Here is a 288,358-nt window from a genome sequence, read left to right as displayed (position 1 = left end):
TTTATTTATTTGAGAGAGACACAGAGGGAGACAGCACAAGCAGGAGGAGGAGCAGAAGGGGAGGGACAGCAGACTCCTCACCAAGTGTGGAGCCTAATTCGGGGCTTAATCCCAGGACCCTGGGATCATGACCTGAGCAGAAGGCAGATGCTTAAATGACTGACCCACCCAGGTTCCATTTTCTGATGCTTCATTATTAGTGTATAAGAAGGCAACAACAGATTTCTGTACATTGATTTTGTATCCAGCAACTTTACTTAATTCATTTATCAGTTCTAGTAGTTTTTTGATGGAATCTTTAGGGTTTTCTATGGTATCATGTCATTGCAAATAGAGTTTGGCTTCTTCCTTGCCAGTTTGGATGCCTTTTATTTCTTTTTTGTTGTGTGATTGTTGCCACTAGGACTTCCAGTACTACGTTGAATAAAACTGGGGAGAGTATATGTCCTTGTTTTGTTCCTAACCATAGGGGAAAAGCTCTCCTTTTTTCACTGTTGGATACGATGTTGGGTTTTTCACATCAGGCCTTCATTATGTTGAGGCATGTTCCTTCTAGACCATTCCCTCTAGCCCTTCTCTGTTGAGGGTTTTTATCGTGAATGGATGTTGTACTTTGTCACTTGCTGTTTCTGCAGCTATTGAAGTGATCATACATATTTTATCCTTTCTCCTGTTGATATGATGTGTCATGTTGATTGTTTTGTGAATACTGAACCACCCTTACATCTCAGGGCTAAATCTGACCTGGTTGTGCTGTATGACTTTTTAATGTATTGTTGGATTCAGTTTGCTGATGTTTTGTTGAGGATTTTTGCATCTGTATGTATGAAAGGTATTGCCCTGTAGTTCCCTTTTTTTGTAGTGTCTCTATCTGGTTTTGGTATCAGGGTGCTACCAGCCTCATAGAATGAATTTGGAAGTTTTCCTTCTTCTTCTGTTTTTTGGAATAGTTTGAGAAGAATGGGTACTAACTTTTCTTTAAATGTTTGCTAGGCTTCATCTGTGAAGCCATCTGTCCTGGACTTTTATTCTGGGGGAGTTTTTTGATGACTGATTCAGTGTCACTGCTGGTAATTGGTCTGTTCAAATTCTCTATTTCTTTCTGCTTTAGTTTTGATAGGTTATATATTTCTAGGAATTTATCCGTTTCTTCTGAGTTATCCAATATCTTGGGATGTAGGTTTTCATAATGTTCTCTTATAAATGTTTGTATTTCTATAGTCCTGGTTGTTATTTCTCCTTTTTTCATTAGTGAATTCGTTTCTTTGGGTTCTCTCTCTCTCTCTCTTTTTTTTTTTTTTTTTTTTTTTTTTTTGAGTCTTGCTAGAGGTTGATCCATTTTGTTGATCCTTTCAAAGAATAAGCTTCCTGTTTTCATTGATCTGGTGTTTTTTTGTTTTTGTTTTCTGTTTTTGGTTTTTGTGTAATTTATTTCTGCCCTTTATTATGTACTTCCTTTTGCTGAGTCGGGGTTTTGTTTATTGTTGTTTTTCTAGCTCCTTTAGGTATAAGATGAGGTTGTTTACTTCAGATTTTTCTGGTTTCTCGACGTAGGTTTCTATTGCTATAAACTTCCCTCTGAGAACCACTTTTGTTCCATCCCAAAGATTTTTGGACTATTGTGTTCTCATATCTGTTTGTTTTCATGTAATTTTTAACTTCTGTTTTATATTCTCAGTTGACTCATTCATTGTTTAATAGCATGTTCTTTAACCTCCATGTATTTGTGGTCCCAGATTTTTTTCTTGCAGTTAATTTCTAGTTTCGTAGTGGTATGGTCAGAGAAGATGTATGGTGTGGCTTTTTTTTTTTTTTTTTTTTTTATTGTTGAAGCTTGCTTTGTGGCCTAAAATGTAATCTTTTCTGGAGAATATTCCATGTGTACTTGCAAAGAATGTGTATTCTCCTGTTTTAAGATGGAATGTTCTGAATATGGATGTTAAGTCCGTCTGGTCCAGTGTGTCATTCAAAGCGATTGTTTCCTTGATGATTTTCTGTTTGGATGATCTGTCCACCCATGTAAGTGGGGTATGTTGGTGTCCCCTGATATTACTATACTACTACTGAGTATTTATGTTACTGTTTTATATATTGGGGTGCTCCCATGTTGGTTGCATAAATATTTAATTGTTCTATCCTTTTACTGGGTTGTCCCTTCTATTATTATATAGAATACTTGTCTTCTGCTACAGTCTTTGTTTTAAAGTTATTTTGTCCGATATAAATATTGTTACTCTGGCTTTCTTGTGGCATCCATTTGCATGATGTTTCTCTATACCTTCACTTTCTTTTTTTAAAAAAGATTTTATTTAATTATTTGAGAATTTGAGACAGAGCGAGCGAGCATGAGTGGGGTGAGGGGTAGAGGGAGAAGCAGGGAGCCCACTGAGGGCTCGATCCCAGGACCCTGAGATCATGACCTGGGCTAAGCCAAAGGCAGATGCTTAACCAACTGAGCCACCCAGATGCCTCCTCACTTTATTTTTTTGAAATTTATTTTTATTTGAGAGAGAGAGAGAACATGAGTGGGGGGAAGGGTGGAGGAAGACGCACACTCCGCTGAGCAGAGAGCCTGACTTGGGGCTCAGTCCCGGGATCCTGGGATCGTGACCTGAGCCAAAAGGCAGAGGCTTAACTGACTGCACCACCCAGATGCCCCCCCATTTCCTCACTTTCAGTCTGCAGGTGTCTTTTGGTCTGAAATGAGTCTCTTGTAGGCAGCCTGTAGATGGGTCTTCTTTTTTTATCTACTCTGTCACCTTGTGTCTTCTTTTTTTTTAAGATTTATTTACCCATTTTAGAGAGCACATGCAGGCATGGGGAGGGGAGAAGGAGAGGGACAGAAGACTCCCCACTGATTGTGGAGTCCAACGAGGGACTCAGTCCTACGACCCTGAGATCATGACCCAAGTTGAAACCGAAACAGACACCTAACTGAGCCACCCAGGTGCACTACACCCTGTGTCTTTTGATGGAAATGTTTAGTCCATTTACATTCACAATAATCACTGGTAGATACGTATTTATTGCCATTTTGTTACTTGCTTTGTGGTGGTTTCTATAGATTTCCTCTAATTATTTTCTAGCTTTTATGGTTTTTTTGTTTTCTTTAGTGATATACTTCGATTCCTTTCTCTTTATTCTTTGCATATCTTTATTCTCTTTATTCTTTGCATACTGTTTTTTTAATGTGTGGTTTCTCTTAGGCTTGTATATAATGTCTTTTGCACAGAGCAGTCTGCGTTAAGTTGATGGTCATTAAGGTTTACACCCATTCTCTCCTCTCCTCCCCGTGTTTACCTCCTTTTACCTGACAAATCCCTTGACTAATTTTAACAGAAATATTTATTTTTACTGCTTTTGTGTTTTTTATTTTTCATACTCTGATGTAATGGTTTTTCTACTCAAAATTCCCCTTTAGTATTTCTTGTAGGGCTGGTTAAGTGATTGTGAACCCCTTAGTTTTTGTTGGGGAAACTCTTTATCTCTCCTTATAGTTTGAATGACAGTCCTGCTGGATAGAGTATTTTAGGTTGCAGATTTTTCCCTTTTCGGCACTTCGAATGTATCATTTCACTCTCTTCTGTCCTGCAAAGTTTCTGCTGAAAAGCGTCTGATAGTCTTAGGGGGTTTCCCCTTGCACATAACTGTGTTTTCTCTTGCTTTTAAAATTTTGTCTTTATCGCTACTTTTTGACATTTTAATTCCTATGTCTTGGTTTGGACCTCCTTTGATTAAATTTGGGGTGGGGGGAATCTCTGTGCCTCCTGGATCTGGGTATCTCTTTCCTTCCCCAGATTAGGAAAGTTTGGAGCTATTATTTCTTCCAAATAAATTTTCTTCCCCTTTCTCTCTCTCTCCTTGTGAGACCCCTGTAGTGTGGATCTTATTACACTTGATGGAGTCACTGAGTTGCTAAGACTATCCTCAGCTTGCCTAATTTTGCCTTTTTCTCAGCTTAGTTACTCTTCATTCCTGTGCTTTCCAGGTGATGAATTTGTTCCTCCACCTTACCTAGCCTGCTGTTTATCCTGTCGGGTGTATTCTAGTGTCATTGATTGTGTTCCTGTCTGATTGGTTCTTTTTTATCTCTGTGTTAAGGGTCTCACTGATGTTCTCCACTCTTTTCTCCAGACCAGTGAGTATCTTACGATCATTACTTTAATTCTCTTCTGGGCATGTTATTTATATCCTTTTCACTTGGTCTCTTGCTGGCGTTTGGTCCTTGTTCTTTCATTTGGGAGAGGTTTCTCTGTCTCATTTAGTCTGATTTTCTGTACCTGTTTTAGGTTAGGAAAGTCAGCTACTTCTTTTGCTCTTAACAATAATAACGTTGTGGGTCCAGTAGTGCCCTGCAGCGCAGCGACCCCTGGTCGCCAGTGCCTCGTGCTTCAGGGATGTGTCTCCTGTGTGTGTCACGTGTGCTCTGCTGTTGAGTCTTTGTCTCTTTTTCCCTTCGGTCCGGTTTCTGCAGAGGCTCTTCGCCTGTTGTAGGCAGCAAGGTGCGCAGTGGTCTGCCTGCAAACTGAGACCTACTCCCCGGCCAGAGGAACCGAGGTCCTGTAAAATGGGTGAGTCGGGGGAGGTGGTGCTGGCAGGGTTTGCCTAGAAGGGTTTCCCCTTCTTGGGGAGGGGCCCGTGGAGCCAGGACTCAGGCCAGTGTGACTGGGAAGGGTGGATCCACCGAAGCAAGGGCTTGGTGCCAGCCAGTTAGGTAAGGAGATCCAGCACCACATTACTTTTCATAGGTGGCCATGGTTTATGCTGGGGCTTGGAGGAGAAAAATGGTGCCACCAGCTCCTTCGTTCCTGGAGGGTTTCCCTGTGATGCCCGTCTGCGGGCTGCGCTGAGCTGAGGAGATCATTATCCTTCCATCTGCCCCTGCTGGGTTTCCAACGGCTCGTTCTAAGCTGTGCTCGTGGGCTGGCGGTTGTGCCTTCTCTTTACGGTGGAGACTCCACTTCAAATGCTGTCCAGGCTCAGCTGAACCCGCTCATTTTTTAAATTCTGGGCTTTAAGTCCTGCTGGTTTTAAGAACTCAAAGGATTCAGCGCCTCTCACTTTCAAAGGCCAGTATTATGGAGATTTGTCTTCCCCATTTGTGGACTGACTGCCTTTTGGGAAAGTCCGTTTTCTGCCCTTCTCTGCACCGCAGCCCCTCCCCGCCGTGGGCGCCGCCGGCTGACCGGCCCCTCGGCCACACACACCTTCGCCCTTCCTGCCGCCTGCCCCGGGGCTCTTCTCGCCTTCAGTTGCCAAGTGTGTCCTGCCAGCCTTCGGGCGGTTTTCCAGGCTAGTTACACTGACATGCGTGTTGTCTAGTTGTAGCCGTGGGACTGGGTGAGCTCAGGGTCCTCCTACCCCACCTGCCCAGCCAGCCAGTTTTCGTTCAGAGTCGCGGCCTCCGACATCTGCATCGCTGCCTTGGCTTTTTTTTTTTTTTTTTTCCTGGCCTCTTTTTGCATGGGGTATCTTTTTCCTTTCATTTCAGTCTGTATTATCTTTAGGTTTGAAGGGAGTATCTGGTAGGCAACACAGATGGGTCTTGTTTGTTTTTTAATCCGTTCAGTCACCTTTTGTCTTTTGATTGGAACATTTAGTCTCTTTACATTTAAAGTAATTGTTGATAAGCGTGTCCTTACGCCATTTTATTGTTTCCTGGTTACTGTAGTTTCCTGGTTTTGTTTTGTTGTTTTCTGGACTCCACTAGGGGTGGAGCCTGACGTGGGGCTCAATCTCACAACCCTGAGATCCTGACCTAAGCGGAAGTGAAGAGTCGTATGCTCAAGTGACTGAGCCACACATCCTTCTTTCCTTGTGATTTGATGACATTCTTTAGTGTTAGGCTTGAATTCTTATTTTTTATGTATCACTTACAGGTTTTCGGTTTGTGGTTCCCATGATGTTCATATATAATAACATCCTCTGTGTGTGTGTGTGTGTGTATAATATGTAGATGACATGTTAGTCTATGTAAGTAAGTAAGTAACATGATGGTCATTTAAGTTCAAACACCTTCTAAAACCACATTTTCTATGTGCCTTGTCCATGTTTTATGTATATGATGTCATATTTTACATGGTAGTGTATCCTTTAGTTATTGTAGATATAATTGATTTTACTACTTTTGTGTCTGAACATACATACTAGCTTTATAAGTAATCTCGTACTTTTACTATATTTTGCTTTCACCAGTGAAATTTTTCCTTCATGGTTTTATTCTAGTTATGGACTTTTCTGCTTAAAGAAGTCCCTTTAACATTTCTTATGAGGCTGGTTTAGCAGTGGAACTTTATAAAATTTTGCTGGGAAACTGTATCTCTCCTTCAATTCTGAATAACTTTGCTGGGTAGAATATTCTTGGTTTGAGGTTTTTCCTTTGAGCACTTTTAATATAGCATGCCACTCGCATCTGGCCTGCAGTTTCTGGTGAACCGTCAGCTCATAGTCTTAGGGGGTTTCCCCTTGTATGGAACTAGCTGCTTTTCTCTTGCTGCTTTTAAGATTTTTATCTTTTCTTTGATATTTTAATTAGTATGTGTCTTGGTGTAGACCTTCTTGGATTCATTTGTTTGTGGTGTCCTGGACCTGGCTGCCTGTTTCCTTCCCCAGAGTTTTCTGCCTCTTTCTCTCTTCTCTTGGGATCCCTCTAAAACAAATGTTAGTACAGTGGATGTTGCAGCGCCCCCTAGCCTTCTTTTTAAAATTCTTTTTTGCTCAGCTTCATGGTTTCCACTACCCCGTCTTCTGGTTTGGTGAGCTGTTCTTCTGCGCCACCCGACATGCTCTTGGTTCTCTAGCATAGTTCTCATTTCGGTTGTTTGTCCGCTCTCACGGGCTTTTTGTTCTGTTTGCTACTTGTCTGTCGGAGTTCTCAGTGTATCCACTCTGGTCGCAAGTCTGAGCATCTCTATGACCATGACTTGGAACTTTTATCAAGTGAATTGCTTGTCTGTTTCGCTTAGCTCCTTGCCTGAGGTTTGTCTTCTTTCCTTGTCTCATTTTGTCTGTTTCTATGTATTGGGTGGGTCGGTTACATCTCCTAGTCCTGAAAGCAGTGGCCTTATGTAGAAGTCATCCCGAGGGGCCCAGTAGCGTAGTCCCTTTGGTCCCCGAGACCCAGCACTCCAGGGGGTCACGTGTGGGCTGCACGCACCCTCCTGTTGTGACTGGGCCATGACTGCTAAGGAGGCACTGGGGGGTAGAGCCGGCCCCCGGCACGGGTGTGAGACTTCGCCGCCGCGGCTGCCCGCGCTCTGGTGGGCAGGGCTGGCTGCAGTGACGGGTCACCACTGCTGTGGGCACCCCGGTGTGCGGGCCTTGTTCGCTGCGCGGCCGGCTGCCAGGCTGCAGCTGCTCTGGGCGTGCTGACGGGGGTTGGGGGGGTGCCAGGGGGGGGGGCGGGGGCGGTTAGTTCCTGGTGCAGGTGCTGGGAGGCCTCGCCGCAACTGTTGTGTGTGTGCTGGGGGGCAGGGCGTGGGCCCTCTCCCCGCTCCCTGGGGCGGGGGTGCTAGGAAGGGGCTGCCTGCTGGGCCTACCGTGGTGGGAGCCGCTCTGGAGGGGAGCCTGCTGAGACAGGTCCGCAGGGGAGCCCCAGGGCTGGGGGAGGGGTGATGGCGAGGTAGACGGAGTGTCCGTGGCTTCCCGCCGGCTCTGGCCACTGAAGCTCGAGGGAGGTCAAGAACAACTGAGTACACCCACATGTCTTTCCGTGGAGCATCGACAGATCATACTCCTCCAGCACGTCCCTTATAATTAGTCAATAAATCTTCCCGTTGAAGCCAGACACCGAACTGCTGCCTCGGGGCTGGTTCTTGAACCAGGGTCGTGGCCCTTTAAGAGTGGAGTCTCCGTCTCCTGTTGCCCTCCAAGTCTCCCAGGGAGAAGTCCTGTTGATTTGCGAGCCACAGGTTATGGTGGCTCATCTCCTCAGTGACCTCCAGGGTCGGGAGTGCCCTATTTGGGATCTGACCCCCTCCTCCGGGAAGCCCTCCAGGCCTGTGTATCCCTCTTGCTCAGGGGTGACCACTGCACTAGCTGCACTAGCTGATTCTCAGCTGCATCTTTGCGGCTGCTGCCCTTCTGAGTGTGTTTGTCTGTAGCTGTGCAGAAGCTGGGCTGCTAGTGCTGAGGTCATTCTCCGAGTTGGCTGCATCTTCAGGGTCTGTGGCGGGAGAGAGCCCAGCACCCTCCCACGCCGCCATCTTCCCTGCGGTCTCGGTGCGCTGCTGTGCTGCTCCCCTCTCCTGGCGTTTGGAATCTTGAGTGGGCTGTCCATTAGAACTTCTAGAAATTGTGCTGGAGAGCACAACTTAGTCCTCAGGCCACAATGGGTCCTTGCCCTTCCTACTCAGCACACAAGAATCCGTCCTGTACTCGCTCTGACCGCACCTCTGCCAAGTCCCGTTCTCCGAAAGGCCACAGGAAGAGGACAGAGCCGCCCGCGCACACGCCGTCTGTGGGCTTGAAACTTACGAGGCCGGCTAGGCCGGTCTTTGTAAGGCAGACCTTGGGCCCTGCCTAGGAGTATTTATCCCGTGAAATATCAGCCCAAGAACATCGGAGCATGAAAAATGAAAGGCTTGAGAAGTGAGCACGGCACGCGTGATTAGCAGGCTGTGCACTCGCCTTTACGGCTCAATGAGTAAAACTGCTCGCTGGTTACATCAGCAAGTCGCCCTAATAGGAGCGTGTCTAGGACAGAAATTCCTCCTCGACTCCGCTACACGGAGGAGAAGAGTGAGACTGGCTGTTTTCTGGGCCAAGGAGAAAACACAAGGGAAGAGCTGAAGGGCAACGAACGGATCGGGAAGGTGTGACGGAGGAGGCACGCCAGGTGTGCACGCCCACAGCTCGGCAAGAGTGGCCGCGAACTCTCAGCAGCTCAGAATCAGAATCATTTTTAAAAATTACCAGTCTCCTGGTTTGCAACTGGACAGATCTGTTCAGTGGGCTCGGAAAGGATGAGCTCTGGGTATCTACCGCTCCTCACCGTCCCTGTCGGCACAGCGCCAAGAGTCACGGGCCTGTTTCTCAAAACACTTCTCGCTACAAGCCAATGCGAAGTTAGAGCGTCACAACCTGGTCAACAGGCCAGGTGGAAGTCTGTCGTCAGAACTGTTCAAAATTACCAGACTGTTAAAAAATCACTTTCACATGATGTCTAATTCAGATTTTCCAGTGTTTTCAAATACTAATGATAGGGAATTCTTTACCATAGATGACACCTGAAATGTTTTATCTGCCATAACCTAGTCAAAATATGTCAGCATTGATACATTTTCCTTAGGTGGGAAAAATCAGACTCAAGGAAAGACTGAAATTCTTGAATTGTGATGATGATTTAATACTTGTGAAGACATGGTTACTCTCCCATAGCCAAATAAAGCATCAGACAGAATTACATTAAAGTAATTACGATCAAGAATTTATTTCCGTTTTCATCTTTAGAAATAAAAAGGCCTAAAAAAAAAACAAAAAAAGTTGCAAAAATGATAAAATGTAATTTTGCTATATCCTAATCACTTAAATGTGTTCTGTAAATTTCAAGTAAAATAATATAAAAATATATTTTCAATTCTTTATAGAATGAAAAAAAAAACCACATTAAATACTCTTCGATTTTCTTTACTCCTCCCACAGATGAGTTCACAGATATATAAAACTGATGTACATTTACATTCTGAAGTACAAAGCTCCAACAGCCAAGTGGGTGTGTAGTTTATGTTATGTGCAAAGCAGGTGTTTTGTATCTACTTGCTATGGAAAGCAGAGTAAAGGCTCAATGGAAAATAATCATTAAACACTGATTAGTTTTAAGAACGATGCTGTTGTCAAAATGTACAACAGTACTTCTTTTAGTAATCACGTACTTCTCTTTTATAGTGGAGAACAGCTTTCAGGCGTAAATCTGCCAGAGGCTCTCTCTGAAGAGCTGTGAAGCGGTGTCATCTCAGATCTGATGAGAAGTAAATCGTCAGTAACCTCCTCACAAGTCAGGAGAGGACGGTTTTCCTTTTTTCCCCTCCGTGCGGTCACTCTCATTCCTAAGGACGGTCTGATGTAGCAGAGGAGTTTTTCACAAGCCGCTGGCGGAGCTCCGGCAGTGTCAGCTAAAGCCCCCACCTCTGATGTGGATGGTTTCGTTCAACCCGTGTTCTACCAACTTGATGTCTTCCAAGTCATCTTTTATGATGCTGATCAGGTGGCTGAGGCCTTCCTGTTGTTGTTTTAAATGCTAGAAGGAATTTAGAAATAAATTAATGTAGTAATCTATTAAGCTGCAAGTTGCCCACAGGAATAAGGACTTTTTCCCATTCTTGTACTGGCAATACAGCCCGCAAACGGCCGCTGTCCAGCGCACGCGCCCCGCACAGGCGCCCTCCGTCTTCTGCGACCACACTTCTATGACCCGGACTAACGCGCTGTGAAAAACAAGATCACATGACTATCCGCAACAGAAATTTTACAGAAGACGCAGATTTTATATTGAAACAGAATGCACGAAGGTACCCGAACACGGATGACTAGCACATTCCTCGCTCTGCAAACTGAGTTTTCCGGTTTTGAGTATCACATGAAGGCAGTGGTAGCCTCACGGTTACTAAATAAGTTACTTAACAGTCCTTTAGGCACCCTCTGGTGCTGCAAAACAGCTGAGATGCAGGTGAAAACCTGGTTAACTTCCTCAACGAGGTGATGAGATGTGATTTAATCCCAAAACAAACACTGCTTTTTGCGGTTTCCGGTAGGTGCTTATGTTACCCCAGATGACTGCATAACCGCTTTAGTACGGTTCTTGACCTCAACAGCCTGAAGTCATTCTCCGCTCATTTTACTGTAGATACTTATGATCGGATATAATCAAGTGTGTCTGTACCTAAGTTCCCAAGAATCCAGGGCCCAAACTGGCCTTTAGCTGTATAAAATGACAATATCCATTCCAAAGCACATAATAAAACGGGATTTGTGGATGACAATTTTAACCATCGAAAATCCTCGGGGCCCTGCCAACAGTCCCACTCAGTATGTTCTATAAAATTTACCCTTTTTCTATCTTTAGATGTAATTTGATTTAATGAAAAATAACCACGGACTGTATTTATACTGGAGAAAATAAAGCTAGAGCAGTACTTCCCCCAAATTTTCAAACCAGATGAGCCTAAAAACGGAGCGGTTGTGGCCACCCCAGCCTCCACCTAGGTCCCCTGAGGGCTGAGGGGATCCGTAACTGGACCTATTCACAATTTCTGTGGAGTACAAGCTGGGAATCCAGGACACAGAGCACTTCCTTCTCAGACTTCAATGTACATACAAATCACCGACCTTAAATCAAGTGTAGGTGAAGCAGGTACAGAGTAAGGACTGAGCTGATGCAGAAGCTAACGTCTTCTCAAGTGCTGCCGCCGCCGCCACCACCTACCACTGAAATACGAGGGTCTAGGGAACTTTCCGCCTCTACTAACTGAATTCATCTTTTATTATAAAATATAAAAAACATGGAAATATCCATTTTAACCATTCTTCAAAGTATACAGTTCAGCAGCATTAAGTTTATGCACATTATATAAAACTTTACCTTTAGAACTTTCCTCTTCCCAAATAAATCTGTACCTCATAAATCCGCGTTCCTCACTCCCCTCCCCTCCGGCCCCTGGCGACCGCCGTTCTACCGTGAGCTGCTCTAGGTATCCTGCAATGTGTCCTTTTAAACTGACTTATTTCACTTGCCCTAACATTTTCAGGATTCATCCACGTTGCAGGGGGTGTCAGAATTTCCTTTGCTCTTAAGGCCGAGTGACCTCCTACAAGGTACATACACCGTATCCGGCTTGTTCATCGGTCTGTGGACCCCGGTCCCTCCACACTGGCTGCTGGGAGGACCGCCAGGAACACAGGAGCGCAGCGTCGCAGTCCCGGCGCTCGGTTCCTCCGGGGGGACATCCAGACGCAGAACTGCCGGATCATATGGTCCGCAGAGGCTTAATTTTTTGAAAAACTTTGCCACAGCAGCCACACCATTTTACATCACCACCAGCGATGCGCGAGGGCTGTATTTTCGGCCCATCTCTGTCAACACTTCTGATTCTCTTTGGGACAGCAACAAGCCCAACGGATGTGAAGTGACTTCCCCTTTCTAAAAGGCGCGGGTGCACTTACCTGCTTGATTTCCCGTAGCAGATCTGCATCTATGTAGTATCGCTCCTCAGATTTGACTGCGCCAAAATGATTCTGCATCCTGATTTGGGACATCAGCTCATTTAGTCGGCCCTAAACACAAGACCAAGTCCAATTACAACTGCTAACCACAGGTTTTGTTGTTGGTTTTCAGATCTCTTTGAGAGTGTGTGTGTGCCCGTGTGTTGGGGGGGGCGTAGCAGGAGAGGGAGAGAGTGTCAGGGAGACTCCCCACCGAGCAGGGCGCCCGCCGCGGGGCTCAGCTGCATGACCCTGAGATCATGAGCTGAAAATCTAGAGCTGCACATTTGACTGAGTCACCCAGGCAGCCCAAGAGAATCTTCTCTTCTGGAAAGGATGGTACCACTCTAGTAAGTTGTCTCATTCTCCCTCTATCACTAACACGAGTACGTTAACACTAACACAGGCCAAAGCCAACATTAAGAATCTACTTTAGTAAGGAAGTTTTGACTAAAGATGACGAAATATTTTAGTAATTACCACATAAAAAATTTAAAAAAAAAAAAAGATTATTTATTTGAAAGATCACAAGTAGGCAGAGAGGCAGGCAGAGAGATAGAGAGGAGGAAGCAGGCTCCCTGTTCAGCAGAGAGCCCGATGCAGGGCTTGATCCCAGAACCCTGGGATCATGACCTAAGCCGAAGGCAGAGGCTTTAACCCACTGAGCCACCCAGGTGCCCCCAAATTCCTCTTTTTGAAGACTAAATTCTAGCTTTATGGGCTCACAAATGCCTACCTTAAACTGGGTGGGTGCGTTCAGTTCACACTGAATTGTGTCCAGCTGAACTCGCAACTGCTCCTCGTCCGCCTGGATGGCGTACCCACTCTTCCTCTGGATTTCCTGTTTGATCAGGACCTGTGTGAAGAAAAGCCACCAGCAATACCAACAGAATCATGGTTGTCTTTAGTCATGCAAGTAATTTTATTGCAGACAGTTGCTGAAAGAAACCAGCTCAACAACACACTCACAATATAGCAGGAATCTTCACAGTTCAAGATTTGAATCAGGTTTGCGCATTTTTACTTGGTGGTCTGCTTTAGTATACTGATACATGCCTCTAATTTGTTGTTAATGCCTGCATAATTTTTCATGCATTAATGACCAATAATTAATTTAGTTATTTCTCTTATTGAGACGTATATATGTTGTCTCTAGTTTTGATATTATAAATATTTTTACATCTATAGATTTGCTTATATAGACCCCTCCACCCCCACGAATGAAACTGCTGGGTTTAAAAGCATGTTTTTAGTCTAACAGAAGCTAAATTGTTTCACAAACAATTTAGATTCATAGGCCACATGAAAGTACCCCTTTCCCCACATTCCAATCAGCAGTAAGTTGTTTAAATTTTCCCCAAACAAGTATAAATGGAGCCCACATTTTTTCTATAACCTGCCCTTTCCTGAAAATTAAAGAAACATCTTTTAATAGTGAAGAACTACTTTGCATTTGCTCTTCTGTGAACTGCCTTTACACATTCTTTGCCCATATTTCAGTTGGGTTTTTTGGCCAAAACTGAAGTATCTCTTTGTATAGTATGAATAATTAGTGCCAACTGCAAATTCTGTTTTTTCTGGTATCTGTCACAAGACCACTGACAAATGGCTCTGGCACCTTTTGCTACAGAAAATTTTCTGTAAAATTATGTAGCTAATTTTGTTTTATAGTTCCTGGCTTTCTGGCGAAAAATCTCTCCAGTCCCTAAGGGCTGTACATGTAGCGTCATAAACTTCTTAGAGTTAAATCTCTTTCATCCACTCGTTTTTGTCTGTGGTAAAACACGCAGTCCATTTTTTCCCTTAAGGGTCATTCTCTAGCATTATTTATTACATAAACCTACGGAACTGAAATATCACCACTTGTCATACTAAATTTTACGTTATACTGGCATCTATTTCTGGATCTCTGTTCTGTTCCATTGATCTTTTTTGTCCAATCCTATGCCACCCCCACACTGATTTGTTACAAAACCCTTAAAATGGGTTCTAAAATCTTACAAGTCCCCTTCACTATTTTGTTTAGCCAAAAGCTATTGCCAAAACCTATTCTTTATGAACTGAAAGATTTTAATTAGGGCTTTAAAAGTTGTATTTTTTAATCTTATAAAATGAACAGTAAGTCGCACCTAAGAGGTTTATATGTCTATTTGTAAAGACTTTATTTCACATTTTTTACTTTCCTCATAAATTTATTCCTAAGTATAATTTTTTCATCATAGTAAATGGAATATTTTCCTATTTCCACTAGCAGTATAAAGGAATTACCTTGTATCTAGCCATCTTACCATATTGTCTTTTTCCCTGAGTTTTCCTGATACACAATCATGTCATTAGCAAAAAGAAAATCTTTTCCAATGTTTATGTTAGTTACTTACCTTTATATATTTATGAAAACCTCCAAGATAACACAATAATAATAGTTTCTGAAATGTGATTATAGTGCTTTCTTTGAATTGGTGCTAACAATCTTTTTCATATTTTCTTCTTTAATGTGTTGATCATGATAAATTATATGCTGATAATTATATGCTGATTTCCTGTTATAAAACCACATTCCTGAAATAAACCTCACTCAGTCACAGTATATTCTTATAGGATTTGATTAGTAGTTGGAATCATTTTGCTTATATTTCATTTAAAACTACTGCACTTCTGTTGTTTTAGGTTAGATTTACTGAGGTCTAATCCACACAGAACAAAATCCACCCACTTGAGGTGTACAGTTACTAGGAATCTTGATAAAGTCATGTTACCATCGCCACAATCAAGACACAGAACATTTCCCTTACCTCCTTGTAGTCACTCCCCTCCCCTGACTACCCGCCCCTAGCAACGATGGATCTGTTATCTGTCTCTAGTTTTGCTTTTTGCATAACACCATAAAAACAGAGTCATGTCATATGTAGCCTTTAAATCTGGCTGCTTTCACTGAGCAAAATTTATATCTCTATTTATTAGACATATCTGTTACTAGATTTTTATTCTGGGGTACCAAAAACAGATGTAAAATAGCCTGGCTGCTCTGGAAAACAGTTTTTAGCAGTTCTTCAAAATGTTAAACAGAGTTACCACATGATCAAGTAATTCCAATGGTAGGCTTATGGACCCACAAAAAATGAAAGCACACATTCACACAAACATTTGTACACAAATTTTAACAGCAACATTCATAATAACCAAACAGGGGAAACAACCAAAATGTTCATCAATTGATGAACAGATTAAAAATATGGTATATTTATAAAATGGAATATTATTCAGCAATAAAAAGTATGACATACTACAACACAGATGAACCTTGAAAACATCGTGCTGCATGAAAGCAGCCAGTCACAAAAGATCGTACATCTCCTGTTCCATTCATAGGACGTGTCCAGACAGGCAAATCCGCAGAGACAGGAAGCGGCTGCCCGGGGCCGGGAGGTCTGGAGGAAATGGGGAGCGACTGCGGGCAGGGATGGAGTCTCTTCTTAGGGCGATGAAAATTTCAAAAATCGATTGTAGCAATGTTGCACAGACTAAATATACTAAAACCCACCAAACTGTATACTTTAAAAGGGTGTATTGTATGGCTGGTGAATTTTATCTCAAAGTTATTTTAAGAAATGAGGAGATGGTCTATGTATTTTTCCTACAACTTCGGAATTAGCGCTTTAGTGATTAGAGGTCAGCAATCAAACTATCTGGCCCTGGTATTTTTCCATGGTTGATACTTAGTAAGTTTCTCAATTGTTTCTACAGTCTATTTAAGATGTTTGTGTCTCTGCTGATGAGTTTTTAGCAAAACTGAAATCAGCAAAATTTGGCGATTTTCTCTAGCTCCCAAATTTGTTGCCGTGAATTACAATGTAGTATCTTCTCATTCTGTTCTGTGTTATCTATAGCAATGTTTCTTTTCTCACTGCTAATTCTTCTTTTCCTTCTTCAGACTCATAAAATATTTAGCTATTTTAAAAGATCTTTTCAAAGATATAGCTTTCAATTTATTTTCTGTACTATGATTAATTTTCTGGTTTCACTCATTTCACATCTTTGTTTCTCTCTTACTGGCCTCTCTTGATGGTCTAACTTTGTGAGTACTAGGTTCCTTATTTTTGCGTTTGTATTTTTAAATAAAGGTTTAAAGACTATAAATTTTATTCTGCCTACAGTTCTTCCTGTATTCCACTGATTCTGGTAGGCAATGTTTCTGTCTTCATGATAGTTTACAATTTCAATTTTTGTTGATGCTCATGCTTTTATTCCCTTCTGCTAATTTTGAAGTTCTATTGTTGTTTTTCATCCTGTTTTTTCATTAATGGTTATACTCCCCTTTCTAGCACTGAAAATCGAGTGTTTTTTTTCCTACTACTTTTATGAAAACATTAGTGATCTGATACAGGCTTTGTTTGCACCAAGACGATTTATTTCTTCACTGGTTCTACCCTCTCAATAAAATGTGAATTTTATTTATTTATTTATTTTTAAGATTTTATTTATTTGACAGAGAGAGAGAGAGATCATAAGTAAGCAGAGAGGCAGGCAGAGAGAGAGGGGGGGAAGCAGGCTCTCTGCTTAGCAGAGAGCCTGATGCAGGGCTCGATCCCAGGATCCTGAGATCATGACCTGAGCTGAAGGCAGAGGTTTAACCCAATGAGCCACCCAGGTGCCCCAAAATGTGAATTTTAGAATATATTTACTTTCTTCACTCACTCCTGTGAGACCACTCCTCCATTGCCTAAGTTTTACTGAGAAAAGATTAGTACTTTCATTTTCAAATTACTATTACTTCCTTTCACTATGTTTTTCTCTATTCCAAAAAAATTCTCTATTAAGCACGGTCTCACATACAGTCTAAAAATGTTCAAAAAAAATTTGCAAAGTACTACCTGTAAGGTTCTGTGGGAAAGGTCCATGAGTTTCCTCTTATATTGTGCAATTTTGGCCATAGTTGTAGTTTGATTCTTCTGTAATTCACTGATATCTTCAGATATGATCTATTTTTTAAAAAAGTTTTGAAGGTAAGTAGAGATATCACAAGTATCAGGGTTATCTATATGCAAAATCTAATTCTAAAATGAGACAGTCATCTCTCAAAATATAAACTCCTTAAATCTGCTTTATATTTCTTCCCCTTTGTGCATCTGAAAATTAAAAAGTACCATTCAAAGGTTTCTTAAGAGCTCTAGGAAATTTAGTGAGGAGACAAAGCGTCCAGAAAAATAAAACATATACTTCCGAAATAAGGAATTTGTAGTAATATTAACAACCAGCCCATGAATGGAAAAAGTTAACAGCTATAAAGTGACATCCAGGAGTGGCCTTAATAGACCATTAAATTTCCACCAACTCTGGAAAGTATAGTCCAGTCTTAGCTGTTACAAAATACTTAAGAGGGAGTGATCAAGCGTAAGGGAAAAGGAAAGATCGTAATCACACAACCAAATACACTTTTATGCCTCTGTGTCTTGGATTTGCTCTTTGCCTGGCTTGAAATCATACCGTTCTGCCTTATGAAGTCTTAACCTTACAGATGGGAGCTAAATCTCATTTCATTAAAGCTACCCAAACTGAATTAATCCATAATTGTTTCTATCATGATCAATCATTCTATGGCATTGACTTATATTAAGAGGTTTTAAGAAAGAGGGTAAGAAGATTGTGCAAGACATATTTTAGTATGTACACCTGGACAGGTCACCTTTTAAGGGAACTTTCCAGTGACCGGTCATGCTAAAGGAATAAAAGTAGGTAGCCATGTTTTATACTATGTATTTCAGGCTCTTCCCCCACCCCAGTTTTGAAAAGTTGGCGGCTTCCAGACACAAAAGAATACAGTGGTTTTCTCAACCAGCAATAACTAAGAAAAAATAGAAATGTTACCATTCAGTATTTATTCACAAACACTAAAACAATCTAGGAATTACCCCCAGAAAGAATGTACAAGGTTTTTAAAGAAAGTACTTAAAACTGTTTCAATGGACGGTACTACAGACAATGGATGGTCTACAGACAACATGTTTAATGCAATTCCAACCAAAACGCTAGCATTTCGACAAACTGATTCCAAGACTATTATAGAACAGTAAAGATCCATAAAGATGCAACAACTCTGAAACCAAGAAAAAAATCAGAGGTTCACTCTACCACACACTGAAATACACTACTAAAGCCAGAGTTTAAAAAAAAAGTGAAACTAATTAAAGAACAGAATACATCACACACACACACACTTACATATTTACATATGGTGACCTGACTGGTTAAATGCTTTGATAAATCACTGGGGGAAAATAACACTGGATGTTCTTTACGGAGGACAATGGAACATCTGACCCATTTGAGAAAAATAAACTTGGGTTCATACTACTTATTGTGTGGAGGACAAAAGACCCAAATGTGGAAGGTTAAACTCTAAAATATTAGGAAAAAATATTAGGAAAAAAATGTAGGAGACTCTTAGCTTTTGGGGTAAAGAATGATTCCTTGAGCAGATTCCCAAGAAAACAGGGGAAGATACTAGTGAGTATTATTGCCCTAAAGTTTTCTGTTCAACTCAGGACACTGCAGAGTTGGAAGAGTTGAGAAAGTAGGAGCTATCTGAATAGAATCAGACTAGAGATTAAAATCCAGAGTAATGGTGAACTCCTGAAATTCAGTAAAGAAAAGTTAAATGCAACAGAAAAACTAGCAAAAGACAGGAATTAATTTTGATTTTGGACAAGATGGACTCAAGTATATGGCACTCTGTCTCTCCTATGGAGCACAGCTTTCAAACTTGAACAGAATGCACGAGCAACGATTTGAGGACTCTGAGAAAGAAAGAGTGGCAAGAGGCCTGGGGAAGAAGACAGGGATCTGAGGTACCACTGACCTGGTAGTGAGTTACCAGGGCCCCCACCTCTGGCATACCGCACTCTGGTTACAACACAGCCGGAAACTGAGACGCGAGCATCAAGCTGACAGCTCCGAGAAAAGCCTGTATTAGCACTGATGTGGGCGATACACTGTATTGTCTAGAGAGGGTTTCCTCAACTCCAGCACTGTGGTAGCCCTTCCTCGTCCCTGAGGGTTATGTTTTTACAACCCCCAACGGATGCCTGAAACCACGGAGAGTACCAAGCCCTATATATTTACTATGTTTTTTCCTACATGTACAGACATAACATATGATAGAGCCTCACTTATAAATTAGGCACATTAAGAAATTAATAAACTAGAACAATTATACTGTAGTACAAGTTACATGAATGTGATCTCTCAAAATACTTAATGTACTGTACTCACCACTGTTCTTATGATGATGGGAGGTGATAAAATGCCTACCCGGAAAGATGAAGTGACTGACGGAGACACTGTGACAGAGCATTAGGCTACTGTTGTCCTTCTGATGATTCATCAGAAGAATCATCTGATTCCAGAGCGTGGTTGACTGCGGGTAACTAAAACCACGGAGAGGGAAACCGTGCATCAGGGGGAACTACTGCATTAATCTGGGCCAGACAACCTCTGCAGAGGCCCAGCTCCCTACACACCAGGATGTGCATCAGCATCCTTGCCTCTACTCAACAGACACCTGTAGCACCCCCCCAGTTCTACCAACCAAACAAGTCCCTAGACGGTGCCAAATGTGCCCGGGGGACGAAACACCACCCCCACACCTGCTGAGAGATGCCCTCCGGCCATCGAAACAAAAGTGTTGAAAGGACAGTAAATTAAAACAGAATGCTAAAAAGTGTCCAAAAAACCCAAATGAAGGCAGAAAAGAGGAAACAACATATTGTCAGAATACATGAAGCAAAAACTGACAGAATTGAAAGAAGAAAAAGACAAATCCACAACTGTAGCTGGAGACTCCCAATTCTCTCAAAATAGAACGAAGTAAACAGAAAAATCAACAAAAATAAAGACCTTGAACAATCTACCAACCAGATCTCACTAATAGAAAACTCCAGCCAAGAACATCATTATCTACATTCTTTTCAAAGGGATGTGGATTAAAAACCTTAAAACAACTGAAATCATACAAATTTCTCTGAACATAAAAGAACTAGACAAAAGTAAAAGGAAAATCTCCAAACATGTGGAAATGAAACAATCTATTATTCAAAAAAACTAAGATAGCACTCTCTAGTGAAATTAGGAAATAATTTTAATGTATCAGAGATAAAAATATAACATCAGATTCTGTGGAATTTAAAGCAGTGCTGAGAAGGAAATTATTAGCATTAAATGTTATACTAGGAAAAAGGTCTCAAATTAATAACCTAAACTGCTACCTAAAGGAACCAGAAAAAGAGAAAAATAAACCCAAAGCAAGCAGATGAAAATAGTTAAAAAGAGAAATGAAATAATAAGCAGAATACTAGAGAAAAATTAATGAGACCAAAAACTTGGTTCTCTGATGAGATCAACAAAATTGACAAGCCTCTACCAAGACGAAAAACCAGAGGTAACAACTTCTTTGGGCTTTCTTTGAAGAACTGTGGTCATACCACGGCCATACCGTAGCAAATCATTTTAAAAATGATGATGATAAACCCAATGTGTCCAGCCCAAAGATAATGAAGGCTCTGGAAATCATGTCACATGGAAAGCCATGCTTAAATTTATAGCCAGAGAAGAGAATAATATAAAGGAAAAAATGATCACAACGTTCAAATATGTGTAGGGCTATCACAGGAAGCACAATGATTACCTACCAATCAGTGCCAGAGAGAACGGGTATAAATTATACCAAAGCAGACACTGGGTCAATGTAAGTGAGAGAACTTTTTTTTAAAAGATTTTATTTGACACAGAGAAAGAGAGATAACAAGTAGGCAGAGAAGCAGGCAGAGGAGGAGGGGAAGCAGGCTCCCTGCTGAGCTGAGAGCCTGACGCAGGGCTCGATCCCAGGACCCTGAGACCATGACCTGAGCCGAAGGCAGAGGCTGAACCCGCTGCGCCCCCACGAGAGACCCTCTATCAGAGCCCGCTGACTGAGAAACGCGCTGCTTCGTAAAGCGGCGCACTTTTCACTCCAGTCTGAATGAGTATGTTATCAGGAATTCCACATAAGACAGTTGGAGGTAACCGCTATGTACCTGTAAGTCTTTGATTATAAGATCTAGTAAGATATTAGCTAGGTTTCAGCACTCAATGATTCAAGTGCTTCATTAATCTCCAATTCTCTGCCAACCAAAAGAATCACAACTGGGAGGAGAGGCCAGATGGCAGAGGAGCAGGAGACCCTGTTTCAGCGGTTCCGCGAACGGAGCTAGGTACCTAGCGGCGCGCCCGGAACGCGGAGACATCAGCCGGCCGAGCCGATCTCACACTCCGGGTCTCTGCAGGCCAGAGGACGACGGGCGGAGCGCGACAGAGGAGCCCGAGTGCGCAGACCGCTACCGGAGGGTGCACAGGAGGGGGAGCCGCCGGAGAAGCGAGCCACTAGGAAGTAAGACCCCGTGCGGAAATGCCTGCGCTTGGGGACCAGCAATAACTTGGAGACTGGTGGCCGCAAGTGGGAAGGGCCTGATCACAGCGCTCAAACAGGACGTCAGGGGTTTCACGGACAACTGTTGAGACGGGGCAGCCGCACGCACAGACAGAAGCCCATGGTCACAGGACGGCCGCAGCCACATCTGCCTGCACCGGAGCGAGCTGCCCGGGCTCCAGTCGATGGTCCCTGGGGCTGGCGGCTGCCACGACCACCAGAGCCACCTCCCCTGCCTCCACCGTCGCCCGGGCGGAGCGCACCTGGCATGGGCTCAAGTCAGCGGTCCTGGGAACTGGCAGCCCCCAGGACCAGACTCACCCGGACCAGTACGGCTCGTGGTTTTGGTGGCATGGGAGTACAGTGACAAGGGGGTCCTCGGGTGACCGCTCAGACGGTGGCTGGTGGCGTGCGATGCCTGTGGGAGGCGGCAGCGTTGAATGGAGTTTGCAGAGAGGGGGCATCTGTGTTCCGGACCATTCAGAGAGGAGCAAACTGTGGCTTCTCTCTTAGGCAGAGGTCTGGGTGTGGACAGTTTTTACTTTGCTCTCACCCTCTGAAAAGGCAGAAAAACTGCCAGAGGACAACCCCCCCCACCCCAAGCAAAAGCCCGAAAAACCGGTTTCCACGGAGCCCGGCCCCTTGACAGGCAGGGCCACTCCGCCCAGGCAGGACTGACTGAAAAACAACACACCAGGCGTTGCTCCTGGCCTAGAGGCAGAGAAGACACCTCCAAGATCAACGAGGACAGAAAGACCTCCAGACACGTGATCGTGAAATTCGTGAATCTTAAATTTAGAGAAATTGTCTTAAGGGCAGCTGGGGGAAGAGATTCTTTATGTACAGAGGAAGGAGCATCAGAATAACATCAGACGTGTCCACAGAGACCTGGCAAGCCAGAAAGGGCAGGCAAGACATACTCAGGACACTACATAAGAACATGCAGCCTAGAATACTTTATCCGGCAAGGCTGATGTTCAGGATGGATGCAGAGACAAAGAGCTTCCAAGACCAGCAAAGACTAAAAGATTATGTGACCACCCAGCCGGCGCTACCAGAAATACTAAGGCGGGGGCGTCTATAAAAGAAGAAAGACCCCAAGAGTGACACAGAACAGAAATTTACAGAGACAATCTATAGAAACAAGATCCTCACAGGCAAGAGGATGACAATAAAACATACCTTTCAATTATCACTCCCAGTATGAATGGCCTAAATGGGCCCATAAAAAACGGCACCGGTTGTGGATAATGAAACAGGACCCGTCCATATGCTGTCTACAAGAGAAGCATTCTGAATCTAAGCATTCATCCAGACTAAAGTGAAGGGGTGGAGAAGCATCTTTCATGCCAACGGGCCTGAAAAGAAAGCTGGGGTAGCAATTCTCATATCAGACAAATTAGATTTTAAGCTAAAGACTGTAATCAGAGATACAGAAGGACACCACATCATTCTTAAAGGGTCTATCCACCAAGATCTAACAATTATAAATATTTATGCCCCAACATGGGAGTAGCCAATTACATAAGCCAACTGTTAAGTAAGAAGACATACTGATAAGGCGGCATTAAATGTAGGGGATCTTAACACACCACTCTCAGCAACAGAAAGACCATGGAAGCAGAAAAGCAACAAAGAAACAAGAGCTTTGAAGGACACATTGGATCAGATGGACCTCATATATATACAGAACATTCCACCCTAAAACAATAGAATACTCATTTTTCTCGAGCACACATGGAACTTTCTCCAGAATAGACCACATACTGGGTCACAAATCAGGTCTCAACTGACGCCAAAAGACTGAGATTATTCCCTGCATATTCTCAGACCACAATGCTTTGAAACTGGAACTCAATCTCAAGAAGAAGTCTGCAAGAAATTCAAAAACTTAGAAGCTAAAGACCATCCCGCTCAAGAATGTTTGGATTAACCAGGAAATCAAAGAAGAACTTAAACAATGCATGGCAACCAATGGGAATGAGGACACATTGGTCCAAAACCTATGGGATGTAGCAAAGATGGTCCTAAGGGGGGAAATACATAGCCATCCAAGACTCACTCAAAAAAAAATAGAAAAAAGAAAAATCCCGAATACACAAACTCTCTTTACCCCTTAAAGAACTAGAGAATCAACAACAAATTAAGCCTACCCCATGCACAAGAAGGAAAATAATTAAGATTAAAGCAGACATCAATGAATTAGAAACCAGAGATATAGTAGAACACATCAACAAAACTAGAAGCTAGTTTTTTGAAAGAATAAGATCGATAAACCACTGGCCAGACAAATCCAAAAGAAGAGAGAAAGGACCCAAACCAATAAAATTATGAATGAAAGGGGAGAGATCATGACTAACACCAAGGAAATAGAAACAATCATCAGCAATTATTATCTACAGTTATATGGTAATAAGTTAAGCAACCTAGAAGAAATGGATACATTCCTGGAAACCTATAAACTTCCAAAACTGAAACAGAAGAAACTGACAACCTAAATAGACCAACAACTAGTAATGAGATGGAAGCAGTGATCAAAAACCTCCCAAAAAACAAGAGCCCAGGACCTGATGGATTCCCTGGGGAATTCTACCGAACATTCAAAGAACAGAGAGCACCTATTCTCCTGAAGCGGTTTCAAAAAATAGAGACAGAAGGAAAACTTCCAGACTCTTTCTATGAAGCCAGCATTACCTGGTTCCCCAGACCAGGCAAAGACCCCATCGAAAAGGAGAATTTCAGACAATATCCCTGATGAATATGGATGCCAAGATTCTCAACAAGATGCTAGCTAATAGGATCCAACAGTACATTAAAAAGATTATCCACCATGACCAGGTGGGATTTATCCCTGGGATACAAGGTTAGTTCAACAGTCGCAAAACAATCAAGATGACAGAACAAATCACTAAGAGAAGAGAGAAGAACCACATGGTCCTCTCAATTGATGCAGAAAAGCACCTGACAAAGTACAGCATCTTTTCCTGATTAAAACTCTTCAGAGTATAGGGACAGAGGGAACATTCTTCAACTTCACCAAATCCATCTATGAAAAACCGACAGTGAATGTCATTATCAATGGAGAAAAGCTGACAGTCTTTCCACTGAGATCAGGAACACGACAAGAATGCCCACTCTCGCCACTCTTGTTCAACATAGTACTGGAAGTCCTAGCAACAGCAATCAGACAACAAAAAGAAATAAAAGGTATGTCAAACTCTCTCTCTCTGCAGATGACATGACATCTATATGGAAAACCCGTAAGTCTCCACCCCCAAATTACTAGGACTCACACAGCAATTCAGTAACGTGGCAGGATATAAAAATCAAGGCACAGAAATCAGCTGCTTATACACTAACAATAAAACTGTAGGAAGGGAAATTAGAGAATTGATTCTGGTTACAACAGCACCAAAAACCTAACTGAAGAGGTAAAGGATCTATACTCGAGGAACTGCAGAACATTCATGAAAGAAACTGAAGAAGACAAAAAGAGATGGGACAACAGTCCATGCTCATGGGAGAATAAACATCGTTAAATGTCTGCGCTGCCCAGAGCCACCTATACTTTCAACGTCATCCCAATCCGAATACCATCGGCATTTTTCAAAGTGCCGGAACAAACAATCCTAAGTTTATATGGAAGCAGGAAACACTCCGAATAGCCAAGGAAATGTTGGAAAAGAAAAACAAAGTTAGGACCATCACCTTGCCTGATTTCAACCTTTATTACAAAGCTATGATCACCAAGACAGCATGATACTGGCACAAAAACAGACACACAGACCAGTGGAACCGAGCAGAGTCCAGATATGGACCCGCAACTCTATGGTCAAATTATCTTTGACAAAGCAGGTAAAAATATCCAGTGGAAAAAAGTCTCTTCAATAACTGATGCTGGGAAAACTATGTGTAGAAGAATGAAACTCGACTATTCTCTTACACCACACACAAAGATAAACTCAAAATGGATGAAAGACCTCAATATGAGATAGGAATCCATCAAAATCCTACAGGGGAACATAGACAGTAACCTCTTTGACATCGGCCACAGCAACTTTTTGCAAAAACACCATCTCCAAAGACAAAGGAAACAAAAGCGAAAATGAACTTTTGGGACTTCATCAAGAAAAAAGCTTCTGCACAACAAAGGAAACAGTCAACAAAACAAAGAGGAGGGGTGCCTGGGTGGCTCAGTGGGTTAAGCCTCTGCCTTCAGCTCAGGTCATGATTCCAGGGTGCTGGGATCGAGCCCCACTTTGGGCTCTCCACTCCACGGAGAGCCTGCTTCCTCCTCTCTCTCTCTCTGCCTACTTGTGATTTCTGCCTGTCAAATAAATAAATAAAATCTTTAAAAAAACAAACAAACGAACAAAAAAACAAAGAGGAAACCCACGGAATGGGAGAAGATATTCACAAATGACATTACAAAGGGCTGATATCCAAGATCTATAAAGAACTTCTCAAGCTCAACACCCAAAAAACAGATAATCAAGTCAAAAAATGGGCAGAAGACATGAACAGACACTTCTCCAACGAAGACATACAAATGGCTTGCAAACACATGAAAAAATGTTCATCATTAGCCATCAGGGAAATACAATTAAAAACCATACTGAGATACCACCTTACACCAGTTAGAATGGCAAAAATTAACAAGGCAAGAAACAAATGTTGGAGAGGATGTAGAGAAAGGGGAACCCTCTTACACTGTTGGTGGGAATCAAGCTAGTGCAGCCACTCTGGAAAACAGTGTAGAGTGTCCAAAAAATTAAATATAGAGCTAATCTATGACCCGGAAATTGCACTACTGGGTATTTACCCCAAATATACAGATGTAGTGAAAAGAAGGGCTATAGGTACCCCAATGTTCATAGCAGCAATGTCCACAATCACCAAACTGTAGAAAGCCAAGATGCCCTTCAACAGACGAACAGATAAAGATATGGTTCATATATACAATGGAATATTACTCAGCAGTCGGGATGAATACTCAACTTTTGCATCAACACAGATGGGACTGGAGAAGATTATGCTGAATGAAGTAAGTCAAGCAGAGAGAGTCAATTATCATATGGTTTCACTTGTGGAACATAAGGAATAACATGGAAGACATTAGAAGGAAAGGAAGAGTGAAAGGGGGGAAATTGGAGGTGGAGACGAACCACAAGAGAGAGTGGACTCCGAGAAACAAACTGAGGGTTTTAGAGGGGAGGGGGGTGGGGGATGGGTGAGTCTGGTGGCGGATATTAAGGAGGGCATGTATTGCATCGAGCACTGGGTGTTATGCGTAAACAATGAATCTTGAACACTGTATCAAAAACTAATGATGTATGGTATTGTGACTAACACAATTAAAAAAAAAAAGGATCACAACTTTAGCTTTTGTTTTGGTAAGACCTTATAAATATTAATTAAGAAAATATGCAAGAGGCTCCTGGGAAGATGGCAGAGTAGGAGGACCCAGGGCTCACCTCTTGCCACATGGCTGCCTAGAGAACACCCAGAAAGCAACCTGGAAACTGGCAGGACAGACTCCACAGCCCAACCCAGACAAAAGGCCAGGCGAGGAGATCCACTGCACGGTGCCACAAGCCTGGCGGTGTGCACGCAGCCCAGACAAGGGCCGGCATCACTCCAGAGTGAGTCCTGCTCCAGGGAGAGGGGAAGATGACCACATGCCAGGGGAAGATGACCACATGCCAGTCCAGCTAGGAGTCCAGCAGTGGGCTAGGGCAGGCAGCTGGTCTGACTGCAGGCCCCAGCCACCACAAAAGCTTCTCAGGGGACAACACAGGGAAAGTACCTACAGTTTGGTGATATTTCATCTCTGGCAAACACCTGCTCTGACTCAACTCGAGCCCAAGGCAACCCTGGACTGGCCCACTAACAGGCAGGCACCAGGCTCTTCCCACAACAGGCAGAAAGTCAGTGCAGGCTGTACCGAAGGCAAACACAGCTCGCCACGTTAGGACACCCCCGTAACAAAACACTTAGGAGACACCCTTGATGCACCATTTTCTGGTGGGGACACTGCAGTGCAGGACCTCTTCATAAAGTCACTACCTTCAAGTGCAGGAGACACAGCTGAATTTCCTAACACAGAAATAGACACAATAATAGACAAAATGAGGAGACAGAGGAATATGTCCTAAATCAAAGAGTAGAACAAAATCAGAGCAAGAGACCTAAACGAAATGCAGGTAAGTAATCTGATAGCGAGTTTAAAGTAATGCTCCTAAAGACATGTGCTAAAATTGAGAAAAGAATGCACGACCTCCATGAGACCCTCCACCAAGAGAGGAGACATAAAAAAGAACCACTTACTGATAATGAACTCACTAGATGAAATTAAAAACAGACAAGCTGGAATAAACAGCAAACAAGAGGAAGCAGAAGAACACATCAGCCACCTGGGAGACAGAGTAATGAAAAGTAATCAAGATGAGCAGATGAGAGGGGGGAAAAAAATACCCAAAATGGGAACAGACCCAGGGAACTCAGCAACACTATCAAGCATGACAGTTGCATGATAGAGATCCCAGAAGGAGAAGAGCAAGAAAAGGGGACAGATTTGTCTGAAGGAGTAAAAGCTGAAAAAATCCTGAATCTAGGGAAGGAAAGAGAAATCCAGATCCAGGAGGCACAGAGAGCCCCCCACAAAACCAACACAAAGAGGTCTGCATCCAGACACAAGTAAATAAGATGGCCAAAAGTAGTGATAAAGAGAGAATTTTAAAAGCAGCACAAGAACGGAAAGCAGTTACATACAAGGGAAACCCCATATGGCTATCAGTGGGTTTTTCAACAAAAACTTTGCAGGCCGTAAGAGAGCAGCATGATAAATTCCAAGTGTTAAAAGGAAAAAAATCTAGAGCCAAGAACACTCTATCCAGCAAGGCTTTCATTCCGAATAGAAAGAGAGACAGTTTCCCAGAAAAAGTTAATGGCAAACCAGTCACGTCGCCATCACACACGGATGCCATTGGTCTGTGAGGCCCAAATCCATAGTCCAGCTGCCCTCCTGCCTAAGTCAGCATGCACAGCCTGCCACGTGCTCAATGCCAAGTTAACATGCCTTCACCTCAGACTGCCAGGGACTCAAACTGACACTGTTTTCTCAAATTCCAGCCCCTGTGCTCAAGTCTATGCACAAAAGTGGGCAAAATTATAACAGAATGAAGCAACCCAAACAGTGACACTAACTCTGTTGAATATATAAGGGAGAAAAGGAGTGTCATAGGCTAAGAACATCTTGAACAAGCACATCAAAGGACAATACATACAGCATGATTCTGGTTAGTGAAAGAAACAAACCCAGGAAAAATAAAGTAAGATGAAAACAGAAAGGGAGACAAACCACAAGAGACTCTTAACTACAGGGAACAAACTGTTTCTGGAGGGGTGGTGCATGGGGGGATGGGGTAACTGGGTGATGCGCATTAAGGAGGGCACGTGATATTACATGTAACCGATGAATCCCTGAACTCTACCTCTGAAATTAATATACTATATGTTAACTAATTGAATTTAAATTTTAAAAGTACCCCCACCCCAAAATAATAATAATATGCATTCCCTGGCTGCAAAAGGATGTAACAGCCTAATAGCAATGGTAAGCCAACAATTCTAAATTCTTTGTTAAAATATACCAAATCAGATTTACGTGATTTTGGAGGCTCTCTACTAAGCAGTTGCACAAAACTGTAATTGTTAATTTTATAGCATACTCTATATTATTTAACTCTAAAACATAATAGTAATCCACACAGTAAAAAGTATCTATAATCTTTTTTACTATTGCCAGAGGCAGAGAATGAAGCTAAATGCTTACATCTAATCTGGTCTGATGCTGCTTAGTCATCTGGTCTTGAACCTTCAGTCTTCGAAGAAGTTCTTTGAAACCCACCATGGGTACAGGAATTAACCTGAAGAAATCCAAGTGGTCAATTATCAGATCTTAAGCCTTTTACTATTATTACAAAGTACCAGAAATTAGGGTTTTTGTAATAACATTCATGTAATTTCACAATAAATTTCTAGGGTTCAAAGACAGATCAATGACTATGAAATCAACAATGTTAAATCACAGATTTTTTTCAACCTTCTTATTTTAGAAATAAAGAAATAAAGTTCCGTCAAAATACATACTTTTAAAGGCAAAATTAGGGGAATGATACTCAGATTTCAAGGTTTTCACCATACTGTACAGCCTTGTCAGTCAACAAGTAGGCTCCCAGCCCAACGTGGGACTTAAACTTACAATCCCAAGACCACGAGTTCCACGCTCTACCGACTGAACCAGCCAGGCATCAACATTCCCCAGCAAATATCAGTCCGTATATGGGAAGGCGACGTGGGCGTACTCACTTTTCTGAATCAGGGTTGTCCACCTTCGCTTGTTCCCAGATAATAGGATCGACACCTACAAAAAGGGGAAATAGTTTTTCTGAAAGAAACTATTCTCTGTTTTTATAGTATTTGTATGGGAAAGGCCTTCCTAAAATAAGATTTTAAAAAATCCAGAAGCTATAATGAAAAATGACTATTCAATATGACAATTACAAAAATGAAAATTGTTAGGATAAAGCTTTGAAAAAAATTGTAGACTGAAAGGAAGTATCTACAACCTATAGGATAATAGATTAACCTTCAGAAAAACAGAAAAAGCACCTATAAATCAGAAAGGAAAACAAAAATATCTAATAGAAAATGGGCAAAGGACATGAAATGTTAATTCACAAAAGATAGAACCACAGCTAATAAACATATTTAAAGATGCTCAAATGATTAGAAATCAGGAAAGTGATTTTTGCAATCAGAATGGCAAAATTATAAAAGTGATAATCTCATTGCTGGCAAAAATAGATCAAAATGAGAAAATATTTAAAAAGAAAAATACGAGAAAAAGAACACGTTCCTGTCACAGTGTGTATACGACTTTCTTTGGAGAGCAACCTGGCAGTATCTAACAATACATAAAATATACATAATCTCGACTCAAATTTCATTACCAGAGAGCTATTATGTTTACAATGCTGTTTAACTGTTGCATAGTTTATAATGATGAAAAAGTGGAAATGACATAGAAGTGAAGTGAAGTAAGGTACATCTGTGGTATTCCATGTACATTTTTAAAAAGAATATTTACCAGTGTGTACTGGTATGGGATGGGAAGGGCTACGATATACTACAACTGAAAAGGCAAGTCGCAGTAGATGTACAGTGCAGAATCCTTTTTTTTCTTTTAAAGGATTTACATGTACATATGCTATATTAAAATCACAGGTAAAGGACTAATAAATTATTAGTAAAAGCTATTTCTGTGAATAGGAGACTAACCGGATCTGTCATACAGTCAATCTAGTTAGGCCGTCCACAGCATCTTTTCTGGTGAGAACACTTATTTAGGTTTTACTTGAATTCTCAGCACAAGTTAGAAGAAAATAAAAATATTAAAAGTAAATTACCTTGGGGTAGATGGATTATGGATTATTTCTCTTTAGTTTGTCATTTCCCAACATTTCTAACGAGCATATTAACTATAAAATATAAAAGCTAAGTGAATTAATACAATGAAAACATTCAAAACTTTGTCCTGAATTAGATGACATGATAGACACTGGTTTTATTAATAACCAACTAATACCTCCCAAAATAGGGGAAACATTTTTATCTCTAAATCTTTCATTTCCTCAAATCTGTGACTACAAACGTACCAGCAGGAGGATTCTGTAAGAGCTGTTTGATTTGCGCAGGAGAAAGTTCAGTTCTAGTCATAGAAAGGGTTACTCCAAGTTGCTGCAACTGTGTTTTTATATTCGTTTGTTCAAAATGGGCATATAGTGTTGTAGCAGGAACTCTTCTTGAAGTACCATTTGGAGAACGCTCAACAACATAAATGACAACTTCTGTCCTGGGAGACAAATAACCAAGTTATAAAACAGCACAAAACTCATAGCTCCAACTCAGTATCAATGTAGCATGTGATTTTCGAAAGGTGCCAGCAGAATTCAGAAATCGTTTTAGAAGAGAAAATAGTATTTTCTTAAATCTTGGAAAATAAGGAACCCTTACTTAATGTTATGTTCACTTGTCTATCAACTTAAATGATAGTTAAAATGGGACATATGATACTTATAAAAGGTTTGCTTCACTGCAAAGTCCTACGTAAATGTTACTATCTTTTCCAGAATTGAGAAGTACTTTGGAGATTCTGTTGAAGTTATCTGATCTCAATTATTCTAGTTCACTAATTCTTCCAGGAGTGCCTGGGTGGCCCAGTGGGTTAAGCCTCTGCCTTAAGCTCAGGTCATGATCTCAGGGTCCTGGGATCCAGCCCTGCATCGAGCTCTCTGCTCAGGGGGGAGCCTGCTTCCTCTTCTCTCTCTCTCTCTGCCTGCCTCTCTGCCTACTTGTGATCTCTGTCAAATAAATAAATAAAATCTTTAAAAAAAATAATAATAATTCTTCTAACCCAACATATCCCAAAGTAAATGTTTTTACCACTAAGTATGAAAATTATACAGAAGACATAAGAAGTAAATGAGTCATATTTCTCCATGAATGAGTATGCACAGTTATCAGTTAAAACTTTCTAATAACATCTTTGTGGCCTTTGATTTGCACACACAGCCATGATTAACGTTTCTTCCTGTTTCTGAACGAAGAATCTAAGTAATCATTAGTATCGGGTAAGTTAAGAATTCCAAGATTAAGGGGCACCTGGGTGGCTCAGTTGGTTTAAATGTCCAGCTCTTGATTTCAGTTCAGGTCATGCTCTCAGGGTTGTGAGATCACTTGGCCTCTGTACTGGGTGTAGAGCCTACAAGATTCTCCCCATCCCCTCGCCCTGCTCCTCCCACCTCTGACAGACAGATAGATACATAAATATATATATTAAAAAAAAAAAAATCTTAAAAAAAAAAAAAAAAAAAGTAACTCCGGGGGCACCTGGGTGGCTCAGTTGGTGAAGCAGCTGCCTTCGGCTCAGGTCATGGTCCTTGGGATCGAGCCCAAGGCTCTGGGACCATGCGCAGCAGAGAGGCTGTTCAGCAGAGAGTCTGCTTCTCCCTCTTCCTCTGCCCGCTGCTCTGCCTACTTGTGGTCTCTCACTATCTCTCTAATAAGTAAATAAAATCTTAAAAAAAAAAAAAAAAAGTAACTCCCAAGATTAAGCAAAAAAGCTTTTAAACAAATGTTGTTATAAATACCGAATAATAACTAGCTGAGTAATAATATTCTGCTCAAAGATTTAATTTGTGCTTTATCAACAAAAACGGCTGTTGGCTCACTCTCTTTGGACCAAGGGGCACAGAAATAAGTAGTACATTTAATGTATACTTACTGATCATCTGGCAATGTTTTAATACCCTCTACATTTACAGTAAGGGTCTGGTTTCCTCCCAAAACTTTATGCAATGATTCTACCAACTGCTGTTGTTGGCTTCGAATATCTGTTTCTTTTTTGTTGAAAACTAAAACCACCAGCCCATCTTCATCTTTATTATTGGGCATACAACTATATCCTACTGCCTGTAGAATGACAAAACAAACAATATCAAAACTATGTACAGATTTTACATCACATGTTTGATATTAATACTTTAAGCATCTGCTAAAACAGGGAAAATGGTTTAATGGCTGCTAATGAAGGAAATAATTATTCTTGCCACCACTCTGTGCCCTAGGTCATCACACAAGGATAAAGAGAAACTATTTTACCCAAGAATAATATAAACTTAGAGTGAAATTGGAATTTCCTCTTCAACAGAGTAACCAAATAGCCTTCCCTTCTAAAAAAGTTTGATAGTCATTACTGTTGGGTGTTCCTGAACTCTGATGAAACAATTCTGCATGTCATTATAAAAATGACCACAAAAGTCATGGACCGAGGCCTAATTTATTTTACTATATTGACTTATGGAATCCTAAACTAAGTTTTAGATAGAGCGAAGATATGATTACTATTGTTTTTTCTAAACATAACTACTTTTAAAGTAGAATAACACCATCAAACGTATAACACTATAAAGAATATCTACATCGTTTTATGGGTTCATGTCATATAAAACTATATGAAGCATGTTACCTTTTAACATATAAAATATGATAAATTATACCTAAGGAATTACTCTTTTAGATAGAAGCCTTTTCTTGTGTCACCACTTATAACGCAACTTTTTTAAAAAAGATTTCTTTGTGGGGGAGGAGTAAGGACAGCGCCACAGACTCTCCAGCAGACTCCCTGCTGAGTGAAGAGCCCTCTGCAGGGCTGGATCCCATGACTCTAAGACCATGACCTGAGCCAAAATCAAGAGGCAGATACTTAAACTAACTGAGCTACCCAGGAGCCCCATAATCCAACTTCTAAAAAAAGAATTTAAATTCATTCTAGACTAGTTCTCATTTTACCATATGTACGTTACATATCAACTTAAAAAAAGTTATATCCAATCTATGTCCACTATATAGCTCTTAGTCATTACACAAAAGTATTAAAATTCCAATTATATACACTTAAAAATTCCTTTTGTTAGAGTGATAACAGATGTTTTAGTAAGAGAAGCTGGTCACTTTCTGTCGTTCAACCACGTTGAGAAGGGTCCGACCCTCAGGCTCGCAGCCCCACACACAGGCTTACATACGTACTGATTAGAGACAGACACAGGCAATAAAAAGTAATTGGTTTTGTTTTCTTTTTGTGCCACTGAAAAGTGGATGGAGTGCCTACGTGGCTCAGTTGAGTAAGGGCCTGACTCTTGGTTTTGGCTCAGGTCAGGATCTTAGGGTCTTGGGATCAAGCCCCAAATCAGGCTTCACAGTCCTTTGAATCTGCTTGGGATTCTCTCTCTCCATCTGCCCCTTACCCCGCACACGTGCACGTTCTCTACGAAAACCTGTCAACACGTCTTTCAAAAAAAGTGGCTGGAGTACAAACTGGATTGCAATATATTATTTATGAAAAATATGCCATCGAGTTGACCTAAATACTCTCACTGGCTAACCAAACAATCTCTGAGAAGTCGAATTCAAAGCAGAAGGTTGTCGGGTAGGCATGGAATCAGGAAGAAAAAGATTATACTGTTTTAATGGCTTTAGCATCCAGCTAGAATAGTGGCAACAGAATGACACCTGCCAAACAGAACATACAACCTGTCTAGCCCGTACTCTGCTGGCCAGAGTCCACCTTCCTGGAGAGTGTTAGATGATTCTCACTAAATTCTAGTTTTGGGTCTCTACTTCACAGTTGCCAAGTACACCACCCTGCTTCTAACACGTTTTCCTCAATTTTAAATTACATTCTGATCATCCCTTCCCCTTCATTCATACTCTGGTCACCTTCATCACATGTATGTAAGAAAGCACTTCACCTTAATAACTTCTGTATCCTTAAAACAAAAGTGTAATTGTACCATATTCAAAGAGTACTAAAGACAAAGCAACTGTTTTCTTCATATTATTTTAATCCAAATATCACATTCTCTCTTACACACACTCTTCAAGTGAGGATCAAAAGAAATACTAATACCTTAAATCGGCAAAAGGGATTTTCTTGTGTGAACTCCACTGGTGGAATGTTATTGTTGAAATATCCTTTTCCTGTTCCCCAAAAGGCCTGTAGTTGATTCCATTTTGCTAAAATAGCATCCCTCTCATCTCCTAATAGCGTTGGAGCAGAAAGAGCACTTGCAGTATTTATCAGTTGGTTGGACTGTGTAGGAGCTTGTGTGGGTTGACTGAAGAGACCACCTAATGCTAGAAATGTAGCCCATAATTAGTATTTCAAAAAAAAAAAAAAATCAATCAATTCAGACCCTAGGTATAGTAGGCAGAATAATGCCCCTTCCCCCCAATGTCCACATCCTAAACCCCGGAACCTGTAAATATGTTACTTTACACAGCAGAAGAAACTCTGTAGATATGATGAAATTAGGATATTGAGTTCAGACTACCCTGGATTAGCACTTAGTGGGCTCAACACGATCATAAAGGTCCTGAACAGGGAAGGGGGAGGTCAAAGTGAAACGTGACGATGAAGGAAGGGGCTACAAGCCAGGAAATGCAAAGAGAGACTAAAAGCTGGGTAAGGCCAGGGAACGGATTCTCCCTTAGAGCCTCAAGAAGCAACAGCCCTGCCAACATCTTGATGTCAACCCAGGGAAACCCATTTCTGAATTTCTAATCTCCAGAACTGTAAGATAATAAATCTGTACTATCTTAATACATATACTAAGTCTGTGATACTTGGTTATGGCAACATTAGGAAACTAATATACTAGGACAACCCTTAGAGTCACTATCTTCTCAACACAAGCACTTCCACTACCGGGATGTCAGCTGGGTTCATATCAGATCCACATCAAAAAAAGCACATACGGATATGATATGGAGAAGTAAAGTGTGTGCAGCTGCAGAATGGGTTTTTAAGCCTTTATTGCTATTATACGTGTATAATAAATACAAACTGGAGGGCCTGAAATAAGCAAAAAGAATCATTATACCAGTGTTTCATCAGTACCAACGTGATCACTTCTTACATGTAGTAAAAGAACAACAAATGAACTAATCATCAGGATTCTAAGCTAAAAGCTTTAGCAGGCCGCGAAGCTTTGGGCAAGTCATTTAACTTCTCTGTGCTACAATTTCTCCAATAGAAAGGGTGAACTTGCTAGATCAGATCAGATTCTCCAAAGCAGGAGGCAAGTAACCCCAGTACAAGAACTTACAGCTGTCCGGCAACAGCTGGGTCACTAAATGGACTAATGCACATGACCAACAGTTATTTTTTCATGATCTGATAATATACTTTACAAGTCTCAGTTTGGTGCTAGTCTGCCTTTAATGACTCGCACCTGCTTATTTCACATTTTACCAAGGGAAAGAATAAGGCTCAGAGCTTGAGGCAAAAGTATTAGCTAGAATCTGCTAACACTATGACATTTTCTGTGTACTTGATTTCAGTTTTCCTATCTTTATAGCAAATGATACTGGTTTTCCATTTATAGCAGGAGTACAAATCTTCCTTTTAAAATAAATATGTAAAGTTAAAAAGTAAAGTGACTTAAAGTTCTTAGTAATACAAATGGTACAGAGAGAACAGAAAAACCATGAATACCAAAATGCTCTGAGTTAAGGGCCGCTATATGAGCCGCTATTGAAGTATTCTTTCAGGTCGACAGGTTCTAAGTACCACAGGGTCACTGGAGCTGCCACAGTGCTAGAGAGGGTCTCTTGTTACCCTCCAGAGAGATGATATTAATTTCCAAATGGGCGCATGTAAAAATTGTAAAGAATTGGACTAGAAGCCAGAAGACTTGAATCCTGGTTATTATAAGCTCTATAAACCATTTCCTGTAGGGTCGCCTGGGTGGCTCAGTGGGTTAAGCCTCTGCCTTCAGCTCAGGTCACGATCTCAGGGTCCTCGAATCAAGGCCCACAGGAAGCCTGCTTCCCCCCCTCTCCTGCCTGCCTCTCTGCTTTCTTGTGATTTCTCTCTCTGTCAAATAAATAAATAAAATCTTTAAAAAAAAATACTTCAGCAATCAAAAAAAAGGGGGGCGAAGGGAGAAGGAGATGATTAAGTGCGGCAAATTCTGACTTTTGCTGAATCTTTTCAGTAGAATCGGGGACATTTCACTCTTATTTTTGTGTTAAATTTCTCATTTAAGTAAAGAACAGTAAGTATTCACTGGATCTGGGAGGACTAATGATCTTAACTACGTGAATACAGAAAACCGAATCCGGATCAGTGCGGGCTGAGAGGTAAGAGAAGACACAGACAGAGATCTTCCTTTTCCTATTTCGCCTTTACGAAGAGAAGAGCAACTGAAAGGTGACTGTGAGATTCAAGCTGTTTTGTTTTGTGGCCACTGTTTTAAGAAAAAAAGAAACTTCAGGTTGTTTAAATGTGGGTAAGAAGGAACCTTGGGGAAAGCAGCTGAAGACCGTGTTGGGGAGAGGAGTGTTGCTAAAAGAAGAATCCACAGTCCGAGGGTCCCTGGGAAGAATGAGATCCGCAGCACAAGGAAAGGTTAGAAGAGGAGTATGGAGGGAGGCAGATGAGCAGAGCTGGCAGTGGGAGACTAAGGAACTGTAGTGCAATAAGGGATTTTATCTTCTCTTTGAAGTGGAGGTCAAGGCCATCTGCTGAAAGAAGAACAGAGAGATCTGAGATCTGAGGAGAATAAAGGTCTGTTACAGAAGGTGGGAGAATAAATTAAATAAACTTCCAAGGATTACCAGACAATGCTGAGGCCCCGACTTACATCAATGATTAAGAATTTAGAGGTACTACTCAATCTTTTGTACTGTGTGATTTTCTCAAGCTGCACCTAGAGAGACAACTGGGCTTTCCTGTGCTTGGGATTTTTTTAAACCCTCAGGCACAGGATACAATGACAAGAAGTTTAGGGTATTGGCAACCAGTGACTAGTTAGCTAATTAGGGAGGACAGCGAAGATAAAAAGGAGCTGATGGAAGAACAGAAAATGGCCTGAATGGTCTAATGGTATAAATGAAAATGTCACCAGTTAAAGACCTAATGAGGTCTAGGAACAGCTATATTTGAAGTATTTAAAAAGGCAGGCTGAAAAAACAATAGATTATGGGACGCTCACATTAGTGATTTTGAAATTAGAACATTTTCAGATGTTGCCAAGGCCCAGGGTAAGAATTAAGAGAAACGGAAGACGTCTTTGGAATAACAGGTAGATGGCAGGGCTGTTTGAATATACAGCCATGTGATGTTTAAGTAACCCAGATAGAGAGAAGCTGGAAAGAAAAGGAGGACTAACAACCAGTTGCCAAAGTTTTCAATGGATAAGAGGTACCGTCCAGAAGTCAGCAGCTGAGATTAGACATCGCACAGAAGGTACAGCCAGAGAACGTGCATCTCATACAAGCAGGGGTTTTAAGAATAATGGAACAGCTCCATCATCTTTGCAGATTAAACTCCAAACTCCTTACAGCAGCAGCTCCCAAACTCATCATGCTGTGCCATGCAAGGATGCGTCTGTCAGTTCTTCCCCCGACTTGGAATCCCCTTTCTGACTCTATCCAACTAATTCTTTCAAGATTCAAATCTTCCGTATTCCACAGCACCTTCTAGAGACGCATTTTAGTGCTTTCACATTATATAAGTATTTTGTATAAGTGGATGTTTATTATTCTAATTAGATATTCGTTATTGTCTCCTTGTAGGCTATAAGCAGGAACTGTGGCTTTCAACCTAAGATACCTAATCCCTGACGTACAATATACAGGCAGAAGTGCCTGCTACATAATTGATTAAGTGGCTGCTACATATTCTGCAAACGAATAAAACCAAATTCAAAGTCCCATTTTTCCTAATGAAAGTGTAATTATAATAACTGAGAGTTGGGGAGACTTTCAAGAAACAAAGAAAAAAATTCACTTTCCCCGTCTCCTAAAGTACTCAGATTTCCAACAAATTTTGTATTTTTGCAGGATAACAGAAAAAAGAAATGAGTAAAATACTAGAAAAAAGAAATGAGACTACTATTCTATTTTCTTTGTCCTACTGGCTAGATAGTTCTTGAAATTCATGTTTAATAAACTAATAATCTTCAATAATTGAGTAGGATGAATTTCAGCCAATCAATCAAGTTACCTAAGAACAATGAAATGAAAGTGATTTAAGAGGTAGTAGACTGGACTAGTGAAAACAGCATCACACAGGAAGACAAAGAACTTGAATTTATGTTTCTATTCTGCATCTTGGGAGGTCTATGGAAGAGTCACAATCTCTGTTTTCTCTCTTCACCTATGAAAAGGAGATAACAAGAGTACTATTTCACAGGATTCTTGTGAGAATTACATGAATTAATCCATAAAGATAGCCCTGGAACATATGCCATACCAGCTGCGAAGGGAAGCTATCAAAGACTAATTCTAAGCTTGTACCAAAGGACTTGAGGCCAACCTGAAGAGGCTTGTATCTCAGGCCAAAGATGGAACAATTTAAGTATCAGTAACTGCAACAGATTAAAAAATACCAAAGAGTTGAAATACTTAAGTTCCTAATATTAAGTAAAAATTAACTGGTCTCCTTCGGAGAATCACAGGGAACCAACTCTTTATTTTTGAAAACTAATTATAAATATGGAAAGAATCAACCAAATAGTAAATTTAAAAATATTAAAAAGTATTGCAATACACGGAAAAGAAGTCACGAGGTCCGAGTACCACTTTGCAACCCCTGAGAGATTGATGGATCTAAGTAATCATCGCCAACGGCAGCTGCCAGCACAACCGAAAACAGACACAACCGACCTTCTATATCCCTCCTGATAAAGGATGCAGTACCACCTGCAGTCCTGCAACCCCACAAAAACTGAACTATCCACAAAGTAAGTGCCTAGATCCAGCCCAATTCACAAGAAACACAGAAGACAACAAAATATGTTAAACTACACCGCAGGAAGGCAATACAGTAAGTCCTGACTTGAAAAATCCTACAGGAGAAGTATTGCATTTCTTTAACAAACTGGAAAAACAAAAAAGGAGGGCGAACAGGGGAGCTTACAGAGCTTTAAGACACAGGAAACTAAACAATAACGCTTACAAACTTCATGACAAAACTATACAGTAAAGAACAGGTGACCACGGCACGAGAGACAGGACTACGGTTCCTCTGACAGCGAGGGGACTGCACGGGCAATGTGGGGGGGCTGCACAAGTGGCTGGCCAGAGGCCGCCTGCTGACACAGGCAGTGGTTCCAAGGGTGTTCACCTTATACACAACTCAGTAAGCTGCACTTCTGTGCAGTTCTCCTTTTTGGGTTACTTTTAGCCACAATGTAAACGGAATGTTCTGACACACAGAGGCTTTACAATCCTGACCAGCCTTGTCTTGGCAACTGCTATCATCACATATAGACATGAGAAGTTGCTTCTGGAGTCTCGTGGAACATAATACTGATAAATCTTCACAAAAAGATATCTGTTAAAGTGTTCTCAAGAGTGCACTCAATGCTGGCTATATGTTACAGTTTTGTATTTGAAGAAAGATGAAGGCCTCTCATACTTACTGGTCTGCTGTGGCTGCTGCTGTGTATTAAATCCTCCAAATCCCAGTCCAGTTCCCAAACCAGTACCTAAGCCAGTACTACTTCCAGTTGTTGTGCCAAAACCAGTACCAAAGCCAAAACCTTTGTTCTGAGTACCACCAAAGAGTCCTTTGAAGAAAAAATTTAAATTGCGTAAGTTTAAAAAAATAAAACCTGATCTCTAGCTCATTTACATCTACAAATGCCTTCAGATATCCTCTTACCAGTAGTGCCTGTGTTAGCTGGAGCCGAAAAGCTGAATGCAGAGCCTGCTGTTGTAGTTGTTGTCCCAAATCCTCCAAACCCACCTAATTTAAAAAGGATAAATGAAACAAAGAGGAAAAATCTTTTGCATACGTAGTAATTTTTTCCAAATCATTTTACATCATTGCCACGTAAAAAGAAAATATTCTGATCTAATTTTCCCTTTCTCTACTTTCAACTTCAATTTTTTAAAAACTATACTACTAATCAAGTCAATATGTTGCAAGAAATAAGTAAATATTTCAGATAAAAATACCGCAATGCAATACATACCCTTCAACAAAAGGGCTGATGAACAGAGTTGAGAAAACACGGGAGGCCTATCCCATGCTTCACAAACTCGAAAATGACTATGCAGTACTTTCAGGGCAGGTGTCGCAATTTCTAATGCCCACAAGACTTAGGCTGAGAATACTAGTGAGTGAAGAAGACGGGGTGTTTACTGACTGGTACAACTGTTCCATGTGAACAATTTTTTAAAGTGGCAGCAGTTTCCAAATTCCAGTAGATTACTGCTGTGGGAGAATGGTAGTTTAGTAGTCTTGTATATTCCTATTTTTCCCAAGAGAAACAAAAGATCTAGATTTTCTATGTGAAATTTATAAGAATTTTAAACCCTAATTTAGTTTTCTGGCAAGAAATTCAAATATTTTAAAAATCGTGTGTCAAACAGATCATACTGGCAGACTGTGGCGCCAGTTTGCAACTTTGGCTTCGGTGAATTAACTCACATGCTCTCTTAGCTTATGTTTCCATTTAGTCTTCATGAAAACTGAGGATTTCCCAAAGGAAACAAACTCACCTCCCTATAAGAACATGTTTCTTGAAGGAAGAGATAAGGGGGAAAAAAAACCGCAAGTGGAAGGCAGTGGGAAGGAAAGAGCAGAACTAGCACAGTTCTCTGCCCCAGACCAGCAACTGACAGATACACAAATTTCGTTTTTAGGTTAAGTTTAGAAATGAAACTCATCTTAGCCATATGTATCTTGACATATGAATGGGACGGAATACAAACAATCTAATAATGTTTTGTTTTTTTCTTATTGTCAGTTTTTACCTGATTACCAATATGGTGCCAAAAAATCTTAAGAAAAAAGCTTGATTGAAGCTTTAGTGTGGAGTTATGCCACAGTTTTTTGCAATTAGTGTGGAGTTATGCCACAGTTTTTTGCAATTCTAACTTTTAATCACATATATCTCAAGTAAAAGAGACAGATTCATGTTACATAAAACGTATAAAGAGGAAAAAAATCCCAACCCTCTGATATTCATCATATAATTTTGATTTGGAAAATTACTTAAAAATACAGTGTATATTGTAGCCATAACCTAATACTCTATTTTCTTGTAGGTTTTATTGCAGTATTGGAAATGGTAAACATTTTGATTTTAAAAATATCACCTAGAAGTACAGAACAGTGTTCTTAAGCGTTTTCATTATTCCTCCTTTCTACAGAAAAACTATACTATATTCTGAATTGGCTACACAATATTAGTATCTTATCATGCTTCCTAATACCAAAAATGTTTATTAGTAATAGTGGATCTGCAAAGACACAAAATAAACAAGAACTTCTATCATCCCTTTGTTGAAGGCTCAGTTAATGAACATCTATAAAAGTGGTTAAAATACAGTTACATTATCACAACTCAAAATTAACAGTGATAACTCGAAATGAACATGAAATCAAGCAAATACCGTAAGTTTATTTATTGTTGCTGAATTACAAACTGGGTGGCTTTGTTCGGAAACACAAATTTCAAAATAATGTTGTTTCACCCAGTGCCAATTTTAAGCAAACAGGGAAAAAATAAACATACCAATGACAGTGATACATGATCACTTTAAATATACCTTAACAATAATAAGGGACAGTTTTATCCTTGGAATCCAAGGTTTCAAGTATTCTTCAAAACGTTTCAAATCAGATGCCAAGGTGATGTTCGCACTGCAGTAACAAACACTGCACCAACACCCAAATAAATCTTAGGGAATACTGTTTACAGAATGCATATAATTGGCATGGGCATAAGTGGCGTGATGTAAGAGAATACGGACAATAAATTCATATACGAGCAGCAGAGGAACAAGACTTTTCCATAAGATACTGTATATAAAGTACAGAGATGTATTTTAAATTTATATACACATATATACCATTATAGTTTGTGTTCTGCAAATTTCCAATGAGCTTCAATCCATACCGATACTAAAATCTTCATTATTTTTTTCATGCAAAGATGTCTCGCTACCTACTAGAACTCAACGCTCTGTGATAATAAATTAAATTGCTCTGCTCATTTCTCAAAAAATCCAGTGAGAAACTGGGGGCTCTTTCTACAATTCGGTATCTTACAGAAATGGACCCTCATCTGCGGAGTGGATGGAGGAAATGCATTACGGTTGTCGCACACCTTCGAGCAACCGGACGGGAGCTGCTGTTCGTATAAGACTTGTTTCTCTCGGGAAACACAAGGACAAGCAAATGAAATTCCAATGAAAGATGCAAGAAAAATGGAAAAAAAGTGACTGCAGGAGTCCAAGAATCCCAGAGCAGCGGCCTGACTGCCGGGCTTCTGTTTGGGAGGAGATCCCAACAATTTGGAAAACGGCTTCTGCTCAGAACCACGCGTTCCGAACCCTCACCCCCTGGAAGGTACGTTCTGTTCCACGGATCGGAAGTTAACAAAGGAACATCATACCTCGAGACACTTCCCCAACCCGCATCTTCTAAGACAGGCAAAACTGGGTACCCATGCCGTGGCTCCGACCCCGGGGCGGGAACCTCCCCCGCTGCCAGGCCGGTCGCGCTCCGTCCCACAGCAGGAGCCGCGGAACATTCTTGGACTCCGGCGCCCGACGCTCGCCACGCGGACGACCCGCAGCATCTACCTGCGCTCGCCAGGCTGTTACCAAAACTGAACGGCGTCGCCGAGGTCGTCGGAACGCCGAAGTTCCCAATATTAAAGTTCACTGCGGGATTAGCGGTTAATCCGAAACCCCCAAAATTAAACCCACTGGCGGTGGAGTTGGCGGTCTCAAGCCCACCGAATCCTGACAGGCGCGGCGGCGGAGAAACGACAGAGACGCAGAGCGGGAGGGAGAAGCGGAGAGAGGAGAGAAGGGAGAGAAAGCGAGACCAGGGTTAGCGGCGTCGGCAGGCGCCCCGGGGCGAAGGCGAACCCGGCCCGGGCTCCAGGCGGGCGAGGAAGGCGCAGGCGGGGGCCGGACGGGAGCGGGAGCGCGACGCCCCGCCGCGGGGACCCCAGCGCCGCACCGAGGACCCGCGTCGCACGCACCGCGCGGCCCCCGGCCCGCAGCTCCCCGAGCCCGGCAGCGGGAGCCGAGCGGGGGCCGAGCGGGGGCCGAGCGGGAGCCGAGCGGGAGCCGAGCGGGGCGCCGCGGCTGAGGGGAGGAGGACAGGGCGGGTCTCCCGCGGCGGCAAAGAGGAGCCGCCCCCAGGTCTCCCAGGAGGGCTCCCGGCGGCCGGAAGCGAGCCCTGGGAGGACAGGGCCCTGCGGGGACCCGCGCGCAGCACCAGGGCCCCAGGCTGCGCCTCGAAGCCCCCCGCGGCCCCCTCAGGAGTCGCCCGGGCCCGCTCTGCCGCCGCCCGCCCTTCCCCGAAGCACGAAACCCCCCGAGCGGCCGAAGCCTCCCCCTCCCCCTCGATCCGCCACCCGGAGAATCTCGGACCGAGGGGGTGGGCCGGAGGTCTCCCTTCCTCCCCGGGAGAAGGTCCGAGGGGCTCACTCACCCGCGGGCGCCGCAGTGGCTGCAGCGGTGCCGGAGGTGCCCGCAGGAGCCCCAAAGTTGAAAGCCATGTCGCGGGAGCAGGGGACCGAGATTCTGCTCCCGCGACACCCGGTGCATTCCTCTTTTCAGTCCCGCGGGGAAACCGCCCTCGGACTAGGGAGTTCCGCTTCTTTTCGGGCCCAGCCTACGAGGCCGGAACGCCGGAAGGGCGCACGCGGCGGGGCGGGGCGGGAACGCGCCGCCGGCTTCCGGGGGCTTCGGGGCTCTGCGTGGACGGGGGCGTCTCAGCCGCGGGCAGGAGCTGGGAGTCGGCGGGGCGTGCGGTGCGAAAGCCCCTAAGTGCTGCCGTAGGCAGACCCCGTGGGAAGGATGTGCGGGAGGTTGAGTAGGAGTGTGATGAGGACCGGAGAGGAAGGCCTCATCTCCGTGGCGGAGAGTACATGGAGGATGCTAAGACTCACGGAGGTTCCCGGAGCAGCCTTTACCCAGTCAGGGGGTACATGGGAAAAAAGGGTTAATAGGGTTGCCTTTGAGGATGGTATCTTTAGGTTCCCCCCCTTTTTTTAATATAACTAACCTTATAGAATTATTTGATTCTTAAATCTATGTGCTCGTATACTTTAGTAAAAATAAAAATAACAACAACAACAAACCCACATTGTGTTTATCAAAATGACAAATCCTTGGACCCATCTGCTTTTAGGAATTCATCTTACAAATGGGAAAAAATTGGGACAAGTTTGTTGGTTAGAGCATTGCCTATAATAAGTGACTGGAAACACACGGGTTTGCTTAAACAGTTGCATTTATACAAAGGAGTATTATTCAGACATGGAATGGGAACAGTAAAGCTCTTTCTGTGCTTAAAAGAAAAAGATCTCAAAGATGTATTACAGCGACGCCTGGGTGGCTCAGTGGGTTAAAGCCTCTGCCTTCAGCTCAGGTCATGATCTGGCTCTGCTCAGCAGGGAGCCTGCTTCCCCTCACCCCCCTCTCTCTACCTGCCTCTCTGCCTACTTGTGATCTCTCTCTCTCTCTCTCTCTGTCAAATAAATAAATAAATAATCTTTTAAAAAATGTATTACATAAAAGACAATTAGAAAACCTTCTCTGGTATGCTACGATTTTGGTGATGGAAAAGGGGGTTAGAATATGCAAATACGCATTCTTGTATACAATATTCTTGGAAAGATAGATCTAAAAAAGTGAGTGACATTAGTTAACCTCTGGGAAGATGAACTGTGTGTCTGGGAGACGGTGGAAGACTTTTCACCATAAACCACTTTTATGCTTTTTGAAAATGTAAATGGTTTACCTACTCAAAAAATTAAATCACGCCAACAGTGGTAATCGCAGGAGTCCCAGTGAGAGTGCTGACAAGGGAAGAGAACAGCAGGGAGGAAGACAGGAGCAGATGGACTTGATTGGCAGATGTGGAGGGAAGGGGAAGGAGAAGTTTAGCAAGAGTCCCTGTTTTCTGGCCTGTACGACTGGGTGGATTGCAGTGCCATTCCTCAGTAATGGGAATTTGGAATGAAGACAAGAAAAAATGAATTCTTTTTTTTTTTTTTTTTTTTTGCTTTCTGGATTTGATGACGATCTGGCGGAGGCTATCCAGCAGGTGTTGGTATGTGCGGCTGAGGTTGAACAACACGTATGTCGGCTGTAACTGTTCAGGTTGTAATGGAAGTCAGGAGTCAATGGAGTGGTCAGGAAGAGTTATCAAGCCAGAAGAGGTTGCAGCTGATCGTAGGTATTGAGAAGAAAGAAACGGTCCCCAAGGGAGCCGGAGAGAGCATGGTTAGAGAGCTAGGAGCGCCCGCAGAGTGCAATCACAGAAATGATGGGGGGAAGGGGAGAAGGATCAGGGATGAAAAAGAACAGGGGAGTCTGTCTTCCATAGGAAGCCTTCCCTGACCACTCTTTCTCCACCAGGGCAGGAACTCTTTTTTTTTTTTTTTTTTTTTTTTTTTACTGGTTTTATCCCTACTGCAAGCAGAGGGCCTACCCCTGGAACAGACTTTATTCAATACTGTGGGATGATGAATGAGTCCTGTGACATGTCCTTCTCCCTTGCCTTTCCCATATTCATCTCCAAGCCCCACATATTTTATCTTTTAAACATTTCTAAAATACTTCATCTCCCCTGCCATCTCCCCGATTCCAATTACCATTGTCTTTCGCCTAGACCAGGGATTAGCAAATGATGGCCAAATGTGGACCGTTGTCTGTTCGGGTAAAGACAGTTTTACTGGCACAGAGACACGCCCATTTGTTTACATGGTGCCTAGGACTGCTTTTATGATCCAAGAGCAGAATTGAATAGTTGTGACAAGAGAGGTCTGCAAAGCCAAAACTTCTTCATCTGGCCCTTTACAGAAAAGGTTTGCCAACCCTGACCATGACACTGCAGGAGCCCTTGTAGTGCGGTGAGCAGGAGAGTCAGATGGTGACCTCATTCTGGGGTGCCCAGAGAACCAGCTAACTGTGACTAGGAGTTCCCCCCTCTGCTAGGAGAAGGGGCTGCAGCCAAGCTCAGGTCCCATGGAGCCACGGTCTTCTCTTCCCCAGTGATGGAGATTGTAACATTCCACTGGCAGCTGGCATTCCCGATTTCTATACAGCATTCACCCCAATCCAAACTGCCTGTTGCTCAATGGCTTGTACATTCCTTCGTGGACAAGACTGCTTCTTCACGCTTGTCTCTTCAAAAGGGGGACTAGAAGACAGATTTGTGCTCTTTAGTGAGACCAAACAGTACTCTGGCCCTTGGCTGGCCTCTCCGTGGGATGAGAGGAGGTTGGAGGGTCTGTGCCTTTTATCTTGCTCTTCCGGCCCTATACATTTTTATTTTCCCCAATAAAACCAATTACTTAACCCCTGCTGTGCAGCTCTGTGGAGTTCTCCCTGGAGTCCGGTGCATGACCCCCATCTCACATGCCAACGCAGACCCCAAAGGGACCCACCCAACATGGCGGCCTCCTTACTGACCTCCCCGTATCCACTAGACTCTTCCAGTTTACTCACCTCGCAGCCAGAGCAGGCCTCGCTAAACAAACCTGCCTATTCTGCCACTTGTAAACATGTTCCTTCCTGCTCCTGCCCCCTTTGGTTAAGGGCCAATGTGTCGGCCTACTGACCCCCAGTGCTGTTAAGGGGCTTCCAGGCCTCTAGAGAAAGCCCTGGGGCAGAGAAACTCGCTGTGGACCCGCTTCAAGCTTGACGGGTCAGGCTCTCTGGACCCGTCCACCACAGCTGAGCAGAACTCACAGGGGGCCCAACAGGTGAGACTCAGGCCTGCATCTGTCACAAGGACAGAGAACATCTTTCAAATGAAACCCCAGAGACAACAGTTATCTGATGACATCACATACGATTTCCAGTGCAATTTCATAGAAACAGTTTTATTAGTGAAATACTTCATTGCATTACGGGTAGAAATAAACAAGTCTAGAATCACATGGAATGAACCAATTATTTCAGCTACAGGAAGAGCATTCTGGTCAGTATTCTGTTTGATGGCCACGAGCAATTACTTCCAGAAATAATGCCCAGACGGCAAGCGTGAAGGTCACCCTTTGCAGAACTCGCGTCTCAAGCAATTTAAATAAAAAAACAAAAACCAACCTCCCTTCAGTAAAAACCCCAATAGGGGCTAGTCCTATAGTACTCGCTGCACTTGACCATTAGTGATCTTTCCAGAACATAAATTAAGTCCAGTAGGAAAAGCCTTGACCTACCAGTGGCAAAGCCCATTCCCTGTCCTGTGTTCAACTCTCAGATTTCCCTGAGAGAGGCAAAGTCACCTCCCTCTGTTCAGTTTCTCCCTAAACGGAGTGTCCTAGTACAGGACACACGTATTTTGTGATAACAACAATCATAGACTTTGGAGGCCTTTCCAGGATAAGGGCTCCGAGAGAATCAGTGTGAGGAAGTCCGTTATGCTCAACCTAAAGCCCGAGAGGCACGTTTGTTCTTTTTAACCAACCGATAACCCTGACGGCAGTGTATGGGCTTTCCACAGAGTTTTCAGAGACATGATATCACATGGGATGTTAAGCCAAATCACTATGAAGAATGGCAAGGCGGTGATGTGTTTTGGTCTCCCTGCCTGTGTGGGAGTCAGTTTGAAAGCGTACATGGGCTGTTATCATTCATAGTATTTAGAAATTTCCTCCTCACAGATACCCTGATAATAGGATGAACCAATAAACATCCGCTGGTTCATCAGTTTTATTCGTGTGGATCAGTGGATAAACAAAAGAATATAGTCAAATATCGATAAATTTAAAAATCTAGATATTTGGCATTATTGAAGACAAAATATTTTCAATTTAGTTTTTCCCCTTTTGGTGATTTGGGATATCTGTAAGTTCTATCTTCATTCACGGAGAAGTTGAGAGTTTAACAAATTAGCCCCTTCAAAAAGGGAACACGTCACATATTGTGTTGTTAGTGTAGAGAGAAAGAAACTGGGGCAAATAATGGGATTATCACCTCCACACAGGGATCAGAAGCTGTATTTGTGACATTCATGGCCTTCTCTCTTCATTTGGTACACTGAAATCCAGCTTCAGACAGAAAATCCCGTAAGATGATTCAGCTGTTATGAAATTCTCTGCGCACTTTGCTGGCTTAACTATACCGTTTTCTCGATCAAAAATGAATAGTGAACTTTGAGAACCAAGAAAATGCCCTTAACTATGCTTGAATTTGTGTCACATGGTGGTTCCTAATCCTCTGATTTAGGCTGCACTGAAAAGAGGTGGCCCTGCCCCTTGGGTCCCTAGGGACCTTTCTTTAAAGCCTTTTCTGTGCAATATTTTAAAACCCCATCATTCATTCTGTCAGTAAGATGATTGTCACAGGATGTGTAGGGCACATTTTTCTCTCTCCATGAGTGATAGTGAACCACAGAACACTGGAAGGGGTCAAATCTGGGGACAGAAAGCCAACTTACAAAAACAATTTCAAAGTTCCCATGAATGCTGCCCCGGAAGAAATATCCTGTGAGCACCGTCAGACTTCCTGAAGTGTGTGTGTAACTCGGGCTGTGAATGGATGGATTTCCCATATTCATAAATAATTTTACAAAGAATCACTCAATAATACTGTAATTAATAGAGTATCATATTTGGCGCGGGTGACTGGGGGAAAAATCATTTACTGGTGACACCTCTCCGAAGCACCTTTCCACACCAAGATTATTTTGACTAAAAACAAAACAAAAAAACCTCCCAAACTACCCACAAATGTCATAAGTAGCATTTACTTCTACAGCACATGAAACATCTGTACCTGTCCACACCAACATTATCTGCACATCTTCTCAATTCGCAAAAGTACGAGCAAAAATGCCTCAGGTGCTTAATCACAATCAACTCACAGGGTTCGCCCCACAGCACACCCCCCACACCCCTTCCCCACTGGGCTTGCAAGGAGTCAAAAGATCGAATTATTTTCCTGGAGGAATTATGAACTGAAGATTAGCATGAAATACAATATATCACTTTTTAAAAAGAGGACATTAGATGCCTTTTAAGGATGTATTTATGAGGCTACCATTTTACCCTGGGTTCCGAACTCTTCCTCCCTTCTGTTTTAGGGTGAAATACAACAGAAAATACAACAGAAAATCGTCTTTATATATTTCAAGCACAAAGTTGGTGACTGACACACACTGAAGAAGGTTAACGGAGGGACGTTAACAAGCCACGCGGACACATTTCAACCACGACAGTGGTCACACAGTTCTGGAGCTACCAGCACCCAATTAAAAAAAAAAAAAATTACTATACAAGAGTTTATTAAATACCTGCCAGACACATGGAAAACAAACAATTTTATAAAGCCTAACGGCCAACCGAGTCAGTCAGTCATTTAACCTCCTGCCGGCTCGCTCTCCTCACTCGCCAGCGCGGGGTCCCTCCTCCTCTCCGGGGCAGGCCACAGGCCCGTGTAGACGCGGCTGGTCCGGGTCAGGACAGCTCACACGGCTCCTCCGCCCAGCTCGGGCCGCGGTTAGGTTCGTATGAGGGGTGCCCTTTCGTCTGCGGTTCCCTGAGACTCAGAAGAGAGGGGACAGCGGCGTCAGGTGGTCCCTTCAGAAAGTTCTCCCAGGGGGGGAAACGCTGGGGGACAGGGCGGCGGGGGAAGATGGGAGGAGAGTCTGACAGGAGGGCGGCTGTCACTCAGCCGGCTGCTGCCTTGCCCCTGGGCCCTCAGCCTGGCTCCTGATTCCGCAGCAGCGCCCTCCCCTGCGCCCCGGGGCCCATAACCCTCATGGACACACTCCATGGACTTGCTCCTTCCTGGTTCAAAACCTACCAGGGAACTACGTCTCAGAGGCGGTGGGTGCCCAGCCGTCGCTGGCTTGTTGACTACACGCAGACGGTTAATGGCAGGAGCAGTGAGAGCATTTACCTGGGCTTTCACCTGCACTTATGAAAATCTCAGTGACTGTGCCACGTCCGACCGGAAGGGAGGCCCAGACACAGGAAGGGCGAGATAATCACCTCAGACACAGGAAGGGCGAGATAATCACCTCACACCTAAGTCACGCTGCCCTGATGGGCACAGCGGAAGAGAAATCGTGTTGGACACAGGGAAATCTGAGCTAATACTATTCCAGTGGTTTCAACCTATTTCATTTCCTCCCTCACATTGGCCTCAGACACTTAGTTGAAGCATTTAGAAGGGGGGAAAAGCCTTTGGTGCAGAGAGAGACACTGCTCCCACAGGAAAGGCTCCTTCATGGTGGAGCTGGGAGGGCCAGGTGGTCACTTAGGACAACTGAACTCTTTATCCCAACCGTTTGTTGGGGGGGGGACGTTACTGGTCCCCTGCGCCAGTCATTTCATACGCGGGGATGACTCAGTGGGAGGCATCTTCTGGCATCCTCTGATTCCTTCCAAGCAGGTCTCTGCTTGTCTTGACTTTATAATCTTTGAATTGCTTCATCCCACAACTCATGCTTATCGAGCGCCTATGAAATGCTAACACCGGGGCCAAGTGCTTTCTGTTCACGATACCCTCTAATCCTCACGAAAAACCTCTTCAAGCAGGTTCTCTCATGATCCCACTTTACAGATGAAGAACTGAGGCCCATTTTAGTGCCACGCCACCACTAAGAGGCGGAACTGGGATTTGAACCAGTCTGCCACCAAAGTCCAGACGTTTAGCTGTTAAATATTCTCCCTCTCCTTTCGGGTTATTTTCAGAAATATGAAGCTCAGTGCCAGGGATTCCAGGCCTACCGAGACAGCCCCCAATTCTAGAGAGCATCACTGCATTCCTCCTCCCTCTCTAACACACTCGCTTTGCTTCCTTTGGTTCAGTAGTAACGCGAGGGAGACGCTCCTCCAGCCACTGCTCACCTCGTCCATGGACCCCTGTCCTCTGCACGCAAGCCAGGTGAAGACCAATCCAAAGAACACGCCCAGCGCCATGACGATGTAGGGTATGTTGGTGACGATCAAAGTGGTGTTAATCACAGACTTCAGTCGACTTGCAGTCTCTTTATCAATGAGAACACTCTGGAAGGCAAGGAAATAGTGTTCCCCTGATTACTAAATATGCAGGGTGTAGAGTTTTCTGCTCTATCTTTCCTCCAACTCATTAACCATAATTTGGGTAAGTCTTCCCATTAGCAAACTGAAGAGACTAAAAATTCATTTATAAATTAGAGTAACCAGAAGGGGCATTTATTCATTAACATCTTTTTTTTCTTTTTCCTGAACACACGTCTTCCTTTCAAATTAGGTTGGAAGTAGGAGGGAAAGAGTAATAAAAAATAACAAAGTAATACCATCATTTGTATCAGACAACTCCAACTCATCCTTTAATATCTAATTCAGCGTAACTTCCAACCAGAAGTTTTCTCTGGCCAACTCAGGCCTGTTAAAAGTCCCTTTACTAAGCTTCTGTACCAGTCCCTAAAAACCCCCATCACTGCGCACTCTGTGCGGTAACTGTCTGTTGATCTGTAGGTCTCCTTGTGACTGTGAGGTTTCCAAAGGCAAGACTTATATCTTAATCACCTCAATGTCAGAAATAGCACTCAATACACAGTAGGTGCTGAATTAATGCCAGTTGACTGACTGAATGAAATATTCCAAAAATAATATGTGCAAAGTATAACTACTGTCTTGGTTAAATCCCTAGTAATGGAGACCAGGGGTCTTGGGACCCTGGCTGGCTCTGTCGGTAGAGTGTACAACTTTCGGTCTCTGGGTGGTGAGTTCAAGCCCCTTGTTAGGTGTAGAGATTACTTAAACATAAAATCTTTTTTAAAAAGTTCCTTAAAAATAAAAGTACCCTAAAAAGACCAGAGGTCTCAACAGGTTGTCTAAAGAAGTCTTGAGGTTCACTAGAATTCCAGAGGGTATTGATAACCAAGAAAATGTTCTAGAATAACACTTTCTGGATGCAGAACAAATATCTTATCTCCTTAAATTGTAATGGATGAGGTATCTGGAGAGCTTAATTTCATAAAAATTATGAGCAACAAATGGAACTCTGGGCTTAATTTAGGCTGAACCTGCACCAGACTGAGGCAGAGGATGGGTTTCTAGGACTGGAGCTTCCAGTAACTGGACAAGATCCAAAAAGGAGGTGGGAGAGCAGTATCCAAGGTCACATCAAGGTCTAATGTTTCCTTTTTGGAGAGTAGAGTCAAGTCCTTTCTAGGAGGTACCAAAAGCACAAGGTTTTACTCCTCAATTCCCTGGACTCAATATAGTCTTCAACAAAAAAGCAAAGCGATCGTTGAGTTGGAGGGGACTTCAAACGTGAACACAACTAGGAACACAAGCCGGCAGAGCAGGGTCCTTCCCCATTTTCAAAAAGCCCTGCTTCTGGGCCCTTCTCTGCAAATAGTAACAATGACAACGCAGGAGCAACTGCAAACAGATCCTAGAAATTGGTGAATATTGCCTACATTTTCCTAGGAAACAATGAAAGTCTTGCCTTAGAACTGCAATCATAAACCCTTCAAAAGTTTGTAAATGTGGCTACCAAAGTAATGCCAGATGAAAAAAGAAGGTTATAAAACTGTATTTATGGAATGATCTCAACTATCTAATATCACAAGCAGAATAATGCTAAGAGGCAACATGAGCAATGTCAGCTGCACTTGTTTCTGAAGGGCGGGTTATCAGTGATTTGCCTTTTAAATATTTTTAAGATTTTTTAATTGAGGTATAATTGACATATAAACAGATTAGTTTTGGGTATACAATATAATGATTCAATATTTGTTTGGTGATTCACTTCTAAAGTATAAATTTAATAGTTTTCCAAGAACTTTATAAACAGCTCATGTTAGTTTGACAAAGTGTAAGACATTAAATTATTTTTTACAAAGTTATTATTGGAAACACTTTAACAACACGCTGTTGAGTAAAATGAGAAAGTTAAGAATAATATCAATCTCACCGAGGTTTTGTGGAAGTTATTTTAGCTTTCCTTTTTCTTGCCAATCACTGTTACTGAATTTTCTATAGGAGCAAGGTTATTAATTAATTAATTAATTAATTAATTAATTTTTTAGGGAACAGAGAAAAATAACATAAACTTTAAAAAATGGTGCCATTAACAACAGAAGCAAGCCAATCAAGAATTTATTAGAGAGGAAAAACCCCTACATGTTCCCCCTCCAAACTGGGTGGGAGAAAGAGGGAAGTTGAGGGGATTTGTCCAGTAAATGCATGTGATTCAGAAAAGAATTTATCACAGGTGTCTGAGATAGCAGGCGTTTTCTGAGCTTTCTGAAAATGTTTTTATTTGCAAAACTTTAATTTATACCTAATATTTTGGAATAAAATTTCTATAGGTATAGTGTGAAAGAAAGAAGTATTTCATTAGGGAAATACTTTTTGTTTGAACTATGACAGGTCTGTGTCCTATAATTCATGATATATGTTTGTTTATCAAGAAGTTAAAAAAAAAACCTGTAGGCTATGATAAAAGATAAGGCAACCATGTATCACTAAAATGTCCACAGTGTTTGACATTGCTTCATTTAGCTCTGCATTTTGTTTCTGACATAACCAGCTGCCCAGAAAGAGAGTTTCCCCCAAACTATGTTCTTGAGAAAGGAAATTTTTTCAAATCTCAAACACAGTCAGCCTCATGTAAACATATGAACAGAATATTTTCTGAAGACAAACAAGTTTTTAAAAATCACTGTCCCCCTTTCTCACATCTTACATCGCGCAGTTACAATAGCAGACGTCATACGGGAAGTCTCCCACGCTTTCACAAGTGAAATACACCCGTGGCTCCCTCCCACGACTTACCTCATTGATGTACATCACTGGGAAAACCAGCGTTCTAATGTTTCCCGTTTCACTATAAAGAGAAAAGGTGACAAATCAAGACCACCATGAGATAGCACCTCATACCTGTTAGAGGGGCTAGTGTCAAAAGGCAAAAAGTAGTGTGTGTTGGTGAGGATGTGGATGAATGAAATCCTTGTACCCTGCTGGTGGGAGGGTAAATTGGTGCAGCCAGTCTGGGAAAGAGCATGCAGGTTCCTCGAAAAATTTAAAACAGAACTACCATATAATGGCATATGGTACCATATAATGGTATAGAAATACCATATAGCATCTCCACTTCTGGATATTTAGCCAAAGAAAACAAAAACACTAACTCAAAAAGATACATGCACCCCTAGGTTCATTGCAGTATTTTTTTCCAGTAACCAAGATATGGAAACAAACAAAGTGTCCATCAATGGATGAATCAATAAAGGAAACTTGATATACATTCACAGTAGAATACTATTGAGCCATAAAAAAGAACACAATCTTGCCATTTGTGACAACCTGAATGGGCCCTGGGGCGCTACAATAAGCGAATCAGCAGAGAAGGACAAATGCTATATATTTTCCCTTACACAAGGAATCTAAAACAAACAAAGCAAACAAACTGAGCCCGCAGATGACACAGAGAACAGATGGGTAGCTGCCAGAGTTGGGGCTTGGGGGTGGGCAAAATGGGTGGAGGGAGTCAAAGGGTAAAAATGTCCAGTTATAAAATAAGTCAGTCCTGGGGAGGTAACATACAACACGGCAACTAGAGTGAATAATGTTGTACCCACAGAGAGAGCTGCTAAGAGAGTAGATCTGAAAAGTGTCATCACAAGAAGAGAAATCTGTACCTAGTGTGGTGACAGGTAACTAGACTCACTGTGCTGATCCTTCTGTAATACATGTAAACGTCGACTCATTATATTGTCAACCTGAAGCTAAGATAATGGATGTCAATCGTGCCTCAATAAAAAAAAGACAATGTCTGAGATTATTTTATAGACATCCTCCTTATGATAGCACACTGGCTGGAGAGGTAAGTTGTGGGAGCAGGGCTCCCCACTGAGCGCAGAGCCCAGTGTATGGCTGCATTTCACAACCTGAAGATCAAGACTCTAGCCGAGATCAAAAGTCAGATGCTTAATCGACTGAGCCAGTAGGCGCCCCTCCTCAGAATGTTTTATGACCAGGCCCCAAAGTATTGTCTTCGCTCGAGCCCAGAGCATGTTACCAGGAACCAGCTCTATACCTGCTGTTTGGGGGACCCGACCTCATTTAATTCTCTCACTAGTCTCCTGCAGTAGGTACCACTGTCCCAGGGATTATGGGACAGTGGTACCTACTACCTGCCCAGGACCAATAGGACTGTAATATCATTTTGATTCTAAGGCTCTAGGTCTTAACTACTAATTTATACTGCCTCAGGACTGTACACATGGGTGGCAAAATGCATTCTTGCAAACCACATTTATTTTCCAGAAAGATCCATGACATGTGGGGTTAAATCTGCAAATCTGATGGGGAAGCCAAGTGCTGTAACAGATAGATGGGTAGACAGACAGAAACAAAGAACAGATACATACCATTATGTACAGTTTTGCAATTTGTTTTTTAAGTCATAAGCATCTTCTCATATCCCTAAAATTCCCATTGAAAACTCTCAGCAGGAGATTATACTTAGTGATCCTAGTTAAGCGGTGGCTTTTAGATGGAGTGTGGGGAGGAGAGGCTGGACTCAGGAGCGTATGTTAACTGCCCCTTAACTGGGAGCCTGTGGCCCTGGGTGGGAGCAGTGGGAAGACAGGAAGGGAGGCGACCAGAGTCATGGCAAGGGCAACGCCGCATGGCATGGAGAGGCGTGGACTCTGTAGCCTTAAGTCACCTCTCCGTGCCTTGGTTTCCTCATCTGTAAAATGGGGCTAACACAGCATAACCGTGAGGAATACATGAGTGCCTTGGAACAATGTGTGATTGTTGGAACAATACTTGGAACACTGTGTGATCCACAGAGAGCAGGCTCTACGTGTCTGGTTAAAAAAAGTACGTAAATTCCAAGACCAAGACAGCCTCTGCGGGTGCCGATGATGCCTCATCCCTGAAGGGCAGGAGGGAGCGGACTTAGAAAGGGATCCGCCTCCTGCCATCGACCCACCCGAGAGTCAGTGCAGCCAAACCACCCACTGCCTCCGACGAAAGAGGTAAAACTTACGCAAAGTCTTCTAACTTCTTGACGTAAACGTTGATCTGGAACCTCTTCGCGGCTCTTAGAATAATTCCAGTCAACTGCGGTCAGAGGAGTGGGAAGAAAGCATGAGGGCTTATTAAAACCATGAACAGCTTCTCTCTGCAGAGCACCAGCTCCATGGGATGCTCAGAACCAGCGTGGCCGCTGCCAGGTCGGCGAGGACAGGTGGGACAAGGGAACACGGACCCCAGGGCAGAGGCAGAGCTGCGGCTGCAGTCGGGTGCCTGGTGGACCGGTGCCTCCCAAACTTCACTACGCGTGCGAGCTCTGCGGCCTTGGGACCATGCAGACCGTGATGCCGCAGGGCTAGAGTGAAGCCTGACGTGGGGTGCGGCTGGCGAGCACCCAGGATGCTCCCCTCGGGATGGCGAAGCCCTGGGCAACCTTGCCAGGAGGGAGCTCTGAGCCAGAGAGCGGTCCCCGGGATGGTCGGGACACCCACGAAGCCGGGAAGGCGGTCTGCCTGTGGCCGCTTTGCCTCTGAACTGGGGTTAAGGGACTGCCCTGGCCCTCGGGGACAAGCACCTGCCCACCCTTCTGCTGAGGAAGAGGAACTGATTGAAGGTGAAGAGAAAACGTGGGGTAAGGGGGTAAGGGGGAAAAACACTGGATCTTTCTCACAAAAAGATAAAACCATTGATTTCTCAGACACAAGAGCAAAGTGCCTATAAATTGCTGAGCTAAAAGGCTGTTCTTGCTTTTTCTTTACTGTTCCCTGTGCTCAAAATCCCCAAAATGAAGATATCTGACCTCTAACTCAGTTCCAACAGTGAGAGGCTCTCACATCATAAAACGATATTCCTTTCCTTTTAACGTGGTTTTTAGTTTATCTCCTCTTTGAAAACAGGTCTAAAGTACATGTATATCTAATGCCTTTTAAATTAATATCATACAATAAACTCTCAACAGTGCCTGCAGAATGAGGCTTGCTAGAAGTAACTGAGGCTCGGGGCACCTGGGTGGCTCAGTTGTTGAGTGTCTGCCTTCCGCTCAGGTCCTGATCCCAGAGTCCTGGGACCGAGCCCTGCATTGGGCTCCCTGATCCGCGGGGAGCCTGTTTCTCCCTCTCCCACTCCCCCCGTTTGTGTTCCCTCTCTCGCTGAGTCTCTGTCAAGTAAATAAATAAAATATTTTTAAAAAAACCATATATTCAACCAAAACATTCCCAGCAGTGAGCAAAAAAAGAATGTGGCTTCGACCCTGCTGATCTGTCTGCCAGTGGGAGAATGTATCCACGTTCAAGTCCAAGGCTGGCAGCGGAACACTGGCCAGGTTTTACGGGTCCAAATCTCGGTCATTCCAGCGATGCAATGTTTACAGGTGCTTTTTCGTTAGGTTTGCCGCTATTTCTGCCCATCAGGGCCACACAGTTCAGCCTGTTAGGCCATGAGACTAGGTATCACATGCACAGAGCTGAGTCTTTTCCCCTTGAATATGTATATGTGAGGCAGACAGTAATGTTAACGGGCTCTGGACTAAGCCGATAAACACTGCGTTGGACAGAATAAAATGCAAGCTTTTACCAGGAAGACGTGTGCACTCACAGGGTTTATGTCCACAAATGTCTCATGATCGTCCTTATTGGGATGCATGCCGTCTATGGCAGAAACGAACTGCTGGTCCGCTTCGTAGAAGTGTGGGAAAGATATAATAATAGGTGCACCTGCGTTTTAAGGAAAACAGGAATGAATGATGTGGTTCTTGAATGTCCAAGATGAATGGGAAGTTCCTGCCCACAAACCTGGTTCCTACGGAGGGGGAAGTCTATCCATAAGTAACCTTGGGTGGGGGAGGGGGCAGGTTAAATTCCGTCCAACACCTCCTAGTTTGGGATTTATACTCATTTGCTGACATCTCATTGACCCTAACATTATTTTATTCTACCATATATACTGAAGTCATGGCTAAATTACATATTCTCCAGTATTTCTTGCACCTATGAAATATAAAGGTTTACACACATTATTTTAATTAACATTCCCAGGAGCCCTATTAAGTTAAACCTATTAACTTCATTTTGCATTTGAGGACAGTGAAGTTCAGAGGCGTTAGAACAAAACAGGTCCAAGGGCATCCAGCTGTCAGTGATGAAGGCAAAATTCTAACTGAATGAGAGACCTCTCCTCTGAAAGCACTTGTTTCAACAGCAAATCTCTACCAGTAAAAGGACTTCTTTTTTTCTTTTTTTTTGGCCTGCTTTTCTTTTTTTCTGCTTTTCCTGGTTTACCTAGGACAGGCTTTCTTCTCCTGAATATGTTGATACAGAATTTTTTAAGACTTTGCCTGGTCATACTCTCTGCCCAGCATTTGACTAGCTCAAGGTCTGCCCACATGATCTGTTGTTTTTTCTTTTATTTCCTTCCCTATTCATATTAAAACTCAAATAGAGACTGTCTATAATAGCCAGGACAATCCACATTGCAATCAATGCAACGCCTATCAAAATATCCGTAGCATTTTTCACAGCACTAGTACAAATAATCCTAAAATTTGTAAGAACCTACAAAGACCCCGGATAGGCCAAAGCAATCTTGAGAAATTAGAACAAAGCTGAAGGCATCACAGTTTCAGATTTCAAGATATGCTACAAAGCTTTATTAAACAAGTGTATGGTCAATTAATCTATGACAAAGGAGGCAAGAACATACAATAGGGGAAAGGCAATCTCTTCAATAAATCATGTTGGGGAAACTGGCCAGCTACATGTAAAAAAATGAAATGGGACCACTTTCTTACACCATATACAAAAATAAACTCCAAACAGATTAAAGACCCAGCTATGAGCCCTGAAACCATAAGACTCCTAGGGGAAAAAAAAAAAAAAAAACAAAAACGGCAATAATCTCTTGGACATTGGCCTTAACAACATATTTATAGATATGTCTCCTCTGGTAAGGGAAACAAAAGCAGAAGGAAACTATCAGGACCACACCAAAATAAAATCCTTTGGCACAGCAAAGAAAACCATCAACAAAAGAAAAAGGCAACCTACTGAATGGGAGAAGATAAGGGTTCATATCCAATATACATAAAGAACTTACACAACTCAACACTGAAAAAAATAATTTGTTACAAAGTGGGCAGAGGACCTGAATAGACATTTCTCCAAAGAAGACATCCAGTTAACTGACAGTATATATGAAAAAATACTCAACATCACACATCATCAGAGAAATGCAAGCCGAAATAACAAGGAGCTAGCACTTCACACCTGTTGTTCTGGCTAGTATCAAAAAGAGAAGATTAGAATAACAAGTGTTGATGAGAACGTGGAGAAAAAGTAACCCTCGTGTGCTGTCGGTGGGTAAACTAGTACCACCACAGTGGAAAATAGTGTAGAGTTTCTTCCAAAAATTAAAAAAATAGAAATACCGTATGATCTGATAATTCTATCACTGAGTATTTGCCCTAAGAGGATGAAAATACTAATTTGAAAAGAAACACGCAGCCCTATGTTCACTGAAGCATTACTTACAATAGTGTCATCGATAGAGGAATGGATAAAGAAGATGCAACATCTATGTACAACAGAATATTACTGAGGCATAGAAAAAGAGTGAGGTCTTGCCATTTGTGACAACATAGATGGACCTAGAGGGTATTATGCTGGGTGAAAGACCTCAAAGACAAATACCATATAATGCCACTTACTTGTAGTATCTAAAATCAAAACAAACAAACAAAACAGTAACAAACCTATAAATACCAAAAAGAAGGTAGGTGACTAGGGGAGTTGGTGAAATAAATGGAGGGGATTAAGAGGTACAAACTTCTAGTTATAAAATAAGAAAGTCACACAGACATGAATAGCGTAGCATAGCAAATACAGTCAATAATTGTAATAATGTTTTATGGTGGCAGATGTGACTGCAATTATTATGGTGAATGTTAATATACAGAATTGTCAAATCACTATGCTGCGAGGCTAACAGAACACTCTATTGTCAAATATACTTTAATAAGATTTTTTTAGGAAAGGAACAAATAGGGAAACAAGTTATTAAAAGAAACCTAGAACGTGCTATTGAAGAGGAGAGAGGGATCCAGCAATTGCTGGAGAAATTTGCTGATTGCCAAATAATTTACATTTGCTTACATTATCTACCAGCCATGCTCAAGACACATACCATCTGTCATGCCTGTGTGTTTTGTTTAGGAAGAAACTAAACAGTTTCACAAAGCCATAATTTCCTTGAGATCTACAATGATCTTTAAAATGTATTTTTAAAGATTTATGGGGTACTTAATAAGGGCCAGACATTATCTTGAGTGTTTTATATACATAATCTCTCACCTTCACACAATATTTCAAGGAAGTTATCATCAATTCCCATATTACAGATGAGAAAACTGAGGTCTACCTCCGTGTCTTTTCTTTCCGTTTTTTAAGATTTTATTTATTCAACACCAAGAAACACAGTGAGAGAGGGAACACAAGCAGTGGGACAGGGAGAGGGAGAAGCAGATTCCCCACTGAGCAGGGAGCCCGATGCAGGGCTCTATCCCAGGACCTTGGGATCATGACCTGAGCCGAAGGCAGACACTTAATGACTGGGCCACCCAGGCACCCCTGAGGTTTTTACCTCCTTCATCAACCTGGCTAATGTGCTAATAGACAGAATATGAATCAAATCCAGATCTGCCTGACTCTAGAACACTCTCTCATCCCACTATCCAAAATGTTCTCCAGAGAAATTTGAAACACCTGAGGGTAATTCCAGAGAGAACAACTTTTCAGTCCACATCTGGCAGTACATAAGAGGCAAGAGGAATAGGACCGTAGCAAGATGGTGACTTGCCAGAGAGAATCTTTGTTGATCTTGACACCAACTTTTTGAGGAAGCAGAATGTTAGCAAAACAATGAGAAATAATATGTCCACATTTGTGCCTTGAGCCAGAGGCACATGGACTGAATGGGAAAGGCACTATTTCAGGACCATCCACCTAGTAAGGAGGCAGGAGAGGTCAGAAGCAGGCACTTGTTCCCATTTACTTTGGTCTTATCTCCAGGGAAGGGTGCCATGTCCCCGGGCACAGTGGTTTCCAAATGGTACGCACCACCTTCATGAGAATCACCTGGAGCTGATGTTAAAAATACAGGTTCTGGGACCCTGGGACATCTATTTTTAACGACTCCTCAGATAATTCCCACGCAAGGTTAGGTTGAGGAGCCATTGCCATGGGAGAGAAGGAATAGGGAGGTATACTGCTGACTTGAGACTTACCCCAAAAGGAGATTTTTTTTTCAAGCAAATTAGATAAGAGGGCAAAAGTTAGCCCATTACTTTATTTAGGAAAGAGAGGTTACAAAATTTCTTAAAAGACACTTTAAAGAGGAATTGTGGCCTAAGAAGTATCACAGCATGGACAGGAGAAGAGAACATAGGAGAATCCCCTATGTTCTAGTGGGGATTGGCTCAGAAACAAAAATTTTATAAAAATCATTTTACTGGGCGCCTGGGTGGCTCAGTGGGTTAAGCCACTGCCTTCGGCTCAGGTCATGATCTCAGGGTCCTGCGATCGAGTCCTGCATCGGGCTCTCTGCTCAGCAGGGGGCCCTCTTCCCTCCCTCTCTGCCTGCCTCTCTGCCTACTTGTGATCTCTGTCTGCCAAATAAATAAATTTTTAAAAAATCTTTTAAAAAAATCATTTTACCTCTCTGAGCTCTGCTTTCCATGATTATAAAAAGAGGCCTCTGGATGCCAATCTAGTAAGAACACTGTGACTAATTATGCAACATATGATTGTTAAAGTTAGTTCTCAAGACGAAGAAAATGCTTTGTCAGTTGTACTAGTGATAATTCTGCCTCATTCATGGAAAGGAGCAGAATAGCTCAGACATTCAGAGACACTGGGAAATTTGTAGTCAGGTATGCTAAGCAAAATAAGTCAGAGAAAGACAATTACCATATGATCTCTCTGATATGAGGAATTTGAGAGGCAGGGCGGGGGGTTTTGTGGGGAAGGGAGGGAAAAATGAAACAGGATGGGACCAGGGAGGGACACAAATCGTAAGAGACTCTTAATCTCAGGAAACAAACTGAAGGTTGCTGGGGATTGGTGGGGAGGGTTAGGGTGGTTGGGTTATGGACATTGGGGAAGGTATGTGCTATGGTGAGTGCTGTGAAGTGTGTTAGACTCATGATTCACAGAACTGTACCCCTGAAACAAATAATGCATTATATGTTAATTTAAAAAACCTCTGTTTTGAAATCATCATAAAAATTTTTTTATTTATTATTTTAATTAACATATAATGTATTATTTGCTTCAGGGGTACAGGGCTGTGATTCGTCAGTCTTACACACTTCACTGCACTCACCATATCACATACCCTCCCCAATGCTGAAATCATCATAAATTTTTAACAAGATATGTACTTTCTCATTACCAAGTTCTACACTTTCTCGTTTAGCATTGTTATGAACATGAAATCAGTTAATTTCCACATATTAACTACATGTATATACATAAACCACTTAGAACAATGACTAGCTGAACAATGACTACTGTAAGTGCTTGGTAAACATGAACTATTATTACTATTAAGACTTCTCAACTACAACCCAGAAAGAACACAACAAGACATTCTAGGAATAAGAAGCATTACACAAGAGAAAGAAGAAAGGGAGCAGAGGAACTACAAAACTGCCAGAAAACAATGAACACAATGGCAATAAGTTTATAGTTATCAGTAATTACTTTATTTATTTTTTAATGACTTACGTATTCTAGATAAAGCGAGTGTGTATGTGCAGGGGTGAAGCAGAAGGAGAGCAAAACCTAAAGGAGACTCTGTACTGAGCCCAGAGTCTCACAAGGGGACCAATCCCACATTGTTGAGGTCACGACCCAAGCCGAAACCAAGAATCGGATGCTAAACTGACTGTACCACCCAGGTGCCCCTCAATAATGACTTCAAATGTAAATGGACTAAATTCTCCAATCAAATGCAGAGTGGTCAAATGGATAAATATATAAGACCCATCCATATGCTGCCTAAAGAGATTCACTTCAGATGTAAAGACACATACAGACTGAAAGTACATGGAAGGAAAAATGTTCCATGTAATTGGAAATCAAAAGAAGGCTGGGGTAGCTTTAGTTACATCAGACAAAATAGACTTTAAAACAAACACTGTAAAAAGAGACAAAGGAGAGCATTATATAATGATAAAAGAATCAGTCCAACAAGAGGATATAACATTTTTTTTAAAGATTTTGCTTATTTATTTGACAGAGATCACAAGTAGGCAGAGCAGCAGGCAGAGAGAGAGGGGGAAGCAGGCTCCCCGCAGAGCAGAGAGCCCGATGTGGGGCTCGATCCCAGGACCCTGAGATCATGACCCGAGCTGAAGGCAGATGCCTTACTGACTGAGCCATCCAGGTGTCCCAAGGACATAACATTTTTTAAAAAAGATTTTATTTATTTATTTGACAGAGAGAGACATAACAAGAGAGGGAACACAAACAGGGGGAGTAGGAGAAGGAGAAGCAGGCTTTCCGCTGATCAGGGAGCCCATGTGAGTCTCAATCCCAGGACCCTGGAATCACGACCTGAGCTGAAGGCAGATGCTTAATGACTGAGCCACCCAGGCATCCAGGATATAACATTTGTAAATATTTATGCACCCAACATAGGGGCACCTAAATATATAAATATTAACAGACCTAAAAGGAGAAATAGATAGCCAAACAATAATGGCAGGAGATTTTAATACTCCACTCACATCAACAGACAGGTCATCCAGACAGAAAATCAAAAAGGAAACACTGGCCTTAAATAACACATGAGACCAGATGAACTTAGATACATAAAGAACATTCTATATAAAAGCACCAGAATACACATTCTTCTCAAGTGCACGTGAAACATTTTCCAGGACAGATTATATGTTAGGACAAGTCTTAAAAATTTAAAAAGACTGACATCACATCAAGCATTTTTTTCTATCCACAATGGTATAAAACTAAAATCAATTATAGTAAGAAAACTGGAAAATTCACACATATGAGGAAACTATATAACATGCTCTTGAGCAACCAGTGAGTCAAAAAAGAAGTCAAAGGAGAAATCAAAGAATGCCTTGAGATGAATGAAAGTGAAAATACAACATATCAAAATTTATGGAATGTAGCAAAAGGAATTCTAAGGCAGAAATTCACGGTGGTAAGTACCCATCTTAAGAAACATGAAACTGTCAAATAAGCTAAGTTATTTGAAAAAGAAGAAAAAATGAAGCCCAAAGTTAGAAGAAGTAGGGAATAACAAAGATCAGAGTGGAAATAAATGAAATAGAGACTAAAAAGATAATAGGAAAGATCAATGAAGCAAGGAACTGGTTCTTTGAAAAGATAAAATTGACAAACTCTTGCTAAGGCTCCTCGAGAAAAAAGAGAGCTCAAATTAATACACCAGAAATGAAAGAAGTGATGGTACAACTAATACCACAGAAATACAAAGGATCATGGAAGACTACCATGAATAATTACATGCCAACAAACCACCTAAACGAAATGTATAAATTCCAGAAACATAACCTTCCAAGACTGAATCTTGAAGAAACAGAAAATCTGAATTGAACAATTATTAGTAAGGAGATTGAGTTAGTAATCAAAAACTTCTTACCAGACAAAAGTCCAGGATCAGATGGCTTCAGTGGTGAATTCTACCAAATACTCAAAGAAGAATTAATACCAGTCCTTCAAAGTATTCTAAAACATAGAAGGGCAGGGAACATTTCCAAGCTCACTTTTTACAAGGTCTGTGTTACCCTGATACCAAAACCAGACAAGGACACCACAAGAAAAAAAAAAATTATAGGCCAATATCCCTTAGGAACATAAATGCAACAATCCTCAACAAAATATTAGCAAACTGAATTCAACAACACTTTACAAGGACTGTACACCATAATGAAGTGAGATTTACTTCAGGGATGCAAGGATGATGCACATTTGCAAAGCAAACAACAGGGTATATACCACATTAACAAAGTAAAGGATAAAAATCAGTGATCATTTCAACAGATGCAGAAAAAAGAATATGTGAATATATCAATATCCATTATGATAAAAACTCATGATAAAGTAGATATAGAGGGGACATCTCTCAACCTAATAAACCTAATAAAGGTCATATACAACAAGCCCACAGCTAACATCATACTCAACAGTGAAAAGCTTAAAGCTATTCCTCTAGAATCAGGAACAAGGGACAATTACCTATCTTCGCCACTTTTATTCAACATAGTATTGGAAGTCCTAGCCAGAGTAATTACTCTGGCAAGATAAAGAAATAAAAGGCATCCAAATTGGTAAAGAAGAAGTAAAACTGCCACTATTAGCAGATGACATGATATCATATGTAAAAAACCCCAAAGACTCATGGCACATGGGTGGCTCAGTGGGTTAAAGCCTCTGCCTTCAGCTTGGGTCATGATCTCAGGGTCCTGGGATTGAGCCCCACATCAGGCTCTCTGCTCAGTGGGGAGCCTGCTTCCCCTTCTCTCTGCCTGCCTCTCTGCCTACTTGTGATCTCTCTGTCAATAAATAAATAAAATCTTAAAAAAAAAGAAAAAGAAAAAAACCCAGAAGACTCTATCAAAAAACTGCTGGAATTAAAAAACAAATTCAGTAAAGTTGCAAGATTAAAAAAAAAAAATCAATATATAAAAGTCAGTTGTGTTACTATAACACTAATAATGAATTCTCAGTAAAAGAAACTAAGAAAATAATCCCAGGGATGCCTGGGTGGCTCAGTCGGTTAAGTATCTGCCTTTGGCTCAAATCATGATCCCAGAGTCTTGGGATTGAGCCCCGCATTGGGCTCTCTGCTCAGCTGGGAGTCTGCTTCTCCCTCTACCCCTCCCCCTGCTTAGGTTCTCTCTCTCTCTCTCTCTCCCTCTCCTCTCTCTTTCCCCTCCTCTCTGACAAGTAAATAAAATACCAGAAAAAAATAAAGAAAGAGAAAACAATCCCAGTCACAATAACATCAAAAGGAATTAAATACCTTGGAATAAATCTAAGCAAGGAGGTAAAAGATCTGTACACTGAAAATTGTAACAGGAAAGAAATTTAAGAAGACACAAATAAATAGATAAGATATTCCATGTTCATGGATTGGAAAAACTAATATTGTTAAAATGCCCATACTATCCAAAGCAATTTACAAATTCAATGCCATCGTTATCAAAATTCCAAAGGCATTTTTCACAGAAATAGAATAAACAACCCTAAAAACAGTGTGGAAACACAAAAGACTCCCAAGTAGCCAAAGCAATCTTAACAAAGAAGAACAAAGCTGGAAATATCACACTCTCTGATTTCAAACTATATTACAAAGCTATAGTAATCAAAAGAGTACAGTATAGGCATAAAATAGAAACGTATGTCATTAGAACAGAATAGAGAACCCAAAAATACAACCCATGCACATGTGGCCAATTAATTTACCACAAAGAAGCCAAGAACATATGATGGGGAAAAAACAGAGTCTTCAATAAATGTCAGGAAAACTGGACAACCACAAGCAGAAGAATGACACTGGACCACTATCTTACACCACACACAAAAATTCACTCAAAACGGATTAAGGTCTTGAATGTGAGACCAAAACCATAAAACTCCTAGAAGGAAACATAGGCAGTAAGCTCCATGACATAAGACTTGGTGATGGCTTTTTGGATCTGACTCCAAAAGCAAAGGCAACAAAAGCAAAAATAAACAAATGGGACTACATCAAGCTAAAATACTTTTACACAGCAAAGGAAACCACCAATAAAATGAAAAGGCAACCTACTAAATGGGAGAAAATACTTGCAAATCATGTACCTGTAAAGGGTTAACATCCATCCAAAATATATAAAGAACTCACGCAATTCGAGAGCAAGAAAATCCAAACGATCCAATTTTAAAAATGGGCAGAAGATTCGAATAGATTTTCCCAAAGAAGATACACAAATGGCATGAAAAGATGCTCAACATCATTAATCATCAGGGAAATGCAAACCAAAACCACAATGAGGTATCACCTCTCACCTGTCAGAATGGCTAAAATCAACAACACAAGAAACCACCGGTGTTGGTGAGTATGCAGAGAAAAGGGGATCCTTGTGCATGGCTGGTGGCAATGTAAATTGGTGTGGCCACAATATATAGAAAATATATATAGAAAATGATATAAGGGTCCTCAAAAAATTAAAAATAGGGGCACCTGGGTGGCTTAGTTAAGAGTTAGATTAACTCTTAGTTAAGAGTCAGACTCTCGATTTCAGCTAAGGTCATGATCTCAGGTCATGAGATCAAGCCCTGCGTCAGGTACCACGCTCAGGGCAGAGTCTGCTTGAGATTCTCCCTCTCCTTCGTCCTCTGCCCTCCTCCTGCTTGCATGTACACTCTCCCTCTCTCTGTCTAATAAATAAATAAAAATAAAATCTTGAAAGAATTAAAAACACAACTACCATACAATCCAGGAATTCCATTTCTGGGTATTTACCCAAAGAAAATAAAAACAAATTTGAAGAGATATATGCACCCTATGTTCATTGCAGAATTATTTTCAATAGCCAAGACATGGAAATAACCTAACTGTCCATCAATGGGTGAATGAATAAATACGTTGTGGTGTGCACACACACACACACACACACACGCAGTGGAATACTATTCAGCCACGAAAGGAATGAAATCTTGCCATGTGGAACAACATGGATGGAACTTGGTGGCATGATGCTTAAGTGAAATGAATCAGACAAGGACAAGTATCTACGATCTCACTTCCATGTGGAATTTAAAAACAGCAGCAACAACAAACCAAGCTCATAGAAACAGAAAACAGATCAGAGTTGTCAGAGACAGTGGGGTTGGGGGAAAGGGGGTCAACAGATGCAAATTCCCAGTTACAAAGTAAAGGTCTCGGGGATGTAGTACACGACATAGTGACTACAGTTACTTGCACTGCATGTTTACAGCTTGCTTATAGGACAGATCTCACGAGTCTTTGTCACAAGAAAAACATTTGTCTTTGTAACTGTGTGTAGTGATGGATGTTAAGCATACTCAGTGCAGTGATCATTTTACAATACATACAAATCATGCATGGTTAGACTGTATACCAGAAACTAATGCAATGTTATATGTCAGTTATACCTTACATTTTTTTTTTAAACAAGCAATGCAGGAAAGCCAGTAGTTTACCATTCTACAGCCATATTATGAAATATTATTCTGGAAAAATTGGAATCACTCTTTCTTGTGGGCTGACAACATTCTTTGTTGAGGAACTCTAATCCTGCGTCCGAGGCGCACAGGATCACGTCCCTCCCCCGGGCCCTTACCATTCTTGCAGATGCTGATGTTCAGAACTCCCGAGCCCAGGCAGTTTCCTTTGGGCACACAGAAGCCGGCATTGTCCGAGCTGTTGGCTAGTATCTCTCCAGGCACCTTATAGCGGAAGGCGGGCAGTCCCCGCACACTCTCGAAGTCACTGAAAGTCATGTACACGGATCTGGTAGGAGGGAAGGAGGAAAGAGCCAGTGAGTTGACAACTGTTCTCGGGCACAAGGTGGCTCAAGTCCTTGAGGTGGCTCAAGGTGGCTACAGGTGGGCAGTAAAGATGCAAAAGAAAACCTGAAAGGAACCCAAGCCACTTGGTGTACAAGAGAAATGATCAGGAAGGAAGTTTAAGAGGCAGCAACTGTAGTAACAGCCACACCAGGCCAAGGGGGGGGGGGGGAAAGGAGCAGTAGAAAATGAAGAGGACATTCAGGATGGAGAGTCACACGGAAAGAAATCGAAGCGTCGTCCAGACCTGCATGGACACGAGTCAGTGTGGACGAAGCAGAAGCAAGGGGGAGGCAGGGACAAAGCGAAAGATGAAAAGGTAGCAAAGGGCCCTGGGACCATGGCCAGAGCCGAAGGCAGACGCTGAACCGACCAAGCCATGCAGGCGCCCCCGTGTAACATTCCTGGCTCCAGCGTGACATTCCCAACTCCAACGCCTCCCTGCGTCCTCCGAGGTAACTGCTGTCCTGAACTTGGGGTCTGTCCCCCCCTTTGCAGGTCTTAACCCTTTCACAAACGTGCACCTTCATAAACAACGCACGGTCTGCTCCACTGAAGTGTTACATAAACGGCACGCCGTATTCTCTTCCTGTAATTTGCTTCTTCGTTCAATATTATATTATTAAGACTTATATTTTAAATATGAGATATACTGTATTTTAAATCTTTCTGGTATCCCCTCATATGGCTACACCACAATTCATGTTCTCCTTTTTAGAGTGCCTTAGGTTGCTTCCGATTTTCCACTCCTGAAGCCACACTGCGATGAACTTCCCCGTGCATGTCTCCTTACAGGTCCGCACAGGCGCTGTCCCGGCCAGGGAGCGGACGCAGAGCAGGGGGCACCATGGCGTCTGCGCGTCCTCGGCTTTACTAACATTGTCAGATGGCCCATCAAAAGTGGTCGTGTCGGGCGCCTGGGTGGCTCAGTGGGTTAAGTCGTTGCCTTCAGCTCAGGTCACCATCTCGGGGTCCTGGGATGGAGTCCCGCATCGGGCTCTCCACTCAGCGGGGAGTCTGCGTCCCCCGCCCCCGCCTGCCTCTCTGCCGACTTGTGATCCTACTCTGTCAAATTAATAAATAAAATCTTTAAAAAAAAAAAGTGGTCGTGTCAGATAAGAACATGTTTCTGCTGCACCAAGTCTTTTAAAAAGCCTCGGATGGGGGCTCCTGGGTGGCTCAGCAGGTTAAGCCTCTGCCTTCAGCTCAGGTCATGATCTCAGGGTCCTGGGATCAGGCCCCGCATCGGGCTCTCTGCTCCACGGGGAGCCTGCTTCCCTTCCTCTCTCTGCCTGCCTCTCTGCCTGTCAAATAAATGAATAAAATCTAAAAAAAAAAAAAAAAAAAAAAAAAAGCCTGCTATGGCGCTTCTAGGTTGCCTCATTGCACTCACTGCGTTCCAGGGCATTTCTGACCCTTCTGTCCTTCCATCCACAGACACGTACAGTCAAGGGCAGACAGCCAGAGGGGGACTGTGGTGTCCTGTGGGGAGCTGGAAAGGCCGGGAACGAGGCACGGGCAGCAGGGACGGAGCGGCGGGAGCCGGTGCCAGAGCTCCTTCTGGGGAGACATCACAGTGGACGCAGGAGCGGAGAGACTCAGGATGCCCCTCTGCCCCGGCAGGGCTGGCCGGCCAGGCGCTGCATCGTGTGAGCCACGGAACCCCAGAACAGCCATTCTTCAGAGCACTGGACCGACAGTGTCGGATGAGACTAAACCCCTTGGGATTTTGAGGAGCTCCATGAAGGGGCTTGCAGGGTAAGTGGGGAGGATGCGGAGGTGGGGCGAGTCAGCCGCTCGTTCCGACAGTTTGGGGTGACGGGGGGAGAAAGGGCAGGGGCTGGGGGGGGGGGACAGGAATCTGGATGGAGAGCAGGATGCTTTCCTCCCTTCCTCCCAGAGAGGAGCCAGAATCATGAAGGAGCAGGGGGGAGAGAGAGAGCTTACAGGGCAGTGGGAGCAGGTACGATCTAAGGGAAGCGACAGCTCAGCAAATGCCTGCAAACTTGAACTAGACAACGGTTTGAGTGATCTCCTGCGTAGTTGACCACTGACCGGTATCACGCTGGACAGCACCTGTCGTAGTCACTAAGGGCCGCCTCTGGACATGGACACGTCCGGCGGCCCCAGGGCCAAGCGCTTCACTGACAGTGACGCATCTGCGCCGAGGACAACTCCCGAGGCAGGCAGCTGCTTCTATCTTTGTTTTACAAATGAGGAAAGAGAGGCACAGGGTGGCTGGACGACCTTCCCAAGGTGGCACAGCTGTAGGAGTTGGAGCTGGCGTTTAAATCCACCGACAAGGAGGGGGAGCAGCAGAGGGAGAGGGAGAAACAGGCTTCCTGCTGAGCTGGGAGCCCGACGCGGGGCTCGATCCCAGGACCCTGAGATCATGACCTGAGCCGAAAGCAGAGGCTTTAACCCTCTGAGCCACCTGGGTGCCCCAGCATTTGTCATTGATTAAGCAGAAATGCCCAGGCCTATGGAGGGTAGCTGCCTATATTCCTCACCCTTTTGGTGGTCCTACAGTCAAATAACTTATCTGGAAAGTTCTTACCTGCAAAATTCAGATGGGAAGACATAAAGAATTTCCTCTTTGTCTATCAAGGGGTGAAAAGAATCTCCATCTGTTCCATTGATCATATTACATGTGTCTGTTGTCCACCAGTCAAGGGACCTGTGATTGAGGAGCACAAGGAAGAGGAGACTATCACATTCGATTTTAGATCTTTACAGATGGTCGGGACTTTTCAAGCCTTAATTGGGAGCCAACTACCCACAGAAGCTTATTTATACGCAGGCACAAGGGGGACTCTGGTTAGGGATTGGATCAAGAGGGTAGGCACCTGATCCCCGAATCCATTCTGATAGAGGCAATGTCTAAAAATCCCTCTTTCCTTCCTGCAAAAAAGAATATCCTATGTAGCAGTTCAGAAATACTCATCTTCTTAAAATAGTGATTCAGTTTAGCACGCACGACAGCCTTGTTCAGAGCTAGTCCACTCACAGCAGAGTTTGGGATAGGTATGATCGGCTCTTGAGGACGCACTGAAGGTGGCAGAGTAAGGAGGGCCTTAGGCCTGCCCCATCTCTCAAACACAGTTAGCTAAACAGCAAATCACTCAGAACACCAGGAAACCAATATGGGGACTGAGAGAACAAACTGCACAACTAGAGGGAGAAAAGGGGCCACAGCATGGAAGGTAGGAGATGTGGGGTTGTGATTTGGGGAGAAAAGAATTGCCAGTGCTGAGGGGAGAGGGGCCCCTGATCACAGAGAGAGAAAGAGAGAGAGAGAGAGACAGAAAAGGGCACAGGCTGCAGGTTATCACACAAGAAAAACACTTCCCCAAAACCACTGACGAGGAAAACTTGTGATAATCACAAGTTTTTATGTCTAAAATTTTAGAATTCTGCACCATTGCTGGGGTGAAGCCTCGCAGGTGAGGCCCAGGAGCAGACAGTGTGGTCGGAGGATCCCCCAGGTGGCACGAGGAGAGACGGCTGCCCTTCTCGGAGTGCACTTGGGAGAAGTGGCATTGCCTCTCTCGAGACAAAGGAGCCAGCAGGTGCCAATGTGCTGTCCCGTTCATCAGCACAGGAGCAGAGACACCTGCTGCGGGCCACTAGCACAGCTGCGGACTTTTTACTGTGCTTTACTGTAAAGTCCAAGCCCCTGCGCATGCGTGTGACTGCCCTTCTGGGACAAACTGGCACCAGCTGCAGGATGGCAAGACCCTCCCCCAGAGGATCAGTGCCCATCTGTGCCATGCTGGGTCCCTAAAATTTGGAGTTTTGAAACCCAGCTGGCGGTCCTGAGACAAAAGCCACAGTGCCACGAGGTGGGCAGAGGCTCAGACGCTGACAAGGTGAAGGCAGGGACATGAGAGACGTCTGGGACAGACGAGGGAAGAGTGTTTGCTCCTCTTGGAGGCTTCCTGGACAATGATGGGCGCGCATGCCCCTCTTTGGGGATGAGAGAGCGGGCTGCCACCAGTTTTCTCCCCTGTCAGCACAGACAGATTAAAGGGGACTCTGTGAGTGGGTAAGAAAGCCCAAAAGCAACAAAGCCTAGAAAGGAACAGAGAAAATCTCCAGAAACACTGACTTTACAGCTAATCCAACAGCACTAAACTTGTACCACCAACAATCACTCCGAATGTAAATGGACCAAATGTGCCAATCGAAAGACACAGGGTATCAGAATGGATGAAAAAAAAAATAAGACCCATCAATATGCTGCCCGCAAGAGACTATTCTCTTTTCTTTTTTCTCTGCATGTGACATTTATTTATTTATTTATTTATTTATTTCCTCTGTAGTTCTTTATTTATGTTTATTTATTTATTTACTATTATTTTTAAAAATTAACAATAATGTGTTGTTGGTTTCAGAGGTAGAGGTCAGTGATTCATCTGTCTCGTGTAACACTCAGAGCTCCTCACATCACGTGCCCCCCCTTAAGGCCCGCCCCCAGTGACCCCAGCCCTCCACCCTCTTCCCCTCCTGCCCCCCCAGTGACCCCAGCCCTCCGCCCTCTTCCCCTCCCGCCCCCCCAGTGACCCCAGCCCTTCGCCCTCTTCCCCTCCCGCCCCCCCAGTGACCCCAGCCCTTCGCCCTCTTCCCCTCCCGCCCCCCCAGTGACCCCAGCCCTTCGCCCTCTTCCCCTCCCGCCCCCCCAGTGACCCCAGCCCTTCGCCCTCTTCCCCTCCCGCCCCCCCAGTGACCCCAGCCCTCCGCCCTCTTCCCCTCCCGCAACCCTCCGTTTGTTTCCCATGATTAAGAGTTAGAGACTCATTTTAGACCAAAAGACACCTGAAGATTGCAAGTGAGGGGATGGAGAACCATTTGTCATGCTAGTGGGCATCGAAAGAAAGCTGGAGTGGCCGTACTTATACGAGACAAACTAGATCTTAAACCAAAGAGTGTAACAAGAGATGAGTAAGGGCACTAAAGCATAATAAAGGGGTTTATCCAACAAGACCTAACAATTATAAATCTTTATGCCCCTATTGTGGGAGCACCCAATTAAACAAATCAATTAATAACCAACATAAACTCATTGATAACAATACAGTAATAGTAGGGGACTTTAACACCTCACTCACAGCAATGGACAGATCAGCTAAGCAGAAAATCAACAAGGAAACAATGGCTTTGAATGACACACTGGACCAGATGGACTTAATACATATAGAGAGAAAAGAATAGGGAATATACAGAGAATATATTATAATACTATAGTATATAATATATTATCCATTAGATATATATTAAATATAAGATATCTATTAGATACTATCTATCTATATATTTATAATTAGAAAAACATATATAAATGTTTTTATATATAATATGAATATATTTTTTTCACCCTAAAGCAGCAGAATATATATATTTTTTAGTGCAGTTAAGAAATGGACATGAGTTTTTCCGAAGAAGACATGCAGATGGCTAAGAGACAGATGGAAAGATGGTCAACATCACTCATCACTGGGGAAATACAAATCAAAACCATGATGAGCTACCACCTCACACCTGTCAGAGCGGCTAAAATTAACCACACAGGAAACAGCAGATATTGGTGAGGATGTAAAGAAAGGGAAACCTTCTTACACTGTTGGTGGGAATGCAAACTGGTACGACCACTTTGGAAAACGGTATGGAGGTTCCTCTCAAAGTTGAAAATAGAACTACTCTACCACCCAGAAACTGCACTCCCAGGTATTTACCCAAAGGATACAGAAATACAGATTCAAAGGGGGCACAGGCCCCCCCAGCATTTATAGCAGCATTACCAACAATAGCCAAGTTAAGGAAAGAGTCCAAATGTCCACCAACTGATGAATGCATAAAGAAGAGGTGGTACACGTATCTACAATGGAATATGACTCAGCCATAAAGGGGATGAAATCTTGCCATTTGCAATGATGTGGTTGGAGCTAGAGTGCATTATGCTAAGCAAAATAAGTCCGAGAAAGACATTCACCATACGATTTCACTCGTCTGTGGAATTTAAGAAAACAAAACAGTGAATGTAGATGAAGGGAAAAATAAAGCAGAGGGAGGCAGACCAGAGGAGACTCTTAACTTGGGAGAACAAACAGGGCTGCCAGAGGGCTGGGCTAGATGGGGATGGGGACTAAGGAGGGCACTTGTGATGAGCACTGCGTGTTGTATGTTTAAGTACTGAATCACTGTATTGTACACCTGAAACTAATGTTGCATAGTAGGTTAACTAACTAGAATTTCAGTAAAATTGCCCAGAAAATTAAAAAAGGAAATTTAGTAAAACAGACTTATTAATTATTTACTATAAACATAATAAACATTTTACTTATATTTGGCTTACAAGGAATGTGAAATAGCATGGAAGATGGGTGTAACATGTTACAAAATTGGTAGATAGTGTACTGTTTGGGAGGAGAAGAGACAAATAGACAGCTTTCAATTTTGTCTGAAAATATTGTTAAATATGAACCATAAAAATCTGAGGGTAGAACAGACATAAATCAGAAAAAAACTCCAATGTACCAAACACTATATCATTATATTATAACTGTATCAATAATTGTGATACACATTTAAAAGAATAATACTGTGCTATTAAAAGATTAGAAAGAAAATAACAGGTTGAGTCTAAAACAAAATCCACTTTTAGTAAATCTCCCTGGGGCCAGTGCCCTGGCCATCCACATATCCCCCTCCAGGGGCAACACTGTTACCAGCTTCTCACATATTCTTTAAGGGATCTGACCTATTTTGAAGTGTGTGTACACAAACCTATGTTTATGTACACAGATATGGGTGCTTTTTAAAATTTAAATAAACTTTTTATTTAAAAATAGTTTCAGATTTACAGAAAAATTGCAAAGATAGTACAGAGAGGTTCCCTTATATTCCACACCAGGTTTTTTTGCCCATATTTCTGGAAAGCTTAGATGTAAATTTTTAATGTTCAAGAAGAAATTTTTAATGTTCAAGTTCCTCTTACTTCAGTCCCTGAAGAATTACCCTCCTTTTCTCTCCAAGGTTTCTAATTCCTCTGATTTAAAGTATCTTGGCTTACATGTAGCTTTATTGCAAGCTGTCTCAGCAACTTTTTGGAAGTAGTTTAAGTTATAAATGTTAAAATATATTTCTGGAATACCATGATGGTGAACTCACATGTGTTTTTACCCTTAAAGAAAAACACGTGAACAATCCACAATCACTAAATTAAATTAAAAAAGAGAAACTCTTCCCTCTCCCCCCAAAACAAGTGGTTTTAAAGTATCTGTGCTATAGATACACATCATTCAATGACCACGTGGAAAGTGAAAGTTTTCACTGCTTGTAATGCATGCCTCGCCGTGAGCAGTCTACAAAACACTGATATTTAATTTATAAAGTGTGTTGCCCCAATCTTGATTTATACAATAGTAATTACAAAGATATTTTACATATTTATAGAGTTTTCATGCAAAAACATGACAGTGTTAATATTTTTTTAAATAATATATAAATGGACATTCAATTTAAACAGAAATTTAACAAATAATTACACTAGTAAATTGTTACACTTACGTTTTTCCATTCCATTCCACAATCTTTGAAAAGTTAAGGTAATTGTCTTCTCCGGTTAGAAAAACATAGTCTCCATCATTAGTCCCATTTTTCTGAAAATGAGTGAACAGGATCATTTTAAGAAGCCATGACTGTTAATTTTATGTGTCAACTTGGTAGAATATGGTGCTCAGTTGCCCGGTCAGACACTAGTCTAGATAGTGTTGTATTTTGTAGATATAATACTAAAATCAGTTGACTTCAAGTAAATAACCACTGATAATGTGGGTGGACTCATCCAATCAGTTGAAGGTTTTAAAAACAAAATCTGAGGTTTGCTGGACAAAAGGAATTCCCAGTTATGCAATTTAGAAAACCTGCCTGAGTTTCTAGCCTGCCGGCCCATCTTATGGATTTCAGACCAGCCACCTGCTGCCCCCACCATTGCATAAGACCTGGACGATACAGTAACTGAGAAACTTAAGCTTCACGAAACCATCCTATTTGGGTGTAATTATTACAGAAGACCGAACCAGGAATACGGTGACTATTTGACTAAATACCATATGAATTATATTACTACATATGGTTTTAAAAAGTAGGAGCCCAATTAAATAATGGACAAAGGATTTGAAGAGTCATTTCTCCAAAATATTTGAATGGCCAACAAGTTCACAGTCTTCAGGGAAATGCAAATCAGAGCCACAACACTATTTCACACCCACCAGGATGGCGATAAAAGAAAAAAAGGAAAATGGGGCGCCTGAGTGGTGCAGTCAGTAAAGCGTCCAACTCTTGGTTTCAGCTCAGGCCATGGTCTCGGGGTCATGAGACTGAGCCCCGTGTCAGGCTCTGCTCTCGTAGTGGAGTCTGCTTGAGATCCTCTCTCCCTCTCTTTCTGCCACTCCCATCCATGCTCTCTCTCTATAATAAATAAATCTTAAGGAAAATAACAAACATTGGTGAGGATCTGCAGAAATGGGAGCCTTCACACACTGCTGGTGGGAATGGAAAACAGTGCAGCTGCTGCGGAAAACAATTTGGTGGTTCCTCGAAAAGTCAAGCAGAATTACCATATGACCCCAAATTCTACTCCTCCCTGTATACCCAAGAGAATTCCATTCCAAGGTAGAGAGTCAACGTCCCTACAAAGCTTGTGCACGAATGTTCAGAGCAGCATTATTCTTAAGAGCCAAAATGTAGAAAGAACCCAAACACCCAACAACTGATGAGCAGATAAGCAAAGTATGGCCTATGTGTAAAACAGAATAGGACTCAGCCATAAAAGGAATTAAGGGCTGATACCTGCTACAACGTGGATGACCCTGGTAAACGTGATGCTAAATAAAAGAAGTCAGACACAAAGCTGGGATATTGTATGATTCCACTTACAGGAAGGTCCAACTTGCATATGAATGTCCAACTCCCAGAGATGCGTCCATCAGAGGCAGTGCCTCTTGGCCCCATATGGAGAGCGGGCATGTATGTTGAGTTTTTTTAATACTATTTTTTGCCCAAGAAAGCCAAGCCCCATTCCCAAACTCCCTTCCTCTCTGGCTCTGAAGAAGCTCCCACACAGAGCCCTGACTCTTCTCCTCTCTCAGCCGGGGCCAGCCTGGCCCCTCCTGTCCAGCGCCAGTGGTCCCCGCACCCCAAAGGGGCAGGAGAGAGGTTGTGCACATGTGTGGGGGGATTTCTTGTGTTCTGTCTCCAACAAAAAGCATGATCTTACTTTTCTTTGCAGAAGCAAAAAGAAAACCAGAAAAAAACACAAACCTTTTAACTATTAAAACGTCTATAGATTCACAGGCAAATCCACAGAGACAGAAAGTAGATCAGTGGAACAGGAGAAATGGAAGTGATCACTGATTATGTGCTTTTGGGGGGAGGATGACAAAAATATTCTAAAATTACTTAGTGGTGGTGGTTGCACAATCTTGTGACTATACTAAAAACTGCTAAATTGTCCACTCTAAAGTAGTGAATTTATGATAAGTGAATTATATCTTATATATAATTGTGGGCGCAAGTCCAAGGCCAGGGCCCTATTATACTTCAGTTCCAACAGAAGAAAGTGGCATTAATGTAGCCCCTTTTCCAAGTAAGCTTTCTTTACCTGCACATTCTCTCCAAATCACATTTTTTTAAAAAAGTTTTATTTATTTATTTGAGAGAGAGAGAGGGTACACAGCAGAGGGAGTGGCAGAGGGAAAGGGAGAAGCAGGCTCCCAGCTGACCAGGGATCCCCATACGGGCTCGATCCCAGGACCCTGAGATCATGACCTGAGCCAAAGGCAGAGGCTTAACCTACTGAGCCATCCAGGTGCCCTGCACCCCCCTTTTTTACATAACATATTTCCCCTGTTACCAGAAGTTCTTCAGAGGTATAATTTAATGACTCCACAACATTACGTAGAAATAATTATTCTATCATTGGATATTTAATTTTGTTTTTTTTTTGCTACCACAAATAAGATTGTATGAATATCTTTATGCTTAAAAGCACTGTCAGTACTTTTCTTTTCTACACAGACCCACAGAAATAAAATCACTAGAGACAAGAGCACCAACATGTTTAAGCCTTTTGATATAGTTTATCAAGTTGTTCAAGGTCAGGCCGCTAGAAGGTGGTGGAAATAGCAGAGTCAATCAGTTTACATTCCCCAAGTTGCTTTTGTTAAACTCCGCTAATTAGATGAACCCAAAAAGAACAAGGTTTCTTATCTCTTTTTGCTTTTCTCTATTCCCTGAGGTTGAACCCTTTTCTCACATCATTCAGCTCTGCCTTAAAAAAATTCAGACCCTTTGTGAATTCTCTTCTCATGTGTTTTGCCTACTTTGGTTCTTGTTTCCATCATTTAACATAATTGCACCAACTATGTCAATATATCAACTCGGTCCACCTCCATAATGGTCCCCTCGTGTTCCCCACATGAAGCTTCAAGTGACTTTAAGATATGAGGGAAAGGACATTTTAGGGAGAGCACTGGGAACGTTATACCAACTTAGAGAAAATTCAAATACTCTGTGTAAAAAAAGGCCAAACGACCAATTTTATAAAAAACTGGACGGATGCTGATTCCTAAAGTCCTTCACTTAACTCAGGGGCTAAGCAAAGTAGAAAAGCATTTAAATGTTTCACAGAAATTCAGAAAGGGCTCTCCCCAGCTGTTTTCTTCCTGAGAGTCAGACACTGCATGAGAATGCTTGTCTCTTGCTGGAACGTTTGTTCTTTGAGGACAAGCAGGAATAAAGAGGTTTTATGTTGTCCTGGCACAGATGGGTGCAAGGAACATATTACTGCGGGAGACGGAGGGGCCCCTGAGCTAGGACCACCACTGTCCTACCACGACTGTAACGGAAGCTTGACCCCCACCCCCACCCCCGAAGGACGGACTGGATGGGCCGACCGCTCAAAGGCACTTTCTGACAGCTAGAATTTTATACACCCCAGAACCCACCTCCACTGGGAGGTGTGTGTGCGCTCCAATGCCAAGAACACAGATGCCCTAAAATCAATGGGTAAAACCATGGTGATTGGCCCTGCAAAACGCAGTGTGAGCACCTGATATTTAACCTGGTCCTTCTTCTCGGAAGCTCTGTGCCGATGTCTGCATCACTCATCCTGCTCGTCCTCGTACCCCGGTCCCTCCCCAGTAATCGACTCTGGCTGTCTCGTCACTAGAGTCTTTGGAGGAATAGCACTCAGTGGCCTGGTACATCCAGGGGGGGGTGGCTCCCACAAGCCCACCAGGAGTCAGGGAAGATTTCCGCCAGGCTCAGGCAGGGGCAAAAGAGTGGGTGCCGAGGGCGGTGTGCCTCCCCCGACGCAGCCTGTCCCGGTCTTCGGAAGGATGGCAGCGCAGGTGTGAACTCCCGTGCTACTGGCTGAAGATCAATATTTGACCAGAGCAGATGACAAACCGACCAGAGACACTGCCTTTTCCCCAACACCACCGCAGGTAGTGTCTCTGGGGCCCAAGTGGAAAGATTCACCGGTCACTCAGACGAACTCAGGGTCCTCTCTGGAGCCAGTCGTGGGGGGAAAGGATCGCCACTCCTGAAATGTGTACCGTGATTTGTAGTTCTGGAAGCATTTTTATGGACTTCTCACTTAGCCTTGCAAAACAGCTTTGGAACCGTGGACACTTTTAGCCTTAAGTCACACATGATGAAACCAAGATTCAGAAGTAGCCCCACAGTGATGAAGTGAAAAAGTCAGAACGTCAATCCAGGCCCTCTGTTTGCAGGTCTTATGCTCTGTTCCTGGCTGTGGGAGACCCACGCCACATACGAATCTACCTGAGCAATGGGACAGGGCTTTTCTCTAGCGGGGCCCTGTGAGGGTACAGTGGTGTTTGCAAGGAGTGGCAAAGGGCAAGGACAGAGAAAGGAAGGAAGAAAGAAATACATAAAACAACACATCCTTGCCTCGGGAAAGCAAAAAATACCAATTTCTTTTTCTTTTCTTTTTTTTTTTTTTTTTAATTTGACAGACAGATCACAAGTAGGCAGAGAGGCAGGCAGAGAGAGGAGGAGGCAGGCTCCCTGCTGAGCAGAGATGCGGGGCTCGATCCCAGGACCCTGAGATCATGACCTGAGCCGAAGGCAGAGGCTTTAACCACTGAGCCACCCAGGCGCCCCCCAAAATGCCAATTTCTTTTCTTTTTTTTAAGATTTTATTTATTTGACAGAGAGAAATCACAAGTAGGCAGAGAGGCAGGCAGAGAGAGAGAGGGGAGAAAGCAGGTTCCCTGCGGAGCAGAGAGCCCGACGCGGGGCTCGATCCCAGAACCCTGGGATCATGACCTGAGCCGAAGGCAGAGGCTTTAACCCATTGAGCCACCCAGGCACCCCAAAATGCCAATTTCTTAACGAGTCCATAAACATCCATTTTAAAGAGATACAGAGGATCTTAGTTATAAGTCTAATGAAGTCAATGATATAAAAACATAAAAAGGAGGCTATACAATGGAAAGTTGCCTAAAAAATACTGAGGTCTTAGGGACAGGATCTACCTGGCAGGTGGATGGAAGTCACTGGGACCCAAAGGGTCTTAAGGAAAGCTTTGTTGGACCACGTGGGTGGCTCAGTCAGCTAAGCACCTACCTGTCTCTTGATTCGGGGTCAGGCGTGATATCAGGTTGTGCTGGTAGCAGGTTGGACTTGTGGGGGAAGCATTTTTCCCCCTAAAAATGAAATACTGGCTGATTTTTCACAACCGCTGCACGACCTCTAGGAGGCCAGGTCTTCTTCGGGACGGAGCCCAAGCGAAGACGCATCGGCGCGCGGTGCCCCTCCCCCCACACCACTGGAAAGAAACATCGACTTACCCCATAGTAGAGGCCAAAATAGGGCGAGATCTCGGGCTTGAAGACGTTGATGAGGGACAAGATCTCGTCCTTGTAGCCCCAGAGCAGCTCGTGCGCCGTGTGGGTCACGAAGAGCGTCTGCTGGTAGGCCTTGAGCAGGGCCTCGACCAGCTCCCGCAGGAAGCGGAGCTGCGCCCACTCCATGGCAGTCTGAGGGGCACAGGCAGGTTCAGCGGGCACAGCCCTCGCCCCTCCCCCCTGCCCCTGCCCCGCCCCTCCCCCATCCCCCCCCTCCGCGCTCCTACGGCCCCTCCCTCCGGCAAAGAGGGCTGGAAGCGTAACCGTCGATGCTGAGACCGAACAGCCGCAAAGTCAGGCGGAAAGAGCCTCCCCGGCTGCGTGTGCAAGAACAAGCCCCTTCGGGTCCTGTCCCTTCTGGGCACCGCGGCCTGTGAGTGTGAGCTCGGCCCGCCCGCCCGCAGGGGCTCGGTCCCCTCCGCGCCCGGGGACGGAGACGCTTGTAGCCGCGCCGCCATCGCCGGCCACGAGGTGGCGCCGCCGCCCCCGGAGCCGGACCCGCCGCCGAGGCAGCCCGACGAGGTCAAATCCGGGCTCTGGTCCAGTCTGGGTCCTGGGTCCGCCCTGAGTGTCGGGTCGCCGCCACCCAGGCCTCAGGGTCGAGCGTCAGAGGGGGCTGCTGGAGGGAACAGGGAAGTGGTCCCCTGGGTCTCCTCATCTTTCTCAGATGGGCTGGTCCTTGTAAGGGAGCCCGGGGAAACCCTGCTGGGCTGCACTCAGCCCCCAGTCTCTGCTGTTTATTAAGGGGGGAAAGTCAGTATATATTTTGGGAATTAAAAAAAATCTAAAATCAAAACATAAACTAAGAAGTGGCATGCCAATTCTGTGGCTGGACCTTCCGAACCAAAACAAGGGGCACGTACATCTTTAAAAAGTTATTCACTCTCTGCCCCCCCCCCCAATCCCTATTTAAAAAATCCATATTTATCTGCACAAGAGCTGATCCTAAACACACAGCAAGAAGCTGGGCCTGGGGAGTCCTAAAATGTGCACTATGTCACCCCTTGAAAAGATCTTGTCTTTGGAGCATTGAAAACATCTTTGAGATTATGTCACCATTTGAAAAAGTCTGGAAAAAGTCTCAGTTGAACTCTAAGGAAGGGAAGTGTAAAAATGTATTTATATTTTTACAGACATTTATTTTTGACATAACTTCGTAACTCTTAAATGTAAAAACGTAACAGCCTTAACTGGGCTTTTTCCTTGCTTCTCAAAGCCACAATAATGATACCGAAAATGCTTACTTACCACCGCGGGAATATTTAACGTTCTAATTAAGTCAACTTTAGGGTCGCCAACAGATTGATTTCGTTCAAAAACGTAGGCCTTGTTGCTAACGGCAGAAATTGTTGTTCCATTATCTCCAAATTGAATATCTGCTTTGTTTCTAAGTTCCCTAAAAGAAAGAAGAGGATTCTGTTTGAAATCGGTACCACCGTAAAAAGCAATTTTTGACCTTTCTTTTAATATCAAAGTTTTTTCCAACACAACATTCCCACTATCATCATTACGGAGAGAGCCTGCAGGTAAGGACCCCGTAAACGCTGGAGACTAAAGTAGAATGTGGGGAATGCAGGAAGGAAATGAGGCCTGGGACAGTCTTCTCAAAACACTCCTTTTCATTCTGTTCCCCTACAAGGCGGGAGGTGGGGGCGCGATGGTCCAGGGTCCCCTCGACCAGGAAATCAAGGCTGATGAACTCTCTCCTGTGTTATAGTTTGCGCCCGAAAAGTTTTCAAAATTTTCAATTCACAGATTCAGTCTGAATTTCAACTTATTTTCCAAAGTCTTTTTTATTTCTAACTTGAATTCAGTTGAAAATTCATTGAACAAAATAAATGCCCAAGGCTTACTTAAATTACAGGAGATGGCTCCTGCTTTTGGTACATAGCTCACTTTGGTTCAAGTTCATGCCCCAGATGAGTATTAGGAAGTTCACAGGAAGTGCCTGGAGCCAGCACCTCACTAGGGCTGTGTGTGTGTGTGTGTGTGTGGCACTTGCCTTGCATGCAAAATATAACAGGCACCAGAACACAGCACTACAATATGAAGGTAAATCATATTGTAATGCATTTTTTAAAAAATCCAAATTAATGCAAAAACATTCATGATATCAAAATTCCAAATAAAGACAGGATCCAATAAATTTGTTCATCTAGTGAATGAATGCTAGTCCTGGCCCTGCTTGGTCCATAGCTGGTGCTCACTGAATTCCAGTCTCTGCTGCTTCTCTCCCTCTGCTGCTTGCCTTGTCTTATTCTGGTTCCATCTAGGGATGAGCTGTCTGACCCCACAGCCACGGGTCTCCTAAGCCCTTGAACTGTGGCTGATTGCAACTGAGACGTGTTGTGAGGGTACGAGACACACCAGATTTCCAAAACAGCATCAAAAAAGGAGTGTAAAATCTCTCCTGAATTGTTTTATATTGATTACCTGCTTTGAAATGATACTCCTTTAAATACAGTGGGTAAAATAAAAATATATTATTCATATTAATTGCACCTGTTTCTTTTTGCTTTGTCTTCAGATGTAGCTACAGGAAAAATCTTAAATTAAGTATGTGGTTCACATTATATTTCTATTGGACACAGCTAATCAATAAGAGTTTATAATTCTGACAAAGGTACAAAGGCTACTCCCCACCTCCTCCCAGGCCTTTCCTGACCACAGTCACACCCCTGAACGCTGCAGAGCAGAAGGGACCATGTCTTTGGCACTAAACTGCTTAGCGACATCGTCTAGATTGTGGCAGGACTCATCTTGACGCCTCAGGTAGACTAACGAACCTTGTATATCTCAGTTCCTAGAATTTAAGATAAAAATAGACAAGAAGCAAATAACAAACGTAAATACAGAGATGCATTAAAATAGATGTCTTTGGTTTTTATCATAAAGCACCAAGCTATGCTCAATAATAAATAGCAGACCCTGCACGGCTCCTCCAGGGGTTTAACCACACGATTTCATCTGATTTTATTCAGCCCTTATGACAATGCTGTGTCCCAGATGAGCTAAGCGGCTTTGTCCCACTGTTACAGACGGGGACATAGGGCACAGACAGGCATTAGGGGAGTCCGACCTTGAACCCAAGTCTTCTAACTCACATGTGGGGCTCTTCCTGCCACATCATGTGGCCTCCCTTAACAGGTGCTTTTTAAGTGTCTGCGGGCTGAAACCCACGAATGCCTCTAACAAATGCTGAACAGGAGAAATTACACGCCCTTGCAGGTACGAGGAAAGAGTAGAGACCCTGACAGAAGCCGTATGTGGCAGTCAGCCTCGGTGGCCGGTCAGCAGCCGCAGACCAGCCGGCTGACGCCCATTCGTTTCCTTCTCTTCCGCTCAGAGCCCTGTTCTCCTTCCTCTCCTGCACTTGGCCGTGGTGAGGGACCCGAGCTCGACCAGTTCCATTCCCTCGGCCTCTGATTCTGAGGACAGAGCCCCGAGATGGAAACCCCAGTGGCCCAGAGCCTCCTTCAGGGAGGTGAGGGGGGACAGCCTTCTCCAGGGGACAGTTTTTGTACTTTTGGCCCGGACTCCATGGTGACCTCACTGACCGCTAAGGAAACAGGAAAAGTAACCCCAGGATGAACACCAGCTTGCACTCCGAGAAAGGGGGGCGGGGAGTCGACCCCCCCGGAGGCACAGAAGCCCAGGGACGAACTCTGCCAAGTTTTCAGTTGAATGATGAAAACTGATAATCTCACAAAAGCTTTTAATATACTTTTCACTGAACCCAGATGTCATGAAATTAGAGGCCAGAATAATTCCAAGCCTGGAGCCTGCTCCATGGATGTTTGTTTATATTCACTGACTCTGAAGATGGCTTTTTGAATGTTTTCTTTATTGTTTACTCTATAAAAACCTAATATTTTAATGATTTTATTTATTTATTTATTTGACAGAGATCACAAGTAGGCAGAGAGGCAGGCAGAGGGAGAGGGGGAAGCAGGCTCCCTGCTGAGCAGAGAGCCTGAAGCGGGGCTCGATCCCAGGACCTGGGATCATGACCTGAGCCAAAGGCAGAGGCCTTAACCCACTGTGCTACCCAGGCGCCCCAGAACCTAACATTTTAAAGGGAAATTGAGCATAGAGGTTCCAATCACTTTAGGCCCTCGGTAACTTTAACTGGGTTTCTCAATACATTTCAAAAGGTCAAAGCCAAGGGTTCCCAGACCACAGAGATACTTAATTCCCTTGGCAGGCACGGAGGGACCATGTCAGGTCACTCACAGCGAACTACATGACTTCCCCAGCCACCAGCCTCCCTGAGGCATGACTGACACATGGCCTGTGTTGTAACTGGAAGAGGACAGTGCCATTAGCGGTCAGAAGGGGACTCGCACTCTGCCCGGCCGGGGGAGGGATGGTGAGGGGCCTCGCTCTCTTAGAACAGCAACTGGTGGAGGAAATCCAAAATATTTCCCCTCCCAAGCCTCTCATCTGGCACCTTGGGAGGCCGCCGTGGAAGGAGGGGAATTTTAACAATATTAGCAACAAGTCTGGTTCCCCGTTCTCGCCCACGGCTCCTCCACAACAGTCCGCTGCCAGCAGGACGGTCTCCTGGGGAACAGCAGACCGAGAGCAAGAAGGGAGAGAGTACCGCTCTACAGATCCAAGAACACTAAAGAAACTTCCAGAAATAGAGATGAGAGTTAAAAAAAAAAAAAAGGCAAAGCAAATCTTATGCCTACACAATTAATTAAGGAACTGTACTTGAAGTGCCTCATACTTAGTAGATGCTAATAAATCTTACTGATGTTCAAGGCTCCTGGACATCACAGGCTCAGATTATGTCTTACTGTTTTGTTTTTTAAAGATTTTATTTATTTCTTTATTTGACAGAGAGAGAGAGAGAGCACAAGAAGGGAGGAACGGCAGAGGGAGAAAGAAGAAGGTTCCTCAGTGAGCAGGGAGCCTGATGTGGGGCGGGGCCCGGAGCCTGGGATCCTGACCTGAGTGGAAGGTAGACTATTAAGGGACTGAGCCACCCAGGCGCCTCTGGCTTATTGTTTTTTAGTCACAGTGATGGCCCTGGACATTAATAAAAGGTTGAGTTATACACCATGAACTACTTCAACAGGCAGGTAAATACGAAACTGATTTCAGAGATAATTTAAAATCATTTTTGGCTAAAACAGAATTCTTACTTTATGGGGTGCCTGGGTGGCTCAGCTGTTAAGAGTCTGCCTTCGGCTCGGGTAGTGACCCCAGGGTCCTGGGATCCAGCCCCACGTCAGCCTCCCTGCTCAGCAGGAAGCCTGCTTCTCCCTCTCCCATTCCCCCTGCTTCTGTTCCTTCTCTCATTGTATCTATCTCTGTCAAGTAAATAAATAAAATCTTAAAAAAGCAAACAAAACAAAACAGAGTTTCTAACTTTTAAAACAAAAAAGTTTTTAAACTCCTGAATGATTAAACAAAATCTCACCATCAGGGAAGGCGAACAATGGTCCGAGATAAGGAAACCAGAAGGAATAACTTGAAGTAGCTAGAAAATGAACATCAGGGCAATCTCTAATTCCTCCGAGATGCTGGATAAATCAGCTCCGGGCGGGACTATGTAACCTCATCTTTCGCCATTAGGCTCTCCACTCGTCCGCGTGCTCTGCTGACAATTAGTGGAAAGTCATGAGCCCGCTGGGCACAGTGTGGGTGGGGAGCTGCCTGCCGGGCCTGCCTTTGACCCTGGCTTCCTCAGTTACAAGCTCTGTGACTCAGAAATTACTTCTTTTTTTTTTTTTTTTTTTTTTTAAAGATTTTATTTATTTATTTGAGAGAGAGAGACAGTGAGAGAGAGCATGAGCGAGGAGAAGGTCAGAGAGCGAAGCAGACTCCCCATGGAGCTGGGAGCCCGATGTGGGACTCGATCCCGGGACTCCAGGATCACGCCCTGAGCCGAAGGCAGTCGTCCAACCAACTGAGCCACCCAGGCGTCCCTCAGAAATTACTTCTTGATTCTGTACCTCAGTTTCCTCATCTGTAAAATGGAGACAATAACATGCTTTCCTTGGACGGCTGCTGTGAGCATGAAATCCACGGAAGTTTGTGATCCAGTTCGAATGTGTCTGGCACATCCTAAGTGTTTAGGATGCGCTAGTTACCAGTATCACGTGCAAGCAGGCTTGAGCAGAGCTCTTGAGATGGAGAGACGCAAAGATCTTGCTCCTGTTTGCAAGAACCCCACAGCACAGCATGCGAGGCCAGCCATTCCAACACCATTTTGCCTGTGGAAAGTGCTCTGACGTTGACTCCAGGTGCTAGGCAGCTACCCCGAGGAGGGAGGATGGCCGCTGGCATGGGAGTCCTGAGGTCAGCATTTTGCCGGACCAGGTTCTGGAAGGGGGAGGCTTCTCCCAGGTGGGAGAGGAGAGGGGCTTCCAATTTGAGGCAGAGAGAGGGCGAGGGTGGGCAGCACAGCGTGAAGAAGGATGTGTTTCCTACACGGAGCTGGGAGAAAACTGTGGTCCTAAGGAGGAGGACGCTTTAAGAGAAGCTTTAAGAAGAGCCTGCAGCTCCGGGCCAGCTGGGCTGAACAGCTATGTCAGAGAAGAAGTCAAGTCACAGAGTGGACGGGATGCCAAGGAAAAGAGGGCAGAGCCACGGAAATGGCCCGAAGGCAAGGCGGGGTGCTGTAGGGGTTCAGAACGAACTGCCTCCAGATGTGCCACTTGGGCATATCGATTATTTGCACTGAAAACAATCAACGCCCAATCCACTCAGGAAGAAACTCTGACCTCCCGCTAACTGCCTAAACGAGTTTAGAGAGAGGACCTGCTCCAGAAGACAGCCATCACCACGATTCACACTAGAATATGAACTAGGCAGGGTAGACAGGGAGAAATCAAGGCCTGTTTGATCAAAGTCTTCTAAATCCCGTTGTTTCTGAGTGGCCATGTAAACCTTCCACCAAAAATTCACTTTTCTTCCTCTTGCTGCGAATTGCTTTCCTTCCTTTGGAAGGCCCAGACTCCCATCCTCTTCTTAGTTCAGGATGACACACGTACCTCACTTTGCCTCACTGTCTTTGGAATCTCAAGCTTACATGGATTTCTCATGGGCATATAATTAAATTTGATTTTCTCCTGTTAATCTTTGTCTCATGTCAATTTAATTCTTAGACCAGCTAAAAGAACCTTGAAGGGTAGAAGAATATTGTCCATCCCCAACAATGCGGAGTAGCACCTGTATTTAACTTTCTGTTATCACTGCCCGGTCAACCAAGGGAAAGACTGAAAAACCTAGAGCCCATAGCAGAATGCTGAGGAAAACCTGGGGAGGGGGGCAGTCAGCAGGGAAAACACCACCTGCATTTGTTGGGGGTGTGCAAGAAACAGCTTCACTCCTGAAGATGGAAGTGGTTCCCCATCCTTGAAGTATTCCCCAGACCCAACTGTCTCCTACGGGTTAAGTCAGCCAGGTCTGCCATGTGCCTTCAAAAAATTGACAAGTACCCGTCCACCACCTTTTGTACAAGATAAGAAAGAGGAGGGGTGCAGGAGGGAACACTTTCTATTTTGCTTACTTTCAAGCAGTTAAAAACTTAAAAAAAAAAACCCAAAACTAATTTATCTAAAGCCACTTCTGTTTCTATCTTGGGGGGGGGGGAAATATATCAGGGAAGAGTCTGAGTCAGGTTTAGAGAAAGAGATAAGTATTCTCTTATAATGAGCAATAACTATGTCATTTCTAAATTTTCTATCATCTCTTTGGCATTAAAAAAAAAAAAAAAAAAAGTGTATACAGCTGGCCTTAGAGATGAGTAAAGGACCAAAGGGCTAACAGGACAGAATTCAAAAGTTTAAACAAAGTTCCTACCTTTGCTAAATTGTAAGGAGATAATTAGATCCCTAAAAACTTAAATGTAAAACAACAGAACTACAAGAAAATGCACTTGAATCTCAAATCTTTGAAGGGAATAGGACTTTTAAAGCTCAGAAATGGGGAGAATGGTCATTTTGTGTCGTCACCAAATAATGAAATGACAGTTGATCTACACGACCAAGAGGGGAATGGTTAAGTAAAGTGCTATAATATATTCCCTCTAGCTCCAGAAGATCATCGATATGAAAATGTATCTGTATAAAGACTGAACCCAACATGTTGAGTTAACACATGCTTGACCGTTCTAACCTAAAGAAACGCCAGTCAACCAGACTGATTTAGGAGGTTGTTTTGCAGAAGCTGAATCTTTTTTTTTTTTTTAAAGATTTTATTTATTTATTTGAGAGAGAGAGACAGTGAGAGAGAGCATGAGCGAGGAGAAGGTCAGAGAGCGAAGCAGACTCCCCATGGAGCTGGGAGCCTGGTGGGACTCGATCCCGGGACTCCAGGATCACGCCCTGAGCCGAAGGCAGTCGTCCAACCAACTGAGCCACCCAGGCGTCCCTGCAGAAGCTGAATCTTACCAGTAAGAATAGCGAAGGCTGACTGGAACAAATGGGGAAGAATTCTTGGAGCTGGGCAGAAAGGACCGGGAGTGAACGAAAGTAAACTCTGGGATGACACACCCTGAGATCCCCGTCCCCGCCCCACTTATCATGCTCCTGCTGTCATTTAATGAACATGTAGCCCCAGAAGAGACACAATTCGGGAATGCACACACATGCTGAGAAAGGAGGACACCTCTCTTCTCCCCATATCCAATCAGCATATTCCACTCAGTGTATACACCTCACGACATTCTGATCCCTTATCCTTAAATACATGCAACCCAAGCCCTTTGGGGAAGCAGATTTGAGGCCTGGCCTCTCCTTGTCTCTTCGTCTGGATGCCTCTCCGATAAACGCCTTCCTTGCACATTCCTTGTCTGGGTGACCGGCTTTCCTGCACGCTGGGCATGTGAACTTGGGTTCAGTTACATGACAAAGACATAACACGGAGAAACACCTATGATGTAATACTAAGTGAACAGAATATACATATAATGTATATGTATATGTACGTGCATATCATATGTAGATACACAGTTTGCTAACCACATAAAAGTCGAACTCACCCACGGAAAAATGACTGAGAAGATACCCACTAAAATGTTAGCATTGGTTATCTCTGAGACAGTGGAACCATGGATAGTAGCAATTTGTCTTATCTTCCTTTATTCCATTTTCAAGTTTATCTTTACTGCTTATATACGTTATTTTTATAATAATGTGAAACCCAATGAAAGAACCCTCTTTAAAATAAAGCCAGGAGGCCAGAAGGGGGAGCTTTCACACCTTACCAACTTGTCCTCAGGTGCAGACCACAACCAAAACAGTTTCTCCTTGCCCTTGGACAAGCTCAGCTAGTAAGAAAGAGAACATTTTCTCCTTGCCCAGGAACAAGCTCAGCTTAGATGACTAGAGGACCACAGCTCAGCCAACAATAAACCCTGAATTCTCATTTTTCCCACAGCCCCTCCCAACTTCCTCCTTTTCTCTGTAAAGTAACGTTCTTCTCTTCTGATCTCCAAACTCGCCTATGGTTCCCTACGGCTCGCATGTCCTGAAACATAATTCCTCTGCTATTCCTGAGTAAAACCCTTTTGTGGTAAAATAACTGACTGTTCTACTTTTATGGTCAACATATAAAATACAGTTTATACCTTTTAAAGGTAATGCTACACATGATATTATATATGTTGGTTACTTCATAATCCAGTACTGCTTAATGGTCAATGAATAATAAAATGAATAATGAAATAATAAACGAATGAATAATAATGAAAAATAAAAATACACATATGAGATATTTGTCCCTCACATCTTTCCCTGTCCTATCAAAACAGTAACATGAGCCTAAAAAAGAAATTAATCCAAACCACAAAACTAGGAAACTCAAATGGGAGCTATTTTAACGGGGTATTGTAAATTTAGCAAATATGTCTTCAAAATATGACCGTCAGTTGAAAGAGTCCTTGGACAAGTGGATTTTTCTCTTTAATTCTTGATATGCCAAATAGTTGCCCAAAAAGAAAAAAAAAATCTGACAAAATGAAAAAAATCTCAAGAAGCTCGCAGAAGCCAATGAAAATACCATAAACTGGATATTCGTTTTAGGCAAATGTATCAGTTAAGCGACAGAACCATGAGGCCAGCTTAGTTTGGGCTAACAGGCCCGTCCAGGGCTGCTCAACCCACAGCTCCATACACATGTAAATAATGCCCTACATTCCTGAAACCCGACTGACTGGTTTTTAGGGTGGGCTGCTATCACCTTTTCCCAAAAACAGGAATATCCTGAACTTAACAGTATGTGAAAGTTTGAGGAAATGTGCCACGATAAATCGTTTGTCAAATTAATCAGGCCCCCTGCAGCTCAGCGTGGGGTGGCCTTTTCCCCTTCTCAGAGATTTCCCACCACCAAGACCAACCCACACCGACCAGCGGGAGGCCCGCAGGCCCTCCCCTTCCCTTGCCCCAGGCCCCTGCGGGCCCAATCAAGTCAGCTGACTCAGCTGGGAGGGAGCCCACGGAACCCCCAAGCACTGGGGCAGGGGGTACTGGAATGTTCTGTCTGTGGAAACAATAGCATCATTAAAGCACGAGTGATCCACTAGATCAGATGCACTAGATGACTGCAGAGGGCTCACTAGAAGGGCCGCAAGTGTCGCTAAAAAGGCACGTTTTTCTACAAACTCCAGCTCACGACCCACTTGCCCCTGCCAGGAACGCTGGGCGGTCCGTACGGTGCATGTGAGCGGCTGCTCGGAACAAAGGCATTCATTTTCAAGACCCTGTTCCTCTCCCGAACCCATGCTTGGCCCCGGGCTTCCCTAAGTCCTGTAGCTCCAGCCGCGCTCCCCGCGTTCTGTGGATTTCAACCACTCCGTCTCCTGTGTCCCTGAGCATTGAAGCCACCGCTGAGGATATTCATTCACTTGTTTCAAAATATTCACCAGCCATTGCATATTCCAGGATGAAAGACTTGACTTCTGCCCCTCCTGGAGCTTTCCACGGATGGGGAAGAAAGATTCATAACCGACTGTTAAAATGCCTCTAGTCCGTTTGTAACAGACACACACACCAGGGAGAGCTCGTGCAAAGTCAGGGAAAGGTTCTGGAAGAGGCACCATTTGAGAAAGGGAGTGGTGAGTTCATTCTTTTTGTCTTTTTTTAAAGATTTTATTTATTTATTTGTCAGCGCACAGGTGCACGCCAAAGATGGGGAGCAGCAGCAGAGGGGGAAGCAGGCTCCCCTCTGAGCAGGGAGCCGGATGCCAGCGGGACGCGATCCCAGAACCCTGGCATCAAGACCCGGCTGAAGGCAGACACAACCGCCCGAGCCTCCAGGCGTCCCGGTGAATTCATTCTTGCCTGAGGGACCAGCGCGTAAGGGCAGAGTCCTGCGTCTGAGGACCAACAGCCCAAGGGAACACAGCTGAACTGCGCGGTCCCACACGGCAGCCACCAACCCCACGTGGCTGCGTCACACACTTGAAACCTGGCTGGTCCAAAACGAGATGTGTTACGGATTTCAAAGACTCAGTATTTAAAAAATAAAAGGATGTAAAGTACTTCATTAATAATTCTGGATATTGATTACATGTCAAAAGGACATTCTTTGGGATGGTAGTGGGGTAGATAAAATATTAAAATTAATTTCACCTTTTTAAAATGGGACACCTAGAACATTTTCATCTACATATGTGGCTTATCGTAAATTTCTGTTGGATAGCTCTGGTCAGAGTATAAAAGCCTAGGTTGAGAGTACCAAAAAAATAAATTGAAATGAAAATAAAACAAAGCTAGACACAGGAAAGGAGCCAGATTGCTCAGGCTTGGAATATCACAGAGGAAGAGTCACTGGAGCCCAGAGCAGGGAAGGGAAGGAAACGTCAGATCTCCCTTTGGGAAATCATTTTGGCAGCGGAACAGAAGAGAAACCAAGGCAGGGAGAAAAACCAGAGGAAGGAAATACGAGGCGATCACTGAGTAACCAACCTGCTTTTCCAAAAAACTGAATCTGCTCTCAGGTCTTTAATCTGCGCCACTGGCCATTGGCCCCCGGGGCAGTCCCTTTTCTCAGATAAGGTTTTTACATACAGAGACTAAAATACTCAGGACTACAAAGAAAACTGATTACCAAAATACTGGTATCATTTAAAAAATCTGTGATATGGTAATTACATGCTTCCATACTGACACTTTAAATTAGATGTAGTCATAAGTCTAAATATTACTGTAATTTTGAAGTATTTCTGAGAATGCACAGTATCTTGAGCAACAGCTATCACGAGACACACAGTATCTGTTTCCACTGGTGATGAAGCCACGGGTTGGGCTCACATCGCTGTGGTTTGCTGCCTACATTTATACTCAAAGGACATTCCAAATTTTAGTGAGTGGTTATTGAAGACAAATCATAATTTTTTCCCCACCTAAGTCACAGACCACTTTCTTTTCTTTTCTTTTTTTTAAGATTTTATTTATTTATTTGACAGAGAGAAAGAGATCACAAGTAGGCAGAGGGGCAGGCAGAGAGAGGGGGAATCAGGCTCACAGCTGAGCAGAGAGCCTGATGCGGGGCTTGATCCCAGGACCCTGAGATCATGACCTGAGCCAAAGGCAGAGGCTTTAACCCACGCACCCCACAGACCACTTTCAGTTCTAACCAGGGACCCCTTAGGGACCTGTGGATCCCGGGGTTAACAAGCCCTAGCAAGATGTTCCTGGGCTTTTGTCAGGAGTAAGTCTTGGCCCGTCTAAAAGGGGAAATGGCGGGAGTTGGGTAACAGACACTGCTTTACTTCTAGGACTTATCTATCCCCGTGACCACATCTACAACAGCACATTAAATCAGCAGACCCAACGGCCTGGAAGACATTTTAATGGAATATTGGTATTTTTCTGGGTTAAGATTGGAGCACATCTCTTTTTCTCAGATGAAGATATGGACCATAGGAACAGGTCCAGGAGCCCCCAAAGACAAATGTTTTCCTTAGTTCTCAGGTGACTTCATTATTACATAGAGGCAGTCTCGCTCTGCCCAAAAAAATTTAGTGAAAAAACAAAAACATGGTAAACATTTTATGCTTGCATTTAAACTTGAAATGTATAAACAGAATAAGACAATCAGTTAAATCAGAAATGAGAAGCGTTAAAAATTTAATGGCCTTGTTTTGCTGTAGCAATAAAATGACCAAGTGCAATGACTTGATTTAATAAAATCATCTTTTAAAAGTTGCTGCTATGAATATTTTTAGCCATAAAATTCTACCCCTGTTTTCGCCTGACTTGCCTTCAGTAACTATTATGTAATGCAGTTGGTGTTGTGGTATTCTAACATTCCAAAAAGAGGAAAATTAATAATAATATATATGTGGGGAAACTCAAAATAGTATACTTCACTGACTTGTTTACAGGTGCTGTAAAAAAGCATGCTTCTCCCTCAAAAAAGAAAAACAATAAAGAATAGTATTGCCAAAAAAAAAAGAAAAAAGAAAAGAAAAAACAAAAACAGCAAAAAGACAAATATTGTATGGTTCCATTCATACACAGTACCTAAGGCAGTCCAAGGCACAGAAGCAGAGTAGCATGGTGGCTACTGGGATCTAGCGGGTGGGGGAGGGGAGTCGCTTAATGGTTACAGTTTCAGAGGCAGCAGGACGAATAAATTCTAGAGATTTCTTGAACAACAATGTAAAAACACACTTAACACTACTGACCTGTACACTTAAAAATGGTTACGCATTTTATATTGTTTTCTTTTAATCGCAATAGAAAATGGTTAAAATTGCAAAACGAGAAAACAGATAAACAGGACATTCAGATCCTAATTCTATTTCAACTTCTAATTATCCCTCAGCAGGGCAGCCACAAACACAGACCAGTTCTACCCAGTGCATAGTTTCTAGAGGCATTAAACCCATACAGAACTTTGCTTTTAGGAGTGAAGACCCAAGTATTCATTTAAAATTCCTTTATATGGCAGCAGGGTTCATCTTTACAGATCTGGATATTGGTTTATACAGACTAAAACGGTCCGCTAAGATGAGTAATAATACCCAACACTTAATTAGCACAAACTATGTGCTAGGCATTAATCTAAGCACTTCTTAAATACTGACTCGTTGGCTCTTTTAATCCCTATAACAATCCTGTCCTATTATTATCTCCAGGTAAGGAAACAGAGGCACAAAAAATAATTAGTGGTTGAAGTTAGATTCAAAACAGGTAATTCAACTCCAGACCTAGACCATGAACACCCGAAGCAGGGACGGGGATAATCTTTCTTTTTTTCTTTATGTATGTATTTATTCGCGAGAGAGTGTGGGCACACACGCATATATGGCAGGAAGAGGCAGAGGGGGAGGGAAAGGATCTCCCCACTGAGCACTGACCTTGACTCGGGGCTCAATCTCACCGTCCTGAGCTGAAACCAAGAGTTGGGCTGCTTAACTGAGTGAGCCACCCAGGTGCCCCATGGGACCGAGATTTTTATCTCTGGATTCTTGCTAGGGAACAATGCTAATTCACAATGTGCATTAGTCAGCAACCATTTGGTGAGCAACAGATTATGACAGAATTCTGAGGCATTTTTGCCATTTAGCAGCTCTGTACCAAAAAAAAAAAAAAAAAAAAAATTCTTGCTGTGTGCTTCTTCTACGGTTGTTGGGTTTATTTTATTTTTTTTTTTTTAAAGTAATCACTACACCCAACTTGGGGCTTGAACTTAACCCTGAGATCAGGAGTTGCACGTTCCTCCAATGGAGCCAGCCAGGCTCCCTGCCTCTAATTTTTCTTAAACTTGGTAAGGAGAAATTTTGTTGGAAAGGTTATGGGGGTGGGAGGGTTGGGGGCTGGGTACGGCAACCACTGGGAAAGTGCTCTGACCAGAAGATTCCCTGAGCACTTCCCTCTACTAATCTTCTAGAAAATGATTAAAGTGATTCTCCTACCTCCCCCGTGTTCAGAATTGGTCATCCCTGCCAGAGGCTCTAACCTACCCTGCCACCTGGTTATCTCTCATGCCCAAGAGGAGTGGGGAAAGGAGTGAGTAGGAGACAGAAAGGCCTGTCTGTAGACAAACAACAAATTCCAGGACCTGGTCTAAAATGGTATGTGGGGGACGGAAAGAGAGGAAGGCGTTAAAAGTCATCAAAGAGAATCAAGGGGTAACTTTAAAAGGGTTGCGGGCAGGGAAAAGCTCTTCATGGTTCAATAACCACTTTCTCCACGAACTCGGGAGGAGGCAGCTGCATTCCTAAACCTAACAGGTTGAGACTGGCCCTAGTTCACAAAGCCTTTCTCTGTCAAGGTGTCACAGGCGTGTGCCCAACACCAACAACATTTCAGACAGATGTCACCAAACCTGTGCTCCCCATGCAGCACACAAAGGACTCTCGTGGGAAGAGAAGTGGACTCCGCCCCCAGTGGGGTCACTCCGTATTTCCGGCTGGTGCGGCAGGGATGTGGTCAGGACTCACCTGTAGGTATACGGCCCCACTTCTTCTAACCGAGGGATCTCCCCTCTGAGGATCTCCTCTGGATTGGTGACGTTGAAGAAATAGAACTGGGCATACACAGGCAGAGGGGGCTTCTTCCAGGAGTCAAAAGTCTCGGAACCATTCCTTAACACAATATTCTAGGGTAGAAAACCAAAAGGAGATTGTGTGAGGCAGTTGGCTTTGAACAAAGAGGCAGAGAGAGGGACGCTCCCTGCTCTGACCTCCTGGCTCACTTACTGTTCCCACAGGCATTCAACTGTGGTCCTTTGGGAGGAGGGCTGTGCCTTGGGTCAATAGGAAGCCCACAGCCCTATTAAGCCATAAAAGGTCTTCAATAACTACTTGTAGTAAAGGAAAGATGGTAGCCATAGCTCATGGGTACAAATGGTGTTACCAAAACCAAGGTCATAAATTGAACACCCAAAAGGCCCTACTGACTTTGTCATGGAGATTCCACAGATGGTACAGCTGTGGAGGAAAGTAGAGAAGCACTGCACACTCCTAGCTTGCCCGCATGGTAGAACAACAAGGTGATGCGCCCAAGATGGCTGGATTCGGTCCTTCCGTGAGAGGTAGAACCACACCCATTCCTACCACCTCCACCAGCAGGGAGTTCACAGGAATTTTTTCATTCAGTCCCTAATAAAACCATAACATAGAAATGCCTATCCCTGTCTTAAAAGATGAGAAAGCTGAGCCTTACTGATGTTAAGTGCCTGGGGTCCTTTATCTACAATCCTTCCTTCATTTCCCATCTTTACTGCATGTTACGGGGGTCCTCTCCCAAACTCGTATCTTGAAATCCCAATGTCTAGTACTTCAGAATGTGACCGTATTTGGAGGCAGAGTCTTTAAAGAGAAACCCGAGGTTTAGTGGGGTCATTCAGGTGGGCTGTAATCCAGTATGATTGACGTCCTTACAAGAAGGAGAGCTTAGGGCTAAAAACACACAAAGGAAAGACCATGTGGAGACACGAGAAGAAGACACGGCACTGGCGAACCAAGGAGAGAGGCCTCAGAAGATATCCACCTGGATGAAACCCTCATCTCAAGACTTTCAGTATCCAAAACCATGAGACGATGAACTTCCTTCATTCATGTCTGTGGTATTTGTTACAGCAGCCCTAACAAACCCATACATCTTGGTCCCCCATGGAAGGAGTATTCTCCACCCTGCTGACTTCAGGCTTGGCCAAGTGACTTGATCTGACCAATGAAATGTGGGTGGGATGGCGATGCCCCCATCTGGGGCGCAGGCCTTAGAAGGCTGGCTGGTTTCCACCAATCGGCCTTCGCCAAGAGAAGAGCACACGTCAGGTGGCTGTGGATCTTTCAGCCAAGGCCCTAAAACGGTGATGTGTGGACCAGACATGAAGCTCATGGAGTCCAGCCCAGCTCAGCTGAGCCCAGCTCAATGTGCAGCCACCTGCACACCACGAGTGCGAAACAAATGTCACTGTCATAAGACACCAAGACCTGGAGATTGTGTGTTACGCAGCATTGCAACGGAGGCCTGATGAACACAGCACTCCAGGTTAAGAGACCAAAACTTACTATGTAGTCGTCCCAACCGTCCTCAACTTGCTAGTGGGGAAAAAATCTTCATTTTTTAGGGTATTGAAGTGCACAAGAAAGATAAAGAGACAGACTGAGAATAAACAACCCAAACGATGAACAGTCATGAACTCTGGAGTACTGGGAATCTGGATCATTGTTATTTCCTCCTTGGTGAACTTCAGTACGCTCCAAATTTTTTACAACCAATGAAGAAACAGACATTTAAAACATTTTCAGAAGAAAATCGAAAGAGGAACATGGGATTGCCCGGTACGGACGATGCAAGGCCAGCGGAGATACAGTGGGACTAGACGGTAAGAGAAGTGCGCACTGGGGTCCCCTGCAGTCGTGAGGCTCCGAGTGACGACAGACAACGGGGCCGGCCTCAAAGCATGTCCGATACCACATGCTACCATGTACTGTGACACAGAATGTCCCATTTTAACAGTCTAGGCCTCCGACTCATCAGAAGGAATGACACGGCTCTATTATTAAATAGAGAATGTTTGCAGGGAAGAACAAAGAACCCAGGCTCGCTGAAGTCAAGCTAGTGGTCTGGGGGGGCTGGACGTAACCTTACATCCCTGAGTCGGCCATGCCCTAGAACTGGGGATTATTTGTGGTTTGGCTTCTGCTCAAAATGTCCAATGGTCAGATTTCTCTTCAAACCACATATTATTGAAATAGTTTGGTGTTTACTATCAGTAGTGATTTTCTCAGATGAGATCAGATGGACAAGACAGAAAAATTTAAAGACAAACCATGAGACTCCTTTCCTCCAACTTGCCGCATTCAGCTCAGCCTCTCCTGCGTGAAGTCCTCCCCACCTGCCCAGCATGCCTGGGTCTTCCTCTGCCCAGCCCCTGAGCCGCTGAATCACTAACTTGGGGCAGGCTTTTTTAGAAGCTTGTGGTCTTTTATCTCCTCTCCTATCTTGGTTATCTGAAGAGGAGCTGGAGAGAGTCACGCTGAGAGAGCGAGAGAACGGCAGAACTGCAAAGGTCCTGAGGTTGGCAAGATGGAACTCCAGGGCTCCAGAAGGGTAAGGGGGTGTGGGTGAAGGTCGGCGCTGGGGCTAGAATCCTGTGCGGCTCTTCTCTACCCTCCGACCCTATTTCTGCATATAATAGTTTTTTAAAAATGTGTAAAAATATACTACCTTTTTTTTTTTTTACTTTTTAAAACTTTCAACATAACTATGCTTGCAGAAATGCACTCATACTGATAATATATGACTCATAATAGAATACAATTTAAGTTTAACTTCTCCTACATGATTTAGACCAAAAACTTGGTACATGGTTTAAATTATACTATACATCTTAGCGGTACAAGTTGTTTGGTAGAGCTTCTCCACCAAAGTATATACATGTTAGCCTCCAGAAATACCCTAGTAACATGAACTTAGCCTACCTAAAACTGATATGTTAACTATGAGAAATATAATACATAAATTATAATTCATCTTCTAGAGGACTTTGAAGGTCCAAAGATATTTTTTAAGTTGTCTGACTTCATTAAAATAAGGAGCTCTTTTTCTTGTCCATAAATTTCCAGAATGGGGCAAGGCAATGACATCCTCTCCCCCATGAATGCCTTGGGTATCCCCCTTCCACTGGATGCATCATGCCTTCTTATGAACCCAATAACACATTACATTGGGATTTCTTAGGGAAAAAGTGGTCAGGATCAAAAACATCTTCTAAAAATCAAAGTTAATGGGGATCAACATGAAGCAGCCCAAATCTGCGACCAAAAATGAGGACAGTGCATCTACTCAGTATGGAATTCAATTCAATTGAAAATTGGCTTTTTCAAAAAGAAGGCGCTAACCCAAAAGACCCAAAGAAAGGGTCTTTTTTTTTCTTTGATCTTCCCCATAATGTCTAGAACGATGCAGTTCTTGGACAAATATTTATTCAATCAACAAAACAGAGTACTGGAATACTTGGTCACAGGATGCCTGTGGGGCTCAATGGGTTAAGCGTCTGCCTTCGGCTCAGGTCATGATTGCTGGGTCCTGAGATGGAGCCCAGGGTCAGGCTGCCTGCTCAGCGGGGAGCCTGCTTCTCTGTCTTCCTTTGCCCCTCCTCCTGCTTGTGCCCTCTCTCGCTCTCTGACAAATAAATAAATAAAATATTTTTAAAAAGAGAGAGAGAGAGAACAATTAAACACTAGCTTCCACCGACTTTGCTTATAAGATGCTGGGCAAGAAGAACTTTTTTCTTTCTTTCTTTCTTTCTTTCTTTCTTTCTTTGGGAGACAGAGAGAGCATGAAAGTGCCAGGCTTTACACCCAGTGTGGAGCCCAACACAGGGGCCGATCCCACCACCCTGAGATCATGACCTGAGCTGAAATCAAGAGGTGGCCACTTCCACCACTGGGCCACTACAGCGCCATGAGGAGTAGTTGACAGGAGGCCATCAGAGAGGTGCCAAAGAAAGGCATGGAGGGTCACATGCGAAGTCACAGTGCCAGATCTTACAAGAGCAGATCCCAAGCCACAAAGCCAAGGGAGCTTTAAAGTGTACCCAGAGCAGGTGTCTGCTCCCTGGACATTTTAGTTATGTTCAGATACGGGAAAGTAATACCTTCATTATAATCACATAAACCTGGGAAATCTAGCACCTGTCGGTTTGTGCATCTTATCAGTAAACCAGAACCCTAAAGAGCTAAGAGCAGCAGTTCCTTCTGTGGGTGGGAAAAAAATCCATGTCCCTCCATGACCCCTCTTCCTAACAACTATCTGAAGCAGTGCTATACCCTTGGTTTTCCTGCAAAATACAGAACTATGAATGCAAATCATCAAAACACTGCATACTTGCTAGGCATGATCAGAGATAACCCATTCCAAAAGTACGCCCCCTACTTAGGGGAATACTGACCCACACAGGCAAGTAATTCCGCAATATAAGGTAGTACGTGATAGCTGGTCAATGAGGATGCCAGAAAATGCTCCCGACAGTGCTTAGAGAAGAGACTCTAAGAACTGAGACGGAGAGCGGCAGTCCTGACAGTGGGTCAGGGAGAATGCATAAAAACTTAGCAAACAGAGGAAGGTCACGTGGATGGACACCTTACAGACAGCCAGGGTTGGTTCCACTATCCTCTCTGTCCTGGCGGAATGGGCCCTTCCTGACTGCCTGTTCTGTGTCCGTCTCTCCCGGAACCCTCGGCTTAACTGGAAAGATAGTGGGTGTAGAGAAGGAGACAATAAAACATACAGAGATGGGACAGCAGTGGGTGTGACTGTGTATCACATCAAGTAGGAACATTCACTTAGAGAGAAAGGTTCAGGTCACAAGAGCCTAGATTTCATCTGACAGGACGTGGGGAGCCATGGGAGGTTTGGAGCTGCAGAGTTTTATCAAGAGCCGGGCACTATACTGCCCTTTATCTCTCGTAATTCCCTGAATGGCCTAAAAAGTGAAAATCATTTTCCCTGTTTTACACTTCAAGAGACCAAAGCTCCAAGGTTAGGAGAATGTCTAAGGTTTGCAAGGTGGAGTCAGCCTCCCACCCAGGACTCATTCCAAACCTGAGCTCCTGGCGATGCTGAATTTTACCAGAGCCCCACATTCCTGGAAAAAGGTAAACAGTTCAGGAACCCCCACCCCCTTCTGTATTCCAGGAAATGGCTTACTGCAAAAAAAAATTCCCCCTATAAACTGAGATAAGGTTCCCCCCATTGTTTATCCCTCCTTTACCTGACCAGGCCAGATGCAGAACCTCCACACTCCCATTTTTTTTTTTTTTTTGCCTCCTAACTAATTAGTTGAACCATATATTCCCACTGATCGACGGGAACAAGATGCCTGTTATGTACAACATGGTGACTATAGTTAATAACTCTTTCTGGTATACCTGAAATTTGCTGAGAGAATAGATCTTAGGTGTTCTCACCCCCCACCCCCAACACACACACACACACAGCAACATGATGTCAATAAAAACTTATCTTTCAATAATTACTCTCAACGTGAACAGCCTAAGTGTTCCCATAAAAAGGCACAGGGTTGCAGACTGGAAAAAACAACAGGACCCGTCCATATGTTGTCTACAAGAGATACATTTTGAACCTAAAGATACACCCAGAAAGTGAAGGGATAGAGAACCATCTTTCATGCCAATGGACCTCAAAAGAAAGCTGGGAGATAAATTAGATTTTAAACTAAAGACTGTAGTCAGAGATACAGAAGGACACTACACATCATTCTTAAAGGGTCTATCCAACAAGAGCTAACAATTGTAAATATTTATGCCCCCCCCACACGCACAGAGGCAACTATGGAGGAGATGGATATGTTAATTAGTATGATTATAATAATCATTCCACAGTGTAGATGTTATTCAAAACGTCAGGTTGTAGACCTTAAATGTATACAGTTTAAAAATGTGTTTTAATTTAAGTATAGTTGATAAACAACGTTACAATTACTTTCAGGTGTACAACATAGTGATTCAGTAAATTGTACATAATCCTGCGCTCGCCACAAGTGTGGCTACCATCTGCCACCCTCCAGTATTCGTACAATACCATTGACTAGATTCCCTGTCTTGTGCCTTTTGTTTCCTGATTTACTCATTCCATAACAGGAAGCCTGTATTTCCCACTCCCCTTCACTGACTTTGTTTTCCAGGACCATACATAAAAGTGAACTCAAAATAGATGAAAGACCTTAAATGTGAGACCTAACATCATAAAAATCCTACAAGAGAGACAGGCAGTAATTTCTCTGACATTAGCCAAAGCAACATTTTTCTTGGTAAGTCTCCTCAGGCAACAGGAACAGAAGCAAAAATAAACTACTGGGACGACACCAAAATAAAAAGCTTCTGCACAGCGAAGGAAACCACCAATACAACAAAAAAGGCAATCTCCTGAAGAGGAGAAAATATTTGCAGATGATATATCTGATAGGGGGTTACTATCCAAAATACACAAAGAACTTATACAGCTCAACACCAAATATATATAATTTGTATTTGTCAATCATACCTCAACAAGGTGGGAAAAAAAATGCTCATTAGCCAAACTCTGGTTAAGTTTCTCTCCTTCTCAGTCTTGTTTACTCTCCCTCGTTGCCAGCAAAATTGGCTCCAGGAGGTCACTCTGTCAGGGTTCTCCCTACTGTACGTTCCCTGCTTCCTACTGCACTAGACCTTTCAAATGGTCTCTCCTCACCTAGGCTGGATTTTTTACTTGAAGCTCCTAACTTTTGTGCCACATTGCCTATTTTGAGTCAACCCAGGCCGGCGAGAGGTGTTTTAAAAGTTTAAATGGGTCCAAGTGGGAAGGAGGTCTTGGCTAGGAGGAGAGTAAGGATGAAAAGAGGTTTCCGCAAAGTGCTTATCTCGGGCCACGCCCAAAACGCTCAATGAATGGGAACTGTGATCTTGATTACTGCCACCTTCAGGGTGGGGGTCAAAGTTCTCGGTTTAAAGGAAACAAGGAACCATGTCCCTTGCACTGTCCACAGTCCAGCAAATGTTAAACCATAAAAGACAAAAGAAACCACACAGGAAGTCTTTAGTCATGATCCTGTCTTATAGCTCCATCTGTAATTCAGTTTAGGTTGAGACGAGGAATTAGCATAAAATCAGAAATAACCAAAATGTCAAACGGAAAAGAATGACTTAGTAAATATGATAACTCACAGGCTGGAGGAGAAAGCAACCATTAAAACGATAAAGACTACACAGAAATAAGGAACGTGTTCATGATCTTTGTCAAATGGAGAAAGACCGTGTAGAATATATATGCATGTGCACAAGACTGGCAGATAAAATGCAAACATGAAAATATGGAGGGGGGGGTAAAATCCAGATAATTTAAAAATGTCAATGTTTTAGGTGCCATCAACACCTCTAAGCCTCTACCCTAACCATCTAATCACACATCTCTCTGGGACAGGACCAGGAAGGGTCTTCCGTTCTCCCTCTAAGTTTTCCACATCGTTAGGATTTTTTTTTTCTTACAGCAGAAATAAATTCCTTCTGGAAGCTGAAAAAATAATCATGCCCTTATTTTCTTTTTTAAGTGAAAATCAAAGACAGAAACTCGGATTCTATAAGATGTCGTTAATGGGGCCTGAGGGAAAGGAGAGGGAGTGGACCCACAGAGAACCCACTTCATCTGGGCTTTTCCTCTGTCCTTGCAAAACAAAGGCGAGGCTGATGCCCAGCCAGCTGCCCTCGCTCCCCCACAAAAGCTCCAGGAGCCGCCATCCCCCACCCCGGGTTTCGCCTCCCCAGTATTTCTTTCCCCCACCACGGCCCAGAACGCCGACTGAGCGCGCTGCCTTCCTTGCAAACTCCTCCGGACAAGCATCCCAGTCTGCGAAGAATTTCAGAGTCAGAAAGGACCTGCAGTCTCATTTACCTATTAAACGGAAGAAAACCGCCTCAGAATTACGAACCTCGAAAGAGCCAGCAAGTGTGAGTGCACAGATGGCTTAACTGCTCGGCTCGAGGTGATTCCCTCTGGTTTGCGTCCAGCTCTTGGGCCATCAACATCCAAAGACAAGGAGCAGCATTTCCAGAAAGGAGGGCTAAATCCTCCCTGGAAGGGAGGGTAAAGCCGGCTGGTTTTACAAAAGCCTGATGTGAACTTCCTCCCCGGATCTCAAGGCGACCAGGGCAGTTTGGGGATAGAAACGAACATGGAGCATCCTTAACTGAACAGAGCAAATGCACAGCCCAACGATGGGCGCGATCCTTGACAGCCCGCCAGAGCCACACGGGAACGGGTTCTGGAAAGACCTGGGGCTCTCCTCGCCATCTGCCTCCGGCCTCCACCCCCATCGCCATCCCCCCCCCCCCCCCCCCCCCCCCCCCCGGCCACCAGCAACCGCTCTCAGTGGAGTCAACCCCCACACACATCTCACTCCTTCCATCCAGGTCTTGCCCTCTCGAGCGTTGGCCTTTCCGGCACCGTTAATGTGTCCCCTCTCCTCCGCGCCACGATGCTCCGTGTTTGTCGAGTCCCAGAACGGACCGCATGGCGGGTGTGTACACACGGCAAGTGCAGATGGAGAAAGGGAATGAAAGAACAGAGGGTAGCTCATAAATACAGTGACCTCCTTATTTTTTTTTAAGATTTTATTTATTTATTTGACAGACAGAGATCACAAGTAGGCAGAGAGGCAGGCAGAGAGAGAGGGGGGAAGCAGGCTCCCCGCTGAGCAGAGAGCCCCATGCGGGGATCCATCCCAGGACCCTGGAATCATGACCTGAGCTGAAAGCAGAGGATTTAACCAACGGAGCCACCCAGGCGTCCCCGACCTCCTTATTTTTATCTCCTTCCTCTGACATTCACCTCCGGCACCCTTACTACCAGGGTCAGCTCCTACTTCTAGGCGACAGGGGTTGGGCTAGGGCGTTGGGCCATCATCTCCAAGCCTGACTGGGACCTTGCAAGGTAAAAATTCCCATTTTTCAGATAAGGAAATGGTGGTGCTGGTATTCCCAAGGTCACACAGCCAGGAAGTCAAATCGTATCCGACCCAGTCCAGGTCTGTGGGTTTGCGTAAACCCCATGCTTGGCCCCTCTAGCAGCTGCCCCGAGACCAAATCCCGCAAGGGAAGAGCTGCCAGATCTAGCATTTAAAAACAGAGGACACCCAGGTGCGCCCCGAATACTGCACGGAGTGTGTCACAAAGTACTTTCATTCTTAGGTGACGCATGCTTGCAGGATTCAGGACCAAAAACTGGGTATCTGCACCTTATGCTCAAATAATTCCAGAAAAAGGCTGTCGGAGAGAGATGAAGTAAATACGGCAGATGGTAACAAACAATAAACTGAAGTGGATCAAAATTTTGCAAGAGACGTACCCACTCAAATATTATGCCCTACTTATCTGGAATCCAGATGTGACTAGGCATCCTGCGTTTTACCCCGCAGCCCCACACCCCCGGGAGACTGTAAATCTATGCAGAAACCCCGGCCTAGACGCAGCGCTTCCTGTGGTCAGGCCTTACCTCTGGAGGGAAGGAAACCAGAGCAGCTGTGTGGAGTCATGGCCAACTCCCAGGATGGGACAGGCAGTGCGGGGCGGACCGAAGAGAAGCCTGGTAGCTTCTCGGCCTCGTCACGCTAATGAGCCCCAAAAAAGCACCTCAACCTCCTGCCAGAGGATGGTCCAGAAGAGGGCTTCATTTTGACCTGAAACTTCTAATTTCTACCCCCAGATCCTCTGAGCATTCAACTGTGCACTCCCAGGGGCTTGCTCCGCAAAGAATGGATTTAGAAACAAGTAATATAACCTCAAGCCTGGAAAATGTCTGGCACAAGAAGTCATTACTTCTGCCCAAGATAACAAACCAGTTCCCTTGGTCCCAGGGAGCCCTCTGCACAATTTAAACACGAAAATATGGCTTGGGAATAACTGATCTTTCTTACAGAGGATTCTGTTGTTGGTGGCGACTGTTACCACTCAAACCCCATCATTAACCGAGTTTTCCAGTTACACGAAATTAAATCTCAGGGCAAGGTCCTAAATCAGTTTTACAATGTGACGTGGATATTGTCTATAAATTGTACCCAAGTAGAACACGATGGATTTTTCCAGGCGTAGTATTGTAGTACTACTACCAACAGAGAGATTAGGAAGGTTATTGAGTCGTGTGGTCAATCTGCAGTGTCAACAACCAAATTCATCATTTAAACCGAAAACCTTGCTTTCAGCTAATTAGCCAGTATGTACAGATTGAGAGATTTCTATGTGCGCAACAGACATGGACCCTGTTCTGACGAAGACATTTAGCTAAGGACGCAAAACTGCCACACGTGAAGCAGCCAGTGAGCACTGATGTGCGAGGCCCAGTAATTCAGCCCAAAGAAAGTAATAATTATTTGGATCCTCTCAGTTGTATGGACCCATCCTAAAATCCCCTCCCCATCTGGACATCCCACAGTGTGACCAAAAATGGACCTACAATTTTTCTCCCCTAATTAATCCTAAACCCTGTCCTCCTGTTCTCCATCTCAAATCCTGATCCTGGAGGTGGCCTGGGCGGCAGCAATACTACAGACACTCTCTTCTCCAGGCTCCTTTCAAATCCTTTCTCCACCTCAGCCTCCAGAAAGTTCTATCAGACGTGTCTATGGGAGCAGACACTCTTGCCAGTGCTCATAGGATAAAGCCCAAGGTCCTTCCCCTGCCTCACTCAGGGGACGCAGGAGGTCACCTGCCATCATCTGTCATTCCCTCCCAGGCACTTTCTTGCATCAGCGACACTCAACCACCCTCTGCTCCCAGGGTAGAAGCTGGGTCAGCGGCTTGGTGTGGGAGCTGCCCTGACGGCATACAGCCACAAGACACAACACATCCAAGCCAGCCCGACAGAGATCTTTCGGAACGCAGGACAAAGAGGGTTGCTGAAGCAGCTGTCCTGGTATAAGCCACTTGCAAATAATACGAATAAGAATAAGAAAAAGATAAGGATAAGATAATGCACTACACTTAGACTGGAATAGGGAATACTTTTAAGGCAACTTCCAGGATTCAAGAGCGCTGCTGGTTGTTCTGTTCGCTCTCCAGACAGCCACTGGATGGTTACGCACAACCTGACCATCCACATCGCTGTCTACAGGGTCTACATTCAGCCGGAGATGACGCAGACCAACCCTGACAACCTGGCCTAACGGCGTGGGAATGCATGGGAATGGTCCTCAATAAAACTCACCAAATACCAAAATACCAGCTGGTTTGCTTTGTTTTTTAAAATTTCTCCCTGGGTGGCTCCGAGGCGGTTGAGCACTGGCCTTGGGCTCAGGTCGGGAGGGATCCAGCCCCGCCTCGGATGCCTGCTCAGCGGGGAGCCTGCAGCCTGCGGATCCTTCCTCTGCCCCTCCCCGACCCTTGTGATGAGCTCCTGCACAGGCTCTCTCTCCCGCATGGGTGCACCTCTCGCAATTAAATATCTTTAAAAATAAATAATTTTTTTTTCTCCTGGAAACGAAGCAGACCCAGTGCAGACTCTCGTAGTAAGGTAAGTCATTTGTACTGCTTTCCTTTTTTTAAATTCTGCTGCAGGACAAGAAAGAAGCTGCCATCCGCATTCTGCCCTAACTCTCCGACCTTATTTTCACTCAGGAGCAAATGCACTGGTATTTTTAATGTCACTGTTGATGAGCCCGTTTTGCTTTAATTGCAATTGTAATAATGTCAGCTAACGAGATCTGACAGTTTGTGTTCACACATTAGTTCATGCGGAAGCTGCTATTCCGTCTGTAAATGACAGAAGGGACAACGCGGGCGACAGCCGTCCCCAAAAGCTCCGGCTACAAAGCCGCTAGGTGACTTCTGTTTAAATTTAGGTTTTATCTATTTATTTGACAGAGAGATAGAGAAAGAGAGAACAAGCAGGAGGAGCAGCAGGCGGAGGCAGAGAGGGAGAGGCAGGCTCTGAGCAGAGCCCGACGTGGGGCTCGATCCAGCATGACCCGAGCCCTCCACCCAGGTGTCCACCCCCAAGATGCCTCTTTACACGCGTCCATGTGATAATAAATGTGAAGCCAAGGCTGAGAACTGCCAGCCCAAAGGGAGAGAAAGCAGCCACCACATGGAAACCAGATCAAGGGTCGGGTGACCCCTGGAGAAACAGATGTGCGCGCAGATGTGTGTGCGGAGGGGGTGGCTGAAGGAGCGGATGAGGAGGAGGAGTTTTAAGACGTGACTCGAGAAGGGGCCGAGAAGGGGCCGGTGGAAACAATGCCCCGGCTCCGCGCGCCTAACCCGTAGAGCCACTATTACTATGGCACAACCTGCTGGGCTGTGATTACATCTCTTGGCCGATGTGCGCGATGCCTCCATCGCCTGCTAGGATCGCCGTCTCCTCTACCTTCCAGTACTGTCGATCATCAGAAGGACGGCGTCGAAAGCAACTCCCCTTAAGGTGGGACTTGCCAGAGCCGTAACCCTGCTCTAACGATGGCACCTGCCTCTCCGTCTCTAGAAAGCCCGTAACACGCAGATGCTGATGGGGCCAGGCGGGCATGGTGAGTGTCGCGGCCGCCGGTTTGCCCATCTGTTTGGTGCCAAACCCTGGGGATAATATTCACTTCTTCAGAGAACTGTGCCCTCTTCCATTTTTGTTAAACACACCACCGTCCCATTTCCCTTCTTTTGGTAAAGAGATTCAGATACAAACAGGTTATTTCTTTATTCTAAGAACAACAACAGAGCAGGCAGGATAACACAAAGGGCTCCTTCCCTGGGCCTCCGAGGTAGGGAGCCAGCAGGAATGTGAGGGACATGGGAACAGGGAGGGAGGTCCCCTCTGAAGGGTGGCCTCATTCTGCCCAGACAGATGTCACACCGGACGGTGGCCAGGTGAGCACACACAACAACCACATGCTTCAGGAGAAGCTGGAAACTGGGACTATTGGGCAAAGTTTTGAGATTTTAAAGGTATAGTGAGGTAATGACCACTGGCCTACAGAGTATAACAAAACTGTGAAGATAAACAACATGAAACATAATAAGCAAACAAGATCATCCCCAAGGATGTACGTCTTCATTTACTCATTCTTGCATTCACCAAGCACTACTTACAAACATCTGTTATGCACAACGTTGCACTTGATGGAATGGGAAGAGGACACACAGCTATACATGACAGGGCCCCACCTTCAAAGGGAGCTTTCAAGCCAGTACTAAAGTATGTCCTAGGGATTGACATAAGGACTGACATCGTCATAGGCAGGGCTGAGGCTAGAGGCGATTTTTCAAATAATTCAATGATAGAGATGCGCATGGTCTTGTCTATTTCGATTAGCACATGGGGACAAGAGAGCCACTGAAGCTACAGCACCGAAAACCCACACTACTAACTTGACCCATAGGCCTGTGTGGAGACTGAAGGAAGGCTTGTACAACCCACCAAACAAAATCCTGGTGGCCCGGTTAATAACATAGTTTCTGAACTGCTCTTACAGAAATGTAACAGAGATACTATGTTGTTTTTTTAAGTTGTTCTAAAAATCAGCATAATTAAATGAAAACTAGAGTAGCAGCTCTCCAAGTGTGGTCGGAGGACCTCTGGGGGTCTCCAAGACCCTCTCGGGGGGTCCACAAGGTCAAAACAATTTTCATAATAATATTAAGACATTATTTGCCCTTTTCATGCTTATTCTCTCGTGACTGTAGAGAGCAGTTTTCCAGAGGCCGTAAGACATGTAACGATGTCATTGCTCTGACAGCTAATACGTGCTTGGGTACTCTGGTGCCATAAACATTTATCAGTTTTAATTTCTGATATTGTAAATATTGATAGATACAACTCACAGAAACACAAGCCTTTTGGGTCTTCAATTTAAGAGTGTAAAGGGGCCTGCACCCCCAAAATTTGAATTAGTTTACAAATTCTGCAAGGTTAAGATTGTGTCTACTTTACTCTTGGATCCACAGCTGCTAGCACATTGCCTCACAAATGGTCCACACTTGGTACATATTTGCTAAATAAATGAATGACTGCCGAAGTATATATGTAAAAATACTTTTAGATATAGACAGCAACACCAAAAAGTAGCCTTATTTTCCTTTGTTGCTTTTGACTGGTTACCAGCGTTGATGAAAAATGGTCCCCGCATTTAGTACACCATGTACATACAGAATATTTCCCGATGACACAGGCCATAAATGCCTAGTCGCTTGGCCAACATCCTATGTTTTCATTAATGGTCTTACAATCCCACCTGCTGATTCTTCCCCAGGACACAAGCAAATGTCTGGCAGAACAGATGGTCCCTTTGCTGCACCCGACAGAATGAAATCTTGCCCTTTATTAAGAAAGCAAGAAAAAAAAAAAAGCAAGCACAGTTCTCACAAGCAACAGCCTTCCCCTCCCCCACCCCAATCCTTCCTTTAATGTAAACTTGAAGAACAACAGTATCCACGAATAGTAACATCTTCTGCGGGAATTGTCATCTCTTTCATATACCCACTATACCAGACGAAATGAAAAATAAATAAAAGTGGGAACAGAAGCACCCCGTTTTTGAAAAGTGTATTTGTTACTACATGTGCGTAAATAAAAACGTGGAATGATTAACACTATGTCAACAGTAGTTACCTTTGTTTTATTATTTTTTGTTGTATCTGACTTTGTAGAATGGCATGTATTTCTTATCAGAAAAATTAAAATAAAGAATAAAATACAAAGGTTAAAAAAAAAAAAGGAACCGCTATTGCGAGGAACAAAGATGTGGGCTGCCACAAGGACCATCCAAACCAGTCAGGGTCAGCGTTTTAACCTGGGGGCCAGGGCTAAGGAGTCTGGCTCAGCAGGCCCGGCAGCATCTGCGTTTTGAGACTCTCTAAGTGATTCTGACGTAGTTCCTAGGGTCTAGGGACGACACTGAGACCTGCAGGTTTACTCCATTGCCTTGACCGTTAATGAATGCACTCATGGTCACTAAGAATTAGCAAGATATTGAAAGAAGCATAGTACGATTTTACTACCACAAGATCACGTTTCTAAAAGCCAGGGAGGCGACGGGTCATTTTGCTTAGGAGCTAACGCATCTTGCAAGGCTACTGCCTCTGCTTAAGAGTCTATGACTTCTGCTTGCGCTGAGCCGATCACATTAGTCTGTTACACATTTGGAAAGGAGAAACCATGAGATAAAGCCTGCCCATGGGAGCTTCAGCAGCTGAAGCATCCCATGGGGCTGCCGCCGAGGAAGCCCCCAGTGACTCAACAGCCTGGGCGCACTGAGTCAACAGAGGAAACTATCTGGGAGGGGAAAACAGAGGAAGGAGTGGGAGATGCATAGCGCCTGGGTCCTGCTGACTTTCCAGTTTCTACTGTCCTCTACGGGCCCTCCTGTTCTATGGTTCTCCCATGAGCTTCCTCTTTCAGCTTTACAAAAAAAAAAATCCAAGTCATTCTGGATCCACGAGCTGGATGCACGGGCTGTAGCTCCTTGCTCTTCTTAATTGCCAAGAAGAGGAGGGCAGTGTGGTATGTGAGGATAGAACTGACTGTCCAAACCAGGGATCTTTCAAGAGGAAAGAAGGTGCCAGTGATGATGCTAGAACTGCAGGTGTAAATAAACCGGGATTGTTTGGCAACAGGCTCTCTGGTCATCCTTGGGATGGGAAAAGTGATTTAGGAGACCCAGCTTGCACACCTAACCCACCCCTACCTCTCCATCTGGCCTCTGGTAAGTCAATTCTCTACCTTTCCTGCAGCACATTAATATAAAGACAATTTGGTGCCTACCGCCATCTATTTTAAAGCTGATAGGGGCTCAGTTTCCTGGACTATAAATTAACAAATTCAGTGATGTCTCAGGTTTTTTTCTTACTCTAAGGTTCTAGTCTTCACAACTCTGAAAAGCAGTAATTCAAGGAAATAGGAGGCAAGAAGTCTTTTAAGATTACATATAGTTGATCGTTTTCACATAAACAGACATGAAGATGTTTAACTAATTCGACTTTAAAAAAAGAAGACCCCCCACATATTCACCACTAATGTTATTTGGTTAAATCACCCACGATTAAATTTTATTTCTAGAGGCCTCTGCAGAATAGCTCCAAAGCTCATTGGCTCCTAAAAGAGGCCAGCTGCTCCTGCTTGCCCAGAGTCTCAGGTCCCGGCCAAGGATAAAGTATATCTGTCCCGTTGGTCTCATCCCTGACATCCAATGCTGTCATCCTTCCTTGGCCTGCGAGTAGGAAACATGCAAACAGTCTCTTTCCTTCTCACGGGTTCCCTTGCCAGAACTTTTCGTTTCAGCCAGCCCAGACGGACTCTGACTGGCTCTGCACTCCCATTTCTGGGAAATGTTCAAACCGCCAGTGAGTCTAAGGGCAAATTTAATATTCTGCGCTGCAAAGCCGCTCTCGAACAGAGCTCACGAGCCTATGTCACAGAGTCCCGGAAGTTTGCAACGAGAAGGAAACTTACCTACTACATAAGCTTCAGCTCACAGATGACAAAATGCGAGCTACAAACAGTAACAACTGTGAATATTTGGGCATTTTGCAAGGTGCTGCACTGGATGCTTTATGCCAATCCTTCCATTTCATTCCTGCAACCAGCCTAAGGCCAGTGTCCTTATTACTCCCATCTACGTGAGAAACCGAGCTTTTGAGGGATTCAGTATTTGCTCCTTGGCTGGCTCAGCTTAATCTCAGTATTTGTTAGCAACGGAGAAAAAGAATTTTAGCCAAGGTCTGCTGATTCCTAGAACACTGTTCTTTTTACTCTAATGACCAAAAAGGAGGCTCCAGGCATTTATTGTGTACCCACCACGGACCAGGATCTGTGCTAGGGGCCAGGACAGCTGGTGGGCTTAGCAAGGGAGAGCATAAAATTCTGCCTTTCCTGGCTCTGGGGAGGAAACAGAGATGGAAAGGTTTCTGCAAAGCTCTGTCTTCAGGGAAGTCAAAATGCTTCAGGGACGCCGGGGTGGCTCTGTTAGCTGAGCCTCCGACTCTTGATTTCAGCTCAGGTCATGATCTCAGGGTCCTGGGACCAAGCCTGGCGTCAGTGTCGGGCTCCATGCTCAGCATGGGGTCTGCTTCTCCCTCTTCCTCTGCTCCTCCCCCTACTTCCACTCTCTCTCTCTCTTTTTCAAATAAAAAAATAAATAAAATCTTAAAACAGGGGGTGCCTGGGTGGCTCAGTGGGTTAAGCCTCTACCTTTGGCTCAGGTCATGATCTCAGGGTCGTGGGATCAAGCCCCGCATCGGACTCTCTGCTCAGCACGGAGCCTACTTGTCTCTCTCTCTCTCTCTCTCTCTCTCTCTCTCTGCCTGCCTCTCTGCCAACTTCTGATCTGTCAAATAAATAAACAAAATCTAAAAAAAAAAATCTTAAAACCAAAAAAATCCCAAAAAGAACACTTGACAGAGAAGGTCCAGATAATGCCCAGAATATCCCTCAAGAAGTGGGTGTGGGCAAACATAGAGGGAGACATTACTCTGCATGTTTTGCAATTGAGAAAATTGAAGCAGAACCAATTGTTAGGACTTGCCCAATAGAGGCAGTCGGTAAACAAGGGAGGCCCAGAATGGAACCAAACTGTCTCGGTTCCTTCCACTCCATTCACCGGCCAAAATGTAAGTCTCCCTTTAATCTTAATATCTCCCTGCAAATTAATTTCCAATAGAAATTATGTTGCTACGCTTCTCACAATGAGCTAAACCTCCTCTTCTGAATGTCACCCTTTTCCTCTCTTCTCTTTTTGATATAGACAAGCCGGGCCATGGATAATCTTCACATTAAAAAAACAAAACAAAACAAAAAACAAAAAAACTAAGAACTGGGAGCATCAGAGTGGACTTCGTTACAACCCAACTAAGGCCAAGTTATGAAGGAATCGTTCTGCAATGACCCCTCTGGCCATGATGGCGGTGGCCATGACTGACCAGCTGTCCCCTGCTTGGGCTGTCTGGGGGCCGTCCACATTAGCTCTCTCCGTCTCCCAGTGGCACACACACAGGCAGGTCCAGGTTCGTGGGAAGCTTATACAATGTGAGGAACCCTTTCTAAGCCAAAAAAAAAAAATTGGATACAGAATTAGATACAGGGTGTTGGAAGGGCCTGCGGCGGAAGTTGAGTGTGCTCCACAGTAAATGCACCACCGAGCTTCAAACAGCAAACACCCTCGCCTTCCCAAGTAATCAAGTAATGAGATGGGCTAGGGGAAGGTAAGTAACTTGCCCAGAATCAAAGCGCGTGCAAATGGGAAGGTCAGGATTCGAACTCAGGGTGTCTGACTTCAAATCTCATGAATTTTGTCTGTACTCATACAGCTTCTAACAAAAATAAAATTTCTTTACGAAGCACTAACTATAGTCCATGAAAATTACCCATTTTCCCCTAATAATTTGTATAGCCTCTCTACTCTCCTGAGTTGTTATTATTCCCATTTGCAGACTGGGAAACCCAGAATCAAGGATGGTTAAGCACCTGGCCCAAGAGCCCCCAGCTAGTTCCTGGTGGAGCCAGGGTCCATGTGAAGGAGTGCGGACGGCAGAGACCCACTCTCTGTCCCACTGTCCCATGCGTCCACACTACAGGTGACCCCGGAGAGGAGAACGGTAACGGCGGCAATGCTGCCGTCCGGCTGACTTGCAATATTCCTGCCCGCTGAAGCGCGCTCTGTCATTTGATTTCACATACCACGCTGCTCCGCGTTCCATAATGGGGTGAGGGAATTCTGAAAATCCGCGTCCCCTGTACTATACTGAATTAGTCTGATCAGAGTCTAGTCCTTACATAGAAAACCACATACAAAAGCCGATCACTAAATATCAGTGCAAAGTCAAGGCCCAGGCAAGCTGCCTCGAGGTCACCTCCCTACCTGCCCATGAAAGGGGGACCCGCAGAGCATCTGAGGGCTGGTAATACCTGAGGCCCTCTATAATACCCACCACCTGGTAATATCTGAGGCCCGGGGTACACCACACCTCCCGGAGCTGCCCCGAAGCCACCTTTTAAAGTCACCCAAGAAGATTCACAGACTGACTATAACTGGATTGCTTCTCACTCTCGTCACCCAAGCAAGAGATTATATCCTTCAACAATCTGGCCGTGGATCTGCAGGTGGCCAGGAATACGGAAGCTGGTATTGGGTTTTCCCTTGACCGTGAGTGCTCAGGGACAATAGCGGTCTTCCGAAAGCTCAGAGAGTGAGCTCCATCTTCCCACAATAACATGAACTTTAAAATTAAATTAGGTTTTACCATGTCTTTTGCCTTTTAAAAATTTGCCTCCAGGGCGCCTGGGTGGCTCAGTGGGTTAAGCCGCTGCCTTCGGCTCAGGTCATGATCTCAGGGTCCTGGGATCGAGTCCCACATCGGGCTCTCTGCTCAGCAGGGAGCCTGCTTCCCTCTCTCTCTCTGCCTGCCTCTCCATCTACTTGTGATTTCTCTCTGTCAAATAAATAAATAAAATCTTTAAAAAAAAAAAATTTTGCCTCCAGCTGCCAGATTCCAAGGAATTGATGGCTTTTGGCAACCTCTGAATATGTCTGTTGTCACCAGAACGAGACAACATGACTAACCAGGAGTTCAGGGATCAAACTGGCTTTTTAGTCCAGGTGACAGCAAGTGCAAACCCGTGGGACAGAGGAGGCATGGGGCCACGGTTCTAACGATGAAGGCTGCTCCAATGATTTTTTTTTTTTTTTTTAAAGAAAAAGTTATCCCAGTAACTCTCTCTTGTTCCTCTTTCCTCACAGACTGGTGGATGTGGGTGAAAGGAAGAAGGAAGGAGCCCGGGAAGGTCAAATGACTCAGAAGTCTTCCAAATGACCAGCTCTCCAGCCCACTCATCTAGGGTAAGGGACAGGCTCTGATTCTTTCAAGAATCTAACCGCGTCCCTGCCTGAAGCTTATGGTTATTTAAGAAAAGCACGAATCCCTGATGAGACAAAGCAACCCAGGCGGTGGCGATGAGATGCCCCAGGCTCAGTCGGGGGAAACCAGCACGGACTGTGCGGGACTGAAATGTCCCCCGGCCGAGGCCTGGCCTCCCGCCCAGCAGCCGCGCCCAGCCCAGGCAGGCGCGAGCGCCGCGGACCGCAGGGCCCGCCGCTCCGCATCCCGGCCCGGCCGCTCCGAGGGCGACAGACCCGCCCGGGCTCGGGTTTGTTTTTCCCTGACGCCGGGGCGGGGGGGATGTGTTAGGGCCGGACAGAGACGGGGGCGCAGGCAGGGAGGGCGCGGAGGGGGAGGCGAGCGGTAGAAGGTGAGGGGAAGCCTCTCGGGGAGGTCGAGCTGCGCGGTTCCAGCTCCTCCTCCCCATCCTTCTTTAACCCTTTCCCATCCACCCAAGAACACAAGCCGTAAAGGAGGGCTGCAGCCCGGGGGTCTGCCGAGGTCCAGCACTGGGGGATGGGAGTGAGGCGGTGGGGGGGCTGGAAGTGTCCCCCGCCCGACCCGGGAGCGCGCACAGCCGCCCGCGCGCACACACATACACGCACACACACACACACACACACACACGCCCGCGCGCGCCCGCTTCACCTTCTCGATCGTCTGGTCCACGGCCTTCTGGAAGACCCGGGCCACCAGCAGCGTGACGCTGGTCACCAGCAGGAGCAGGGACAGCGTCCCGACGGTGTAGAAGCAGCACCTGCCCATCCCGCGCGCCGCTCCGGGCCCGCCCGCCCGCGACCGCGCGGAACCAGGGAGGGGCCGCGGCTGCGGCGGCCTCGACACCCGCGACCCTGCGGCGCCCGCGGCCCCGGCGCTGCGCGCGGCCCCCGGCTCCGGCGCTGGGCTCCCGGCTCGCGTGCACCCGGCCGGCCGCCGGCGAGTGGGACGAGCCGCTTCGCTTTCGGTTTCCCCGGCCGGGGCGGTCGGGAGGGAGAGAGGGAGCGCGCAGGGCGGTGACGCCGGCCGGCCCGGCTCGCCGCTGCAGGGGGAGGCGGCGGCGGGCGAGCAGCTGCGCGGGGAAGCGGGCGGGGCGGAGGCCGGGCCCGCAGTCATGTGCCCCGCGGCGGCCGCGGCGATTCGGCCCCCGCCCGCCGCGCGCGTCCCGGGCCGTCCCCGGGGCTCCCCGGCCGCAGCCCGCCCAGCCGAGCCCCCGCCTCCGCGACGCGCGCCCCGGCCGCCCGGGAGAATGGCCTGTGCTCCCGGCGATGCGAGCTGCGGGCCTGCGGAGGGCCGGGCGCCGGGGATTCGGGGGGCACCAGCGGGCCGCGCTCCGGACCGGCGCTGCAGGGACAGCTCACTGCGGTTCTGCTCTCGTGGGGGCGCGCTGAGATGGGGGCGCCCAAGCCCGCTCTGTCCGGTGACCGAGGACCCCGCAACTGGACTAGATCTAGGAGGATGTGAAGGGCTTATCCCGTATGGGGTCTGTGCAAGCAGCGAGAGCCGTTTCAAGGAGAGGAAAAACGTGTGCGAAGACCCCGGGGGTAAAAGAGGTCAGATGGAAGGAGGAAAGGAGGAAGTTCCATTGCAGCGAGGCTCAGGTGTGCAGGATCTAAGGTGGGGGCCGTGTTGAAATGCGCTTTGAAAGGCTCTCAGCGCCCCGTAGAAGGGCTGGGACGTTATCCCTCAGCAGTGAGGCTCAGGAAGACGCCGTCAAGCAGGTGGGGGTGACATTGTCCCTATGGGCTTTGCTCACCATCATGTCCCAGGCGGACAGGCTAAAGCCTGCACAGCCCGAACCCAGAATTCGTGGGATGGATGTCAACCACGTGCCATCCCGGGATGAAGGTCAACCACGTGCCAGCCTTCGTGAGGTGCTTTCACGCAGCCATTTACTTAATACTGCCACATTGTGACTTGGCGGCTGTCTGTCCCACTCCCCCCAAGAGCAGTGCCAGACAAGAACACTCTGCAAGAGACTGACACGCAGGAAGCCGACCCGGGATGAGGTGTAAGCTCTGCAGAGAAGCAAGGAAGGAGGGTTATGTGGAAGGACACTCTCATGACGTGGAGCAGCTCTAAGAAAGTAAGAAAGTTCCACGGGCTGTGGGGGGTGGGAGGTGGGGTGTCCTCAAGCCTCACTGGCCTATCCCAGGGGTCCAGCATCTCCCAGGAGTAGACCTCTTGTACTTAGTCGTGGCTGGGAGCAGCGCCAGCCGGGTGGCCTCTGCACCAAGCCGGGGATGAGTATCAGAGGACAGATTTCCGATCTCAGGCTCTGGGACAGATGCACTGGTCGGTTATGCTCCGCATTGGAAGGTCTGAAAGATACATTGCCCTGGTCGCCGTAATGGTATGATTCCTGTTCGACCAGAGGAAACCGTGGCTCTGAACGGTAAGTAACCTAACAAGCTCGACCAGTTGCTGAATGTTGGAGCCTGTCTAGACAGGAAGGCAGGCGGGTGTCCTCCAAAGTCGCTGCTTTCTCTGCCCTGTGCATTGTTGCTTCCCAGCTGCCGTCCATGAGAATCTGCAGACAGGCCGTTCGGCAGGGGGACTTGGTTAAGAACTCAGTGAGATGCATTGAAAATGATGGCAGATTCTTCGACACTCCTTCTGTTGAGAGATGGGATCTATACCTTGTACCTTTGAATTTGGGCTGGATTTAGTGATTTCTTAAACCAATAGAATATGGAGAAGACACATACCCTGGGACTTCTGAAGTCAGATCATAAACGCCTTGCAATTTCTTTCTGCCTCGGGCGCCTGGAAACGGTTGCTTTTGGAGGCCCTGAGCCACCTGTAGGTCTAGCTACCCTGAGACCTTTATGCTGGAGAGAACACAGGAGAAGCCACTGGGAGATGGCCTGAGCCTGCAGGAAAAGAGGTGCGCCCCCAGCCCCTTGCTGTCCCTAACCATTTGAGTCATGGGCACCAGACATATGGAGCAGAGTGGTTCTTGCCTTGCCTTACCCGAAATGCAAAATAAAGGATTGCTGTTATTTTCATCCACTAAGGCTTAGCCTAGTGTGTTACTCAGTTTTGGATACCTGGAACAGATCCTGAGGGCAGGCCTGAACCGGGACATTGACAGTGACAGTGGTACCCATGCCCAGCTCTCCAGTGAGAGCCCCAAGGGGGCTGAAGGGGAGAGGTCTGTGGTGGTTCAACCCTTCCAAGCCTCAAGGCCTCAGTGCCTCAGTGGTCCAAGTCTTCATGAGCCCACAATCAGCAGCCTTCCCCCCGACCCCCACCTGCCACGGTAGTGCTCTATTCTGCCCCCCGTCTCTGCTGTAGAGTCCAGCCATCCATCTCAGCTCTCCCTGTCCCCCGCTTCGCTTAAGAGACCACGCTACAACCCTGGCCCTTGCTCCTCCCCTGCCTGGGCAGTGGTTGGAGGCTCTGCGTCTGTGTGTGTCCTCTCCCTCCCGAACTAGAAAAAAGATTCGGTAACCTTCCTTCCTTCCGGAGTGTTTGGCTCTTGGCTCCCAGCAGCTCATGCTCAAAGTGAACCCTTCCTGCCCCGTGTCTCAGACTAGATTTTCTGTTTGCTGGCTCTGTTCTCGAGAGCGAACTCCACGGCCAACACCCACTCCAGGGCCGGGCCACCAATGCCGGGCCACTCGTCCTTCTCCTTGTCCACTGAGGTTCCTTTTGGCCTCTTGTCTGGGCCAGTAGGGGAGTAACAGACCATGCGGACGGAGAGATGGGCCCAGACGTGAGAACCACATCTTGGTGTGGGGAGGGCTGCTGAACAAACGTTTCCGACTCTGCTGCCCTCAGTTTACCTTCCTTTGAGGCTCTTTGGCTCAGGCAACACCACTCCATTGTTTCCACCATGTCAGGCGGCTGGTAAGCTGCTTCCCCTTTAAAACTCTGGTCCACACTGGACAAAAACCTCTTTCTTGGTTCCTCTTAGCACAGCTGACCAGACTAGCATCTAAAAAATGCACTAAACACTAACAAAAGGACCTAATTACAGAAAATATAAACAGCCTTAAAAAAAAAAAATCCATGTTCCCCAAACAGCAGTCTGTAATCCCACAGTAACGGCTTTTTAGTGGGTGGCCTGGCTGGCTTTCTGCTCAGTCCTATCTTCTTCTCCACCCCATGGCGGCTACAGATAGACGGTGCCCCCAAGCTCCCACATTCCACAAGCTTCCCAAAGCCCCTTGGAACTTCCTCCTTATTTCTGATCTATGGGACATGCGCCACTGCTAATTGGCATGATTAAGTCTGTTTTTGTGCTCTAGAAGCATTGCCCTATACAGGTGAGATCATCTCTACATATGAGGGGTGGTACACAGGCCACTGTCCCCCTGATAACCACCCTCTTGACGGGGAGAGGGCCTGGTAGGAGATCTCTGCCACGACCGGTTAGATGCGGAGGCCGGCGCCCTGCAGGGAGACAGGCAGGAATTTTCGACTCGACACCCAAAGTCAGGAGAACAGGAATTTGAGAAGGACAAGGGCCCTTATGATCGCATACTGGGGCCTTCTGCAAAACTCACAGTCTTTCAAGACTCAGAAAGAGAAAAAACTTCCTTCACAAACCCTAAGAAAGCCTCCAGGACAACAGACTCGGAGACCAGAGAAGCAAGAAGGGCTCTTTGGCCCCCTCCCCCGAAATCTAGACCATTTATGTCTTCAACAGAGGTTACTGGGTAATCACTGTGTACTTTTACGTTAAAATTATTAATGTGCTAAGTGTAAAAATTTATTTTTCCAAGATTTCATTTATTTACTTGGGAGAGAGAGAGCACTTGAGAGAGAGAGAGAAAGCATGAGCGGGGGAGAAGCAGAGGGAGAGAGAGAAGCAGACTCTCTGCCAAGCAGGGAGCCTAATGGGGACTCGATCCCAGAAACCTGGGATCATGACCTGAGCCAAAGGCAGACGCCGAATGGCCTGAGCCACCCAGGCGCCCAAGTGTAACCATTTAAAGTACACCCAGTTTTTACAGGTAGGGCAGACAAACTCCAAACGTGACTGTGAACAACTCTTCCCTTGAAGGCTGTTGCCGCTCCTGCAACCCGAGGTGGCTTCTCTCCTCCATCCCTTAAATCCGGGCTGGCCGTGACCTGCTCCCGCCCCCAGATGTGCTGGAACTGACGACTGTGTGCCAGGTCCCAGTCTAGGCCTTAAAGGGCCTGGCAGCCCCTTCCTTTACCTCGTTGCGATCCGGCTCCCACCGTAGAAGCTCGGAGAGAGCCCTGGGTGATGAGAAGCCACGGGGAGCGAGACTCTGGAGAATGAACGAGAGCCGCCAGGGATGTCATAGCGCATCCGAACCCCCACACGCTCCGGGGAACAGAGATGACGGCTGTCCCTGCGGAGCCCTACTGGGACGGCAGCATGTGAGCACATGAGTGGCTGTGTTAAGCGACTCAGTCTGGGGGTGGTTGGCTAGGCCATGGTAGACAAAGGAAACCATTTCTGTCTCCATCCTTCTGATCTTACCGGTCACTGCAAACTCCCAATTTTTTTTTTTTTAAAGATTTTATTTATTTGACAGACAGAGACCACAAGTAGGCAGAGGCAGAGGGAGAAGCAGGCTCCCCACTAAGCAGAGAGCCCGATATGGGGCTCGATCCCAGGACCCTGGGATCATGACCTGAGCCGAAGGCAGAAGCTTTAACCCACTGAGCCACCCAGGTGCCCCAAACTCCTAATATTTAAAGAATTCTGTTATGACACAACTGACAGCTCCTAGATTAGAGATTTTTTGGTCCTTTATAGGTCGTACTCTGAGCACGGCAGAGCAGAAGGAATCTGAGGCTGTCCGTGGTCCAGTCTGATACCTCTTCCAGCCACGAAACCCTGTGTCTTCCCCGTCACCGTCTTTGCAGCCCAAGCTAGGGCAATCTTTTCTAGTTTGCTTGGCTTTGGCTTTGGTTTTATTCTGCTTGGGGTTGTGGGGAAATAAGGAACCCTCCCCCCCTTCAAATCTGTGTGTCTTTTCTTGTTCCTCTAAGGATGTGGAGTTTTTGAAACATGATAACTGGGAAGCCACAACCTATTTGCTTTGTTCTCGTCCCTCCCCTGAAGCCACAAACATAGTCTCTTCTGAGGGAATGTGTGCGATGGTGGTGGCAGTGGGTTTGGGGGGGGGTGCAGAGGAGCGAGGGGAGAAAAGAAACAGGGCGCAGAAATGGTTACTATGTCAACAGCATTTATCTGTGGCCAAGCGGGGTGCCAGACACGGGAACTGCATTACTCTCTGAACACTGGCCATACCCTGTAAAGTAGACGCAGTGTCTCCATTTGAAAAATGAGGACACTGAGGCACAGGGAGTTTGACCAAGTAGTTCAAAGTCACGTGGCCAGTGAGAAACACAGCCGTGCTGAACCCCCATCCACCAGACATTAAGCCCGGCTCTTTGCCACTTAACTCCTGGGTAGAACTTCCTATTTTCTGAGGGAGAAAGACAGCAGAGACGATTGACTTAACTAAAAAAAAGAAAAAGAAAAAGCTGTGACAGTACCAACATTCTCAGTGACGTGGGCAACCAGGAGGGGCATTGGGGTTGGCATTAGCTGTTTGAGAGAGAGAGAACATCTCTGCCTGCCTGGACTTGGTGTTGGACGAGAAACATAGTCCAGGAAGGAGCTGCAGGTTCCCCTCAGCCTCAGGGTAGCTACAAGTAAATTTCCATCGTATGCCCGGATGTGAAAAGTATTATAATCTGTTCTCATTTGAGGTTGTTTGATGGTACTTTCTAGAAGCAGATGAAGTTTGAGTTGCATTTATTTTTCTTAATCCTTTAAAAAAAAAAAAGATTTTATTTATTTATTAGTCAGAGAGAGAGAGAGTGAGTAGCACAGGCAGACAGAGAGGCAGGCAGAGGCAGAGCACGAAGCAGGCTCCCTGCCGAGCCAGGAGCCCGACGTGGGACTTGATCCCAGGTCGTCAGGATGGTGACCTGAGCTGAAGGCAGCTGCTTAACCAACTGAGCCACCCAGGTGCCCCTTCTTAATCCTTTTTTAAAAGATCTACTTACTTATTTGACCGAGAGAGAAAGGCAGCATGCCCCCATGCAGGGGTGGGGTGGGAGGGCGGGCAGAGGGAGAGGGAGAAATCTTCACACGGACTCTGCGATGAGCACAGATCCCAACTTGGAGCTCTTTCCCAGGGCCCTGAGATCCTGACCTGAGCAGAAGCCACGAGCCACACGTCCAACCGGCTGAGCCACCCCGGCTGCCCTTGGGTTGTGTTTGGACCCTGCTCAGCTCCACGTGGCACCTGATGAAATACGAGGTCTGATTCCTGCACATTATGAAATCAGGGCTAAATAAGCAACATTAGAGTTTATGGTTATTGTTTTATGATTTATTCCATCGGTAGAAGTTGTTTTAGATGAAAAAGTCAGTTTTAGGGGCGCCTGGGTGGCTCAGTGGGTTAAAGCCTCTGCCTTTGGCTCAGGTCGTGGTCCCAGGGTTCTGGGATGGAGCCCCGCATCGGGCTCTCTGCTCGGCAGGGAGCCTGCTTCCTCCTCTCTCTGCCTGCCTCTCTGCCTACTTGTGATCTCTCTCTGTGTCAAATAAATAAATAAAATCTTTAAAAAAAAAAAAAGTCAGTTTTACTCAGTATCTGTCTCTGGGTGGAAAGAGAGTGGGGGAGCAATGGGGAGTGAAGAGGGCTCCGCCCGAGGGTGGGGACGGTCCTTGGCAGCCCCGGGGTGGGGGGTGGGGGGTAGAAAGGAAACGTCTGGCAGGCTGACTGGAGAAGGGGCTGTGGAAAGGGCTGCGGGTAGGGGTTAAGGTGCTAGATTCTGGAAAGTCTAAAAATAAGACCTGTCCCTCACCTGTCACCTAGAGCCACATCCCCCGAACCTCTTTGAAAGTATCACCCAGAAGCCTCCTGTGTGAATACAACACCAAGAAAGATGGTTATTCAGTTAACTTGACGACTGGTTTAGAAACATTTCCAGTTCCTTCATAAATAACCAGATTCTCTCTTTTTAGCTTTAATGAAGGATGTTTTAGAATATTCATGACCAGTGACTGCTTCAGCTGCATTGCAATCCGTGGGGAGCGGTACTGTTTTCCTGCGTTTCTAATCAAGCCAGAGGAGATAAGGACACTAATCACACTTTTTTAAAAAGTTAAATATAGCCTTACCATATGTTCCAGCAACTCCACTCCTAATTTATACCAAAAGGACTGAAAACAGGTACTCAAATATTTGTACTTAAATAGTCATAGCAATACTATTCACAACAGCCCAAGGGGAAAACAACCTGAATGTTTTGGCCGATGAGCGGATAAACAAGATGTGTTAGGTAAATACAGTGAAATATTACTCAGCCACTGTACTGATACGTGCTACAGCACGGAAAGGTCTAGAAAATAGTGAGCCGAGTGGAAGAAGAGAGACACAAAGGTCATATATTGTGTGATTCCATTCGGGGGAAGCATCCACAATAAGTAAATCCATAGAGATGGAAACGAGGCTGGGAGCTGTCAGAGAGACAAAAGAAGTGACTGCTTGGTGGGCACAGGGTTTTCTTTTGGGGCGATGGAGTTTTGGAACCAGAGAGAGATGGTCATTGTACAACAATGTAATTATACTGATGTCACTGAATTGTGCGCTTTGAAATGGTTGGTTTTATGTTATGTGAATTGCACTTTGGCAAAAAAAATACAAATCACACTGGGATTTTATAAGAAGATGGGAGAGTTAAGAAAAAGATGTTTCGAGATCAAACACTCCCAGGGTTTGTTTTGTTTTTCCTTTTACTTTCTCATATACCATTTGATTTGAGGGATACTCACTCCTAGAAGAAGATCTTTTGAAAATCCAGTAATTGTAAATAATTCTAGAGAGTTCTAGAATCTTTTATCTCCAGAGCGAAGATAAAAGGGATAACCAGTTACAAATACATTCTCTATTAATGTAAGGAGCAGGACTATCCAAGAATGTGTGTTCACCTGGGGTCAGCAGGGAAAAATTCCCTCATTCTCTCAGCAGGGCACTGCCCATGGGACTGGCACCTTCCTTCCTCTTTCCTCTTCTCCTCACGGGAGACTGCATAACCCACGGGCTGGAAGGTGCCCAGGTACAGGGCAGCTGGCATTCCTGATCAACCCCTATTAAGAGAAAAAGCCCTGGAGAGGTTTTTGATCTTGGGGTTGTGAGTTCAAGCCCCATGTGGGGTGTAGAGATTACTTAAGAATAAAATCTTTTGAAAGAGAAAGAAAAACAAAACTCTAAATCTAGAATGCCTGTCACCACGCAGTGTGTTTACTGGTTAAAAACAAGGCCACTGTCTCACACTTGTTCTACAGAAAGGGAGATTTATTCTGGTGGGGAGGGGCCTGGGTAGAGGTCGAGGAAGAATGGGTGGTGGGGGAAAGCTTCCTCCTCTAGAACAGAACCTGCACACTGTCCTGCAGCCTTGACCCTAGTGTTGTGAGTTCTCTTTTTCACCAGTAAAACCTATTCTTGAACTTCTGCCGGGTGATATTATGGAATTAGTTACAAAGTCTTTTAATAATAGGTGATGACCTTGATGGAACTCATATCTGTGTGTAAAACCCAAAAAAGAAATGGCACATTTAAGAATGAGGGTCCGGGCTTCCTGGGTGGGTGGGTGGCTCAGTGGTTAAGCATCTGGCTGGTGATTTTGGCTCAGGTCATAATCTCAGGGTTGTGGGATCAAGGCCCTCACTGAGCCCTACTTCAGCTTCCACTGGGGTTGGAGCCTCCTTGAGATTTTCTCTCTCTCCCTCCGCCCCTCCCGCCCCATCTCTCTCTTTCTAATAAAAAGTAAATGAAAATAAATAAAAAATAAGAATGAGGGTCCTTGGGAATGCCTGGGTGGCTCAGTCGGTTAAGAGTTTGCCTTCAGCTCAGGTTATGATCCCAGAGTCCGGGATTGAGCCCCGCATCAGGATCCCTACTCAGCGGGGAGCCTGCTTCTCTCTCTCCCTGCCACTCCCCCTGTTTGTGCTCTCTCTCTCTCTGACAAATAAATAAAATCTTTAAAAAAAAAAAAAGTAATAACCCAAAACCCCAGAAAAACAAGTGTTGGTGAGGATGTGCAGAAAAGGGAACCCTTGTACACTGTCGGTGGGAATGTAAATTGGTGCAGCCAGTGTGGAAAACAGTATGGAAACTCCTCAAAAAATTACAAAAAAAAAAAAAAAGAAGAAGAATTATTGTATGGTCCAGATTCCCATTCAAAAGAATTGAAATTAGGGTCTCGAAGAGATACACGCGCTCCCACGTTCACTGCAGCATTACTCACAACAGCCAAGACACGGAAGCAACGGAAATATCCATCAATGCCTGAATGGATAGAGAAATGTGTTATATTCTCACAATGAATATTATGTTATTCAGCTTTAAGAAAGAAAAAAAAAAATCCTGACATTTGAGACGACGTGGGTGGACCTGGAAGGTATTACGCTAAATGAAATACACTAGTCACGGAAGGACAAATACTCCGCGGTACCACTTATATGAGGAACCTAAACTCGTCAACTCACAGAAGCAAAGAGTAGAATGGGGGTTTCTGGGAGCTGTGGATCGCCGGCAACAGGCGAGGTATCAGTCAACGGCTACAAAGTTTCACTTAGGCAAGGGTGAGTAAGTGGTAGAGAAGGAGGGTATAACATAGAGCCTGTAGGTAACAATACAGCACTGCAACTTTAAACTTTTGCTACAAGCAGAGATCCTATGTTAAGTATTCTTTTTTTAAAAAAAAAAGATTTTATTTATTTATTTTATTATTTGTTTGTCGAGAGAGCACAGGCAGGCAGAGTGGCAGGCAGAGGCAGAGGGAAAAGCAGGCTCCCCACTGAGCAAGGACCCAGATGACGAACTTGATCCCTTGATGCTGGGATCATGATCTGAGCTGAAGGCAGCCGCTTAACCAACTGAGCCACCCTGGTGTCCCTCATGTGAAGTATTCTACCCTCCTCCCTCTCCCTCTCTCTCACCAGATAATAATAATAAGAGGGTGTAAGAAAACTGTGGGGGAGTACGGATATGTTTATGGCATGTGGTGCCAGAACAGATCATGGTGATTGTGGGAATATGCTTCTCTCCAAACCCATCAAGTTGTAAATATTACATAGATAGAGCTTTTTAGTGTCAATCATACCTCAATAAGATGGTTTTTATTTTATTTTATTTTTTATTTAACTTTATTTCTTTTAAAAATTTCCTTTATTTATTTGAGAGAAAGAGCGTGTGCACAAGCAGGGCAATGGGCAGACCCCCCACTGACTGTGGAGCCTGACGCGGGGCTCAGCCTCTAGACCCTGAAATCGTGACCTGACTCAAAGTCAGATGCTTAACCGACTGAGCCACTCAGGTGTCCCTAAAGCAGGTTTTTAATAAGTGAGAGCTCCAGCCAAATATAATGTCAGAGTTTTATGTAGAAATTCCAGAGGCTGAGCAGGCCCAATACTTTGCCTAAAATAAAATCTTACTATTTGATGGTGCAAAATATCACTTTTTAAATTGAGCCTCCTGGGGGGCCTGGGTGGCTCAGTGGGTTAAGCGTCTGCCTTTGGCTCAGGTCATGATCCCGGGGTCCTGGGGATTCAGCCCCGGGCATTGGTCTCCCTGCTCAGTGCGGAACCTGTTCGCCCTCTCCCTCTGCTGCTTCCTCCTTCCCCTGCTAATGCCTGCTCTTTCTCTGTCAAATAAATAAATAAAATATTTTTTTTAAAAATGGAGTCTCCTGTCCTTCTGAACAGCAGCTACCCTATAGCCCTGCAGGGATCATCTCTCTAATCACAGTTTTTTCCTCCCCACCCTCCGCCCCTAACCCCAATGTTGTCTTGTTGGGGTTTCTCAGGTCCTATGTAATCACCAGATTCTCTAGGGGGTCTACAACATAAACCTGTGCTTTTCTGGCTAATTTTGGAAGCCTCTTACATTCTCCATTTACTTGGGGTGCCTGGCCGGCTCAGTCGGCAGGGTCTGCACAGCCCCAGACACATGAGGCTTCCTTGTCCCAGGGGTCTGCACGAGCGCCCCAGCTCAGGTCTCTTCTATCAGTAACTCCCTCGTAAGAAGGAGACACAGCTTCTGACAAAAATAACTCGTTGGTAATTTCAGTAGGATTTTAAAGCAATATGAAAATGATTGTGACCATAAAAATGCTGGGCGAAGGTAAAGCCCTTGCTAAGAAATGACACCTGTCCTTTAAGTGGGCCATGATCTCTGTAATAAAGGAGAGACAATGACAGAAACCTAGATAATTCTCATTGATGACGTAACAACTCTAATGAATGACCTTACCAATATTTTTTCCCTTCTTCCAGAGAGTTCTCAAATTTTAATGAAGGTTTATTAAATTTGCGCCAAAGAACACTGTAAAAGTGATATGTCTTATTTGCCATCTATGGTAATTGAGAAAAAGAAAACTTGGATGTCAACAGTATCAGACACATGAACTTAGGACAAGAACAACACGAACTCCTTACTATATGTCCTGAAGTTTGCCCTCCTGGAAGTTGAAAGCAGGTGTCATGCAGAAGAAGGTAAGGAACTTTCTACTTGTGTGCCTTACTCCTGATACTGTATAAGAATGGAGAAACCAAGGCACAGAGAGACTCAACCATGAGATTACCTCTGCAGTGCTTAGAGGAGTTCCCAGAACGTACCAGGTTCAAATATTTGTTGAAAGCTAAATGTCAAGACTTTGAGTAAGGTGGGAGGAATTTAGGGGTGCTGGTTAAGGGAGGAGAAAGCTTTTTTGTCATGGTCATCTCTGTACCTGATGTCAGTGTTCAAGGACACTTTCTATCCAGCTGTCCTCATCCAATGTGCTTTCAATAAGCAATCCCGTACAGAGAGCCCTCGGGGAGAGTAAACTATCGCCCAGACTCATCAGGCCAAGTTGAGAGAACTCATGGGCTCCTCAAATTTAACTTTTTTTTTAAAAAAAATTTATTTATTTATTTATTTGGCAGACAGATCACAAGTAGGCAGAGAAGCAGGCAGAGAGAGAGGAGGAAGCAGGCTCCCTGCTGAGCAGAGAGCCCGATGCGGGGCTCGATCCCAGGATCCGGGGATCATGACCTGAGCCGAAGGCAGAGGCTTTAACCCACTGAGCCACCCAGGTGCCCCAAGAGTGTTCCTATTTGAGACGGAGAGAAGGAGGCAGAGAGTGGCAAGGGGCAGGTTGGGAAAGAGATTGATTGATTTGAGGAAAGAAGTTCTATTTTCAAAACTGCAAATCTGTCACATCAGTTTTAATAGTTTTAGTTTTCAGGGTGTCCATATGGCTCAGTCAGTGAAGCATCTGCCTTTGGCTCAGGTCAAGATCTTGGGGTCCTGGGATCGAGCCCCGCATTGGACTCTCCGCTCAGCAGTGAGCCTGCTTCTCTCTCTGCTTCTGAGATCTCTCTTGTTTTTGCTCTCTCTCTATCTCTCTCAAATAAATAAATAAATAAATAAAATTTAAAAAAAAATAGTCCGAGTTTTCTGTGAACTAACCATACCTCATATCTTCCCAGGGATCTGCCTTCTCTCCCTGTGGTCAAAATTCCTGAAATGCTTTCGAGAGGATGGGTAACACGTATGTGGGCCACTCCACCAAAAGATGCATTGCCTGACCACGGTTTAGGCATCTCTGAATTGGGTTTTATTTTCTCAGGAATCGGCAATATGAGTAAGTTTCTGGTGTAAAATGCTCAGGACAATTAAAGAGATGATTTTATTCCAGTTACTGCAAGGGGGAAAATGCACTCTTGTCAGGGAGGAATGAATGTCTCAAAGGAAAAAAGAGGGTCTGGGGTTTTGTCAAGGCAGGTAAAGGAGAGTCCTGAGGGAAGGTGAGGACAGGTCCTCCCTCTTCTGGGCAAGGGGTCCTTTGAGGTTAGCTGGAGCACAGGAAGGTCGGAGGTACCTCAGCTGCTTTCTGGGAGCAGGGGGCTCAGGTGAAGTTCAATGTTGTCGGTGCACCCTGAAGCCCACTCCTGTTCGAATCCTGCTTCCCTTATTCAGTACCCGTACGACCTTAGGCCAATTATTTAACCTCTGTGTGCCTCAGTTTCTTCTTACTTCAGTGGGTTAAGCCTCTTATTACCCACGTCATAAACAGGACTTACCCCATGGAGCTGTTTCCAGGATGAAATGAGATGAAGTGTATGATGTGCCACAGGAGATGCTCCGTAAATGTTGTTACCGTTCTGGAGTGTCCCGTGTGGAACGGGAGTTAGGTGTCCAAGGAGGGACAACACTTGCTGGCGCTCTCGTAACAGACTTTACAGCAGGCGAGGAGGCCCACTCAGATAAGACAAGTCGTTTTTATGCCTCCCTAAAAAGCTGACAAGCAGAAGTGCTTAATATATACAAAATGAAATAGCTTAGAATATTTCTTTTAAAATACTAAATTATAAATTCAGTTTAAAATCTTTATGTGTATATATACATACATATGTTATATACATACATATATATATATATATGTAGGTTTCATTTATATAGAATGGACCACTGGGATTTGTTTAAAGGAATAGTTTTAAATGATGTCTCATCATTATTTCATTTGAGGGGATGTTAGTCTTTCTTTAAAATTGTCTTGTGGCTGATTTAAATAGTAAAATTAAAGTTAATTTCATTTTAAGGAAATAGCTTCTTTGTTTCTATCTATCTTTCTTTCTTTTTCTTTCTACCAGCGTATTTAATAAATAGTCTACCTTTCAGTATTAGGTCTTAACACTTGCATGGGTTTGTGGAAAGCAAATTCATGACCTTGAAGTAGTAGCAGGTCTCAGAGTGATAACCTGAGACTTGTCAGCAGATTCTCCTGTCTTCACTGTCACTGAGGTAATGGCAATGAGGTAATGTCAATGTCAGTGAGGTAATGGGACAATACCAATGCATCCCATTACTGGAGTTCCTGAAATGACCTGAACGTTCTTTAATAGTCAACTGTGCTAAACAGGTTTTCTTTTTTCTGAAAGAGCATGCAAGGAAGTTATCCCGGTGCCCCATTTTGAACGGTATTTTCTGCTTGCTTTTCTTTTCTTTTATTGTTTAATTTAATTTTTTCAGTGTTCCAAATTGTTTTCATTTTCTTTTTTTTAATTAAAAATTTTTTTTATTATTTATTTGACAGAGAGATCACAAGTAGGCAGAGAGGCAGGCAGAGAGAGGAGGAAGCAGGCTCCCCGCTGAGCAGAAAGCCTGCTGCGGGACTCGATCCCAGGACCCTGAGATCATGACCTGAGCCAAAGGCAGAGGCTTAACCCACTGAGCCACCCAGGCGCCGCCACTGTTTTCATTTTCAACACGGATAGGGTACGCTGCTCTTCCTAAAAGAAGCCGTTCCCATTGGGAAAATATTCTTCTACTGATGCCCAGGAAAGTGCCAAGAGAATCCGCTCGGGTGGTGGACCGGGTGACTCCAGGCCTGTGGAGGCTGTGCCGGGGCTTCCGCAGGAGCAGACCAGGGCTCCGTGTGGAAGCAGTCTCGGGGGCTTGCATCCGACGTGCCTCTCCCTCGCTTTCACCGACAGATTTGCCCTCCGTTTGTTGAAGTAGCAGTCATCTCTGTGAGCCTACTACCTCGTGTCTGCTAGAAAGGCGGATTTCCTGAGCCAAGAACGAAGTCCCCTTCGGTTTCAACGAAAACCGCCTTCTGAGCTTTCTTGACCGAAGAGCCCGCGTGGACGCAGGTGAAGATCCGGGGACCCGCGAGCCTGGACCGCTCGGAGCCTGAAGGCCAGCCTTGCTGCGGTTGGTGCAAAAGCTGAAGGTGACTGTCCCCCGCTGTGCTGGGACTTCTGTAAAGGCGCTGCTCCTGTCACAGAAAGAGTTTTTTGTTTTGTTGTTGTTTTAAGATTTTATTTATTTATTTATTGAGAGAGAGAGAGAGAGAGAGAGAGAGCATGGGAGGGGTGAGGGTCAGAGGGAGGAGCAGGCTCCCCACTGAGCAGGGAGCCCGATGCGGGACTCGATCCCGGGACTCTGGGATCTTGACCTGAGCCAAAGGCAGTCACTTAACCAACCAAGCCACCCAGGCGCGCCTCAGAAATACTTTTTAAGCACCTGGGTGGCTCAGTGGGTTAAAGCCTCTGCCTTCAGCTCAGGTCATGATCCCAGGGTCCTGGGATCGAGCCCCACATCGGGCTCTCTGCTCATCGGGGAGCCTGCTTCCTCCTCTCTCTCTCTGCCTGCCTCTCTGCCTACTTGTGATCTCTGTCTGTCAAATAAATAAATAAAATCTTTAAAATGAAATTTCAAACTATTTGTTCTTGACAAACTTCAGGTGGACATTAGGACGAGGGGAGCCTCTGTCATCGGCCAGGGACAGCGGCGGGCACCTCCTGTTTTCCTTCCTTTACACGAAGCCTGTGAGGGGGGATTATATCCCCATTTTACGCTTGAAAAATAACTTGTCGGAGATGCCGAAGCTGGGACTGGACACACCAGAGGCGGATTCCCGGTTAAGGGCTCAAGAGAGATCGTCAGGCAACCGAGGGCAAGGAGCCTGGACTTCGTGCTCTCAACGGCTGCTCAGCCGTGTCCTGCGTCAGCAAAGCTGGCCTGGCTGTGCTGGGAAGCGCAGATCCCTAAAACCCATCCAGTCGCCCTGCCTCTTTCTCCCCTCCGAGATCCTCTGAGTCACAGCCCTGCTCCTTCCTGGGAGCTGCCAGTGCCTGCTGGGCGCTGTTGCAAGCATTTCTCATCTGGTAGCTCACTTCATCTTCACAAAACCCAGCGAGGTGAGCGCTATCTCTGGTCTCATTTTCACAGACGAGGACACTGAGGCACGGAGAGGTTAGGCCCCTTTCCTGAGTTTGCACAGCTCGTGCGTACTAGAGCCGGGATTCAAATCTAGGCAGCCCGGCACCGACATTCACGCGCTTAACACCGTAAGCTCAGACACCACAACAAAAAGGGGCTTGGATGTTGTGCGTATATGAAGTGGTTTGGAGAGATTAAAGAACGTTTTAATTAATTGTCCCAAACCAGAAGAAACCTGTCAGGCTGGCTATTTAGGCTTAAGTCACTTTATAGTTATCACAGGAATTTTAAAGGAAAAATAATGAAGACAATAAAGGATTTACCCCAGTGTAAGCACAATTATCTAGGTTCCCTGTAGTAATTAAGGTGTCTTAAGGCCTTGTCCAAGTCTGGAACTTTGTCATGTATTTATTTCAGGTAATGAGATGAGTAAAGGTGATGTGGAAAACACAGGTTAGAAACTGCCCTGGCCTGGAAGGGTCACGTTCAGGTATGTATAATGGCAAAGGTATGTATGAGCCAGAGTGAATTTTAGGTGTCTGCCCATCCCGTGCTGTTCCAAATATTGTCAGTATGGCAGAAAGTAAAGTCCAGCTACCCTGTGGACGTACCCAGGAGTCTGGGCCCATGGATGAGTCTGGGATCGAGCCCCACATCAGGCTCCCTCTGCCTCTGCCCCTCACCCCACCCTCGTGTTCTCTCTTTCTCTCTCTCTCTCAAATAAACACAATCTTTAAAAAAAAAAAGACTACTAGAAAATTTTAAATTACATATATGGCTCACATAGGTGACTTGCATTATATGTCTATTAGAAAGCATGGATTTCTGTACCGCACCCGGACCACATGGATTTCTGTACCGCACCCGGACCACAGCCACATGATGTAAAATATTAACAGGTCTGTTTTCCTTAAGAAGAAACTGAGGTATAGAGATTGTGAGGGACTCGCCCACATTATTAATGGCAGGGCTGGGACTCAAACCCAGGTTGGTCACCCAGGTTAGCCACTATATTATATTGACTGTTTAGCTTGGTTTATGAGTCAACTTTTTTCTGGGTGACTCAGTGTAGAGCTCTGGGTTATGATGGGATTCCCCCACTAATTGGTTGCATGAGTTTGAGTGATTGTCTCGATCTCCTCATATCATTAGACATTAGCTTAATAAGTCTAATGAGTCGATAATGGATTACTGTTTTATTTGAATTGCTTCTTTGGCTTCACAAACTGTGAAAACAAAATTCAGTTCAACCTAACAAATATTTTTTTGGCATCATTCTGTACAAATGGAGAAAAGCCCAAATAAACACCATCAAATATGTTAATTGCTGAGAGGGAGTTAATTATGTTTGGAGCAGCCTCAGAATTAATGAGCAAAACACACTTTAAAGTCTCTATTTGTAAAGACAAGAGCAAAGCTCATTCGAAGCTTAATGAAAAACAGATATAATGTGGTTTTCAACTGATATTGATGATGTAGGGGGCTCTGGAGATGGTCATAATTTCAAGTACTCCTACAAACTTTTATGCAAAGAATCTTCCAGAACTTGAACACTTTTGAACTAAGATAAACCAATTCTAAAAATACAAGCAAGGGGAAGTTAAACCTAATATCATGGTTAAATATTTCTTTTCTATTATTGTTACATTTTAATTTAACTACACTGGATGAGAATTCAAGTCCCCCCAACAGACTCCAAATGCTCCTTGTTTCCAATTTTTGAACGTATTATGGTCATAATCTGAGCCCCACTTGAGAGAGCAGCCCAGCCTTTGAGGCTGTATTTGACCCTAAAAAGCTATGAAGCAGGATTTTTTTGTACATTTCTATTCAGTTACGATACTTCCATAATCTTTGCTCAGATCTGAGTGCAAATGACAAGAAAATCAGGAGACCCCCGAATCCTCTTCCTCACATAACATTGCCATGGAATTCGGACAACATCCCTGTGTCATCCAGGACTCGTCACCAGCCCTGGCTCCTTGCTTCACCCTCTGTGCCATGTGGTTGCCCTTTATTGCAAGCTAACTTGACTTTGGAGCAGGTGTTGTTTCAACCTTTCACAATCCACAATGTATTCTTTGAAACTGTGTCTCAGTGCCACCTTGTAACTATTTCTCTGGAAACTTTTTTTTTTTTTTTCCAACTGCAGGTGTAACATCTTGGTTAATTTTACTGTTTAATTCACGAGGCTCCTTTCTCAGTTGGGTGTGCAAGGTCCTCTCTTACTCATTCATACATCCCTTTCCTTCTCCATTCTTCACTTCTATTCTTCTGCCTTCTCCATAGCAACCATTCCTAAGTGCTTGAAGTATATCCTACTCTCTGTAGGAGTTCTTGTAAAACGTATCTTTTTGTTTGGTGTGCATGCATTTTTAATTTATATAAATCACATTGCAGTAAAAAAAAAAAAAACTCACTGTTTCTTCACCCAGCACCACGTTTCCAAAAGCCTAACCATGTTGCTGAGTATATGTCAGACTGTTGCGTCTAACGGATTCCTGGTTATTCGTCCATTTTTTCCAGCTGCATCACAGAAATGGACACACGCACCGTCCTCAACCCACTGATACTACTGATAATGCTGTGATACATATCCTCATACATATCTTCCCTTATGGGAGAAAATTCCTCAGGATTCCTATACCCTGCAAGGGAAGTGCTGGGTCATAAGTAACATATGTACCAGGGCCCAACCGGGAAAGCAGCAGCCACAGTAAGTGAATTTAAAGTGAGGGATTTAAATGCAAGAACATGTTCCAGGGGTGATGGAAGAGAACCAAACAGAGGATATGAAGTAACCAGGAGGTGAGTAGCAGGAAAGCTCCTACCACATCCGAACTGCAGGAATTACTTACAGCTGGAGGCATCTTCTCAAACCTACCAGCCCGCTGGGTCTCAGGGACCCGTCCGTCCATTGGACCCTCACCTTCCAAGGCCAGTTGAAATGACTATAGTCTTCATTTCCGTAAGTTCTATTTGGTTCCTTTTCAAATTTATCTTTTAAAAAGTTTCTTGTACTTTGCTCATATTTCCAAATCCCTCTATTATTCCCAAAACACGTGAAACATGCCTATTTTATGTACATAAACATATATATACTTATACACAATTAATCTTTTTTTTAAGAAGATTTTATTTATTTATTTGACAGAGAAAGATCACAAGTAGGCAGAGAGGCAGGCGGGGGTGGGGGCGGGGAGCAGGCTCCCCGCTGAGCAGAGAGCCCGATGCGGGACTCGATCCAGGACCCTGAGATCATGACCTGAGCCGAAGGCAGTGGCTTAACCCTCTGAGCCACCCAGGTGCCCCTATACACAATTAATCTTATTTACATATATTCTGTCTGAACATCCCAATACATATAGTCTCAGACCGGATTCTGTTCTTTGTTGTTTCTGCTGTCTTTCAGTTATCTTGTCTCCTTGTGGATTTTATTTTGTGAACTCATGTCCACTGTAAATTTATCTGTAGGAATGCTGTAAGAACTGGCTGAGGTACAGTCATCTTTGTAGTCCTTCAAAGATGACTGGTTATATTTTGTAAAGATACCAAGGGTTTCTACCAGTCTATGACCACTTTATAATTTCCCAGCTTAAAGTTCTGTTGTTCAAACCCTTCCCCCCACCCCGCCCATGGAAGTACCATGAACTAACTATTGCTGCGTATGTGGTAGAATGCTACAGAGAGAGCAATTAGTCCTTGAGTGGGAAAGATGCAGTAATGGTGTTTGGCAACCCTGTCGTGGGTGTTTGAGAAATCCTATTGGGAAATAAAATGGTTACACTACCTGGCAGTAAATCCAGAAAAGACGCACAGAACCTCATTATCCTCACTCTGAAATAACATCTACTCATATATGTAACATTTTACCCTTGTGTTGCAAAAGAGACGGAAACAGAGAGAGAATGAATGAGAGATTCCCTGACTAATGACTGTAATTTAGGTTTAGAATGTGATGAAATAAAAAGAAGTTCTTTGTCTCCTACTAGATATGGAGTCAAAGTTACTGCATGGAGCATATAATCAGCCTGTGAAGATGCAAAAGTCTTGAAACAGGAGGTTTCTTATTAATTCATGCAACAAACACTGGAAACCAAGACTTGAGCTGACAGGGACCAATTCTGTTTCATTCCTCATCGCATCCCTAGCGCCTGGAATGACCGTAACAGCCACTCTTGGTTGAAGGAGTACCTCCTGCACGCCAGGCCCAGTACGAGGAGCGACAGATAAAACTCTTACCCCCACTCTTATGAAAAAATCCTACTTCCTCAAAGTAATAGAAGTTTGAATCCACAAGCAAATGGACTTGAAAGATACTACCAGGGATCCTGAAAACAACGAATCAGGCTCTTCATAATAACTATGTTTGTCGCTTTCTCCACTAACGGACTCTTTTTTAAAAAATTTTATTTATTTGACAAAGAGAGACATAGTGCCAGAGAGGGAACACAGCAGGAGGAGTGGGAGAGGGAGAAGCAGGCTTCCTGCTGAGCAGAGGGCCCGATGCGGGGCTCGATCCCAGGACCCTGGGACCATGACCTGAGCAGGCGCTTAACGACTGAGCCCCCCAGGCGTCCCTCCACTAATGCACTCTACTACCCACCCCCTACAACCGAGATAATACTGCTCAGCAGTTGTGGGGGGATTGGGGACAACCTGCACTGGCAAGAGCTTTACATTCACCATCTCTCTGATCTGCTCGTCACCCTTACAAGGAGATGCTATTATTTTCTCGATTTCAGACTAGAAAATCAATGGAGCTAAAAAAGAGTTTGAATAATGGCGCGCAGGGGTGCATAATTATTAAGTAGCTGAGGGGGGATTTATCTCAGGTGGTGGGACCCCAGGGCTCTACCCCGCACGGAAAAGGCGGCTGAATACATAAAGCAAATGAAGATGCTGGAGCGAGTGTCCTCGGACTCCGGGCAGCGCAAAGGGCAGCTTGCTTCCAGCTCGTGCGCTCCTCGCGTGCAGGCCTGAGTCCCGTGAGCTGCTGCAGAGCAAACTGACTTTCCTTGAGATTCGCAGACCACTGGCCTTGAGGAGCGAAGGACCAAACTTTCCCAGAAGATAAGGCACGGCTACATTCGGAAACAGCGGCCATGGATGCCCGCAAGTTCAGGGTCATGAAGGCAGATGGCTAAGGGCCCAGCTCCTGCTTCCCCTGCACGCAGCCCCCCTCCCTTCACCCGGGCCTCCTCCTGCTTTAAAACTCCTCCGGCTCCACCTGGAAGGGGAAGACGGTCTTTGTGACCTTAGTCCAGTGTGTTCCCGAGCTGCTGGCTTCATGCCTGATGCAACCCTTGCCCTCCTCCCACCGCTCGCGTCTAGATTGTTGCCTTTGCAGCTCCGAGCAGCCAAACCCGCGCTAGGAACTGGTTCTGTCCCGTGGGAGCGCCACTTCCCCCGCGTCCACAGGGTAACCGGCTTCCAGAGGCGAGACGAGAAGACTCTAGACTCGCACTGACGAGGGAAATCGTCCCGCGGTAAAGAACAATTTTAATACAGTTGAGCATCTGGGGCAGGAGAGCGCCCGCGGCTCTGTCCCTCTGCAGGCAGCGCCCCATGCTCCAGGCAGGAGCCCTCGCGGCAGGCGACCTCAGCAAACCCAACACAGCCTCAGGCCGCCCACACTTGGGCTGCGGCCCACCCGGACGAGGGTGAGGACGTCACGCTGGAAGCGGGTCCGGGCACAAGGGTCCAGTGACACGGATCGGGAAGGCTCTGGAAATCAGTCAGTTTGCAGGGCGAGGCCCAGGGATTCCCAAGTCTTGACCGACCGCCAGCAGTCGGTGTACCTCTCCCCTCCCTTTCCACTCTTCCGTGGCCGTCCGTGCATCCATCCGTCCGTCCATCCGTCCATCCATGCGTCCGTCCACCCGTGCATCCGTCCATCTGTCCGTCCATCCATGCGTCCGTCCATCCGTCCCGCCGGCCGCGTCTTTCTCTCCTTCGACAGCCCCTTCTGGAAACCGGGCTGAGCAGAGCAGGCATCCGGCCCGCGCGAGGCCGGGGAACGCCGGGGGCGCAAGGGGGCGCCGGGGCGAACCGGGCGGGCGCACGGCTCCGCGGTCTCCTAGCGACGCGGGCGACCGGAACACGCACCGCGGGGGCCGGGCTGTGCTCGCGCGGCCGGGGAGACCATGGCCGAGCCCGGGGGGCTGTGCTGGCCTGCGGCGCCAGCGGGCGGGAACCGGGGGCCCCGGTAAGCGCTTCCCGGTGACCGTATCCGGCGGGTGCCGCGTGGGGGCGCCTGCTCCGCGCGATGCTGGGGCGGCGGGGCGGGGGCGGGAGTGGGGGTGGGGGAGCAGTGGGCGGGTCGGAGGGCGGGGAGCGGGGTGGGGGGGCGGGGCGCGGACGGCGGGGGGCGGGCAGGAGGTCCCCCCGCGCTCCCTCCCCGGCCGCTCGGCCGCTGCAGGGTCGTCACAGAACCCACCGGCGCCTGGCGGTGCGGTCGCGAAGCCCGTGTTCCCCGCCGCGGCGTCCGGGGCAGGCGGACCCACAAACCCGCTCCGGGCGGGGGACCGAGGCCCCCGGAGAGCTTGGTGTCCCGCCGCCCTTCTCCGGGTTAGTCCGGGTCTGGGGCTTTGCACCCCCCACCCCGCGCTTGTGCCTGTGGCCGAACCGGGCCTGTGTCTGGGCCGGGGGAGCCCCGGTGCTGGGGCGCTCTGCGGCCTGTTGAACGGCCGGCGTCACCCTCGCAGGGCAGGCACCCGAGGCTTTTTGTCTCCGCGGGTTCCTTGAGCTGTGTAGGAGCCGGAGTTCGGCTGCTGGGACGCAGCCCGACGTGGCGGCAGATTTCAAGGTCTAGAACCGCAGAGGCTGTGCTCGCTTCGGCAGCACATATACTAAAATTAGAACCGCAGAGGCTGAGTCAAGGCCGGCAGCTCCCTTGCACGAGCTGCTGCTCCTTCCGGGCTCAGTTTGCTCGGCTGTGAAATGGGAACAACACAATGAGCCAGCGTTAGAGGACTTTTGTGAGGATTGACCGACGTGTCATCCGTAAAGCATATACTGCATACATTTTAGCAATTAGGAGGCCTTCTGGAAATTCTTTTCCCCCACATTTTCAAAGTTCTTGTTTTGAAATAATTGCAGACTTACAGGAAGTTGCAAAAACAGTAGGTCCCATGGACCCTTCCCCCAGCTGCTTCCAGCGAACTAGCCTAGGTAACCGCTGCACAGTACGGAAGCAGGAAATGCGCACTGACACAATGTATTAGTTAGACCACAGACCGTGCTGAGGTTTCACCCGCTCTTGCTTGCAGTTGGGTGTGTATAAACTTTCATGAAGTTTTGTCACGTGTATTCATCAAGGAACAAAACAGCTGTCTCACCACAAGGCCCCTACTCCTTGCAACCCCTTTGTCAGCTCTCCTTCCCCACCCCCAGCCTCTGGCAGTCAATATGGTACTTCATTTCCATAACTCTGTTCTTTTGGGGATGTTAGATAAATAGAATAATACAGTATAAAATCTTTTAAGATGAGCTTTTTTTCCCCCACTCAGCATAAAGCCCTTGAGATCCATCCAGCCATCATATTAGTAGTTTGTCCATTTAAAAAATATATATATTTATTTATTTATTTGAGAGAGAGCGTGGAGGTGGTGAGCAGAGGCAGAGGGAGAAGCAGGCACCCTGCTGAGCAGGAAGCCTGATGCAGGACTGGATCCCAGGACCCTGAGATCATGACCTTAGCCCAAGGCTGACACTTAATTGACTGAACCACCCAGGTGTCCCAGTAGTTGGTTCTTTTTTTTTTTTTTAAGATTTTTATTTATTTATTTGACAGACAGAAATCACAAGTAGGCAGAGAGAGAGGAGGAAGCAGGCTCCCTGCAGAGCAGACAGCCCGATCCCAGGACCCTGGGACCATGACCTGAGCTGAAGGCAGAAGCTTTAACCCACTGAGCCACCCAGGCACCCCATTCATTCATTTTTGTTGCTGGTATGGATGTGCCACTGTTTTTTATTCATTTGAGCTATTGAAGGATATGTAGGTGTTCCTAGTTTTTGGTTGTTGCTATCAACATTTGTGTACAGGTTTTTATACAAACATAGGTTTTCATTTCTTTAGGATAAATGATCACTACTCTTGTAATTCTTACAGCTGGAGATATTGATCCATGTAGCATATGCTAATGACTGTGAAAATAGTGAATGTTTAGGGGGAAAAAGTGTCCAGTTTGATTTTCTGGGCCAAGCAAAAATTTTCATAGACTTAATAAAACGCAGAGGGAAGTTTATTAGCTCTGACAGGCAAGCAGGGCAGTGGGCAGGCCTCCAGCCCAAGTGGATGCTTGTTCATCTCTCAGAACTGAGTTTCTGAGAGGAGGTGGACTAGATTTCCTTCAGGTCCTACCAGCTCTAACATTCTATGAGACTGGAACTAGCTGCCAGACTGTCCCCATTTTTGAGTGATATAACTGTCCCTTAGCAAAAATATCAGTCATCAGATTTGATTTCATGAAGTGCTTGGACGCCTGAGTTACTTGTAAATGTGTGGAAAATAAACTTTGTAAAGGTGTCTAATATCATAGAAGGTTGCTTGCTAGTACGTCATGCTGAACGGGTCATCAGATGTTAAGGTTAGATAAAACTTCAACACCCTGCTGTTCAGCTCCTTAAGAGTGTTTTGTTTGTTTCAATGAGCGAATTTTTGTATCCTTTCATGTAGATCTTCACAGTAGAGCTGGTTTAAGCCCAAACACACACATACCCACACGCAGCAAGCAAGAAGTTTCTAGGACTCATAAGGAAAGAATAGGAATTAAGCGGGAACCTCTTAAAAATGCCTTGTGCCCGCAGGGTTGAGTGCAACACGGAGTAGATTTGGTATAAAGAGTGTTACAGATGAAAGGGGCCTGGAGGTGAAGAGGCTTCAGGGAAAGACACCAAGAATATAGAACTATCTGACTAAGGAAGTGATGTATTAAGATAATGAGTGACCTGCCCTTAAGCTGCTCAGGTTCCCAGTCCTGATGGCTAAGATATATTAGATTATCTAGGAACTAGTCTCATTTTCCTTCCATCAACTGCTTCCATCTCATAGTCATACCCTAACATCTCAGTGCAGACAGGGGTCTGGTGGATAAGGGAACTGGGGGAAGCAGGCTGGGTAGAATAAGGCAATAGGGAAGGGTGGAGACTGTGACTAAGAGAGCCTAGGACTTGTCTATAGAGAGCAACCATTATAACAATTGGTGGCTCCATGGAAACTTGGACCCAGTGTTCCCAGAGAACCTAATTTTTGCTCTAGATTATGTATGTAGGGCTTAAACCCCTTTCTCGGGAGTCACACCACCTGGATTAAAATCCCCCCTCTACCACTTATTAGCTAGGGGATCTCTCACAAGGGTTTGTTTTGTTCCAAACTTCTTTGAGGCTCAATTTCCTTATCTATGAGTGGGAATAATGCTAGTACTCGGTACCTACTTCTTTAGATTGTTATGAGATTTAGGTAAGTTCATGCATGTAAAGCATTTAGAACATGCATGTTGTATAAGAAGTCCTTGATATAAGTTAACTGATCAATTCTTTTTTTTTTAATTAATTATTTATTTATTTATCAGAGAGAGAGAGAGAGAGGGAGAGAGAGCGAGCACAGGCAGATAGAATGGCAGGCAGAGGCAGAGGGAGAAGCAGGCTCCCTGCCAAGCAAGGAGCCCGATATGGGACTCGATCCCAGGATGCTGGGATCATGACCTGAGCCGAAGGCAGCTGCTTAACCAACTGAGCCACCCAGGCGTCCCTGATCAATTCTTTTTTTTTAAAGATTGTATTTATTTAATTTGACAGACAGAGATCATAAGTAGGCAGAGAGCCAGGCAGAGAGAGAGAGAGGGAAGCAGGCTCCCCACTGAGCAGAGAGCCCGATGTGGGGCTCGGTCCCAGGACCCTGGGACCAAGACCTGAGCTAAAGGCAGAGGCCCAACCCACTGAGCCACCCAGGTGCCCCTGTTCTAATTCTTATTCAAAAAGAAAAGGGACCAAATGACAGGTCTGTAGGCCCCACGCTGCCCATGGACGGCCAGTTTGAAAACTTTGACCCTTTGGGTTTAGGGAGTGAACTGCGGCCCACAGAGGTTAAATGAAGTGCCAAAGTCATTCAGCCGGTTAAGGGTGAGTGATCCCTGGGATCCAGATTCTTCCCCCTGCACTGTGGTCCTTTGTTGCAACTTGTGACAAGGAGAATGGGTAGATGAACCTGGTGGTAATAACATTAGATTTACTCCTAGTGGCATGGATGGGCCTTTATAATATGGTGCTTGGCAAATCAGTAGGAAGTGGAATGGTCCCATTTATGTAAGTGAAGAAAAAATGCACATACAAGAACAATGCAGATATTACAAGGCGGGTAGAAGTGAGAGGGTACATTTCCAATCTGGGAGAGGAGTTTTGCCTGCGCAGGGAGAGCAGTGAGCGTGGGATGCGCGCTAACAGCCTGAAGCAAACAGGAGAGGGGCCTTGCGTAGGCGGGAGATGGTGGGCCGCGAACTTGGAGTCTGATTAGCTCTCCCCTTCCACGAACCCCTCCTCCCCTACCTCACCCCCTCAAGAAAGGTGGAGGCCAACCTCCTTCCAACCTCTGCCCCCGCCCCGCCCCCGTGGTGCATGCTGTCTTCCAGGTGCGAAGAGCATCTACCTTCCCAGGGCTTCACGAAGCCCAGGCACCGGCCGCCGCGCCCCTCCGCCCTGGACGGCCTGCGGTGGACATTCGTGAAGAAGGGCCTGGATGACTTCCGGAGGGGCTGCCCGCCCTGCGAGGGTCTGCTCACTCGGGGTCCTCAGGAGGCCTTTCTCCCCCAGATCCGTCCCCCAGCTCGCCGACCCGCCCCAAAGAAGAGGCAGCGCAGGTGGCCCGGGGGAGCAGCCCCGTTTCCCGAACTGTCACCTGCGCAGCGGGCGCGGGGGGCCTTCCTGGCGGACGTGGAAGCCCAGCGGACCCCGCACCCTTTGGCTCTCTACCCTAATCTGGGAGAGGACATGCCCGTTGAGGTGACCTCCTGACCTAGGGCTGTGGGAGGGCCTCCAGAGGAATTCCCCTTAGACGTGGGGGAGCTCCTTTGAGGGGTGACGTGTTTTCGGGGTTGGGGGGACAAGTGAGTGCGCCCCGGGGGGCTGGCGCAGCCTTCCTTGCTCCCGGGAAGGACACTGGCAGCAACACACTGGCCACTCCCTGTGTTTGCTATGATGCCACACAACTTCGAAAGGTCCAGTAAACCAGAAACAGTTGACGTCTTTACCCCGAAGTTCTACCAGCCTGCTTCACCTGGGCCTTTTTGAGGGCAGGAGCCACCGGGGACCTTGTCAGTCTTGCTTCTGTTCCTTTAGCCTGGTGTCGGGAGGTGTCCATGGTACTTAGCTCTCAGATTGGGTGGGGGGGCTGGGGAGCCCGCAAGGTTCTGGGGAAACTGACCACATGGTCAGGCTGGGTTTGGATGGCGGCTTCAGTACGCCCCGCGCCCCGGCTGCCTTTGACTCTGAGCTCCGGAACCCTCAGCCTCTGGCTCCCATTCCTGTACCCCAGAGCGCGTCCAGGGATACAGTCTGTCTTTCAAACGAGAGGGGGAAAGGGGCCAAGGTTAAAGGGTCCGGGCCAGTGGACTGTCTTCTAATTAGACAAATGACAACCTTCACAGCAAACATCTCATTCCTCTGACCACTTCTAGCTGCTGTGGGACACGAGCAAATGGAGTTTCTTGGTTGGGCATTGAGATGGAAAACAAAATCTGGAATATCATTCTGTTAGATTTAAGGAAAAAGGCGGAATGGATATTGGGCAGGGAGCTTACAGGGCCTGCTGCCCTGCCTACGCCCACGTAGTCTGCTCCCTCGGTCCCTCCGCGAGCCTGACTTCTCTGCAAAGCCCTCCCAGGGCCCTTTCTTAGTCAGAGTCAAGTCCTCGCCATGGCCTGAAAGGCCCTGTGTGCCTGCTCTCTGCCCCACCCCTGCCTGCTCTGCTCCCACTCCAGCCTCACCTCTGCTCTTACCCCGCCCTGGCCATGCTGACCTCCTGGCTGTTCTGTGAACTTGAGCAAGCATGTCCAGTTCTGATCTCCCTTCTATGCCCCGACACCTGCCCCTACACGTCTGTCTGGCTCACCCCTTCACGTCCTTCAGATCCTTGCTCAGATGTTTCATAAAATAACGCTTCCCCTCTGCCCCATCCTCTAGCACTCGTTGTGACCTATTTTTCATCATAGCTCTTGTCACCCCTGGGCTCCTTGCTGGAGTAGAATCTCTAGAAGGGCAGGGAGTTCATCAGCATCTTTCACTCTGTTCCACTAATACCTGCCGTGGGGTAGACCCTCAGTATGGATTCATGCAAAATGAATAAATGAATAAGTGATTAGTGGCAGAAGAGTGTAGAAAGGACAACCAGAATTTCTAATCAATTTTCCGCTTGGGGCTTTCCTCCTGGGCCTCCTACAGGCCAGAGCTGTTGAGCCCATGACAAGCAGATTGTTTCCACTTACCCCCAGATGGCACTTGGGATTGTGGCCCTTATTTCCATGTCTGACCTCCCCAGCGAGGTGTGTTGGCTTCTTTCCGAGGCGGGATCTCTTACGGTACTGTGATGGCCACCAGCTGCTCTAGATTGAAATTCTGCCAAGAAAAAGATTACCCCTTTTTGTGTGCTTCCAGCAAAATCCCATCGCCTAGTTCCCATGGGTAAAACCTGTGCCTGTTGCTAAACCAGTCACCATGGTCTCAATTGTCCTGGCCTGCCCGTGGAGCAAGGATGGGGTCCAAAAAAAATCTAGACACTGTTATGTATGGGAGGAAGTTAAAAGCAAAAACTATTTGGAGGCACTTGGCTCAGTGGAGCAGTGAGGGACTGGGGTAGGCCCAGGGGGACTATTCCGTCTGGAGGAGACGGACGTAGCACAATCCCTAATATCTAGGTGGGGGACACCTACCCATAGCGCCCAGCCCAGGACTCGCACAGAAACCGATGAACGGCTTAACCACTGGAAAAGCAATGCAAAGGGGCATGTTGGTCTGTTCTGCTTTAGATTCCAGGGGCCTTATCTTTTTTGGCACATTTGTCTTCTCTCCAAGGCTGTTTTCTGTCTGTAGCTCTTATTCAAGGTGCTGGAGGTGCTGGATCCCGACAGGAAACTGGAGGACACGTGGGCTTATTGTCAGGGTGTCAGGAAGAGAGCAAAGGAACCAGCCAAACTCTTAAGAAAACTTTCCACCCAAGACGACCCGGGCCTGTAAGTATTGTCCTTAACCCCTTGCTGGTTCTGTCACCCGACGAAACATTGGAGGACTTCCCTTCTCGAAACTCCTTTTGAATAATTTCGAGGAGCAAAATAACTTAAGTTCCCAAGGAGAAGGCAACAAAGCCTTGGGTCCTCCTGTGAGTAGTGTTTATTTCAGAAATGGATGTGAATTACCCGGCAATAGACCCAACACGGGTACATGACTCTAGGACAGCAGTTTGCGAAGAGGAAAACTGCAGAAAACCTGGCTAACTGGCCCACAGCGACTGAGTTATCTATGTCAGAAGCCTTTTACTCAACGTGATTGGGACCAGTAGTTGGCTGGAAAGCAAACCAAAACAGAAAGATGAACACAGGGACTTATACAGAATGATATCAAGTCCTTGAAGCATTTCACTTTACTCTAAAACGTAACAGTACATTCACTTGCTCAGTCTTTTCATGTCAAGCTTTTTTTGGAGTCTGTGCCTGCTTGAAGTTCCCAGTCATCATTTTTGCCTAAACTATACCAGGAACTCTACCTTCATTAACCCCTTTCCAAAGCACCAAGCTTAATTTTCATAGAAACCTCCTTCTTTTGTATCACACTCTTATATTCCCAGTTCACATAATTAATCTGAAATGTTAATGTGATGATAAGTATGCTACACAAAAATAGATTGGGCGGCGCTGGGGTGACTCCTTCGGTTACGCACCTGACTTCAGCTCAGGTCCTGGGACCAAGCCCCCTAATGGGCTGTGCAGGGAACTGGCTTCTCCTTCTGTCTGCCCCTCCCCCCACAACCCATGGCTCGGTCTCTCTTTTTCTCTCTCTTAAATAAATAAATAAAATATGAAAAAAAAAGTTTTGGATACAAATTCAACTTGTGAATTTAGATGATATCACTGGTGGGCCCTTAGGAGTGTGGATGAAGGAGAGAAAGGCTGATCCACAGCCCTTGGGCCACTTAAGACCCAGGCCCATGGTCAGGGTGTGTGGAAGGGGCCACATTAGAGCTTTTATTCAATGATACTTGTTTGCTGATGTGAGATGCAAGGTGACAGGAACCCAACTCTCCTGGCCCCTCATAGAACTGTGGAAAAGAACTGGGCACACTCATCTCAGCTCTGTCCTTCTTCCAGTAGGAAGCAAGATGGCGCATGGGAAACACAAACCCTGTCTGTTCTTCCCTTCCTGAGGGGACCCCCAGCCTGGCCCAGCACCACTGGAGCCTGCTGGGTGCCAGGACAGCCTGCCCATTTCTGGGTTTCAGTGACCAGGTCCTTTGGACCTAAATCCATGTGCTCCAACATGGTTGTTGTTTTGGCTTTCATCTTTGCTCTTTGTATTGTTTTGCTCAGAACGCTGGGGGTCGGAGGGAGGGAGAGGAGCTTTATAAGTAGGGATCCCCTTGGAGAGCCCAGCAGAGTGGGTCACTGTGGCCCTATGAACATCTTTGAATTTTTGATCCTCAGCGAACTGTTAGCTGGTTCTCTTTCTGTAGAACGAAATGAAACGAAACAACGGTACTTGCTGAGTACCTGCTATGGGTCATAGACAATGCTAGGCTCGAAGGACAGAATGGTAAACAGATTAGGACCCTGTCCTCATGGTGATTACAGCACGGTGTGGAAGGGAACAGTGAATGCATACAGAAAGTATGCACAAAGCCGTATGTTTATAAAACACCACTTTTCTCTCTTTTTCTGTTTACGTCTGGCCCCAAACCCTCATCCCAGTGGGCTGCAAACCAGTCATGGTCATCATTTGTACTATAAGAAAGTGGGGTAGGTCCCCAGTAATTGCAGGACTGATCTTTAACCTCTTTCTGGTCTTTGGGGCTCTTCTCTCCATTCTCGCTGTTTGTGGTACACCCTGTGCGCCCCCTGTCCCTTCCCATGTCACCCACAATGTCGAGTATAATTGGTGCAACAAGCTTGGGCTTCCACTGGAGAGATGTTCTGCCTTTAACAGTAGGCAGTTTCCCTGGACAACCCTGAAAAAATCTTCAGGAAAAGAAATTAAAAGCAGATGTGTTGTCTACTTAGAAGGAGAAAAGATAATAGTATAGAGGAAGTGAACCGAACTAATATCTTAATAAATTATCATCACAGGATGAATGTGTAATGGCCTAATGGCAAGGTTTTCTGTCAGTGTAGTCTTAACACATTCTGTTAGCATGTCCTTGTCCGTGCCTGCTGTATAAAATAACATGAATCTGGTGGCTTAAAACAACAGAAATTTATTATCCCACAGTTCTGGAGGCCAGAGTCCAAAATCAGTACTACTGTGCTGAAATCTAAGTGTCAGCATGTTCCTTCCAGAAGCTCTAGGAAGGAATGCACTCCTTGCTTCCTCAAGCTTCTGGTGGCTACAGGCATTCTACAGCTGTGCCTATGTCACTCCAATCTCCGTGGTCAAAATCTTCAAATCTCTCTGCTCTGTTTTCACATTCCCTTCTCCTGTGTGTGTGTGTGTGTGTGTGAAATCTCCCTCTGCACTTCTCTTACAAGGACACTTGTGATGGCATTTAGGACCCACCCAGATAATCCAAGATAATCTCCCCATCTGAAGTTAAATTAATTAAATTAATCATATCTATAGAGATAATTTTTCCAAGTAAAGTAACATTTACAGGTTCCAAGGATTAGCACCTGATCCCTTTGGGGGCCATCATCGGCTTACCACAGGGTGAGGTAATATCTCCCATCTTTAAAATAACTTTTATTGAGCACAGAGTCTCTCCTTTCCTTTAGAGCAAAACTCCACGAAAGAGGTGCCCATATTTACTTCCTCTTCTTTCTTTAACTCATCAGCACTCCGATGGATCTGCCCTTGGTCATGGTCGCCATTGACTTCTCAGTGATCATCATGCTTGATGGGCCAGCAGTAGTTGACACAACTGATCATGTCCTCTTTCTTGAAACACTTTTGTTTTTTTTGTTCACTTGGCCTCAGGTCACCTCTCATTCTTGGCTCTCGTCCCCCTTCAATGATCTCTCCCCAGTCTTCATTTGCAGGTCCCTCCTCATCTTCTTTTTAACCTTGAAGTACATCGGACTCGGTCATCTACTGAGGTGATCTCCCCCTGCCCAGCTTTATATGGATGATGGATGTTCAACATTTGCCCTCGAATCTACCCTTGCCATCTCAAACTCAACAAGTCCACACGGAACTCTTGATTTCTTCCCCAAACCTACTCACCCTTCTATCTTCTCCAGATAATTAAATGGCAACTTCATTCTTCTAGTTACTTTCGAAACTGCCAACAAATCTTAATGGCTTTACCTTTGAAATATATCAGTCATACCTACTGTATGACTGTTGCTCTGTTCCAAGATCCCACCATCTCTTACCTGAATTATTGTCATAGTTTACTCACTGGTCTCGTAACCTCCACCCAACATAGCCCTGCTCTCTGCCCCAACAGTAGTTAAAATGATTCTTTTAAAAGCTTAAGTCAGCCTCATTCCTCTACTCAAAATTCTCCAGATAAGGTAGAGCACAGGGAATGTAGTCAGTGGTATTATAACAGCCTCATAGGGTGGCAGATGGTAGCTACACCTGTGGTGAGCCCGGCGTAACATGCAGACTTGTCGGATCCCTGGGTTGTACACCTGAAACTACCCATCAGGCCTCACTCTCTGCTACTCTGTCCCTTGGTCTCACCCCTCCAGTCACACGAGCCTCTCTGCTGTGCCTTGATCACGCTCAGCACACTCATGCCTTGGGCCCTTTGTACATGTTTTTTTCTGCCTGGGTCTGCAGTTTGATATCTGCATGGTTTGATCCATTTCTTCTTTGGGGTCCCTGGTCATCTATCACTTTGGTAGTGAGGCCTTCTCTGTAGAAATAAAAAGCCCCCAGTCAACACTGTCCACACCTCCTGCCCTGTTTTATTTTTCTTTATTTTTTTATATTTTTATTTTTCTTTGTATCACCTGGAATAGGCTTACCTCTTTCCCATCTGTCTCAATCTTAAGTTCTATGAGGACAGGGTTTAAACTTTATTTACAGCTGACTCCTAATGCCCGGAGCTGTGCCTGGTACTTAGCTGGTGTTTAATAAATGTTTGTTGAATGGATGGATGGATGGATGGATGAATTAATATATGGGTGCTCTGGGTAAAAGGTACAGGGTACCGGGAAGAGAGTGTGGGTTCTGGGGACAGCCTGGGAACACCTCCCTGAGGAAGGGATATGTATGTTGGAACAAAAGGGAGATGAGGGAATGCAGAAGGCATTGCAATCAGATGGTGCAACATGTGCAAAGGCCCTGTGGCTGAAGGGAGCATGAGGAGTTCATGAAACTGACAGAAGGCCATGATGGCTGCAGCTCAGAGAGTGAGGGAGGATGGTAATGGCAGAGGAATCTAGAGAAACAGGCAAGGATTGGGCCATGAAGGGCCTTGGAAACTGAGTTAAGACTTAGGTCTTTTTAATGGAAGAGTACTAAGCTATTGAATACAAAAACTTGTGCCTGAACATTCTTTCATAGCAGCACTGTGCATGATAGCCCAGATGTCCAGCAACTGATGACAGATAAACAAAACGTGGTCTCCTCAGACAATGGAATCTTAGCCATAGAAGGGAGGAAACCACTGATACATGCTATAACATGTATGATCCTTGCAACCTACTAGATGAAAGAGGCCAGACACAAAATGCCATATGTTTGGGGCGCTTGGGTGGCTCAGTTGGTTGGGCAGCTGCCTTTGGCTCAGGTCATGATTCCAGGGTCCTGGGATCGAGCCCTGCATCAGGCTCCCTGCTCAGTGGAGAGCCTGCTCCTCTCTCTCCCTCTGCCTGCTGCTCTGGTTACTTGTGCTCTCTCTCTATCTCTCTGTCAAATAAATATAAATAAAATCTTTTTTTTTTAAATGCCATATGTTATAAGGCTCCATTCAGATAAAATGTCTAGAATAGGCAAATCCATAGAGACCAAACGTAGATTACTGGTTTTCAGGAGCAGAGAGAATGGGGGAAATGAAGAGTGACTGTCAGTGGTTATGGAGGTGCTTTTTGGGGGGCAATGCAGATGTTCCAGAATTAGATAATGACAGTGGTTGCATAACTTGGTAAATGTATGGAAGCTACTGAATTGTATATTTTGAAATGGTAAATATTATAGTATGTGAGTTCTATCTCAACCTAAAAAAGAAGGTATTGAGAGGTTTAATTGAGGGCCAAGGGTGACCTCATTTGCTATGACCAGATTTATATTTTGAAGTGATTGTTTTAGCTGCGGTGCTGAGAATGGATTACGGTTTGGGGGTTGGGGCCCTAGGGGAGATCAGAGACACCAGTGAAGAACATTTGCAACAGTCCAGAGACGGAGGTAGAGTTTAAACCTACCAGATTTGTTAACGGGTTGGATTTTAGGGATGAGAGAGAGAGAAGTCAAGGACATCTCCTGCTTGTTAAGATTGTCAATGGCTTTAGCGAACTCCAAGCATAGTAAATGGGCACATGCCTTAATAAATGGTACTCATGGGGCGCCTGGGTGGCTCAGTGCGTTAAAGCCTCTGCCTTCCGCTTAGGTCATGATCCCAGAGTCCTGGGATCGAGCCCCGCTTCAGGCTTTCTGCTCAGTGGGGACCCTGCTTCCTTCTTCCTCTCTGCCTGCCTCTCTGCCTACTTGGGATCTCTGTCTGTCAAATAAATAAATAAAATCTTTTTAAAAAATGGTACTCATAATTTCAAAATATCAACTTATACTAATAAAATGCCATATTCATTTTAATTATTACAACAACTCATGATATACTTGCCTTTATGATATTAATAATGAGAAGGTAGTCTCTGGAAAATTAACGTCTACCTTCTATGAACTTGTGAGAGACTATTAGAAATGCGAGCATTACCACATCTTTCTTTAAGATAGTGTTTGATATCTGTTTGGATTCATGGTGTCTCATCTTGTAAGTCTTTGATGATCTCATTATTCTTAGTCCCAAGAAGACTGCTGTGTCACATCCAGGTCAATGGCTTTATGAAGAAAAGAAGCCACATCAAACAGATTTGCTCCATGAAGATGGTCCTCTTATCCATGAAAATGTGCGCAAAGGAGTTAGGGACTTCTGCAACTGGGCTACTACTTTTGTAAGTTCGTAGTAATACTTACAACCAACTTTTTAAAGTCAAGCTCAGAGTTGCTATTATTAAAAAACAATGTTAGGATATGATTTAAGTCAAATAAAGTCATAAAGGAATTATGATTCCTCCACCATTTATGATAGGAGTGTTCCCTATAGATGATGTTTCTGGAAAGTTTGCAAGCTTGCAGACTATTTGAATGCTTATTGTTTATATGCCACATTGCTGCTATTTCTTTCTTTTTAGTAGCTCTTTTTCTTTGCCAACTTTATTGAGATATAAATGACATATGATATTGTGTAAGTTTAAGGTATACAATGTGATAATTTGATATATATAAATATGCATTTATATATATATATCAAAATGATTACCACAATTGGATTAATTAACACATGCATCACCTCACATGATTATCTTTCTTTCCCCTGCATTTTAAAAATTTTTTTATTTTTTTTATAAACATATAATGTATTTTTATACCCAGGGGTACAGGCCTGTGAATCGCCAGGTTTACACACTTCATAGCACTCACCATAGCACATACCCTCCCCAAGGTCCATAACTCCACCCCCTTTTCCCGACCCCCTCTCCCCCAGCAACCCTCAGTTTGTTTTGTGAGATTAAGAGTCACTTATGGTTTGTCTCCCTTCCGATCCCATCTTGTTTCATTTATTCTTCTCCTACCCCCCTAACCCCCCGCGTTGCATCTCCACTTCCTCATATCAGGGAGATCATATGATGGTTGTCTTTCTCCGATTGACTTATTTCACTAAGCATGATACCCTCTAGTTCCATCCACATCATCGCAAATGGCAAGATTCCATTTCTTTTGATGGCTGCATAGTATTCCATTGTGTATATATACCACTTCTTCTTTATCCATTCATCTGTTGATGGACATCTAGGTTCTTTCCATAGTTTGGCTATTGTAGACATTGCTGCTATAAACATTCTGGTGCATGTGCCCCTTCGGATCACTACGTTTGTATCTTTAAGGTAAATACCCAGTAGTGTGATTCCTGGGTCATAGGGTAGTTCTATTTTCAGCTTTTTGAGGAACCTCCATGCTGTTTTCCAGAGTGGTTGCACCAGCTTGCATTCCCAGTGTAGGAGGGTTCCCCTTTCTCCACATCCTTGCCAGCATCTGTCATTTCCTGACTTGTTAGTTTTAGCCATTCTGACTGGCATGAGGTGGTATCTCATTGTGGTTTTGATTTGTATTTCCCTGATGCTGAGTGATGTGGAGCACTTTTTCATGTGTCTGTTGGCCATCTGGATGTCTTCTTTGCAGAAATGTCTGTTCATGTCCTCTGCCCATTTCTTGATTGGATTATTTGTTCTTTGGGTGTTGAGTTTGCTAAGTTCTTTATAGATTTTGGACACTAGCCCTTTATCTGATATGTCGTTTGCAAATATCTTCTCCCATTCTGTCAGTTGTCTTTGGTTTTGTTAACTGTTTCCTTTGCTGTGCAAAAGCTTTTGATCTTGATGAAATCCCAATAGTTCATTTTCATAATTATCTTTTTTGAATGTGGTGAGAACATTTAAGATCTACTCTCTTAGCAACTTTCAAGTATAAATACAATTTTGTTAACTACAGTCACCATGCTGTACATCAGATTCTCAGAACTTATTCATCTTACAACTGAAAGTTTATATATTTTGGCCAATAACTACTCATTTCCCCCACCCTGCTATTTCATATTTTTATTTTCCATTTCCATGTCCTTTTTTCTCAGTCCTTCACTCCTTCAACTCATTTTTCTCAGTTATATTTATCTGTAAGTACTCAGATAGTTATGTTTAACCACAACCTTCACAAAAGATATTTCTGACACGAGTAGACTTTTGTTAGTTCTTAAAGTCTTTCCTTGCCCTCCTTCCAAGAATCCATTTAAATTCCTATTTGTATTCTTAAGTCCCTGCAGATGTCTTCTTAGGTTTCTCCTGGATTTAAGGCCTTCTAGGATATATAATCTTCCCCTCCTGTTTTTTGAAAACATTAGTCAGTTTTAGCCAGTGTATTATTCAGGACTACTTCATTGGAAAGTGACTGAAAGATAATTCAGATTGGATTAAGGGAGAGAAGGGAACCATCCTGAGGTCCTAGGAGCTTCAAGTATAGCTAGATCTAGGGCCTAAAATGTTGCGAGGTGTTCTCTCTGCCTCTTGGCTGCTCTCCTCTATCTGAACCTATTTATCTGACTCCAGTTTCAGGTGTGCTACACAGTTATTTGCCAGTTCTATACATTATGCTGTGTTCACCACAAGTGTAGTTACTATCTGTCACCATGTAACACTATTACAATACCACTGATTGTGTTTCTATGGTGTACCTTTTATCACCATGACTTATTCATTCCGTAACTAGAAACCTTTACCTCCCAATCTCCTTCACGCATTTCACCTGTTCCCCTACTCACCTCTCTTCTGAAAACCCCCAGTTTGCTCTCTGTGTTTATAAGTCTGTTTCTGTTTTCTTGTTTGCTTTTTCATTTGTTTTGTTTTTTAGATTCCACATACAGGTGAAGTCATGTCGTATTTGTCTTTCTCTGCCTTATTTCATTTAAGCATAACACCCTTTGGGTCCATCCATGTTCTCACAAATGGCAAGAACTCATTCTTTTTTATGGCTGAGCAATATTCCTCTGTGTGTAAGTGTGTGTGTGTGTGTGTGTACGTGTACACATACACACCATGTATTCTTTATGCACTCAGAAGTCTGCTTAGGATTCAGCAGACTGAATTTATCTCAGCCCATTAATTCCCTCAGGGACTCGCAGCTCCTGGCTGTCCTGAGTTGTCCCGTAGTGCACCGATGAAGTCCTCCAGAGCCCCAATACTTCTTGTTCCCAGTGAATGCTGACCTAGCATTTTCTACCTGTCCTCCAAACGACCTCTTCTTAGCCATAATCAAATACCTCCATTAGATTAAAGAAGAATTTCACCATTTGTCCTTGACTCATGCAATGTGATAATCTTCTAGGGAAGTTCCAACATTGATGAAGAGTTCATCCTGAAGCAGTTTGACATTGACTGTCAGAGCAAGCCCAGCCATGATGTGCCCCACCCGACCAACCAGGCTCCTCCAGAGCTAAAGAAGAGAGCGGGGTTAAAGAAACTGCAGGAACCACCGTTTTTCCAAAAACCAGACTATGAGCAGAAACCCCCAAAACCACAGGTAACTGCCAAAGAGGAGAAGACTGAAAACCAAAGAAAATTAAGTAGGATTAAAATCTTAAATGTTCTTGAATTCTGGTACTTCAAGGGGGCAGTGGCCTTTTTTTCAGTAGAATTCTTGAAAATTTTTTTGGTGTTTAGTAAATATTTGTTAAAAATCAATGAATATTTAATATATATAATAAAGCTAGTTACATAAACAAGGCATAACATTCAGCATTATTTTTTAAAAGATTTTATTTTCTATTTGGAGAGAGAGAGCATGAGAGAGGGAGCACAAGCAGGGGGAGGGGCAGAGGGAGAAGCAGGCTCCCTGCTGAACAGAGAACCCGATGCGGGACTCCATCCCAGGACCCTGAGACCATGACCAGGGCTGAAGGCAGAGGCCCAACTGACTGAGCCCCCCAGCCACCCCCAGCACTATTATTAATATCTGAATAGTTGTTATCTCTATGTGTTTTACATGTTGAAATTCTAACAGTTGATGGAAATATATATGACAGTTTATTATTCTAAGAGTTAAATCCTACAGTTAATGATCATGAAAGTTGTTTATTCTTTAGCCAAAGAATTCTTGAGTGTTGGGGGGAGTCTTATGGACCACAGACAGTCATTCTTGAGCACATGCTTGCAGATTACTAACAAATCACTCCATTTTTCAATACCACTTGCCCATGAAGATAGAAGAACAAGGAAACAGAGGAGAAAAAGCACACTGTGTTCCAAAGGGAAGTAGAATGGACTTTTAAGTGCTTTTCTACTTTTATACACGATATACAACTACAAATACATATATATGCAAATCAAATTGTATCAGTCCAATAACAGATTGTTTTAAAAGATTTTATTTACTTATTTATTTGTGAGAGAGGTGGGGAGAGAGAGAGAGAGAATTTGAAGCAGACTCTGTGCTGAGCGCAGAGCCCAACCTGGGGCTCGATCTCTCGACCCTGAGATCGTGACCTGAGCCAAAACCAAGACTTAGAGGCTCAACCAACTGAGCCACCCAGGCCTCCCAAGTTCAATAACAGATTTAAGTACTTAACTGGTGGTCCAAGCCTGGGGTGTGACGGTGGGGAAGTTCCTTTTTCTGAAAGTGAAAAACAATATATTATCCCTCTGTCTTCTACCTGTGATCGTTGATACTATATTTCTGACATTTAAACATAGTAACTTCGTCCTCTATGGCTGAACACCATTCGGTGACCTGCTTTCACATATGTGATGTTTTCCATCCGTGGTTACATATGCGATGTTTTCCATCCTTGGCTCCATTGCACAAGGTTTAGGAAAAATATGCATTCCGACACTAATAGCAGCGCTTGAAATTTTCTGTTTGCTCTTCATCTTTGTAAAGCGTAAAGTGCACCGTGATGCTGGACAGGCAGGTTGTGTCCAACACACCCAAGGCCTGAACCACAGCTGGCCCCAGATAGGGGCCGCATCACATTGCTCAATCCCGTATGTACAAATCATTGCACAAGTGCTGCTTTACCAGCTGTGCTGGTTATTGCCAAAACTGAACTTTTGACTGGCAGACAGAGGGTCACTATGTGAAAGTTAAAGTACATTTCCATATGGGGTCATTTTCCTTCGCTGGTAGGACCTCCTTGAATCCTACCGTGGATCTGCTGGTGATTAATTCCATCAGCTTTTGTGTGTCTGAAAATATCCGTACCATGCCTTCATTTTTAAAACAACTTTCGTGGGTATAGAATTCTAGGCTCACAGTGTTTTGTCGGTTTTATCCTTTTTATACTGTTTTGTCTGTCTGCACCTTAAAGGTGCTATTAATACCACTGCCTTCTTGGCTGTATTGTTTCTGATGAGGAATCTTTAGCCTTCCTCATCTTTGTTTTTCTGGACGTGTGTTTTCCCTTGGCTCCTTGGCTCTCTGTTGCCAGCTGTGAGTGGTGTGATTATTAGGTACATCTTGTGCCTGGGGTTTGCTGCACCTCTTTTATCCATGGGTTTATAATCAGATCTGGAAAATGTTTCCATCAGATTTGGAAAATGTTGATCATTATTTCTTCAAAAACTGTTTTTGTCTCTCTTCCTCTGGGCTCTGAGGATGCCAATTACATGTAGTTACATATAATTACGTTGCATGGGGTTGTCCCACAACTCGCTGCTGCTCGTCCAGTTGGGAATTGGTTTTCCTCTCTGTCCTGCGATCGCTGTCCTTACAGATTCTATTCTGTTCTTTATGCAATGTCTAATCAGCCATCAATCGCCTCTGGTGTTTTTCAGCCATTGCATACATTAAAATTTTCATTTCAAAAAGTTTGGCTTGAGGGGCACCTGGGTGGCTCAGTGGGTTAAGCATCTGCCTTCGGCTCAGGTCATGATCCCAAGGTCCTGGGATGGAGTCCTGCATTGGACTCCCTGCTCAGTGGGGAGCCTGCTTCTCCCTCTGCCTCTGGCCCTCCTCCCCCTGGACCCCGTGCTCATGATCTCTCTCTCTCTCTATCTATCTAAAATAAAGAAATAAAATCTTAAAAAAAAATCCCAAAAACAAAACAAAAAAAATGTTTGACTCGAGTTTTTAAAAAATATTTTTAAAAATATTTAAAAACTTGAATTTTTAAAAAATATTTCCACATCTCTTCTTAATCTTAATCTTAAGCATATGAAATGCAGTTATACAGTTATAATAACTGTTTACTACTGGGATGTAGTTAAACTTACTTGGAAAAGTTTGATCCTTTTCGGTCTTGGCTCTCAGAATTTGTTAGGAAGGACTGACTGTTCAGTCTATGGGTGATTCTCCACGAGGGACAAGACCTTATTCTACCCAGGGTCCTGTGAATCTTCAGGCTTCTCGGAAGGGAACAGAAACTGTCCCTGACCCCGTGTACATGCTGCACCCTGTTTCTTCTAATCCTTTTGGCTGGTTCTTTCCCTAAGCTCGGGTAGTTTCCTCTCACACATGCTGAGGAAAATGTCTGTAAACCGCTGATCGCCCTCTCCATGCACTTCTCTGCTTTCTGTTAATTGTTGCTGTCAACTTGAACCACCTTGGTCTGGTCTCTCAATTCCAACCACTCAGCTCAGTGTCTGCTGGTCTCCTCCGAGCCTCTCCCTGCGCTGTGGCCTGGAACGTCTCTCAACACAGTGAGCTGGGGCCGGCGCCCGGGTGGCTCAGTGGGTTGGGCGTCTGCCTTCGGCTCAGGTCGTGATCTTGGAGTCCTGGGACTGAGCCCCGAACTGGGTTCCTTGTTCAGCAGAGAATCTGCTTCTCCTTCTCCCTCTCCCTCTGTGCTCTCTCTCTCTCTGTCTCAAATAAACCAAATCTTAAAAAAAAAAAAAAAAGACAATTGTGTAATTGTGGGGCTTATCCTTTTTGTTTCTTGTCTCTTAGGGGATCACTGTACCTGCTATTTGATGTCTAGTGTCTTATAAACCATTATATATGGATATATATATTTATACTTATTTCTTTTCTTTTTTGGCTGCTGCAGGTGGAGGGTAAATCTGATCCCTATTCCAGAAGTGGAAATTCCCTTCTTTATTTTTATCCCACATACTCCTGCCACATTGTTCTTTGGTCTTCTTTAAAACTCTGAGCTTTCCTACAACCTTTTCTGTGCTCATAATATTCTCTCTGCCTGAAGTGCCCCTCTTCCCATGTCTGTCTTCTTATACCCTCCTCTAAACCCAGGTCATAGGCTGGTTTTTCCGTGGAGATTTTTCAGATCCTGGGTTGACATGAATTCATTCTTACTTCTAATCTCTCCCAGCTCCTGGGCCCCTACTGCCATATAACTCTGTTTGCCCCATATATTCATTCATCCATTTGTCTATGCAATCCTTCAACAAACATTTCTGATTTCCTACTGCCAGCTGCCAAAAAGTGCTGGGAACAAACCAAGAAGCAGAGACAAACGCTTGTTTCCTGCATTTAAGGGTTTACAGCCTAGTTGGGTCAACATGTAAATGATTAACTATAATGAAATGGTTCGTAGGGAGAGAGAGGAAGAGGTAATCGATTCCACCCAGCATGGGGCAAGGGTGGGTTCAGCAAAGGCCTCACAGAAGAAATGGTGTTTGTGCTGAGTCTTGAGAGACTGCTGGTCACCCAACAACAGAACGTGCTTCAGAACTCAATCTGTCCAGTAACCGTAGTATAGGTTTCATGCCCTCCTTCCCCCCCCTTTCACTTTCCTTGTGCACTCACTCTTTCTCTCTCTCTGACAAATAAATCATAAAATATTTTTTAAAAATATTTTAAAATATTTTTAAATAGTTGAAAAAATAAAAATAAACATCCCACAATGCACAGGAGAGCACTCTCCCTGACTTTCCGACAAAGGATTATCCAGCTCAAAGTATCCATAATGCCAAGTTAAGCAATCCAATTTTAATTCAATAAGTATTATTGAGCACCTATTATATCCAAAAATATTGTCCTAGATGTCAGGGGTTCGTATCCAGGAACAAACTCTGAAGCCTGCATTTTAAAGCATGAACAGAGAGACAAGCATCAGAAGACAACTTAGCCTGTCAAACGGGGCTATGTCGCGTTAAGAAGAGTGAGGCAGGGAAGGAGGTGGTTACAGGTTTTCAACGGTACGTTCGAAGGGAAAGGACGGAAATGCTGAGTTCAGCTCTGCGGAGGGCTTTCCCTCCCCTCTGCTCTGTCCCATTCTCTCTGCTTGAGATAAGGCAGATCTGACTTGACTTGAAATGAACCACACATTCTGCTTCAGGTTTAAATGTGAGTGAGAAGAGAGAGTGGCAGAATCTTGGTGGTTTCATCGTTTTGTCTTGCACGGTGTGTGGGTATCATGTCCACACTATCAGGCTACGACCCAACAGGTCTCTTTACGTCCTTCATTCACTATTGAGGAATGGGAGAAAGAAAGGAAGGCCATCTATTTTTTTTTTATTAAACAATTTTTAAAAAATTTATTTATTTGACAGAGAGAGATCACAAGTAGGCAGAGAGTCAGGCAGAGAGAGAGAGAAGGGGAAGCAGGCTCCCCGCTGAGCAGAGAGCCCGATGCAGGGCTCGATCCCAGGACCCTGAGATCATGACCTGAGCCGAAGGCAGAGGCTTAAGCCACTGTGCCACCCGGCACCCCAGGAAGGCCATCTATTCTTCCTTCTCTTTCTCTCTTCCATTTATGGGGAATAGATTAGTGTTGGAGAGCGTATTTGTTGTTGCTGCTGTTGGATAGCATTTTAATCAAAACTAGTGTAGCATTGACAAGGCTAAAGGCAGTTCTGGGCTCATAAGAAGTCTGTAACTCATGATTATGGCTGACTGAGTATTGGTGGTTTTTTTTCCCCCCCTTGATATTTATTTATTTGAGAGAGAGAGAGAGAGAGATGGAGGCCATGCACAAGCAGGCGGAGGGGCAGAGGAGGAGCAAGAGGGAAAGAAACAGATTCCCCGCTGAGTGATGAGCCTGAAATGGGGCTTCACCCCATGACCCCGAGATCACAACCTGAGCTGAAATCAAGAGTCAGATGCTTAACCAAATGAGCCACCCAGGCACCCTGGTTGGTTCTATATTGTCTAAGGTCATTATGCTTCAGTGAAGTATGTGATTTTTTAATATGATTTCTAGCTGCTTCATGTAAGTTTCTCCTTTAATCTTTCCTACAACCCTATGGAGGGGATACTCTCATCTTCATTTTATAGATGCAGGATTAAGTAATTTGCCTCTGAACTCATAGCTACTAACTGGGGGAGGTTGGACTTGAACCCACGTTTGTCTAAGTCGAAGGCCATATTTAACCACCCATTTTTTTCTTGTTCATGAACTTTTCACAGTACCTTTGTAAATAAAAGCATTCCGAAACTTCATAAAATACCTTGACAAGGATCAATAATAAGCTAAAAATAAATGCTACTGCTTTCAGAAACTAAATCTTAGGTTTATTGAAATGACAAATAAAAAAAATGAATGAAATTGGGAATTGTGTTATTTTCTGTAGAATCCTCATAAACCAAAGTGTGTGAAGATGAGATATGGAGCCTGGTATCTGAACACCAAGTTGTGGAAAAAGCAAAGAGCAGACGAACCTTTGGTTGACCCCAAGGTGTCATGTAAAGCTCAAGATGAGAATTTTAAAACGGAGATGCAGGAACAGGTATGTGTATATGTTGAGATTAGATCATCCGATCTGGAGGGTTTCGCAGTGTACCTGGTAGCTCATACTGAAGCCAGAGTCTGGGTGAAACACAAGTTCCAGAAAGTCTTACAGCTTGCATGTTGACCTCAACAATGGGAAAGTTATGTACACATACACACGTTGTATGTGTAGTAAGTAAGACGTGGGATCTCCTGGCTTTGTGGTAGACACAATGTCTCTAAAGATGGGACAACCACTCATCATATTCCTAGCATTCTTGGGACAATTAATTCTATGGATAAATTGGTTGTTCCAAGGGTGGAGTGACCTGGTAGGACCACCTGCTCAGAATGGATAAAACATCACAGGATCTCTTTGAGTAACTAAATGGGAAGTTTGCTTTGTGTCAGCAATGGATGAATGTCAAAGAATTCAAAATTGCCTTCGGGAAACATCTTTTTGCAGTTCAGCAGAGTTGTAGGATTTGTCTAAGAGAACAAGAGCAAAGGTTAATAAACACTGCTTGATATCACAAAGCAACAAACATGCATAACAAGTATGTGCTCTAATATTACTACAAAAAACTCGGTGCCCGCAAAAGAAGGGCAAAGAAGTTACAAAGAAGACACTCATTGTAGTCCTGGAAATTTGGAGATAATGATGCAATACCTGAACAGAACTCTGAGACAAATATTTGTGAACCTCTTCTCTTTTACAGTGGGCCCAAAATTTCTCCCAGATAATGATGTGAAAACACTGCAGAAAGAAGTAAAATGTTGTACAAATTTGCCTACTCATTCATTTAGTAATCACTCATTGATTGCCTCCTTTAGCTTGGAAAACTGAGACCAGAAGGATGGTCCTTTTTATCTTTTCCAGTAGTGGGTATGACATTCTTATTTTCAGATGTGGGCCTGACACAAATTTAGAGCACAAGATGCTTAAAGAAGCCTATACATAATGTAAATAATGTTCAGTAGAATTTTCTGGCATATGGTTTCTGGAGCAAAATATCTAAATTTATGTGAATTTACTACATAACATAAAACTATCCCAGTTGCACTTAAAAAATAACAAAACATGAAGGAGTGAAGGTTAATTCTTAACAAATTAAATATTGAAAAATAAAAATGGTTGCAAAACTTACTATTTGTAAGTGTCTTAGAAGTTCTTTTGTTAGAAATACATTCTTAAAGACTTACTCAAGGCTTAAGGGATTTTACAGACATATTCCATTTTGATGGTGAAAGCAGGAAAAGATGTTTGCCAAAATGGGGACAGTAAGCTCCTGAAAAAGAAATAATGTTTAGATTTTGAAAATAGGGTTGCATATTATAGTGAAAGATTATTTACCGGACAGTCTAGACAGAGGGAGGAGTCGAAACAATGGGATTGTTCCGTAATGACGTTTATAAACCCCACTCTTGGAGTTTATAATCCCACTCTTGGAGTTTATAATCCCACTCTTGGAGTTTATAATCCCACTCTTGGAGTTCCTGAAGGTCGAATTGCCCTGGGGACTTGAGCTGCATTGACTGTGGCATTCCAGTTCATCAGACACATACGACACGGTGCAATGCCGGCAAAGCGCAGTCGCTAGGGCGATGTGGCTGTCCTGCAGGGAACACACGAGCTTCTCTGTTCTTGGAGGAGCTCATTTGGGAGGCAAAACGGTATTAAAGAACAGAGTTACAATGACAGAAACTTATCTATCCAGTTTTAAAATTCAAATAAGGGCGCCTGGGTGGCTCAGTGGGTTAAGCCGCTGCCTTCGGCTCAGGTCATGATCTCAGGGTCCTGGGATCGAGTCCCACATCAGGCTCTCTGCTCGGCAGGGGGCCTGCTTCCCTTCCTCTCTATCTGCCTGCTTGTCTGCCTACCTGTGATCTCTGTCTGTCAAATAAATAAATAAAATCTTTAAAAAAAAAAATAAAAAAAATAAAATTCAAATAAATGAGAGGTAAAACCGAAAGAATATGTAAATATCCCAAAGGTATTGGAACCGGATCAAATCTTTTCTGATTGTCGTGCCCTTTCATGTTAAAATCTATTAAAGAACAAAATCCAACCAGGTAAATTTAAAGGTGTAATTAGCCTTATTCAGTGACTCACTGAACCATCCTGTCCAACCAACAGAAGTGAGCTCTGAAGAGTTGTGTTGTGTAAGACCGAACACAAGTGGAAGAGTTGTGTTGTGTCAGGAGGAAGGCTTCCATAGGCAGAAATGAGTGGGTCAAGGAAATTGTTGCAAAAAGAAAAGATTGTTCCAGGTAAGGTCACCTTTCTTAGGGGGAAGGGCAGGGATCTCAGGCAGAGTCTTGCTGGCGCTCATCGGGAAATTCCAGACTCACTGGTTTAAAACCCCACTCATGGGAGAATCTGAAACTTCGATTCAGTATTCGATTAGGTATTAATCTTGGTGGGGCTTCACGCAAGCGACTCCATTTTGGACCCGCTGTTCCTTTTTCACAGTCCCGCCCCCGCCCCTTCAGGAGACTGTCCCCTGCACCGGGAGGTGTGATCAAAATGTAAGGCATTAGTGCTGCTCTCAGCTAGTGGTCTGTAGGTCCCAAAGCTTTGGTTGATGCCATTTCTTTTGATGAATCTCTGTGGTGTTTACGGGTTGTGATTCAGGCTCACCATGTTTTAGCCGGTCATTCCCTTCGTCTCTTTGTGGTGCTCCAGACTTAGGGAGATCAGCTGCTTGGTGACAAGTGGCTACAAACATGCATTTCAAGCTTTTGAGAGAACGGAACCCACCAGGGAGAGTATTATGGTAACTGCACACGGGATCATTCCCAATGTTTGGAGTGCACTTTGGAGCCATGGTTTCTGAGACCCAACCGGTCAAAGAATGACCCTGTTGTCAGAGGCGCCCTTTTAAGCCAAGTGGCTTGCCCAGTGATGTTACGTAAGTGAGTTTCGGCTTCCCCAGCGGTCTTAATCCAAGGGCAGCATGTGGTGTACGGGCAGCATAACACAGACACCTCTTTGCTCAGCTAAAAGATAATCCTTTTATCAGGAACAACTTTGGCCGGAAAGTCTAGGGATATTTGCTGGGCAGCTAGTGTCTTAGCGATGGAATCTGCAGAGTTAAGAAGCCTCTGATCATAGTCTCATCTGTACTTACTCCTACACCAGAGGTCAGCCAGGTTTTTTAGTGCGTATGGGAAGACAGTCACCCAGCCTGAAAGAAAAGGTCATCCTAAGTGCCTGACAAAGATGCGTGCTGTTGGTGCGGTCTCTCAGTGAGCGGGGCAGCTCTGGTCTTGATAATCGTGGGCACGTGGGGGTGCAAACGTACAGAGATTCGCATGAGTAAATGTGCCTACTGGGGTACCTGCTTCCAAGCAGGGGTGACGTGGGAAGAGAAGAGAAATTGGCCGCCGGGAGGACCAGGGAATCTCTCGCAACGTGACGAATCCAGGAATCTGCCAGTTTGCCTCCCGTAGCGATGGACTGGGAGATACAGATGATGCAATTACCCTTCTGGGCCAGTGTTAGAGTCATGAACAGAAAGAGAAGAAGGAGTTTCATGTTCACGGATGAAGTGCTAATCAGTGCCTTGGGTAGAAAGCAGTTGACTTTGATCATTCTCTTGCTCCTCGTGATTCAGGGATCTCCAGTATCTGCACAAGACCAGATGTCGGGCCGGGGGCAGGCAACTGCTCTGGCTGTGGACTGTCTATCTGGGGCTCAGTGGCCTCCAGTTTCGTAGCGGTGGCAGTGGTCAGGAGTCCGGGGTAGGATCCCTTCTAATGGGTCTCAAGGGTTCTCATCCTTTGATGACGCTTCTGGAATACCCAGTCACCGGACTCCAGACTGTGGCCTTGGGATCGGATTAAATCTTCAGTCTGTGGTTGATGTGCTTGAGCCTCCGATGCTAAAGAGGTACGGCAGCTGGTCAAAACAGGAGGAGGCAGCAGGGATCAGCTGAAGGTCGTAGAAGACATTGGTCTGCTGGTGACTATTTCCTGGGGACTGAGTTTATGTTTATGTTTCCCAAACAGATGGGAAGACCAAAAGCAATACCTTAAGCCAGGGGAGTCCGGTGATTTCAGCAAGTTTAGAAATGTTAAGTTTGGGGCGCCTGGGTGGCTCAGTGGGTTAAAGCTCTGCCTTCGGCTCAGGTCATGATCCCGGGGTCCTGGGATCGAGCCCCACATCGGTTCTGTGCTCGGCAGGGAGCCTGCTTCCTCCCCTCCCATTTCTTTCAGCTAGGCCTTTGGGTTTCTTGGAGCCAAATCTCTACCTAAGAGGGCCTATCACAGGGGTCTTCTCAAAGTGGAAAACACTCTAAGAGCCTTTAGATGCGCAACTTCTGTCCACCAGTCTTTTCATCGTGACTTCTGAGATGATCATTAGCAATAAGCCCTTATTTAAGCCTGAATATCTGAGGCCACCCACTGGGCCTGTCCAGCCCAAAGCAGACACAGATCAGCTCAAATCAGATCTAGTCCAGTCCCGAATCCAATCCAGTCTGGTTTTTAAGTTGGACCCAGTAACCAGCAGTTCCTTGTGTGGAACCTGGAGACCAAAATAAGGACTGAGCCAGCAGTCCTTTTGGGATATGGACGGATCCCAAACAAATGGGGATCTGGTGACAGAACCCCCGATAGAGCAGGGGGTTTCCAGTGGGTGGGGGATGTGGAGAGCAGATCAGATCAGGAGCTTGAAGCAGAGAGAGGAGTTCAGAACCAGAGGAACTTCCCAGAGGCCCTCAGGAGCAGCAAGAAAGACAGAGAACTCAGTGTTCTCAGGCACCACACTTGTTTCTTTTTGCCCCCAACACCACTGGATGTCTCCTTCGCTCCCACCGCTGCCAACAAATCTGTTAAAGAACAACAATTCAACCAAGTAAAGTTGAAGATCGGATTGAATTTATTCAATGGTTCATGAATTGGCAGCAGCTCATTGAACAAACAGAAGGGTGTACCAAGGACTTTTATAGGCAGAAAAGGGGTGGGATAAGGAAAGTATTAGCAAAAGAAGACAGAGGTTTGTTGGGCAAAGTCACCTCCCTGAGAAGGAAGGGCTGGGTTCTTATGCAGAGCACCTGCCTCATGCTGGTCAGAAAGTCCAGACTGCCTGGTTTAAAATCCCACTCCTGGCGCAGGCTGAACCCACAGCTGGGTTAGGTACTAAATCTTGGTGGGGCTTAACAGAAGGGACTCCATTTGGGGCCTGGTGTTCCTTTTTAACAGATCTCAAAATTACGAATATTTTGTCAAGTGGAAAAAACCCTCGTTTCTTGCTCTACTTCTCTCAATTCTGGTCAGCAGACGTGTCAGGGTTTTTCTTTCCCGACACCAAGGAATTCTCTGATTCTCCAGACTCCAGCTGTGTGTCCTACAATTTAACTCAAGTCTGCGACTGTCTACCTGGAGTTGGCAGGGTAAGGGCTCAGTCCCACAACCCTACCCCCACTTCAGAGGCCAGTCATATGTCAGGTTCTCCCTCGTGCTTCCGCGCTGGGCGTTGGAGGTCCCTACACCTCCTCCTCGGGTTCTGTCATCTTCTCAAAGAGCTCAGGAAAGCCGCTTACTCACGAAATTATGGGTTTATTGTAAAAGGAGATAACTCAGGACTAGCCAGATGTACAGAGCAAGGTGTATGAAGAAGGGTGCGGAGCCTCTGTGCCCTCCCTGAGCACCCCCCCACCCCAAACCTCTGCGTACTCACCAACCTGGGAGCTCTCTGAACCCTGTCCTTTTGGGCTTTTATGGCGGCTCTAATAGGTAGGTGTGGCTGATTACGTCACTGGTCATCTGTGATTAACTCAGCCGGAGATTGCAGGATGGAGCAGAAGTTCCCACCCTCTCATCACACGGTTCTTTCCTCTGGCAGGTGGACTCCGTCCTGTGGCTCTCCAAGGGCTTTCCAAAAATCACCTTGTTAACACAGTCTCTGTTGTGGGTAAAAGGGGCTGGTTATGAGTAACACAAAATTCTCCTTTTGCCTTTGTAGCTCTTATCACTTAGGAAATTGTGTTTGGAGCTCTGTGCCAGGAATGGGAAGAAGACCGAATATAAATGTCTTACTAAAAAATCACAGTATCACACTTGTCAATCTCAAATTGGTTCGATTCCAGACATCTGGGCTTAATAATTGTTTAATTGCTAAAAAGTGTTGCTTCTCCTTATTACAAGAGTTAGAAAAAAGGGGGTAGGGAAAGGAGAGAAAGTTGGACATCTTTTGAAAGTCTTTATATTCAGCTCGTGAACGGTATCTACACATGTACTCCCAGACGAGAAGGAAGTGATTTCAGATGAGGTACTTTATAAAGAGCTGGCGGCCTTTAATTAGGACAAGTGGGAATCAAACTTCTGACAGCTGACTGGTTTGTTTGTTTTTTTTTTCTTTGTCATTGTTTTTGTTTTAATGTGGATCTTCTTCTTGGAGGAGTCATTTGCAGACCTTCATGGAACCACTGCCTTTAAGGATTTCATTCTAAGCAGGGGCTACAGGATGCCAAGTGTGAGTCCGGGGTCATTTCAGCAAGACTGGCTGGGGGGTTCACAGTCGCTGATGGGACAGCACAGTTGCCTACCAAAAGCCAAATACAGTTGACTCTTGAACAACACAGGCTTGAACTGTGCAGGTCTGCTTACGTGTGAATATTTTTGGGGGTAAATACAGTACAATACTCTTATGTACTTATATACAGTACAAATCTCTTATGATCTTCTTAATAACATTTTTTCTCTAGCTTCCTTTAATGTAAGAAGACAGAATGTTATATATATATATATATATATATATATAACATACAAAATATATATTAATCAACTGCCTATGTTATCAATAAGGCTTCTAGTCAAACTTATAGATTATTAGTAAAATTTCCGGGGAGTCAAAACGTATACATGTATTTTCAGTTGCGGGGGGTTGGTGACCCTGACCCCTGTAGTATACTGTTCAAGGGTCAACTGTACTTCTCAAAACAGGATTCGGGCTATGGTAGAAAGCGCTTGTTTTACCCCAGACAAAGGCCCAGAGATAGGATTTGGTTTTGCTTTTTTTATTCTGCCTATTTGATTTCTGCTCTCCGAGGTGCTGTCTTCCTGCTGACTCACCTGACTTGAGTTTGGCTTCAATGGGACCAAAGTAAAAGAGGTCCCTGTGCAGGGCCTGTACCTTGCAAACTCTACCACTCGAACACTCTGAAGTCTCTAGAAAGCCTCTGAGTGTCTTTTACTTCCACATGTAAGGACAAAGAGCTGTGGTTTGGGTCAGGACAAAATGGAATTGAGATTCACAATAGTGTTGTACCAGGGGTCAGGCTTGTGTGGAAACAGAACAGGGCAAAAGTTCACTTCCCTGGGACCCAGCAGTATCTTCTGTGTTTCCCCCACTTTTTCTTACCCCCCATCTAGTTTCCCCTCTCTTAACTTGTAAAGCTGGCCCCAGCTGCCTTCCACATGGAACAGCCACACTGGGAAGGCCACGTGCCACATGGGTGGGGTGGAAGGTCGGCAGAGCAGACCACTTTTAGCAAGAGAGCCTCAGAGCCTAGAGTTCTGTGCCCAGATCAGCGCTGTCACCGCAGAAACCAGCGAGTCAGGTTGCTAAAGTCGTAGCTGTTGAGTCACTCATTTATGCAGTGTCCCCCGTGTGCACACCCACGTGTCTTCAGGAAGCCGGCGGCCAACATGAAGTTCAGGAAATGCAATACTAGATTTCTTCTTTTCCATGAATGAGAGAAGTGACGGTAGCTTACCCTTACCGGCAAGTACGTGTATTGACTAAGCGCAGATCCAGATGGGCTCAAAGTTAATGTGAGGGAAAGTCTCGAGTGCGAGGTGGAGAAGGGTGGAAGATTCCATGACGTGACGGGGGTGGGGGGAGGAGCTACTGTCCTTTAGCTCTGAGCCTCAGTAATAGGCGGGGAGCTAGAGTTAACACAATTATCCACATCGATGTACTTGTAACTGCCTAATCTGAATGCGACGGTCACATACGTATATATTTACATCTATGATATAGAAAATGTGCTTATAATATTTTTCAAAGATTTATTTATTTGAGAGAATGAGAGAGAGAGAGAGCACATGCAGGGGCAGAGGGAGAGGGGGAGAATCCCCAGCAGTCTCCCGACACAGGTCTCACGACCCCGAGATTGTGACCTGAGCTGAAAACAAATTGGATACTCAACAGACTGAGCCACCGAGGCACCCCATGTCTATTAAATTTTATGTAATTACCTAATTAATTGCATATATTATATGTTTTACAACATATGTAAATATACTGAAGCATAAATATAATGACATGATATATGTGAGAGATGTATATATGAATGTGTATATATATATTTTTCCTGCCAAGGACTGTATACATACATATATATAACCTTGTTTGCTGTTGTAATAATTCAGTTCTGTCTTAACATTTTTAGTGGCAGAACAATTTTTAAAAAATTTTTTGATTTGTCCCTTGTTGGTTTAATCCATCGATGAACATTTACTTCAATTTTGGGCAAAAAGAAGCATGCCTGACACATGGGCTATACTCTTCCAGCTGCGTTAGCTAGAGAGAGATGATATCCTTGACTACATTTGAGTCCTCTGAGAACACCTGTCATTCTAAACCCTGGAATACATTTTTTTCCTTTATTCTTACATCTTATATCTTCTATTTTCACAATAAATTTTCAACTAAAAGGGAGGGAGAAATTTATTTTTTTATATATTTAATATATATTATATATTTTCAATATATGTCATGACTTATTTAAATATATATGCATATATATGTATTTATATCCATATATGTAAACATTCATTCTTTCCATGCGCGTGAGGTCTATGCACACTATACACACACACTCACGTACGTTACATGAGTGCAGGTACTTGATACACATCCAGTGTGTGCTGCTGGATCATCTGCCCTATTCCTTACCCTCAGCTTCATTCTGCTACACAGATGAGTCCCAGGTTTTTAATAGAAGGGATGAGCAGCATGAGGCTTTGCTGAGCTGAGCTGGGCTGGACTTGGGCACAGAACGAATGGGAATTGGAGCAGGATACTTCTGATGTTGTACAACTACTTTTCAAAGTCCCAATTTACCATGTTCATTTGTCAACATGAAGTTTTGAGTACTAGAAGGATGTATGCCAGAGTGTGAGATTGTGAATGTGGGCACGGTAGTGGCTGCAGGCAGAACTGTACAATTTATTTCAACTTATTTGCCAATCTAATGAAGGTTTACTCTTTTTTTTTTTTTAAAGTTCCTTGCGAAGATGTATGTCAGGAAGGAGCGCAAATGTGAGTGTAATAAGACCTCTATAAAATAACTCAAGCATAGAAGAATCTTGAAGATGATTATTTTATTTGCTACATACTTGGCTATTTCTCTGTCTCCTTTTAAACCTTAAATAAAATTCGTAAGTGTCCCATGGATGTACAACTTTGACTTAGTAACATCTATAAAGTTCATGCTTAATAGTTAAAAGCATTTCACAATGGTTGTCTGCTTCCGTTAATCAGTATCTTATACATCCTATCAGTGGTGAGGTCAATTTTCACACATAGTCTTCTCACATTTTTGTAGCATTGTCAATATTACATAGTTATATCAACTATTTGTAAAAAAAATAAATAAAACCATAAATGGAAGCAGAATTACTCTGGGGCACCTGGCTGGCTTGGTGGGTGGAGCATCAGACTCTGGATCTCGGAGTCGCGCATCTGAGCCCCGCGCTGGGTGTAGAGATTAGCCAAAAATAAAATCTTAAAAAAAGAAAAGGCAGAATTATCTTACTGCATTTTCTGATTGTATTATTTTCCCTAGTCTTGAGTGAATACCTCCTTTATTCTTTTTAAAAATGTTATTTTCTTTAAATCTGAATAAAGTTTACTCAAGTTTTTTCCCTTTTTAGGCACATTAGTCTTATTTTTTTAATATTTTATTTATTTATTTATGAGAGACAGAGAGAGAGAGAGAGGCAGCGGCAGAGAGAGAAGCAGGCTCCCTGCTGTGCAGGGACCCACGACACGGGACCTGATCCCAGGATGCTGGGATCAGCACCTGAAACAGAGGCAGACACCCAACCGACTGAGCCACCCACGCACCTTAGGCATGTTAGTCTTGATAATAAAATGTGTACCTAAAGATAAAGTCATAAGTCATAAAATTTAATGGAAATTCAAGATAATATATATTTTAAATTAATTTTACAGAGATTATTTCCTGTTAAAAATGCTAGTGCTCATGGTAGAAAAATCAGAAAATATAAATTAACAAAAAGAATATAGAAGTTGTGACTAATTCCTACAGAGTCAGAAATAAGCAGTCTTCACTTACTGGGATACATCTTTCTAGATCTTTCTCTATGAGACCCACCATGTGAAATTTAACCAAAAAGGGAGTTTATTAAAAGAATGTGGAATCCCAGAGTTTTGTGAGTGAGTGCATCTGCCTTCAAATGCAAAATCTCTGGGTGTGAGCTTCCATCCTCTGGATTTCCTCTCAGCCACCCGTTTGCAGGACTGACCCCATAGCGGTTGTGCTGCAAATGAGCCTTTGTCATATCCTCCGTGAGTCCAGACAGTTTAGGGTGACGAAGTATATGACAGAAGCATGAACCCCATTGTGTCAGCCCCTTCTGGAATAGCATGAATACCATGGCGGAGACTAAGCGTTCAGTAAATCTGTGAGGTGAGGGAAAGGAAGTCCAAGTTGCTGAAACCCGCGTAGGGTCTGTATTTCTGCTTCCACGCGCACTTTGTTTGCGAGATCCCCAGGCCCCGCTGGAGTCCGTGGGGAAACACGTGGGCTGACGTGGAGAGGCCAGGTCAGCCTTTTCACGCAATTCTCGAGCGCCCACCCTCGGTGGGCACGCATGAAGAGCCAAGTAGCCTCATCCTCTGGAGGACCGGTCCCGAGAGATGCCCTGAGCGCCCCTTTCCCGGACATCTCGCCGCCCCAGCCTGGCGCTCATGGTCCTTCCCAGTCTGGCTACTGAGCTAAACCCTCAGCTACTGACCACTACGGGCCAAGGGGCACCTCAGGCCATGTCTCCTTTCAGACGAAGTGGTCAGCAGGATGAGATGCTGACGATTTGCCTACGGGGACTCTCCTCCGTCGTTCTCCAGGGCCAGCCTTGAGTCGGGCTAGCGTGTTGGGGCGTCCGGTTGCGGCAGCTGCGTTCCTCTCGTGCAGGTTGTCTCGTCAGTCCCCTGGACGGGGCGAGCACCCCTCGGTCAGATGGGTAGATCGAGGCAGAGCAGCAGTGGGGGAAGACCGAGCCCGCCCTGCAGTCTGCTGTGTCTTCCGTTTCTGCTCAAGCCCAGTCCCATACAGAAACCTTCTGCTTGATCACAAGAACCATATAATTTGGTAATTAAACATGGGGACGTAGGGGCCAGAGGATCTGGGTTCAGACCAAGCTCTGCTACTTACGAGCTATATGACCAGGGGGGCCGATCAGTTACCCTCTGTCTGTATCCGTTTTCTCCGCTGAAGGAGGGATAGCGGCAAAATAACAGAACTGCCTCCCAGAACTGTGGCCAACATGAAAGGGGATGTTAGAAGTAAATTGCCCGGAACAGAGCCTGGCCTATTGTGTAGACACACGGAATGCTAGCTGAGTTCACGGCACAGTGGAACAGGTGAACCCGTGTTTACAATGGGCACCAGTTGCCTGGCTGCCTAATGGCTCACGATCAGGCCACTGAATCCATTGGTGTCGAGCCACAAACCAAGATTGGCCTCTCCAAAGGAGACTAGTTACAGTTTACAGAATTCACGCTGGGCTGCAAAACCCTGGGGCTTGTGCTCGGCCTCGGCTTTCTGGACGTGCCAAAGCTCCGTGCAGCAGCCCTATCTGCCACAGGTGTTCCAACTCCACTGGATTCCTTGGATTGGGAGGCAGAGCTTCCTGGACCGGCTACAAGGCTTCTCTTGCTTCAAGCTGCACTCAACGCTGCCAGCCTCTCAGCTGACGGAAGAAATGAGCTGAAACAGCACATCTAAATCCGGCCTTGGGTCTCCAAACACAAGTGCAAGAAGCACACCATTACACATTCTTTCCGATGCCCAGATATGAGATGTAAGGAACTCCAAGGGCATAGATCCTAATAAAAGGTTGTTAATAACTACCTTGCTACAAGTTTTTGAGTTTTTATTATCTTTGTTGTTAATGTAATTTACTTAACTGTAAGTATATTTAAGTTTTGATAATGACTGTGTGTATCAAGCACCTCACGAAATTCCTGAAAATGGCTCAACTGGCTTTTGTGATCTGGTACAAACTGTCCTTAGCACATTACTGATGGTGAGATTCAAGGCTAGGTGGGGTGTTAGTGGTGGAGGATGAAGAGATTTGTCTACCCCAACCTCTGGCCAGATTATTTCTGCTACGGTCATTACAGAGTCTTCGTGTAGGGTGAGAAAAGCCTCCCACACGGGGGATAGGGAGGATTTGTCCAACAAGGAAGTCTGTATTAGTTTGCGTCTGCCAAGGGGCAGATGGCGAAACGAATTAGAAGTTTGAGCGATTTCCTCAGAGAGGGAGCAGGAGAACATAGGAGGAGCCTTTAGACTATGACTCATGTGTGATGCCTGTGGAAGGAGAGAGGGAAGGGAGGAGGATCGGGGGAGGAAGAAGCTTGGGCTGCAGGACAATTCAAATAAGGATTTGGCCAGGCCAACGGGGAGTCTTCAAGGCAAAGTCGTCAAAATGTGGATTCTCATATCTTGCCGGAAGGGACCTGCCTTGGTACTTCATGTGCTCTGTCATTGGTTGGGAGCAGCCTGGAACCACGGCCTCAGTGCAAGGGTGGGCAGCCACTGGGCATCTGTCAGTCATACCCCGGGCCCAAGATCTGAACAGTGTGTTTCCATAGGTGTGGGAGCTCCGGGAACCAGAAGCCATCTGAATCTTCCTGTGTGTTCACATTTCAGCATTCAGGGTCACACTGCTTCCCAAGGAATGCTCTGTCTTCACAAAAGAGATCTGGCAAAGCTGTAAATTCAAATGGTGTTTTAAGTTAGACAATTAAAATGGTCAATTTTTCCCCCTCTTTCCCTCTCAGTTCAACAGCTGCAAGACTTCAAACTCCTTTAGAAAGTCCTTTAGAGAGTCGCTGATTTGAAGGGGTCTGTGTTTGTTTTTAAAATGTCCAAGACTATTTGATGCTCCTCTCTTCAAAATTTGCAACTCCTTTTGGCCTGAGCAGGGACAGTATCTAGGCTTGATTTTTACCAGTAGAATGTGGAAGAAATGATGTGTGATTCCTGAGACTAAATCATAAAAACATCGTGGCTTCCTCCTCGTCCTCACTTGGATCATTTGCTCTGGGAGAGGCTGGCTGTTATGTTGTGAGGACTCCCATCGTACCTATGGGAAGGCCCACGTGGAAAGGAACAGAGGTCTCCTGCAGTCATGTGAGTGAGCCATCTTGGAAGCAGACCTTCTAGCCCTACGAAGGCTTCAGATGACGCTGGAAGGCTGATCAACATCCTGACATGAGGGACTCTGAGCCAAGGCTACCCAACTAAGTTGCTCCGGAATTCCTGACTCTAATGATTTTTGGTTTTAGCCATTAAATTTAGGGATTATTTGTTATGTAGCAAAAGATGAACAATATAGATTTTAGTGCCTGGAAGTGGCTGCAGCTATGACCACGAGTGGAAACGATGAAGGAGCAGGAGCACTGGGTAGTGGGTTGAAGCTGGGAGAACTTTGAGGACAGCGTTAGCAAAAGCTTGGAGAGCTTTGAAGAAATGGGTAGCAGAAGCCTCAGGCACTTTGAGGAGCCAGTGAGTAAAGGCTTGCAGGAAAATGAAGTAAACACTTTGGAAATTGGGAGGAATGGTCTTCTTGTTACGTAAGAGCAGGAAGTGTAGCCATACTATTGCCTGAAGTAATGTGAGAAGCAGAGAGGGTACCTAATCACCTGGGTCATGTGACTAAGGAGACTTTTTAAGAGAGAGTTGATGGTACTGAAGATACTACTTCTTGCTGCTTATAGTAAAATGCAAGAGGACAGAGATAAGCTGAAGTAAGCACAGTTAAACAAAAAGGAAACAGGACTTTATGGTTTTGAAAATTCCTAGCCTCTCAGATGACAAATGGTATTTACATTAAGGAAAGATTTACAGCAAAGATGGAATCCAAAAGGACACAGAAAAGGACACTTCCAGGAAAACATGGTCTAAAGGTAAATCCAAAGATGTAATTATTAAAACCATTGTTAAGACCTCAGAAAGACTGGAGGTGATGCTTCTGTGTACCATTCAGTCAGAAAAAAGTTCTACTAAAATTTTTAAAGTTGCCTCACAGATTCTCTTGCTCAAACAATAGGGCTTCTAAGAAACTGAAGGTTGTTGATTTTCAGGAGAATCTCAAGGAAGAGAAGGGCTTATCTTGAAGAGTTATATGGGTTTGTGGTGTGGACCCAATAAGATTCACAGGAGACCTGCAAAATGTTTTGAAGAATTATATTGGCATAAACACTGCCAGCCTGAAAAATGAAGAGAATCGGCTACACCAACCTCCTGCCAGATTATTTCCACTAGGGTCATTACAGAGTCTTCGTGCAGGGTGGGAAAAGCCTCCCACACGGGGGATAGGGAGGATTTGTCTGATGAGGGAAGCTGCATTAGTTTGGGTCTGCCAAGGAGCAGATGGCAAAATGGGATTAGAAGTTCGAGAGATTTCCTCGAAGAAGGAGCAGGAGAACCTAGGGGCCGCTTGTGGAAGGAGAGAGGGAAGGAAGGAGGATTGGAGGAGGAAGAAGCTTGAGCTGCAGCACAATTCGAATAAAGGTTTGGCCAGGCCTTGAACTTACTGTTCCCCAAATAACACTGGATGTCTCCATATGATCTTGTGCAAAACTCTCCATGGGCCAAACGTGTCTGGAGTGGAATCACTGAATCTTGGGCTCTTCAGTTCCATCCAGATTGTTCTCCAGACTGTTTCTCCCTGCTTATTCTCACTGGCAACATCACATCTTCTGTCTCATATTTGGATGTAAAATGGCATAATATCATTGTTTTAACTTGTATTTATCTGTTTACCAGTGAATTTAAGTATTTCTGTACATTTATGGTAGCCATTCATTTATTCAACTAAAAATGACTGTGAGTGCCTTTATGTTCCAGGCGCTGTTCTAGGCCCCGGGGAAAAGCATCCCCTATTCATTTTCCATCTCAGCTCCATTTTCCATTGGAGCTTGTGTTTTTGTTTGGAATTTTTGGCAATTTGTCCGAGTTCATTACAGATCCACATCCCTTGTCAGTTTTAATGACAATAATCTCCCCATTGGAATCTGTCTGCTAACCTTATCCATGACATTCTTCAATGATTAGCCTTATTTTGATCATGTCAAGACATATTTTGGCCTCCTCTATGATGCAATATCACAGTGATAGTCTCCTGGATTTTGTTTCATCAGCTATTCGTAGTTCTTGGTAGTTCCGTGGCAGAGTTACCATTGACGTAGCACTTTATTCCACCTGGAGTCCTCCCTTGTGTGTGTACAGAGGTGTAATCTAGCTTTCTTCCAGTACAGTGAGCTAGATTTCCCAACACAGATTTCCCTTTTCTCTAAAGCCTTCATCATTTCGCATAAGAAGAGGTTGGAGCATCGAGTCTATTCTGGAACTAAGATGAGTCAGAGGTTTGCAAACATTGGCAGTTTGAAAATGTCCCTGTGAAATCTGAGCCTGGTCGGCTCCAATGTGACTGCTCTGCAGAAAGGTTTGGCTTGTGGCTGGTGCTCTGGGGAGGAGCTGGAGCCAGAGGCTTGAGAGCCCGGACAGGTGCTGGTGGTGGGTACATTTCCCCCAGGAGGCGAGGGCTGGCAGAGAGAGCAATTACAAATTAGGAACAAGGCTGAAATTTACCACAAATGTTGGAAAACCACCCTGAGGCTTTCTCCGGTGTCACCCATCCACATTTGCACACTCACCTCTCAGATTTATGCTTTGAAACTTGGACATGGTTTAGTAGCCGGCTGTGAGGGATTCAGTGTAGCTAGAATTTCAGAGCCTGGGTCCTGGGAGGTCAGAATACTGGGTTCAAATCCCAGCTCAGTCACTCGTCAGCTTTGTGACCTTGTGTAGCTTTCTTCTCTCAGGGCATACATGAGATCATCCTCATAAAGCACTTAGCCTAGGGCGCCTGGGTGGCTCAGTGGGTTAGGCAACTGCCTTCAGCTCAGGTCATGATCCCAGGGTCCTGGGTTCAAGTCCTACATCGGGCTCCCCTTGCTCTGTGGGGAGTCTGCTTCTCCTTCTCCCTCTGCCTGCTGCTCTCCCTGCTTGTGCACTCTCTTGCTCTTTCTCTTTCTGTCAAATAAATAAATAAAATCTTAAAAAAAAAAAAAGCACTTAGCCTATAGTATACGTGAGGTATTCAATGAAAAAAAAAAAGAAAATGAACAATGAACAGGCCTTTAGATAATAGACTTTGCATTCTAGAACACAAAGAATAAATAAACTCTGGCCCTTGAGGAATGTATGGTCTAGTCTGGGGATGAGATAAACCAGAAAAATGATTATACCAGCACAGAAAACCTCCTATTATGTTCTAAGACAGTGTACAATATGTAATTATTTTCTTTGAAGTCGGTCAACACATCAGTTTGAGGGTTGGGGGCTGGAGAGTGGGATTGTAGACTAGGGTAAGATTTCATGGAAGTAAGTGGCTTCTAGGAAATCTCTAGATTTCCTAGGCAGAGCGAGCTCCCCCTTCTCTCCGCAGGACTCCATTTTAAATGAGGTTTCCTTTTGTTAATTTCCAGCCTTCAAGGGCTCTTTGCTCCTACAAACATGCCCAGGTAGGTCTTTCTTGGTCTGAAAGAACTTCTTTTGGACCTTGTTCTAGTATTAAGGGACACCTCTATTTTTCTCCTACCCCTTGCCTCCAGATTTCTTGAGAGAAGGCTGACTCGCTGTTGGATGTCACAGCCTTCCCCATGTTTGTATCTCAGGCTTCCAAAACTGAATGCTTACCCTCACAAATACTGAAGTCCCCAATGACCTCGTACAGGTCAGATCCAGCCATTTCTTCTTAGTCCTTTATCCTCTTAAATTCCACTGAGCAACATCCCTGTTCTCCCCACCACCCTCTTGCACTGATTTTGGAAACAAGTCTCCCTGTTCTCTCTCTCCCCTAACTCTTCCTTCCCATCCTCTTTAATCCCCTGGCCTTGCAAGCAAAGCTGCTTTTGATCTGTGTTCATATGCATAATGGATATGAATAGTGGATATTTTAAATTTTTGTGTATTAGATATATGAACATATCATATATTTAACTTAAAAATAGCCACCCATACCTATATCTATCTATCCTCTATTAATAGAATAGTAACCAATTAGAAAATGGGCACTTTGACCCCTAAAATAGAATATAAAGATACAATAGCAACATAAGTCATCCTAGGGAGGCAGCTTTCCAATCTTCCTTCTTGAAATTACGCCAAGGGCTGAAAGGCGCTGATTTTGATTTCCCTTTGGAACGTTAATCTCTGCCACAGATTTTGCTGCTGCTCCCTGGGAGGAATTTCCAGTCTCTCTCCTGAAACAACACGCCCCCTGTTCCAGCTTCCCTGAATGCCTCCAATTGAACACACCCGCCAGAGGCATCATTCCTCCGGTTTCTACTGAATCGCCTTCCTTTTTTGTTTCTGTCTTGCTAGGCTCATAGGACGCCTATAGACAGGCAACACTGTCTGCAACCGAATAGTGACAAACATGGTCCAGTTAGGGCCGTGAGTGCGGTTTTGGATCAAGTAGCCACAGACTTCCAAGCAATACGGTAGTGAGTGGAGTACTGCTATTTTTTTCTTTTTAAAGCAGCGACACAAATGGATGAGTCAACATTTAAGTTTGGAAAAGCCAAAAGGAAGGCCAAATAATGTTTTTTTTAAAAAAAAATGTTTTGTGAGAAATCTGATACAACACAAAAATAAATCTGGTGGGTGGAAAGAACTACATTATTTATTGGTTATATTTTTAATCAGTAGCAATTGGTGACAACAATAAACCTTTACTAAGAACCTTCTAGTTATTAGAAATGGGTAGTGGGGCTGCTTTCTAGGAGTTTACAGATCCTCTGGGATTTCATTTGTGAACACGTTGATAAACTTCGACCAATGAGCAGTGCACAAAGTTTTCCGTGAGGAAATACAATGTTCAAGGATTTTCGTACTAGTCATAAAATCACTCCGTTGGCTTGAGAATTTGTAAAATTCAAGAACATTCTATGTCCTTGTCCTAGGACATCAAGTTTTACTTTGAAAAAGGGAGATACAATAATTCTAAAATTTTCTACAAAAGTCTATTAAAAATTAGATCTATAATAGTGATACCACTTTTTATTATTTTCAATTTACTTCAAGATATATATATTTTTTAATCTTAAAACTGCCTGGATTGAGATGAAGGGCGGCGGGGGGGGGAGTGTTAATGGTTTTAAATTTTAGAGGTCTTTAAAAGTTCATCACTGACTTCCTAATTAAAGACATAAAACCTACTTGACAAAAAATAAATAGCATCCTCATTGCGCTAGAAAATGCAAACAGAACCTACATGAAGACGGTGGCAGTAAACTGCAGCCTGTTTAATCCTTCCACTCGGCCTGTGCTTGTTGAGGGACCACTCTGGGAATGTTCCAGGGGCCGGGAATTCAGCAGAAAACAAAGGACAATAAACCCTGCTTTCTTGTAGTTTACCTGAAAATAAGGACAGATAGCAACCAGAACAAATCCGGGGATTTTACGATGTATTAGAAGTGACGCCCTAGGGCGCCTGGGTGGCTCAGGCGGTTAAGCCTTTGCCTTTGGCTCAGGTCACGGTCTCTGGGCGCTGGGACTGAGCCCCACATCGGCTCCCCGCTCGGTGGGGAGTCTGCTCCCCCTCCCTCTGCCCCGCCCCCGGCTCGCGCTCTCTTTCACTCACTCTCTCAAGTAAATAAATAATATCTTAGGGGGAAAAAAAGAGGTCCTAAATGCTAAGGAGGAAAATAAAGCAAAGGAGGGTGAAGGGAGGAGGGGCTGCACCTGCAATTGGGCTACCAGGGAAGGGCTCCGCGGGCAGAGGCGGCTCCTGCAGACACTGTAGAGGGGGAGGGAGGACGGTTATCCGCGGGGCGTCCGCAGACTCTGCACTCATTTTCGGGCCCAACACAAGCCCCCTACCCGCCTCCAGGCACTGCCACCTGCGGCTCTGCAGTGGCTGGCCCGTCCCCGCTCTCTCCCTGCGCTGCCCACACCAGCGCGGGCTTCGGATCGCACCGGGGAAGTATTTGGGGCATTTTGAGGAAAGGCTGGCATTTCGCCATCCCCGCCTGCTGCGAGGGAAGACCAGCGGAGCGAGCCGCCCGCGAGCCGCCCGGGAAGGGGGTGGCGGTGCCCGTCCTCCGCGCCGGGGTCGGCGGGGCCAGCGGCGGGTCTGCGGGGACCCGGGTCCGACCCGCGAGCTGGGTTTGAGCCGCTCCCGGGCGTCCGGGGGAGACGGGCCCAGCCCCACCCCCACCGTCCCCTCCCCCTCCCCCAGGCTCGGAGGGGCTGTGACCCGAGGGGGCTCGCGGCGGCTCCCCAGGAGCCGGGTCGGGGCCGTGTTCCCGAGCACGGCGCACACCGGCGCGGTTCGTGCGGCCGCGGCGAGCCGATCCGCTCGCGGCTCCGGCCGCTGCGGGGGAACCGCGTTGCCGGCGAGGGACACGGCGGGGACACGGCCGCGCGCACGGTCGGCCGGAGGCCGTCGGGTCCGCAGGGGAGCGCCGGGAAGCCCGTGCGCCGATTCTCGGCCCGCCGCGGGGGCTTGGGGGCTCCGGGAACCCGCACACCCGGCTCCCCGCGCCGCGCAGAGGGCCGCGGCCGCACTCGTCAGCGGGTCTGCGGGAGCCGGTCCCGGGGCGCACCCGGCGGCCCGCGACGTGCAAGCCACACGCGCCGGCAAGAGGCCGCGGAGGAAGGACGGCGGGACGAGGCCGAGACGGACGGACAGACGGACGGACGGCCCAGTCCAGCCCTGTCATTTTACCGGGGGGGGGGGGCGGCCGACCGGAGGCCCAAAGGCTCTCCCCACCCGCCCGGCCGCCCCCTCCAGCCGGAGCCAGACCCCGGCGTCCCGGACGCACGCGGGCCTCCCCCGCGTCGGAGTCCCCGGAACCCGCGTCTGGGGCCGCCGCAAAGGCTGCGGGAGGCTGCGCGGAAGCCGGACCCGCCGGGCGCGCAGCCGGGGCGGGCACAAGGGCCATGGGGCAGGGCCCGGCAGGCGGCGGCGGGCGCCCTCGGCTCTCCCCGCAGGCCACCGCGGAGCGCCGCACCCGCGCCCCTGCCAGTCCCGGGCGGGGCCGGGCGTGAACGCGCGGGAGGAGGCGGGCGCTCGAGTCCCCGCCCGGCCGGAGCCCGGGGCGGCATCCCCGGGGCGGGAGGAGGGGCGGGGCTGGGGACGCGGAGTATTAGGCGCCGAGGACCGGCTCCGCGCAGGAGCGCCGGCCGCCGGGGCCGCGGGGTAGGTGTGGCTCTGCCGGCGGGACCCGAGCCCCGTCCCTCGCCGTCGGGCCCCGCAGCGGCAGCCTCTCAGCCATGGGCGCCGTCTGGTCCGCCCTGCTGGTCGGAGGGGGCCTGGCCGGAGCGATCTTCGTGTGGCTGCTGCGGGACGCGGACAAGGAGCAGAAGGACGCCCCTCCTGGGGGGGCTGCGGCCCCGGGGGCCGATCCGAGCGGCGCCGGGGGACTGAGCCCCGGACCCTCCGGGCGGGAGCTGGTCGCCAAACCAGGTATTCTCCCTCCCACGTCGCGAGGCCAGGTCTGCCGGGGGCTCTGAAGTCCATCGGGGAGGAGGGGAAACCCACTCGGAGCTCTTCTCGCAGCGCTTTCCCGGGGACGAGCCTCCTCCGCCCGGGCACGACCCTCCCCGGGCACGACCCTCCCCACGCCGGCATCTTCCCCGGCCGGTGCGCACGCGCCGGGGAGGTTGCTCGCCTCCGGCGAGGCCCCGGGGGTTCCGGCCCCAGCGTCCGAGGGCAGCGCCCGGCAGAGTCGCTGCGCCCGCCCGGGAGCACCAGTCCGGCCGTCCAGGGGGGATGGGCTCCTGCGCTGGGCGGCGCCTGGCTCAGTGCGGGCGTCTGCAGCGAGGCACCCCTGCCGGGCCTTCCGGAGGGAGTGCTTAGGTTCCGAGGGATCTAGGACCCTCTTCGATCTCCGACCGAGCAGGGACACTTTCTCGGTCCCAGTCCCATAGCCGCAGGTCCTCCCATCCCTCGCCCCTGGGGAGTGCTGGATTTGGGAACACCCAGGCTGTGAGCACCTCCCGCTATCCGGACGCCTCTGTCGGGAAGGCAAAGTTCAAGTTTTGTCTCTGGCCACGAAGGCCTCAGCTGAAGCCTTAGGGCTGTATGCTGGCCGCTCATTTCAGAGCTGTGGGCGCTGACGGGGCAGGGGTGTCTGGTAGCCAGGGAAGGGACCCAATAGGGGACCCAACTCCCATGAGTAGAATTGACATCCAGGGTTATGTTTGTCCATGTGAGCGACTGTGTACTAGCCCAAGGGAGACTGGCAGAAAACCTTCGCTTCCAGTGCCCTCCCTCGGCCAGCTGCCCATGCCTGGGCTCCAGCCACCGGTGAAAATGACATTGGGAACTTTATTTTTAGTGGAGCCTGTGTTCATGTGTAGCCATTTGAAAATCTGCCTCTGTGTTTTTCCTGTGGTTGATTTGGGATGAGCAAAGAGCTCACTTACCTTCTTCTGAAAACCAGCCTCATGTTTTAGGTTGGAAGATTGGGAATTCCGGGTAATATTATGTCTCACAAGTGAACCATTAAAGAGATAAAATTAGACAAGGCCAACCCCTAATCCCAAGAGAAAACCCCCACCTGTGCTGACTGTATGACTTTGGAGATTTCGATCTTGTAGGGAGCTATTCAGACTGACGGCCAAGAAGGAAACAGCTTTTAGGGAGCTTGGATTGTGCACTGTAAGAACATTTTTTTAAAAAGTGTACAATGGGAGGGGATGTAAAAAGCCTACCTTTTGTTGAAGAGGTTCCTGCTGCGTCTGGGGTTGGCAAGGAGAAACCAGCCCTCTCCCCCCACCATCACCCCCAACTCTGGCCCAGTGATTCCCCGATGTCCTTTGTATCCTCCACAGTGACAGCAGCTGGGGATCTGCCCACATCTGGGAGAGCTGATCCCCAGTCTGCACGCAGTTCCTAAGAGAACAAGTGTACTCCTAGGGTCTGTGGGGTAGCCATGTGGATCTTTGCCCCGCAGGCGGAACAGCATTTTTTGATTCTAGAAGCCGAACAACAAGGCTGCGGGCCGCATGGCCTGAATGGCAGAGATCATCGAGGACCAGGACTGGGTTACAAGGCTGCCTCTACAACCCGCCACTTCATTTACACTCTCGCGTGGGCACCCTGATGTACTAGATGTACATGCATATTCTTAGAGTAGACCGTTGGTTCAGTTAGTGTCTGACCTCTGTAATTAAGAACTTGCTTTGAGGGGCGCCTGGGTGGCTCAGTGGGTTAAGCCGCTGCCTTCGGCTCAGGTCATGATCTCAGGGTCCTGGGATCGAGTCCCGCATCAGGCTCTCTGCTCAGCAGGGAGCCTGCTTCCTCCTCTCTCTCTCTCTGCCTGCCTCTCTGCCTACTTGTGATCTCTCTCTGTCAAATAAATAAATAAAATCTTTAAAAAAAAAAACTTGCTTTGAGTCGGATGGATTCTGCGAGCTACAGATAGTGAGTGGTACAGACTTCAGTAACTAAACCTATTTTCTCAGCCTTTTTTCTCACAAGGACTGTCTAACACCTAACACTGTCTAAAATGTCTTACATTTTCCCTCTTGTTTCTTAGAGCATCTTCAAGAAAGCAATGGCTGTTTGGTTTCAGAGACCAAAGGCCATGGTAACTTGCAGCAAGCGGCATGGAGACTGCAGAGTCCTTCTGGAAAAGACAGTGATTGTGACCATTCAAGAGAGCATGTTCCTTCTGGAAGGTTTCCAGACCCGGAATCTCTGGCCGCATCTGAGACTGGAAACTTTCGGGGTTACTCTAAAGTCTCAAGAAACGAAAGCCCTGAGTCTTCTGGAGGAGGATGGGGATTCCAGAAAGGAAGAGAGACTCTTGCTAAAGTAGCTTCCTGTTTGGCAGAAAAGTTGTATTCTAGCAACCAGGGCATTGACAGAGCCAAGGAGGTGAGCCTCGCACAGCTGGGCAATCAGGACCGCGCGGACGAGGACTGGGAAATGGTGTCCAGGCACTCGTCTTGGGGAGATGTTAGTTTGAGTGGCAATCTTGAGGCTCCAGGGTTAAGTCCAAACCAGGGAATGGACTGTGGCCAAATAGGAGGTCAGGAAGTAGACGCGAGACAACAAAAGGCAGGAGCGGCATCTTCAGGGTCTCCGCGAGTCCGCGTCCACTTCCAGGTCCATTATGTGCCGAGCGCTGGTTCCCAGCTCGTGGCAATAACCGGAGACCACGAGAGTCTTGGGAGGTGGAAGTCCTACATCGCACTCCAGCGTAGCAAGGATGGGTTCTGGTTCCGCTCCGTGCCCCTGCCCGCAGACACAGTGGTGGCGTGGAAGTTCGTAGTGGTAGACAACGGGGAGATCACCCGCTGGGAAGAATGCAACAATAGGTCCCTTGACACTGGCCGTGAGGATAAAGTCATTCAGAAGTGGTGGGGGATTCCCTGAGTCCGCTTTTCAAAGTACCGGAGAGGCTGCTGCAGAACCTGGCAAAGGCTAGTTCTGCGGAGCACACTGAGTGATTTTCGATAAAGGAAGTAGAACTTCAAGTTTAGCCATCGGAGTTGTTTCAGGTTTGCCAGTGGCTTTTGTCTAATGTGCAGAACTATACATGTGTAGGTAATGGCTTCAGCGCGCGTGGCTGCTTTCCCCGTGGCCTTGATGCGTGGGGTTTTGCTGGTCCATCGTTCTTCAGGGCTTTGTCCTCCTGGGTGTGACCTGGCCAAGCCCCTAGTGTGGACAGGCCAGGACACACACAAAGCCCCCCGGCTGCAGAGAGCTCAGGCTCGAGCATCTGGCTGATCCTTAAGCCCAGGGAGAGAAGCAAGCATCATTTGAAAAGAGCAGCTTTCCTGTTGGTCCAGCTGGAGAAACTCTCCTTACTACGCGCACACTTCATATTTAAGAATAATTAATGCCATATGCAACTGTGATCAGAAATATCTGGTTGCAAGATATGATTAGCAAGGATGTGAAGACTTCCTTTTTTTTTTTTTTTTTGCTTGATTTTACCTGCTAGCTATGGATTGAAGGTAGCGAGGAAGTCTTTGTCTTGATGGCAAACTGGTGTAGAAAAAGGGCCTGGCCAGAGTTGGTCATTGGGAAGAGCCAGGGAGGAGAGGGAACAGGAATGGGATTGGGGTGTAGACTGAATGAAGTGTCCCCATGTGTCCCGAGTGAGGGTCCTAGAGGCCTTGGGAGGTCCAGGTACAGCCTGACAATGGGGAGTGGGGTTGGGGGGGGCACAGCTGTCATTTACCTCTAGGGCCTTTGTAGGACCATCTCTCCCCTTGCCCCTCCTCTCTCACTGGTCTAGATGGATAGGACTGGTCCACAGCAATCATTTCTCCTGCCCTTTCCTTTCAGACCAGTAGCTATCTTGGATAATACAATTATAACAGGACAGTGATATAGAAGTACATCTTTGTTCTGAGAATAAAACATTTAAACTTTATTATAACTGAACCAATAAAATCTGAGTTTTAATATCTTTATTAAGTGTCTGAATTACTTGTCTAAACCTTAGTACCATAATAGATTAAATGTAAAATATCATACCTATACTTTCTTTCACTAATAACACATATGTAGAAAAAAAACATCAAGAGGCAAGAGAGGTCCATTTTTCTCCTCTCTTTGGAGAAAACATTTTAGAATTTTTTAAAAAAAACTTTACCTTTGTTTGTAAGGACATTATGTATACCTGTACTTGAATTTTTATATGTTAAAACAACTTGTAATAAGTATATAACATCTTTTGGCAAAACAGTGTTTAATCTTGGTTATAGGTGGTCTTTGCTGAAGAGCATAAACCCCATAGAAAATATATTAGGAAGTGCTTAAAAGAACATAATTTTTGGCTCATAGCACTTGTATGTCAAATTCACATATACATTTTATATTCTTTAGGATGAATTTCATATTCTACTGGTAAGATCTTCATAGGGCATTTACCCTTACTTCACTGAATGCGCAACATTTCTCTTAGGTAAAATTGAAGGTAAAACAATTTACAATAAAAATATCTTGAGAGTTTTTTGACCAGCGATTTTGTTACCTGATGAAATAAAAATTAATCTTTCAGTAAAACCAACTGAAGTAAAAGATACAGTAAAACCAACTGAGGTAAGATACAGTATTAAACTGTGCATTTAAAAAAAGTCGTTGTAAAACTGGACATGCTTAGAGCATCCACGCTGCCGTGTAGAAGAGCACCGGAGGGTTTGGCTGATGATCGGCGCTGGGAGGACTGACGGCGGCCGCTGGCACAGGCAGACACCAGGCGCGTAAGGAGGCTGCAGCGAGGGGCGCCTGGGGGGCTCAGTGGGTTCAAGCCTCTGCCCAGGTCATGATCTCAGGGTCCTGGGATCGAGCCCCACATCGGGCTCTCTGCTCAGCAGGGAGCCTGCTTCCCTCTCTCTCTCTGCCTGCCTCACTGCCTGCTTGTGATCTCTGTCAAATAAATAAATAAAATCTTAAAAAAAAAAAAAAGGCTGCAGCAGAAGCCAGTTTACTGCTCACTGGTGAGCGCTGGGTGTTTCCAGGAGAAGGGCAGCTCGCCTTGTCACCCAGGCTGCTTCTGTGCTGAGGCTCTGCGTGCCCTAGGACCTCCCTGTCCACCGGACCCAGCTCATGGCAGGCGACGTGAAGTGAGGAGAGACAAAGGCTTAGTAGAGCTTCTGGCCACACACTGCTCTGACCAGAGAGAACCCGTCAGGAGCCGTGAGGGCAGAGGCGGGACCCAGAGCCCCTGCAGGGCAGCCGCGCGTCCGGAGATCTGTGCGGTGCCCAGGCGTGTGGACTGTTCTGGACGGCCGTCCGTCCGCCACACTGTCCTGCGGTCTGGGCAGGAAGACCAGAGAGACTGATTACAGGGGTGCGGCTGAAAGCTCCCCTAAGGGGACAGGGCGGGTGGCGGGTGGCGGATCGAGCCCTGGAGGAGACTGCAGAGCTTCCAGGTCGGCAGACACATCTAGCTCCCGGGAGGGGGACGTGCCGGAGAGGGTGTGAAGGCTTCACCGACGGGACTGTCTCACTTTGCCCCGTGTCTCCCCCAGTCCGCCGCTCCGGGGCTGCTTCCTCGCAAATACATGGGTAACACCCAGTAAAACACTTTGCTGAGTGCTGTGATCTGTTCTAGCAAATCAGAGAAACGGAGGTGTGGGTGCGGGGAACCCCGATTCGGAGCAGGTGGGTTGGAAGCCCGGGTGGTCCAGCCACCCGCCTGCATCTCAAGTGGGGGACAGTCTTGGGGGGCTGAACCCTGGAGCCGGAGACTCTGGCACTGACCGCGGGCAGCCGGTGCTAGGATCGAGCGGACTCCTAGGCTGCTGTCGCAGAGAACGGGCGAGTGGGGTTAGGAGACACTCGCACAAATCCCCCAGACTGAGAAAATCGAATCCAGGCCAGTTTCTAACTAGAAGATACCCACTGGCTGAAGAACACGTTTTCCCCCTTTCTTTGTTTGTGGTTACTAATATGCGAGAGAGAAACCTTTCCACAAGTTTTGTAGGGGCCCGAGGTTCTGTTATCCGATGACATTCATCGCTAAGGACGGAACAGTGAGTTCCGGGTCACGAGAGCAACCCCGCCGTGCGCTGGAGTCTGTCCTTTTGTTCTGGCCCTTACACCGCATATTGTACTTGCATGTGCAGGTTTTTTTGGTTTGTTTTTTTAAAGCCGAAAACAGTAAGTATTGCTTATGCACCGGTGAAGATAATGAAAACATAATTACTCCGGCACACTGGTCTGAGCACCGGTTCCTACCTTACAAGGTGCGCATCTTTTTCACATCTGGCCAGAACGGTGTAAAGTGTAACTATGGGAACATTCAAGAATAGTTTATTTCAAAATAGAGTTTACAAGACAGGGTATCTTTTATTAAATTTTCACATAAAAAGAAAAAAGTACACAGGGCACTAATTATAAGCAACACCACAATTAATTGGGCCTCATTCCTCTGTAAAGAAGAGGCAAACAATGTATCATTTTAGTAACATTTTTTCCTGGTCTTTCACTTTCTGTATCCTCTTTTCTTGATTTCTGATCATTGAAGACATTGCTGAAAATGTTGACAAAACAAAGTTAGATTAGCAACATCTACTCCGGTTTAAATTCTATAATGTGCTTCTTAAAAGGTCAGCTTGCTACTATGGAATAAATACATTCTGAGCTCAAGAAGTTCTTAAACATTTCAAAGTAGCATATTTTTGAAAAGACTGATGTTAAAGAGCTAATAAGGGTAAATCTTTACTCTTTCAGTTGTTTTAAGTGAGCATAATTATGACAGCAGTAGTACAACTAACTGGAAGTAAGCCGAACCCCCCAGAAGGACACCACGAGAGACGAGGGTGAGGGTCAGTATTGGGCTCTGCTCCCCCAATTTGCTGACTGAACCCCTCAGAGGTCACCACGGAAAACTGTTTGGTGAGTGTATTCGTGTACAAGCACACACGTGCACACACTTGGCTTTGCACAAATGGAAATATGTGGTATAAGTCGTTCTTATAGAAAAAGTCAGCATTTTCCCAGTTCAACTCTTGTTTTGTTATGACCGCACAGTATTCCATTATACGAATGTACCAACATGTTAGTAAATAAAGTTTTAAGAAGTTGATTTCCGTGCTTCTGACTACGGAGTGAATCCGTCATGGGGATGGCGGTACAGCGCAGGGAACAGAGTGGATGGTTTCGTAATGGCGCCGCGTGGTGGGTGACGGATGGTAGCTACGCTTGTGGCGAGCGCAGCCGAGAGAAGCTGACCACTGCGTTGTGCGCCGAAACGAACATAACATTGTGAGCCACACTTCAGTAGAGAAGTTGCTCTCTCAGTGGGACGACCATAAGGGGAGGGAGGGAAAACTGGATGGGAAGTCGTCAGAGAGGGAGACAAACCATGAGAGACTCTTAACTCCAGGAAACAAGCTGAGGGCTGCTGGGGAGGTGGGTGGGGCTGGGTTAACTGGGTGACGGGCGTTAAGGAGGCACGAGATGTGATGCGCACGGGGTGTGCTACGCAACTGATGAATCGTTGACCACCACCTCTGAAACTAATCATGTACCATAGGTTGGCTACTTCAATTTAAATTAAAAAATTGCTTATTTTCATTTACAAACAAGGCTATTTGTAAACAGGCTTTTGTGTGTTTGTACAATTTTTTTCTTGAATTAATTGCTAAAAGTGGAATTTCTGGGTCAAAGCATATGTACAATTTAAATTTTGATAAAGGCTACCAAAATTCTCTCCAAAATATCTGTTTCATGATTTCCAAGAGACAATGCATCAAATAAAAAGGTCTTTTTATTTTTTAAAAGATACAGTATGTCTCCCATTTGGATCATTACATTCTTACACTGAGTATCTTCTCAGATATATACTCAGAAATGAAATCAAAATGTGAATAAAATGGGGCCAATAAGATAATGCATCCTTTAAAAAAACACAATAAGCTTAAAATCAAATGCTTTTCGTGGTGTACATACACAGGGATCTGGGATTATTAGAAGGGATTTGGAGTTTTCCCTACTAACAATTTGGTATAGTCTTAGCATATTAAAAACATGTGGGCTTTGGAATCAGCAATTGCTGACCAAGCCTCACTCTATTCCTCAGTGTGTGACTTAGAACTTACTGACCGATTGTGATGTGATCTTCAGCTTCCTCCTTTAAAAGGACCTGATAGCAGTACCCACCTCCCAGCACTGTTGGGAGACTCACGTCAAGAAAACTGAAGTCAGGCACAGAGTACAGGGCCTGGCACATAGTAAGTGCTCAATAAACACTAAGCGCAACTGTTACTTTAGATAAGGTTCAATTTACTTGAGAAGGAATTGTCCTTAGAAAAATATTTATTATCCTTCATCCAGCAACTTATACTCCCTAGAGACGGAAAGATGGGCTCAGAATAACAAGTATACTCCAAAATTATTTCTCTCTGACAAAGACTCCTGGATTCATGAATTTATACCAGGAAAACATAAAAAGCGATAGTGCTCGCAAATCCCGGCACATAGCCATAAGCTCCCACCTGCATAGGAACGTCCACTTAGAACTTGTGCCCCTGAAGTTGCCTCCCACCGGCAGAGTACGAAAGTTTCTCATTCACATAGCTTTAGCACGTTTAAAAGTAGTTTCTTCTTTTGTTTAGCGATTCACGTGGTGGCACAGTCTCTTCTCACCTACCCTAATTTAAATCCTGGGGAAGGTGCAATGAGGTTCTTTTGCCTTGTAGCTATCAACTGCAATGTTATCCTGGCTACACACCTCACAGGGACATGGGTGTACACACCAGTGCTTGCATACACACCTCGCAGGGACAAGAAGGACAGTGTGTGGGCAAATCTCGTGTGAAAACTGCTCAAAACTTGTCCTGCTGAGGGCTTGGTCAGCAGCGTTCTCACCCCTATTAGACGACAGAGCAGAGCGAGGCTTAGGTGACCCGCCCGGGGTTGCACAATGAATGCCGGGGTTAGTCGTGGCTAAGACCTGCACAGTTTGGCTGGGGTTTCCGAATTGCTTATTCAGTATCCTCTTCGGCAGCTCTCTAGGTAGGAGGCTTAACCGGAAGGGAAGGTGAGGATTCTTTCGAGCCAGGAAGCTCTGTCTGAAATGTACACAGTACCTTGGTTCTTCATCTGTAAATCTTCTACAAGAGTCTGCAAGCTTTCCAGTCTGTTCTGAAGCTTCCTGCACGTTTTTCCTGTTGTTTCTATTGGCTGAGACTGTGAAGCTATTAGAAAATTGCTTAGATGTGATATTAAAAGTTTATTCGGTATTTTAGAAATCTTCCAATTACAGGTTAAACAAGCTTTCCTTTAAAATAATGGAAACTTTAAGACATAAAAAAAGTGTTTAAATATAGCAATACTAGCTTATATGACTGTTTCAAACTAATCTGATTTATTAGGATTTAATTACATAACATTAAATGGGAAGAATGAGAGGAATACTTTAAATTTAATGATACCTTCTGCATTACGAATTACAGCTTTTCATACCAAACCTGAGTAGTTCCGTTTACGTAGGATTTGGAAGAGAAAGATTTAATACTGACCATGGCAATGATTTTGAATGTGCATGAGACCAAGCGCCCATGTTAGCGACTGAGCCCGGAATGAGGACAGTGTTATAAGCGGGAGAGACGGTGCAGACGCGGACGTGGCCACAGTGACCCTGGAATAATGTGGCGGTGGCAGGTGAAGCGGGCTAGAAGCATGTCGGCTAAACCCTAAGAGGTGTGCTAAGTTTTGCCAGTCTCAAAAAAGACGGACTGGCAATCTTGAAGTTTTAATTTGATCTTAGTCCCTGACTGCTGCGTAATCTTGAGAATATTTTTCTGGTGGCTCATTTTCCTACCAACAAAATACCTTTTCCATATAGATGTTGGTATTGAAGGCAATCATCTAAGAATTAATTTAGTTCAAAAGGATGAAAAACAGTTACTCGGAGGGTTTTCACATAAATAATACATGATGTTTGATGAGTATCTGAAAATAGGAAAAAATGCCATGCTAGTATGTCATCATGAATTAATGATGAGGTGACCAGAAACGTTGTTATATTCCTGCCAAGTCACTGCTCTAGTAGTGAAAGAATTTGCTGCTTTAAAGTTTTTAAAAATACTAAAGGATAACTTAGAAACATAAGAGAGAATGGAGGAGCAAAATGCAGAAAAAAGAGAGTGAAAAAGAAAATGTATTAAAATCTGTGATTAGGTTTTGGTGTTCCTGTTTTGGGGGGAATCTAGAAAGCGTGAGGCAGAGGATTTCTCAAGACTAAGAACTGACTGATCAGTGATGCAACGACTTGCCCCGTTGGTCCCGTGCCAGGCGGAGCGATGCCGGAGAGCACCGGGGAGTCTGCGTGGCCGTCGTGCACGAGAGAAACATCCCAAGTTCAGTCCAACATGTACGTGCGATACCTAGCATCCACTTATCAGTCATGCACTGTAACCTAAATCAAACCACTTTTCTCATCGGTCTTAGCAAACAACAAATGAACTTGAAATTTTGAAAACGAGGACATTTTTGACAAGTCTGTATGAGAGAAACTTGCGCTTACAAAGGCGGAGACGGAAGAGGGCCATGGTTTTAGAGAATGTAAGTAAGAAAAGTCACAGCATTAAAAAAAAAAAAAAGACTCCAAATCTTACAGTAAAATAGGAAGGGAAATTTCGTTACTCATGTCAGAGAAAGAAAGAGAAAATACCCATGTAGAATATTATTTCTTAAGGAGAGAGCGTGAGTGTGTGTGCACACGCACAAGAGCGATTTCATTCAAAAGAAACCCACTTCAGGTACACGGCCTCGTAAGGACACAGGCGAAACCTTACTAATTCTCGTTGTGGAAAAGGACTTTGAACTCACCAGGGTGGAACGTCGGCCTCCTGGGTGGTACCAGACCGCCTTACCTTTAACAGAGTCAGAAGAATGCACCGGCTTCGTGGGTCTGTACAGGGCTGTGGAGCCCACTGAGTCTTCAACCGAACTAGTCAGCAGTGAGTGAACTGGGGACTTCTTCGGAGATGAATGGAATGATCGAGAAGCTGAATTTTTCACAGACGGACTTGCTAAAATTTCACAAGAACAAAAGCAAAAGGAGAGAATTAATTAAAAATAGTATATTAGCACCTCTTAAAAAGTCAAACTTTCATGAGAAAATGTTCCCAAGTGATTGTGGTGAGGAGAGGTCCTGATAAATACCCAAGGCTTCGGGTTCGAACAGCAAAGGAGTAAGACTTGCCCTTGGGGATCCTGAAGCCCAGCTTTAAATGACCTTAATTCCTGAGTGGATTAAATGGATCTGGGAGTATGGAGTTCTTGGTTGTCTAGCACGGATGCTGTCTGGAACAAGGTAACCTCATTCTAGGCCTCAGACTATCTGTATAATTTTTCAAATTTGTCTATCATACAATAAAAATAGCCAGGCATAGAAGGGGGCAAAATGACATGGCAGAAAACCAAGAGAAAAAAAATACAGATCATAGATACGAGTAATAGATGTAGACCCACGAGGTCTGGATAATGGAGGCCCAAGACAGCCACAGATTTCAACAGCATTATTCCAAACCCCAAACAGGCTCTTCTTACCTAAAGAAAACCATGTCTGGACATATCAATAAAAACTGCTAAAAAAAAAAAATCCTCAAAAAACAAACCAAAGACAAAAGCAATCCTAAAGCTGCCAAAAGGGCAAAAAGGACAGATTACATTTAAATGAGCAACAACTAAACTTAGAACAGCCTCCTTAGTAGAAACAGCGGAAGCCAGAAAATAGAATATTTTCAAAGTGAAGGAAAAATGTCCACCTGACATTCTATACTCAACAAAAATATTCTTCAAAGGTGAAAATGAAATAAAGACAAGTTCCGAAAAATGGAAACTGAGAGAAGGTATCACCAGCAGACTTCCATTAAAGGAAAAATTTAAGGCACAAGAATAAAATGATACCAGATAGAAAGGAAAGTGTGAGTATGTGGGTTTGTCTAAATGGATATTAACTGTAAAAATGGTGCAAATTATCCACTGTGGTAGTCACCTGTATAATTAAAATATATATGTGACAACAACTGTATATAATTTGAAAAGACAGAAAATGGAATCAACATGCTCTGAAGTACTCACAGCACAATCAGAAAAGTAAAAGCACTCATTGATCTTCATCTAACAAGGCAAGATATATGCTGCGTTCTCCTGGGTAATTATTAAAACAACAGTGGAAACATGCAAGTGAAGCATTAACTTCAAATAAAGACTATTATTCTTCAAAATACTAGTTTGTAAGAGAGTTCTCATAAATTATGGTTCATTTAAAAATTAAGAATTTTCATTTATTTAAAATTATGTTTTGGGACGCCTGGGTGGCTCAGTGGGTTAAGCCTCTGCCTTTGGCTCAGGTCATGATCTCAGGATCCTGGGATCGAGCCCCACATCGGGCTCTCTGCTCAGCAGGGAGCCTGCTTCCTCCTCTCTCTCTCTGCCTGCCTCTCTGCCTACTTGTGATCTCTGTCAAATAAATAAACAAAATCTTTAAAAAAAAACAAACTATGTTTTGATTTTAGATATAGATTTACAATCTTCTATTAAAAAAAAATAACAAGAAAACGCAGAAACTTATCTTTCTCCGATCTCTTTCACTTCATACCTCAGTTTTCTGTACTTACATTACTACTGGCCAGATTTATAGCTAAACTTTTGGTGAATTACTATCATTTTCAGTTTCACTCTTTCTCATTCGTTTTATTCTCTTCTATAGGAAGACTAATTATACCTTCCAAATCTAATATACTGTCTGTAATTATTTTCATCTTTTTCTGTGTGTAATTTTCTCTAGAGGCCCATCAAGTCTGCGTGATTTCAGTCATGTCTGTCCTACTCACTTTTGCTAGGGTTTTCCCCTGGAATGGTTTTATTTTTCTCTTCCATTTCTCCTCTGTTATGCCATTTTGCTTTTCAACAAATTCTGTTTTCTTTCAACTTCTTCCTTGCCCTCCCTATTTTACAGACAGGATTATATTCTTTGGAAATTATGAAAAGAACCATCTGTCTCCATTCTTTCTTTTCATCCATTCAGTAAGTATTTACTGAGCACCTGCTATATCCCCGGGATGTATCAGGAAACCAAACAGTCGCAGACATTTGCCCTCGCGCAGATTTTGTCTGGCATGTGCTAACGCAGTCATCTTTATGAACAACATAAATTAGTAAGTTACACATTAAAAAATACTAAGTGCGATTAAAAAAAAGACAAAGGGTGAGTGGGAGTCTGGCAGACATCTGTGCGGCGGCTTTAGTGTAGCTGAGGAATCAGCAACACACAAGGAACAGTGGTGTGAAGGCCTTAGGAGAGAGGCCGCCTGTTCTGTTGAAGGGACGGTTCCAGCGAGGATGGAGCAGACCGGGGGGGGCTGGGGCAGGGGGAGGAAACGAGCCTGGCGAGGTAGCGGGGACCGCGAGGTCACGGTAACGCCTGCCTTCCACACTCCGGAAACCGGGGAGCCCCTGGAGCGTGAGGCCAGCCCAGCTTCCATGCGTTCCTGGCCTACTCACCTGTGGACGGGAACGTGAAGCAGCTGGATGGGTCCTCCAAGTCTCCCGTGTGCAATGTGACAGGCTCTCTGCAAGCACAAGGACCGTCAGGCTAACACTCCACTCCACAAACACAGGGCTGAGATGCACGGACAGGACGACGCTAACGCACATGAGAGTGAGAGCTTACAAATAAAAACTAAAGATGCCAGTTTTGATCCTGACTTTCAGAAATCCTACAACGCCCTAAGAGGGAGATCCCAAGTTGCATCATCTTCATGCATTCGGTACCCAGGAACATTTTGCAGAAGAGAAATGTAATAATGTTGGTTATAAGATTCAGTTTTTGTAATATTAGCTATCAAACCCAGTATTTCTCTCAGTGATTCTAAGAGACACAATCTTAGTAACTTATTTTAAAAATTAAAAAAAAAAAAAGACCAAAAAAGGAACCTCTCTTGGCAATAGTAGGATCACTTCACAGAACTCTCAGACTTACTTAAAGCCACAAGTTGGAATAAACCACCCTCTTCTCTGTGGTTTGGGGAACGGTGCAAGAACAGGATGGCAGTAGTTCCCTTGAAGGACGTCTGTGATGTCAACACCGTTTTCACTGTAACACTACCAAGATATGGCCTGCTTTTGAATTTTCAGTCTCTCATAAGTATACAGTGGAGTTTCCCAGAGGCGCCATGATATCTGATGTCACAACAGATTAAATGCAGATGCAGATATGAGCGTCCAGCTGTCTTTTTTTAAAATATTTTATTTATTTGACAGACAGAGACCCCAAGTAGGCAGAGAGGCAGGCAGAGAGAAGGGGAAGCAGGCTCCCTGCTGAGCAGAGAGCCCGATGCGGGACTCCATCCCAGGACCCTGAGATCGTGACCTGAGCGGAAGGCAGCGGCTTAACCCACTGAGCCACCCAGTGCCCCTCCAGCTGCCTTCTATTAAGCCAAACATTAAACTGTAAAACAATGCCTTCTCAACAATTTTTTGTTTGAAAAAATTAGTTTTTAACCTACAATGCCATTATGTTAACATGTAATATACTTAGTTATTTCTAAATGTATATCAAAATGTTTTAATGCTTAATATGAAAACTTATTTTCCAATACTCGGAATAACAGTAGAAATGACCTGTACAAACAAAGTTCTCAGGAATCTTCAATATTGGTGACTACAAAGGGGGCCCGAGACTAACAGGTTTGTTCCTGGCAAGGAAGGCCATGGCTACCCTGTGGAGAGCCTTCACTGTCAGGGCGGCTGCCGGGCAGTAGGCCAGTGGGGGGCTTTGAAGGTCTGGGGGCTGCGATGCCGACATAGTCTGAGGTGTGCTTCAAGCAGATCCATTTGAAGCTGATACACAGAAGGGACGAACGCGCAAGGGACGTTGAAGAGATGCTTAAAACCACCCACACTGAACACTGTCAAGGCCGCCGCAGTGGCCGAATAAGGGACCCAGACGGAACGCAGAGGGGCAGGCCCAGTGGTGGCGGCCACGTCTGTCCGCCTCCGGATACCGAGAACCCGCGAGCGTCCCAGAGACTTGGCAGATGCGAGGACATCAAGGGTCTTTGGGGGGGCAGGAGGCGGGGGGACTGTCACTGGGGAGGGAGAAGACAATGCGACCCGCGCGGCAGACGAGGGCTTTGGAGATGCTGCGCGCGGGGCTGTGTGCGGAGATGAGGGAGTCACCGCGGGCCGGTGCGAGGAAGGAGGCTCCGGGAGCCGGAGAGAGGTCAGGTGAGGAACGGATGGCCCCTACGAGCTGCGGGAGGGGGTCAGGCCCTGCCGACATCGGGACTTCGCCGGTGGCGCTGACGGAAATGTGACCGAGATACACCGGGTTGCTTGCAGCCGCCGATTCTGTTGGAGCCGACCCAGCAGTTCGAGAAGATGTACGGAGAAGCCAAGGGAGTTGAGAACTGCTTCCGAGTTGAAACTAAATCTTATTCATTGAAACTTAATTAGTTGAAACTTCTTAAATTAAATTAAATTAAAATCTTATTAACTGAAACGTATTTAGTTGAAACTAAATCTTATTAGCTTCAACTAGTAAGATTTGGTGACGAGAGAAACGAGGCAGAAGAGAAAGAAGAACCGGAGATAAAGTTAGGATTTAAGCAGAGGCGCTCTGGAAAGCAGGGGCCCTTCGCAGGAACAGCAGATGAGACGGGGGTGGTTTGTGGAATGATGGCCTTTGTTTCACGGCAACCCTTCAAGTTAAATCAACATAGTCCTTATACCCAGAACGGAATAAAAAATTAAAGACACGCGCCTCTGTATGGGGATTTGTGCTTGAGTTACTGAGAGCCTCATCTCTGAGGCATTTTGTGGAGAACTGACTTATTTTGTTAAGTAAAGCAAAGATGCCGCAATGACAGTGAAGTGTTGTAGTGAAACAGCAACTGTTGTATTTTTTCTCCTTCTTTTATGTGTGAAGTTTTTAAATAGCCAATTTACCACAGTAGAGAGTAGTTAAATGCATCTTTAATTTTCTAGTATGTTTCATACTTTTCGGAGCTTCTGTGAAATATCTGAAAACCTCTTCTTCCCAGGGTGCCTGGCAGCTCCGCTGGTTAAGCGTTCGACTCTTGGTTTGGGCTCAGGTCATGATCTGGGGGTCTGGAGATCAACACCCCCAGCACGGGGGAGTCCGCCTTCAGGTTCTCTCTCCCTCCCCCTGCCAGTCCCTGCTTGTTTGTGTGCTCTGTCTCTCAAATAAATAAGATCTTAAAAAAGAAAGAAAGGAAGGAAGGAAGGAAGGAAAGGAGGGAGAGATGGAGGGAGGGAGGGAGGAAAGAAAAGGAAAGAAAGAAAAGAAGGAAGAAAACCTCTTCTTCCCATTTGAACGCAGGAAGGGGCCAGGTCCAGCTTTTCCTCCCTAATCTCTCTCTTTACAAACAATCATTGCTGAAGGAAATAGGTTTTTTGGTCGTAGAAGAACTATAGCAGAGCTTACATATCTTACGGGAGCGGCCCCTCTGTGCCCCATGCCTAGAATTGTGCTCTTCCCCAGGGAGCTCAGTCCAGGTACACAGACGTGCTCACGCACCTGAGCTCAGGAACCAGCAAGAGCAGAGTTCTGACTCCCCTGTTCACAAAGCTACATGACTCTGGCAAGCTGGGTAAGCAATCTGAGTCTTCATTTCTAGTCCATATATGGATATAATAATGCCTAAGCCAAAAACTAAGTCAGAGAGACTAAATGAAATAAGCCCCAAAAGATCCAGAAAATGTAAAAAATAAAAATGTGCCATAGATAGCTGTAGATATTACTAATAGGTTCTATACCTTGGTGAGAAGAAAATCAAAATTCATTAAAGAGAAGGATCTAGTTTAGAAAGATTCAAGTTCGTTGTATATATTGACAAAGCAGTAGAGACAGTAAGAAAATATTGATAATACTGTCTTTGTTATATATATCTATATCTATATCAATATATATATAGATCTATATCGATATAGATATATATAACTGTCTTCATTCATTCACTAAACAAATGTTTATCAAACAACTACTCTGTGCTCTGTGTCAGACAATACGGCTGATACTGGAGATAGAGCAACGAATTAGGCTCCACCCAGCTGGATTTAAACAGAATTCATTTTCATAGTCTTACGACATGAGAAAGGCTCTGATCTTTTTTTTTTTTTTTCAGGTGGTGAAATAGAAAAGATAAAAGTAAGTTTTTTCCCAGGCAATCAATAAACAGATGTTAAAACTGTAAGCCCATGTCTGTCTTGCCCACTGTTCTTTGGACCTAGCCTGGAGGGTGGCACATCGTGGGGGTCCAACCAACTATCGAATTAATAAGTAAGTAGTAGAAACGGGGACTCCCGTATAGTCAGGGGCTGGTAAGATCATTTCTCACCTGCTGAGGGTATCACTGGATTTGCTGCCTTCAGTGGAGTCCCTTAATGAGTTGTTGCTTCTGTCGGCAGAAGTGTGGGAGAAACGAAGAGTACACGGTGTTATTTTTACTTAGCGATGAAACTATGTTGTTCCTCTGAACCCTGCTTTTACACCAACGCAGATTCAAGAGTGAGCCTGGGGCGCTGGCTCTTCCAGGCGGTAAAACATGTAAAGAAGAGCTTGAAGACGAAAGGAATGGACTCCTTTTGGGAGCCAGGAGCAGTTTGTTTTGGTTAGAGCGCACTGTGGGAGTCAAGCGGGCTGGCGACAAGTTGGGGAGGGGCTGCAGGGGCAGACTGAGAGACGGGGCCTAATGCAGCAGAGGGCGAGGAGCTGATGAAGACCCGAGAGCCACGTTCTTCTTGTCTTACATGGATAACAGATCAGTATTAGCTTTTTTCCTCCTTGGCTAAAAAAAAAGAGGTTGTCTCTGTTGAGGGGTTATGGATTTCATTTCTTTATGCTCTTTTTAGGATCTCATTGTAAAATTTAGCTCTTCAATTACTGAGGAAAATAGGATTGATCTCTGCAGGGTTCTTAAAATCCTGTACTGGAGGTTGTTAGACTTTCCTTCCAGACTACCTTCCTCTCAAAAGTTAGGTAAACCATTGTAAATGAGTATAAAATGTAGGGAAAAAAATCTTCCATTTATGGTATGGTATACCATGTAAATATCTTCCTATGGGTAAACAGCAGCAAAATTTAAAATAAACCAAAAAAATTCCTGTTGATTTCTAGAAATACATTACACTGTATGTATATATACTGAAATCTGATTTAGTTTTAGTTAATGTAACAGCTTGCTTTCAATGCCCAAATGCCCATCGATTCCCATGTAAACTGTCCAGACTTCCTAAATTACCTGGAAACATAAAAAAATTATTTGACAATTAATTAGATCAGAATCTCAGATTCTTCTTACCTATGGCATATCTCTAATCTCAGGCTTGATTCAGTTTTGCAACCTCTTTCTCTAACATCTCTGTATAAATATAATTCTCAGTTAATTATACAAAGAACAATTTCCAGATTCTGTGTATTTTTAGAACAATCAATTGCTCTTGAAAGCACAACAGCAGATTTTAGGCCTCCAAGCAAATTTTGCAGAAGGCTGTCCCTGGAATTCATCAGCTCAGAAATGCTTTCACAAACTCTTAAAAGCTTTAAGCTGAGTTTAGGCTTTGGTGACAAGGTCATTTGTAGAATTATAGCAAATTAACATGCATTCTTTAAAGGCAGGGACCAAATATATTCATGAATATATTCACGTTCGATACAATCCAATATAATTTAGGCCCACATTTAGTGGCTAAAGTGATGGAAATCACCTGATCAAGAAATCACAGTCATCTTTGTGGAATGATTAGTGCTGGGAGCCTGGGCTTCAACTTTTACTTTTGGTTTTGCCTCTTTGCTTCATAGGAGAAGACAATACAATCTATGCCTAAATTAACTCCTCTGTCAAATGAGCTTAATAATAAATACTGCCCTGCCTCACAAGGCATGTATGTTGCTTTGCACATACATGTATTCCTCCGTGGTCTGGCCAATGGAATGTTTCTGACATGTGATTCAGAGAATGCAATGTTATGCTAGGTAACTGGGCTGTGCTTATTATTTTACTATTACTACTAATAATAGTATTAATAAATATCAAATAAATCCAGCTAATATTTAACTACTTCAGGTTAACATAGACTAATTAAACATCTTAAAAAACTGGAGATTGCTTATATGTAAGTATTATTTTAGAAAGTATTACTTTTAGATATTTGTCTTATAACCAGAAAATGAATATTACAAAAGATTGTTGTAATACTAATGGCTAGTATACAATTAATATTATTATACCAAAAATATAGTTTACTGTGTTAAAATGCTTTCAATTAATCTAATAATAATACACAGTAGAATTTTGAAACAGTATTTGAAAAGAACATGAGAATCTCATTGATTTCTGCAGGTAATACAGGGACGGGTGGGAGAACTGGCGGAAATCTTTTTCAGGTGTGACCTTCTATTCATTTGGTATATGTCACTGGCATGAATCTCTAGAGAACCATGGACTTTCCTATTAGATTATATCTGGAGAGTCATGTAGTCCTCACGGGTTTAGTTTAGCTCCACCATCGAAATGGGTGGCTGCAGGTAACTCAATCTTTTGAAACTTGTTTTTCTCCTTTTTAAGATGGGAATAACAGCTCCTGCCCTGTCTGGTTTCAAACAGTTGTTATGGTAATCAAATAAGACTGTGCATGTGAAATCTGTCGGGAACTATAAATTCCTACTCGATGTAACTTTGGGTAACACCTTGCTTTGATGACTTCCTTCTGGACAGAATAATAACTATATCATTTGCTCTTGATGTCACGTTGCTTGACTTCTGTTTCACTCCTTCCACTTTCATGTTGTTTTTTCTGGTGAGGTCAGATACTCTTCGAAGTTAAACGTGCACCTCCCACAGGGAACCCCGGGAGAGAAGCTCTCCCATCCTGCATCCCCCCCAAGCCTTACACAGCCACGTAGGAGACTCCCAGGGACGGTGTTCTCCCTTCCTCCTCGGGCTTGCCCAGCGGCACAGCTGGCTCCTCGTTGATCACACTTCTCAGCTCTTGGAGAAGCTGTTTCAGGTCCCTTGTTGGATCTTCCTTCAATGTGGTGGGTTTCATAGAGTGCTGTATTAAAACAATGTACAATACAAACACCTTAGGTTTTTTTAAGATTCAGATGCTGTTTCCTATTGTAAAATTAATTCAGCTGGTAAGTAAAAATTATGGAAGAGAAAGAAGGAAAAACAAAAATCACCTGTGATCTTACTACTCAGGGATAATCAATAATAACTCACTAATAATCAACACAGTGTTACATTTAATTTGTAAGTGTGTGTATACTTCTTTATATATCCATATTAATAAATTAGAGGATACACACATAGGCTCAAACTATACATGGCAATTTTAAAATCATTTTTAAAGAAATGTTAACAATGTAGTATGGATAGTGCACTGTGTCATTAAATATTTACAACTATGTCCAGGCAAAATAATTCCAATACTTTTTAAGGGCTGAATTTTATAAAGCTACAGAACTTTAGAAGTAAGGAACTCCTTAGAGATGAATTAATTAACCCCCCCCCCGGCATTATACTTATGAGGAAAGAGACACTCAATATTTTCAAATTGCGTTAGTTGGTATTTGAGAATAATTTTAAATGATTTTCAGATATATAAGTATTCCCTGATGAATATTTATAATATAATAAAAATTATAGATGTTCCCAAAAGGCGCCTCAAAAGGGGAAACCAACTGATAGTTAGCCATTGCTCTGGAGAGCAGGTGGTCTTAGTTGGAGGACACTCATGGCTAGAAAGTCATCAATCACCATCAAGCTATTTCAGCTGAAGGTTTAACTTTTTTAAGTTAACATTAGTTTAACTCCAATGTAGAGTTAAACCTGCCATATATGTTGGTTGTTGAATGAATATTGGTTTTGCTTTTCTAGGATCTATGCCAAATAAGTATTGATGCTATTGTATGACCCTCACATTCCCCTTTCTTTCCTAACCCTGCAGACATACCACAGGTAACATGCAGCTGAACATGTCAAGAGTTCTGATTGACTGAGAAAGAGATCACAAGTAGGCAGAGAGGCAGAGAGAGAGGGAGAAGCAAGCTCCCCATTGAGCAGAGAGCACGATACAGAGCTCCATCCCAGGACCCTGGGATCATGACCTGAGCCGAAGACAGATGCTTTAACCCACTGAGCCACTGAGGCGCCCCCAGTAGCTTGCCTTTTTTCTGGAACCCTTATTTAAAAAATCTCTAGGGAAACCCAAAGACAAAAGGGGAGAGAAAACAAGGACATCAGAGTACATTTTAGCCTTCGACACCTAAAGCTACAGCAATCAGCGCGGAGTCTAGCTCCTAGCCAGATAAATACAACGCCCTCACCCTGAAGTTCTATTTATCTCAGTTCTTTTTACCCAGTACATCATGTTCAGCTTTCAACAAAAAATTAAACTCATACTAAAAAGATTTAAAAAAACGCAGCTGAAGAGACAGAGCCAGCATCAGAACTAGACTCAGATGTGGTAGAGATTCTGGAACTATTAGACTAGGAGTTTCATTATGATTAATATACTAAAGGTTCTGATGGAAAAAGTGGACGACATGCAAAAACAGATCATGTGAGCAGAAAAACTGAAATTCTAGGACAGAATCAAAAGGAAATTCTAGAAAAAAATTGAAAAGAAATGAAGAAGACCTTTGATAGGCTTATCAGTAGGCTGGACATGACCATGAAAGTAATCAGGGAGCTTGAAGAAATTTTTTTTTTTTAAGATTTGTTCATTTTAGAGAGAATAAGAGAGAGAGTGAGAGAAAGTGAGAGTGTGCGCAAGAGAGCATGTGAGCAGGGAGGGGCAGAGGGGCAGGACGATGGAGGAAGTATCTGAACCAGACTCTTCACCGAGTGTAGAGCCCGACACAGGGCCCAATCCCATAATCACGAGGTTGTGACCAGAGCTGAGACCAAGAGTCGGTGCTCAACTGACTGAGCCACCCAGGGGCCCCTGCTTGAGTAAGTGTTAATGGAAACTTCTAAAACTGAAATGCAAAGAGAAAAAAAATTAAGAAGATGGACCAGAAAGTTGAAGAACTGTGGGACCTAAGAGGTGTAACATACACATGCTGGGGGTACCACAAGGAAAAGCGAGAAAGAAATAGAACAAAGATAGATGTAATAATGGCTGAGAATTTTCCAAGATTAATGACAGAACAGATCCGGGAACCCCATGATACATCAAACAATGCAGACACTAAAAACAACCTCCCCGTAGGCCTATCATATTCAAACTGCAGAAAATCAAAGACAAAAGTTTTTTTTAAAGAAGTCAGAGGGAGAAAACAGAGTATTACATCTGACTTCTCTTCAGAAACCACACGAGCAAGAAGAGACTTGAGTAAAGTATTTAAAATATTGAGATAAAACCTCCCCACCGATCTAGAACTATACCCTGAAAAATTATCTTTCAGAAGTGAAGGAGAAATAAGATTCTCAAACAAATAGAAATTGAGGGAATTTGTTGTCAGCAGATCTACCTTGTAAGAAGTGTTAAAAGAAGTTCTTCAGAGGGGAAGAAAATGATATAGGTCGGAAACTCAGATTTACATAAAGAGAGGAAGATCCTTAGAGAAAGAATAAAAGAAGGTAAAATAAAGAACTTTCTTTTAATTGCTCTAACAATAGTCTGTTCAAATAATAATAGGAATAATGCATCCAATTATGTACATATAATATTATAATAATATACACAAAATATATGTGTATATACACATGCTTAGGGATAAGTGAAATGAATGACCACCTTGATACAAGGGACAAGGAGGAGGAAATAGGACTATTTTGTTATTATAAGGTCCCTGTACGACCCATGACATGTAGTGTCATTTCAAAGTGGACTGGGATTAGTTGTAAATATATACTGCAAACTCTAGGACAACCACTAAAAAGGAAAAAAGGAAATATAATTTATATGTTAAGAAGAGAGAGAAAATAACATTTTTTAAAGGTTTTATTTATTTATTTCACAGAGACAGACACAGGGAGAAAGGGGGCACAAACAGGGGGAGTGGGAGAGGGAGAAGCAGGCTCCCTGCTGAGTGGGGAGCCCAAGGCAAGGCTTGATCCCAGGACCCTGGGATCATGACCTGAGCTGAAGGCAGATGCTTAACAACTGAGCTACCCAGGTGCCCCCTAACATTCTATTTTAAAATGCTCAATTAAAACCACAAAAGGCAGAAAAAGAGTAAAAGACAAAAATAGGAATAAGAACAAAAACAATGACAAGAAAATAGTAACAAACATGATATTAACCTAGTTACATGAGGAAGGAGTTTAAATATCAATACTCCAAATATACTGATTAAAAGACAGGGATTGTCAGGATGCAACAAAAAACGGGACTGACTATATGTTGTCAGAAACCTACTTTACAAATAAAGACACATATAGATTAAAAGTAAGGAGATGGAGAAAGGAATATCATGCTAATACTAATAAAAAGAAAGCTGGAGTAGCTACATCAATTGCAGACAGAGCAAGCTTCTGAGCAAGGAAAAGAGGGCCATTATATAGTGATAAAGGGATCAATTCTCCAAGAAGATATAACAATCCTTAATGTGTATGCACTTAGCAGAAGGGCATCAAAATGCGCGAGGCGAAAACTGATGAAACTGCAAGGAGAAGAAGATGAATCCACTATTACAGCCAACCACACTTCCGTAACTCTCTGTCAACAATGGACAAATTCAGCAGGCAGAGAGTCAGCAAAGACAGAGCCAAACTGAACAGCACTTTCAGTCGATTGGAATAATTAACATGTATAGACTACTTCATCCAAAAAATAGCAGAGCACGTACTCTGACGTTTATATGGAACATTCCTCAAGATAGAACACATTTTGGGCTACAAGTACACATGAACAATTTTTAAAGAATAAAAATCATACAATGTCTACTCTAGGAGTACACATAGAATTGAACTTGAAACCAATAACAAAAAGAGAGTTGGGGGCCCCTGGGTGGCTCAGTTGTTAAATGTCTGCCTTCAGCTCGGGTCATGATCCTGGAGTCCCTGGACTGAGTTCCACGTCGGGCTCCCAGCTCAGCAGGGAGTCTGCTTCACCCTATACCCTCACCCCACTTGTGTTCTCTCTTCCTCTCTCTCTCAAAAAAAAAAAAAGGTTGGAAAATTCCTAAATGATTGGAGATAAACCAGTACACTCCTGAATAATGCACGAACCAAAAAAGAAACATGATCTCGGGGTCCTGGGATTGAGCCTCATGTCCTGCCCCTAGCCCAGTGGGGAGTCTGCTTCTGCCTCTCCCTCTCCCCCCTGCTTGTGTGCATGTGCTCTGTCAAATATATAAATCATTAAAAAATAATCATCCCAGAAGTTACAGTTATTCAAAAAGAAAAGAAATAAAAGGTATACAGATTGGCAAAGGAAGAATTAAAACTGTCTTTCTTCACAAATGATAGGACCCTTTATGTAGATAATCTCAGAGAATCAACAACAACAACAAAACTCCTGGAACAAATAAGAGATCATTGCAAAGTGGCAGGATACAAGATTATTATGTAAAACTCAATTGCTTTCCCACATATCAGCAATGAAAAACTGGAATTTAAGAATTAAAAACAGTATACCATTTATATTAGTACCCAAAGTGTAAATACTTAGGTATGAATCTAACAAAATATGTACAAGATTTATATGAGTAACATTATAAAATTCAGACATAAAAATCAAAGAGCTAAATAAGTGGAGAGATATTGCATATTCATGGATAAGACTCACTCTTGTTAAGATGTTAGTTCTTTCCAATCTGATTTATGAATTCAATGCAATCCCAACCAAAATCCCAGTAATTTTTAAGTTTTGAGGATCCTGGCAAGTTGATTGTACAGTTCATATGGAAAGGCAAAAAAGCCCAGAATAGCAAATACAATATTAATGGAGAACAAAGTTGGACAACTGACAAGAGCCCACTTCAAGACCTACCATGATAAGACAACGCGGCACTGGTAAAAGATGAATTAAATAAATCAAAGGAACAGGATCAAGAGCCAGACACAAATATAGGCAACTGATCCTTAACGAACAGCAAAGGCAACTCAATGGAGAAATGGTGCAACAACCGGACATCCACATGCAAAACACAACACAACACAACACAACACAACAAATGTAGATGCAGACCATACATCTGGATGCCTATGGGAGCTTTATTCATAACTGCTAAAACTCAGATGCTTTCAAGATGTCCTTTACTAGGTGAGTGGATAGACAAACTGTGGTACATCCTGCCATGAGATATTATTCGGTGACAAGAAGAAATGAGCTGTTAATTCATGACAAGACATGGAACTGTGCAAGCATATTACTAAGTGAAAGCAGCCACTGTGAAAGCACCACATCTTAAATGATTCCTATACTCTGACATTCTGGAAAAGGCAAAACTGTGGAGACAGCTAAAAGATCACCGGTTATCAGGGGTTCAGAGGAAGGAAGGGAGTGATGATTAGGTGAGAAACAAGGCCCTTGTAGGGTGGTAAAAGTACTGCTAGTGATACTGTAATTGTGTATACACGTGATGATACACTTGTCAAAACCCACAGAACGTACAACACAAGGGGAAACTCCAATATAATCCACGGACTTTAGTTAATAATAATGTATCAATATTAGCTCATCCTTTGTGATACATGCACAGTAATGAAAGATGTGAATGACACGGGAAACTGTAGGGTGGGGGCAAAGGGAGTCTACGGAAGCTCTCTACAGCTTCTGTTCAGTTTTTCTGTAAATCAAAAACTACTGTAGAAATATCAAGTCTATTCATTTAAGAGGAAAAAAGAGATGAGGGCTTTGGAAGCAAAACAACAACAAAGAGTCATGTTAATTCACACATTCAGCGGCAGGATGTGACTCAAGAGGGACTGTTATGCCACACCATTCCCATCACCATGTTACCACTGCACCGGCAAAATCAGTAGTTTGTTTTTGTTTTGATATGTATGTTATTTGTTTATAATGAATCTGTACATTTTTCCATGTTTATTGGGTATTGGCATTTATTTGTGAATTTTGTATCTATAAAATTTGCATCTTCAGTATAATTGTCTTTTAAAGAATATACTATTTTCATCCAGATATATAAAAACTCTCTATATGATAGATAGTAGCCCTTTATTCAAAATATTTTTTAGTTTGTGGTTTCCTTTTAATTTTGTTTAAGGTGGTGTTTTGTAACTTGTTTAAGTCATAGTATTTGTTTTATTTAGTCAAAACTATCAATCTTCTAAGGTTTATACACCTTACAATATTTATATTGATTCATTTTTAATACACTAATTCATATGGAAATATTTTGATTTACAATGTGAGCAAAGTACTTCTTAAAATTAGAAAACAGCTGGGAAGTGAAAAATTCTAAAACATTGTTTATGTATGACTCTTTTCTGGCTAGTAAAGAAATAACTAAACATAGATCCTGAAGTTACCAGATCTCATTAAAGAATCATGTTCTCTCTCACCCCAATCTTTTGACTCTTAGGATACACATTAAGGCTATTTCTAGAAGATACACATTTTCAAGTTAAAACTTCCGCAAGCTTTTTGTTTCAAGGAAAGGATATAAGCTTATGTTCTTCACTTAAACTTTAGGTTGATTTTGTGATTGAAGTAGTCTCCTATTACATTGTGACTCTGAAATCATTTTATGTTAGACTTGTTGCCAAAATGAATCCTAAATTATATCTCTAATGCACCTCTATCTTCTCCAAATATGGTTCTCCCTAATGGCCTTAGTCCATTACAGGCAAATATATGAGTTATGATGTAAGATAAGTAATGTCTAAGGAGACTATGTGCTTCTCAACTGGCCCTATCTCCATTCTCCAAAGATAGAAGATAAATGGAAAAGCTAAAAATAAAAGCTTGATCTCACTCAGTTTGAATTAGACTATTCTATTTTGAGAATGTCTGACCAAGTCTATCTCTTATACTTACATTTCTGCTAGAAGACTATAATAAAAGTGGAATAGAAATATACTACTTGGAATATAAATATATTATTTACATTGCATATTGAGAAGGGGTGAGTAGGAAACAAGACAAACATAAGTGTTGCTAAAAATCTTGCCCACGTTGTAGATATGTTGGTGGCAAACAGCAAGCATAGCTAATACACGTTGCATATAATACATGGGCATAGATTCTGATATATAAATAAAGCAAACTATATTGTCCTGGAAATACTTTATTTTTATGTGCAAAATAACCTTTATCTGAAACATTAAAATTCTTATGTCAAGATACCAAGTACATGTGTGACTTTTTGTGTGTATGTGTGTGTAGGATATATACATGTATGGAACACCATATAACTTCAGGCAGATAATCTATTTACGTCATGAACTATTTTAATTTTTTTTTTTTTTTTATAAAGAGCATTTAGCAGTGTAGTGTAGGGAAGCAGTACAGAGTAATGATTAAGAACATAGGACTAGGGGCGCCTGGGTGGCTCAGTTGTTAGCGGCTGCCTTTGGCTCAATGCATGATCCCAGGGTCCTGGGATCAAACCCCCGCATCAGGCTCCCTGCTCAGCGGGAGGCCTGCTTCTCCCTTCCCACTCCTTCTGCTTGTGTTCCCTCTCTTGCTCTGTCTCTCTCTGCCAAATAAATAAATAAAATCTTAAAAAAAAAAAAAAACAACAACACAGGATCTAGACTTAGGCTGCCTTGGTTAAGTCTTGGCATTACTCTGTTTGGGGTTTTTTTGAACTCTATGTACATCACTTCGCTTTTCCAAGCCTCAGTTTCTGCATCTGTGAAATAGGTATGGTAACAGCACTTCCCTTATGTGGCAGTAATGCTTTGAACAGCACCTGGGTTCAGTACATAGCAGCTATGGTTAGGATTACGGAACCAGCAGACTACAGTCTAACCAGGTAAGCGAAGGAGCAATGGGGAACAATGCGAAAGGTAGTATTCTGCTTCTCAGCACGATACTCTAACTGGAGCCCCACGGAAAGGACACTAAGGAATTATAAGGATAAAGAGGAAAAAAGAGAGAACGTTAGATGAGTACGGATAATGAAATTTTAGGAAATGGAAAGCAAATGCATAATCTCTGTAACATCAAGCAGAACAAAGAAAGCTGAAAAGGAGCTGCGCAGACCAGACGCAGCCACCAAGAAGCCAGCTGCTCTGCAGGAGAGCATTCCAGAAAGGCTCAGGAACTGGAGACCTCAAGTATTTCTGAAGGCCAAGGTGGGACAAAGAGCAGACAAATGGGAGGGTGGGCTAAAAGTCTCCTGGAGAAGCTGTTAGACTCCCCGGTAACCACTCATTCTTCTCCCCTAGATGAATTTCGAAGCTTCATTTCTGCACGAGCTTGAAGCAGAGCTCCAACACCCCTTTAGGCTCCAAAGAGGTGTTCGGTGGAGCAAGGGTAAGGCTGCAGCTGGAAACGCGAGCCTTAAGTGAGACGCGCAGATGGACAGGCGCCCGCCTCCCCGCCCCGCCGCCTCTCGGAATACTGGCAGCTGATTTACATCTGTAAGTCAGCAGGAGCGAATCCCTCTTTAGGAGAACTCACAGGACCAAGAAAAAAGACCGACAGGTAATTTTTTGGTCCCTCAATAAAAAAGCAATGCTTAACCATTTACCGGTTGACAAATCCTGTCAATTTTACTAAGACCTTGTAAGCAGCTTTTTAGGGACTCAATCTCAAATATGAATGAAGAGCCAATGACCACTATACTTTGAAGGAAAGTCTTCAACATGAATGACAGATAGCAAAACAGAAAAAATGAGTTTGAAAAAAACATCAATGATTCAGGTGACAGGAGAAATCACTGAAAAACTAAAGTTATTATTTTTTTAAAGATTTTATTTATTTATTTGACAGAGATCACAAGTAGGCAGAGAGGCAGGCAGAGAGAGAGAGGGGGAAGCAGGCTTCCCGCTGAGCAGACAGCCCAATGCAGGCTCCATCCCAGGACCCTGGGATCATGACCTGAGCCAAAGGCAGAGGCTTTACCCACTGAGCCACCCAGGTGCCCCTATAGTTATTATCTTTAAACAGAAATGAGAAAGTATTACATCACAAAGGAACAGAAAACTATATAAAGAGAAAAGGGCTCCTGAAAAAAAAAATATATATATATATATGAAATCATACCGTATGATAAATAGAAAAAAAAATCAGTGGATGTTTAGAAGACAGAGTTTAAGAAATTTCCTCAAAGGTGGAAGTAAAAGATGAGGAGATAAACACGGAAGTCAGAATTAAAGATTAACTAGAGAGGCTCAAGAGGTCTCATTCTAAAAAGAACTGAGGAAAATGGAGGGAGAAAATGATCAAATAAATGACACAAGAAAATTTCGGAGAACAAAAGAATGCAAGAGCCGGCTAAGTACCCAGCACAATAAAGAAAAAGACCCCCAGCAGGGATCATCTTGAACCGAATGCATGAGGCATAAAGAAAAGACCCTACAAACTTTAAGAAAAAGAACAAGAACCAGGCACAGACAAAGGCCCTGGAGTCAAAATGGCACCATAGCAACAAAATTTTGAGCATCAGTCACATGAAAGTGAAGAATAATGGTACTTTCAAGACATGCAAAGGTTTAAAACACTCGAAGGATGAAATGCTCCCTTTCAGTTAGCCTCTGCATCATATGCTGCACCAAAAGAAAGAAACTAAGAAAGGGAATTAAAACTTAAAAAAACAAAACAAACAAACAAACAAACAAACAAAAAACAGAAAAAAAGGTGAAGGGAATCCTCGGGGTTGTGAGAGAAGGTAAATCCAAGAAGGCAACCATGTGGCAAGCCTTGAGAGTGACCATTCCAGATCAGAACAGGAACTCGGAAGGCTCTAAATAAGTACCATCTATGTGCATAATATATGAACAAGGAACTAATAAAATAGTGATTACTTTGCTCGTACTAAAATAAATTTTGCAGTCATTTTTCAGAGAATGTTTGAGGGGTAATTAGTTCTAGATATCTAGAAAACAAACCAAAGTAAAATGAGATAATTATTAAATTTAAGGGCAAAAAGGAAATACAGTCACAGTTCACTGTACAATTCAGCTAGAGAACAATATTTACATTGTCAGTAATCAGAGCAATGCAATTTAACCAGATGTATGAAATGATTATATAGGGGGAATATGCAAAGAAAAGAATGGTGTGTGTGTGTGCATGTTATGTGTGGTTAAAAGAGAGGTAAATTTTTATATTCTGTAGCATAGATTTGTAGTTAATATCTAAAACTCTATGAGCAAAGAGAAGCAGTAGAAGAGTTATTTTTCCAGTAGTGGTTGAATGACTCTTCTGTTCAGAAATTCACTAGGAAAGCATACACATAAAATTTTTAAATCCGCCTGACATTAAAGAGCTCTCAACATAGTAAAGAACGATGGGCCCAAGTCTGGAACAGAAGAATCCAGACAAGGGGGCATTTGAAAACATCTTCTCTAGAGGTATTCATCAATTCTAGAAGAACCAGCCGAGGGAGGCTGGGAAGACGAGATGACCTTTTGGCAGAATCAAGAAGTTAAAGGGATAAAAACTGGAAATCTACCAAAGAGGTGCACTATAAACCACCTGCTGAACCTCAGGCTTCAGGATAAGAACCTTAATCTGAATCGTCTCAATCCTCCAGTGAGTTAAGGTGACACGGGATTGTTGGTGTCTTTGCTTTAGCTGCCAGCCAGAAGCTAACGGACATCCTCTATCAAGAAAAAATAATGTCACCTAGAAATCAAAATTATCTAATTTTCCATAGTCCATGTCCAGAACTCAATTATTTAGAAAGGAAGCAAAGAATTGAAAAATGGACTAAAGACCGTAACTGACACTTCAACCAAAGAAGATATATAGATGTCACATAAGCATATAGAGAGCTGTTCCAGAGCATACTCCATTAGAGAAATGCAACACAAAATGAGATACTATTATGCTCTTATTAGAATGGCCAAAACCCAGCACAAAGACAACACCAAATACTGGCCGGGATGTGGCACCGCAGGGACTCTCATTTATTGCTGGTGGAGGTGCAAAGTGGCACAGCCACCGTGGGATGCGGTTCAGCAGTTTCTTACAAAACTCAGCACACTCTTATCGTAGGACCAGCAATCACGCTCCTTGATACTTAGCCGAGGAAGCTGAGAACACAGGTCTGCACACAAAGCTGCACGTAAACGTCTATAGGAGGTTTATTCATAATTACAAAAGCTTGGAAGCAACCAAGATGCCCTTCAGTAGCAGAACGAATAAACAAAACTGTGGTACATCCAGACAGTAGAATATTAGTCAGCATTAAGATGAGCTGCCAAGCCATGATAAGGCATGGAGGAACTTTCAGTGCATAGTACTGAGTGAAAGAAGTCAATCTTCAAAAGCTTCACTGTATGATTCTAACTATATGACATTCTGGAAAAGCCACAACAGATCAGTGGTGTCAGGGCGGAAGTGAATGGGAGGGATAAATAAGAAAAGCTTGGGCTTTGAGGGCAGTAAAAATACTTTGTATAATATAACAATGGATATTATGTCATTATACATTCATCCAAACCCGTAAAATACACAACACTGAGAGTGAACCTCAACACGAACTATGGACTTTAAGTAATGCTAGTATGTCGATTAGATCCATCCTTGGTAGCAAACATACCATTCAGTGAGTGATGGTGGTAAAAGGGAGGCTGTACACATGTGGGGAAATCTCTGTACCTTTCTCTCGATTTTGTTGTGAACCTAAAACTACTCTTAAAAAAAAAAAAAGAAAGTTTTGGGAAATCAAGAAAGCAAAGAGACTGGACGACATGACTGAAAATCAAGAGAAACAAAGAGTCACAGGCCCGTAGGGGATTCAGATCACGGAGTTATCACACACCAATCTAAAAAAGTGATATTTTAGTAGAAGTACCAGAAGGAAACAAGAGAATGGGGCAGAAAAAATAGTTGAGAAGGTAAGGGATAAAAATTTTCTAAAATTAATGAAAGATATCAATCCATACATCTACTAAGATCAGTGAGCCTCCAGAAAGATAAATACAAAGACCACAGCTAGGCACATCACAGTCAAACTGCTATAAACTAAAACAATGAGGAAGTCCTAAAAGTGGTCAGAGAGGGGCGCCTGGGTAGCTCAGATGGTTAAGTGTCTGACTCTTGGTTTCAGCCCAGGTCATGATCTCAGGTGCTGGGCTCAAGCCCTGTGGCATACTCCAAGCTCACCGCAGGGTCCGCCTCCTATGTCTCTCATCCTATGCCCTCCCCTAGCTTGCACGCTCTCTCTCAAATAAATAAGTAAAAAAAAAAAAAAAAAAGTGGCCAGAGAAAATACTACCTCCAAAGAAGCAACGGGAAGACTTAAAAATGATTTACCAGTAGAAACAATAGAATCCAGAATACGACGTTTTACAATGAATTCAAGTCACTCACCCATTAAACAATATTTATGGAGTATCTACTCTATGCTAGACACTGTTGTAGGTACTTTAGGATAGCATCAATGAATAAAACGAAGAATGCACGTTACTTTTATTGTATAAAATTATATAGTAAACGTTTTTAAGAGAAGAAATTGTACAAAGTATGCCTGGCAGTCTATTTAGGAAATACAGTTCATTTTTGTTTTTAGAATTACTTCAAGTTTTGATTCAAGAGACATGACTGGCACTTTCTCAGTCATGAATGATATCCTTTATAATCAAGTACAGTTTATTTCTGCACAATTAGACACACCTCCTAAGGTGGTTTTTGGGTAATAAAAAGTTGTTTCATTTCAGAGCTGATGTTTCCAGATGACCCTAGAGGTCTTCTAGTCCAGACTCTTCATTAGCGATGCACAGAGCAAGGCACAATATATTCGGCTTTCCAAGGTCACACGAGCAGTGAGACACCCACAACGGCTTCTGGTCAAATGTTCTTTGCTGTTGTTTATTTGGAGTTTGGTTTGTGGGGTTATTTGGGGGGGTTAATTTTTTATCAAAGTAACATGTGCATGATTTGAAAGATAATTTTTAACCCTTAAAACCAAAAAGCAGCTGTCTCTTGCTCTTTCTCTCTGCCCACCTCCTAGTTCCAATCTCCAGAGAGAACCGTGTTTAACTTCTAATATTCGTATTATCATTCTGTTGTTTGACAGCATGTTTGATTATTTGTTGTGTGAGAGCTTGTTCAGTGCACACATCTGGAGTGTGTGAGAGAAGTCGTCTTCCACTTTTAGTCACGTCACAGACATGCCTTTCATTTAAAATGCACACAGGTGGGATAACTGGCAGGTCACTGGCGATCCCTTTACTATACTGCTAACTAAGGAAACTGATTTTTATGTGCTATTTATGGAATAAGTTTTATTTCTTTGGAGTTGGGGCTGAATATTGGTTGCAGGGGATTAGTGGTTCTATAAATATATATCACCAGAGGAGACAAAGTCTGAATCTTTCATTGCACATATGTTTTCCCCTGAGCTTTAAAGTATAAAAAATTAAAAACAAAATTTTCCAAAGTCTCTAAAGTTTTAACTAAAAGGAATAAAAACATGTTATGATTATTAAAATTTAATGATTATAAATAAATTTATATTCATGAAAGAATAATATACAGCAAATCATTTTCATCTTGGTAGAATATTAAACATATCACTAAATTGCCCTTGGCATTTGAAGTGATGCTTATTTTAGCCATCTCACAGTTTGCTTTGTAATCTGGAAATGCTTGTGATGGAAAACACTGAATATACGATTATAAAATAATGTACTTTAACAATTATTATTGGTAAATTGGAAGATGACAGTGGAGTAGGAGGATCCTAGGCTTGTGTCATTCCACAAGTACAATTAGATAACTATCAAATTATCCTAAATAAGTCAGAAATTGACCTGAAGATTGGCAGAACAAACTCCACACACAAATAAAGGTAGAGAAGAGTCCACACTGAAAAAGGTAGAAAATCCGGAGACATGGTTTCAGGGAAAAATGGATCCTGTCCACTGCACGAGGGAGGGAAAAGCGTGAGAGACAGACTAACGCAAAGGGGAGCGTACAGGTAAAATGAATCTCCATAGGAACTGGCAGAATTTTGTGACCTCTCACAACTTGTGGGGCTTAAAGTCTGGAGTTTTAAAGGTCAGTGGGCTTGGTTTGGATAGAGACCGGGAGGGGGGGGGCACTGCAGTATTCTTGGAGAGAAGGCAGACAAACCACCTGTGGACACGCAGAATGGAAGCAGTGATCTGAAGAACACTTGGGTCATACAGTGGGGATGTTATCTGCTCATCTTAGAGTGTGTCCCAGAGATCACATTCATGGATCCTCTGAGAAAAAAGGAACTGGCTGGTGCCATTTCCTTCCCCTCCCCCTCAGCATAAGCACAGGCCACCTGTGAGAACCAGCTCAGCACCAACACCTGCTCCCTAACATGCTTACACCATGCCCCATCACCATCCCCTCCACATTCCAGAGTAACCAACCCTCCTAGCCATGCTTGCCTCAATCCCAGCGTGAGGGCAAACTCCCCCAGAAGACCGCCCCAAACACTATTCGCACAGTGTCTTCCAACATGGGAGTTTTATAGAGCTTGGTTCCAGCAGCAGTGGCAAAAGGTCTCATTTCACAAATAGACCTGAGCACACTTACTTAAAACTTGCCACATTCAGGCTACAGACCAAACATTATCCACAATAGGGAAAGAGAGCCTCTGCAGACGACTGGCCTAAACAATAAAGTGGCCAGGACAAAACAGCAGAGCACAAGCAACGAACACTAAAGATACTCCAGGAAGCACCAGGACTTGGGGGAGTGGGGATACTACAAGGCAGGGCACTACAGGACCTCTTCTTTGTAAGGCCATTAGCCTCAAGAACATGAGACATAGCTAACTTTCCTAACATACAGAAATAGGCACAGAAACTTAGACAAAACGAGGAGACAGACATATTTATACCAAATGAGAGAAAAGGACAAGACATATCCAAAGATCTAAGCAAAACAGATATATCACATGTCTGATTAAGTGTTTAAAGCAATGATCATGAAGATACTCACTGGACTTGAGACAAGAGTGGAAGACATGAGTGAGACTCTTAATCCAGAGATGAAAGGTATAAGAAACAAAATGAGAAACACCCTGATGGAATAAACAGCAGGGTGGCAGAAGCAGGAGAAAGAATAAGTCATCTAGAAGAGTAATGTAAAGTAATCAAGTTGAACAAAAGAGAGAAAAAATAATTATGTAAAATGAGAATAGGTTTAGGGAACTCAGCAACTGCATCAAATGTAACAACATTTGTATTATAGAAGTCCTAGAAAAAGGAGACAGAGAAAAAGGGAAAGAAAATTTATTTGAAGAAGTAACAGTCGAACACTTCCCTAATCTTGGGAAAGAGCTATCCAGAGCCAAGAGGCACAAAGAATGCCCATAAAAATTAACAAAAGCAGACCCACACCAAGATACACTGTAACAAAACTGACAAAATAGTAAGAAAAGGAAAAATATTCTTTTGGAAGATATTTATTCATTTATTTACTTAATAACGGGGGTGGAGAGAGAGAGTGAGAGCATTAGCAGAAGGGAGGGGCAGAGGGAGAAGCAGACATTCTGCTCAGCAGGGAGCCTCATGTGGGACTCGATCCCAGGATCCTGGGATCATGACCTGGGCCAAAGGCAGATGTTCAACTAACTGAACCACCCACGTGCCCCAAAAGGAAAAATTTTAAAACAGCAAGACAAAAGTGTCCTTAACTTATAAGGGAAAACCCACAAAGCTAGCTGAACAATTCTCAACAGAAACTTGGCAAGTCAGTAGGAGGTGGCATGATATATTCAAAGTGCTAAATGGGAAAAATGTGGAGCCAAGAATACTCCATCCAGCAAGACTATCATTCAGAACAGAGGAGAGATAAAGAGTGTCCCAGAAACACAAAATCTAAAGGAGTTCATAAACAACAAACCAGTTTTGCAAGCAATATTAAAGATGACTCTGAGTGGGAAGGAGAGACCAAAAAGTAACAGTATAAAGGTAGGAAACACAACAGCAGTAAAAATGAATATTTCTATAAGTAAACATTTATGGAACTCACAAAATAAAAGGATGTAAAATATAACAACATATATCTAAAACATGGGAGGAAAGGTATAAAGGATGGGTTCAAACCTAAATGACGATCAACTTAATATACACTGCTATACGCAGAAGAGATTATATACAAACCTCATGGTAACTGTGTATCAAAAAATACAAATAAATATGCAAATAATAAAGAGAAATAAATCCAAATATATTATTAAGAAAAACAGCAAACCATGAAAGACAAGAAAGAATCAGAGAAAACCTTCATGAACCACCACAAAACAAGTAATAAAATGATAATAAATACATATCTACCAATTATTACTATGAATGTAAATGGATTAAATGCTCCAATCAAAAGGTGACAATGGATTAAAAATATAAGACCCATCTATATGTTGCTAACAAGAGACTCATATTAGACCTAATGACATCTGCAGATTGAAAAGTGAGGGTATGGAGAAATAACTATCATGCAAATGGATGTCAAAAGAAAGCAGGAGTAGCAATAGTTATTACCAGGTAAAAAGACTTTATTTATTTATTTATTCATTCATTCTTTCATTCATTCATTCATTCTTGAGAGAGAGAGAGAAAACAAGCACAAGTGGGGGTGAAGGGCAGAGGGAAAAGGAGAGAATCCCAAGCAGGCTCTATGCACAGCATGGAGTCCCATGTGGGACCCAATCCCGAGACCCTGAGATCATGACCCAAGCTGAAATCAAGAGTAAGACACTCAACTGACTGAACCACTCAGGCGCCCTGGATAAGATGGACTGTAAAACAAAGACTATAACAGGAGACAAAGAAAGATACTATATAATAATAAAGGGGACAATATAGCTACTGTAACCCAACAGTTGATAGAGCAACTGTTAAGTATTTATTCACCCAACATAGAAGCACCCAAATACACAAAACAGTTAATAGCAAACATAAAGGAACTAATTGATAATAATACAATAATAGTACAGGACTTTAACACCCCACTTAATTCAACAGACAGATCATTCAAACAGAACATCAACATGGAACCAGTGGCTTTGAATGACACACTGGAACAGATGGATTTAACAGATACATTCAAGACATTCCATCTTAAATTAGCAGAATACATATCCTTTCCAGGTGCACATAGAATGTTCTACAGAGTAGATTACATATTAGGCCTCGAAACAAGCCTCAACAAATTCAAGAAGATCAAAGTCACACCATGTACATTTTCTGACCACAACACTATGAAACTAGAAGTCAACCACAAGAAAAAATCTGGAAAGACCACAAACACATGGAGGTTAAATAACACATTATGAAACAACGAATGGGTCCACCAAGAAATCAAAGAAGAAATAAAGAAGTACATGGAAACAAAATGAAAATGAAAACACAATGGTCCAAAACCGTTTGGGATGCAGCAAAAGCAGTTCCAAGAGGGAAGTTTATAGCAATATACGCCTAGGTCAAAGAACAAGAAAAATCTCAACAACTTCATCTTATACTTAAAGGAGCTAGAAAAAGAACAACAAAGTCTAAAGCCAGAAAGAAGGAAAAAAATAAAGATTAGAGCAGGAATAAATGATATAGAAACTAAAAAAATAATAGAGCAGATCAATGAAACCAGGAGTTGGTTCTGAAGAAGAACAATGAAAGAAAAAATGATTAAAACTGATAAACCTCTAGCCAGATTTATCAAGAAAAAAGGAGAAAGGACTCAAATAAATAAAGTCACAAAAGAGATAGGAGAAATAACAACCAACATCACTGAAATAAAAACAATTATAAGAGAATATGAAAAACTATATACCAACAAATTGGACAATATATAAGAAATGATAAATTCCCAGAAATATATAATCTATCAAAATTGAAACAGGAAGAAACAGAAAATTGAACAAACTGATAACTAGCAAAGAAATTGAGTCAGTAATCACAAACCTCCCAAAACAAAAGCCCAGGACCAGATGCTTCACAGGTGAATTCTACCAAACATTTAAAGAAGAATTAATCTGTTCTTCTCAAATTACTTCCAAAAATAGAAAAGGAAAACTTCCAAATTCATTCTATGAGGCCAGCATTACCCTGATACAAAGCCAGATAAAGACTTCACTAAAAAAGAGAACTACAGGCCAATATCCCTGAGGAACACAGATGCAAAAATTCTCAGCAGACTACAAGCAAACAAAATTCAACAATACATTAAAAAAAAAAATCATTCACCATGATCAAGTAGGATTTATTCCTGGGTTGCAAGGGTGCTTCAACATTTGCAAATCAATAAACGTGATACATCACATTAGTAAGAGAAAGGATGAGAATCAATCATTTCAAAAAATGTAAGAAAAGCATTTGACAAAGTACAATATGCATTCATGATAAAAACCCTCAATAAAGTATAAAGATAAAACCCCTCAACATATAAAGACTCCAGATGAAAGACCCAGAATTAATATCATCCTTAATGGGAAAAAACTGAGTGCTTTTCTTCTATGGTAAGGAATAGGACAAGGATGTCTACTCTCACCACTTTTATTCAATGTAGTATTGGAAGTCTTAGCCACAGCAATCAGACAACAAAAAGAAATAAATGGCCTCGAGATCAGTAAGAAAGAAGTACAATTTTGACTATTTGCAGATGAGATACTATATATAGAAAACCTGAGAGTCCACCAAAAGGCTGCTAGAACTGATAAATGAATTCAGTAAATTTTCAGGATACAAAATCAGTGCTCAGAAATCTGTTGCATTTCTGAACACCAATAATGAAGCAGCAGAAAATGAAATTAAGAAAACAATCTCATTTACAGTTGCACAAAAAATAATAAGATGCCTAGGAATAAACCTAACCAATGAGGTGAAGACCTTTTGCTCTGAAAACTGTAAAATACTGATGAAAGAAATTCAAGACAACACAAAGAAATAGAAAAAAAATCCATGCTCATGATTGGAAGAACAAATACTGTTAAAATGTCTGTACTACCAAAAGTAATATTCACATTTAATGCAATCTCTATCAAAATACCAAAAGCATTTTTTCCACAGAACTAGAACAAACAATCCTATAATTCATATAGAACTAGAAAAGACCAGGGGTGCCTGGGTGTCTCAGTTTGTTAAGCAGCTGCCTTTGGCTCAGGTGATGATCCCAGGATCCTGGGATCGAGTCCTGCATTGGGTTCCCTACTCAGCAAAGAGCCTGCTTCTCCCTCTCCCTTTGCCTGCTACTCTGCCTACTTGTGTTCTTGCTCCATCTAATAAATAAATAACATCTTAAAAAAAAAAAAAAGGACTAGAGAAGACCCCAATAGCCAAAGCAAACTTGAAAAAGAAAAGCTGGAGGCATCATAATTCTGGCGTTCGTGTTATATTACAAAGGTTTTGTGATCAAAACAGTATGGGACTGGCACAAAAAAAGGCGCATAGATCAATGGAACAGAATAGAGAACCTAGAAATAATCCCACAACTATATGGTCAATTAATCTTTGGCAAAGCAGGGAAGAGTATCCAATGGGAAAAAGATGGTCCCTACACCCAGTGATGTTAAGAAAACTGAACAGCAATGTGCAAAAGAAAGAAACTGGATGACTTTCTTATACCAAAAACAAAAATAAACCCAAAATGGATTAAACACCTAAATGTGAGAGCTGAACCATAAAAATCCTAGAAGAAAACACAGGCAGTAACTTATTTAACATTGGCCGAAGCAAATTTTTTCTAGCTATGTCTCCTGAGGCAAGAGAAACAAAAGCAAAAATAAACTACTGGGGCTACATCAAAGTAAAAGGCTTCTGCACAGTGAAGGAAACAATCACCAGATCTGACAGACAATTTACTGAATGGGAGAAGATATTTGCAAATGGCATGTCTAATAAAGGGTTAATGTCCAACGTATATAAAGAACTTACACAACTCAACACCCAAAGCCCAAATAATCAAATGAAAACACAGGCAGAAGACACGAACAGACATTTCTCCAAAAAGACATCCAAATGGCCAACAGACACATGAAAAGATGCCCAACATCACTCATCATCATGGAAATATAAATCCAAACTACAATGAGCTATCACCTCACGCCAGTCAGAATGGCTATAATCCACCAATGACACAAGAAACAACAGGTGTTGGCGAGGATGTGGAGAAGAAACGTTGTGCGGTGTTGGTGGGAGCACAAAGTGGTGCAGCCACTGTAGAAGAGAGTATGGAGGTTCCTCAAGAAGTTAAAAACAGAACTGCCTTCTGACCCAGCAATTGCACTAGTAGGTATTTACGTACGGACTACAAGAGATAATTCGAAGGGATACACGCACCCCTATGTTTGTGGTAGCATGATTTACGACAGCCAAGCAATGGAAGCAGCCCGATGGCCATCGACTGATGAATGCATAAAGAAGAGGTGGTGTGCATACACACAATGGGATGTTCCCCAGCCACAAAAAGAATGAAATCTTGCCATGTGCAACGATGTAAATGGAGTTAGAGTCTAATGCTGAGTGAAATCGGTCAGAGAAAGACAAATGCCATACGATCTCACTCATCTGTGAAATGTAAGAAACAAAATGAATGAGTAATGGGGATACAGAGAGAGAGGGACAGACAAATCAAACAAACCCTGAACCCTAGAGAACCACCTGATGGTTACCAGAAGGGAGGTGTGGGCTGGGGGGTGGGTGAGCAGGTGATGGGGATTAGGAACGCACCTGTGACGAGCACTGGGAAGTGCTGAACCACTATACTGTCCACCCGAAACCAGTACTACAGTGTGTTAACGCGCTGGAATTGAAATGAAAACTTAAAAATAATTATTAACATTAACCCCACCGAACAGCTCATCTGTCTAGCCAAGAGGAAACACCAGATAGTGAAGTTAGCGTTTGCATTCATTGAAATCTAGCAATTGAAAGTGTCCTAACTCTAGATGTATCCTCCAGTGAAATTCCTCTTGATTTAGTTACTTGCGCAGGAGGGCACGTGCGTGGGGACGAGGGACCCGCGGCTTACGTGAGACAGGAAGCTGGCCGTGGACTGTGACGACGGCACGTTGGAATGGGAGCGGGTGGCCGTGGGCGGCTGCAGGAGGCGCGACTTCACGGAAGTGTTCGAGGCGAACCCGGGGCCCTGAAGTTCCTGGAAAGCGACACAGATGGGAGCAAAGACCGTTGACGACCCACACCCAGAACCGTGGGATCAGATGCATTTTGCAAACATAATCTGTCTCAGGCGCTGGACGTCTATAGAGCCATCACGCAGAGTGTCAAGCTAGATGCTTCTGCCAATGCTCAGGAAGGTGCCTTCCCGCAGCATCGTGAAGAGCCCTGGAGACGGGAAGACACCTTGGGGTGTCGCTAGGCTGGTTTCTCGGTTTTGCTGAAGACCCCACGGTAGGCCTGGCAAACTGCTCAGCCCCCGCGAGCATCTGTGACTGAGACTCTACTGTAGGGCGCCTGGGTGGCTCAGTGGGTTAGGCCTCTGCCTTCAGCTCGGGTCATGATCTCAGGGTCCTGGGATCGAGCCCTGCTTCAGGCTCTCTGCTCAGCGGGGAGCCTGCTCTCCGCGCGCCCCATGCCTGCCTCTCTGTCTACTTGGGATCTGTCAAATAAATATCTTTTAAAAAAGGACTTTCATGTATGTCTGCAGCTTTAAAATATACTTGGAACACAGATGTATATGTACCGTTTTTAGGAGGCCAATGCCTTATCCATATATGTACCGTTTTTAAAGAACACGCTTCTGTCATGCAGATTAAATCATGTTTGCTTTTCCCCAAACAAGACAAACACAGCTGGGCCTTTGCACTTGCTTGACCTCCTTCTATATGGAAGATTCTTCCTCGGGCATCCTCAAGGCACCTCTGTTGCCTACCCCTCGTATTACAAACGTAACAGAGAGTACGGTGCTTTAATTTGCTACCAAACTGGTAACAGGAAAAGGATAGGTATAGAACGTAAAGATGTTTCTACAGAATTTATAATGGCTAGTTTCAGATAATGTTGAAAGTACACTTGAATGTTTCTAAGGCACATGAAGAAAATATATAAGTACATCAAAGAGTGGCACTATTTTTTGTTTAAACTATGATGAAAAAGAAAAAAAGACCTCACTTTTACATCCAAAGTGTGTTGAAGTTTTAGGCGTACAGACTCCTGTTCCTGACGCTGTATGATATCTTGACATTCCGCAAACTGCAAAGATGCCTGCGATCAAGGAACCACATGTGGTTTATCCTCTGTTCTTTGCACAGTTTCATTAATCTATAAATAACTGATTTGCTAGCTCTTAAAGAGAACTTCCCCCACTCTTAGCACACTAACTTGCATTTATCTATTTATTTTATTCAATAAACTTAGAACAAATGGAGGCCCTGGCTTTATTCTCTGTATCTCCAGCATGTATACAACATTTAGTACATGAAGGGCATTCAAGAGAATGAAAAAACAGGATGAAATGAGCAAAGAGCTTTAACTATATATATATATATATATATATATATACACACACACACACATATATATATATACATACACATACACACAATAACAATATAAAACACACACACACACAGAAATAACAACTGAAATTCACTGAGTCAATTTTTTAAAATTTGGTTTTAAAACCAAAGTTGACACAGGTGGGATCACAGATCATTTTACCTAACCATCAAGGCTCTGATTTCTTAAGAATCAAGGACTAGTCTGGATATATTTTTAGCCTTTCAGAGTTCTCAGGTGACAAAAAGATTTATTCCTCTCTGATGAATGGTAACTACAAATACAATGTCATAAATCCTTCTCTTTTTTTTTTTTTTTGACCTTCTGACACTTCGTGGTAATTCTTCTCATTCTTTAAGCTGTGTTTACTGCCTGCATTTTCTGGACCCCCAAAAATGTCAAACATCAGCATTACACTATCATTTTATTGGTATCATTAACAGACTGTATTCCACCTAGTGTTCAAGTCGTTCTGTGGCAGTTATTTAGACTGGAGACATTCTTATTTCTTCAGTCTACTGAAGACATCAGGAGCATCTCATGTCTTATACCTTGGAGCCCCTAGTGACTGTGTTAGCTCCAAAAAGAGAATTTGGCAAAATGCTAACATTATAACTATGTTTTAAAGCACAGAAGAGCCTTCTCCATAGGAAATGGTTTTTCCTTGTGCCAGGTGACTGTGGTATAATAGAGATTTGGTTCATATCAACACGGGGCTTTTGTTCAGAGCAAGTCTACTTAATAGCTATGTAGCTGATCATTACACCTTTAGTTAATAACTACCTTATCAAGGGCAACTTCCATATTCGCGACCTTTTCTTTCAAACGTCGTTCCTGGGATCTCAGGACCTCCAGTTCTCCTGCCATCTTGTTTTTTTCTGTTGCAACAGTACTCAGTTCCTGGCTTAATTTATTCTTCTCTTCTTTTAGAAAGTGCTTTTCCTGCAATGAGAGAGGAAAAAATATCAGAAATAATATGCTGATTTAGGTGCCCTGATGTGATGGAAATATGAAACTTGCATAAAGGCCTGAACTGTAGTTCAACTCATACGCCATTTAATTGCTTTGGAGTTGGAGCTGGGAACTGTTAGAATTGTTACCACGAACTCTTTCATTTTTATCACTACTGGTATTATTACTTGTTCTTAAATCTTCATAAATCTTATTAAATCTTTGATAAAACCTACAAAACACGTCATAACTATGTTGCATAAAAAGAGATAGCGTGATGGTGGATTGAGATTGAGTAATCATGCATTCAATTTTACTGAAATCTGTTCAAAATGACAAAAGGGATTTAAAGAAGATGGCTTTATTTGAAAGCTTTGGGGCTTCTATTTTGTTTCAAGGTTGAATATTCATTTCACAAATGCCTACTGCAGACCCCAAAAAGACGGGGCCCACGGTTCCTGCCCTCAAGGTCCAGTGATACGAATGTTCTTATTGATCTACTTCTGGAAGAGTCTTTGGTATTCAACAAAATCTCATTGAAATTCATACACATTCCTCTAAAAAAAAAATCATGGAATAGGGAGACAAAAAGAAATGCACAGTAGTCAAGAAACCTCAACTGCTTGAGTCTGTATTTGTTTCTTTGAGAAAATGTATAATGTAAACAAGGTAGATGGTGCTGTTGCTGTAATAATCTTTTTGGATGGAAATAATTGTTTTTTTCTGATTTGTTAGACAAAAAAGGCTTCAGAAAGAAAGATAAATGTGACAAGTTGTCTCCCTTCTGTTTGAATGTCCGTGGGTTTTGATGAATCCCGTCCTCTGGGTGGAGGCGGGCGCCTGTGATGACCGCAGGCAGGGACCCCTTGTGCCTAAGATTTCCCACGGGGGATGGGAATAAGCATGGCTTTAGGTCCCAAATGAGCAAATAATTGAAGGAGAGAAAAAAAAAAACCAAATTTAGGATAAGAGAAAAGGAGGGGAAAAAAAATAGGAAAAAACCTGAAAAAGGAAATAACTCAGTCCGTATGCTGAGGGGTCTGCACAAACACGTGCCTTTGTACATACTCGGGATGGTTCTGCCTCACTCTGAAGAAGGATGTCATCAGGTCCCTTTGGGGAAGGGGAAAGCAATCACTGGAGCTGCCCCTGTCTTCTACGTATGCTCGTGACTTCCTACCCCTGTTACAGTCAGTCCTGATGTAAATTCCTTTGAAACTGGTGATTTGTTCCAAAGTGACTGATGTATCAGGGAACATCGGAGCACAACGCCGATTTCACACTTATTAAGCGAGTTTCATTTATGAGAAATACTAAGTCAATGAAAAATGACGCCCAGCTAAACAGAGCTGGGCAGGAAAACAGAGAAAGCATACATGCGCACTCCTCAAACACCCATCTACCGCTGCCTCAGTTTACCTTGTTAGGAGTCACATCCGTGCGCATCCGGTGTTAAGAAAACCCCCCCTTTACCCCTTATCATACCTCACAAGCCACAACTCTGACGTACACTTTCACAAGCAACCTTCAGGTCTTTCTCAAGATAAAGGGCCATATTTGCTGTAGTGTTTATGCGTTTCTTCCCCATTTAACATGTGACGTGTGTAAAACTGTGCTTCCATTTTCATTCGATTCCTCTTTCTGGCACGTCACTGATGAAACCTTAGTCGGGCCCTCTGAATCCCACTGTCCTCAGCGTCCCCAGGGCTCGGAACGCACAGTCCGGCAGAGCACAGTGATTTCAAGAACACACACATCACACTATTTCAGAACACACCGATCAAATAAAATCATTCTGTCTCTACCAGGAAAGTCCTTTTGCCCATTTTCTGCATTGAAAATATGAGCTCTTTCAAGGTCCTACTCAAACGTTCCTTTGGAGCTTTTCCCTCATTCTCTTGGTCAGAAAGAACCTTATGTCTCTTGTGTACTTTGTAACTCTGCCAAGTCTTCTGCCTGGCATGTATTCGAGGGGGACACACCGGCGTTCTCCACTCCGAGGACACGGACTCACCTTATTTGCGTTAGTCATTGCCTCTTCCAAAAACTGTATCTTGCTCTGAAGGGCGTCTATTTGACCTCTTTTAGCTGTGATTTGCTTCTGCATCCCCATTGCCACTTTCATAGCTGGGGGGGAAAAAAGGAAGCAAACCGCCTTCATTTTTAAGGTTTCTAAATTTTGAGCGCCAACTATAAATTGATGGTTAAATATTGGGACACGGGGACACGATTCTCCAAGGCACCTGGACAGTTTCAAGAGAGTGATATGACAGTTTTCAGCAATTGCTCAGAGATTTTGAGCTGAAACTGATGTTTTGTGATTTCCTTCCTATTGGTATTAATTTCATTGACCGTAGTAACTTGCCGTATCGCCCATGGTTATAATATTGACCAAATTCATACTCACCCATATAGAAAACATATACATAAACACAGTCATATAATGAATAATATATATAGTATTTTTACTAAAGTAATTTTCCAGAAGTTCATATTCAAAATACCATACAGACATCTCTTACTTGTTCATATGCTATCCTATAAACATGTCACAGTGACTGTATAAGACATCTATTATTAAGTGATGTTTTTAAGAAGTCCTGTGATACCACAAACCATTCAATTTTCATTCCCGTGGTTACCGCATGTGTTTGGAACTCACTGCTGTTTCAACCATCACATTCGCAGCGTGGGCATATATGGAATTATTTTAGTAAAACTAGGGACCGGATGAGAGCGTTCAAGGCAGGCAGGAGGCAATGACCAGTTCAGACACGACAGGCCCCGGGAAAGCCATGATCTATCCTCACTTGGAAATTCAGAGCCAGAGACCCATGTTGTTTTCCACAGGCAGCTGAGGAAAGAGGTTTGAAAATGCCGTGGCTTTGGGTCCGATCCAGATAGAGCATAGAGGGTGAGAAGAGAAACCGTATCATTCTTTAGAAACAAACTCTCAGAGGATAAAAGGTCGGACTTCTTGCTAAGGAGACACAGTTCCTCTAGCTGAGCTGACCAAACAGGGCTGATGGGGCAGAGCACACGGCTTTCCTGAGGGAGCGACAGTCCGACACCATTGCTCACCGCTCAGCTCTGTCTATGGCTCCGAACAACTCTGGTCTCATTAAGCGGTCATGGTTGGCCTTCGAAACTTTTCTTCAATCTCTTTAGTGTGGTTGGGGCTGTGGCTGAAATGCCTGGAGGGCACTGAGGAAAGGACTCTCTTTGGTGGCCGTGGGGGGTGTGGGGGAGTGGGGGGTAGGGAGGAATGGGGGTGGGGCAGGGAACAGACCCCAAATGGGCCTCCTGAGCGACCTCTTCAAACCCCAGCATTTTCTTGGTGTTAACCAGCAAAGGAAAAGTGGAACCTGCAAGGGAGGCACAAAATACAGATGCTTCGAGAATCTGTGTGCTGCCTCTGGACAGGGGCCACGGTAATCTTCTCTGAATGGTTCCAGTTTTAGTATATGTGCTGCTGAAGCGGGCACAGAAATCAATCTTTTGACATTAAAAAATATTGACAAATTAAAAAAATATAGACTTTACTTAGCTTAATGTTTATTCTTTTTTTTTTTTCAAAGATTTTATTTACTTATTTGACAGACAGAGATCACAAGTAGGCAGAGAGACAGGCAGAGAGAGAGGGGGAAGCAGGGTCCCTGCTGAGCAGAGAGCCCGATGAGGGGCTGGATCCCAGGCCCTGAGATCATGACCCGAGTCAAATGTAGAGGCTTAACCCACTGAGCCACCAGGTGCCCCTAGATTAATGTTTATTCATATATATTCATACTCATTTATATATACAGCTGTACCAACATCGATATGAATGACATAAAACAACAGATAGCCTTCTCTCTCAGAATTAATATGGGCAGTAGGAGACAAAGGGAACAATGGGGTTAAGTGGTGACAAGGGACCACTCATTCCAGCAGCTCAATTCCCAGGGCTTTATCCCATTTTTACCACAGAGAAAGAATCAGGAACTGACAACCACAGACTTATTATAGTTTATCTTGATAATGAACATGGGAAAAATAAGGGGATGAATGAAAGTCATTGGTAACTTGTATTTCTAGCAACGGTTCCTTAAGAGTAATTAATTGGTACTTACAGATGGTGAGATCTGTTAGAAATTACTGAAACAGCCACAGGAAAAGACTCCGATACTTTAGGGATTAAACGAAGCACATGGTCTTTTCCCTAAAACACCCTGAGCAGAATGTCTGCTCTCTGACACCTGGCAGGGGTGCCCCTCGCTGTGCCTCTCACAGGGTGCGGCACCCAGAAGAGGCGGCGCGTGGCGTGTCCAGGTCTGTGCTTTAGTAAGTCTAGACCCGTGGAGTTAGAAGCAGGAATAAAATCCAGGAAAGCATACCATGACCATCGGATCCTTCCATCGACTTCAACGTATTTCTCGTTTGTTCAAGTTCAGACTGTGCGGACTTCAACTGCATTTTCAGTTTGTTTGTAGTAGCTTCCATTTCCTCAGTTTTGTTTCGGAAATTCCTTTTTAAGACTTCGTAGTCCTCTGTACCGTGCGATAATAACCGATGGTTACTTTCGTCTATGCCATTGCGTGAGGTGTACCTTACTTGTAACTAACGATCCCAGAGCTGTGGAGCGGGAAGGGACGCCTTTAGTGCCACCATCATTCGTTAGAGAAATCGGATGTACAGTCACTTTTCCCGAGTGGATCCTCCTCCTTTACCCCCTGACTAGTCACCGTTTCCTCCCAACCAGCGTAACGGGCTCACACCAGACGCACCTTCCTCGGGTGGTCACACCTACAGCAGAGCTCGCCGCCACCCCTAAGGAGGGTCTCTAAGACGCGTAAGTAACCGGAGGGTGCCACGTGCTCTGTCTTTTCGGCTCCAGGAATTATTCAAGTACTCGGCACGTACTCATCATTCTACACAAGAACACAGCCCCGCACCTACTCACCTTTTTATATACTTCTATGTGGTCGATTCACACGTAAAGGGGACAGAGAGAGCCAAGGCCTCTTCGCTGCGGTCTGTGTCCCCAGACGTGTCCATGTGGGTGTCCCAGCACCACCCACACCGGCTGTCCCGGACGGGCTGGAGCTCACGCGCCGGCCCTCAGGCCTGCTGCCCCGATTGCTTTCTGTCTCGGCTGCCGGCGAGCAGCGCGCTGTTCCCCCAACCACAGACCTAAAGCGTGAAGGCCGCGCACAGCTCCTCTAATCACAGTCGCCACAATACTCCTCATGCTGTCTCTCATTTTCACTGCCACTGTCTTGGTTCAAGTTTCCATGGCCCCCTGGGGCCGCTGCAGGATCCCCTCTAACTGGCTGGCCTCTGGCCCTACAGTCTTGCCTTTCTCTATTTACCTGCCAAGACACTGTCCTTTCAAAACGCACATTTGCTGACAATAATCTCCTGCTGAACGTCTCTTGCTGGCTCCGCACTGTCTGGCTCTGCCCGTCGATTCTGCGTCATTTCTTAGCCCTGGTTCCTTTGCACTTTTACTCAAGTGCCTCTGAGGTCACATTGTTATTTCAGGCCTCGTGCTTCTGCCCACGATGTTCTCTCTGCCGGGGCTGCCCTCCCACCTCCTGCCAAATCCCTTTTCTTCCCACCACGTTAGCAGAGGAGGTGAGTCCTACAGCACACTCTCCTCCATCTGCAGGCAGCACCCGGGCCTCACCCACCGTCCGGTGACCCATTCTCGAGAACTCTGGCCCGCAGCCAGCCGGGACCCTCACTCTTGTGTTCTCAGGGCCTGTGGCAGTGTCTGGCCTAGGAAATGCTCAGGAATCCTTGACTGTGTGTGTGTGTGTATGTGTGTGTGTGTGTGTGTGTGGGTGTGTGCGGGAGATGACACCTGTAGCACATTACTCGTGAACTAAAAATATTTTATTTTTCAATTTAAGATCTTGATTGATTTTTCAAGAAAGCTCCACGTCTGTTTGCGATGTTGCTTCATGATGAAACCTCTCATCAAGCTATTTGACTCAGAGGACTCATGGCTTCCACTTCCCTCACCCTTTTCTCGAAAACTCCGTAAAGAAGGGCGCCTGGGTGGCTCCATCAGTGAAGCCTCTGACTCTTGGTGTTAGCTGAGGTCACGAGCTTGGGGTTGTGAGACGGAGCCGCCTGGGGGGCTCTGCGCTCAGTGGGGCGCCTGCTGCTCTCCCTCGGCCCCTCCCCCACTCACACACACTTGCCCTCTCTCTCTAAAATAAATAAATAAATCTTCAAAAAAAAACCCCACCTCAGTGAAAAATTTCATGGACTCTGAAGCTGACTCAAATGTTAACAGTTAATGAGTGCAAGACGTGGGGCTCTGGGAGCAGAAGCGGGATTTCGGGACAGCGTGGCGCTCCCTGTCCAGGATGTGGGAAGAGCGGCCCTGCTGCGGCCCTGCTGCGGCCCTGCTGCGGCCCTGCTGCGGCCCTGCTGCGGCCCTGCTGCGGCCCTGCTGCGGCCACGTTTCGCAACAGTCCCAGCGTCCGGGCTGGACTCCCCTGGCCGCGCTGCTCTAGTAGTCAGCAGAACGGGAACCGAAGGAACCTACCTGTGAGGCTGTTCAACTCACTCCTACCGGTTTTCACCTCATTTAATAACTGATCTCTCTCCTGTTTGATGTCCTTCACCGCACGGAGCCGCTCGGAGCCCGCGTTCACCAGCTTCACCTTTTCCAGCTCCAGGTCACTCACTCGGGCCTCAAGCTCCCGTATCTTTGCATCTTTTTTATCTTTTAAAATCTAAACGTAGGGATAAATACAGAGAACAGAGTAAGAAGTAAAAAAACATATGTACAAGTACTTCTGGTGGACATTGTATTGGTGTGCTCTCTGTATTTAATAGCTTTTCACTATTTCCTAGAATATTGAGTTTTTATTTTATTATAAAACCTCAACAGTAAATGGGCAAGCAAAAGGAACACTTTCCCTTTCTTTTAACCCTAGCAGTCCATTTCCAATATCATTTGCAATAGCTCTTCATTATTTCTATTCCATTTTTTTTTTCATTCGAAAGAGGAATATACTGGGCACCTACTCTGTGCCAGGCACTACTTTACATGTTGGGACAGAGGAGGGAGGGGACGCCTGAGGGGAGGCAAGTGAGGCCCCAGGCGAGTGCCTTTCTGAGCTCTGAGTCCTAGATGCCTCACTAAACTTACTGCATCCCAGTCTCGAACAGCAGGAAGGTCACTGTCCAGGGAGCTCACATTCCAGGGAGAGGTTACAGACACCTACCACCATTTAATAGGTACTAATGAGTGACCGAAACAAGGAATCAAAGAAGGTGGGGAACCAGGACGAACGCTGGGAGGGCTCTGCACGTAAGGGGTACATTGGTATGTTGACAAGAGCCCAACTGTTATTCTTATTAGAGCCTGCAACAGGGTTGGCACTCCGCTGGTGTCTGGGAACTTGGACTTGGGAGGGTTCCCAGCACTCCAACTGATAAGGGCTCTCTGTGCCTAAACCAGTTCTGCAAACAGAATGATTTATGCGGAGCACCTGCTCTCCTTCTGGAAGCCCGGAATACTTGCCAGGCCCTGCGTGTTGGTGTGAGCAGTCCTCCGCATGAAAACCCTGGGGACTGGGTCTCCAATGAGCTGCCCTGGTCGGCAACATGTGACACGCAGTCTCGGACTCTTGCTGGGGGAGGGAAGCGTGTCCTCTGTGACTCTGCAGGACAGGACTTCGGGAAGCCTGTGCCTCACTTCCTCCATGGATCTCTGCCCATTGCTGACTTTGCTTTTTATTATTTCCCGGTAATAAACTCTACCCAGGAGCACAACTACATGCTGAGTCCTGTGAGTCGTCCCAACAAACGGCTGAACCTGGGGGTAGTCTTGGGGACCCTGACCTCTCTGCTGGGCAGAAGCCTCACAGAGGGAGGTAAAGAAGCAAGTGATGTGACAGGATCAGGGACAGCTCTAGGCACAGGTAATGTGTTCAGGGAACAGCAAGGCCATCAGAATGGCTGGCAGAAACCAGAATGTGCTATCCCAAACATGCCTCTTTGGCATAAGTATTATTTTGAGCTGATTATTTTGAGAAATAGCAGGCACAGGGGAAGGTCTGAAAACAGAGGGTGCACTTTAAGGGATACTCAGACTTATAAAGGAAGTCTCCATTTATAAGGATGTCTCTCGGGAAAGGAAGGATGACTAAGTTATAAGAGAATCTTGTCAATGGGGAAAGCATGCCTTCAATCTACAAACCAAACCTCCTTCCTTTATCCACATTTTTCCTAGTCACCTTCCCATGACTTCTTTCCCACACCCTTCTTTCGGCTCAAGATGGTATTTAAGCCTGAATTCTAAGCCACCTCTCTGAGTTACTAATTTCCCTGGGTTTCTCACTTGTATATATGAGAGTCATTGACTGGTTTTAAGATTTTACTTATTTGGGGCATCTGGGTGGCTCAGTGGGTTAAGCTGCTGCCTTCAGCTCAGGTCATGATCTCAGGGTCCTGAGATCGAGTCCCACATCGGGCTCTCTGCTCAGCGGGGAGCCTGCTTCCCTTCCTCTCTCTCTGCCTGCCTCTCTGCCTACTTGTCCTATTTGTGATTTCTCTCTGTCAAATAAATAAATAAAATCTTTGAAAAAAAAAAGATTTTATGTATTTGAGAGAAAGATTTTATTTATTTATTTGTGAGAGAGAGAGCGCGCGCATATGAGCAGGGGGAGGGGCAGATGGAAGAGAGGAGGGAGCAGCAGACTCCCCATCCCCCCGAGCAAGGGGCCAGAGAGGACTCAATCCTGGGACTCCGAATCATGACCTGATCCAAAGGCAGACACTTAACCAACTGAGCCACCCATGAGATATATTTATTAATAAACTTCTTTGCTCTTCTCTTGTTGATGTGTCTTGGTTACTGAGAATTTAGAAAGACAGATGGAGAAGGATTTCTCCTGCTCTACATTGGAGTGTATGAGCATGAGAAGGAAGTAGTCAGACATAAAGTCAGAGAGGGAGCCATGGGCAGGACAATGTAAGGATGTGAAAGTTCATCCTGAGTGAGACAAGCCATTGGAGAGTTTTCAACATGGGAGTGATAAAATGTAACATTTTAAAATCTAATTTGGGCTGCTGTGTGAAACATAAACAGTGATAAGGGTGAAGGTAGGTGTGCCCTTGCAGGGGCTACATTCCCACCAACGTTCAGGAGTATTCCTTTTTTTTTTTTTAAGTAGGCTCCATGCCCAGCATAGAGCCCAATGTAGGGCCTGAACTCACGACCCTGAGATCAAGACCGGAGCAGAAATCTACAGTTGGATGCTTAACTGACTGAGTTACCCAGGTGCCCTGGGTGTTCTTTTTCTCCACAACCCTGTCAACACTTGGTGGAGATGGGTGTCTTCTCTACGCTATGCGCCCAAGTCCAAGTCAGTGTTGTATGGAAGAGCTGAACCGCTATCTTGTATACCTGAAACAAATACGATGAACTATGTTAACTGTTCTTTTGTTTCACAGATACGGAAGCCAAGATTGGGCAAGCTGTGCAGTCGGTGAGTGGTGAGGGATGGGATTCAGTGCGAGGTCTGTCTGGGGAGGGAGGAAATGCTTCAGACTGTGGGATCAGAAATGGCTTCATGAGGAAACTGGATTTTCTGACGTTTTCCTCTTTCGTACCGGCAGTCCCGAACCATTTCAGGGCCACCCACTCCTTTCAGAATCAAATAAAGGGATGGATCCTTCCTCACAAAAACACACAGATGCACCAATACCTTCAGACCATCTCAGAGGGTCTACAGACGGTCCTCTCGGAGCCCCTCTTCAGTGACTTAAGTCAACTTCCTCATGAGGGTAAAGACATTTCAGAAGCTAAACCGCCAAACCCTCTACAGACCTTGAACTCCTGGAGCTCCAGCCTCCTGTCGTTGATCTCCTTCTCCAGCTGAGCCTTTTCCACTTGCATGGCGCCCGCCGTCCGCCCGTGCTGGCCAACCAGCTGGGTCATGTTCTCAATCTGCTGGCGCAAAATCTCGATCACCTTGTCCTTCTCTGCCATCTGTAGCCGGAGGGCCTCACACTCGGTCTGCACGTTCCTGAGGTGGTCGCCCTCGGTTTTCAGGTGCTGCAGCTCCTGCAATTTCAGGTCCACCCGGGACCGTAGCTTTGTGATCTCTGAATTGGTGGCCTCGATGGCTCTCTCCTTCTCCTGCAGGGAAGCGGTCAGGTCCGATACGGTCCTCTCGGAGCTCTCCAGGGTCATCTTCTTGGCCGTCAACTCTTCTACCACTTTGCGGAGCATCTCTTTGGTGGATTCAAGCTGAGCAGTCAAGGAGGACACTTTCTCTAGACTTTCATTCTTGCCCTGAATTGCTGCCATCTGATGGTGGGAGAGAAAGAAGTTTTCATGTATTTGGGCAGATAGATGAGTTTAAAACAAGTTAGCTCACAAACATGAAATCACGAATCCGATAATAGTGACTTAGACTAACTCAAATCATTCTGCTGTCACGACTCTGTGCAGACCACAGACCAACTTAAGTTAATTAGACCGAGGTGGAGAGACTCATTAAGTAATAATGCTGCTCTAGAATGGCGTTCTTGTGTGGGAGCTTGGGAAGTTTCCTTGGACGTGTTTTCTGGACCAGTTTCAACTGGGCTGGGGGAGATGTGGCAGGGCCGAGGCTGCCGCTCTCCCTCACCATTCTCCTCCACCTTGCCCCTTAATTCTACCTCTGAGAGAAAAGCGAATAATGGCTTTCATCCAACACATGCTCACATTCTCAGGTCCTTGTCCAGAAAAGGGTAAGAATCCAACTCCCTGTGGCTCCTTTCACCATTCTTTGTGCCCAGGTTGGGCCGAAGAGTAGGAAAGTGCTTTGCCAGGATTCTAAGCCAACACTGGCCCCTTTGGTTTGCGTTCACATTTTAGGAAGCTTACTCTTTTGTGGAATGCTTTTATGTCTCTGTGGCAATACGTTGCATTAGAACCGTGTCCTTTCAGTCCTGAAGGTTCAGGGCAGTTAATAAAGCATTCCACATTTTGCCACTAGTGCACTGAAATGGACTGCATCCACCTTGTATCTCTCGGTCTCAATCAGCCTGGGGGAAAACCAAAACCAAAAAAAACCACAAAACCATCTGCTGGAAACCTTTGATCCTGCTGTTCCTCAGACCCCCCCACCCCATGGCGTGATGCTTTTCTGAAATAAGCAGCCATTAGGTTACCGATTTCTAGCAACCGGATGACAATCTCATTAGTCAACCATGAACAAAAATGAGATGAAGCTTAACACTTTATTTAATCAGTGGTCAAAAATAGAGAAAGGAATAACAGGTTTTCATTACTTGCTCAAAGAATCCTAGCTCCATTCTAGGGCTATTTCTAGGTCCATTCATGTTATTTAAAAAAAGCTCGACCGGCAACACCTGAAGTCCATCCTTCCCTGCTAGGAGACTCGTGGGGAAGCCGCCCCGTGTCCCGTCTGACCTGCCGCTCCATCTGGCCCTGACACTCGCTCTTCATGGCCTTGAGGAGGGCTTCCAGGCGCTGCACCTCCATGTTCCTGTCATCCAGCTCCCGCCGCAGGTGGTCGATGGTGATGCTGTTGCCCGTGTCCCGGTCCCAGAGACGCTTGTTCTGCTCCTTCTCCAGACTCAGCTCCTTCTCTCGCTTATGCAGGTCAGCCTACAAGAAGTGAGGTATGTCCCCCGACTTGTACGAAATAGAGTAAAACTCTTATTTTCCTTCTATCATTTTTGGAGGTTCTAGGGGATTTGAAAAGACTTTGATTTTGGAATCTTATTTTTTAATGGCTTAAGAACAATTATTTACTAGATACAGAAGTTAACATTTTGCTTACTTATAACTTCTTGCATTACAAGTAAATCTCAGTGGACTAGACCCCGCACAATACAGAATAATATTAAGACACAATAGATTTTTAAGGTCATCCTGTTTTTGAATTTTGGATTTTCTAGCAGAGGCATTACACCTCCCATTGAGCATGCTCCTGTAATAAAGAAATGCTCAAAAGCTTGCAAGAACAGCAATAGTGATGTGGCCGACCGCTTCAGAAACGACAGGACAGCGTCTGGTCCTGGGAGTGGAGCACTGTGGGCTGTGAACAGAATTACATCCCTCTTCAGGAGCGGAAAAAGGTACACAGAGTTGACTGTTAGCAAAAACTAAACAGAGTAGGAGAAACACAGACACACCGCTCTTCAAAGGACTTAGGACCCAAAGGGAAAGGTAAGACACAGACACAAAGAACAAAAGAAAAAAAAAAAAGACACAAAGAAAAATCAGTGGTTTTTCACTGAAGACACAGAGTTAAGCTAGAGCAGACAGAAATCACAAAGGAGATCCAAATGCTTGGAGAAGGCATTCGAGTTGGGCCTCACCAACAGCTGGGAGGTGCCGAGAGCGGGAGGAAGGGACTGGAAAGGGACGTGGGTGGTTTGGTTGGTGCACGGGGCATATGCAGAGAGAAAGGGCTGGACCGGTGACGGTCCCGAAAGGTAGGGAGTCTGGCTTTTATGGGGAACGTCATTTTTGAATGAGACTGACATGACCGGAGGGATATTTTACGAGAGGCGAGCAGGGCAGCACTTTACGGGCCAGACAGAAGAGGGGAGAGACTGGAAGTAGGAAACCCGGTCGGGAGACACTGCCCTGCCCTGGTCTAAGGACGGGCGTGGGAAAAGGGGTAGTGGCGGGAAGGCTGGAAAAGAGAGGAAGGGTTTCTGGGTCTTTCACACAATCTGCAAGATTTTCACATTAGAACTGAGGGCCTGAGGAGACTCGCAGCGGAGGGAAAGACTGCAGGATTATCCCGAGGTTTGGAACTTGTCACAGAGTCGCCAGCCCTGCCTTAGCCATGGCCCTCCAACCCCTGCCAGCCGCCGACGGACGGCCCCGTGCGCGGAGGGCGCTCGGCCCTACGCAGAGCCTGGGAGGGAGAGGAGTTTCCTCTCCTGCACTAACGGCAGGCAGAGCGCCAAACACATCCTTCCCCAAATTTCCCAGCCTCTAGTACCGCTAACAGGGCACAGGTTGCTTCACTATTACTGGAATCTTATTTCCTTAAAAAAAATTCTTTTTTTTTTACCTAAACTTCCTTTCAAATTGTCTGTGTTTTGAATGTTATTTGGCTCTAAACTAAACACCCGATACTACCTCAATTTAGTCCAATACATTCATCTAATTGAGAGATGGGCCGGTTGAAGACTAGCTTCACCTAACTTACATGCCGAAACTGCCTAAGGAAAAAAACCGGTAACGTTTAGAATAGTACTTATATGCAAAACTTGAATATTGTCAAGAGAGTTTGTTGTGTATGTATGCACAAATACTGTGTAGAATTTGTAACTTTATAAAGAAAACCATTTTTGTGAAATACTTTGGTGAAAAGCTTCCCAGAATTAATATTTATTTACTTATTTTAAAAGACTTTTATTTATTTATTTATTTGAGAGAAAATAAAAGTGCGACAGAGAGCATGAGAGAGGAGAGGGTCCGAGGGAGAAGCAGACTCCCCGCTGAGCAGGGAGCCCGAGGTGGGACTCGATCCCGGGACTCCAGGATCATGACCTGAGCCAAAGGCAGTTGCTTAACCAACTGAGCCCCCCAGGTGCCCCCAGAATTAATAGTTAGAGCACAGTCTTACCAACAGCTTTTGAAGCTGATCATCCAAATTTCCAGATTCCTGACTGAACTGGTCACGTTCCGTCCGTGCCTCGGTTAGTTCTGAGTTGGCAAGGACTAACTGCTTTTCAAGCTCTTCTATCTAAAAGGAAAGCACAAATCAATCTGACTATGTTAGTGGGGAATATAAAATAAGTACAGTTTGGGGGGAACAAATGGTATTATTTTGAGGGCAAAAATAAAACCTTATTATGTTTTGCACAGTTTTCTAAATTTAAGGTCTATGTAGAATTTAATTGAGCCAGGGAAATGAGCCAAAAGGCAGTATTTGATACCGTCAGATATGGGCATTGTCTGTAATCTTTTTCACACTATTCAAGATTTATTTTCTATGAATATGTGTTCTGTCATTCAGTATTTAAGGAAGCTTGGTGCGGCATAAATAACATTCTGTACAGCCCTCACAGATGACCTGTACTATATGTAGAAGAGCTATTTTAAGACTATCAGTGTTTCAATAACAAAAAGCATTGAATATAAATGAACGACTGGTAGCAACAAGTTTTTCCATTATTGTCATTATTAGTCAATTTGGAAAGGATGAATGAACTTCCATATATGTATATAAATATATTAACTTAGAATTATTTTAAATGAAATACATTAACTTAAAATACTTATATACATATTATGTGTTTCCATCCTCACTTCCTTCGACTATAAAATGGGAGACTACCAGTTTTAAAGGACCGGTATAGAGCGTTTTGCTCTCAGAGACACAGCAGCTGTTTGGCCTGTGCGACTAAGCGCGTCCATATGTCAACACGGCGGAAGGCCCGTCACTGTCAACAGCATTCCCTCAGCCCTTGGCCTGTAGATGCGAGGTGGGCAAAGGGGGTACGATCTCGGATGATGCAGACTCCAGGTTTGGACTTCAGCTGAGCCACACAAATTCACAATTTAGATACGGAGATATTAAAATAATGAGAACATGTTGATACTTAGTATGATCACTAAAATACTATTTCATCAGCCAGTAATAAGAAATCCTTCATAGCTACCTAAATGCTAAATACCCCTTCTTACGTCAACAGGCTTCCAGATTTACTGTGTCAAGAATAAAACTTACGGATTGGCTTAGAGGACAAACTGTGATGGCAATTTCTTAGAGAATATATGAGCAAGACTAATTTTTCTTGATGACTCTTATTTTTTTCTGGACCAGGGTCATTGAAGATCTTCATTTATTAATTCAGCACATATCTATGAGTTATATAAACACATACATATGCAACTACCTTTTGAGTACATAGGTAGTACATGTACAAATATGAGTACATAGAATTTATGTACCTTTAACTACTCATACATACACATGACAGCTTCCCATTTACCTAGAGTAGAATCGCAGCCTTTAGGGATTGGAATACACATTTTAATATTTACATTGGACATATTTTAAAAATGCCTTCATATTTGACCGTATGTTAGATATAAGTAAGTAGTTCACAAGAATTAAATGCACATAAAACATCAGGCTACCAATAAAAACGTTAAAAGTTTCTAATAATCCTATAAAGAAGTTCTTGCTCTCTTGTACGCCTTTGGGGACGTATACTGAAAAAGCCATACCACAGGTATGTAGCTTCCTAAGGAGGACGGAGGAGTGGTTTCAGGTGATAGAGTCTCTTTAGTTCTTTTATTATTGGGAAAGATCAAATCAGCACACACTTAGCAATGACATCAGGAATCAGCCCACAGACGCTTCCTGTGGGTAGACAAATGTAATCAGAGAGGCAACATGACCCGGCTAAGAGTCAAACACTTTAGGTTCTGGCCCATGTTCTCTCACATGACCTCTCTGAGTCTCAAGTTTTTTTAAATCTATAATTTAAACAGAATATTCTAGATAATCTTTCAAAGTCCTTTTAATTCTGTGTCTAATAGCTTTTTACCTGAGAAGAACAGTATTAATAAAGCTGAAATTCTATACTTTCCACCTGTTTTTGGAAACAAAATATGGTCGAAGAAACCCCATTCTGAGCTATAAAATTAATAAGAACACCTTCAGTGTGAAGAGTTACTCACACGACTAAAACATTTTCTAGTCCAAACCTGGCAAAAAAAAATATTTTCTCTTTGAGCAAAGTATTTGTCCATGAGTTTCAAAAGCTTAAATCAAGACCTGCCATTTTGTCCATTTTCATTTTTTAAAAAAGTCCTGGGTCACCCTTTGATATACCATCAGACTGGAGGGTAAAAATTCAGGAGACCAAAATTTGAAAAAGAAAAGAAAGAAAAGAACACAGAAAAAGCAAAGAGCCAAGTCCCGTCTTCCCACCCAAGTTTATGAAGCATCAGAAATTCCTCCAGACCCCTGCAGGAACATTGGCTTTGTAGTTGTCAGTACTGACTCAACTGCTATAGCTTTGCTTTTACCTTTCACTTTTTCGAGAAGAGATACTCCTGTTACTTCATCAATCAAGAAGAGAAATGGAGAGTGAAAGGGAAAACCACTGAAGTAGCAGCTGAGCTGAGCAAACAGCTGTACAGGACACTACAAAGCCTTCTGAAACGTCCAGAATAGAGACTGACAGCCAAGATATGTAATAAAAGGTTTTTTTCTTTTTCTTTTCTTTTCCAATAGCAGCACTGGTTTTCCCTTTCACCATCTATGAATCTACTTTCTGTTTTGGATCACTGAGCAAGTAAGTATTTGGATCTCATTCGAATCTTGACCGTGGTTTTAGAGACGTTACCAATCAAGCCGAATTGTATCTCCTGTTCTCTGTGCCCAGAGAGACGACACAGACATCGGGTACCGAGCGGTGCTGTGGGTCAGCACGGGGGCGCGTCAGCAGACCGCGCAAGGAGGTCTACACAGACTTTCCTGCACAGGATATAGCTCCGGCCAGTGCTACTAAATGTTTACTTTTTGAATGTGAAATTCAGCCCCAAATGCTTTCAAAGTAGGAAAAATAAACTGAGAATCCAGATCATGAGACAGTTTTGTTGTCAAAAAGCGAAAGTTAAGAGTAAAGCCAGATCTACAGAGCCAATAGTGACAGCTTCTACTGGTCCAAGTTCGTAAAGGGGAATTCTGGAGGTTCTCCTAAAATGGGAAGAGAAGAATAGAAAAAAGCATTACAGTAGAACATGTTGGAAAGCTACAACAGCTACATCTACAATTTTCTTTGAAACACAGTCTCTACTTTCATCGGTATGAAAATATTTTGTTAATCTGAAGACACACACTGCCCTCCTAAAGGACAATTTATGTTTTCTAGTTGGAAAAGTTTTGCTCAGACCTATCACGTCATCAGTTCTTTTAAATAATAAGGACTTTTTTTCCTGAAGGAGTCTGACCTCAGGTGAAAATACTAATACTGTTTCTCATAAAATATATTGATGTGTAGTATCAACACACTCTTCTAAGTTTCTTCTCACAAAGTTCCCACTTTTAATCATAGCTTTTATGTGTTATCTTCTTTGATTTTTTTCCTTAATGTTTTTTGGGTAGTATATACTAATACACTCACTAATAAAATCTATTTTATTTTCTATTTTAGCAATATAAAGTCAAGGTATATGAAAATGCAAGAAATTAAAACAAGGATTTGTGGTTTTTAGATTTTATATTCATTATAACAAAAACATTTCATAACAATGGAATATTTCATGACTTCCAAATGAAATCCTTTTGTTAACTAGCTTGATTTTTCACATATATTGATGACATTTCAGTCCAAAGTACATTCAAGTCTGTATTAACCTGACAAGATAATCTCCTCTCAGTGCTCCCTGACTAGAGGGAGTTCCTCGTAAGAACGTAGTTAACCGGATCTTGCTGCCAACTCCATGTTTTCCATGTTGCTCTGAATTTCACCAACCTAGATTAGAAGCAGCTGATGTAATATGTCCCCCTTATTTTTATTAAATGTTGCCTATTTAAGACTGACAAAAGCATTGGTGACCCACTATTTACATCAGAGCAAAATAAGATCATGATTTTAACATCCCATCTGTCTGTATCATCATATGTCCATATATATATATATACATATATCCATATGACCACATAACCACATATCCTCACAACATATATATAACCATATATCCTCGCATATAACCATATAACCACATATCTTCACATCCTCACAACATTCATATGAAAAAGGCTGCAGTCATTCCTCTGGATGCTTATGCTTCTACATGCCAGAGAGATAAAAGTTTATAAAAACCCAAAAGCTGTTTTTGTGTTCTTTAGCTGTCCCGTATTCAGTATTTGTTAGAATTTCCCACCAGGCTCAAATTCAGAGCTGAGTGGCGCAGTATATTGACCGTGCATCGGTTAACAACGGTGCTAGCTTACGGCGGGGCGGTCCTTTTTCCAAGCACCATTACCAAGGAGAGCTAGAGCTCTTTCAAATTAGGTAAGAAGACGCAAGTGAGCTGAGTTTTGCTTAGGACGTCACAGCTTTTCAAAGGGTTTAATTTGTCAATAAACAACGAATAGTTAACCTTTTCAAAACAGGTTGAACAGTGGTGAGTCTCGGTCACTGTGGTGGACTAGAACACACCAGCTCCCCCTTTCCTCTCTCGCCGTCGGACTGCCCGGGCTCACTTTTGCCAAGGTGCCTACCTCTAGGAGACTGACTACCAGAGCCTCCTTCTACCCCCTGCTGCACTGAAAGCATCCCCATCCTGCGGGGCGGGATCAAGACCTCTTGTGCAGGCTTGGTCTGCCTAGAAAGGGGTGCCATTCCTACTATCAATCTTCAGGGGAAAAGCTCACCCTGAGAATAGAAATTAGACCACAAAAAGCAGGCCTTGGAGAAGCAGGAAAGAACAAATGTTTCTCTTTGGGCTTCTGCTTCTTGGTTTAGCCTTTAAAACAGTCTAAGTTTCCTGAAGGCTACCCTTATATGTGGCGGGGTGTCGGAAATGACCTTGACAAAGGATTTAGGCTAAGAGCTAAATCCCTTCTAGGACAGGAGTCCTATGCAAACCGCCACCTGCCAGTATTAGTTCAGTCGGTATCAAACTAGCATCTGAAGAGAACAAAGAGCCAGGATCCCCCACGTGACAGGGGTAAACACTGTTCTAAGAAACTTGCCTCAGTCCTCTGTGTGTAGCAGAGCCTAAAGTAGGCTATTTCTTGCTGTGGGTAGTGATCAAAAATGCTGGAAAGCCACTGTGGCCGGGGATCCAAATCTCGTAACTGAGGTTATGTGGTTTCACATACTCTTTATTGTTCAGACTTCAGTAAAACGCTGTCTAAATGATTTTAGCGGTGCCGCGGGGAATGAAGGTTGAGGTTTCACATTCTGGGCTTGAACTGGAGAGCCGAGGGGGAAGAGCCCCCTCCTGTGGCCATCATAGGACTAACAGGGGCCCCTGAACGAAGCTGCCCAAGGGAGGGCAAACGTCTGGAAGAATCAGAGCTGCGCTAGTCAGCTGCTTCTTCCCATGGGAAGCTTTTTTCTTGTCCTGTTCCCCTGTAGAACGGGGCAATTTTTTAGAGGAAATCTGTTAACTTCCTTATATTCTATTTCTTCCAAATCAGCTCGGTGTGATGGTTAGAGCAGGAGGCTCTCTGTATTAGAGTTTGTCTTCCAAACGGAGTCAATTTGGAGAGGAAAGGTGGTGTTCACAAAGCAGGGCACGGGCATCGCTGGTGTGAACTGGGCTGCCCCGGGGAAGCAGGCAGGACGGCGGGCACCCCGCCCACAGGGAGTGGAGAACGCCCGCGCCTCTGAATGGGAGCCCTCTGCTTATTTCTTAGGGTCTCTACTGCTTTACACATGCTTGCGATTAACAACAAAAAAGCCCTGGGTAAGTGGTGGATAACCATAGCGAACTTCTCCTCGTTAGCTATGGAAAGTGAGAGAATAAAAACAACAGAATATCAAATTTTGAAGTTTTTAAAGGGTTTAAGAGAAATTGTGTGATGAAAGATGCAGATTTATCATCCCAATTATTTTTTATTTAGACTAATCTTATTAATTCGGTTTGCCAGCCACATGGTGATTAAATCTGGGAGCTTAAGTAAGACCTAAGAGGTAGGCCCTCAAGTACTGAGTAGTAGGGGAGACTGCCCCGTTCCAAAATATTTGTTAGAGCTAAGCCTATACAAAAAATTTAAGCGCTCTTATTTTTAACTTATTTTTTTAGAAACTTACTTGAAGGATGCAAAACTTTTTTTCCACAAATGAATTAATTTGGGCAAATAATTTGAATTAAAATTATTTATAATTTTTCATCAGATGTAGCATTCAATAATTCATCAGTAGCATATAACACCCAGAGCCCATCATATCGCATGCCCTCTTTAAAAATCATTTGTAATTTAACATATAGATATTTGGCAAACTCCTACTCCATCTTAAAAGCTGCTTTTAATTTGACATTACTCTGATGCCTCATTTTCAAATAAACTATTAAAAATTTGGAACTGAATCTGTGCAGAATAGTGTGTGGACGGCCAAATCTGACCTCACCTTGTCTTCGTACATCCTTTTGGCTTCCCTTAGCTCAGAACGTAGCTGAGAAACAGTAGATTCCAGATCGCTGAGCTGACGCATGTACATTGAATTCTGGTTTCTTGCTTGTTCTCTAAGAAGAGTTTGAAAGGGGATAAAAGCAAACAGCAAACTAAGCAGAAGTGTGAAATCTACGCGCACGCCAGCACTTAGACACGGCCACTAGTTCTTTTACATCGTATAACTAGGTCAAAAGTCTTTTATTTTTCCAAAATAGCTTCTCAAAAGCTTCAGCTCAACCATTCTGCTAAGTGCTGCAGCTACACAGTGTGTATTAGGTTCATTTGGTTCATTTGTACTATTTCTCTCTACTTTGGTATATTGAAAATGCCCCTGTAGGAAGTTTCAATATGTGTAAGCTCAAGTTATAAAATTACTTATAAAATTACTTATGTATACATCTGTATTATATATATATATATATTTACACATAACCATATATAATGTATGTGGTTTTGATTAATCCTATCAGTTGTAATATGAACAATGTTTAAAACACCCAATTCCAAGAGGCCCAGATGGTGCAATAATACTGCTTGTTCTTTCCCGCTGGTAGAGAACACGGGGTGGCAGGGCGGCCGCTGCCCACAGGCCTCGGCTGCACCGCGCCACACACCCACGTGATGTACTCCTGTCCACCCCCCGGCCAGCGAGGACAGCCGTACAGGAATTGGCATCGAACCCCTGGCGTGCAGACGGCGCAGGCCCCATCCCACTGCTCCTGAGCACATGTCCGTGGCACCACCTGGGAAGGATCGAGAGAGACTGAGCCCAACATGCCCGTCCTCTCAGAAAGGCCAGGAGCTTGTGGGCAGACGGGACGTGCGATTCCTAGTGACCGTGGCCTTTAGAAAGGCAGTCACAGCACACTCGGTGTGCCAGCAGCGGAGGGAGACGTAGACAGAGGCGTCACTACCTCACGCCCCTCTAGGTCACAGGCAGAGAAACACACCAAAAGCAGTGCCTGCTGTGTAAAGTACTTTTACACAAAGGAGGAGAGAAGCCTCAGGAACGTCCAGTTGCTCTCCCGTTTCCTACTCTCGAAGGAAATGTCTCCACCCATTACGGCCGCGGGCTTGGCGGGCCTCCTAGGGCGGCCTGTGTCATGCCTGGAGTCCTGTCCTGATGCTGACCCTGTCACTCTGACCCCCACCCCACGCAAGCTGTTCTCACTTAGGGCAATGATACTGCGTCGGTGGTCATGTGACTTTATCTTCGCGTAATCCTTTCCATTCATTTAAATGTTAGAGAAGTTTTACTTTCTCATAAGAAAGTAAATTTTAAAGCAAAAGCAAAGTAAAAATTTTAAAGCAAATTTTAAAAGACTTTAGAACAGAACATTAATGAAAATAGAATATCTAAAATGAGGATTATGAATACCAGTTTCAAACTAGCGGACACACGTACTGAATGATTTCCAGCTGACTCTGGATGCTACTGGCCTGGCTTCGAGCACTGCTGGCTTTCTCGGTAAGGCCCGTTATCTCAATTTCATGCTCACTTATTAACTGCTCAATCCTATAAAAAGAACGTGTGTGATGTTCGTTATTTGGTATGTAAGATTCTGCTTGACTACAAGTTATTCTAAAAATTAATGATTTTCAAATTCTCTCAAATTTAGTATTCTGCTTTGACTTTGAATATGCTGCTCATTTTAAGTTTTAGAAATCAGATTTTTAAAAAAAAATTTTACAATGTAATAAGTTACAAGTACTATATATTATGAGACACATGTAGGGACGTTTCCTCAAAGCCAAACATATTACAAATATAACAACAGGTTTTTAAATATTCACACTAAATCATAAAGATTTTATATCATAAAGCTTTACATTAAGCTCAGGTCAGGTTTTGCCAACAAATGAGTTACAAAGACTGTCTCCTTGACCAAGCTTTAGTCAGGCTCTCCTGAATCCTATTGTAGGCCTTGACCTTGGCGCTCATCAGCCCCTCCCCCAACTGCCCTGGCCTGCCCAGGCTTAGCAGGAATCTCACGAAGTCTGTTTAGTAAGAATCCCTCCACCTGTGATGTCTCCGCTGCCCCACTCACCTGTTCCTTGGCTGTAAACCCCTACTTTCTTGGTTGTATTAGGAGAGCTGAGTGTCATCTTTCCCCCCCAACACAGAACCCCTACTGCAGAAGCCTTGATTAAAGTCTTCCTGAACCTTTTAAACAAGTGTCAAGAAAATTTTCCCTTGCCACAAACCAATGAAGAAAACTTTCATTTCAGAACATTTTTGATTTTGGAATTCCTGATGAGGAATTATAAACCTATGGTTTAGTTCACTATGACTTTCCATACTTCAGCCAGAAACCCACCTATCTTGATGCTGTTGAAGAAGCAATTCTATCTTATTCTGTGATTCAGACTTCAGTGCTTCAAGCTGGTCCTCTACCTAGTTACAAAAAAGAGATGTTGATTTACAGACTGGTAAATCTACATCTTGAAAAAGCTGGAGATTTTCCAACTAAAGGACCACTTTATTGTTTTTAAACACGTTATTTATTTATTACTTGTCATAGAGAAAGAGACTGAGTGCGCGTGTGTCGTAAGCAACAGGGAGGGGCAGATGGCCAAGCAGACTCCCCGCTGAGCGGGGAGCCCAACGTGGGACTCGATCCCAGGACCCTGGGATCATGAGCTGAAGGCAGATACTTAACTGACTGAGCCACCCAGGCATCCCTAAAAGGACACTTTAGAAAGAAGCAAATAAAAGTAATACTGAAACCAAATACATTCTATCACTGTATTTTATTGGTTTACGTTGGTTGGTTATACTATCATGAGGCCATACAGGCAAATCAAGCTAGTTCCCTTAAAGTACTGAGACAAAGTACTCTTGTAGAAATAACTATTATTTTAGAGAACAAAAATGAGAACTTGGCTTACTTACAAGAATTTGAAAAATATACGCCTAATACTATTCTCTTAATGGATTTTAATATAAAATTGAATAGTGTTCTCACCACTTACTGGAAATATCCTCCCTTTAAGATAAGAAATCTCTGTGTCTAATTCTCTTAGGATTTTACTAATAGCCGAGCCCATGTTGCGGAAGTGGAGAGTAGACACGCTGTCGTGTTCGTATATTTTCTTGCCTGAGGCTTCTTCGAAGTCGGCGAGGACGGAGCGGATTTCCTGAAGCACCCCCTCATGGCCGAGCATCATCTTTCTCAGCTGCTCTATCTGCGCGCTGCTGTCTTTCAACATGTCCTCCTTAAGGCACTTGGCAGCTTCGAGTTCATGAACTGTGTTTTGAAGCTGATTTCTTAAACCCTCCTGGGATTGACTCTCCCTTCGTCTATGAGATAAGTGAAAGGGAAGAAATAATATTGTAAAAATTCATATTCACACAAGTAGTTTTATACTACAAAGAGTAAAACCTTAAAATAATTTTAGGTAACGACACCTAACCTGATGTCAGCCATGGCGTCTCTCTCCATTTGCATCTCTTGAAGTTTTGTTTGCAAATCGATGACCGACTGCCGTAAGTAAAACTTCTGTTTCTCATGCAATTCATTGCTCTGAAAGAAAAAGAAATGCCATGCAAATCAGCTTCTACCAGAGGAATGTATTTCCTTAAATTATTAGGAAATTTGTAATAATTTCCAAAAATCCATACATCATTAATTTATTTTTATGTGTACTTCCTTCTCTTTTTACCATACTTCAGGGCCTAATTAATCATTTCTCACCTAGGATGCTGAACTACCTTATCTAGTCTCACTGTCTCAAGCTTGGTCCCTTTTAAATCTGTTCTTAATAACCAATACACTATTTCTAAAACAAATCAGACTTCTACCTCAAGATAGGGATAGAAAGAAGTTTTATTTTTGAAAACAGGAAAATTGGTTACAATTTTTGATACAGAAGAGTAAATCCCCACTTCCATCCCACTTAAAAACTTGACAGCGGACAACCACCACCCAAAAGTCAAGGTGTTCTACTACAAAGAAATTCACTAAGTTCTCTAAAAATCAGGTACTGAGAGACCTCCCAGCATAAGAAGTGATACCACGTGATCTTCCCAAAGCAAAGCCATCAAATTCTGCCTATTGATAGAGAGTCTGGCATCAGCTTTTTTACTGATCATCCTTGAGTATGAACAAAAACCAACCAAACAACCAGCAAACACCACTGGACACCTGAAGGAAGATTATAAAATGAAACACAGAGACCAAGATTAAACAAAGCAGCAAGCACCGGAGAAAAATGATGCAAAGAAACAAAGTAATGCAGCAGAAGAAGACCACTTCTGAAAATTTGTATTTGCAGTGAGATTTGAGAGACTTCCCAGCTGTAAAGTAAGAATGAAACATGATTCCAAAGAAGAGATCAAGTGAGAAGGGTTGAGTTCTTGGAAATTAAAAATATGCTTCCACACTAAAAAGCTGCAATAGAAATGTTAGAAGTCAAGAAATGTCCCCCCAAAGCAGGAAAAATAGGTAACTTTTGAAAGTAAAGGTAAGAGATTTAGAGATATAACCTAGGAGATAACATTTGACTAACAGACTTGCAGAAAGAGAGAACTGAGAAAACAGAGGGAATGAAGCTATCAAAGAAAAAACTGAATTCCTCCAAGCTGAAAAGTACAAATCTGATGACCAAAGGATCCACTAAATCCCCAGCACAATGAATGAAAAAGCCAAAATCCACACCTGAACACATTGTGGGGATTTTCAGAGACAGAAGACTCTAAAGCTTCCAAAGACAAACCTCGATTAAGTAAAAGCAAAGGAGCAAGTGTCAGACCGACACCTACTTCTCAGTAGCAATGCAAGGACACAATATTTTTAAAGGACTAAAAACAAATGACTTTCAACATCACTGAGCTAAAGTCATTCTCAGAATGCAAAGATCCATAAAATGTGTGCACATATTCCTTTTAAGTTTCTAAAGATGGGCTTTGATTAAATGAAGAAGTAGATCAAGAAAAAGGATGATAGAACACAGTGAATCCTGGATATCTTGGATCCAATTAGGAAAGCAATGACAAGAAAACAGTTATACACGGACCTAAGAAACTCACCTAGGCTAGAAAACAGGACAGAAGACTCCTGAAAAGTCATGGATCAAAGAAGAATTTAGTGGGCGCCTGGGTGGCTCAGTGGGTTAAATCCTCTGCCAGGGTCCTGGGATCGAGCCCTGAGTAGGGCTCTCTGCTCAGCGGGGAGCCTGCTTCCCCCACTCTCTCTCTACCTGCCTTTCTGCCTACTTGTGATCTCTGTCAAATAAATAAATAAACTCTTTAAAAAAAGAAGAAGAAGAATTTAAGAGAAAACCTACATGATAGTTCTTAAAATATATATATATATATATATATATATATATATATATATGTACAATAATAAAGACACACAACATTAGGAAAAAGAAAGACAATAACTATCAGAAAAGCGGAAACCTAAGTGATTCAATCAGTTAAGCATCTACCTTCAGCTCAGGCCATGATCCTAGGGTTTGGGGATTGAGTCCAACAAGGGGTTCCCTTCAATAGGGAGTCTGCTTCCCCTCTCTCTCTGCCCTTCCCCCACCTTCTTGTGCTCTCTCTCTCATTCATTCTCTCTCAAATAAATAAATAAAATCTTAGGAAAAAAAAACACTACACAGGAAAGGAAGTATACTAGCTGGTTTTGCAATTGACAATGTTTATATAGTCAATGTAAGGTTAAGGTCCTTTATCTTTTCTTTACAGTCCAGTCTGAACTTTGGATGGCAATAGTGGAAATGGAAACAGATCTGAGAAATGGACAGACATGGTGATGAAGTGACACCAGGGAAGAGGTAACAAGGATAAACGAGGTTTGGAGGGAGGAGCAAGATGGCGGTGGCGGCGACCTAAATTTCCTCTGGTCCCAGGAATTCAACTAGATAGTTATCAAGCCATTCTGAACACTTACAAACTCAACAGGAGATCAAAGAAAAGAAGAGCAGCAATTCTTGGGAACAGAAAAGTGACCACTTTCTAGAAGGTAAGACACGCGGAGAAGTGAATCCGAGGCCATATGTGGAGACAGACACCATTTGAGGGGAGGGGCCAGCTCCAGGCAAGTGGTAGAGCAGCCGAGCACAAAATCAGAACTTTTAGAAGCCTGCTCCACGGAGGGACGTCACTCCAGTGGCTAAGTGGGGGTGGAGCCCTCATGGGAACAGCGTGGTCTCAGGAGCCACAGGGGACAGAGAGACCAGGGGTGTCTCAGGGTGGCAGAGCTCCCAGGTGTTGGAGCGGGGAAGCCGGCTGTAGAGACAGATGAGGGGTGCGCTCAGCTCAGGTTACCTTGAACTGTGATCCGATGCGCAGTCAGGCCACTACTTTTTGAGCAGGGACCCCACTAAGTGGCAAATCCAGGGAGACACCCCCCCCCACCTTCCTCCACAGGGAGGAGCCGAGCAGGAGTGTGCCTGGGGAATCTGCTGGGTTTGGAGACCCCAAACAGGGCTGTGTACCAGAGACAGAAATGCTCAGTCACAGGCTGTGTGGGCTTGGAGCGCAGCTGGAGACCAGGGAGATAGGAGGGACTGACTGCTTCACTCTAAGGGCGCACTGAAGAGGGGGTCCCTAAGCTCTCAGATCCTCCAGGGCGGAGATTGGGACGCTGCCATTCTCATTCTCATCCTCCAAAGCTGTACAAAAAGTATTCAGGGAACAAAAGCTACCAAGAGCAAACTTGAGCAGTTTGCTTAGCCTGGCCCCCGGCAAGGGCGGTGCAAATCCACCTTGGACAAAGATGTCCAAGAATCACTGCAAGAGGTCCCTCATCAGCAAGATCATCCAGCCAAGACCAAGTTTACTCATCAGTGAGAACGGGGCTAGGGGAATATAGCACATAGAGTTATTCATGGCTTTTTTTCCCATGATCCTTTGGTCTTTCAAAATTAAATTTTTTTAATTTTTATTTTTATTTTTTTTTTTTAGATTTTATTTGACAGAGATCGCAAGTAGGCAGAAAGGCAGGCAGAGAGAGAGCTGGGGAAACAGGCTCCCCGCTTAGCAGAGAGCCCGACCCGGGGCTCAATCTCAGGACCCTGGATCATGACCCGAGCTGAAGGCAGAGGCTTTAACCCACTGAGCCACCCAGGCGCCCCAAAATTAAATTTTTTAAATTGTCATTTTTAAAAATTTTTCCTCTTTCCTATTTTACCTATTTTATCTTAACACCTTTTATTTCTTTTTTAAAAGATTTTATTTATTTATTTGACAGAGAGATCACAAGTAGGCAGAGAGGCAGGCAAAGAGTGAGAGGGACGCAGGCTCCCCACTGAGCAGAGAGCCTAATGTGGGGCTCGATCCCAGGACCCTGAGATCATGACCTGAGCCGAAGGCAGAGGCTTTAACCCACTGAGCCATCCAGGCACCCCTATCTATCTTAACACCTTTTAAAAAATCTTTTTTAATTTTCATTTTTACACTCATATTCTATTCCTTCATTGTATTTATACTTATTTTTTTGTGTCCATATAAGTTTTTCTTTCTTTAAAATTTTGGGATACAATTTCTTCTAACACACCAAATATATTCTACATCTAGCCCATGGCTTTGTTCTAGTCTCCAGCCTGATCATATTCTCTCCTTTTTTTTTCTTTCTTTTTTCAATCACCTGCTTATCAATTCCTTTTTAAAAATCATTTTAAATTTTCATCTTTGCAGTCATATTTGATCCCTTCATCATGTTTGCCCTTATTTCTATACATACATAAGTTTTTCTTTCTTTAAAATTTTGGGAGGCAGTTTCTTCTAACAGAGCAAAGTACACCCAAAATCAAGTGTGTGGGTCTGTTTTATTCACCAGCCAAAATATACATATATATATGAATTTAGTGCCATTGTATTGCCTGTAAGGTGACCGTTACTGTATATTATCTCTGTTCCTTTCTGCTCTGTTACTTTTAGGCTCTCTCTTTGCTTAGAGGACCCCTTTCAATATTTCTTGTGAGTCTGATTTGGTGTTTGCAAATTCTTTTATTTATCTATCTATGTATATGTATATGTATATTCTTTTGGTTATATATATAAATTGTTTTCCCCTTTCTTATCTCCTATGTTTCATGTCTGATTTGGTTAGCGTATACTTTTCTGGTATTGTTGTTACCCTTATAGCATTTTGTTCTCTCATTCATCTATTCTTCTCTGGACAAAATGACAAGGTGGAAAAACTCCCCTCAAAGAAAAGGAGAAGAGGCAGTACCAACTGCTGAGGACCTACTCAATATGGACTTAGTAAGATATTAGAACTAGAGTTCAGAATGATGATCATACAGATGCTAGAAGGACTTGAAAAAAACATAGAAGATACTAGAGAATCCCTTTCTGGGGAATAAAATCCCTTTCTGGAGAAATAAAAGAACAAAAATCTAACCAAGTTGAAATTTTTAAAAAGCTATTAATGAAGTGCAAAAAAAAATGGAGGCTCTTTCTGCTAGGATAAATGATGCAGAAGAGAGAATTAGTGATAAAAGAAGATGAAATGATGGAGAATAAAGAAGCTGAGAAAAAGAGACAAACAACTAATGGATCATGAGGGGAGAACTTGAGAGATAAGTGATACCATAAGAATAAGCAATATTAGAATAATTGGGATCCCAGAAGAAGAAGAAAGAGAGAGGGGGGTAGAAGGTATACTGGAGAAAATTATAGCAGAGAATTTCCCTAATTTGGAGAAGGAAATAAGTATCAAAATCCAGGAGGCACAGAGAATCCGCCCCTCCCATCAATAAAAATAGGTCAACACTACATCATCTAATAGTAAAACTTCCAAGTCTCAGAGACAAAGAGAAAATCCTTAAAGCAGCTTGGGACAAGAGGTCTGTAATCTACAACAGGAGAAACATTAGATTGACAGCATACTTATCCACAGAGAACTGGCAGACCAGAAAGGAATGGGATGGTATATTCAGAGCAGTAAATGAGAAAAATATGCATCCAAGAATACTATATCCAGCTAGGCTGTCATTGAAAATAGGAGGAGAAATAAAAAGTTTCCAGGACAAACAAAAACTGAAAGAATTTGTAAACACCAAACTGGCATTACAGGGAATATTGAAAGGGGTCCTCTAAGCAAAGACAGAGCCTGAAAGTAGACAAAAAAGGAACAGGGACAATATACAGTAACAGTCACCTTACAGGCAATACAATGGCACTAAATTCATACCTTTCAATAGTTACTCTGAATGTAAATGGACTAAATACCCAAATCAAAAGACACAGGGTATCAGAATGGATAGAAAATAAGACCCATAGATATGCTGTCTATAAGAAATTCATTTTAGACACAAAGACACCTCCAGATTTAAAGTGAAGGGGTGAAAAACAATTTACCTTCCTAATGGACATCAAAAGAAAGCTGGGGTGGCAATCCTTACATAGGACAAATTCTAAGCCAAAGACTATAATAAGAGATGAAGAAGGACATTATATTATACTTAAAGGGTCTGTCCAACAAGAATGTCTAACAATTTTAAGTATCTATGTCCCTAAAATGGGAGCAGCCAATTATATAAACCAATTAATAACAAAATCAAAGAAACACATTGACAATAACACAGTAATGGTAGGGGACTTTAACAACCCTCTCACTGAAATGGACAGATTACCTAAGCAAAAGATCAATAAGGAAATAAAGGCTTTAAATGACATATTGGACCAGATGGACATCACAGATATATTCAAAACATTCCATCCTAAAGCAATAGATTACAGACTCTCCTCTAGTGCACATGGAACATTCTCTAGAATACATCATATCCTGGGTCACAAATCAGGTCTCAACCAGTACCAAAAGATTGGGATCATTCCCTACATATTTTCAGACCACAAGGCTTTGAAACTAGAACTCAACTGCAAAAAGAAAGTTTGAAAGACCTCAAATACCTGGAGGCTAAAAGAGCATCGTACTAAAGAACAAATGGGTCAGCCAGGAAATTAAAGAAGAGTTTTAAAAACTCATAGAAAGAAATGAAAATGAAAACACAACTGTTCAAAATCTTTGGGACACAGCAAAGGCAGTCCTGAGAGGAAAGTATACAGTGATTTGAGCCTTTCTCAAGAAACAAAAAAGTTCTCAAATACACAACATAACACTACACCTAAAGGAGCTGGAGAAAGAAGAGCAAATAAAGCCCAAACCCATCAGAAGAAGAGAAATAATAAAAATCCGAGCAGAAGTCAATGAAACAGAAACCAAAAAATAGTAGAACAGATTAATGAAACTAGGAGCTGGTTCTTTGAAAGAATAAAATCAATAAACCCCTAGCCAGACTTATCAAAAAGAAAAGAGAAAGGACCCAAATTAATAAAATCATGAATGAAAGAGGAGAGACCACAACCAACAGCAAAGAAATAAAAACAATTATAAGAACATATTATGAGCAACTATATGCCAGCAAATTTAACAATCTGGAAGAAATTCTCAGAAACATATAAACTACCTAAACTGAACCAGGAAAAAAACAGAAAACCTGAACAGACCCATAACCAGTAAGGCAATTGAAGCAGTCATCAAAAATCTCCCAAAGCACAAGAGCCTTGCACCAGACAGTTTCCCAGGGGAATTCTACCAAACATTTAAAGAAGAATTAGTACCCATTCTCCTGAAACTGTTCCAAAAAATAGAAGTTGAAGGAAGCCTTCAAACTCATTTTATGAGGCCAGCATTATCTCTATCCCCAAACCAGACAAAGACCCGATCAAAAAGGAGAATTATAGACCAATATCCTTGATGAACAATAGGATCCAACAGTACATTAAAAGGATTAGTCACCATGACCAAGCGGGATTTATTCTAGGCCTGCAAGGTTAGTTCAACATCCGCAAATCAATGAGTGTGACACAATACATTAATAAAAGAACAAGAACCACATGATACTCTTAATAGATGCTGAAAAAACATTTGATGAAGTACAGCATCCTTTCTTGATCAAAACTCTTCATAGTGTAGGGATAGAGGGTACATATCTCAATATCATCAAAGCCATCTATGAAAAACCCACAGCAAATATCATTCTCAATGGCGAAAAGATCTCAGCTTTTCCCCTAAGGTCAGGAACACTGCAGGACTGTCCACTATCACCACGGCTATTCAACATAGTACTAGAAGTCCTAGCTTCAGCAATCAGACAACAAAAAGAAATAAAAGGCATCTGAATCAGCAAAGAAGTCAAACTCTCACTCTTTGCAGATGGTATGATACTTTGTGTGGAAAACCCAAAGACTCCACTCCAAAACTGCTAGAACTCATACAGGAATTAAGTAAAGTGTCAGGATATAAAATAAATGCACTGAAATCAGTTGCATTTCTATGCAGAAACAGCAAGACAGAAGAAAGATAAATTAGAGAGTCGATCCCATTTACAACTGCACTCCAAACCATAAGAATACCTAGGAATAAACCTAATCAAAGAGGCAAAGAATCTGTACTCAGAAAACTATAAAGCACTCATGAAAGCAATTGAGGAAGACACAAAGAAATGGAAAAACGTTCCATGCTTATGGATTGGAAGAACAAATATTGTGAAAATGTCTATGCTACCTAAAGCAATCTACACATTTAATACAATCCCTATCAAAATATCAACAATTTTTTTCAACGAAATGGAACAAATAATCCTAAAATTTATATGGAACCGGAAAAGACCCCGAATAGCCAGAGGAATGTTGAAAAAGAAAGCCGAAGTTGGTCGCATCACAATTCTAAACTTCAAACTCTATTACAAAGCTGTCATCATCAAGACAGCATGGTACTGGCACAAAAACAGACACATAGATCAATGGAACAGAATAGACAGTCCAGAAATGGAACCTCAACTTTATGGTCAACTAATCTTCGACAAGCAGGAAAGAATAATCCAATGGAAAAAAGACAGTCTCTTCAACAAATGGTGTTGGGAAAATTGGACAGCCACATGCAGAAAAATGAAATTGGACCATTTCCTTATACCACATACAAAAATAGACTCAAAATGGATGGAGGACCTCAATGTGAAAAAGGAATCTATCCAAATGCTTGAGGAGAACACAGGCAGCAACCTCTTCGACCTCAGCCACAGCAACATCTTCCTAGGAACATCGCCAAAATCAAGGGAAGCAAGGGCAAAAATGAACTATTGGGATTTCATCAAGATCAAAAGCTTTTGCACAGCAAAGAAAACAGTTAACAAAACCAAAAGACAGCTGACAGAATGGGAGAAGATATTTGCAAATGACATATCAGATAAAGGGCTAGTGTCCAAAATCTATAAAAAAACTTAGCAAACTCAACACCCAAAGAACAAATAATCCAATCAAGAAATGGGCAGAGGACATGAACAGACATTTCTGCAAAGAAGACATCCAGATGGCCAACAGACACATGAAAAAGTGCTCCACATGACTCGGCATCAGAGAAATACAAATCAAAACCACAATGAGATACCACCTCACGCCAGTCAGAATGGCTAAAATTAACAAGTCAGGAAATGACAGATGCTGGCGAGGATGCAGAGAAAGGGGAACCCTCCTACACTGTTGGTGGGAATGCAAGCTGGTGCAGCTACTCTGGAAAACAGCATGGAGGTTCCTGAAAAAGTTGAAAATAGAGCTACCCTATGACCCAGCAATTGCACTACTGGGTACTTACCCTAAAGATACAAATGTAGTGATCCGAAGGGGCACATGCACCCAAATGTTTATAGTAGCAATGTCCACAATAGCCAAACTATGGAAAGAACCTAGATGTCCATCAACAGATGAATGGATAAAGAAGAAGTGGTATATGTACACAATGGAATACTATGCAGCCATCAAAAGAAATGAAATCTTGCCATTTGTGACAATGTGGATGGAACTAGAGGGTATTATGCTTAGCAAAATAAGTCAATTAGAGAAATACAACTATCATATGATCTTCCTGATATGAAGAAGTGGAGATGCAACATGAGGGGTTTGGAGGGTAGGAAAAGAATAAATGAAACAAGATGGGATTGTACCATTATGTAAAGGTGGCACACATATATTTGGAAGGTATAGTGGGAGAAGAGTGAGTTTGGGGGAAGTTCATGTATCCTGCTAGGAAGGCTAAGTTGACAGAGTCTCAGAAACATTTCAAGTATAAATGTCAAGTAGGTACATGGAGATACTAAACAGCACAGAGCTAAGGGGAGAGGTCCGTACTAGAAATATAAGCTGAGCATGTACTGGCATATAGATGGGAACAGAAGCCATGGGATCACTGTTGAGTGTTTCAGATGGTTTTGTTGGAACAAGAAACTGAAGGCAAATAAGCTCAAGGAAAATCAAGAGTTTCTCCAGAAGAAAAGAGTGCTTCAAGAGGCAGCGGATAATCACCCGTGTGAAGAGTTACTGGAAAGTCAAATATGAAAAGCAGCATCAGCAGCAACTGACTTTAGCGTCACTGCCCCCCCTATTGCAGCACAGATATCTCGGTTACTACCACGGTCTACCACGGTCTATTTAACTGTCTCAGCCACGGAACGTACATGTGTACGCAGACACCGCCACATTTTTTCCATTTTTATACATCCAGCACTCAGCACACCTGTTGCATAGGAGGTTCGTGCTAAATATCACAAGTCTCCAAACAGCCCTGTTATTCATTAGAGATGTAACACATATTTACTGGGGAGCCAATCAAGTGTCAGATTTTCTGCCAGAGGATGGACGGGGGAAATGAATTAAGACACAGTTTCTTTCCCTCACCGGTGTCTCTGCTTCATCCATCCGTCCATCCACCCACCCCCCCCCCTTCACGAGTGCACTTACCGTGAGGAATTAGCACTGTTTATATGCCAGATCCTCTTCAAGTCTACGAACCCCTTATGAGTCCTACCTTCCTCATCTCTGCATCACTGCACATAATACAATAGTACATGATTTCAGCACCTAATAAAGCTGTAGTTTTTCCCAAGTGTGCTTACGCAGTCTGAATGAGGGAGAACAATTTGTTAACGAATGAATACAGTGACATGACCTAAATACTGCAGCAGACGTGCACACAGGGCGACAGCTGTGTAGAGGAGAACGTTCCTAATGCTGTTTAGAGCAAAGGACTCGGAGAAGTAAATGCTTGAGCTGAGTCTTGATGGATAATAAGAATTTGCCAGGCAGACATGGTAAAGAAGAGGAAATGGCCTGTGCAAAAGCATGAAGCCCTAGCAAAGCACGCTACCTCCAGGGAAGAGCCAATGGCTTAACATTGTTGCAATGGAGGGTGCATTTGGGGAACAGGTAGGAGATGAGGCTACAATGTACAGAGAGGGGTGATATCATGAAAGGCTTTGAGTACGATGGTGAGTTTCACTTTCAGACCACAGACTCCTGGGACCCAGTTTACAACTGTAAATCTGCCTAAAGCTGGCTTCCTTCTACATAAGGTCCACTTAAAAATTTTTAGCAAATACAAAAAAAAATTTAGCAAATAACTTCTATATATTATTTAGCTATTATGTATATACATATATCTAAAAACCTATCCCCACAACTGCTTTGTAAAGAAAAACAAGGTATCAGGGCGCCTGAATGGCTCAGTTAAGCATCTGTCTTCAGCTCAGGTCACGATCTGAGGGGTCCTGGGATCGAATTCGTGTCACCGTGTCAGGCTTCCTGCTGGGCAAGGAGTCTACCTCTCCTTCTGCCCCTCCCCCAAGCTTGTGCACTCTCTCTCAAATAAAGAAATAATCTTAAAAAATTTAAAGAAAAAGGAAAACAAGGTAACATGATAGCAGGACAGCAGGTTGAACCAATTATTTAATTACAGATAAACATCATTAATGATAATATTTTGAACTAGTCAAGTTTAATTAAAATCAGCCATGAAACCAAGGCATTCTATTAACAAAAGAAAAATAAGCATATAAACTTCATGTGTTCAATTCTTAATATTGAAACAGAAGGCATACGCCAAATTAATAAGTTTAACCAATATATCTATCATCAAGTGTTTCTTTTAGTAGGTTTAGGTTCTGTTCCAAGGCAACATGCCTCCTTGCCATCCCCAAACGGCAGCAAGTACTAGAAGAAAAGAAAGAACGCAACTCACTTCATTCAGTCGTCTCTGCAGATCTTTGACTTGATGTGAATATTCTTCCAAAACACGTTCGATGTGTTCCTTTCCAGGGTACGGGATGACTTTTCTAGGAGAATCAAGTTCCACTTCATATTTGGGGAAAAAAGGAATTTGTGTCAATGTCGCAGCTGAAGACGTGTTTTCAATGATTGTGCCACGGATAGATGACATAAAAAACGGACTTGAAGAACCTAAATATTAAAGAATGAACCAATCAACTTACTAATAAAATAGTTCTGTGGTAAACATTTTCCCAGGTGATTTCCTTAGTGAACCCCGAAGATACTCCAGGTCTCGGGGGGAAAACAGACAAGGAAAGGACTGGGAAGAGCCCAGAGAGACAAGCACCAGGGAAAAGCAGATGTGGGAGGAGGAGGGAGTTTTACTTGATAGCGATCAAGTGATACCCGAGTTGAACGAGCCTTGAAGTAGATTAAGGAGAAGAGAAAGGGCCGTGTAGGCCGCGGGAGCACGAGAATTAACGGTGAGGAGGCTTGTGACAGCACAGATATTCCTGACAGGAAAGAAGTAGCCAGATCCGAGAATGAAGATACAGGCCAGAGCACAAAGGACGCTGTGGTCATGCCGAGGAGCTTGACTTTTGTCTTGAAGGTCATGAATGGATTTCCGAGTACGAGAGCCGTTCACGAGGTGTGAGGTCTGAAAAGGCCGTCCGGCTTCAGTGTGGAGGATGCTCTGGACGGGGATGAAACTGAGGGACAGAATCAAGTCGCAGAAGGCTTTCATCGACGCAGGCAAGGCATGGCAAGTGTCTACCCTAGAGCAGAGACAGTGGCGTCGGACACAGGGTATGGACTTGAGAAATACATGTGGGAAGGAGAAGCCTGCGTGGCGTCCAAGAGCTCTCAGGGGACTCGAGCTTCAACCTCCAAACAAGGCCGCTTCATTTTCGAGTTGAGGAGTCTGCCTGCTTCAGAGCAGGAATTTGGGAACCATCAGCATCTGAGTTCTGGTGAACCCCTGAAGTCAACGGGATGATCCAGGGGCCGTGTATACAGGGAAAACAGAGGATGAAGAAGAGTGCGCCACGGAAACACCAGTATTTAAAGGGAAGACAAGGGAGCAAAACCCAGGAAGAGTCGCAGAAGCAGCACAAAGATATTAGAGAATTATGTTCAAGAAACGGCAATGGTTTGGACCAAGTGACTGTGAGTGTGAGATGGAAAGAGACCTTCCCAGGAGCCGGCTGGGAAGCCCCCGGCTGAACACACAGGCTGCCTTTCATGTAAAGGAAGGAGTTCTCGTGGGGCCCCGGGGAGGCTCAGTAAGCCAAGCAGCTGCCTCTGGCTCAGGTCAAGATCCCAGAGTCCTGGGGTGGGGATTGAGCCCCACATCTGGCTGCCAGCTCGGTGCGGGGCCTGCTTCTCCCTCCCCTTCTCCGTCTGCCCCTCCTCTACCCCCTGCACATGCTTAGGTGCTCTCTCCTTCAATTACATAAATAAAATCTTTAAAAAAAGAAAGAAAGGAAGAAAGAAGGTCTCAAAGTTGACCCAAGAGTCCAGAAAATGGCACCAAGAACCATGGGGAGTTATTCCCAGGCCTGAGCACTAATCTGGGAATGGTCAACCTGTGCTGAGCTAGATTTCAGAATTGTGATGGACCGTGTGCCTCCTGCTGTCCCCGTGTGGAACAGTAGTTCTGACAGATGCGGGTCTGCCACTGGACGTCGGCTGTCACAGGTCTTCAGATGAAGAGGAACTTGACTCAGGGAGCTGTACCTAAGGACTTAGAACTGAGAAGCTTCATCCATACCTGAATCCAGTTTCAGTAAGGAGATTCGGGCCTTTGAACGGATGGAAGCTGTAACGGGATGAGACTGTTAGGGGTCTTCTCGGGAGAGAGACAATGTACTTTGCGTGTGAGAGAAAAGTAAATAATTTGTGACCAGAGGGCAAACTGTGGTGCTTTGAAAATATGTCCATAAATGCCTTGATAATTGTCCCCTGAATAGGTTAACATCCCTCCCCTGGGTAAGAAAGGAGAAAGGAGAAATGGGAGCAAACGCGTCAAGCACGTGCACACTTATGCTGGGGAGGCGTGGCCACTGCTTACTTTTGCGGAAAGAAACACTGGAAGATTAAAACAGAACAGACATATAGAAATAGAACAATAAAACACAGAAAATGGTTATCTCCAGGGGTACAGGGAGGGGCAGAAATAGAGTAGAAGGGAGAGGGATGGCAGCGAAACTCTACTAAAGTGCCTTTGTGTTAAGTTTTTACTTTTGAGCCAGGTACGTGTTATATATATCCTAAAAATAAAATCAAGTTGAATGCTAACAGAAAGAAACCTTATAGTAAGTCTGTAACAGCCACTGAGAAAGACAGTTCCTTCAAATAACTTTAGAGCTCAGCACTCTGTGCGTGGGCGTAGAGAGCCTGTCTTAGCCGCCAGCTTGTCACGGTGGGAGCACAGCTGTAATTCTGAAACTCTTTTGTATGGACTGTGGAAGAGAGAAGATGAACAAATATGCTGAGTGTTTTGGAAACTAGAATTTCCCAGTAGGGGAGAAGCAGACATGGAATGAGGGAAGATGAGGAGGAACTCCACGGTACCGGATTTGAATGTGAGTTTCCATGCGAATTTGAGATTAAAAAAAAAAAAGTATTTTGAAGCTTTATCCACTGAATGTTCCAGACAAAAATGATACCTCAGTAGCAATATGCATATGAGACTCCGGATTCTTTATTATTGTTCTCTACTGAAGGGAACCAGGGCTCCTTAGAGAAATGGCTCATTCCAGGCCTGGGGGAAGAAGTCAAACCCAGTGAGAGACGGGCCATTCGGATGTGCCAGAAAGCAGGGAAGTGGGTCACGTTCTAAAGACAGGAACCAGCTGAAAGGACTGGCCAGACACGATACAATTGAGAACTAAAAACAATAGTGGTGGGGGGGGGCATGGGGGCAAGGGGGGCGGTGGGAGGTCAGGGTACCAGGTGGTGGGTATTATGGAGGTCTCGGATTGCATGGAGCACTGGGTGTGGTGCAAAAATAATGAATACTGTTATGCTGAAAATAAATAAAAAATAAATTTTTAAAAAACTTGAGGAAAAAATAAAAATCTCTAAAAAGATAGAAAAAAAAACAATAGTGGCAGTAATGCATCATAGCACTTTGAACTAAGGACAATCTACATATGGACGGCAATAAAGATGAAAGGAAAGCTCTTCTTTCCTGAGAAATGTCAGCTAATGACTATAGTAAAATTAGAAAATCAAAAATGTTGGGTCGCCTGGGTGGCTCAGTGGGTTAAGCTGCTGCCTTCGGCTCAGGTCATGATCTCGGGGTCCTGGGATCGAGTCCCGCATCGGGCTCTCTGCTTGGCAGAGAGCCTGCTTCCTCCTCTCTCTCTCTCTGCCTGCCTCTCTGCCTACTTGTGATCTCTCTCTGTCAAATAAATAAATAAATAAATAATCTTTAAAAAAAAAAAAAAAGAAAAGAAAAGAAAAAATGTAATCCTTGCTTCGGGCAAGAATCTTCAATTGACACCAAGACCACTGGATAAAAAACTATTTAGTACTAGAATATTCACAAACTCTTGCCAAATGAGTTTAACCCGAGTCTAAAGATGAGAAACAACCAGAGAAATCTAAAATGTCAGATATTCTATAATACAGCTAGTCCGGCCTCTTAAAGCCTATGCCGTGAGAAACAACAAAGGAGCAAGGATGACGAGAGCAACCACTAAATACAATTCATCTCTGCTATTGTTAAACACACACACACACACACACACACACACACCACCAAGGAAGACTTTTTATGACATCAACTGTGTAAATTTTAATATGATTGCAAATCAGATGACATCGCACTGACAGTGATTTTCTGAGACATGATAATGTGGTGATGTAGGAAATCATCCTTATCGAAGGAGATGCATGTTCAGATTTTGAGGCAAGATTCATGATGCCTTCAATTTCAGGTAAGTGAAACATAAATCATACGTACAGAGATAAAACAAATATAAAAATGTTGACAACTGCTGCACCAAGTGTAAGGTATTCAATGTACTATTTTTTAATAGCTTAAAAAATTTCAAAACAAAATGTTGGGGGCGATAAGAGGCCACTGAACTTGGTGAAAAAGGGAAAATTAAGTCACATTGGCCAGAGTGCTTTTACTGGACTACTGGATTCAAAAGCCAAAAGGCAGTAGTAGTTTGCAGAATGGATGGATAGATATTAGATGCCCTTAGGGAATTAGGAAATAAAGTTATCTGTGAGAAAGAAGTGTAGGGCATGGGACCTAAGAATGGCACAATTTTGAAATAAGTATTGAGGGAAACTGGAGAGGGAACTGCCTAAGCCAGTGAGTCTCCTGTAGCAGGATCAAGGATCGAGATGAGATGGGATCTCTGACTGTGAAGCGGCAAACTGACGGGAAATCCACAATCTGTATATTTTCTCTAGCAGAATCTTCCAGAAACCCAGTAGGAAAATGGAGAATGCAATCAGCCTGATAAAGATGGGGCTTTTCCTGGAAGAGAGCAACAGAAGACTGAGAGAGAGGAAGTTGGAGAGACCGGCAAGAGGCTCTGAAATAATGAACGATACAAAAAAGAAAGTGAGGATAAGAAGAGGTTTTAATTTAGGAGAAAATGGCAGAAGCTAGAGCAGTTGTTCTCAACCCTCTTTGGAAATCAGGGTCAACTGGGGAGCCTTAAAAAAACAATAACCCACTGGTACCTAAACCCCATTCCAGACTTACGAATTAGAATCTCTAGGTGTGGCTCTAAGCCATATAAGTGTTTAAAACCTGAAAAAGTGATTCTGACACGGAGCCATGGTTGAGAATCGCTCCTTCCATGAGGCAGAAGAGCAGGCGCTCTAGGAGGGAGGGACAGGGCTAGAAGACAGGGGGTTGGATTTCAGAAGTCTAACAGTTCTTGGTAATAAGAGCCAAGTAAGAGAAGTGGGTGTGGCTAGAGTCAATGTCAAGGTGAGAAGAACGAAAAAGGTGAAGAAACTCTAAGCTGGGTCTAAGATGGGACAGTGATATCCTGGGATGATGGTGAGCCTGAGGAGGGAGAGACAAGCCAGGAGCTAAGTGCTGCAGCCCCGAAGAGCGCGAGGGACAGAGTGTGCAGGGATGGGCGTGAGTGGAACTGGGCGGGAAGATGGGCACGGCAGCGCGGAGCAGACAGAGGCACCTCAGGTCAGTAAAAGCACCCTAAAAAGCGAAGTCTTCTCAAAATAAGTGCTGAAATAAAAGTGTTTAAGCAGACCAGTAAGACAACAGATCTGCAACTGGGAATAAACTTTGGGTGCATTCTTGGAGATGAGAGAGCCAGGCAGGGCAAGCCATCGGAGTGTGCAGGCCACCGTGTAGGTGTGCAGGTCCACCCTCTAGCTCTCCCCTGTCCTGCCGGGTGCCGCGGTGAGCTACTTTCCCCAGGCTCCCTTCCCAGCCCCTCTCCTGGGACATCACCGAGGGAAGTGCTGGGAAGATCCAGAGGCTGTAGGACGGAGAAACTGTGCACCGGTCTCTCACAGCCTCTGCTGGGCTTCTGGCGGTGAGTAGGCTTCTGCTCCCGCCCCACACCACCGCAGCCCCCCACCCCCCAGCCCTGCTGCAGGTGGTGTGAGCTCTTGCCTTCCTGCCCTCCTGACATTTCCTCTTCTCATTGTCCTTCTAGCCCAAGGCTGGTAGCAGCTTCCTGCAGCTGTGCCTGCCTGGCTTCCCCCTATGACGCTTCTCAGCAAGGTCAACACCAACTCCTTCCCAGTTCCCCGCATCGTTCTGCCTATTTATCGCACCTGTTACCGTTTTCCTGCCAGCTGCCCCTGGCCTTGGACTGAGATGGGTTCAGGCGGAGGGGAAGAGGCCGGAACCAGGTCAGCAGAGACGGAGAGGGAAGACTGGACTCAGAGCCACCGCCTACACCAGAAAGAGCGCCGGACGGATGGGGTGGGGAGTGGAAAAAGGGTCAGACTGACGCAGGAATCTGGCTTCAAGTGGACCAGGGAAGAGAAGGCGTTAGGGAAACATGGAACACCTTGTAGTCCCTCAACATGGAAACAATTTTTAGACCAAAAAAGTAATGTAAACATTTGCTAAAAAACAGATACACTATTTTTAAAAGACTAAACAGTTTCTGCCTCAAAAAGTAGAATTTTCAATAAACATTCATGACCACCATCTGTGCCCTGCAGTTAAAACCAAAATATACTAAAAAACAGCAGCCTGAATAAATATTATGAAGGCTGTTTAATTCCAATGTTCTCATTTCGTTTGATAAAGAACACACACCTCCATTGGATGGGACACCACTGCTTGATAAAAGATCTTCATTATTTGATTCACCGGCTTTTAGTTCCATATTAAATACTGCTGCCTCTTCTTAAAGAATCTGGAAATATGAGTGCTTCCCTGTTCGATTCTTCTGTTTCTTATCTATAAAAGACAGGGATCCGATCTTTATTAATAAGGTATTATGAGAACAAAACTCCTAGAAGAGGGACTGACTTCATTCATATTTCAAATTTAGTAATAACTCTTCACCAGAAAAATATTTATACATAAATATATTATCACTACATAAAATGAGTGAATAGAATCGTATTTTAGAAATTGTTGCTTTTAATGTCTAAGTAGCTTACTGAAGACAACCTGAAAATCAAAACCTAATTCTTTAATTACAACGTTGATTAGCACTCTGGTGACATTGTCAAATAATGGTAGAAAATATCTCCTTAGTGAAAAGTCACAATCCGTAAAAAGAAATAAACTAAAAAATACTAATAAATAAAAATCAATCCCAAATCAGCAAATTGGAAATCATAACTAAAAGCTGAAAAACTTCTTCAATGTCAAACCGTGCTCATAATTTTAGATCAGGCCAAGAGAACTCCTGGCTTTGGATAACGATGGTGGCCTGATTCTAAATCTCACCCCTCGTCCTCTGAAAGCTACGACGAAATCAGGGCGCCTGGGTGGCTCAGTTGTTGGGGTCTGCCTTTGGCTCAGGTTGTGATCCCAGGGTCCTGGGATCGAGTCCTGTGTGGGCTCCTTGCTCGGCTGGGAGTCTGCTTCTCCCTCTGCCCCTCCTGCCCCTGTTCGGGACTGCTCTCTTTCTTTCTCTGGCAAAAATAAATAAATAAAGTCTTCAACAAAACAAAACCTATAAAATCAGTAAGGAGGACAAACGAATAAAAGCACATGGGCTCTATGCCTTCGGCAACCCCAGATGACAGAGGATACTACAACCTTTAAATTATCTGTTAGCAGAGGCAAAATGTGTTCCCAGATTGCTCCTCCTGGCCACCCGCCAGCCCCGTGGGCATGTAGGCGTGGAGAACGGGAGAGGCGAGGCTGGAAACCGGGGGCTGAAAGCTGCACAGACTTACGCACGCCAGAAAGTGAGCAGGAAAAGCCCAGCTGTTGGGCTCAGGCTGCGACGAGGTAGTGCACAGCCTGGCTACTGGGCGATGGCTTGCACGTGAGGGGACCCAGAAGTAGCACCTCAGAGGAGCACTGTTTCTGGAGAAGAAGAGGTGATCTCCGCAGCAGACATGGTCACAAAGGAGGGAATAGGGACGGTTCAGGCACCAACAGACAAAAAAAAGCAAGATAAGCCAAACCTCTTTCTACCCCTCCCACTCATCCACCACCACAGGCTACAGAAAGTGCCCGGAAGAGGCAGGGCGCCCTCAAACTCAAGCCTGTCCACAAGACGAAAGGACTAGAGAAAAGCAGGCCACGTCCACAAAACTACTACAAAAATATCAGAAAATGTGAATAAAATCTTCTGCTGATTAAAACGTGACCCCGTCTCACTGCACTGGCAAACATGAAGTCAGAGAAAACTGTACCACGACTGGTGCAAACCCAACTAGATATTCTCAAGCCAGCATCTGAGCATGTGAAAAACCAGCCTTGAATCAGAAATGTCAAACCCAGAAACACATCAAACAAACAAGCAAGGGAGAGTTGGCTGAGGTCAGGAAAGAAAGAGAAGAAAAACACAATATTGTACCAAAAAAGAAGCCCAGATTCCAGGGGACACCAAGGGAGAACAGACTGGAATGAAAACTTAATCGGGAGAACAGAAGAGGAAAACAAGTGAAAAGGCGGAGAGAGGAAGTGAATGAGGTGGGGGCAGGCAAAGGAGACCGGACGTGACATCACTCGCGCCCTGAAGAAGAAAAGCCAGGACAGTGAAATGGAACTTTTATTTCGAACTATGACCAAAGAAAGTTTCCTAGAAATAAAGGAAGGCCTGAATCTACTATACCTTTTTCACACTAGGGAACAGTGACCAAGAATGATCAACTCTGAGACATACCCTAATAAAACCATATTAAGAATTTAAAGATGGAAAAAATCCTAAGGGCCTTCGGACAAAAAAAAAAAAAAAAAAGAAAGAAAAGAAGGAAATAATTTACAAAGGCAAGAACATCAAGATGGCATCATATTATGCAAAAATAACATACAAAGCAGGGCAATAGCGGAGCAGTATTTTAAAGAAACAAAAGAAAGTGGAAACCAAGGACACTATATCCAGCCAAGATTTTCGAAAGAGTCAAAGCCACAGAAAAACTGTTCTGAATGTGCCAGAACACTGTATGCATGCGCCGCTTTTGAGGAATCTGCAAGAGGGGGTAAGCTTCATCGGACCGGAAGATGACAGGTGAATATGGCAAATCGTGAACAACTGGAGAAAATCTTTTGTTTTCTAGTTTGAAATTTTCCAAAATGAACTCTGGAAAAAAGATGAAAATAAACATTAAAAAAAAAAAAACCCAAAACAAAAACCCACATAGGATGCCTGGGTAGCTCAGTAAGTTAAGCACCTGCCTTTGGTTCAGGTCATAATTCCAGGGTCCTCGGATCAAGTCACGCATCGGCTCCTTGCTCAGCGGGGAGCCACTTCTCCCTTAGCCTGCCATTCCCCCTGCCTTTCTCTCTCTCTCTGACAAATAAATAAAGAAAATCTTTAAAAAAATAACTGGAGAAAGTGTGCAGAAGGTCTGATGGCTAATGTTACCGATTCAGTTGAAAAACCGAAACTAAAACATGGGTAGAGCAATGGCACTGAAGAATAATGTACAAATATTATGTGTGTGAAAAAAGAGAACAAATGTAACTTGAAATGGGGAGATAAGAACTAAAAAGGGGGGAAAGTAGAAGACCACTGCTTGTCAAAAATACCATTTAAAATGACAGAAAGCAAAGAGTTAAGTAAGAGGGAAAAGGGTCTGTTTATAAGTGTATTACAATAAGTGTTTATGTGAAGGTTACCACTAAGATAAAAATACAAACCTTCTTAAGTGACAAAAATCATTTTTTTATACAGAGAAAGATCAGGGCGGAGGGGCAGAGGGATGGCGGGGGAGAGAGGATCTTAGCAGGCTGCATTCGGAACCCAGCTGGGAGCTTGGATCTCACAGCCTCCAAGGTGCCCCAACAAAAAAATGTTTTCAAAGAAAAAGGAGAAACATAAAAAAAAAACCCCAGTAAATAAAATACATAGTAGTTTTATCCCTAGAATATAATGTAAGAAAAATGTGACAGAATATAGACCAAACATAAAAGTCCTATCACTAAACATGATGGGACTTAACTTGCCTATTCAAAGGATTCTGAAATCAGCTCTTAAAAATTTCAACTCTTTCTCTATACAAAAGGGCACTTAAAGGCACTGATTCAAAAAGACTACAAATAAAGTGATGGACAAAGATCTGCCAGGAGAATGAAAACAGTAAGAAAGCACTAGTTAAAATCCTGATACCTACCAGACCAGGTAGTCCTCAAGGCAGAGCATCACATAAGACAACGTGAGAAGCCACAACCCACAATAAAGGTACAACCGACTTTCTGTGCCATTTAACCCAGCACCCCCGTAGATAAAACATCCATTACAGGAGATGCAATAAGGGCTAGAAACAGTGATAACGAGACGTTAACAGGCTGTTCAGCATGAGATAGGTCACACTGACGGAAAGTAAGTAAGGATGTAAAAGATTTCGAAGAAATCCTCACCACGGTAGACTTCAATAAGATCAAACAGGACACTCGGTGACAGAGAACATACCTTCTGCTCAAGCACACATGGAAGGAACACTGACAAGGACCAGTAATATTCTAGGGCACAAATAAAAGATCAGCAGGTTCCACAGGCGCCTGGGTGGCTCAGCTGGTTGAGCAAGGGACTCTTGGTTTCTGCTCAGGTCATGGTCTCAGGGTCCTGAGATCAAGCTCCGCGTCAGGCTCCACACCCTGTGCAGAGTCTGCTTGGGAGTCTCTCTTTCCTTCTCCCTCTGCTTCTGCCCCCACATCCCCGGCACAAGCATTCTCTCTCTCTCTGTCTCTCTCTCTCTCTAATACATAAACCTTAAAAAAAAAAAGTAAAGAAAAGAAAAGAAAGATTAGCATGTTCATAAAAGTAAAAATGTTACAAACATTTTCTGGTCATAAGGTCATAAAACTAGAAAGGAAAAATGAAACCCCAAAGCAAAAACGCCTTTCTACTTAGAAATTCAAAGACCTCCTATTAAATTACTGCTGTGTGCTAAAGAGCATATAAAGGGAAATTAAAGAATTTCCAAACAATAATGACAATGAGCACAGTACACGAGCATCTGAGACACCGTAAAGCGGTGAAAAAAGGAAAATTCCTGGCCTTACACACTTGTTTCAATAAAAATGAGAGAATGACAAAAAGTGAACGAAATTTCTAACACAAAAAGAAAAAAAGCAAAACAAAAGAAAGCACATGATAGGAAATAATAAAGATACAAACAGAAATCACTGAGGTAGAAAACAGAAAAGCAATAAATCAAAGCAATGAATCAGAATCCCGATTTTCTTGAAAAAAACTAAAGACATACAGGCAAGGACCATCACAATGATGGAAAAAGGAAGATCATATATGACATACTGCTTATTATTTATACAGTAATTTATGACTGTAAGCATAGAGTGTGCTCGCTTTGGCAGCACATATACGACTGTAAGCATAGAGGTGAACATTTTATTTTAAAGATTTTACTTATTATTTATTTGTCAGATAGAGTGAGCACAGGCAGACAGAGAGGCAGGCAGAGGCAGAGGGAGAAGCAGGCTCCCCGCCGAGCAAGGAGCCCGATGCGGGACTCGATCCCAGGACGCTGGGATCATGACCTGAGCCGGAGGCAGCTGCTTAACCAACTGAGCCACCCAGGCGTCCCAGTAAACATTTTTTTAAACCCTGTGAGCCAAAGAGAATTTTCATTGAACAGAATTCCATTTTATTTCACTCACGGTTTCTCCTTTTTGATTACTGAAGTGCCATCTGCCAAAACCACAGATAAATTCTACTTTAATGTGTTTTGTACTATCATTTTTAGGACATTAGTAGCAGATAGGAAGACATTCCATGAAGAATTAGAAGGAATGGAATGTTAGTCAAGATTGCTCGGCAATCCAAATGTTCTAAATAGAAGAGACTGCTATGGTGGGGGGGTGGGGGGCTCATTTAAACAAGTTTTAGCATGAATTTGCTGTACAATATAACTTACACACTAAAATGCTGCATTTGGGGATTCCTCGGGATGATGAAAGACACTTAGAAAATTCAAATTACTGAGAATGTGAATATTATAAAATACAGACAGATCAAAAACACGGAGGAATGAGCAGGACAGGGAGACTCACAGCCCAGTGTTGGGAAGTCACGCATTCACTGATGCAGTCTGCTGGAGACCGAAATTCTGGTATCAAGCAGGAAACGGAGCCTACGAGTAAGGTAAGCAGAACTGAAATCGAAAGGTGGAGAAGAGATAAGGGAAGAAAGAAGGAGGTTTGACTTTAGAATAAAACCAAGTATGGGGGGCCCTTGGGTGGCTCAGCCAGTTAAGCATCTGACTCTTGGTTTTGGTTCGGGTCAGTGATCTCACGTGCGCTGGGACCAGCTCTGGGGGGGGCTCTGCGCTCAGCGGGGTCTGCTCCAAGATTCTCTTCCTTTGGCCCTTGCCTCACTTGCGTTTTCTCTCTCTAAAATTAAAACATAAATCTTAAAAAAGAAATTGTTTACTTTGGATAAGATGGTGAATGTAATAAACTCATTAATTCAGTATCCCCCGATAGGTAGTAGGCCATTGAAGAGTGGCAGACCTTCGCGGGGAAATTGTTTCCTTAGAAAATTAACAGTTCAAAAAAAGAAAAGAAAAATAATCGTTTAAAGAAGACAGCCTAGGTTTATTTACTTAAAAAAGAGTTTTTAAATAAACATTGATTTTTAAAGATGTACAGTACTTCTATTAACAAAATCGGTCTTTAAAAAAGTATTTGTAATTCACATTTTTACAAGTTTAGACTGATTGTAACCTCAGTTACAATCACTCAGGGTTTTTCTACTTTCATGACAGCGAGAGTTGAAACATTATTCCTATTTTCGGGTAGAAAGCTTATTAAATTATTAAGGATTTCTGGCAAAAGAAAGGGTTCTTTTGGCCACAATAAGATAAAAGTGCTAAAATGTTGCATTTTGTCGATTTGGGGATCATCACACATGACTGACATGTGTTTGATCAAGTCTCTGAGCGCAGGATGAAGCTGAGATCTTGGCCTCTCAGGTTTGCCCAATACTGACTGTGAACAATTCCCCTGGATTTAAAATTATGAACAGTTTCACATTGAAAAAAGCCTTATATTTCCGACAAGTTAATGGCCAGGTGAAGACTCTACTCTGGTAATGTGATTGCAGTGTTGCAGAAAAAGCCTTAGAAACTACAGACCCCAAAAAGCCTTTTTACCTCAATTGAGACTTTCTGTCTCAACTAATGACTCAAGCCCTTGGGCTGCTGAGCCGCCCCACTTTCCGCAGAGGCCCGGGGCTGGGGATTTTACAAAATGGGCCCATACTCTCAAAGAAGGAGTGTGAAGGTACGTTTTCCTTAGAATTTCTAAGGCAGCCCCGGACTGCAACGCGCGAAGGCTGGCGCCATCTCAGAGACGCAGTGAGGACAGTCAGTGCCACCGTCACTGCCCGAGTCACTGGTCCACGCTCTCTGACCTCACAGGGTCTTGAGGTCTGCTCTGTCCATCGCGTTCTTTCTCTCCAGAGGTTGTTCCTTGACTATCGGGTCTCAAATCCTAGCTCTGTGATCTACTGGCTTTGTGACAGTGGGGACAGTATTTAAACTCTTCAGGATGGAGAGAGCGAGCGTGCACTTCATAACCCTAACCCTAACCCTAACCCCAACTCGCGTGCAGCCTCCCGACACAGCGCGTGCCTCAGCCGTACGCACCTGCTGTCACACAGCAGGATAGCGGAGCATGAACAATCCTGTCTTCATGATCTCGGGAGAGAAGCTGTTAAGTTTCAGATGCGTCCACTAGCCTCAAAGAGAGTGGGCTAAGCAGCTCTGAGTAAACACAGGGATGTGACCCTCGAACGCAGAAGGGAGCTGCTGAAGACAGACTCCACTAGGACACAGCGCTGTCTTGTAAAGAGGCAGAATGAAAGAAGGACAGGATTTAAAATCGGGAAACGTAATTCTGTCACTGGTTACCTGCGAGAGCAGGGGCAAATCTCTTCTCTCTAAGCCTCCGTTTCCGCCATTACTAAATGAGAATGCAGTTGTTTTCCAAACCTTTTTTAAGCAGAGGAAGCCTTTCTTTAAATCGTCAGAGCCCCAACTACACACCCTCCTCTCTGCCCCAGAGACACCTTCATGGAACGCCGATGCTCTGCTGAACGGTTTGAAAACTGCAGAGAGAACCGTGTACCTTTATTATCTTACATATTCCAGCCAAGCCATTCAGCAAGCTCAAGGTTTCTGGCTCTAAAATCAATTACATATAGGCATAGATACAATAAATTCATGTATCGGTTGTGTATGTTCACAATCATTAAATATAATTCAAAGTAAAACAAGAGATACCTTAATATATGGATATTCTTATTTTCACTTATTCTATTAACACCTGCAAAAGAAAATATTTCAAAATCGGTATACTAACATATAACCATTCTTCGTTATCTAAAACATATTTTTTTAAGAATTTATTTATTTATTTGACAGAGAGAGAGAAAGAGATCACAAGCAGGCAGAGAGGCAGGCAGAGGGAGAGGGGGAAGCAGACTCCCCGCTCAGCAGAGAGCCCGATGTAGGGCTCGATCCCAGGACCCTGAGATCATGACCTGAGCTGAAGGCAGAGGCTTAACCCACTGAGCCACCCAGGCACCTCTAAAACATATTATTTTTTAAAGTTTAATTCGCAAGTTGATTTTCATCACCTAGGATCCTGACAATACCTAACACACACACAAAACCACCACCACCAAAACCTTTGAGTTCTTTTTCCTTTGAGCTTATCTTATATATGAAAGTCTATTTGAATTGATAACCTACGGCACTTACCCAGGCTATGTTTGCACAATGGAACACATGCGAGCATATGCTCCCTAGTGGTCCCGTGCTGATTTTGGTGGTATAGATCTCACACGCATTATCAAGATAACGCACCTAGTAAACACCTTGCCCAGAACTTTCCAGACCACACCTTTCTAGGTATAGTCCGGACTGACTTAAATAGACCACCTCAATGTCTTCTCACCATTTAGATTGCTTTTCAGTGCTCGGAGATGCCTTGACCAGGCAACAGCTCTTGGGCTTGGCCAGAAAAGTTGCTGGGCAGAATTCCTATCTGGTGAGTCAGAAACAGGTCTATAAAGTTTAAGCAGTGGAGCTGAGATGACAGACTACCAAGGTTTCTGGCATATCTCAGTGGAGTTTAAGTGCACAGTCGCCATGTTGGAAAAATACTCGACAATATCCCTTGTGCAGAAGTAGTACTAATGAACGGAAGGAGGTAGGTTCTGGCACAGGGAGGAGGTGGACTTTCTAAGAGCCACAGCACCTTGAACCTGTATGTGGAGAACATCCTTGGGAGGTGTTCAAGCTGAGAGGAGGTGAGCATTTGTTGGGATGACAACTACCACTGGGTGTCCTCTCAAGGGCAGAGTGTGGCCTAGAAGATCACTAAAATCTTCTCCAACTTGGACACTCTATGCCTTCGTATGGAAAACATTCAGCAGATAGAGGATCGCAGATACGATGACTTCTCACAAGGGACTTTAGTCAACAGCAGAGCCAGATGGGGGCAATCCACCGCTGCCAGCGGTTTCATGCAACTTTATTAAAAAAATAAACTTGGGGCTCTAAATAAATTTGAACATCTGTTCCTTACCACCTCTGCACATACGTTTATGGTCATCTTACATTCATTTTATCCCACATGTGTCTCTTCATATTCCCGCCAAATCTGCTTTCTAGGGTGTTGTCAGATAGAGACACCATAAACCCAACCTCCCACATTAAGACATTTCGGTGTCTTTATTCTTCATCTATGCAAACTCCACATGCACTCAGTCACCATGCTCTGTTGAGTCTATCTCTGCAGGATCTCTGAACCCAGCAAAGACCACTTGAGTGCGGTCCTTAAATCACGAGGAAGGAGAGCTCGTATATGAAATTTAGTGAATTTTACTCCTGTAGTCTTTCGTCTTTAAATCAGCTCTTGCCAGACCTGCTACAGAATACTTCAAAGGGATCTTTCTAGTGTCAGTTTCTTACAATCTTTCAGAATTTCCTTTCAAATCAACCCTTCTATCATATCTGATTCAAATTTGGAAGTCTGAACTAAAGCTGGCACCCAAAGCCCTTTAGGCTCTGCGGAACCAACCTCCCGGCTTCATCTGCTGCCTTTCCCTGGCACGCGCTGTGCCTCCGCTGGAGTCCAACTGCTGGGTCTCCGGCTCTGGCAGGACTCTGCTTTTATGTGTGATCTCCTTTTAGCTCTTCCTCTCCTTCTTAGCAAAAACTTCCAGTTCAGATTCTAGGGCTGTGGGTGAAGAGACTCAATACTCTATTGGGGGTGGCGATGTACATTGATCCAGTCCTTAAAATCAGTGTTCGGTAATAAGGGAACAAAAACTGCCTAATGGCTCTGAAAACAGTAATTTACTATAGAGGACTGTATTTGGAGGATATGCTCTGCTTACTCTTCCCACATCAAAAGTAATAAGCTTCGGGGTGCCTGGGTGGCTCAGTGGGTTAAGCCTCTGCCTTTGGCTCAGGTCATGATCTCAGGGTCCTGAGATGGAGCCCCGCATCGGGCTCTCTGCTCGGGAGCCTGCTTCCCCCTCTCTCTGTCTCTGCCTGCCTCTCTACCCACTTGTGATCTGTCTGTCAAATAAATAATTTTAAAAAAAACATTAAAACTACCTATGAATCTTTTAAAAATATATATAGAATTTTGGAGAGGGACTCAGTGCAGTGAAGATAATGCCAGAGGCAGTGGTACACAGAGAGGTGAGGCTACTTTGGTCAGGGAAGGTCTTTCTGAGGAGGTGACATTAGAGCTGAATGTCCAAAAGGAGTCACCCCTGCAGAGGACTGGGGAAGCTTCTAAGAGGAAACACCACATGCAAAGGTCTTGAGATGAAAAGGGCTCAGCGTCCGCTGACTGGCAGAAAGGAAGCCGCGAGGCTGCCATGTAGACCAGGCGGGGCGAGAAGCCTGCTTGTGGACAGTCAACTGTGGGTCATGCCCAAAGGAGCGCTTGTCATCACTTTCTCTCCTAAGTCACCCGGAGCAGGTGGTGGTGAAGTTGGCAGCGTGCAGAGCTCACGGTGCCGTGAAAAGGACGCCGGGTTTATTCTAAGTACAGAGCAAAGCCACTGGAGGATTTTAGTTGGGGCATGTGCTCTTCCAGCAGTCGAGTGACAAACACACCGAGCGGAAGTAGAGGCCAGTTGGGAGGCCACTGGGGTAGCCCAGCAGGAGGACTAGACCCAACTCCAGGGTGGGCCGGTGGTCAAAAGTGGGCTGGTCCTGGGTTTGGGAAAGGGGACTGACCACAAGTGGCTATGAAGGGTCTTTTTTGACTGATGGACATTTCCTAAAACTGAACTGGGATAATTGCACCACTCTGTAAATTTACTAAAAAGCACTGGATTTGATATTTAAAATTAGTGAATTCTATGGCAGAAAAGTCATATCTCAAAAAGCAGTTCAGAAAGAGAGCAGACGGGCTACTCATCTATGTACGCTGCCGTTATGCTCTGCGGAGCAAGAGTGGGGATGCTTATTAGCTGCCTGGGTCCTAGAAGTCAGTCAATTAAACCCGAACACTGGTTCCTACACCATAAAAACTCCAAAGTGTGTTAATCTCAAGATGACTAGAGGTTGCTTTCAGCCAGATTTTAACAACCGCACACATGGAAGCACTTCTGTATCGCCTACTTTCCCTAGGTTTAAACCTCAATTCCCAGGTGTCTACAACTGTCATTTAATATACGTAAGATGGACACCCATTAACGTATTAGCTAAGAACCAAGCTTAAGCCAGCTTTATTCTCTTAACCAGAGCAAACAAGTGATATATTAATGGGAATACAGTGATATATCAATGGGAATACAAATGAAAGTCCAAATACTGAAGTGTTAGACTAGTTCTTTCCTACGCACCTAATTTATTTTCACTTCTGACCAAATTCCTTTTCAACTCTTTTCCTTGAGATTTACAGGGTTCAGGAAAATATTTGGTAGTCTCCACTGCTATTCCCGTCACCGCCCCAGCTGGAGAGCTTTGAGATATCCATCAGTACAGGACTGATTTTAAGTGATATATAACAATTAACATATAGATTAGTTTCCTGTAGTTGCTGTAACAACCTGTGACAAGTTTGGTGGCTTATCATAATAGCCATTTATTTTCTCACCGTTCTGGAGACCAGAAGTCCAGAAGCAGTCTCATAGGACTGAAATCAAGGTTGCTGGCAGGGCTGTGCTCTCCCTGGCGGCTGGCTGTAGGGAAGAATCTATTCCTTGCCTCTCTGAGCTTCTGTTGGATCCGGGCACCACTTACTGACTTCTGCTCTCTGCCTGTGTGGAGGAACTGCGTTCTCCTCTTCTGTCTCTACAAATCTCCTCTGTCCCTCTCTTGTGAGGACACTTGGGTTTGCGTTTAAAGCCCACCCAGATAATCCAGGAAAATTTCCCCATTTCAAGATCTTTGACTTCATTATACATAAAGACCCTTTTTTCCTTATAACGTGTACAGGTTCCGGGGATTAGGACCTGATATTTCTGGGTGGCTCTAACTCAACCTAATGTACCATACGATTGGGGCCATCTGGTTTGGGAGTATGTGGTTCACAGAAGCCGGATTTAATAAACTGTGCAGTTTTGGGCGCTTGGGTGGCTCAGTGGGTTAAAGCCTCTGCCTTCAGCTCAGGTCATGATCCCAGGGTCCTGGGATCGAGCCCCACATCAGGCTCTCTGCTTAGCAGAGAGCCTGCTTCCTCCTCTCTGTCTGTCTGCCTCTCTGTCCACTTGTGATTTCTGTCTGTCCAATAAATAAATAAAATCTTTTTAAAAAACCTGTGCAGTTTTAAAGCGCATGACTGCAACACACTAGACAACACCCAGTCTACTTTGTAAAACACAAGAGTGAGGACTTTGCACATGCCAAACAAACTGTCCATTTCTGCCCTCAACTTACTTGGAGAGGATAAGGATTTATCTATGGCATTACAAACACCTTACCTACAACACAAATAGATAACTGGGAAAGACTGAAAGCAGTAAGTGCGGTAGGAGGAGGGAGGGCCTGGTCCCTCCCGCCTCTCTGCCGCCCACCCCTTGACTTTACACACAGAACAGTCCTGCCCCGCTCGTCTGGGCGACGCGCGGTGGGCGCTGCCCCTTCTCTCCTGCATCATCCGCTAAGAGAGAAAGCAAGAAGGGGTTGCCGAGTCATAAAACCTGAGAAATAGCGACAAACCTCATTTTTCTTTCACCTTCCCCTGACCTCAAGGTACACCAAGACGCAGGAACAAATCCTGCAGCAGCCTGCGGGCTGATCTGGGGCAGAGTTGTGTGGAAAGGGCTGGCCTCGAAACGGTGACTTTCTGCCCGATGCCGGTAACGGGGCAGAGCCAAGGGCTTAGTGTCAGGTGCGCGGGGGGGGGGGGCGCCGGCGGGAAAAGCCTCCCGCAACACGGATCACAGTCCGGTTCGGGACGCCAGGGGGGCCTCTGTCTCCATCTCCGTGTCTTCCCTACCCCACCGGTGTCCGCGGAGGCGGGGCACGAGCAAGGGCCAACAGTAATGCGGGGCGGGCGCCGCGGTCATTACCCCGAAGCGGACCCGTCTGGCGCGGCGCCCCCGCTCCCGGAGCTGCAGCCTGGTGCCCCGAGGTCTTGCGATCCCCGAACACAGCAGCCGGCCTTTCCGTTAGACCCAATTCACGGGGCCTCGGCCATGTGCGAAACAAACACAAAGGTCCGGAAGGTTCCAGAAACGAAGATGCGCCGCTGCGGGCCCCCCGGAGCACCACCCGGGCCGCACCCACCCGCCGCGCCCGCCCCCGCCCCTGCGACCCGCACCTCGTCCTACGACCCCGGCCGCATCCCCGCGGCGGCCGCACCTGCGTGGACCCGGCGGCGGCGGCGGGGGGCGCTCTGCAGCCCCCGCCTCCGCGCCTCCGCGCCGCCCCTCGCGGACTCGGGCTCGGGCCTCCGCCCGCTGCACGCGAGCCGCGCGGGCGACCGTTGGGCCCCCTCCGGCGTGCGTGGCGGGGAGTGGGGGGTGCGGGGGGGTGCGGGGGGGCGCGTCTACCGCCCCGGACTCCGCCCCCCAGACGCCGTCGCCGGGGCAACCGAGAGCCGTTCCCCGCCCCCACGCCCCCCCCACCCCGCGGGACCGCCTGTCCCGGAGCCCCGACGGCGGGGGCTGCGTGCATCCGGCCCGCCGGCCCTGCCCCCGGCCGACCCCGGACGCGGGCCTCCGCCTGTCCTCGCCGTCCCTGTCTCTTGGGCCCGGCGGGTCTCGGCGTCCGGCTCTGTTCCCGGTTCCCGCTCGGCGCGCGCTCCCCCGCGCCCGCGGCCCGTTCCCGCAGCTGCCCCGCAGAGTCCTCAGCTGGTGCCGGCGCAGCGCGAGTCCCGCGTCCGCGGAATCCCTCACGGTCGAGCCCACCGGGCCTCCCGCTGCCTCCCCGTCCCCCCGCCTCAGCTTCTGGCCCTTTCTCCGCCCCCGCCCCGCATTTCCCCGGTGACCCCTGCAAGTGGACGGAATCCCCGACTTGCAGCTCGCCCGGCCGTGCTGACCCTCTGGACCGGCCCGCAGGGTTCCAGCGTGTTCTCAGCACACGACCCTCTGGCCCGCGGAGAGCTGTTTCCTCCGCGGTGTTTCCGCTGCTCCTGTCCTGTCTCCTACGGAGTTTATGGGATCCAGGGATGACTCGCTGAAACCTCGCGGGGCCGCCCGAAGGAGCGCTCAAGTGCAAGGACTCCGGAAGGCCTGACTGCGTGGACGCAGCCTGTTGTAGTAGGATCAGCGGTCCCAGTACACAGGCACCTCGGGGGATAACTGTGTGTGTCCAAATTGTCTGGAAATATTAATAAACCCTACGTTGCTTAATGTAATTGTGGGTTTTAATAAAATAGTATCAAGTGCTACTAAAGATTGCTTTTTATCATAACTCTAATTTAAATTATTTCATTTATTGACCCAGAGAGATTTAAGAATGTCTAGAAAACTAGTTGTTGTTGTTTTTTTTTTTTTAAGATTTTACTTATTCATTTGACGGGGAGAGAGAGAAAGAGATCACAAGCAGACAGAGAGGCAGGCAGAGAAAGGGGGAAAGCAGGCTCCCTGCTTAGCAGAGAGCCCAATGCGGGGCTTGATCCCAGGACCCTGAGATCATGACCTAAGCTGAAGGCAGAGGCTTAATCCACTGAGCCACCCAGGCGCCCTAAAATTAGTATTTGAATAAAGAATGAAGTCATAGGTATTACATGGAAAGGTAAATCCTTTTAAATTTTGGAGCTAGACAGAAAGCAATTTTTAAATTTTTTTTTGTTTTGTTTTAATCCTTATTCCATCAAAGCATGAGTGTTCTTGGGGTGTCTGGGTGACTCAGTGGGTTAAGCCTCTGTCTTTGGTTCAGGTCATGATCTCAGGTTCCTGGGATCAAGCACCGAGTTGGACTCTCTGCTCAGCGGGGAGCCTACTTCCTTTTTGCCTTCTTGTGATCTCTGTCAAAAAAAAAAAGGCATGAGTGTTCTTATGGCAAAAAAAATATTTTGGTTACTAATATACGATTTCCATTGGAGTCTTATGTTTATATTTTTGTGCCAGACTCTAAAAACTAAGAAACTTCTCTCTCTCTCTCTCTCTCTTTTTTTTGAAGTCCTTAATTAGCATAACGTGTTAATTAGAACTGTATAAAACAGTTTAGGAGTGCCTGGCTGGCTCAGTCAGGAGAGCATGTGACTCTTGATCTCAGGGTCCTGAGTTCAAGCCTCAGGTTGGGTGTAGACATTACTAAGGAAAATAAACTTTAAAAAAAAAACACCCTATTTAAAACCACATATATGTATGAAATTATGTGCACTGAATTTTCTCTGCATTTGAAGTGTCTTGAAGATTTACTTCTCAATATTTTTTATACTGAATTAAAAAGAGTTTTTAGCTTTTAGAAGAGAGAATTTAAAGATGAAGGGGTGCAGGTTTCCTTCAACATTCACTCAGACATTTCACATATATTCATAAAGTGCTTATCACATGTCGTGTGAAGGTGTTGAAAATATAGCCATGAACCAGATAAAGTCCCCCTCTTCATGGAGTTTGTATTCTTGTAGAGGAAAAGAAACAGGGCACTAAGGGACAAAGGGACAAGTTCAAATACGTCTGACAATCATAAGTGTTATGGAGATGGTAAGGAAATCAGGGAGTGGGGAGTGCGTCAACGCAAAATGACCAAGTCTTTTTAAAAATTATAAAAAGAAAGGAAAAGCGTTTTATTGGAGCTCCAGTTAGGACAGCTGCCTGAGATGCACTATCTTCACAAAGAAGAGAGTGCTACAGGAAAAGAACGCTCGGTACGGAGTTATATATGGATTTTTTTTTCCACATAAAGAGTTGCAAATCATCATGATGAAGGACATTCCAGAAAGTTACAGGCTTTATGTTATGTTTTTAGTATGTACAAGGCTGTATGACTTTAATCTCACGGGAACCGGGAAGGCTTTTTCCTTTTGCCTATCTTCACGTTTGGAATGCTCCTTTTTGGTTATATTTTTAACCAAACAGATGCACAGTGTGTGGTGTGGGGCAGAAAGAGAGCCTATGCTTGGAGATTTTGCCAAGTCATTTTCACCTTAGTGATGTTGAAGTATAGATTCCCTGGGAACCCAGGAGCAGGACCTGCAAACATGGAAAGTTGAAAATGTTATTATCTTATCAGACTGCGCTCTGAAAATGCCTCATTGATAAAGTGACATTGAGCAGAGACGTATGGGACTGGAGGGAAGAGTCACATGAGAACTGTGGACAGAGCTTCCCAAGCAGGTGCTTGGTGTATTTGAGAATGAACCAGGAGGCCAGTGAGGCCTGAGCAGAGGGCACCAACAGAAGAAGGTTGGGGTTCTGGTCCCATAGGGACCAAGTCACCAAGAGCTTTTTAGTAAGAATCCATGGGTCCGGGGTAGTTATTTACCTCCCTTCATTGGGTTTCTAATCTGGACCAGACTCTGTGCTGGGCATTGGGGTTGGTGGGGGAGGGTTTATAAAGAAGCTTCAGTTTCTGCCTTCAAGGAGCCAGTATCCTTCTTACTGCTGTCCCCGCAAATGGCTGCTGGCCTTTATGAGGTACAGTAAAGAAGGGTGGGTTGATTCCAGGATGGTTCAGGAATAAGGAATCCAGATCTGGTCTGAGCTTTGACACTAACTCTATAACCTTAGGCAAGCCATTTAACATTTTAGAGTGTTAGTATTTCCATCTGCCAAATGTTTTGGTAGATGTAGAAATCATTGCAAGACATTTTTCTAACTAAAAAACAAAAGTTTGATTCTATAAAACCAAAGAATTGTATTCTAGTAAAAAGCATTTATTAAATTGTACCAGAAAAGCGCTTCATACATCACAATTGTGATACATATGTAGGGTCACTTAAAATTTAATTCATGATTTGCTTAATTTACGAAAAGACCTCGTCTCGTGAAACAATCAGTTTTGTAAATAAGTGATGGTTTAAAATATATAGCGTAGATTATATAATTTTTCTTTTACCATTGTGTTTCCTTTATAACTTTGAACTTGAAGATCTTTGTCAAAGATGTTCAAAACTAAATGCAATGCCAGACTGTAGTGACACAAGAGCTTGGATTTTTAGGGTAGATATTTTCCCTTTCTGATTATGCTTTAAGATTTCCCATGATGAGTCTTACCTGACAGGCATATTTCCCCTGTGGTGGTACAATGTGGACGCATAGCAGTGACTTAATATACAGTGGAGAGGAAATAAATGGCAAATCATCTCCAATAATTTTTGCAAGTTGATAGGGTATAAAATATTAAAGGCCATATAGTTAATTTCTGACATTCTTCAGAACATAAGAAATATATTTAATAAGAAAGCTTGAATTCATTCAGCATATTAAACACCCAACTCTTTATCAGGAACATCATTGAACAAAACAGACCAAACCCTGTCTGCAAGGAAGGAACTTAACATTCTAGTGGAGAGAGAGAGGTCATAAATATTCATGATGGCCTAATTAACATATTAGAAGGGGTTAAATACTGTGGGAGCCAGCAAGAGGGATAGAGAGAAATTTAAATAGAGGAGGGAAGACCTACTCTTTCCCAGGAATAATGTGAGTAGTTTTTTAGGAACATTTCCGAGCAGGGTGGACTGAGAAGATGACCAGTTTCTGAATCGGAGATTTTTTTTTTTTCCAAAGATTTTATTTATTTATTTGACAGGCAGAGAGAGAAGGGGAAGCAAGCTCCCTGCTGAGCAGAGAGCCCTGAGCTGAAGACAGAGGCTTTAACCCACGGAGCCACCCAGGCACCACCAAATTGGGGATTCTTCTTTCGTGAAAGAAGACTTCCATATACTACCCTAAGTGCAGTTTCTAGTCTTTAGAGTTGAAGTTTTTAAAATCAGCTCTATTGAGGGGCACCTGGCTGGCTCAGGGGATTAAGCATCTGACTCTGATTTCAGCTCTGGTCCTGAGCTCAGGGTCCTGGGGTTGAGTCCCGGGTCAGGCTCTGCACTCAGCTGGGACTCGGCTTGGGATTCCCTCTCTCCCTATCCCTGTCCCCGCCTCCTCTCCACGCTCACTTTCTCTCTCTTTCTCTTTCTCAAATAATCTTTTTATTTATTTATTTACTTTTTTTTTTTAAAGATTTTATTTGTTTTTCTGACAGAGAAAGAGATAATGAGAACAGGAACACAAGCAGGGGGTGTGGGAGAGGGAGAAGCAGGCTTCCCGCTGAGCGGGGAACCAGACGCCTGGCTCCAACCCAAGACCCTGGGATCATGACCTGAGCTGAAGGCAGACGCTTAACACCTGAGCCGGTCAGGCGCCCCGAAGTGAGTTTAAAAAAAAAAAAAAAAAAAAAAAAAGTTCTTGAGTTTGTTTGTTTTCAGGACAATTTATTTTACAGAGAATTGAAAAAAGGGGGTAGACATAGAAGAAAGATGTCAAATAGGAAGTAAAATAAAGGCAGATCACCTTTTCTCCTCTAGGTATGTTTTTGCCCTTGAGGCCAATCACCATCATCTCCAGTGTCTTTGAATTTGTCTTTGTTTCTTCCAAAGGAAAGAAAAATGTTATCCTTTATTATAACCACCCAGTGTTTCTGTTGAGTATATTAAGATCTTTTACTTCTTATCTAAGAAATAAAATAAGTGAATGGATATATTTCTACCAGTTTTTATGTATTTATTTATGTATTTGTACGTATTTATTATTTATTTTTTAAGTGCAGGGATCAAAACCACGACCCCAAGATCAAGACCTGAGCTGATATCAAGAGTCGGATGCTTAACCCACAGAGCCTCCCAGGCACCCCTCCACCAGCTTTTAAATAATAACCTACCATAATAATTCCTGTATCAGTTGTAGCTTCGGTCAGGGGTCTACTATTTAGAATACGCTGTCAGGTCTCTTTTGGTTCTTTGTGCATCTGCTATGTTGTGGCCTCTACCCACAGGCTCCTTGCTCAGGAAGGGTAAGTGATGAATTATGAACCGATTATTTGTAGTATCATATTTAGCAACGTTTCTTTACCTTTTACAAGTGCTTTAAAAAAAACCTTATTGTAGTAAAATGCACACAACACAAAATTTACCACTTTAGGCATTTTTTAAAAGTAGGCCCCCCCACGGAGTGCCTGCATGGCTCAGTGGGTTTAGTGTTTGCCTTGGGCTCAGATCATGATTCCAGGGTCCTGGGGTGGAGCCCCACATTGGGCTCTTTGATCGGCGGGGAGCCTGCTTCTCCCCCTCCCTCTGCCTGCTTCTCTGCCTGCTTGTGATCTCTCTCTCTGTCAGAAAAATAAATAAAACCTTAAAAAAAAAAATAGGCCTGACATGTGGAGCCCAACAGGGGGTTCAAGCTCATGACTCTGAGATCAAGACCTGAGCTGAGACCAAGGGTCAGAAGCTCAACTGACTGAGACACTCAGGCGCCCCCCACTTTAACCATGTTG

At 44.2% G+C, this 288,358-nt stretch overlaps 5 protein-coding genes and 1 non-coding gene across 7 annotated transcripts; 2 read left to right on the top strand and 4 right to left on the bottom strand.

The window, feature by feature from the left end:
* Positions 1 to 9,400: 9,400 nt before the first annotated feature.
* Positions 9,401 to 44,882, bottom strand: NUP54 (nucleoporin 54). Of its 2 annotated transcripts, XM_044267973.1 has the most exons (13): positions 44,748 to 44,882; positions 43,886 to 44,047; positions 40,953 to 41,036; positions 40,711 to 40,857; positions 35,190 to 35,416; positions 33,006 to 33,193; positions 31,378 to 31,574; positions 30,029 to 30,083; positions 29,493 to 29,586; positions 17,070 to 17,177; positions 12,935 to 13,054; positions 12,160 to 12,270; positions 9,401 to 10,237 (listed from the first exon to the last, which is right to left on the bottom strand). In XM_044267973.1, exons 1-13 carry the CDS (start codon positions 44,812 to 44,814, stop codon positions 10,109 to 10,111), a joined length of 1,689 nt encoding a protein of 562 aa, XP_044123908.1. In that variant the 5' UTR covers positions 44,815 to 44,882; the 3' UTR covers positions 9,401 to 10,108. The 2 variants fall into 2 exon arrangements, with proteins under 2 accessions (XP_044123908.1, XP_044123909.1); XM_044267974.1 differs by lacking the exon at positions 43,886 to 44,047.
* A 3,247-nt stretch (positions 44,883 to 48,129) lies between these two features.
* Positions 48,130 to 119,119, bottom strand: SCARB2 (scavenger receptor class B member 2). Its single transcript, XM_044267878.1, has 12 exons — positions 118,776 to 119,119; positions 98,211 to 98,368; positions 84,053 to 84,200; positions 82,748 to 82,936; positions 77,436 to 77,527; positions 72,427 to 72,546; positions 69,644 to 69,813; positions 58,849 to 58,967; positions 57,269 to 57,342; positions 55,045 to 55,096; positions 52,123 to 52,281; positions 48,130 to 50,806 (listed from the first exon to the last, which is right to left on the bottom strand). Exons 1-12 carry the CDS (start codon positions 118,890 to 118,892, stop codon positions 50,768 to 50,770), a joined length of 1,437 nt encoding a protein of 478 aa, XP_044123813.1. The 5' UTR covers positions 118,893 to 119,119; the 3' UTR covers positions 48,130 to 50,767.
* A 21,863-nt stretch (positions 119,120 to 140,982) lies between these two features.
* On the top strand, positions 140,983 to 172,709 carry FAM47E (family with sequence similarity 47 member E). Its single transcript, XM_044225137.1, has 8 exons — positions 140,983 to 141,044; positions 145,468 to 145,837; positions 147,923 to 148,062; positions 154,002 to 154,152; positions 157,136 to 157,330; positions 163,273 to 163,428; positions 169,813 to 169,887; positions 172,644 to 172,709. Exons 1-8 carry the CDS (start codon positions 140,983 to 140,985, stop codon positions 172,707 to 172,709), a joined length of 1,215 nt encoding a protein of 404 aa, XP_044081072.1.
* An 11,249-nt stretch (positions 172,710 to 183,958) lies between these two features.
* Positions 183,959 to 188,116, top strand: STBD1 (starch binding domain 1). The gene is made up of 2 exons (XM_044268219.1): positions 183,959 to 184,151; positions 186,229 to 188,116. The coding sequence occupies exons 1-2, from the start codon at positions 183,959 to 183,961 to the stop codon at positions 187,068 to 187,070; spliced, it is 1,035 nt and encodes a 344-aa protein (XP_044124154.1). The 3' UTR covers positions 187,071 to 188,116.
* Positions 188,117 to 190,606: 2,490 nt separating this feature from the next.
* CCDC158 (coiled-coil domain containing 158) lies at positions 190,607 to 269,184 on the bottom strand. The gene is made up of 23 exons (XM_044224078.1): positions 269,115 to 269,184; positions 262,815 to 263,032; positions 251,200 to 251,309; positions 250,759 to 251,086; positions 250,104 to 250,180; positions 249,191 to 249,301; positions 247,742 to 247,856; positions 241,264 to 241,383; positions 239,085 to 239,282; positions 237,492 to 237,974; positions 234,198 to 234,387; positions 232,036 to 232,188; positions 229,677 to 229,789; positions 227,495 to 227,653; positions 226,325 to 226,417; positions 225,225 to 225,350; positions 204,082 to 204,242; positions 202,490 to 202,549; positions 201,527 to 201,586; positions 197,670 to 197,737; positions 195,032 to 195,190; positions 193,244 to 193,351; positions 190,607 to 190,683 (listed from the first exon to the last, which is right to left on the bottom strand). The coding sequence occupies exons 1-23, from the start codon at positions 269,182 to 269,184 to the stop codon at positions 190,607 to 190,609; spliced, it is 3,357 nt and encodes a 1,118-aa protein (XP_044080013.1).
* LOC122890767 lies at positions 231,041 to 231,147 on the bottom strand. Its single transcript, XR_006381190.1, has one exon. It is a non-coding gene; the product is annotated as a U6 spliceosomal RNA (small nuclear RNA).
* Positions 269,185 to 288,358: the final 19,174 nt, after the last annotated feature.

This window comes from Neovison vison, chromosome 11 (assembly GCF_020171115.1).
Source record: "Neovison vison isolate M4711 chromosome 11, ASM_NN_V1, whole genome shotgun sequence".
In the NCBI taxonomy this organism is placed as follows: Eukaryota; Metazoa; Chordata; class Mammalia; order Carnivora; family Mustelidae; genus Neogale; species Neogale vison.
The sequence above is the reverse complement of the archived record's forward strand: the minus strand, read 5'-3'. Positions and strand labels throughout refer to the sequence as shown.

Bases quoted from the DNA above. Each gene is read 5' to 3' on its own strand.
- NUP54 (XM_044267973.1), bottom strand. From the start codon at position 44,814: ATGGCTTTCAACTTTGGGGCTCCTGCGGGCACCTCCGGCACCGCTGCA. The intron at 33,194-35,189 runs GTATTAGTATTT...GTCATTCTACAG, and splicing joins ATCCCTTTTGCCGATTTAAG to GCAGTAGGATATAGTTGTAT. The intron at 17,178-29,492 runs GTAAGCATTTAG...TTTAAAAAATAG, and splicing joins AGCATCAGACCAGATTAGAT to ATCATATCTGAAGATATCAG.
- SCARB2 (XM_044267878.1), bottom strand. From the start codon at position 118,892: ATGGGCAGGTGCTGCTTCTACACCGTCGGGACGCTGTCCCTGCTCCTG. The intron at 84,201-98,210 runs GTGAGTCCTGAC...TCTTTCTTTTAG, and splicing joins GTGGGGCCGTATACCTACAG to GGAACTTAGAAACAAAGCAG. The intron at 82,937-84,052 runs GTAAGTAAGCAT...TGTGCCCCTCAG, and splicing joins CGTTAAATATTCCCGCGGTG to ACTGCCATGGAGTGGGCGCA.
- FAM47E (XM_044225137.1), top strand. From the start codon at position 140,983: ATGGCCGAGCCCGGGGGGCTGTGCTGGCCTGCGGCGCCAGCGGGCGGG. The intron at 145,838-147,922 runs GTGACCTCCTGA...TTCTGTCTGTAG, and splicing joins GAGAGGACATGCCCGTTGAG to CTCTTATTCAAGGTGCTGGA. The intron at 163,429-169,812 runs GTATGTGTATAT...TTCTTCTTGGAG, and splicing joins AAACGGAGATGCAGGAACAG to GAGTCATTTGCAGACCTTCA.
- STBD1 (XM_044268219.1), top strand. From the start codon at position 183,959: ATGGGCGCCGTCTGGTCCGCCCTGCTGGTCGGAGGGGGCCTGGCCGGA. The intron at 184,152-186,228 runs GTATTCTCCCTC...CTTGTTTCTTAG, and splicing joins GGAGCTGGTCGCCAAACCAG to AGCATCTTCAAGAAAGCAAT.
- CCDC158 (XM_044224078.1), bottom strand. From the start codon at position 269,184: ATGGAACTAAAAGCCGGTGAATCAAATAATGAAGATCTTTTATCAAGC. The intron at 227,654-229,676 runs GTGAGTCCGTGT...CTCTCATTGCAG, and splicing joins CAATGACTAACGCAAATAAG to GAAAAGCACTTTCTAAAAGA. The intron at 195,191-197,669 runs GTGAGTAGGCCA...GTGAAATTTTAG, and splicing joins CTTCACGTTCCCGTCCACAG to CAAGTCCGTCTGTGAAAAAT.